General features: G+C 40.8%; 2 protein-coding genes across 5 annotated transcripts; one reads left to right on the top strand and one right to left on the bottom strand.

Annotated features, from left to right (window-relative positions):
- Positions 1-23,222: 23,222 nt before the first annotated feature.
- Positions 23,223-47,499, bottom strand: LOC148012228 (putative boron transporter 2). Of its 2 annotated transcripts, XM_087669771.1 has the most exons (13): positions 46,724-47,497; positions 46,053-46,135; positions 45,777-45,969; positions 45,534-45,672; positions 45,274-45,439; positions 43,702-43,868; positions 43,393-43,566; positions 42,991-43,086; positions 42,769-42,906; positions 42,368-42,678; positions 42,014-42,284; positions 23,891-24,044; positions 23,231-23,804 (listed from the first exon to the last, which is right to left on the bottom strand). In XM_087669771.1, exons 1-13 carry the CDS (start codon positions 46,837-46,839, stop codon positions 23,794-23,796), a joined length of 2,019 nt encoding a protein of 672 aa, XP_087525897.1. In that variant the 5' UTR covers positions 46,840-47,497; the 3' UTR covers positions 23,231-23,793. The 2 variants fall into 2 exon arrangements, with proteins under 2 accessions (XP_087525896.1, XP_087525897.1); XM_087669770.1 differs by having other exon boundaries at positions 23,223-23,804; positions 42,769-43,086; positions 46,724-47,499.
- A 55,946-nt stretch (positions 47,500-103,445) lies between these two features.
- Positions 103,446-221,932, top strand: LOC148012227 (Small GTP-binding protein). Of its 3 annotated transcripts, none has more exons than XR_015689027.1 (24): positions 103,446-103,849; positions 107,610-107,786; positions 145,135-145,224; positions 147,046-147,102; positions 147,197-147,262; positions 147,465-147,527; positions 147,601-147,645; positions 163,986-164,086; positions 178,539-178,635; positions 197,122-197,193; positions 197,805-197,959; positions 198,177-198,234; positions 198,335-198,415; positions 198,560-198,646; positions 198,758-198,829; positions 201,642-201,776; positions 202,060-202,133; positions 202,227-202,314; positions 203,790-203,867; positions 204,010-204,085; positions 215,355-215,395; positions 221,331-221,445; positions 221,552-221,625; positions 221,719-221,932. XR_015689027.1 is itself a non-coding variant. In XM_087668863.1 (23 exons), exons 1-22 carry the CDS (start codon positions 103,598-103,600, stop codon positions 221,424-221,426), a joined length of 2,061 nt encoding a protein of 686 aa, XP_087524989.1. In that variant the 5' UTR covers positions 103,447-103,597; the 3' UTR covers positions 221,427-221,445; positions 221,552-221,932. The 3 variants fall into 3 exon arrangements, 1 of the variants encoding a protein (XP_087524989.1); XR_015689026.1 differs by having other exon boundaries at positions 221,711-221,932; XM_087668863.1 differs by having other exon boundaries at positions 103,447-103,849; positions 221,552-221,932.
- Positions 221,933-288,358: the final 66,426 nt, after the last annotated feature.

The following is a 288,358-nucleotide window of genomic DNA, read 5'->3' as shown; positions in this document are numbered from 1 at the left end:
CATATCCATGATTGAATTTTTGACAATCAACATCTCATCTGCGTAAAGAATCAAGATCATAAGGCTACCATCCTAAGCCTTCCTAGTGTATAAGTAGCAGTTTGGTATCAACTCTAGTGTACTCCTAAGATCACACAAAAGCATCGAACTTAGGATAAAATTCCATGGGATCTTGTTTCAAACCATATAACCTCTTATATAGCTTACACACCAACTAATCCTTGCATTCCACAACAAACCCCTTAGGTTGCTATATATAAATGTCCTCATGCATGTCCCCATGCAACAAAGTGATCTTTACATCCAATCGAACAAACTTGTTATCCTCTCTAGCAACCAAAGCAAGGAGTGTATGAATAATATCTCATCAAAGTCTATCCCCTTCTCCTACTTGAATCCTTTGGCCACCAATCTTGACTTATACTTATGCAATGCACCATAGGGAGATACCTTCAACTTGTTAACCCACTAGATCAAAAGACAAGTATTAAGGAAATTTAAAGAAAACTAAAATTTTGAAAAGCATAGGCAATAAAAGACATGGCCTAAAGGAGGACATAAAATTAATTTCTTCTAGAGTGCCAAACTCACTCCCATGCAAAATGTAAATTAATGCGCATTTAATGGCATGTGAGTGGAGCGAGTTGGGTTTTTTGCTTTTTGAAATTCACATAGTCTATTAGGTCTCATGACCTCGAAAAGGGGCTTGACAGGAGCTACGGGCAATCGGCACCCATGAGAATTAGGCCTTGCCCAAATTTTAAAATCCAAAAGGTCATATATAAGGTTGAAAAAAATCTGTGTTAGGATTCCAACAACAAGCAATCAAAAGCTTATATCTTTTCTCCTTCTTTGTGATGACTCTATCTCAGGATATTTCTCTATGCATGCAAGCTACTCTATACAATAGTTGATGAGTTTCTCACTTCCACTATTTATTCTATTATTTTACTTACTTGACGATGTCACGCTAGCGGTGATCGAGAGCAAGCCACACACACAACCCGATAACGAGATGTTAAGGAGTGCCGATGAGAATCGTTGACTTTGTCGAATACATAACTTAACTCAAAAATTTTAAATATTTGACAGAACACCACAAGCCACACACGAACACAAAACAATGCACGAAGCCTCCCATAGCTCAAACAACTACAAACCCCAATTCGAGTAGTGCACCACATAAACCCAACATAAAGTTCAAAAACACCTACTCCAAAAACAAAAACCAAGTGCACAAAAATCTCATACCTTGATAACCTTGAGCTGGCATTCGACACTTCTACAACATCCAAATTCCACCATTGTAACCAACACGTCAAGAATTCTCACTCTCGCACATGCGTGAGGCCCTCCACTCTCCTCACTCAAGCTACAAAAGATTTGTAAGAAGTAGGGTCCCCAAGAGCACCACTAACATCTCCTTATATAGTTTCTCAATCTTCTCATACCCATGTTGAGTTTGGTTTTTTCTGCTTTTCCAAAAGCCTAAAGCTTGTAATACTTTACTTCTTAAAAGCTAAACACGTTTAGGCTAAAAGGTAAGCCTCAAAGGCTAAATAAAACGCATGATATGATATGCCTTCAGCGTTTCAAAAATGTTGCCACCTGCCCGACGTCATCAGATCACCATCCTGCCTGGGCTTACGCCATCACTTGCATCATGAGTGCGCCGCTTTATGCCAAGATTTGGCTGTGTCTCAGAATGCCACTATTTTGCCTGTGATGCTTCAAATTCGCAGGCCACAGGCCTCAGGCCGTCGTTTTGCTTGCGGAATACAAACTGTTTCAGCACGCCATCAGCCACCAAATCTTCTCACCGCGTTGCAGAAGCTCTCTTACGTTTGGTCACTCATGAATACAAACTACCATGGTAAAATATGATGGGGAGCTTTTGAGCCTATCTACTTAATTGTGCTTCTTGTAATTGCATCAACCTTTCTGCAAAATATTTTTTTTCCTCTCCTTCGCTCAATTTTTCAAACATCCTTAAGGTAGGTATTTCTACCTTTATAGGTAGTAAAACTTCCCTTCCATAAACCACTTTAAAAGGGAAAAAACTTGTACTTTCTTTATTTGCTAAGCAATAAGCCCACAAAGCACTTGGTAACTCAAGGTCCCATGTTTGAAGACGATCCTTTGTCACTTTAGACAGCATTCTTATTAACTCTCCATTGAACCACTCATTGAGACCATTACATTGAGGATAATATGGTGAGGTAAATCTTTTTGTTATTTTCATTTTCTCACAAAGCTAATCAATTAATTCTCCCTTAAAACTTGGTACTCTATTCGACAAAATCTCTAGAGGTGTTCAAAATTTACAACATATGTCTTTATAGATGAATTTTCCCATATCTATAGCTCTGATGTTTTTTACAGCTTTAGCTTCCACCCACCATCGAGAAAGACAATCGATTGCTTTCAAAATATATATCTTTCCTCTTGAAGTATGTGGTAATGGACCAATTGCATCTATTCCCCATTTTTCAAAGATATCAAAAGCAAGAATTGTTTTTCTTGTTTCTGGTTTTAATATTTTCTTACTCATTCTTTGACATTCATGACAAGATTTACACTAGTGATCTTTATGAACACTTGGCCACATATATCCTTTAGTTAGAATTTTTTGTAAAGTTATTTTGTGAGAATAATGACCCCCACATGCCCCACATGATTTGTTTCTAGAATATAATATATTTCTTCATTCCAAGCTGGCACTCTTCTCAAGATTAAATCCACTCCTTTATCATAAAGGACATCATTCACTAATTTATATATTCCAGCTCTTCTCAAAAACCCATAATTTTGTGTTTGGGAATATTGGATGATACTTTCCCTGTTAAGAGAAATTTTCTTCCAAATCTAGAGTTTCTCTTCCTTTGTAAAGAAGAAAATATGCTTTCATTACATATACTTGACAAATTGCTAATTGGGCTGCATTGTGAGCTTCCTGATTTTCTTCTTTGGAAACATGTTTCAAACTCCAAGCTTCAAACTGATTTAAATCTCTTCGAATTCTATTACACGTTCTTTTCGGTTTGAGATTCTTGATCTACTAAACTCCGAGTATTTGCTTTACTAATAGTAGAGCATCAGTTCTAATTCTCAACCTTCGAATTCCCATTTTTTGACAACGTATAATAGCTGCTTGCAAGGTTGCATACTCAGCTTCATTGTTACTTGTTGCCTCAAGTTTAAATGTTTCTTTTTTTATCAATTTCCCTTGTGGATCATAAACTACAATTCCTCTTGATGATGCTTGGTGTCAAAATACACCAAAATGAATTTTCTATTTCTAGTTTCACTTCTTCTTTATCTCCAACTTTTCCTTTTAGCAAGAAAGAGCTACCTCTATAGGTCAAACGGTCTGCTATTGTAGCCCTAGTTGAGTCCTCAACCTGAAACTTATACTGAAATTCTTCAAGTTCAACAATCCATTTCATAACTCTCCTTTAAAGATTTGAGTTATTCACCAACTATGGTAATAGTGTATAGCTTGTCAAAATAGTAAAGGGTTTTGGTAGTAAATACCTCTAAACTTTCTACAATCAAATATTACACTTAGCATTACCAATTCAATTTTTGTATATGTTTTTTCTATATGCAACTTCATTCAGCTTGCAAAATAGATAGGTTTCATATATCTAGAATTCCTTCCTTGTTGCATCAGAATTGCTCCAATAGCATCTTCTCCAACTGAAGGATTCACAAAAATTCATTTTCCTAATTGGGTGCTTGAACTAATGATGCATGACCTACTGATTCCTTGAGTTGTTGGAACACTTCCTCAGCCTCTTTAGTCCACCCTAAAGGATCCTTCTTCGCTACCATCTGCAATGGATAGAGTAACCGAGATGTGAAAGGGATGAATCTTGATGGATATATCACCTTGTGAATGAAAGTCATAAGTTCTTTTGTATCTGTAGGTGATACTAAGGTTACCAAGGCTTTCACTTTTTCAGGATTAGGCTCTATTTCATTTTCTGAAACTACATGACCAAGAAGTTTCGCTTTTGGTTGGGCTATCTTGCATGTTTTTGGATTTAACTGATAGCTGTAACTATCCAATCTTTCAAACACTTTGTCAAGTTTTTCACAATGTTCTAGTCTTGTACTATGAACACAAATATCATCAATGAAATCTCTAACAAACTTCCCTAGGAAAGGAGCTAACACTTTGTTTACCCTCCCTTGATACCAAGCTAGTCCATTACTGAGTCCAAAAGGTAAAACTCTATAGCAAAAACAACCCCATGGTGTTATAAAAGTTGTTTTTCTCTGATCTTCAAAAGAAATAGGTAATTGCGAATATCCAGAATATCCATCACAAACATTATACCTTTCGAAACCTGCTTCTGAATCTAAAATTTCATCTATGAAAGGAAGCAGATAATGATATCTTTTCGTGACGACATTTAGAGCTTTATAATTTACACAAATTCTCCAACCTCCAGTTTTCTTTAATGCTATAACTATTGTGCTTACCCATTCTGAATGTTGTACAGGATAAATAAATCCTGATTGCAACAATTTATCTACTTCTTCTTTCAAAACATTTGTTCTGAAGTCACGGGTTTTAATTTTTGACATACTAGCTTGGCATCTTCTTTAAGTTCTATTTTTAGGCCTTGCCCTTTCATTCCTCTTAATTTTTTGTATGAAGTTGCAAAAAGATTTAGATATTTATTGATGATTGTATGCTATTGTTTTCTTTCTCCTTCAATCAAATCTTGATTCAACATTTTTTCCAGAAACTCTTTTTTTTTTTTTTGGAAACTTGAGGTTGTTCTGTCAATTTTTCTAATTCCTCTAGTTTTCGTTCTTCATCATCTCCAATTAGTCCGTTTTTTTAATTTCCTTTAGTTTTAACGTCTACAATTTGGACTTTATTTGAGATTTCTTGTGAAATTTCTTCTTTTGAAGATAATTCTTTATCCTTTAATAGAAACAAAAGTCTCTTTTCTTTAAAAGTAAGATTAAAGTTGGATTTTTTTATGTTTCTTGATACTCTTAAAACTATTGATGGTCCAATATGAGTTATTGGTTCCTCTCTATTATCTAAGGATGTTTTCTTCTTTTCCTTGTCTTTCTCTATTATTATTAATGAAACTTCTGGATTTGAGTCACTCTTTGAACTTTCATCCTCACCTTCATCTTCATCTTCATCTTCAGTACTATCGCTTTCCTCTACTTCTTCTTCTTCGCTATCATCCTCATTTACTAATTCTTTTCTTGAGGCCATATCAAACTTCTTTGCTACTCCTCTATGGTCATAAATTGTTATGATTCCTTTTCCCCAATCTTGTATTGCTCATGCCTTTCTAAGCCAGGGTCTATCTAGGATAAGCAGAAATGCTCCTAATCTTGCTGGCATAACATGACAAGTGATTTTCATTGCAACTCCATACACCTTGACTTCCAGAATTTGAATTATTCCTATACATTTCACTTTAGCATGATTTGCAAGCCTAATTCTAAATCCCGATCCTGCAACTATTCGAAGTCCAAATTGTTCTACACATGCTTGGGTAATCACACTAACTTGTGCTCCTCCATCTATGTAAGGGTCTCCTATATTCTGGTTTTTATATCAAGCATCAACTACAGGACAAATATCTAGTAACTCCTCTACACTCAAAACTCTTACAATTCCTTTTTTACTCTCTCTCACTTTTGGATTTACTAAATTTTTCCATTGTCCTCTCATACTAGGACATAACTCCATTAGCTGGGCAAATGTTATATCTACTTTTCTACCCATCTAATCTTTTCTCAATTCATAATCACTTTCCCCTTTCCCTAAAGCAACATCTGAAGTATAATAATGTTTTCTAGGTTTTCTTTTTTTGTCTCCTTTAGTTTTTTCTCCATTAGCTGGGCAAATGTTATATCTACTTTTCTACCCATCAAATATTTTCTCAATTCATAATCACTTTCCCCTTTCCCTAAAGTAATATCTAAAGTACAATAATGTTTTCTAGGTTTTCTTTTTTTCTCTCCTTTAGTTTTTTCTCCTTTTTTTAGCTTCCTCCCTCTTTTCTCTCCAGATTTACTAGTCTCATGTTCATCTCTTTCCATATTTCTCCTTCTTTTCATTATTGGCATTACATCTACATCTTTCTTTTCCTCATCTTTTTTTCTATAAGAATACAGTTTATTGGGGTCTTTTCTTTTTTATCTTCTATAAGTTTTTATGTTTGAGAAGAAGTTTGGTCTTTTATTTCTATACCATAATCATTTTGTCTATTTGGAAAATTTTCAGGCAAAGGATACATATCCCCTCTTGCTCTAGGTGGATACGAACAATTTGTACTTGTATGACATATTTCCCCCCATGAATAGCAAGTCACCCTTGGTCTTTGAAAATATCCTCTCCCATTTCCTCCTCTTTCACCTCTCATATTTTATTAATTAGATTGTCAAATTTATCCCCCGTTACCTCTTCCTAAGGGCCGATCCCTCAAAGCTCCTTACCTCATGTTTTCCATTTGACTTGATAATTGACCTTCAACCTTTGGTGCTAATTGAGCATTTTGTCTTACTAAGATTTGATATTTCTGTTCATCCCTTTGCCAATTTTGCTCTCTCAATAGGTGTTCCAAATGAATCTTTTTTTTTTAATTTCCCAAATTTTCTCTCTTTTTCTATGGCAATCATTACAGCTTCATCAAATGTGCTCGATTCCTTAATTTCCAATTTTGTCCTTATCTCTCCCTGTGTTTGCTTCCATTCCAATCTCCACAAAGAACAAGTAGATGTTTACCACCCCAAAGTAGTGCCCTTAAATTGCATTGATAAGATAGCCTCTCCTTTGTCATTGAATGCCTTTTCTTCAATAAAATACTATTGGCATTTTCATGGAAGTAGCTATTTTCAACACGCTTCCAAGTTTTTTAGAGAATATAGTAATGTGTGAGGGATAAAATGTTGAGATATCGAGCTCCACTCATGATATGCCAGGGTGACCGTTGTGCATTTATGTCACCGACTTGTCAATTGTAGACGCGGTTGGTACACCGCCCATGAATAATAGCTAGATGACAGCTATCCTTATCTACTCTAGTTCGTGGCTCAGTTAGTATGCCACCTTAGTTAGTTGTCTTTGGTTTGAAACCCATATATAGGGTTCTTCTATTTCTTTGTATGAGAGTTCTTTTGGCTTACACAGCTAAGAAGAGGAAAACTGTTTTCAGCCTCCACCCTTGTGTGTCTTCCCCCATTGTGCAAGCAAGAAAGATACAAGTGAGACTCCTTCCTTCTCTCCCACAATCTTGACATGGTATCAGAGCCTTGTTCGTGGTAAGGAGCTCAAGAAAGCAAGCCAAGCTCGCGGTGTTCTGGTAAGAGGAGCAGTGTTGCTTTCATTTTCTGTTTTGGGAGCAGATCTCTGCAGGTAACACAGCCGGAAATTGCAGGAGTGCATTGTCTCAGGTTGAGACGCCCTTCGCGGTGAAGCAAAAGGGCAGTATATGCTGCGGGTAAGGGCTTTAGCCCTTGGCGACCTTGTTTTTTTGATTTGAGGCCATTTCGGGGCCTGTTTTGGAGGCGGAAGTTTTCTGCACGCACTCAGGAAAAGGCCCAGTTTTATGCTGTGCAGCCACTGTTCTACAGGTCGGTGAAAAGTTACTGTAGAAAGTGTATCGTATACTTGTGCGCAGAGACATTGGGAGTTACAGAATCATCCTTGTTGCCTGTTGATGCAAAATCGTCACTAGGAAGTGACTGTGTGGTCAAATACCACTTTCGCCAGTTTTGCAGATTTGCCCTTGTGAGGGTGAAGCTGTGTTTTTTGCAGTGACAGAATTTTTTGCAGTATTCTGTAATGGCGTCTGATTCTCTTTCACAGATTGTCACTCAAAAGCTTGACAAGAACAACTTCCAGGCATGGAAGTTTAGAATGACGAATTTCCTTATGGGAAAAGGATATTGGGAATTTGTTGCAGGAAATGAAGAAGAACCAATTCTTCCTGATGTTCCCAATCAACAGCAAATGCAGGCATTCAAAGCATGGCATGAGAGAGCCAGGAAAGTTATGTACTGGCTGTCTATCAGTATTTCAGACTCTATGATTGTGCATATTCAGGATGCAAGTACGCCAAAGGAGGCATGGGATACTCTGTCAAAAATGTATAGCACAAATACGCAAGCCAGGAAAATGCAGCTCAAGCAAGAGTTGCATAATGTGTAAAGAGAAAATATGAGTATCAATGACTACCACATGAAGGTGAAGAAGATTGCAGATGCACTTGCTTCCATTGGGTCGCCAGTGGAAGATGATGATTTAGTTTCTGTGACCTTGAATGGTCTAGGAAAGGATTATGCACAGTTTCGAACATCCATTTCCGTCCGTGAAAGATTTCCTGATTTTGAGGAGTTGATTGCTCTTCTAATTTCTGAGGAACAGAAAAATGGTGGTGCATCTTCTTCAGGAGGAACTTCAAAAGAAGCTGTCTTCTACTCAAATGCTGGAAGAGGTAGAGGCAGAGGTAGAGGAGGCCGATTTGGAGTCCATGGTAGAAATCAGAATATGCAGCAAACTCAAGAAAACCAGTCCTATGGAGGAGGACATGGTAACTCTAGAGGCAGGGGGAGCCAAAGAGGTCGTGGTGGATGGCAAAGAGGTCAAAATGCAAACAGTAATGTTGAATGCTACTACTGTGGTAAAATGGGTCATATGGCTAAAGACTGCTATAAAAAGCAGAATGACATCATGAATGGAAAACTGCAACAAGGGAATTATGCATCTTCTAATGTATGGTATGTTGACTCAGGTGCATCAAACCACATAACAGGTCATGCAGAATGGATGGAGGATGCAAGGAAAATGGAAAAACCAGGATTTGTGGAGACTGGTGATGATACTGCACATCCTATTGTGCAAATTGGAAAAATTCATTTGTCTATGCAGGATGGGAAAAAGAAATACCTGTCCGATGTATTTCATGTCCCGAATATCACCAAGAATCTGGTTTCTGTCAGTCAAATGGTTGAGCAGGGCTTGCAGGTCAGATTTAATCCTCATGGATGCTTTGTTGAGGATATGAAAAATAAAGGTCGTTTGATAGCAAAAGGAAAGAAGAAGGGCAGAATGTTTACATTGGATGCAGACATGTCTGAATTGAGTGCAGCAATGTTTGCACATGGGACCGGTGTAGTTGCAGATATTGCTATCTGGCATAAACGCATTGGTCATGTTAATGTACAGCGACTTAAATCAATGCAGGCCCAAAATATTGTTGCAGGATTGCCCAAATTCAAGATTGCAGAAATGCATAAGGTATGTGAAGCCTGTCAGTTTGGAAAACAGGCAAGGAAACCATTTCCTAGACATGTTCAAGAGAGTGAGAAGCCATTGGAATTAATCCACTCTGATGTGTGGACTACTAAAGCTGCATCTCTTGGAGGCTGTCATTATTTTGTCACTTTTATTGATGACTATAGCAGAAAAGTTTGGGTGTATTTTATGAAAAAGAAAAGTGAAGTTTTTGGGCATTTCAAAACTCTTAAAGCTATGGTTGAAAAAGAAACAGGCCTACAGATAAAATGCCTAAGGTCAGATGGAGGGGGAGAGTACCTCTCAAATGAGTTTGCAAGGTTCCTGTAGGAGCACGGCATAAAGCAACAATATTCATGCAGTCATACCCCACAACAAAATGGAATTGCAGAAAGGAAAAACAGGCATATTGGAGAGGTATCTCGTGCCATGCTCAATGAAAAAGACCTGCCAGATTTTTATTGGGCTGAAGCGGTTGCTACAGCAGTCTACATAATGAACAGGACTCCCACTGCAGCAATACATGGAATGACTCCAGAGGAGAGGTATACTGGTAGGAAACCAGATATTTCTCATTTGAAAATTTTTGGCTGCATTGCCTATGTACATGTGCCAGATGAGTTGAGATCCAAGTTGGATCCAAAAGCTGAGAAGTGCATCTTTATTGGTTACTCTGCAGCAAAAAGGGTATAGATGCTATAACCCTTCTACTCGTAAGTTTACAGTGAGCAGAGATGTTGTTTTTGATGAGATGAGTAGCTGGTATAAACCAGTAAATGTGATTGATGATGTAGATGCACAAAATGGTAATGTTGCACAGAATTCACAGCAGCAGTCACAAAATATTAGTGGACCTGGAGCGTCCTCTAGCAGAGGTTCACACTCTTCGCCATGGACAGGCAGATTGAGATCAGGAGAATCTTCTCAAAGCAATGCAGATAGTGGTATGCAGGTATCACGAAAAGAAAAAGAGAAGGTTAATCAGCCCATGTTTGATGTGAATGCATGTCACTCTTATGTAGATGGTGAATCCAGTGGCTCAGAACAGAGCATTGATGATGAGTTGGGTATTCCTTCTATTGTTACACCTGGAGTAAGGAAGACCAGGGATGTTTTGAGAGCACCTGGGAGTGAACCCACTTTGCGCAGGTCTACCAGAGTTAGGTATCCTGTGGATAGGCTGAAATATGATGGATTTACAACCATTCACTATGCATATATGGTCAAAGTGATACAGGAACCAGAACCCACTTCTTTTGAGCAAGCCATGGGAAAAGAAAATGGGAGAAAGCCATGGATGAAGAAATGGATGCCTTGGAAGCAAATGCTACATGGGAATTGGTACCTTTGCCTAAAGGTAAGAATACAATTGGCTGTAAGTGGATTTATAAGGTGAAACACAATGCAGATGGTTCTGTGAACAGATACAAGGCAAGATTAGTAGTCAAGGGGTATGCACAAACATATGGCATTGACTATGAAGAAACATTCAGTCCGGTTGCAAGGATGGCAACTGTAAGAGTAGTCATTGCTATGGCTGCATCAAAGGGATGGTCTTTACATCAGATGGATGTAAAGAATGCCTTCTTGCATGGTGATTTGCAAGAAGAGGTCTATATGGAGTAGCCACCAGGTTATGTGCATGCTGTTCATCCTGATTTTGTTTGCAGGTTGAAGAAAGCCTTGTATGGCTTGAAGCAAGCACCTAGAGCATGGTCTGACAAGATAGGACAGTATCTTGTCACTATTGGCTTTCAGATTTCCAAGGCAGATTTCTCACTTTATGTGAGAAAAACAGAGAAAGGTATTATGCTACTTGTCATTTATGTTGATGATTTGATTATGACAGGTGACAGTGATGAAGATATCCTTCATGTGAAAATGCTATTGAAGCAGAAGTTTGAGATGAAGGATTTGGGAGAGCTGCGTTATTTCTTGGGCATTGAGGTGATTAGATCACCAAGTGGGATACAGCTCTTGCAGAGGCAGTATGGATTGGACATGCTGTCCAAATATGGGATGGCAGGCTGTAAGCCTATTTCAGTTCCTTTGGAGCAGAATGTGAAGCTGAGCGCAGATGCAGGTGAGCTTCTGGAAGACCCTACTATATACAGACGCATAGTAGGAAGCTTGATTTATATGACTATTACCAGGCCAGATTTGAGCTATGCTGTTGGATTGGTAAGTCAGTTTATGCAGGCTCCAAGGAAATCGCATTTGGATGCGGCTAGACGCATACTCAGGTATGTAAAGTCCACATTGCAGTATGGACTATTTTATGAGACTGGGGTTCAGATACAGTTGCATGGATACACTGATGCTGATTGGGCTGGTAGCATTTCTGATAGACGATCTATCAGTGGATATATGTTCTCTTTTGGGAGTGCTGCAGTCACTTGGAGCAGCAAGAAACAGCCTACAATTGCCTTGTCGAGCACAAAGGCCGAGTACAGGGGTGCAACAATGGCTGCATGTGAGGTAGCTTGGTTGCATAAGCTACTTTATGATATGAATCAACCTACAGATGAGCCAGTTGTCATTTATTGTGACAACATGAGTAGTATACACTTGGCAAATAACCCAGTCTATCATGCTAGAACAAAGCACATTGAGGTGCATTATCACTATGTGCGAGAGAGGGTTTTACTAGGTCTTATTGATCTAGTTTATGTCAGCACAGAGGATCAGGTAGCTGACATATTCACGAAGGCATTGGGCGCAGAGAAGTTGCGCAAGTTTAGAGACCTGCTTGGTGTGCAGGAATTGGGATTGAGCTCGAGGGGGAGTGTTGAGATATCGAGCTCCACTCATGATATGCCAGGGTGACCGTTGTGCATTTATGTCACCGACTTGTCAGTTGTAGACGCGGTTGGTACACCGCCCATGAATAATAGCTAGATGACAGCTATCCTTATCTACTCTAGTTCGTGGCTCAGTTAGTATGCCACCTTAGTTAGTTGTCTTTGGTTTGAAACCCATATATAGGGTTCTTCTATTTCTTTGTATGAGAGTTCTTTTGGCTTACACAACTAAGAAGAGGAAAACTGTTTTCAGCCTCCACCCTTGTGTGTCTTCCCCCATTGTGCAAGCAAGAAAGATACAAGTGAGACTCCTTCCTTCTCTCCCACAATCTTGACATAAAATCCATGAACAAGCTCCTCCATACGTTGCACGAGTTTTGCGCTTTCATCTTTGCATCACCATAAAAAACCACCCTAACATACTCCTCAAGTCTTCAAAAACTAATATTTTCTATATATTTCTAGCTTTGTTCATGCAATGTACCCTAACAAGAATATGCTTTGAAAATATGTATGTTGTGCCCAATCACCCATATGATTTGAGAAAATATGCAAATTGAATCTATGCATTGCAATCAATCAATCAATGCTTCACTCAAAAATATGGATGCACTGAAGAACTGTGCCTAGCCTAATTACATGTGCTTGTGCATCATGCAACCAAGTTCTTTCATTATTTAAGATCTTATCCTCTCCTCTCAATGCTCTTGGTTTAAAAAAAATGATGTATTTCGCTCCACCCACCCATAATCTCACTGTTACTTGGAAAATAATGATGGTCTTCAAGATGTCGACCAGAAAAAACAACCCATCTCATAATTGACGGCGTCCTTCACGACCCTCAAGCTCATCCAACCACCTTTTCCACTCAACCAAAGGTTCCTAACTTGGTGATGAAAATTCCCAACTCTCGTGTATGCAAGAAACAGTGTGTGCATCTAAGATTTACTGCATATAGCTACTGATGCGCACCTCATGCCATGCAAGTGCTCAACGATGGTGCAAATCGTGCACAAACGCGACCCATGGCATAGAAGTATTTGAAAGGATGGGAGATGATCCTTGAGTATAGTGCATTAACAAGTGCAACATGAAGTGCTCGTGAACCCATTATCCCCTGTAATGTGTAAAAATCTCAGCAAGAAAACAAACCTATTCGACAATGTTCGACAACTCCTAGCAAAATCTAGCTCTAACCTATCCAAAAAAATACAAACTCGACAAAGGCTATCAAGTTTCACATACAAAAAATCAAAAAAGTGACCAAAAAAAAAATCTAACTACACAACAACAAAGTAATCAGTCACGCAAACAACTAAGTTAGCAGAAATCAAACCTAACTACAGTTTTGACTAGGGGGTTTTTAGTTTTCTAAAACATGCTTGACAATGGGTTATGGATTTTAATCTAAGAGTAGCTAACTAGGTAGAAATGGATGGTAGGAGGTCTTGTGGGGTGAGAGGCTGCAAGATATCTTGGCTAGAGAGAGCGCATGATTGATATATGTGTTTCCATCTAGATTCGGCATGTAGGAAAATGCACCTACACTTGACCTATGAGGATCAACATGCATAAAGAGGGAAGAACTTGATTCATTTGTATTGGCAACCTAGGTAGCAACAATTGCACCCAATGATGGTGGCAATTCTCTGTGCAATAGGAACAATAGCATGGCAATGACCTTCCCAAGCAAAGTCCATGAGAAGTAATCAATAGGAAATGTATCCACCAAGCATCAATCGCAAATATTTCCCCTTGCCGTTGACGCAATTGACATTCTTTCCTTTCTTTTTTTGGTAGGAGACTTTCCTAGAGTGGGTTCATATATCTAGAAATAGTCCTTCTACTCTAAAGCTACAAAGGGAGTTTGAGATAGTTCTTTTGTTTTTACAGGCTCCAAACCCTTCGTTGCAACTAGAGTCAGGGAACTTGTTAGAGGATGATACTATAGAGAAGGACATAAAAACTAAATGGAAAGAGGTCTAGGATGTTGTATCTAAACTAGTGAAGAGGCAAAGAAGAAGAGAGTTGTTGGCCATGCCTAAGGCCTATGCCCAATCAGTTCATTCATAGCTTTTGTAGATTCTTCAAAAGGCAGTGCCATGGATGAACTTATCAAAAATATGTGGGATTTACAATTCAATCTTTCTAAGCTTGAAGAATCAAGGAAAGCCTTGAATATCTTGCCTAGGGAAGATTTTGTCGGCCATTACATATGTTGTGACAATACAGAGCATGATCATAGAGATCGCGAGTCATATAGAGATGCTTTAAAAAAGAATTTGCTTTTTTGGAAGGATGGAAAGATTTATGCAAATGGAACTAGTATGCCCCTTTTTACAAACTTCACAAAGGGAGGTATGCAAAAGATTCTTGAAGATTTTACAGTATGGAATGCAAATGTAGCCGTAGGTATTACTACCTATGGACTGTAAAATGGAGATATCTCCAATTTCTAGTGTAGGTAAGAAATTAGAGTTATGGACCCATGCCATGTAGACTACACGTAAGAGTAAACAACCAAAGACACAACCAAATGATGAATGTCAAAGTATTAGAGAATAGACTAGGCAAGGTTCCCTTGTGGATTTCTATTTTGTTTATGCTTATTTGGTAAAGCTGTAGAACACAAATGTAAGAGTGGAAGATAAAAGAAAAAGAGATGACACAAATCCAAGGACTACAAAGAGGGTTACTAGAGGGGATTGCAAGACACAACTTAAGCCGTCTACACCTCCTACTAGACCCAGTTCAAAGTAGATCATGGAAAATGTCTAGAAGAAGATAGAGCAGAAAGAAAAAAGTAAAGCCAAAGGGAAGGAAAAAAAGATGCAAGCTACTCTCTGACATAGAGATATCCATAGATCTTAAAAAGGTTTTGAAAGAGAGGATTCTAAACAATACAATTGAGTTTACATTGGGTGAAATCCTTGGAATAGCAAAAAGAGAGTTCCATGAAGGAACGATAGATATCACAAAAAGAAAAAGATAGCTTTTGGGTGTCAACTCAAGCTATGAGACAAAGTGAAGAAGAAATAGGCTTACAAGGCATACAATTGATTTTTGAAGATGATGCAAATGTAGACATTGCATGTAAAGAAGTAAAAGAGCTAATTAAATATAGTGCTAAAGTGAATACTGTTGAAGAGAAGACTATGATATGCAATATAAACACAAGAGATATATGGCATATGCATTGTATAGAAAATGAAGTGGCTTCAAAGATGATACCTAGGAGTCATTATTCCAAAAACCATTGAGCCCATCCTACCATAGAGACTATAGTGGAGGTTGGAAAGCTAGAAACTCCATGTGTTGCAGTGATAGACCATGGTTCTAAGATAAATGTCATGGTTATGAGCATTTATAAAATGGAAGACAAAGGAATGGCAACCAACAACTCCATAGGAGATGTTGTCCAAACATGAAGATTATCATAGGAGATATACATTATGACCACCATTTCTTTATGTAGGATCATTCATCATGCCCAAAGATCTCACAGCAGCCATTTATTATTGCAGCATGGATGGAGACTAAAGTTTTCGATTATGATTTTTCTTATGCAAGAATCAAAAGCAACAATACCAAAAGGGCAGTGTCGTTTATGACAATCTGTCTCAATCGTCTAAGGAACATGGATACATTGAGGGATTACCCACTGCCTCCCAATACTAGAGAATTTTGGGAGTTGGGTTTTTAATCAATACTGCTATAATGTAGGACTATGACAGTTCTATTGAGAGGATAAAGCTCTCCCCTATTAATGTAGGTAAAGATTCTTTTACTTCAGGCTTCATAGGATTCTCAATAGCAATAGGCTCCGTGAAATTCTAGAGGATTGAAGAGATGCACCGAGCTTCCAAATAGTACGTTTGTAGGGTAGTAAAGACTATGAAAGAGTAGGGCTTATGGCAAGATGTTGAGAGGCTTATAGGATTATATGATAGCTTATCTTTTGCAGACACAGTTGCAAAGATTTCTACTATGCTGGAAACATAGTGGACTATTGGGTCTACCATTATACATGTAAATTCTTTGGATATGCCTAAAGTCATTATTGAATTCATGATGCATGAACAGTCATATATAAAAGATAGGCTAAAGCCAAAGTTGAGACAAAGTGCAAAACAATGGATAAAAAGTTGAGGCCAATGACAGTACAATTGCCTCTAAAGAGTGAAGACTTAATTAAGTTAGCTTCCAAATAATCAAACCTAAGAGATCTAAAGAAGACCAGCCATAAATTTATAAATGAATTTTTTAACGAACTAAAGATTGACAGTAATGACCTTCTCTAACCAATAAAGAGACCAAGTTTCATAGAGATGTCATCTAGGCATGTCAAGGCATTCAGCTTTGCAACCACATGAAATTAGTTGTCTGGATTCAGGAGTGGTAGCACCCATGATGATTTTTACCATACCACATATACCCTCAAACTTGTGACCTATACCAGTACCCAAGGCTCATAGATTTGTTAAATGAAAGAATAAGAATGGGTATTCTAGAGCTTTCATCTATACCATATTCTAATAGTTGGTTGACATTGCCTAAGAAGAATGGTACACTTAGATCTATCTAGGACCTTTAACAAATGGACAAAGTGACCATCCAAAATGTGGGTCTTGGACTAGTGGTGGATGAATTTATGAAATTGGGATATCTATAGTCAAGATATAACCAATTCAATCTTGCATTGTAGAGCAGGGACTTAACTACAATGAAGAGTCCACTTAGCTTGGTTCATATGTGTACATTGCCACATAAGCTACAAACTTTATGGCTCATATGATGAATGTTATGAACAAGGTACTTAGAGATTATATTTTAAGTCTGACTATGGCATTCTTGGATTATGTTTCCATTAAGGGGGGTCATGTAGAGAAAGAGAAAGATGAATAGTTGGATGAACAAGGTCACAAAAAGTTTATTAGAGATCATACATCAAATTGTGATAAATTTCTTACTAGGTTAGAGGAAGAAAATTTGACCCTCTCAAGTCAAAAATGAACATTTGGGGTCAATGAAGTACTAATAGGGGATGATCTATGTGGGCCTTACAGAAAATGGACTTCTCCTAGGAAAGTGAATGCAATAGAATAGATATAAGAGAGATGTTCATAGGTGTCTAAAGTCATAAGGGTTTCTTGGAGCCTATGTATTTTACTTTATCTAAACTCCGCATTTTGCTCACATCATAGATGACTTGTAGCAGTTGTTAAGAAACATACAAAAATTATTTTGGGACAAGGGGCGTACCAAAGCTATAAGCAAACTAAAGAAGCTTTTGAGGATTGCACCAACATTGAGAAAAGCATAGTATGTAGATGGGAAGTCAATCATTATTACAATGGGCAACACTAGTCTAATTGGAATTGGTTGGGCTGTAAGTCAAGATGATGACCAAGGGAACAGATATGCAATGAGGTTTGGTCCAAAAGTTTTAAATAAAAGATAGAGAAGATACCCACAGATCAAGAAAGAGTTATGGGGTGTTGTGACTATATTAAAAGAGTACTTCATCGGTGCTCTAGTGATAGTAGAGATAGATTGTTTGCCTCTGCTACTAGGCATGTTTACTAGTTGCTCTACTCTAGATATAGCCATGTTAATATAGATTTCTTATATAAAGTTAGTGTACATAGAATTCAGACATATTGTATGCAAAGAGAACCTAGCAATAAGCATGCTATCTAGAGTCAAATATGATGATGATGATGATGGTACGCTAGTAGAGAATAATGAGGCTAAAATTTTAGCTATCGCATTGTGGTTCATTAATGCCATGTCTTTTTTACAAAATATTTTGTAAGAGGAATTGTGTGAGGGTGAATGGCTACAGATTGGCCATTACTTGAATACAATGACCAAGAGAGATGATTGGATAGAGACACAATTCAAGAGGAGTAGAAGAAATACTTATGGCTACTTCTTGGAAAGAGGGTTATGTTAAAATGTGCGGATCTAGAGCATGGCAGATGCTATGGCGGGTGGAAGATGAAGACCAAATTCATAATGACATGGACAAGTAGAGACAAACTGTTACACAAGTGAATTAGGTCCCAAGATAGATTAGCTTGGACTCATAAACACAATCTTGTGTAGGACTGTCAAAGACAAGACACTTAACTGAAAGTACAAAACATCATGACATTGTATTCATTTCATATGAAAGTGATAGTCAAGTACAATGCTTTATAGAAGTTGGCTTGTTCCACTCTCCTCACTGTGCATATGGGATTCAGGAGAGCTCTTCCTGGAGCATACATCATTTGTCAATTCTCAACACCCCCCCTCAAATGATGAGTCTCTACCCTTGCTGGATTTTGCCCCCCCCCCCCCCCCCCCCCCCGCATGTAAACATGGACCAGGAGACTAGGTCTTTGGCAGCCTAGTTAAGTTAAGGCTTGAAACTTTACATCTTGGTAGGGTTTTTACATCCACTATGGGAAACACGAAGATCCACTATGAGAACAAATTCCTTAGAACAATCTGTCAAAGTTGTTGATGGTAGCGGAAGTATCTTTTTCTTCTTCATTCATGAATTGACTTTGGTGGTGGTCATTCTACATCTGTTGTGTTCTTTTCTTGTGGAAGCATTCACTAGCAATATGGCCAATTTTACCATAATAATGACATGTCATCCGACTTTTGTTATCGGTGTTGAATCCTCGACCTCTTCCCTTGGGCTGAGTAGCTCCTCTGGTGTATAAGAGGTTTTCCCTTGAGTTGGTCTCTTTTACATCTTTGCTTTTAAATTTGCTTTCTCCATCAAGCAGTCAATGCTCAATATCTTTGAGTGAGAGACTAGGAACATTACTTAGTCTTGAAACAAGGTTCTCATATGGTTCATGATTAACCATGGCACGTAACACTACTATTGCATCATCCTCATCAATAGTCTTTTTAAGAGTTGCTAGCTAAGTTTTAAGGCTCTTGAACTTATTGATATGTATAGTCATAGATGAGTTGTCTTTTACATCCAACTCATAAAACTGCATAAGTAATTTTACCTTCGAGTTCTTTGCTTGGATACCAAACATCCTATCAAGTTCCTCCCAAGCAGTTCTAGCATCTCTAATGCCAGAGATATGATGTAGCACATCATCACTTAGCCCCTAGGCAATGATGCCTAGTGCCTTGTTATTCATCTTCTTCCATTCTTTGGTTTTGAAGTGATCTTCTTCAATGAACCCATCTTCATCATCTTCCTTCTTACTATCTACATCATCTTCAAACAAGTCCCACAAGTCTTTCCGCATAAGATGGTGCATGGTCTTCTCCTTCCCCAGGCATGAAAGCCTTCACCATTTCTATATGTTCCACTTCAGTCATCTTAGTAGGAGGTCTTACCACGAGAACTCTCAGGCAATGTCTATCCTTTTACAAGAAGATTGAGATTTACACAGGATTTTATCAATGTGATTTTAAAACATCACACAAACTGAGAATAATCTTCGAAGCATGAATCAGAAGGTGAGTTACTTCTTGAATGTGCTAACAAGCACAAGTGATGGGGCAGTGTCAAATCCCACTATGTAGTGTTAAAAGATATTATGGATTTGAAGATGATGATTCTTGTTGCTTGATGGTTGACGTAACCCCTTCAGCCTGAAACCCCTCCTTGATGGTAAATCAATTTAATATTTGCTAGAAGACTAAGTGTTGTAGCCGATCTTGAATGGTAGGAACTCTACTTGACTGAAAAAAGTGAGAAATTGAAAAGCTTGAGACTTGTAGTAGTAATGATGTTGTCCAATTGAGCTTTGATTTCTCCAGATCTTTTAAAGCTTGATGACTAGTTGATGAAACATTTGCTAAACACTGAGTGATTACTCACTTCAGAGTGGTAGGAGCTTGAGTGTGCCAAGAGGAGTGAGAAAATGAAGAAAATTGAAGCTTTGGCTATGGAGTCTGATTTAGGGTTTCTGAGGCAGCCTAGTATTTCACTCTGTGTGGACTGCATCCTTGATCATTCTTACAACTTTTTACATGGCAATGAAGCTTGTCTCATGAGCTACCAAAGCCCTGTGAACCCGGGCACGATTGCATGGCGTGATGACTGCACAGAGCGTACGGATCAGGCTGCGTCGTTTTTCCCTGCGAGCTGATTTTCTTTCAATGCCATGCCATATGCAAGCCAATGTTGAGGTTGCAAGTGATGGGAAGAAGTGCCCTGATGTGAGGAACAAGTCCTCAGAAGGAATCATGAGCTAAAATGGCCTGTATTGTGAGATCCAAGCACTCCAAGCAAGGTATGTCCTGTTTGGCTATGGCAGACTGAAGGTCAAGATGAAGATGGAGCTGAAAATGAGTGCCTTAGCTGAGTAGAGATGATCAGAGGTGAGAGAAGAGGCAAAGAAGGGATTCATGCCATGTCCGACTGGGCTTTCGTACCATGTTAAAATGTGCGAATCTAGAGCATGGGCGGGTGGAAGATGAAGACCAAATTCATAATGACACGGACAAATAGAGACAAATTGTTACACAAGTGAATTAAGTTCCAATACAGATTAGCTTGGACTCATAAACACAATCTTGTGTAGGATTGTTGTCAGAGACAAGACACTTAACTGAAAGTACAAAACATCATGATATTGTATTCATTCCATATGAAAGTGACGTATAATGCTTTATAGAAGTTGGCTTGTTCCACTCTCCTCATTGTGCATATGGGATTCAGGACAGCTCTTCGTAGAGCATACATCATTTGTCAATTCTCAACAGATTTCATATGGAAGCATCCAAAGAAGAAAAGAGGATTATCATTGAGGGTAGTATGTGAGTTCAAGTTGTGAAGAACTTCCACAAAAGCTTGTGGGTAGAACACAAGTGAGTAAAAGCTACATCTAAGAAGATTAAAGAGCACTACTAGTGGAAGAGAATTTACAATGATGTTTATAGAGCCTTGCAAAGAGTCCCAAACAATGTACTCTTCAATAGTACGACACAAAGATGACTTACACCCTACATATCCTTTATGCACGCATTATAAATGGGTTGTTACCCTTGTTACTATGCATATAGGTTGTGGCAAATGAGATACATAGTGCTTACAAGAGAAGGTCTAACTAACCAAGTCGAAGAGCGAGCATTAAGGACCAAGATGACCAATGTAGTATATAAGTTTCTTCTTAAATATGTTTTTTGCAGGTAAAGATGTATAGGAAATGTGATTGCAGTAGAGGAGAGTTAAATGCACAAGAAGCCAAAGAGTTCTCTTCAAGACTAGGTATAATGTTGGCATTGGCTTCGACATATAATCCAGAGGGTAACGGAAAGAGGGAGGGATTTAGCCCATAGTGAAGGCCTTAGCAAAGGCTTGTAGAGAAAGATTCAAAGAGTGGCTATGTTTATTTCCTTTTGCTTTATGGGCTGACCATACCATAAACAGTGCTACCAACCTATACAATGACCACTACATGGAGCATGATTCCATGGGAAAAAGATTTGACCAAATAAGAGCTCTTAGCTCTTAGGATCCAACAATTACAGAGGAAACCAAAAGATATTGAAGCTGCAGTGTAGTGTTTCCTTTGTATTTGCAATTGTAATTTTTGGGTTGAAAGAAGCTCTATGTTCTTACACATTCTTCTATTTTGTATCCTACTCCTCATAATACAATGATGTGCACATACCCACCACTAGATAAAAACATATAGAATTGTAACATGCATGTATGGAGGAAGTCCCACAATCATTCCATCCATGCAATGTTTTTCTCAATTTTATGAGTATCAAACATTGTATATGATTATTATTAATTGATTCTATGTTATGATTTGTGGTTGTTACTCAAGCATTTCCATCTTGCATGCTCCATTCATTATCTTGTACACTCAATTCTTTGTCTTGTGATTTTGTAGAAATTTATGGTATAAGTTTTTTCAAGAAATTTCTTTAGCTTGATTCAAGAAATTTCTTAACTTCGTGCATGGTTTAGTCTAATGATTCAAGTGTTAAGTTGAATCACTAGACTAATGCCTATCACACATTTATATGATGCAATGGACTTAGAGGGAGGCTTTCTTCGTGCATTGTTTAGTCTAATGATTCAAGTGTTAAGTTAGTGCCACTTCCAAGTACACAAGGGAATGTTATAACAAAGCACAAGATTTTGCTCCTCATCTATTTTAACAAGGGGGGATTGCTTTCATACTTTGATCAAAGGGGAATACATGGTATGATCATGATTTAATTTCACAAGGCTATTCATTACAAGCATTAAAATCTGGCTATTTCCACTTCACAATTTAAACTTTCGTATGATCTGATCAACATCAATTTTGTGCTTTATTAGGCATTTTATCAATTGAGAGTGGTGACCTGAGTTGAGTCTCAAAGCATTTTCAATGGTACATTTGGATACATCAAGAAGCTTCTTTATACATCATGAGTTTTCTTATATATCATATGTCATTGGTTTCCAGCATATCACTGTTGTATTTGTCCCTGTTTGTCCCTGTGGACTTAATGTTCCCATCAGTGTATCTTTTGATATATCAATCACCCATTAACTTAGAGAGGGTGTTAGTAGTATACATTTCATGGGTGTTATGCACATTTAGTAGTGAAGAAACAATGGGGGACTAGTTAATAATTAGATTGAATGCTGCTTGGGAAACTATGTTGTCAGTTATTGTTGTTACATAGAGACTTTAGAAACATTGTGGTAAATGTGAACTATTATCACAATGAGTTGAACATTAGAGGACTTAACCCTCTCTCACACACACACGCACATGCACACAAAATTAGTCCTTAGCCCTGTGGCTCTCTTTCAGTGAGCTGCCAAGCGACCTATCAAACGACCTCCTAAGCTGGGACCAAGATCTTTCGCTTGTCAGAAACAACTTTGACGACAATGATTAATGTTATGGATAGAAAATGGAAGCAAATTTGTGAGAAGGGTCATGATTGTGGTTAGAGTTGTATGGGTGCGTGAGTTCAAACCCTATGCCCCGTATCCCGCAGGCATACTAATTAATTGAATCTAAAAGACATCTTTGAGGCTTTTTAGCCATTAGTAGCTCCCCTGTGATTCGATCCTGCACGACTCCATTTGTCTCCCATAATGTGTTGGAACTTGAGTGTAAGGCGGCATGCTAACATCTAAAAATTATGGGTCGTTGCCGATGCTATGATTTACAGATACAGTGAGTGGATATCGAGCTTCCACATTTGAATAGAATTGCAAACATTGGCTTAGATATTTGATTAAGATTTCTATGCGACAAGCTTAAAGAGCATCCTTGAGGTTTGGGGAGTGATAGAAGCGAAGCGCATCTATTTCATCAACCTCACCCTACCATGGCAGACGCATTGTGAGAACCAGGAGTGCGAGGAAAACAAACAAGAATGTGCGTACACAGATATATACAAAGATAAGAGAGAATCGCTCTTTATAGTGGTTTTTAACCCAAAAACAGAACAGTGCATGCCCCATTTGGGCCAGTTTGAAGAAGGTCGCATGCAGCAACAGCATGAATTTACCGCTGTTTGGCGCAGCAGCTCTCTGCGAAGCTTTTGATTGCATGAACCTGGTTAGGTTCTCGTTCTGTATAAATGTACAGACAACTCGACGCAGAGAAGAATGCAAGTTCATTGAAATTAGGTGAAGGGTCTTGCTTTGCTTCTGCACCAATTCATCCCGCTTGTCATACAGGACATACCTGTGAATTTGGGCACCCACCTACAGTAACCGCTTCGCCTTCACACATCACCTGCAGCTTGTCAGACAGCATACGTCAGATACAGTCTTGCAGGACCTACATCACGGGATTTGAAAAACTGCGGAGTCGCCACGCACCTGAAGCTTTAAAAGAAGATGATCTTGAGAGAGACGGTCCATGGCGATGCTTGATCTCCCCACGGCTGTTTGTCATAATTTCATCAAACAATTCCCCCTCTTCGATCTGAGCATCCAACTCCTTGGCTCTGCCGAACCCATGAAGCTCTGCTTCCTGGTGAAAATATTTTATATGTAGACAACAAAAGTAATCAGCTAAAAATTTGACACATCAATGTACGACCAACCTTTGCTCTGCAGGGCAAATACACAAGCCGAAAAGGAGAGTGCCAAACCTTGGCCGCTCGAGTTCTTAGTTCAATATCATTTTACAGTAGAGCATCTGTTTTTGGGTATACAGGCGAAAGGACACGTTCTTAGTGCAGCTCCTTGCATGCCTGAAGACTACATTCAAAATAGTTGAGGCATGAGAAGGCATGTCGTGTACTTCTCCGTTATCTAATTAGTGTGGTGGGGAGCTTCATTCACTTAGGGTGGCTTTCATCATTGTTTGTTGCTAGATACCTCAATTTCCTCCTCCCTGTCAGGCTCTTGTAACAGTCGGCAGCATTTTTAATGAACATACGGTCACTACATTTCCTGCCCCTCTTGTTGCACTGATCTAGAACAGAAACGGGAAGCTTGGCAGACACTTACATTTGTGCACAAGACTATCAACTGGGTCACCTATCTTACAGTGCACTTATAAACAGCCATTATTGCAGGACTTTGGGTCAAGTACTTTGTCGCAGATGTAGGCCAGCTCAGCCTTCTACATTTCAGAGTTTTCTAGGCATAGTTCTGGCTAACACTGCTAGAACAAATGTGCTTCTCCAAATCTACTCCAGATAGCTTCGTATGTGCCTCGGAATACACTCCATGTGTGAAGGAAAATGAGAGTCCAGCAGCTAGTCTGGCACTCCTCTACAGAACAGCGAAGGCTAGTTCCAGAACTTTCAGGCTAGGTCACACCCAGCAGGTTACCAGCACCTTGGACTGCATGGAGACACTTCTAGTATATAATCCCAGGAACTTGTACAGATTAGTGCAGATTATGTTGTGTGTTGCGGCATACACAGGCAGTTCTGAAATCCTGGCTTCTGTGATCAGCAAACGGTATATATGAAGCCCTTCCCCTAGGGCCTAGACACTTTTGCTGTGACTGCCCACCCTCCCACATGCAGAGCAAACCTCTGGATCCTTAATACAGTCAAAAGTACAAGTGGCTACTAACAGAAGACAACACTTCTGAATACAGCAGCTCCACAGCATCCCCATGGGACAGCAGCTCCACCAAGCATCTCTAGTCAGCAAGCGCTATGCCGATGGTGGTGCACATTTGTCACACTGTCTGCTTTGAAACCCGCACCAGATTATCAGGCAGGCTAGGCAATGATGCTGTAACTCTACCTAGGAAGGCAGATCTAATGCATATTCAGAAAGGCAATTGCAATGCATTCACTAGGACAGAGAGCAGATTGTGTGACCAATGAGAAGGACTGATTGGACTAGAGGCAGCATTGTTTGGGCTGATGGCAACAGACATGACAACTAAAGCAGACCAGTCAGATGCATGGCAGAAGCAATAGGCAACCACAGAAGTGACTACACAGTTGACATGGCATATGAAACAGCAGTCAGCTTGCAGTCAGACTTGATGGCACTTTTGGGGTGCCACATTATACAAAAGCAGATGCCTCACTTTGAGGATCCCATTATACAAAGGCAAACATCTCATTCCCTTTAATAACTCTAGTTTTCCCATTCTTCACACCCCCTCAACCTTGCATGGCAAAATTGATGCTCAGCAGTGTACTCTATGGCACTCAAGCAGTTGAGAAATTGTACAAGGAGAGAGTACAATGCTGAGCATCACTGTGCCATGCAAGGCTGAGCATGGGCTCAGGTTGCATGAAGAAGGGAAAAGTTCCAGTGTATGTTGAGTGAGATGTTTGCTCATACAAGGAGAGTGTGCTCTTTCTTTCAATTGGGGGGGAGGACAAAAATTGTGTGCGTGTGTGTGCACGTGCGCATACGCATGACATGCATGAGTGGGAGTAAGAGCTATGGTGGAAGGAGCAAAAGCAAGAGAGACACACACACAATGTGAGAATTCTAACAGTCGAAGTGTGTGACTAGCCTTCCTTTTATTCAAATGTCACTGAAAGATAAAGAATGAAGTGACAGTGATGGGCGCCCACTGCATGCAATGTACAGACGTGGGTACTATCAATGTAGTAATACACGAGCGGCTAGGCAAAGGCACCTTTACCCCCAACCACCTCCCACTTAAAAACGAATGTGCCGCAGTAAGGAGTGAAATGAAAAAGGAAAAAAATACAGTACAACAAATACATAAATACAACAGGATGAGGAAAGATGTCATCTCATCCAATGCCCATCAACCTCCTAAGAAAGGCAAAGCGCTCTGTAAAGAGGCTTTTCATGAGCAAGCTTGCAAGATTCTTGTCTGTTGAGATCTTGACAAGATCAACATACCTGTCCTCAATGACCTCACGAATGAAGTGATACCTCACCTCAATATGTTTCGTCTTCGCATGGAAGACCCAACTCTTGGCTAATTGGATAGCACTCGTAGAATCCGATTGCATTGTAGGGATAGCATCTGCAATACCAAGGTTAGCAACCAAATGACCTATCCAAATGGCCTCTTGGCAAGCCTCAGTGGCAACAACATACTCAAAATGTAGTAGAAAGAGCTGTGCATTTGACTTCCTACTATTTACATGTCTTACATAGTCAAAGACAATGTATCCCACCACTCCTATATCCTGGCTGCATAACATATGCACATATCAACAATGCTCTTCAAGTATTTCGTGATACCCTTCACGATATCCCAATGCCTCTTACCAAGTGTAGCCATATAACGTGCCACAACACCAATTGCAAATGCAATATCTAGACGGATAGCTATCATGGCATACATAAGACTACCCACTACAGATGCATAGGGAAACTTGGCCATCTCGATTTTCCACTCATCTATCTGCGAACAATCGGCCTGTGATACCTTCACATGAGAAAACAATGGGCAACCAATAGGCTTCACATTCTGCATACAAAAACACTCAATGACTTTATGGATATACTTCTATGACAGATAGAGTAGTCTCTAAGACATGTCATGCGTAATGCGTATACCAAGTATATGAGAGGCCTATCCTAGATCTTTCATCTCAAAGCTCTTCTTGAGCCGAGCCTTAAGAGCATCTAGCTCATCATGAGCTTTCCTTGCTAAAAGCATGTCATCCACATAGAGTACCAAAATCAGTAATGAACCATCACGAGCTTTCTTATATACAAGCACGATTCCATAGCACTAGGATTGTAGCCGTGTGACTGCATAAATGCGTCAAATTTGTGGTTCCGTTCCCTAGGTGCCTCCTTCAAGCCATAAAGACTTTTCTTCAATCTACACACTAGGTGTCCCTTGCTAGGCTCTGCAAAGCCCTTGGGTTGTTCCATGTACATCTCATCATGCAAGTCCCTATGTAAAAAAAGCCGTCTTGATATCCAACTGATACAAGTCCAAGTTAAGTTATACAACCAAAGCCAAGACTAAGCGTAAGATAGTCATCTTAACCATATGAGAGAAGACCTCATCAAAATCAATACCATGATCCTGCTTAAAACCCTTTGCGACCAATCTGGCCTTGTATACCTGCATGGGGTACCAATCTCGCCTTGTATACCTGCATGGGGTACCAATCTCGCCTTGTATACCTGCATGGGATACTTTTCAACTTGTACACTCACTTGCAAGGCAAAGCCCTCTTGCCACTAGGCAAGAAAATCAAATCTCACATATGATTCTTATGCAATGAGTCAATCTCAAACTGCATAGCCTTCTCCCAAGAGTGACTATCACCCCTACACATAGCCTCATCATAGGTGAGAGGTTCTCCTACATCTGCAACCAAGACATAATTTATGGAGTGCTCACAACATTGTCCTTGGGCACACAACAAAAGACCTCACATCCAAAGACACGTAAATGAGCATATGAGAAAGGGTTTCCTGTCCATACCTCCTCTGCAACTTGGAAGTCAATACCACTGCAAGGCAACTGATTAATGATATGTATTGTAGTAGTAACTGCCTCAACCCAAAAATGCTATGGTAAGCTAATCTGGCTAAGCATGCTACGGACCCTCTCTTAGATAGTCCTATTCATGCGCTCAACCATACTATTCTAAAAATGGATATAAGAGATAGTCAACGAACGTTTAATACCCCACTCGTCACAAAATTGCTCAAAGGCATGTGAAACATACTCACCCCCATTATTTATCCTTAAGCATTCCTTGACATTTGGGCATCAATTGGGTACCAAATGGCATCAACAACTAGTGCCAACCAAGCATAAACATCAAATGCTAATGTGACACTGCCTGTGAACTATTATAACAATCCTAGAACTTATGTATTAGATGAACGTTCAAAACCAAAGCCAATGATCAAAGCCTTCAATGCCAAGCTTTAGGCATGTTTCTATGCATTAGATGAACCCTTTTTAAGTGCCCAAGGCTTGGAAGAGCTGCTCTGGACCAAGGTGAAGCTGAAACATGACCCGTGAGCAGCCATGCTGATGACAACTTCAGTCCTAGAGGGACTAGAAAGATGCAACAAAGCTTTGACTAAGTGTGACAGATCCCCAAGGACCCAGAGAAGCTTCCTCTTGAAGGGTACCCTCCTTCCTTGGCAGATGCACACTTCGACTCTATCATCTTCCTTTGTCTTCGGTCCTGCCGTCATCATTAGCCTGATCTGGTGCCCTCATTGATGCTGTGAGCTGCGTGCAGGGATTGATCAGTCCTTCTGTATTCAGCATTGGTTCCTTATTCGGTGTGGGTTTCTTTTTTTCTTCTCTTGCAAATTGTTTCTTTTTCTTTGTGTTCAAGTTCCTTCTTCCGTTACGCACTCTCACATCCCTATTCCATAGGTTCTACCCCATCCCCATTATCTCCTTTTGTGGTATTCTCCTTACCCCGCTCTGTTCTAGATGGCGGCAATCTTGGAGATGTGGGTGTCGATTTATAGGCCCTTCTTTTTTTAGACAAGGATTCCCTAGATTGTGAGAAGACTCATGAGGGATTACAATCTTCATTTGGCCTTTTCTTCATGTGGTGGCCTCTTTCCTTTGTCATTGAGCCACCATCCCATGCTATTTGCATGCCCATCCCTGGCCCTTGGTCCTTGATGTTATCTTTTGGTAAATTTTGACACTTTCGGCAGCTCCTTTCTATAGTCTCTTAGTTGAGTTTGAGGCTTGACTCACCCATTCCTTTTGGATATTGCCACTTGAGGTCTCTCCACTCATGTTAGTCTATGGTGGCCTGTTGCATTGGGCTTTAATTTGGAGAGGTGGTCATACTCCTTGGTTGGTATTTATCATTGACAAACTTCATTGGTCGTGGTACTCTACTTTCCATCCTTGGATCCATTTCATCACGTGTCTTGTATTGCAATCTCTTGCTTGTGAGTCTTAGTACTCTACTTTCCATCCTTGGATCCATTTCATCTTCTATGACATTCTATCACATTTGGGATTTGAGAGTGGATGTTAGTAGACGTGTCTTGTATTGCAATCTCTTGCTTGTGAGTCTTAGTTTGAGCCATGTGCATGGCATTGATGAACAACAACACTGGGCAGGCTGATTTTTCTTGACTTGGGCAGGCATTACAGCCATGTGGCGGGAAGCAATACTCCGTGCAGGTGGGCAGAAAAGGGCAGCCATTTTTCATGCCAATGGACTACTTGTGATCAGTCTGACCTGCATTTAATGCAGGTTGGTCATTAGCCTATTTATGGTTGCCTCCACCTTCACCACATTATGGCCATCATTCTCTCTAGCCTCCCTCATCTTTTTGTCCCCATCCTCCTTCCTTGTGATTGGCGGCCTTGCTGATGGTCCGTGTTGTGTGTAGGGGTTGACAGATTGCAGCCTTGTACCTCCAGGATCAGTGGGTTTTGGTCCTTTTGATTCCACTGCATTTTCAAGTTGGTCCAAGTTTGTGAACATGTGTGAGGTTTGTACATTTTATCAGCATGTGTCCTTGGAGGTTTTGTTGTGGACTAATGGATGTGCCATTGAGGAGACTACTTACAGAGTTCCACTTTTGAGGGGAGGTTGACTTGTGCCGCTATAGTTGCCCAGCTACTACTGGGAGCATGGTGCTGAATGCTTACACTAGATATTGAAGTTGTGTATGACTATGCTGGGTAGTGGATAGTTGATACAAAGCTCGAGAGCTCTTCTATTGTTCCGCTTGGGATGACACAATAGATCTCTTAAGGAGGACCTTTTGCCTCGATTGCTCATCATCTTTTCTCCCTTAGCCTTTCAGTATACTCTTATGAGAAGTATGGCCATCTCTTGCTTGGAAGCCCCCTCATTGAGTTAGAGTGGGGAACAATAGATCATGTTTTTATTGTGCCCTTTAATGCACACCTAATCTTTGTTGACCTACCAATTGAACAAGACCCATTCAGGGTTTCTTTTGCTGTTTTATGGCCACGAGTTCTCTAAGGCAATGGGAAGGATGAATGTTGGATGATTGCGTCTCACACTCATTCTGAGTGTGTTGGATTGGAGCATTGATATGTATGTAGCTTGTTTTGTGCCATCACATTCATACTCTTGCTCTCCTTTGCTCAAAATCACATTTGCTTACATGTGCACTCTAAGATAGTGTGAAGGATGAATGTTGGACGATTGCATCTCATACTAAATATGGGTGTGTTGAATTGGAGCATTGATATCTATGCAGCTTATTTGCTGCCATCACATTTTTACTCTTGCTCTCTTTTGATCAAGATCACATTTGCTTACATGTGCACTCTTGTCATCTCTTTCTTTGTTGCATGTATTGTTGGGGTTAAAGGTGCCTCTGCCTAGTTGCTTGTGTATTATTATACTAATGATATCCGTGCTTGCACATTGTAGGCGGTAAGCACCCATCACTGTCACTTCATTCTTTATTCTTTCAATGACATTTGAGTAAAGGAAAGGCCGGTCACACATTGTGACTATTGGAGTTTCCACATTGTGTTGCTTTTGATAGCCATAGCCGCACCTTTGAGCTTTCGGTTGGTCTCATCCTTCTCGGGCTTGCATTGGTCTTCTTGGGTACCCTAGTGGACTAGTAAAAATGCCATTAACGCTCCAAAAAATCTCAAAAAGAGTAGACAATGTCGAACAAGTGAGGCAAGTTGAAGATTGCAAAAACTGCACCAAGAAATGCACATAAAATACCAACTAGAGGAGAAAATGCACTGAAATGCAATAAACTGAGTGCTCTAGCATGAGCTACCTCCTCCGTCGAAACAAGTGATAGACAAGTCAAAGCTCCTGAAGTCCTCATCTGACTCAAAACTGAGGCTCACAAGCAGTAGACAAGGCATGACAAAAATAACTACTGACACCCCCTCTCAAATCCTAGATGTGGCGTAAGGCCAAGGGAAAAACGGATCCTGGGGTGGCAAGGGGAATGCCAATGTCGATGAAGTCCATCGATGAAGAAACTCCTCGCGATCTAGGTAAGCCCCCTCTAAAATAATAGGGGCGAAGAAATCCACAACCGCATCACCGAGGTTATCCCCCTCTGAAAGGGATGGGGGATACGAGGGAACCACCAAAGAAGAGGGTAGGGGATGTTGAGATATCGAGCTCCACTCATGATATGCCAGGGTGACCGTTGTGCATTTATGTCACCGACTTGTCAGTTGCAGATGCGGTTGGTACACCGCCCATAAATAATAGCTAGATGACAGCTATCCTTAACTACTCTAGTTCGTGGCTCACTTAGTATGCCACCTTAGTTAGTTGAGTTTGGTTTGAGACCCACATATAGGGTTCTTCTATTTTCTTTCTAAGAGAGTTCTTTTGGCTTACACAACTAAGAAGAGGAAAACTGTTTTCAGCCTCCACCTTTGTGTGTATTCCCCCATTGTGCAAGCAAGAAAGCTACAAGTGAGACTCCTTCCTTCTCTCCCACAATCTTGACATGGTATCAGAGCCTTGTTCGTGGTAAGGAGCTTAAGAAAGCAAACCAAGTTCGCGGTGTTCTGGTAAGAGGAGCAGTGTTGCTTTCATTTTCTGTTTTGGGAGCAAATCTCTGCAGGTAGCACAGCCAAAATTGCAAGAGTGCATTGTCTCAGGTTGAGACGCCCTTCGCGGTGAAGCAAGAGGGCTTTATCTCTCGGTGACCCTGTTATTTTTATTTGAGGCCATTTCGGGGCCTGTTTTGGAGGCGGAAGTTTTCTGCACGCACTCAGGAAAAGGCCCTATTTTATGCTGTGCGACCACTGTTCTACAAGTCGATGAAAAGTTACTGTAGAAATTACATCGTATACCCGTGCGCAGAGACATTGGGAGTTACACAATTATCCCTGTTGCCTGTTGATGCAAAATCGTCACTAGGAAGTGACTGTGTGGTCAAATACCACTTTCGTCAGTTTTGCAAATTAGCCCTTGTGAGATTGAAGTTGTGTTCTTTGCAGTGACGGAATTTTTGCAGTGTTCTTTAATGGCGTCTGATTCTCTTTCACAGATTGTCACTGAAAAGCTTGACAAGAACAACTTCCAAGTATGGAAGTTTAGAATGACAAATTTCCTTATGGGAAAAGAATATTGGGAATTCGTTGCAGGAAATGAAGAAGAACCAGTTCTTCCTGATGTTTCCATTCAACACCAAATACAGGCATTTAAAGCATGGCATGAGAGAGCCAGGAAAGTTATGTATTAGCTGTCTATCAGTATTTCAGACTCTATGATTGTGCATATTCAAGATGCAAGTACGCCAAAGGAGGCATGGGATACTTTGTCAAAAATGTATAGCACAAATACGCAAGCAAGGAAAATGCAGCTCAAGCAAGAGTTGCATAATGTGCAAAGAGAAAATATGAGCATCAATGACTACCACATGAAGGTGAAAAAAATTGCAGATGCACTTGCTTCCATTGGGTCGCCAGTGGAAGATGATGATTTAGTTTCCATGACCTTGAATGGTCTAGGAAAGGATTATGCACAGTTCCGAACATTCATTTTCATCTGTGAAAGATTTTCTGATTTTGAGGAGTTGATTGCTCTTTTAATTTCTGAGGAGCAAAGAAATGGTGGTGCATCTTCTTCAGGAGGAACTTCAAAAGAAACTGTCTTCTACTCAAATGCTGGAAGAGGTAGAGACAGAGGTAGAGGAGGCCGATTTGGAGACCGTGGTAGAAATCAGAATATGCAGCAGACTCAAGAAAACCAATCCTATGGAGGAGGACGTAGTAACTCTAGAGGCAGGGGGAGCCAAAGAGATCGTGGTGGATGGCAAAGAGGCCAAAATGCTAACAGCAATGTTGAATGCTATTACTGTGGTAAAATGGGTCATATGACTAAAGACTGCTATAAAAAACAGAATGACATCATGAATGAAAAACTGCAACAAGGAAATTATGCATCTTCTAGTAGACAGGGTGATGACAGAAATGAGCATTTGTTTATGATGCAGCACATGAACAATTCTGTGACGAGTGCAGAAGAAAGCAACGAAGTGTGGTATGTTGACTCAGGTGCATCAAACCACATGACAGGTCATACAGAATGGATGGAGGATGCAAGCAAAATGAAAAAACCAGGATTTGTGGAGACTGGTGATGATACTGCACATCCTATTGTGCAAATTGGAAAAATTCATTTGTCTATGCAGGATGGGAAAAAGAAATACCTGTCCGATGTATTTCATGTCCCGAATATCACCAAGAATCTGGTTTCTGTTGGTCAAATAGTTGAGCAGGGCTTGCAGGTCAGATTTAATCCTCATGGATGTTTTGTTGAGGATATAAAAAATAAAGGTCGCTTAATAGCAAAAGGAAAGAAAAAGGGCAGAATGTTTACGTTAGATGCAGACATGTCTGAATTGAGTGCAGCAATGTTTGCACATGGGACCGGTGTAGTTGCAGATATTGATATCTGGCATAAACGCATTGGTCATGTTAACGTACAGCGACTTAAATCAATACAGGCCCAAAATATTGTTGCAGGATTGCCTAAATTCAAGGTTGCAAAAATGCATAAGGTATGTAAAGCGTGCCAATTTGGAAAACAGACAAGGAAACCATTTCCTAGACATGTTCAAGAGAGTAAGAAGCCATTGAAATTAATCCACTCTGATGTGTGGACTACTAAAGCTGCATCTCTTGAAGGCTGTCATTATTTTGTCACTTTTATTGATCACTATAGCAAAAAAGTTTGGGTGTATTTTATAAAAAAAAAAGTGAAGTTTTTAGGCATTTCAAAACTCTTAAAGCTATGGTTGAAAAAGAAACAGGCCTGCAAATAAAATGTCTAAGATCAGATGGAGGGAGAGAGTACCTCTCAAATGAGTTTGCAAGGTTCCTGCAAGAGCATGGCATAAAGCAACAATATTCATGCAGTCATACCCCACAACAAAATGGAATTGCAAAAAGGAAAAACAGACATATTAGAGAGATATCTCGTGCCATGCTCAATGAAAAAGACCTGCCAGATTTTTATTGGGCTGAAGCGGTTGCTACAGCAGTCTACATAATGAACAGGACTCCCACTGCAGCAATACATGGAATGACTCCAGAGGAGAGGTATACTGGTAGGAAACCAGATATTTCTCATTTGAAAATTTTTGGCTGCATTGCCTATGTACATGTGCCAGATGAGTTGAGATCCAAGTTGGATCCAAAAGCTGAGAAGTGCATCTTTATTGGTTACTCTTTGCAGCAAAAAGGGTATAGACGCTATAACTCTTCTACTCGTAAGTTTACAGTGAGCAGAGATGTTTTTGATGAGATGAGTAGCTGATATAAACCAGTAAATGTAATTGATAATGTAAATGCACAAAATGGTAATGCTGCACAGAATTCACAGTAGCAGTCACAAGATATTAGTGGACCTGGAGCATCCTCTAGCAGTGGTTCACATTCTTTACCATGGACATGCAGATTGAGATCAGGAGAATCTTCTCAAAGCAATGCAGATAGTGGTATGCAAGTTTCACGAAAAGAAAAAGAGAAGGTAGATCAACCCATGTTTGATGTAAATGCAGGTCACTCTTATGTGGATGGTGAATCCAGTGGCTCAGGACAGAGCATTGATGATAAGTTGGATATTCCTTCTATTGTTACACCTGAAGTGAGGAAGACCAGGGATGTTTTGAGAGCACCTGGGAGTGAACCTACTTTGCGCAGATCTACCAGAGCTAGGTATCCTGTGGATAGACTGAAATATGATGGATTTACAGCCATTCACTATGCCTATATGGTCAAAGTGATACAGGAACCAGAACCCATTTCTTTTGAGCAAGCCATGGGAAAAGAAAAATGAAAAAAAGCCATAGATGAAGAAATGGATGCCTTGGAAATAAATGCTACATGGGAATTGGTACCTTTGCCTAAAGGTAAGAATGCAATTGGCTGTAAGTGGGTTTATAAGGTGAAACACAATGCAGATGGTTCCGTAAATAGATACAAGGCAAGATTAGTAGTCAAGGGGTATGCACAAACCTATGGCATTGATTATGAAGAAACATTCAATCCGGTTGCAAGGATGGCAACCGTAAGAGCAGTCATTGCTATGGCTGCATCAAAGGAATGGTCTTTACATCATATGGATGTAAAGAATGCCTTCTTGCATGGTGATTTGCAAGAAGAGGTATATATGGAGCAGCCACCAGGTTTTGTGCATGCTATTCATCCTGAGTTTGTTTGCAGGTTGAAGAAAGCCTTGTATGGCTTGAAGCAAGCACCTAGAGCATGGTCTGACAAGATAGGACAGTATCTTGTCACTATTGGCTTTCAGATTTCCAAGGCAGATTTCTCACTTTATGTGAAAAAAACAGAGAAAGATATTATGCTACTTGTCATTTATATTGATGATTTGATTATGACAGGTGACAGTGATGAAGATATCCTTCATGTGAAAATGCTATTAAAGCAGAAGTTTGAGATGAAGGATTTGGGAGAGCTGCGTTATTTCTTTGGCATTGAGGTGATTAGATCACCAAGTGGGATACAGCTCTTGCAGAGGCAGTATGGATTAAACATGCTATCCAAATATGGGATGACAGGCTGTAAGCCTATTTCAGTTCCTTTGGAGCAGAATGTGAAGTTGAGCGCAGATGCAGGTGAGCTTCTCAAAGACCCTACTATGTACAGACGCATAGTAGGAAGTTTGATTTATATAACTATTACCAGGCCAGATTTGAGCTATGCTGTTGGATTGGTAAGTCAGTTTATGCAGGCTCCAAGAAAACCGCATTTAGATGCGGCTAGACGTATACTCAGGTATGTGAAGTCCACATTGCAGTATGGACTACTTTATGAGACTGGGGTTCAGATACACTTACATGGATACACTAATGCTAATTGGGCTGGTAGTATTTCTGATAGACGATCTATCAGTGGATATGTGTTCTCTTTTTGGAGTGCTACAGTCACTTGGAGCAGCAAGAAACAGCCTACAGTTGCCTTGTCGAGCACAGAGGCCGAGTACAGGGGTGCAACAATGGCTGCATGTGAGGTAGCTTGGTTGCATAAGCTACTTTATGATATGAATCAGCCTACAGATGAGCCAGTTGTCATTTATTGTGACAACATGAGTAGTATACACTTGGCAAATAACCCAGTCTATCATGCTAGAACAAAGCACATTGAGGTGCATTATCACTATGTGCGAGAGAGGGTTTTACTAGGTCTTATTGATCTAGTTTATGTCAGCACAGAGGATCAGGTAGCTGACATATTCACGAAGGCATTGGGCGCAGAGAAGCTGCGCAAGTTCAGAGACTTGCTTGGTGTGCAAGAATTGGGATTGAGCTCGAGGGGGAGTGTTGAGATATCGAGCTTCACTCGTGATATGCCAAGGTGACCGTTGTGCATTTATGTCACCGACTTGTCAGTTGCAGATGCGGTTGGTACATCGCCCATGAATAATAGCTAGATGACAGCTATCCTTATCTACTCTAGTTCGTGGCTCAATTAGTATGCCACCTTAGTTGAGTTTGGTTTGAGACCCATATATAGGGTTCTTCTATTTTCTTTGTAAGAGAGTTCTTTTGGCTTACACAACTAAGAATAGGAAAACTGTTTTCAGTCTCCACCTTTGTGTGTATTCCCCCATTGTGCAAGCAAGAAAGCTACAAGTGAGACTCCTTCCTTCTCTCCCACAATCTTGACAGGGGATGGGAAGGAACCTATGGAAAAGAAAGTACACAAGCAAGAATGGGTGTAGCAATAGACAACTGCTTTGGAGGACCCTACATAAGAGAAGGGAAATGGAGCTTGTAAAGCCCGCTCTCCTGCCAACTTATTGCAATAACAACCCCCATAGAAGAATCCTCAAGACAAACAGCATGCACGGTGAAGACAACCCAAGTACCAAGCCTTGTGAGGCTATAAACTGAGAGAAGTGGAAAGCCCAAGTCCGAAACATAAATTTCAATGGCAAGAGATATGACATAAGCATTATAACAAGCTCCTCCAAAGCCACAATCTTCTATAGCAATGCAAGATCATCTTGAATCTCTCCTTGTAGCTTCAATTTTCGAGTCATCCAATGTCTGAATGTTCGGACTTGAATAGAGGGATACAAACCTAGTCGAAGCATCTACAACAATATGAACACATCTAACATGCATAAGCTCAAAATCTATACAACTTAAACAGAGAGAAGAGTTTGAGCCCATCACATAAGCTCTCGATGACCTAGATCAAAGAGAACAGTGTTGGAACAATTGTGATTGTGAGGATCATTATCAAGGCTATTAATATCATGATAGAGATCATGACATTAATTGACTTTGAAAAGTTGAGGATCCTTGTAAAGACTTTGAAAAGTTGGATGGGACACTTTCGCAACATGGGAGGTCATCAATGTCTCTCACTCTTAATCTACCATATTGGAATGATACAGTTCTAGCAACCCTGATCCACACAATCCTATCAATTGGATTGGTCTACAATCTATGTTCTTCAAAATACCTTCAAAAAATACGAGCAGAGGCTATTATTGCAGATGATCTCAACAATAATCTCAGCTTGAAAGGAAGCCCACGTGGCTGCTGTGCAACCAGAATTACTAATTATCAAAAACGAGTAAAAGAGGGGATAAACTGTCAAAACACAACAGGTTGATTATTTCTAGCTGCAAAATGCAAGGGGAGACAATTGTTGTTAATGAAAATATAGCCTTATAAGACTGGGCCTGATGAAAATGCAGCGCTTGAAAACCCTGTTGTATGGAAATGAAGCAATGTGCCACCGAGGCAATGTTGCCCAAGAAGCTGCGGCACAAACAGATGCTCCACTTCAATCACATCCAGCCCGCATCTTGGCGAATGCTGCCATGTAAGAATGTGCAACTGAAAAGAACAAAGACTTCGGAGTAAGAAGAGAAGATGGAGACAAGAGAAACACAAGGGAATCAAAAAAATGAATGAGTGATCACAAAGGCAATGTTGCCCAAGAAGCTGCGGCACAAACAGATGCTCCACTTCAATCACATCCAGCCCGCATCTTGACGAATGCTACCATGTGAGAATGTGCAACTGAAAAGAACAAAGACTTCGGAGTAAAAAGAGAAGATGGAGACAAGAGAAACACAAGGGAATCAAAAAAATGAATGAGTGATCACAAAGGTATAAGGCTGCAATCAATCACCCCTTACTTGCAGCACAAAGCATCAATGAGGACGCTCGACACAAGGCAAGAGGATGATGACAAATGTCAAAAACATAAGTAAGGTTGGAAAGAACGATGACAATCATGCAGGAGAGTGGGAAGGGAACCATAAATAAGCTGTGCATGTGAAATTGGCTCACCTGCATTTACTGCAAGTTGGACTGGAACAAAAAATAGCCACCCAAGTCTGCCTACCCATACTCATCCATGACTTTAACCCTCCTTTTTCTTGGCTTCATGCATCCATGACTTCAATCCTCCTTTTCCCTATGCATAGCTAAATAGTTGGCGAGTGTAGGAGCAGCAACATCAAGAACCAAAGTATGCTAATTGTCACTAATGAACTCTAAAGTCCTCTAAACAGTGAGAAAATAGACTACCCACTTCTTACAAGCACTATCCTAGGCTGAGCAAAGGTTGCAATGAATAAAGTTACAATGAGCAATATGTGGCAGCAAATACCAACACTTTCAATGTCAAACACAGCTGCTTCACAATTAAGCCATCGCATGATATAAATGTCTATATTCTAAAAAATGACCTTTCAAAATTTTAAAAAAGACAAGGGAATCCACAGCCATGTCATATCAATATCACCCTCACCCTCTAAAAGGAATAGAGACTCCAAAGAAACCACTTGAGGAGATGGTGGGGATGCAATAGCTCTATAGGATGGACAGTAGCTTGTACAAGATGGGTGAGGCCATGGGGACATGTAAAGGAGCTGCATGAGGAGGACTTGCTCAAAAGAATAGTAAAGCTCACACCTTGACACCTTAACCAAAGGATGGCTCCAAAGTATCTACAAGCCAAGGCTCCTCAAATGATAAGCAAGTAGAGGGAAAACCTCCATTCAATGAATGTAAAGGAAGTCAATTGATCATAACAAGGCAAGCTCTTTCACTTCATCGCTCGTACCAAGGCAAAGGTGCGAGGATACTTCTTCCAACACTTCTCAAAATGAGAGGCCTTCCCACATTGAGGACACTCAAAAAACCTCTTACACTTATTATCTTTGTCAAACTCGATATCAAATGATAATTCCAAAAATTGGGTACTCCTACTCTACCCGAACCTATCTCCTAGCACATCCACCTACTAGATCATCTCAACTAACTCCTCCCATGTGATGGTATCCCACACATGAGATTGAGAGATTGGTGCGGAAGGCATCATAGTTGGCAAACAAAAGATGTGACAAGAGTTTTACTACCATATCATCCAACAAGGTGATCTTCCAAACACATGCTAACTCATCCTAAATCTCTATTGTTGTACTGTGTGATCCTTCAAGGTTGGAAAATCTCCCACAAATAGCTTTTGCAACTTCTTCTCAAGGGTCATTCGACAAAGGAGTTCTTTGACCTAGCATAAGAATAACAATCAAACATGAATCTTGACAATAGTGCAAATGCGTCTGGCATGCACAAAAACAAAGTTGCAATTTAATAAGAGAGGAGCACAATGTGCACACAAGAATTGGGTCTCTTGCAAAGGATTGCTAAATCCACAAAAGCACTCAAACAAGGATCCACAATAGATCAAGGATAAGCGACTGCAACAAAATCCCCTAGATTGAAGGTATCGATGATGGCCTCAATCTTGCATGAACGAATGGCATAATTGGCCCCATCCAACTTCTAGTCAAGGAAAAGATTGGAAAGGTCAAGCATCTACACTTGGGATGCCATCCGTGTCACAATCATGTTAACCTTCACATTGGTCCTCACAATCACAAGCCTTTTCATCAATCCTCTTGATCTCAACAATCTTGGTGACATACTTCACAAGCTCATTGATCTTCGTGAGAGTCTTCACCATGTCTTAATTGAACTCTTGATCCACACGCTTGCCAATAATAGCAGTCCAACTTCTTGAATCCTTCAAAAGCAAGGTTGCATTTATTGGAGAAGACCACTGTCCACAAACCACCGATTGTGTTCTCAATGGAGCCTCCATGTATACAAGCACAATCAAGTTGAGGAGAGGGCTGAAAGGAGGGAATATGCAGCAGCTAAGGAGAACACGACTATCCGAAAACTCTCCATACAACATGCTTAGCAAATGATACAATGTAAGTAAGGAGGAAACAAAACTCAAATATGATCATGTGGGGCTGCCTGGCTGCAAAAGTAAGAGTGAGAATCCAAGGAGAGAGAAAGTGACTGTTATGGCTGAAAGATGATCATGACAGCAAGGAGTAAAGGAGGGACTGATCACAATAATGAGTACCCAAAAGGGAAAGGCTATAAAGAGCCTATGGGATCAGCAACTGGCCAACCTGCTGCCTAGAAAAGTGGCCAACATGAAACAAAAAGGGTCCAACTGCAGCAAATATGCCACCTGGTCACCCTGGTCTGCTTGTCCATTAACCATTCTGCCCAAGCTGAAATCTGTCTGCCCAAGGCTGAAATGTGCCATCAGGCATACAATGCAGGGAAATGTTGCCAGCTGCTGGACAGAGAGAATAGGTAATCTCCACCCGATATGCCTATGATGAAGGCTGTTGTCATGAGCCAAGGAGTAACAGATGAGAGTGTTTAGACCTCCAGATGTCCTTGCCAGAGTCCAATGAAGGCTCACAACCTGGAAATAAGTACAAAAGAAGAAAGCAAAGAGCAGGTCTGGTAGCACCCTGTGTGTGAGCACGAACTGCACTTTATAAAAGGCACTGGAGAAGGAATAACTGTATGGTCTCCCCCATGATTATGATAAATCTTGACTCTAAATCAGATTCCCTAGTCTTATTTAGCTCCCAATTCAGCATCCCATTAAGATGTTTAGACTGTAGAGCCAATTGCGACTGGTAAGTAAGTAGCAACTCTATCTATCCAACAGTCACACTACTACCACGATCCATCCAACATTGCTTTCCACCAAGCTAAATTTGCCAATGACACTCCTGACCTGAAAAGATAGTTTTGCTTCAACAACTTGACACTCTCATAAATCAATTATTGTGGACAATATAAAGAACCTTGAAAGGACAAACTATGACTCTCACACAGTCCATCCACAAGTGCCTCTATAAATGCGAATTTTCCAGCTAGGACTCAAAAAAGTTTGCTGGGAAAAAACCATGTACGCCTTGTAAGACCTACTCTAGACTTTTGAAATGCACTTATCCACCATCACATATCAACTGGAACTATAGCAGCAAAACAGTTAACCTCTAATCAGTTGCAAAGAATGCCACCACCAAAAAGCAATGCTCAAAGGCACATGCAGCACAAGCACATTTTATTTAATGAGAGGTATACTTTGTCAGAATTACAACAAAAGCACTGGGGAAATGAATCTATTTCCCATTAATCTCTGCTCAAGTTAGAGAGATCCAAAGGTGTGAAACAAATGTAATAATTGCATCAATTCAGTAAGTTAGAAAATATTTAATAGGGTAATATTAAAAATTCACTTACCCTAGCAGCCCTATTGAAAGGCAGGGCTGGTGCTTCTTCGTACTCTGCTTGATCTAGTTCTTGCAAATGTTGACCTTTGAAGAACTTCGGCAGTATGTATTGACGGGCAGGAACAAGTAGCATAATTAGGAGAGGAAATAGAACTCCTGCTAGTGGTATCCAAGTAAGACTGAAACATGCAAGAAGATACACCAGCTGAAGGACTGTAAAGAGAACAATTGTCTTGAATGGGACTGTCTCCAGAAAAGAGATGTGTGTCTGCTCAAACACTCTGCCGCAAAAAAAGCACATTTAGTGATTCGAAGGCCTGTAGCAAAATTACAGAGACCATACTAATCAGTGAGGAATACTTACTTGTAGCGTCGCCCAGCAGAAGTGAAAAGCAGCAGAAGCCTTTCCCAAAACTGATTGCCAGGCAAACTGTCTATGGCCATGAAAGCAAAGTAACCCCACAAGACAGATGTGGGAATTTTTTTCAAAGCAGGCATTGCAGCTAAACACCCACCTACCATTATTGACTGCAGTAGATTGCTCAGCCGCTGTTCTTTCACTTCAACAGGTAACAACTCATCCACATCCTTGTCTGGATCAAAAACCGACTCATCTATCTGACTATCAGTACTGCCACTGACTTGAAGGTTACCAGTTTTCATCTCTTTTAAAATCTGATATGAAAAGTGGCATAATCTATCAGGCTTTCTACCTTAAACTTTGAAATTAGTTCTGAAAGTAACAGAAGGTTTGAAAGCGCATACACGAGAGGAAGGAGGCTGCAACACAAGGGGAGTCCCTGTCTGCTTGTAAGCCTCTTGCATACTGCCATAAATCTGTGACAACGTGGAGTGCTGCTGCATACTTTTCCTGGCAACCTTTACAAGCTTGTTTCGCACAAGCTGCAAACAAAACATTACATTATGATTGAGACCTGGCTTAAGTGAAGACAAAATTGAGACATGCCACAGCAACAGTGTCATTACCTGATGTTTTAAAGTGGCTAAGCTTTTTGTGTGCATCGGTGACTGTGGAATAACACCATTTGAAGGAGGAATACCAAGTAGCCCACATAAAGTGACCTGCAGCAATCTATGTATAATAAAACCAACTTGACACTTATATAAACCAAAACTATGAAACATACAGTAGCTTGACAGAGAGAAGATTTTTGATAGTACGAGCACATGATAGAATCATTTAAACCTTTTAATAACTATGAGAGTTGAAGACTGATGCATTAAAACTTTAATGCAGATTGGTCGGGTAAGCACAGTAGTACCAGCAGCAGTTGAAACAACGAAGTTATTAATGGATATAGCACTTCAGACAAGGCCAGAAATCTGAAAGAAAAATTCAGCAACAGCAGAAACCCTCGAGTATATTACCAAAAGGCCTAAGAGCAGAAGGTCGTAATGGTAAGTTGATGGTCGTCTCAGGTTGAATTCCTTTTGTTGAGCAAGCTGGGATGCAACACTGTGATCAAAATAATAAAGAACAGCTATCATTGTCGCTGGGATAAAAGCACTGAAAATATGCAGCACTGGGACCTGCAACATTTCCTGTTCAATGGATGCCACACGAAGGTCAAAATGTCATGCGTCAAAAATACTACATATACAAAAAAGAAGTCAAGCAATGTAGAATCAAACACAAGCTTCAATAATAAAGGGGAATAAATTTTGTAGCATAGTCACCCTTATGACAGTCCAGTTTTTCGCTGCACCAGAGGACCAAGGATTAGGACTAAAAAGGCGCCGAGGAATGCCTTCAGCTACATGACCAGAGGGAAAGTATGATACTCCAGTCCATATGAGAACCATTAAAGGCACTCCATAATCAGCAACAAATCCACGAAACCAACCTGCAAACGAGAAAACAAACACAAGGATTAAAGGTTTTCGTATCTGCACGTACCAAAACTCCCAAATTAAGAAGAGCATCCTGGTGAAAGCACTGCACAAAATGCACCATTGCTTTAAACTGCATCGAGAGCATTACAGCACAACGTGAATGTAGTTCTTCAACCTCATGTGACACAAACACCTTTAGATATGAGGAATGCCTATTATCACAGCAAAGTGAAGGGCACAGAATCATATTGGGTCTGATTCAACTTGAAGCTTCCAGTATGTTTTGCTGTTGGAATACATACAATGGTCATGATTCCAGTATGATTGATACACTAATATTAGTGGCAATAGAGAAGCTAGTGATCACCGATATGTTTGATTATTACGACAGCTGAACTGTTACATACCATATTAGAGATTTTAAGAATTTCCCAAATTTCACTTTCAAATAAGAAGTAAAGATTTGACCAGGTGGCTGAATCTTAATCCCATATTTGAGGGTGGGACTTGAGGGTATTGATTATATTATATCTAAGAAAAATTTCTCCTTCAAATAAGGAGATAAGATTTGACCATGTGTCCAAATATTAATCACCTTAGAAATTCCCAAACTTTATGAAAATTCCCAAATTCTTCAATATGTGGTGTTACAGTGAAAATTTGCATAAAGCTCCATAGAAAAGAATCATCGAGCCCTCAAACTGGCCTTCAAGTTCCATGTTACAGCTGAAACTATGATACCAACTTGGGGGCAGTTGCTTGGGTCACATTCTTGTTTCTAGACAGCAGTTCAGCAGATTCACAAACCAAACTTCTCAAAGTACGCAGTGGACAGAGGCACAGTACCTTCAGATAGGAGCTAATCACTAGTGTCACTACTTGGTTAATCTAGACGGTGAGATGTAGTTACGGGGGTCTGACACAGCCATGTACAGTCCATAAGGCTGAAGGTCCCTACATTATTGCTGTTCACCTTGGCAGCAAGCTTGCACTGTGACAGCAGACCTTTTTGTGTTTGATTAGTGTGAGTAGACAAGTCTGTATAGCATTATGGTCCACATCTAAGGCTGCACAGCTTTCCCATCAGCTCTCTGACACATCATTGCTATAGCTTACATGGCTTAATTGCCACCAGCAATTGTCCAAGCAGACAGAATCTGATTTTTGAAGCTGACGTTTGAAGATCAGGGAGGAAATCCTTGTGAATAAGGGCAAATCTCTGAAGAGACAGGTGGTGTGTTCACCAAGTCAGGTAGAAGTACACATGACTACATTTGGACAGATGGGGTAAACACAATGCATTCACTCATCAACATCAAGAGACAAGAAAAGTGTATCTTGATTTGTCACATTGAAGACGGTCAAATAGTAACTGCATGAATGACATCATTGCAGCAATATCCATGTGAACTGTACCTGGCCCAAAACGCCATGAGCGTGCCTTTCGAGTTCTCAATGCTGTCAACACTAAACCAAAGCAGAGGATGATGCCAAACATCCCATTGCCAAATCGCCAAGCAGGTTGAAACTCTTCCAGAAAAGAGTTTTCCCTTTTAGGTATGAAAAATTCTCCAACAACTCCCTGAGCAACAGAACCTCTCAGTTAAATTGGTCAAGTTACAGACTCATAGACACATCAAGGGCATTGACATATTCTCGTTTGAGAACCCTCATACCTTGATTGCTTCCTGCATAAATAGCATGGCTATGAGCAAGCCAAAAAGTTCTCCAGCCATCCGAGTGAACCTATCAATCAATGAACATGCACCAAGAACTGCTAGGAGAACCAGTAGCAATGCAGTCCATATACAGACCCTGCAAAGATGCAGTGCAAAGCAATTATTTAGCACCAACAGGCTTCAACTTACACATACTATCACGCATTAGTTAGAGAATCATGTCCTGACACGGAAACTCACCATCCAGTCCAAGCCAAGAAAAGCTTTGGCCCGATTTCTGACTTGTCTTTGACAAAATTGTACATGAATGTATACATAATGACAGTAGGTTCAGCTACTCCAAGAATCAGCAAAGGCTGACCACCCATCAATGAATGTATAATTCCACACAGAGATGTTGATGCCAGTGTTTGAACAGCTGTTAGGGCTCCATCTGTTTGAAAACAGAACTTGTTGTCAAGCCCAACAAAGTCTCAACATCCACTTTCTGAACTTGCTAGCTCATACAACCCTTACTTGTATCCCGGTCCAACTGCTCTCCAAATGAGATGACAGGCATTGCTGAAGCAAAGAAGATGTAGGTGGTTGGCGCCAAGATTCTGCAAGTTGATCGATAGTGAAGGTTGAGAACTTATTAAGGGTGTTGAAAGCGTAGTATGTGATAAGAATGGTTGATAATTATCCTCTATTCGTTCATTCCAAAACATAAATTGACAGAAAACCACCCAATCTCACCCTTCAACACATTTTTTACATCCAGAGAAGCTTACGATTCACTGTGCATACTCTCAACACAACTGTATAGCAACTACCTGTCCTAAAATTAAAAAAGTCAATTTCCTACAGCTCATTATGGATTCGCACACAATGCAGGCAAGGCAAGCTACCACAAAAGAAATTTGGGAATTAATTGGCAGGACATTACCCGTGAACAGATTCCTCCTACAAGGCAAAATGAAGGTTTCAAAATATGCAGAGTGTTCGTCCATTCATAGAAATGCTGAGAAAGCATAGGTGGGCAAAAGAGGACAAGTTTTAACTGGTGTTGTATATAATGAAACATGATCATTCGATGGCGCAAACTTGCAGGATCAAAGGCGACACTAACCTGACAAAGATTCCATAAACATCTGCAAAACTAGACGCAATGTAAGCTCTGCAGAGCTTGAGCAGAATGAAATGTGCACCTGAAGCCACTGCTGAAGCCGCTGGTCCAGTCCTGCTTGTAGAAGGGGAGCCGCCCTCTCAGGTCGTTCTTTATTCCTCGAAGGGGAACAAATATCTCCTCCATTGCGATGGCCATAGCCACAACCGGGCATCAACCTGGAATAGCCTGCAGGACTTCCAGTGTGTTGCTGAGAAATGTAGAGCTTGGTTCGATTTTTTAATTTATTTATTTTTAACGATTGTCCCAAGAGGAAAGATTGTTAGCTCTTGGAGGTGAATGGAGAAACAGGATCAAATGCTGCTATGAAGCTGGCGCACTAGATGATAGCAGACTGAGAATCATCAGTCAAGAAAGGATGAGATGAGTTGGAGCAAGAGCTAGAGGAGGATATGGAAAACAGAAGGGAGTGCTGGATGGAAGCACGATGGACACTGATGAAGGCGGGCCGCGGGCACTTTAGTTGCTGACAGCTAGGGTTTGTGCCATAAATGCATGGCGTATGGAGTAGGAGAGCCTGGGGATGGGGAAGGAGAGGGGAATAAATGGCCGACAAAAATCTGCAGGTGAAGAAGGCAGGTTCAGCGGAGAAAAGAGAGAAGCCCGGGCTTCAAACCCCGAGAGAGGGACCAGACGGATGCCATTTCCCGGGAGACGCAGAGTCCAGACTCCACCCACAGAGAGAGAGAGAGAGAGAGAGAGAGCAGCACGACACAGGAGGTTATTGTGCGCAGAGACACGCATGAATGGTCTCTTGTACCAAGGTAGAAGTAGATGAAAGGCTTCCAAGTTCCGGCTGCATGCCAGAAGTTGGCGAGCTCCTTTCCGTTTTGTTTTTTCATTTTCCCATTTATCTAAAATTCTCTTAAAATGCCACCATGGCGAGCTCCTTTCCGTTTTCCCATTTATATAAGATTCTCTTAAAATGCCACCATGGGATTCGTGTGACGGTGTACTTTTATGTGCAGAATCTCAGCCTCCAAAAGCTTGTGTTCACATGCCCCTTGACCCTTTGCCTTGTCCCCGTATTGCTACCTCGCCCTTTAGGCTGGTTACACACCAAATGGCATAGGCGGACGCCCACTTTGCAAGCATTAACCAATCCAAGTACTTCTTTAAGGGTTAGAGGCATCTGCCATGTTTTGATGGGGAGTCTCCCCTGCCTAGTTTGTAAAGTGACAAACAAAGGTGCACTTTTTACATTTGCAACTAATCAAAAATTTTATAAACATATTATTTTTCACTTTTTTACAAAATATGTCGTTTTGGTGTGTAAAGGCTTTGTGCCCTTGTCCATGCCCAGTTTTAAAATTTGCATGCCCGCACTCTAGGCAAAGGTTGGGCATCCATCATTTGGTCTGTAAACCAACCTCGATCTAGTTCCTATCTCTTTCAACCCCCATCTTTTTTTCTCTTTCAGCTTGCCCTATTCCCATAGTGATTACATTTGGTGAGAATTTTTCCTTAGCTCGTAAATTTGAAACCTATACAAAAGTCATGATTTTACTTTCTAAAAATCGATTATTCGAATCGTTTCAAGTTGAGCCCCTCTGTATCTTTCTATATCTAAAAGCTTAAGCATCAATCATGTCTTGATTTTTCTTGTTACGATGGTGGGTACACATGTGGCACGCACTACACGTGTGGCCCTAAATACTAATGCACACGCTACAAGACCAGTGCTACTTATGTGTTTGATAAGGGAGGCAACTCGTGGTCCAATCAAACACTTGGAGAAATGGCTTGCTTTCTCACTAAGTCCTCTTACACAAATACATTACTCATAAATGGCATGTTTCCCTCCCATTAGGGTTTAGTGTTCTCTCTCTCTCTCTCTCTCTCTCTCTCTCTCTCTCTCTCTCTCTCTCTCTCTCTCTCTCTCTCTCTCTCTCTCTCTCTCTCTCTCTCTCTCTCTCTCTCTCTCTCTCTCTCTCTCTCTCTCTCTCTCTCTCTCTTGTGTGTGTGTGTGTGTGTGTGTGTGTGTGTGTGTGCGCATGCGCACGCGCATGTACGTGCATGTGTATGTGAGATAATGTGGGCAACGGTATCGTAAATATGTCACTTCATTTGAAAAATGCCATCCAAGTCCTAATCAATAATGTTCTTCATTTTGAGGATGCGATATTGCAAGTCATCAATTTCTACCTATTGGATAGAATGTTTTAAGCATAATGGAAAATATATGTCAATATCACAAAAGAGTATAAGGAATGAAGCAATTGTACTCTTCTCCTCTAGTACAACAATTGTTAACCATAAATGTCAAAGGAGAATGCAAGTCAAGCATAAGCGCATCATGCAATGCACTAGAATTAAACCAGGAAGGATTATATGTTTCAAATTGCATCATGTTATTCCAGGCAATGCAAATTATAAAAAAATATTGGAATAGATAAGAAGACCCATGAATACAAGAGGTTATATACGTTATCTTCTATTCAGTTGATGGATCGGTCCAATTCACTCAAAGTGTCGGCATAAAGCAAAGAAGACTAATCAAAAGCCCAAAAAGTGGGAAGGGTGCTCAAGGCGTGGAGGGAACCCTAAACCTCAAACCTAGGTATGAAAGCTAAAAAGTGAATACAACAGCTCATTTGAGTGTGTGCAAAATTAAGAGTCTCCTTCTTCTTCTTGCTTCCATCCATCTTATTCACTAATGGAGAGTGAGCAAGAATGAGAATGTGAGAGAGATTGTAAGGGACTTGGTAAAGCTCTTATCTTGCCTTCCTTCTCCTCTTTCCATTTGTGGTGAGAGGGCTAAGAGTAAAGTTGTGAGGAAGAGAGAGTGCAAGAGAGGAACTTAGAGTGCTAGGAGTGGACCATGGGAGCAATGCTTAGATTGGGAGGCCATTGTTGAACCTTGAAGAGTGTACACAGGTAAGAAGGCGAGTTGACTACAAGCTTCAATCGTTTACTTTCTTGTTTAGTTTGGATAGTGAGAGGAGAGTAGATGGTTGTGAGAGTAGAGAGCGTGTCAAAGATGGTCAAGTCCATGGACAATAAAGCTCCCAAAATAATAGGAGTTCCCTCAAAGTCTTGCATGTCATGTGTTTAGCTCGACATTTTTGGTTCCATCATCGCGACACATGAACAAAATCAAACACTCTACACGCTCACGTTCCCACCGAGTGGCAAAATAAGAGGCCTACATGTTGAGATTAGGATTGAGAAGTGAAGAACCAATCTCTAACTCAATTTGAAATCCATGCAACTAGGATAAGATAGAGAAGGAAATCATATTTGTGAAAACTAATTGGTGCATGATCTTTTGGTTTGAATAGACTAGCGTAGAAATAACAAATTTAAATCAATAAGATCCTCAAATAGTCTTTAAAAAAGTTTGATTCGTATATCTGTTATAGTAGAGAGTACGAATGGGCTTAGTGGAGATTGTTGCAGTAAATCGATCATTCTTCATAACTAAATCACATTTTGGATATGTCGAGTGCATTACATAAGGGAATCGATTGGCTTGTGTGAAGAGAAGGGGCTACAATAGACATATGGATAAGGCACCATGTAAGCGCTTTGGAGTAAGGAGAAAAAAGCAAGGGTAAGATTATTGCATCTTGAGTGCAAGCCAAGTAAGAGAAGAAAAATGTAATATTAGAAAAACGGAAAGGGAGAAAATAGCATTTTTAAAGGGGCTCAAAAAACAAGACATGTGTCAAAACTAAAGAGTGTTTAAAATGAAAATCTTAGAAGCATATGCAGAAGAAAATAACCCAATTGCCAAAGAATATTAGCCTTACCATCAAGTCATCTATTTGACAAGGAATCAAGGTCAATTTAATATGCCTATCGACACCACTGAGGTAGGCCCACTTGTGTTGATAAGAGAGGATCTGAGTACCGAAGAGAAATTGAAAGTAGACTTGAGAGCATAGTTGCATCAAGTGCCAAAGAAGACTCGAGTGGCACACTACATTCGAGGGCAAGGCAATGCAAACTCGACTAGAGGAGGAGTACACGCCTCAAGACTAAAAGTAGACTCAAGTGCCAAAGAAGGCTTGAGTATGGAGGTAGACGCTGTCAAGTGCTTTTGCTTAATTGAAAACCTCCTAGAAAAACTTTAGGTAGGTAGGTCTTTTGTAGCTTATTTGTTTGTGTGACTGTTTGTTTTGTTATTTTGTAGTTGGATTTTTTATGTTTGTTTAGGATAGGAATTCTTTTTTTATTTTTGTTTGGAGTTTTGAGTATGGAAACTTGATAGCCATGGTCGAGATTGGTGTTTTTTCTAGACAGATTTGAGCTGGATTTTGAAGGTGTTTGCAAGTCATCTTAAAACAAGTATATTTTCTTGCTGATACTCTTGCACATCACATGGATTATGGGTTCACGAGCACTTCATGTAGCACTTGTCCAATGCATTGCACTTAGGGGTTGTCTCTGGATTTTATCAATTACTTCCATGTCATGGGTTGGGTTAATGCACGTTTTGGACCATCATTGAGCACTAGCATGGCATAATGCCTGTTGCAGCTGTATACAATAAATCTTAGACGCACATGCACTTGAGAGAGCACCCTTCATTGTGCACACACAAATTTTTTGCACGCAAGAGAGTTGGGATTTTCATCACCAAAATAGGAACCTCTAGTTGAGTGAGAAAAGTGGTTGGGTGAGTTTGAGGTTTGTATAGGATAGTTGCAAGATGGGTTGTTTTCTTGGTCAACCTCATGAGGACCATTATTTTCTTGAGTGATCGTGAGATGTTGGGAGGGTGGAGCAGACTACAATATGTTTTTTTTTTTCATGTTGAGTGATGATAGGAGAGGTTAAGGATCTAAAGTAAATAAAGAATTGTGTTTGCATCTTGCATGATGCATAGGCACATGTAGATAGTCTAGGCATTATTTTTTCAATGCATCCATCTTTTCATGCGGAGCATTGCTTGTATGATTGCATAGCATGGATTTAGTTTTTCATTTCTTCTTAAATTACGTGTGATGGAGCACAAAGTTTATATTCAATAGCATATTTTCAATTAGGACACATTGCATGCAATCACACCTGGTACATTTGAGAAAATGTTCATTTGTTGAATACTCAAGGGAAGTTTTAGAAAATCATTGGCAAAGCTATAAATTCAAGTCTTTTGATTGGAAGCTCTAGTGATGATGTTGATGTGGACGACGCATGGACTAATAAAAGCTCCATGCGCAAGTCCAAGAAAGTTAATTTTACTACACCTACAAGTGTAAGGTGCATTTTGATGAGCGCTTTGCTATTATATGTCCTACATAACAAGTACAATGCTCACTCAGTACCTACTTGTGAGGAAGGATGATGAGGTTAAGGTTGTAAGTGGGACATTCAAAGGAAGAGAGGATAAGATCATCGAAGTTTACATGCGCAAGTGGGTTATTCATGTGGAGCCCATTGCTCGAGAGAAAGTAAATGGAGCCACATTCAACGTTGATATTGATCCTTCCAAAGTGGTAATCATTAAGTTGAAACTGGACAAGGACATGAAAGCACTTCTAGACAGAAAAGACAAGGCGGGAGGGCATCGCACGAATATTAGGATTGCATGAATAGGAAAAGAGGTGGCACATTTTGCTTTCAAGTTTTTTCAATGAAAAAATAATAATGTTTTTTGTTAAAGCTAGCACACAAAAAGAAAAGCCTCAAGGCTTTTAGAAACGCAATGAAAAACAAAGTTTTAAAGCATTTTTTGTAAATGTGGAGAAGAACAAAATCTATATAAAGGGGGAAGAGCGAGGCATTAAGGGCCCTTCTCTCGACTGCCATTCTTGTCGTTTGCGTAAGGAGAGAGGAGGGTCACACATGAGCATGTGGAGATTTGTTTGCGTTGGTCGAATTATCAAAAACTGATGTTTAATGCTTGATGTTTATCACAACTGCATAGAGGTATGTACAGGTTGTGTTTTTTCCTGGACTCAAAATTTTATGCTTTGATGTTTGTTGATGCTCTATTCAGTGTGTAATTTTGATATATTTGAAGCTACAAGAGGCATAGTTTTTTTTCTTGTTGCGGCAAAGAGAGATCACCATCTTGATCAGGACATTTTGTCAAGTAGAGTAGAGATGATTGGTTGTGATGAACATAAAAGAAGGATAGTCTAATTATTGTGCATGACAAAGAGGGGAGTTAACCAAGGCTTAAGCCTTAGAAACAAAGGCTATATAACAATCCTTACTAAAAAGCATAGGAGATTTTAGACTTTCCTACTCACTGGTCATTCAAGCATAAAGAGAGAGAGAGAGAGAGAGAGAGAGAGAGAGAGAGAGAGAGAGAGAGAGAGAGAGAGAGAGAGAGAGAGAGAGAGAGAGAGGGCTAAATGCATCATTGAATTGGAACTTTACCCCATCCACCTCTATGGACTATCCTCTTCTATGGAACCACACTCTGCACCCAATTCATCAACTCTTAAATTGGCCTATTGGTTCCCTATCTCACTAATATAAACTATATTCTTATCCCCTATTTGTACTCCCTATCATAGTTTCCATTATTATATCCTCGTGCATTCTATTCTCCACCCTCAACTCACCCAAAGATACATCAAGCCTTTGTTTTTCGATATCTAGAATTATCATATTACTCTATTTCTTGTCATTCCACTACACTCTCTCCAAGTATCTTTCTCCTCTCCATTTTTAGAATCGACATATTTTCTTTTTCTTGTTCAACTTTATTTCAAGGGATGTACGAATTTTAGAGGGCACTATGAAGATCAATGAAGGGATTAGTTAAGGAACATGTTAGAAGAGTCCATGTGTTTGTGATGGCCCCCAAGCAAAGGAGCATTTGAGCTAGGAAAGACATTGTATGAATGAGAGAGGTCTTTACCACACCCTAGGTCCCCATCTTGTATTAAGGATTTACATTCTCAATACATTATGGTTAAGACTACTTGAGATTAAAAAATCCGTATGGACACCATATGACTTAAGTAGATGGATCATAAAGAAGTTGCCTAATAGGGAATTTTCCTAAGGAATATCCCCCTTTGTGATGGAACCAAATCCATGCACAGGATGCTATTTAAATTGAATAGATTATCTTTACTTGCAATGATTGCTTAGTGTTGATAATAAAGGTATTCCTTAAAATAACGATAGAAGTTGTACCTACCTTAAGAAGTAGTTAAGTAGAATGGATACCATGCTACATGTGATCAATTTGAACCTAAAATGTGACCTAGGTTTAAGAGGACCTTGAAATTCTTGTGATAATTAGTATTCGATGAAATCCTCCTCTTTGATAGGATTAACTAGCATAGTATTGATTCCTCAACTACAAATTATCATCTTCTTAATTAATTATGTATAATGCATAATAGGATCTTAAAGTATATATACTTAGAGGCTCTCCTTCCAAGATCATTGCAAAGGAAGGTTTCCCATGACCATAGAACAAACCATTGTGATGAATCCTTGCAACCTAAAGAAGAGCCTAAGTTGAAGAAAACCTAAGTCCTTGATGAGATATGAACTTGAAGTTAGAAATTATTGAAGCTCGAAAGAGGTGGCTAGGATAAACTAAAGATACTGTAAAAACCCCAAGATCAACTTTCTTCCAAAAACCCCAAGATAAACTAAAGATATAGTAAAAACCCCAATATCAACTTTTTTCTAGAAAGGTAGATTAAGGCCTACCTTAAGTTTATGACAACTTGATTGATTAAGTGGAACCTATGCTAGAGGGCAAGATACATAGACAAACCATATGAATGGATGGTATTGCGAAAGATTGGTTGATGCTTTACAAAGGATTATTTGACTACTTGTGTATTCTATGTTAAGATTATGCCAACATATGTTGATTTGAGGAGTGTGCTATGTCTATACCAAATCTAGAAATTGAAATCTTTTACCAAGAACTTCATTGTCTGCTTCGGATGCTAGGAACAACAATGAACATGAGAGGTCTCTCCATAGGGATTTCTTATTAGCTAAGGGTGCCAAGGATCCAAGGGGCCATTGGTCATAATTCCTTGGGTGCATTAGGACTAGTTTGACCCCTCAAGCCCAAGATATGTCTCGTAGAAGGCCTCAATGCTAGTTAAGGGCAGATTGGTGGTTTTGGCCTAAAGGAGAAGTTGTCATGATGGAATGAAAATTGATGAAGTCAAGCAAAGGTTGTGAAATTCCCTTGAAAATAAAGATCTATGCTTTCTCAAAGACTATTTTCCACTTGTATTTGCATTAGTGCCATACCAAAGTGAATGAATGTGTTCTAATGGTTCTAATTAAGGAAGCTATTTGTATATATCAAATTAATTTGATAGATAATTAAAAAAATTGGCAAATCTTGTCTTAATGGGAGGCGAGAGGAAATATTTTTGATGAGTTTATCTTATGATAGGGTGACTCAAATCTTGTTAAGTAAGGCCACTCTTGACCATAATGTCTTACACACCTGAAACATGAATTGGCCATAGTCATTGCAAGCATTTCTAATAATAACATCAGAAACACATAACCATATCTACTCATAATACCCAAATAATCATGAATAGATATTTACAGATAACCACATAACCACATTGCCAAGAAACTTTAGTTCATCCCATCCTTCTACACAGAGCTTTGCCAAAAAAGTTTTGTGGAAGTGTTGGAATGTAAACTAGAAAAATGGAGCTCATTTGAAATAAAATGATACCCCATCTATGCTTCCATTGCAAAAATTGGCTACCAAAAAATGAGCATTGTAGAGCAAAGAAGAGCCAGTAAAGCCTCCTTCTATGACCAAACACATTCCCATGTCCCTCTAGGTGCTTGAAAATTTTACCGGGGGTTGAATTGACAAAATCAATCCAACAATACCTCCTTCTACACAAACTTCTCATAGAAGAAGGGTTGCATATCGCTAGCAAATTGGTTCATAGAGATGTGGTATGTGATGTCATCAAATATCCAACAATACTTGTCACAATGCCACAACTTCCTATGGTGTGCTCCAATATAATCTCGATTTCTACATATGGTTTATTTTCAAGGTGAGGGACTCTATGTCATGAGAACCCACATGTACATTTTTAAAAAAATTATTGCAATATTGTATATACATAACTATCTAAATAGAAAATCCATGCACAAAGTAGCCTCTACAGCACTTGTAAGCGTTGCAACATTTTTGTGCAGGGGAGGGAATGAGCTACAAAATTCGCTATGAATCAAAGTACATGTAATGTGGTGAAACTTTTCACAGTCACAAATGTGTTTGATTTTTGAGTTAGAATCAACTCCATGATCTCTAAAGTTTTATCCGGTTAATGTAGGATAAAGTAGGTAAGCCTAAGGAAGACATCAATAGAGCAACAAGGCAAACAATCATTAGAGGAGCTCAAGAGCATAGAAACTCAAGAGACATTAAAAACACTTAGGAGCCTTTACTACCACTAACACATATAAGAAGCCATAAACACAAAGGCTTAAAATCAGTATAAAATATGTACCTTGACCTCTACCTCAAGAGCCTTCACTTTTTGCATTCTCTAGAGTTGCATCACAATCCATAACTCATTTAATCTCTTAGAAAGTTTATTAATATAAGTGCTCTTTTACTATGTCTTCTCACAAATTAAACATTTAGTTTTTTGTACATTATCAATAATTTAACATCTATTTTTTTGTGTACATGCATGGGGACATGTTCATATGCATAAATATCCATAAATTTTATATATTTGACACGCACACGCATGCGCATGTGCATGTGCATGTGCGTGCACACACACACATGCACGCACACAAAACAAGTGGCATTGGGATAGATGAAGTGGAAAGGAAAAAGGTGCAAGTGACTCAGGGAAATGGGTGGCAAGACAAGAATCCCTAGGTATATCTTTACCTTTATATACCCTAAGTAAATGCATGGGATAATGAAAAAAGGGATAGGGGGTTAGAGATGGAGCTCCAGGGTCACTGAATGCATCCAAATTGAGAACCCTGGGTGTGGTGTATTGCATGTGAGTACATATATCCTTTCCCTTTTTTTCTTTTCTCTTCTTCTCTCTATTTTTTTTCTCCTCTTTTTTGTGTGTTTTTTTCTTCTACTCTCTTTCTAGAATAATATAATGTTAGACAACTTGGCTACTAGTCTTACAAGATTGAAGTGGAAGCATGAAAGATCTAAAGGCTGATTGAGAATAGTAGACATGGGTCAAAGAATGGAGTTGTGCATTGGAGTGTGCACAAGGGAGATGGAGCATTGAGCCTACAATGGTAAAGCACAATGCCATGTTGTTAATACAATAGGTATTGAAGAAGAACTTGTATTGATTGATGAAGCATTGTAGTGTTAATGGAGCTAGTGCAACTTTTCCTCTAGAAGTAGATGACCATTGTATGATGTAATCAAGGGATATCTTCATTGATCAAATTGAGGACCACATTGTAGATGGATAGTTGATATCTTTGTCTCTCTTAGAGTCTCATTAACAATCTTGTTTTCTTGATGTTGCTAAAGTTTTGGATCTTCAAAGAAAGCCGCTATTGTGGATGATATTGGTTTCAAAGCTTTAGCAACATCAAGACAATGCTTTTGTGGTAGTGATGTTCACTCTTTTCCCAAGTTGGATGTCATTTGTAAGCAACTTGTACCACTTTATCATCAACAAGGCCTAAATCAATAATTACAAATAGCTTGGTATAAGTAGTGAATATAGCATCAAATTGGAGTAAGCATTCTATTTCATAGAAATTGAATTTCATTGCCAAATGAGAAACCATGATACTTAAGGGCCAACATACCAGCAAATGCTAGGGGCTAGAAGGAGGGTCAAGTTTGTAGAGCTAATCTAGAGGTGAGTTTGAGCAACCTTCTCTAGAGGATTTGGTGATTTAGCTAGCTCAATTGGGTCTAACTAGTGGGCTGAGTTAGTAGGAACATTAATAGATTTGACCTTAGGATCTAGAGTCTCAAGCACACTATTTTTTGATTATTGTGTCATTGTGAGCTTAAGTTTTATATACATCACTATGCTTTAGGTCTTATGATGAACATTCATTGTGTGAGGTAGTAAAACTAGAGGAAAAATAAGATTCTATGTCACTCGGCCTTAGAATAAACCATTCAGAGGAATCAAGGTTATATTGAAGAGAAGTATATGTATTGAGAAATTTTGGGTCATGGGAAAGGTACAAGATATATCTAATGATATCAATCTCATCATGCTACTTTGTCCCAACAATTGACTTGGGATGTGTAGCTCTTACACAAGGGATCTATTTGAGTAAGTTTAGAAATGTTGACATTGTGGACAGTCACAAGCACTCTAAGAGATTTAGAGCTACAAATGTTGGATCGTGTATTGAAGTCTAGAGTGCCTTTCTTTCCTCATCAATACTCATTAGAAGAGTGCCATATCTTGTAGGTAAACCTCAATGAGAATACCATTTTCTTTCAAACTCACTTTGTCCTTTAGTTTTCTTAGCTAATGCTGCAACTTTCTCCCTACTTACTTGACACTAGCTAGGGTGGAATACAAGAATTAAGTGATGCTTCTCTTTTTCTACCTTAGCCATTTGCTTTATGACTTCTTCCATAACCGCTAGATAATAATACCAACAAATATATGCTTGCTCAGGCCATGTCAAAAAGGTATTTCTAAGAGCTTTTCATCTTTGGCAATCTAAATTCTAATGTCGACATGAATATATGCACATGCGAGTGATAACATTATGTAATCTACTTCCTTTTGATTCTCAACCTCCACTTGATCTTCTTATTGCTTTGACTTACCCATCTTCTCCAAAAGAGATCACCTTTAGGCTCCAAGTCTGTAAGGGTGCGGGTGGAGAAGAACATGACTTATGTAGAGTTTCATATGCTGTTGTTAGGTAAAAGCACTAGAGGCTTGATCTGCACAATTAAAGTGATAGTTAGGGTTACAATCAAAGGTTGTGACTATAAGGAATTCACATGCAAATTGAAAGTACTACATTAGATTTAGTGGATTGGTCAATCATGATAGTCAAATAAGATTTTACACTTGGATCCTTGGCCTAGTTGGAAATAGTCTCAGTTTGGAAAATTTTAGATCTGTTTTTTACAATACTCATAGAGGGAGGTTGTTGTGTTGGGGGTAAAGGCACGCCCATATATAAGTTACACTGATAGTACCTGCATTGTGTATTAGTTACCCAGACACTTGTACACTATAGGTGGTAGGTACCCATCACTATTTCTTTATTCTTTATTCTTTTAATGATGTTTGAATAAAGGGAAGGCCAATCACACATTGCGACTATTGGAGTTGCCACAACTTGTGTGTGTGTGTGTCTCTCTCTTGCTCTAGCTCCTTCCATCATAACTCTTGCTTCCAGCACAGGGCTAACTCCCTTCAACTGTCAGAACCATTGCACCAGTATTGTAAGGAGCTCTTTCCATTCAGTTTACTTTAGCCGAAAAAAAGCTCTAGTTTGAAGGTTCCGTGGTAGTTCGGCCCTCTTCTTCTCGAGGTACGAATCTTGCTTCCACTTCTTCCCCAGTTGCTCTCTCACACTTGAGGCTTGTTCAAGAGCTTCGAGGTCCTTGCTTGAGCCTCAGTAAAGTGCTTAATATTAATCATTCGGAGCAACAGGGCCATCAACATCATTAGCATGAAGTGCATCAATTTTTCACCTCCTGACCTTGCCACTCCACCAACCATTGGCACCTCTTGTAGCTCCTATATCCCTTGACGAAGGTTTATCACCTGTCATGGCATTGTTTGGGACCCATTTCCCTTGCAAGTGCATACCTCAACCATTGTCTATACATTTAGGACAACTTGCTGGAATACAAATAGGGGTAGCCATTACTTCACTGTTTGAGCTTCATTGATGCTCATACACCTATGCATTAATCCTGAGATGCTTGGTACATGTCTTCAGATGCTTCTTGGATAGTTTTGAGCTTTCTTTGCTTAGTTTGAAGCAAGGTTCTTTGTTGAATATACAATGGGCATCAAGCATTTTACTTGAAAGCTTGTATACTTCTCGGGTGACAAATGCTAAAATACATACTTGACACTGATGTATGAGCTTGGACATGTCTATGATGGTACTTGAGGCTCCATTTTGAGCCACATTGGATGCTTTGGCACCTTGGTTTTATGCTTTCATTCCTAATATGGGCTTGAAGAGTACATATTGGGTTTTATACCACTGGAAATATGCTACTTGGAGCTTGGATGTATGGATGCCTTCCACATGATTTTTTGAGCTTTGTTTGCTCATCTAGCATTTGACTTTTATTCAAGTGGGAGCCCTTGCTTGATACTTGGATGTTACATTGAGCATTTATTTATGTAGTTGAGCTTGAGGGTCTTACAGTGAGACCGTGGGACTTGGTAACATGTATATGCTCTCGTCATGCTTTGTGTATGCAGTTGATGGTTAGCGGGCTGATCTGACATTGCTTTTGGACTAGTACCTATCTCTATCATGATGTTGTTAGTGATATATGTGTCTTGGTTAGCTATGTATTGAGCTTTTGTTACATTGCTCAATCCATTGTGCCTTTGATTGGTCTCTTCTATCACCTGTGAGACCTACTCTATGCATGATGGTTATACCCATGGGATGCATCTGAGTGTGAAACATTGATCATCAATGATTGCCCCTCTTTGGCATTGGTTTCTTTTACTGGTGTACTTCATTTTTGGCATGCTCTAATTGATTTTTAATGTGCTATTTATGCAAGAAACCACCTTCATTTGATAGTTCCTTGCATTGAGTCTGTGGATAGCTCATTACTTGGCCAATAGCCCTTGTTTTCAGCTTCATATGGTAGAGGTTTTGGGGCTGATTTGTAGGTTATTAAAATAGCCTATTTTTCCCTTTTGTGCATTTTCTTGGTCTCAATATGACTGGTTGTTCCAATGATAGTTCTATCTTCAATATTGTCAATTTGGATGGCACCAACTACAACTACTGGAAGGCCTAGACTTGGTAAGTTTTAGTGCAAAAAATGTAGGTTAAGCCTTTGAAACATGAGGATAGAAAGCCCGAACATATTGATGTAGAGGATTGGGGTAAATTGGATGAGCTATGTAAATCCACCATCATATTGTCCCTCTCTAAGAAAATATTCTATAATGTTGGTCCGCATGGGACTTATGAGATAAGATTTGCAATGTTTATGACAAGTAGATCCCCACTTCTCAAATATGTATTGGCTGAAGCAACTCATAGACCTTCGCATGCACGATAACACTTCCATATCAGCCCACTTAAATGAGTTTCATTCCATTCTCAGCCACTTGTCTTCAAAGGGGATTGAATTCAAGGGTAATCTTCCCCATTTGTTCCTCTTCGTTACACTATCTGAATCATGGGATAAATTTCGTATTGCTATATGTGTAAACATGCCTACAGATGGGCTAAAGTTACAAGATGTAGAGGGTGCACTCTTGAATAAATAGGTTAACTGAAAGAATATTGATACTTCCCCGACCTCTCATGCTTTGACAATTAGAGGCAATAATGGTAGAAGTGGTAATGATTGCTGTGGGAGAGACTCTTAGTTGTCTCACTCTCAGTCATGTGGACAGTCTCGCACTAAGTCATGTGGTTATAAGTCCTCATTGACTTGTCATTACTGTGGGAAAGTAGGAGATATTCAGCCACAATGCCATAAAATGCATCGGAACAAGTGCAAGGAAAAGGTTAAGGGTAATGTACATGATAAAAATGATGATTGCAACCTTGTCCCTAGCAAGTCCAACATCAAGATTGAAGAAACCAATGTTGTGGAGACTAATTTTGATGATTATTTCATACTTATAACTTTTTCTCTTGATACTTCACAATTGATTGATGCTTTATTAGGGTATAATCAAGGTTGGCTTACATATTCAGGGGCTTTCTTTCATGTGACCCCTCATAGAGAGTGGTTCCACTCCTATCATACTTTGATTGGATTTGTTAGTTTGGGTAATGACTTGGCATAATAGATCATTGGTATTAGTGATGTCCAGTTGCACTTGGGCTTAGTGTGTTTAATCTTCATGATGTTTGTCATGTACCAGCTCTCACAAAGAGCCTTATCTCTGCCAGCACTTTAGATGATGCATGTTATGTAGTTTATTTTGGTGATTCCTCATGGACGATTACCCATGGGAATGTTGTCATTGCACATGGTGCTAGGTCCAATACTTTCTACCCCTTTGTTGTCTCTGGGTCCATTGATTGGTCATGTTTTGGCAGCAGATGCAGTTCTACATAAATCTCTTTGGAATTGTTGCCTTGGAGGCACATGTCCTTGAAAAGGAATGAAAATGCTTATCCATTTGCAATATCTTTTGCCCCTTCACTATAACTGCTTTGAGTCTTGCGATCATTGTTTATATGATAGGGAGACACGTAATATGCATACAAAGTTTGGTATGACATGCATGGGTGAGCCTTTGGCTCTTGCTCATTCGAATATATGTGGTTCCGTGCCCTACAAGTCACTAGGTGGTGTGAAGTATTTTGTTACCTTTATTAATGACTATACGCATAAGGTCTGGGCATAACCTATTAAGTAGAAATCGAAAATCTTGCCTACATTTTAACATTGTCTTACTTTGGTTGAGAACCAGTATGGGTGTAGGCTAAACTACCTAAGGTTAGATAATGGGGATGAGTATATCTCTAAAGCCTTTTAGTAGTTTTGTGATAAGAGGGGTATTAAGCATAAGTTTGTCACCCCATACACCCCACCTTAGAATGGTATGGCTAAGTGTACAAATAGGACAATTCAAGAGTGAGTCTATAGTATACTTAGCAGGTAGGCTTACCATAATATTTTTGGATCGAGGTAGTTACTACTATTCTACACTTGATAAAGCAGTCTCCATGTACTACTCTTGACTATCAGGTTGTAGAGGAGGTATGGATTGGAAGCCTCTCTCATATACTCATTTGCATGTCTTCAGTTGTGAGGCTTTCTGCCATGTTTCCAAGGACAAGCGCAATAAGTTGGATCTTAAGTCTAGGAAACACATATTTCTTGGTTATGGAGATGCATGTGAGATGGGCTATCGCCTATGGGATCCGCAGGCTGCTCAAAAGGTTATCCACAACCATGATGTTGTTTTCCATGGGGAGAAAATGCATAAGCATGCTGAGCATGTCATTAAGGTACACATGGTTATATTTTAGGAGGAGCCTCCAACTACTATATAGACAGCTAGACAATGTGCAGTAGCAGTTGATGCTTCAGTGGCGTAGGTCCTTGATGCTCCATAGAATGTACAAGCCCCACAGTCTATTTTAAGGTGATCTACTAGAGGTAGATGACAACATGTGCAATTTGAGCCTTCTATGGATTATGTTACGGTGATCGATGTTGGTGACCCTCTTACCTATAATAAGACCATGCGCAAAGGCGATAGTTACCCTTGGGAGAGGGCCATGCAGTTCGAGTATGACTCATTGTAGAAAAATCATATGTCGGATTTGGTTCCTTTGCCTAGTGGAAATCATACTTTGTCATCCAAGTGGGTGTACAAGTTGAAAAGTACCCCTAGACGCACCAAGCCGGCATACAAGACCAAATAGATTACTAAAGGTTTCAAGTAGGAGCATGGTGTGGACTTTGATGGAGTCTTTTCTCTTATTGTAAAGATGACTACCCTATGCTTGATACTAGCTTTGGTTGCTCAGCTTGACTTGGATCTTTATCAGATGGATGTCAAGATAGCTTTTCTTCATGGGGACTTGCATGATGAGATTTACATTGAGCACCCTAAGGGCTTTGCAAATATTTTGAAATGGTGCATCCAAGCATATAAAGTCTAAGTTAGAATTTATCATTGAGTGGAAGATGCAGATTTTACATTATATTCGTTGATGATTTCAATAATATGACATGGGTATATTTCTTGTAACATAAAAGTGAGGTTTTTGAGAAGTTTTTGGAATTTAAAGCTATGGCAAAAAAATGGTTTGGAAGTATATAAAGTGATTGAGATTGGATAATGGAGGTAAATACATGTTGAATGAGTTTTTAGACTATTTAAGAGTTCATGGGATTATGAGACATGTTACATGTAGATATACACTACAGTAGAATTAGGTTATTGAAAGAAATAATATGATCATTACTGAAGTTGCAAGAGCTATGATGAGTCAAATGTATATCCCTTTGACTTATTGGGATGAGGTAGTACGTAGTATAGTTCATATTATAACCATGACTCTAACATCATTGACTCATTACATGTCACCTTATGAGAAGGTGTATGGGAGAACATCTACAATTGCATATTTCAAGGTGTTTGGTTGTGTATGCTATGTTCATATTCTTTGTGACTTAAGGAGGAAAATGGAACAAAAGACTATCAAAATGCACTTTCCTTGGTTGTCTATATGAGAATAAGGATTACAAGTATTATGTTCTTATCACCAGAGAGGTCTACACAAGCAAGGATGTAATATTCAATGAATATGAGTCATGGCATAGACCTAAAGCTACAGTTGAGATGCATGCTTATGAGAAGAGTGATAATGATGGTTATGGGAATAAAATTGCAACAAAAAATACTCAAAGAAATCAATATATTTAAGCTCTCAAGACAATGAAGAAAGTAGTAGGAGCTGTAGTCCATGGAGTGGTAGGTTGAAAAGTTCGTAAAGAAGGCTGAAATAACAAAAGGGAAGAAGCCTACGGGTGATATTTTAGAAGATGAGTTTATAGATGATGAGTTTAGGATACCTCATGTTCGAAATCCAGGCATAAAAAGTGCAAGGAAGTATGTACCACCACATACTGGTCAAGCTATCGTCTAATGCACCTCAATTGAGAAGATCAAAAAGAGTAAGGCATTTAGTTGATAGGTTGACATACAATGGCTTTATGAAAATGCACTATGCTTACATGGTATCTTATATGTAGCATGTAGAGCCTACTTGCTTTGAAGAAGCAATAGAAAGAATATATTAAAAGGAATCCATGGATAAGAAAATGGATGCCTTGAAGCAATAGAAAGCAAATATTAAAAGGAATCCATGGATAAGAAAATGGATGCCTTGACCAAGAACAATACTTGGAATCTAGTAGAGCTACCTTATGGAAAGAAATCAATCAATTGTAAGTGGGTTTATAAGGTCAAATGCAAGTTGGATGGCTCATTGGAAATATAAAAAACAAGATTTTTTGCAAAGGGTTATGCACAAACATATGGATTGAACTATGAGGAGACATTTAGCAAAGATGACTACAACTAGATCTATGATTGCTTTGGCTTTGCCTAAAATTTATATCAAATGGATATCAAGAATGCTTTCTCGAATGAAACTTTGAAAGATGAAGTATACATGGAATAGCCACAAGTATATATAGACCCTAAGTATTTACATTATGCATGAAAATTAAGGTAGGCACTATATGGGTTGAAGCAACCACCTAGAGCTTGGTGTGAAAGAATCAACAAGTTTTTATGTAGCATGGGATTACCAATTAGAGTACTGTATGGGGGTTGAAGCAACCACCTGGAGCTTGGTGTGAAAGAATCAACAAGTTTTTATGTCACATGGGATTTCAACAAAGATGGCTAATTACCAATTCTTTGTTAGACACATGGTTGTTGTTGTTATCTATGTTGATGATCTTATCATAATATATACACTTGAAAGGGAAATTGTTGAAGTGAAGCATGGTTTGCACACAGAGTTTGATCTCAAAGATTTTGAATTATTGAGGTATTTTTCGGGCATTGAAGTAATTGACAATCCACATGGGATTTGGTTGGTGCAAAGGAAATATTCATTGGAAATATTAGAGAAGTATGGGATGATTGCATGTAAGCTAGTTGATACATCATTGGACCAAAACATAAAGATGGTTGATGATGGACAATATGTGGAGGATATTACCATATTCAAAAAGATGGTTGGTAGCTTGATCTACTAAACCATAACAATATTGGACTTGATCTATTCAGTGGGAGTGATAAACCATAACAATATTGGACTTGATCTATTCAGTGGGAGTGATAAGCCAACTCATACAAAGACCATGTAAGTCACACTTGGATGTAGTGAGGAGAGTGTTGAGGTATGTCAAGAAGTTCATTAGTTATGGCTTGTTCTATGAAAAAGGGATCAAACCTACATTGTTTGGATACATAGATGTTGACTAGGAAAGAAGTATTATGGATAAGAGATCCAGTAATGTGAAAGATGAGAAGGATTGAAGCTTGCTTGGAAGAGCTATGGCGAGAGAGCAAGAGCAAGAAAGAGAGAGAGACCAAATGGGAACTATCACAATGTGTGACCGGGCCTTCCTTTATTCAAACTGTCACAAAAAGAATAAAGAATAAAGTGACAGTGACGGGCGCCCGCCACCTGCGGTGTGCAGTGGTGGGTATTGTCAGTGTAGTAATACACGGGTAGCTAGGCAGAGGCACCTTTACCCCAACAACCTCCTACTTAAAGACGAATCTGCCCCAGTGAGGAGTGAAAAAGAAAAAGAAAAGGCAGTACAATGTACACATGTACAACAGGATGAGGAAAATGTCATCTTGTTCAATCTCCTGAGGAAGACAAAGCACTTAGAGTGAGACTTTTCGTGAGCAAATTAGCAAGATTTTCGTGAGTGGAGATCTTGACAAGGTCAACAGACTTGTCCTCCACGACCCCACATATGAAGTGATACCTCATCTCAATGTGTTTCGTCTTCTTATGGAAGATCGAATTCTTGGCTAGCTGAATAGCACTCATAGAATCCGAATGCAATGTAAGTATAGAATCAATCCCACGGTTATGAACCAAATGGCGCAACCATATGGCCTCCTTGTAAGCCTCAGTGGTAGAGAGAGCCATAACTTTTGAACCCTGGACATCCAAGAGACATCACCTCCAGCATAGGTGAATACATAGCCAGAAGTGGACTTCCTACTATCTGCATGTCCTGCATAATCGGAGTTTGTGTACCCCACAACTCCTGTATCTTGGCTGCCATAGCAAATACACATATCTGCTATCCCCTTTAGATATCTTATGATACCCTTCATGGCATCCCAATGTTTCTTGCCAGGTGTAGCCATATAGCATGCCACAACACTAATTGTAAAGGCAATATCTGGTCGAGTGGCTATCATGGCATACATCAAACTGCCCACGGCTAATGCATAAGGGATCTTGGCCATCTCGGCCCTTTGCTCATCTATCTGCGGATAATCACCATGTGAGACCTTCACATAAGAAGGTAATGGATAGCCAATAGGCTTTACGTCCTGCATGCGGAAACGCTCAAGGACTTTATGAATGTACTCCCTTTGTGAGAGGCAGAGTAGTCTTTGATGCATGTTGCGCTTAATGCGCATACCAAGAATGTGAGATGCCTGTCCCAAATCCTTCATCTGAAAGCTCTTCTTCAGATGAGATTTAAGAGCATTCGACTCATCATGAGCTTTCCTTGCTATCAGCATATCATCCACATAAAGTATTAAAATAATAAATGATTCATCACGAGCTTTCTTCGTGTAAAGACACGGATCCATAGCACTCATGCTGTAGCCCTATGATTGCATAAAGGCATCAAAATTATGATATCACTCCTTGGGTGCCTGCTTCAAGCCATAAAGACTTTTCTTCAACTTGCACATTAGGTGCTCCCTACCAGGTTCTGCAAAGCCCTTAGGGTGCTCCATATATATCTCATCATGCAAATCCCCATGTAAGAATGCAGTCTTGACATCCATCTGATACATGTCCAAGTCAAGTTGTGTGACTAAGGCCAAAACCAAGCGTAGGGTGGTCATCTTGACCACAAGAGAAAATACTTCATTAAAGTCAACTCCATGCTCCTGTTTAAAACCCTTAGCAATAAGTCTTGCCTTCTTATAAGTCAGCTTAAGGTTTCCAAGGGTACTTTTCAGCTTGTACACCCATTTGCACGGCCAAGCCTTCTTGCCCTTAGGCAGTGCGACCAAATCCCAAGTTATATTCTTATGTAGGGAGTCCATCTCAGACTGCATAGCCCTCTCCTAGGATTAACTGTCACCCCTTGCATATAGCCTCATCATAGGTGAGAGGCTCTCCTGCATGCATCTATAACCAAGACATAATGCATCGAGGGGTCAAATCGATCAAGTGGATGTCTAGCTCTAGTATACCATCTCACTTCAGGCTTTGCTGCATGTCTAGCATCCTGTCCAATACCCTGGCCATGTGTACCAACTGCTGCTGCATGCTATCCAACTGGCTATGCAAGAGCACGTGGCTCCTCCTAGAATATAACCCTATGTATCTCTACCACCTTTTCAGGTTACCTATACATCTTGTCTTCATGGAAGACTACATCATGGCTGCGGATGACTTTCCACACCTGTGGATCCCAGAGCCGGTATCCCATCTCGCCTACATCTCCATGGCCAAGGAAAATGTATTTGACACTCTTAGGATCCAACTTAGTCCTCTTGTCCTTGTGAACATGGCAGAATGCCTCACATCCAAAGACACGTAGATGCGCATAAGACAGAGGTTTCCCAGTCCATACCTCCTCTACAACCTGGAAATCCAAACCACTGGAAGGTGATTGATTGATGACATGCACAACTATACTAATTGCCTCATCCCAAAAGCTCTGTGGTAGGCCTGCATGGCTAAGCATAGTGCATACACACTCCTGGATGGTTCTATTCATTCGCTCAGCCAACCCATTCTAGGGTGAGGTATAGTGGGCAATCAACTGATGCTTAATACCCCTCTTGTCACATAGTTGCTCAAAGGCACATGACACATATTCTCCCCCATTGTCAATCCTAAGGCATTTTAGCCTATGCCCAATATGGTTCTCAACCAATACAAGCCATCGTCCATGATGATTGAACATTCCTTCTTCAAGTTATGGCCATTCTTGTGCAATAGCCTGTTTTGGATGGGTAGGTTTCTATCTTCATAGCTATTATGTAGCAATTGTGAATTTGAGTTTGAATACTAGCCATGCTGTGTTTTTTAGAGAAGAGAGGATATGCTAATCTATGGAATTCTCCTAGTAACTTATATGTAGGGCCCCCTAACAAAAGGAGTAAGCTAAACACTAAAGGTTTGATTTTCAAAACTCTAACTTTGCACACGTTGAGGATTATACCATACACCACATTGCAATGTCATTGAATCTATTATTTAGAGGGCTTGAGAGTGGGGAAAAAGTGTTATCTTGCCGACAAAGAGGTATGAGCTCGTAAGGGTTAAAAGGAATATAAGTAAACAAATAACATTTATGTATGCATTTGATGCATAGAGCACCAATACTAGCATAGGGTAGGCACTTCAACTATTGATGCAATCATCATTCAGCATAGTGTGTATGAAATTCATAGCAAGCTCGGCAATGAATTTAGGGACTCTAGCTAATGCAATAAAAGCTAGAGAACAAAAACCCAAAAGGTAGATGGAGGTCTGTTGAGCTATAAGCAAAGAGCTTAAGTATGAGTAGCAACCAATAAATGTGTAGTCATCTACTCCTTCTACATCATCATCATCATCATCATCTTCTTTTTAGTAGAATATAACACCCATGTAGTGGTGGCATGCCCCATGCAACTTCGAAAGCAAGCCAAAATGAAGAAGCAATCATCTCCATCCTATGGAACCCAAACTTTAAGAGGTTGTTACTTCCAATATTTGTTTGTAAAAAGAGATTGGATCTCAATGCTAGTGTATAGTTTGAGATAAAAGATAAAAAACAAGATAACATGAACTAGGTGACATGATCATCTGCCAAAGTTTTCAAAGATCTGTCAGTTTTGAAGCATCTCCATGCAGCACTGAAAAGGAGATGAGCAAGGCATCCTATGATATAGAAAAAAGGTGCAATTAGGATCAATGTGTGATCTACCAAATTGTCAAGTGTAAGGAAGGGAGCTATATCTAGTGAGATTGCAAGGAGGGTACTTGAGGGGTGAATTTCTAATGCCAGTTCAAAGGCCTTCTCGATAGCTCACTATGTGATTACTAACCACTCTCAATAATTCAAATTCCAAGCAATAAGAGGCCATGAATTCTTCTTCCAATGCTTGGTATAAACCACACTAAAATTAAACATAGTCTACAAAAACTATAGGTTGATGCCATCTATAAGGCTTGTTTTTTTTTTTTTTGGATCTTTTATCTTTTGACACCTTTTTAGCAGAGATGATATTGTGACTATTGTTTACTAGGCTAGGTTTAGTTTGCTATGATATAGATTCCAAGGTGAAGTTTAAGATGTGAATTCTATTGTAGAAGAGGTCTTAGTGGTATACTCCTAATGTTATATGTTTGAGAAGAAAATGAAGAGGATCACTTTGTGTACTCCCAATTTTGTCCAAACATTATTTGGGATCATGAAAATGGTAGGGATGTAACTTGTAGTTCAATGTAGTTTACATCTAAAATTCTATGTTAGAAAGATCAAAGACAAGTAATGTCTGGTGTGGATTAAAAATGAGCTAAATTTTCATATAAAAGAGCTTCTAAGAAGGTAGGTATATGTAGTTATGGGTGTTCTAATTCTTATGGAGGTCTTTAAAAACAACTCATATGCTTTTAGAAGCAAAGAATTATAATAAATTAGCGAAGGAGACAAATAGTGAGAGAGAATATGCTTTAGCATATATAATATAAGTAATTGAAAGAGAGAAATAACTCTTATATAAAGTGATAAAAAATGAGAAAGCACCCACAAAAAGGATTATAGAATGAGTTTATAAAAGATCCAATGTGAGAGCAAATGTGAAAGAAATAGAGTGAGATACTTATTTGGTGCTAAGTATATTGTCCTTCCATTCCATCCATAAAGAAATGCCTTAACTTAGAGTAGGGAAAGATAAGTCAAATTTAAAGCATAGAGTTACACTTAGAAAGGAGTTCTTAAGAGTTTAGTTTCATCCACCTAGACCACTAAAGTTCTATACCCAATTGAAAGGCCCTTAGGATTGTCTTATACTTCAAATGATGTTGTTTGGTTGTTGATGGTCTAGAGATATGAATCAAGAGAGCTAATATTGTTGAAAACAAATATTGTATGAACAAAACAAGTAGGAATATGTAAAATGAGTGTTATGAAAGACTTTTGGATATGGTTTATTGTTGGGATAGGTTTGTTACCTCTAGGGTTTATGTAAGGAAGTTCATTATTGGTGTTATGTATAAAAGACTTTTCGAGATGGTTTATCATTAGGCTAGGGTTTTTAACCTTTAGGGTTTAGATAAGGAAGCTCATTATTGATCATCAAGTCATCATGGAGATGAGAGATCCTTAGCCTTACTTTTACTTTTGTGGCTTGGTAGGTGTTACCACACCTTCTAGAAAATTCAACCTCACCTCGATGCACTTCCAAAGTGTTATTGCATGCTCAAGGGTTTTATATGAGAAACTACTAAATATGATTTCCAAAACCACCTACACATACACCTCCATTGACCTAAACAAAATCAAAGTGAAGGAGAAGCAGACCTAAACACAGATCTAGGTCAAGGACTAAGGTACTTGAAGAGACAAAAATGGATAAGTTAGTAACTAAAAAGTTAGTTCTTATAACACCAAAGTCCACAATTCTAGAAGGGTAGCCACTTGAGGCCATTGCTACTCTACAATAGGAATCGACTGTGTCTCAGAACCCTATGAGTCAAAAGAAGAAGACTAAGCAGCCACTTCCTCATTATGCTACTTCTATCGACATAGAAAGTCCAAAGAAGGAGAAGGTAGATCCCTCAAGTATTAACAAGAAGCAACCCACTATTTTGTTGCAAGTCCATCCTCTTAGCCAACTCTTCCAAACCAAAAGAACTTTTGTCATTTACACCCAAACAAAAAATCTAGTACCAATAGCTTAGTGCAGTTGCTCAATCCTAAGAAATGGATCCATAAGGGATAGCTAATAAAATTTCAAAGGATCAACATGAAGGGAGTGATCCCTGAAGTGGAAGCATGGAGCAGATGTAAGAGCTATGGTAGAAGGAGAGAGAGAGAGAGAGAGAGAGAGAGAGAGAGAGAGAGAGAGAGAGAGAGAGAGAGAGAGAGAGAGAGAGAGAGAGAGAGATAAGATGTGGGAACTCCAACAGTCACAATGTGTGATCCGCCTTCCCTTTATTCAAAGGTCACTAAAAAACTAAATAATAAAGTGATAGTGATAGGCGCTTGCCACCTGCAATGTACAAGTGTGTAGATAACTACAACTAATATGTTTTGCAGGTATTGTTAGTATAACCAATACACGGGTGGCCAAGCACATGTGCCTTTACCTCCAACAACCTCCCTCTCAAAGGCAAATATGTCCCTAATGAGGAGAGAACAAGAAAAAAGTAACAAAGTATAAATGTACATAAGTACAACAAGATGAGAAAACATGTCATCTCATCCAACGCCCCCATCAACTTCATAAGGCAAAACGCTCCATTAAAAGACTTTTAGTGAGAAAATCTGTTGGATTTTAGTTAGTTGATCTTGACAAGCTCAATGGACTTTCCTCAATGACCTCTCTAATAAAGTGGTAATGCATCTCAATGTACTTCATCTTTGGCTTCATCTTTGCATAGAAGACCAGATTCTTGGCAACCTAAATAGCACTCATAGAATCCAAATGCAGTGTAGGGATCTCATTAGTAATAATAGGTCTACCACTAGATGGCCTAACCAAAGAGCCTCCTTACAAGCTTCAATGGCTGCAACATACTTTGCCTCTATAGTAGATAGGGCCATGCAGTTCTACACCTGGGACATCCAAGAAACAGCATCTCCAGCAAAGGTGAAGACATAGCCAGTGGTGGACTTCCTACTGTCTACATGTCCTGCATAATTAGAGTTAGTGTATCCCACTACTCCTGTATCTTGACCACTATAATAGTTGCACATAGCTATTCTTCCCTTTAAGTACCTCATGATATCCCTTGAGGGCATTTCAATGTTATCAGCCAAGTGTAGCCATATAGCATGCCACAACTCCAACTGCAAATGCTATGTTAGGGCGAGTGGCTATCATAGCATACATAAAATTGCACATACCAGATGCATTAGGGATCTTGTCCATATCAGCCTTCTACTCATCACACACTATGGACGATCAACCTGACTAACATTCACATAAGAAGGTAAAGGATACCCAATAGGCTTAACATCATGTTGATGAAATCACTCGAGGACCTTCTGGGTGTACTCCTATAACAAGTAAAGGAGCCCCTTAGAGCGATCGCATATAATGCGCATCCCAAAAATATGTGAGGAACGTTTCATGTTTTTTATCTTAAAGCTCTCCTTGAGCTGAACTTTCAAGGTATCTAGCTCATCATGAGCACTCCCAGCAATCAACATATCATCCATATAGAGAATCAAAATCATAAGGCTGCCATCATGGGCCTTCTTCGTGTATAAATATGAATCCATATCACTACATAAATATCCTTGTGAATTCATAAAAGCACCAAACTTGTGGTACAATTCCCTAAGTGCCTACTTAAGGCCATAAAGGCTCTTTCTCAATCTACACACTAGGTGGTTCCTATTAATGTTAATTCTCCCCCTCTTTGGAAATAGGTGTCTAGACTGCTTGCCACACTAATATGCCTCATATAATTATCATAATTGACATAGCAAAAATGTAGAAGACCACAAAAAACCTGTTTAGACTACATTTGTTTCAATCTTTGTAAGTTTACATGTCCAATTCTTCTGTACTAGAACTCAACATCCTTGTCTTGTCCATGTCCAATCTTCACATACATAAGAATTTTGTATGGCCGGAATGCTTGCATCCAATGCAAACAACCTACCTTTCTTTTTGCCACAAGCAACCAACTTGTCAAGTTTTTCATTTCTAAACTCCTCAATGAAACAACATATTTGTTGAACCTTTCAACCTTTGATTACCTATTTGCCCAATAGAAGCTAAAATTTCAGTGATCAAAACATCCCCAAATTTATAATCCGTCTCATCTCTAGTTACCAATGGGACATTTCCAATGTGAGTGATCTTATGAAATTTATCATGCTCATAGCAACCTTGATTTGCATTTGTTGCTTCCTATCAAACAATTTTGCATGATGTGTCATATGATTCGTAGCTCTTGAATCCAAGAACCAATCATTCTCTCTAGGGATACATCATGCTACCAAGTACATGCTTCATAGCAAAAAGATGGTCTCTAGGTCATGAATCACCTCCAAAGGCATAACATATGCCTCCACAACCACTTATATAATGATATAGCATTATTTCTCAAAATAGTGAAACTATCCACATTAATGACAAGCACCATCTTTATGAGGACCAAATCATTCTCCACCTCTAGAAAAGGATCTTCCTTTGCCTCTAGGCACATGAAGACTCCAAAAACAAAAGAGCTAGGTCCATGAGCAAAGCTAGCTCCAAAACCAAATGAAGATCCTCTAGCTCTTGAACTACCACGTCCTCTTTGATGGTAGAATACACTACTCAACTAGCATTCTTCACACTACTAGATGCGTTAAGACCAATTTCATTTCTTTAGTAAAAAGCAATAAGACAATCAACTTCTCAAAGTTAGGCAAAGAGCTACCTCTCATAGAAATAGAAGCGTCAAGGGACTTGTATACAAGCCCAAGTCCATTTAATGTAATAGAAACCAAGTCAACATCATCCACATGTAATGAACGAAGCTGAGAGAGAGAGGAGAATGAGCTGAAGAGAGAAAGAGAGAAAGAAGAAGATAAAGAAGGACTAGAAGAGGAGAAGGAAGCAATGGAAGATGGAGGTGAAGGTAAAGAGTATATTATTGATAATAACCGATTGCCCTAAACTTGCACTCTTACACCTTATAGACCCTGGTCAGTGTGACTGGGTGTTAAACCCTAGTTCCTATGTATCCCTCTTGTTACAATCCAACCCCCCCCTTCCCCCTAAAATTTTTTGCCCTAAAAAATGAAGACAACTAGAGGGGAGTGATGGATGGGCTTAAGGAGTTGGGGGGGGGGGGGGGGGTCCAGAGTACTACTCTAAGCCACATTACAACGAAAATGGGTGGGTAAAGACTAGGGAGATAGCATGCTATCTATGATAGACCTGTTGAGGTGAAATTATTCATAACTTTTGATAGGCTAATCCAAATGGGGTGTACTTAAAAAAACAATGTTGTATTGCCTCTTTTTTTTAACAAATAAATTATATATCGACCGAATTCTCATGTCGAAACAGAGCTCATGACATGCACTTTCAGTCCATGTAGGAAGCACATTCTTGAGATGTGGGCAAGTACAAAACTATTCTAAAACAATGTGCAATCTGCATGTAGCTAGGGGGTGGTCAAAAGGGGGCATAACTAGCTACCGTTGGGTATCTTGGAGATGAGGAAATTAATTGACAATACTGGTTGGGTGCGAGGAGGCTTCTGCCAAGGGTATGACTTGCCATTTGATGAGGTACTCCTTGATGGATCGAGATCTTAAGTGCTTATCTCGCTGCTCAATGATTGCCTTAGAGATATATTGAATGATACCTTCTTCGTCTATGGGGGGAAGTTCTTCTACGTAGTCCATTAAGGTGCCAATGAAGGGCTTCACCTAGCTAACATGAAACACATTGTGAGTCTTGGTGGTAGGGGGAAGCTCTAATTGGTAGTAGGCCAAGTCACCAACTCTCTAAAGGATCTGATAGGGGCCATAGAAATGATGGGCCAGCTTGTTACTAGTGCCCTCTTTGAGAGTTAGGAGTTAGGCATTTTCAAGAGGACCAGCTCCCCTTCTTGGAATTTCAAATGCCTTATTTTCTCATCAGCATAGAGTTTCATGTGAGTTTTTGCCTTTTGAAGATGCACATTGCATTGTTGAAGTAGAGTCTACATGGGATCCAACTCTGCTTTGCTCTGAGGGTTGATCTTATTATTGAATAAGACAGTAGGAAGGGGAACCTTATACCTGTATAATGCCTCAAAAGGCGAAACCCCAATGCTAGAGTGGGTGGAGTTATTATAGGAAAACTCAGCCAAGTGGAGCCATGTATCTGAAATATGCTATACATCACAGCACAAGTGTCACAAGCATGTCTCAAGCCATTTATTAAATCTTTTAGTCTGGCCATCTATCTGGGGGTGATATGCAATGGATGGAGCAAGCTTGGTGCTCATAGATGTGAAAACAGTCTGCCAAAAGTTGCTCATAAACTTAGCATTCTGATCGTGCACTATGACTTGGGGCAAGCCATGCAACTTGAATACATATTCTATAAACTAAGTAGCCACTTGAGGCGCAGTGTATTGCATCTTAGTGGCAATAAAGTGGGCAGCTTTTATGAGGCAATCAACTACCACATATATATTGTTCCATCCTTTCTTAGTAACGGGGAGTCCCATGGTGATATGTGTCCATTTCCCTTCAAGAATAGGAAGAGCAGGCCTAAGTGTAATGTCCTTGTTTTGTTTACATGGAATACATTTGGTCACAAAATCCTTATCATCCCTCCATAAGCCTTTCCAGTGAAAGCTCCTGGGGCAATCCTAACATATGTTTTGAAAACACCCAAGTGACTAGCAATGGGGCAAGAATGCATCTCTGTGTGAAAGGAGAGGTGTGTGGGATGACAATCTTGCCATGGGACCAAATAAGGCTATGCTTGAGCTGATATTGGGAGTTTTTAGCCAATACTCCATACTATAATTTTTGGAAGATATGGCTAAAGTCCTCACCCAACATATAAGCTTCTTGAAGATCTTCAATCCAATCACTATGCAACTCTAAAATGGAGAATACTTTGCATGTCCACATCCGAGAGAGTGAATCAACCACTATATTATCTTCGCCCTGAATGTGAGAAATGTCAAAATCATAGTTTTGCAATATCGCCACCCATCTCCTTTGCTTAGGAGTCAAAATAGACTAAGTCAGGAAGTACTGGATGACTCGATGGTCACTGTTTACTTAAAAGTGATGCCATACAAATAGTGGTGCCATTTCTTGATAGCATGGAGGATGGCCAACACTCCTAGTCATACACATTCATTTGCATTTCCTTGTCATCAAGCTTGCGGCTCTCAAATGCAATCACACCATACCCTTGCAGCAAGATGACACCAATACCCCGGCCACTAGCATCACACTAAATGGTAAACATCTTGGAGAAATTAGGGCATATGAGGATGGGAGCTGAAGTAAGTGTTAACGAAGGTGGAAAATCCGAAAAAGCTAAAGCAGAAGACAAAGACAACGGCCAAGGCAAAGAGAAACGGAAAACAAAAACACACAAGGAGAAGAGTCCTAAATAAGGGAGAAAGGCGCACAAGGAAAAGCGCAAGTCAAAACTTTTGTAAAAGAGTGCAAGCGCATCATGGTTTAATTCAAGGAGCACCGGGCTCTCACCCGTGCAATTTGTAAATGTAGACGGGCGGTGGAAAGGAAGCTAGGAAGATAGAAGGACAATGGGAAAAAGGGCCTAGGCTATGGCCGGCCATGTAAAAAAGGGGAAAAGGGGATGACCGCCCAAAAGGGATTTAGGGTTTTGTATATAAAGTTGAAAAGTGAATGAGAAGCTCATTCTTGTGTGTGGCCAAAAGTAGCTCTCCTCTTCTTCTTCTTCTTACTTGCTTGAGCTTGTGCTTGAGAGAGGGAGTGTGAGAGTGTGAGGGAGTGAGTGTGTGAGGGTGAGGGACCATGGGGTGGAGAAGCTCTCCATCTTCTCCTCTCTTCTTCTCTTCTCTTCTCTTCTCTTATCTTGCTCGCGGCGATGGAGCTTGGAGCTTGGAGCAGGAGGATCGAGTTTGCTTGAAGCTTGCACTTGGATCGTGGAGCTACCGGAATGTGCGGGAGAGGAGGCAACTCAATCGGCATGAAGGTAAGCTCACTACACCTGGTAGGCATGAGAGCGCGTAGGCTATGTGAGAGGTAGCCATTATCATTCGGCTTGAAATGCTTGAAGCAATAAGCAGTCCATGGGTCTTGGCGGTTGAGCGTGAGCTCCCACTACATTTTAGTTCCGTTGCCAGGACCAATGGATTCAAGCCTTGAGTGCTTGCCTGCTCCACATCGAGCATTGAAGTAGGGTTTTTCCCGAACCGGTGCTTGAGATAGGTAGGAAGTGAGGGGGTTGAAGATGGTATTCGATCTCCTTGGCAAGTAGGTTTTTTGCCTTTTTGAGGTTTATATTATGAGATGGAGTAATGTAGGTATATACTTTGTGATTTGGATGCATTAGAGTAGGAGAAAACAAAGAAAAACAAACAAAATAAGCATTAGGGTTTCTGCTATCAAAACAGGGAAAGAGGGTTCGATTTGCTTACTGATTTGTACTTTGGAGGTTATTTGCTATTCCAGGGGTGTAGAATCCTTCATTCATGTCTATTCTTGCATTTTGGAAGTTTGTGTGACCCCTCAAGACCAAAATCATAAAAAACAAAGCATTATTCGTCAAATATGCCAAAACTGCGCCGCGTTCGGCCCATCCAAGTGACGGCCATTCTGGGCCGAACCCCAGAATCGGCCCTCGGCCCGGCCGACTCGGCCCAAAAACTCATTCGGCCTGGCCAGCTAACTCGGTCCAAAAACTCATTCAGCCCGGCTGGCTGACTAAGCCCATTCACATTCGGCCGTCGGCCCGAACAACTCGGCCCTAACATCGACTTGGCTCGTCCGAGCGATCCACTCGGCCCGATCGACTAGGCCCTCGGCCCACACCCATTCGGCCCTCGACCCTTGGCCGACCGAATTTGGGACTCAGTCCAAAAACTGCAATTTTTCCAGAATCCCATTTTGGCCAGAAATTGAGTTGCCACCACCAAAATAAACTCCAGAAATCGGATAGAACCAAAGGCACATTATAGATCTATCAGTAGGCTAAAATCCACATTAAATAGTTCAAAAATTAGCTACCAGAGGTCCTCCCAATCATCCATGGTATTTACCGTAACGGCCCTTCGGGCCGGGGTTGATTGCCCTCCCCCGGACCCCTGCAGAGGGGGCTCTGCCCCCTCCGCACCTCCCCCAGTAGGCTGGAGAGAAAATACACGCTACAACATGTTCTCTGGATTAGGCCCTAGTGTAGTAATGGCTCTACACAAGCATAGATCTTCACTTGCAAAGCAGCAAATAGAAGCCCATACCCAAACAAAGACAAACAAAGACCCTAGAACCTCAACAGGCCAATCTAGCCATCAAGGGCAAAAGGGCCACACCACAAGAACACATGTATATTGTGTTCAAACTGCGTCTAGTCGAAGCAAAATGCAACATCATCAAGCTATCAATGCGAGGATGACTAGACATGACAGTCCAAACGATAGATGTACCTTGAGCAGCGCTGCACAGATGACCCAAGACCTCAGTAGAGAATCCACGTCTGACTGTGCAGTTAGGGACTCAAAGGCATGTATCAGAAGGCTTGAAGCTGTAAACCAGGACCCGAAAGATGAAGACATAGTGGCACCTGCTTATCTTAGGGTCAAACTCACTGCAAAAAGAGAGCATAGTGTTGATGCTCTCATTGATAAAGGAGCAGATTTTAATATCTTGACTTACGAAGCATGGACTCTACTAGGTCAACCAGAGCTCAAACCGACTGATGCAACTCTTAATTCTTACGGGGAACACCCACAAGCACTTATAGGGAAGTGCAAAATACTTGTAACTATTAAAACAGAAAGCTTGCCAGTCCTATTCTATGTTCCTCCAAATAGCGAGAATTGTGGAAAGGAAATCCTCCTAAGAAGGCCCTTCAAAAAGGCAACGAAGTGTGAAGCCGACTATATAGCACAGAGCATACACCTAACACTACCAGGTGTTAGGATAATCACGACTTTTAGAAAGGGTGACCTCACCAAACCTCAAGGGAAGGGCAAGGAGCATTTTGACATACCAAGGAAGCCTAGTAATGAGAACAAGGAGTTGTGGAAAGAGTTGATACAAGCGCAGGTTGAACGGAGAGAACCAGTGAGTGAGGCCATACTTGAAACAAAAAGGTTAGGAGACAAGCCCAAGGATAGGGTTTGGACTTACAAATATAGTAGAAGACCACGAAAGAAGCCCAAGCCTTATAGATGAAGGCATCGATGGAGAGCTAGCACGATGCCATGATAGATATCCAAGGCGTTACTTCGTGCTCAAGGGTATTATGCAGACAACCGATGGATTTGGGTACCAAAACCCCATGCTAAACCACCTTTGTTAGAAGCCCAATTATGTCAAAAGCAAAGAGGCGTAGCAGGAAACCTAAACGAAAATCCAAGTCTCGAATCAAAAATATTGGAGTGACTGAGCCCCTCACGATTAAAATCAAGAAACCAAACATGACCTATCAAAAACTAGATCCTCAGCCTAGCGTGCTTAGCAAGCAGATATCAAAGGCAACTGTCGAGCGTGCATAAGGTCCACTAGTGCCCAAGGAGCTTTTGACTTCCCAAGAGGATAATGAGTACCACAGGCACAACATTGCTCATGATAAGGCTGATTGCTCAACAAAGCTAATGACAGAATCGTCTAACAATCACGAGCAAATTCTCGAGTCAGTGCCAAGCCCACGTAGGAGTCCCAAATCTCCTACATCCTCTTCACCTAAATGGACACGGGAAGCATGGCAGCAGCAGCCTCGTGCCGCTACTCAACCTGCACAAGTGAATGCGCAAAGGGCAACAAAAGACATGACCACTTCTGATCTGCCTAAGGACTTGACACCGCAGTCTACCAATGGTAGCCAGTCCAACTAGCCACCACTACTTCCAATCAGGGACCACAGTAGTCACAACCTTTGGCCGTGACAACACCCATTGCGGAACATGCCCTTAGCAATTCACCTTTGGAAGAGATGTCACAATAAACATCCTTGACACCTCTAATCCTTCCAAAGCACCTAAAGCCTAGGCTTGAGGATAAATCTCTCGAAGACTTGGCCAAAGAAATGGCGCATCTGACCAATGAACCAGAGATGAAGTGCATTGTGAAGCTTGATCACAAGCTGACAGCCATCACACGTGCATATGTCCATGTGGACATCGGAAGGCCAATACCAGAGCACACAAAGCTCATAGCTGAACCACTGACTTGGTATGAGCAGCAGCATGTCTGTTTCTGCTATGCAGCTATTATTGAAGAAGTCATGAAGGACATCCCAAAAGCCACAGCTAGAGAATTGCGCTTGATACCCTCATTTTATACAGCTCTATGTGAGACAAACAAGGAAAAGCTTGAAGCAATCAAACGAAAAGGGAAAGGACAAGGTACCTTTGCATAAAATTAGTACTCCAACCAAAGTTTGGCAGCCAAAATTGGCCCACTGACTAATGACACTTGCTGAGCAAAGGAAAGCCCTTTGGACATCAATACATGATTCCACGTACGTTGCCCCGACCTCATTGAGAGTGTTGGCAACTGCCCCTGATGTCCAGCTTTCTACCATTGTCCAAAACCATCCCTTGTATGATAAAGTGCTTCTAGAAGAAGATCTACACGTGGCTAGCAGGCTAAGAGTAGGGAGCATGGTACTTGATGTCAGCGCATATGTCTTCTACCTCACTCAAGACCCTGTAATCCTAGATCTCTATGCTTCCCATCAATACAACCCTGACTTCTTCAATTGGTTTCTTCCAAGCCTACATGACAAAAACCCTAAACCTTCTCATGGTTCTACACTAGAGTCACCCAAACCTACAGAGCAAGAGAACAACAGCTCTAAACACAACACTCACCTTGACAAGAAGTAATGGAGACAGGTTCTAATAGATAAGGACAAAAATCTAGAGCAAATACCTAACCACGAGCAACTATCAATGCAATCGAATGTGAGGCTGAACAGAGGAGAATTAGCTGGACAGCTAGACTCTCCAAAAAGAGAGGTAGTTGAACCCTCGCAACCTAGCAAGGCTGTTCAACCTAGTGAGGCCGTAGCAAAATCCCACGACGACATGCCACAAAAAGAGAATGCTAAGGCCCAACCAAGCACATCAACTACTGATCTAGTTCAGGATCCTGAGTCCTTAAAGGATACACCTCGAGTGCCCAAGAGAAAGAAAAGAAAACAACGAAAACAATGACAAGACGACAAGAAGATTGGGACCAAGAGTACTGAAGAGATGATGAACAAAGCGTCTGGTTCATCCATAGATAAACCCATTGCCGTCTCTCCTAACAGCAGTGAAATCTCAGACACATCCATGTGTTCTGATAAATCAAAGCAACAATTACCGTCAACTGTTGCTTGCGACACTCAATCCACCGATAGAGAAACTTGCATTGATCAATCAAGAGTGGATACAACACTGTCACAACAGGATGCTAAGACCACGCCGTCACAGCCGAGGAGAACCAGGACACAACTACCATAAAGCCTTAGGAGAAACATGAAAACCTCGAAGGCATAAGCAATCCTAGCATTGATCAATCTTGCTCATTTAGGCCTAAGCCCCCAGCTATGCTAAAGCCTAAGGAAACCCTTAGAACTTTGCATGAGATAGCAACCGAGCAAGCCCTCATAGAACATAGAGATGTTGCAGAGTGCTTAACCAAGTGGGACACTAAACTAAAATTATTCGCACGTGTCTATGTTCATCTAGACATGGGCACATTCCCTAGGGAGCAGCTTGAGGAATATTTGCCTTATTTGCTATCGTGGGAAGAGCAAGAATATCTTGATGGACATTATGACAAGCTCTTACATGAACGCATGCGACTCATCTCTGATGAGGAGGTTGACGAACTATGCTTAACCGTGACATTTAATGAAATGCTCTGCTAGCCAAATCTCTTAGAGATAGAGTAATTAAAGCGACAATCAGAGGGTAGAAGCCAATTTAAAAAACGTTGGTTTGAAAACCGCGCTACAATGACCGAACTTGGAGCCCAAATCATGACACTTTCAGAGGAGCGACTGGCCAAATGGCGGTCCCAAAGAGACCTGACCTATGTGGCACCAACTTCATTTCGAGTTCTAGCTACAGTTGGAGGTATGGACCTAGCTGGAACTAGCCTAGAGAGCCCTTTGATTGATAAAGTTCTCACTGAGGAGGAGCTACATGTTTCCAGTAGACTCGAACAAGGCACTATGCTACTCAATGTTGCCAAATATTTATTATTGCTAAGTAGGCTACCACAGAAGCTAGATATGTGTGCCACACTCGAGTACAATCCTGAGTTCTACAATTGGTTTTTATCCTCACGGAGTGACATGGTTTCATGAACATGTACATAAATAAACAATGTGTTTTGTGACTATGTAAATAATATCAAAAGAAGCAAAGGCCAACACACCCCATGAGCAATGATGACCAAGTGCAGGTGATATGCATCAAGTCAAAACTAAGGGATTCAGGGTGGCGATGTCTTGTTTAGCTGGACATTTTCATTATGGTTGAAGCATGTGACTTGCATGTACTCTCATGCCTTTCCAAGCGAATGCAAAATGACACAGGTCAATGCCTAGAAGCGTTTAATATCCAAGTCACCACAAGAGCACCAACCCCACAAAGAACCATTATGGAGGAAGTGACAGGATTACCAAGAAACAAAAGCCATGACGGAAGTGCCACTAGATGAGAACCCAAGGACACCTCTGCAAGAAACACATATTGCAACAGAGCATGGCCAAAGCATAATCATCAATTACCTCCTCCTTCTTGGCCAAACTCTATGTTCGAGCAGGAGCCACGCTCTCAACAAGAGCGAACGTCTCTTCATCATCCAGGATTCAATTCGCAAGATGCTCTGCCCTTGTCCATGCACACCTCACTCCAAGTGCTACCTCAATTGTTCAATGTCTCATATGTTACAAAGAGATTTGCAAAATCTCAAGTGTATCTCTTCATCTCAACAACAGTTCCTCTAGCATCAAGGCTGGTGACACAATCATCTCTGTAATATCCATTCTTCATAGCCTTTGGATCCCAACATTTCTCAATCCAAATGAAAGGCTAATAGCCTCAATGTATGGCATTGATTGTATTCGTTTTTTCCACCAAAAAAAAGAAAAAAGAAAAAAAAAGAAAAAAAAAAGCACACACGATCATAGCACCACACCTAGGGGTCCTCAAATTAGGTACGTCCAGTGACCTTGGTTGGCTGGCTCCGTCCCTAATCCCCTAGCCCTTTGTACATCCCCCACAATTGTTCAGGGCACATCAAGGGCAGGACATACCTAGGGAGCTTGCCTCACCTATGGTTAGACCTATCACCCTGAACCACTTGCACAATTCTTTTGCACTCCATCTCAATGCCATTACAATCAATAGTGGTAAGCAAGGCATGAAAGACAATGGAAAGTATACCATACTTTTCAAGCACTACAAGTAGCCACTAGCTACCAAAAGCTAGGACATCAAGGAGCTCAATTATGCTACATTGCCTTGACAAGACCATAATGATGTCTCAAGCAATCTTCAAGTGTACTCCCCCATCTTCATCGACAAATTTTTCCATCAACTTAGCCCCTTGCTTCACTGACCCATTGCTATACAAAGAGCCAGGCCGACAGTCTTCTAACTAAGTAATACCTAAATACGCACGTGTACTCACTTAATATTCACACTATAACCTATACACGGTTTGGGTCCTCAAGTGCAGGACGATACTCCACGCTTGCTTAAAGTTCGACCTGTCTCCCAAACTAATCAAAATATGTATTGTGCACGATAAGAAGACTAGCACTACCCCTAGGGAGAAACCACCTATGAAAGGTTTTCAATTGCAGGTATTGAAGACTCCAACGAAAGTGTCGTTCACTCTTCATCAACACTCAACTCTGAATTCCTATCCTTATCACCCTGTAAGCCTGCCAAGAATCATCATGCACAGAATCCCCAACAAACTGCCACTTGTACTCCATTAGTGCAACCCCCCCAAAGAACAGCCCTACCACCAACTCCCATTGCCCTACCACCTACCACTTAACCCACCAACGTGGCCCCAACGACCTTCCTCCCCACCACTACCAACACTCCGCCATGGCAACCAACCACAGACGTCCTTGCCACCCACATCTTCGGTACATGCTAATGTCTGCTATCTACGACGGTGAGTGCCATGGGACTGGCACTCATCTAGGAGGGGGGTAATATTAACCCTCAAACGAACGAAGGTGGAATATCCGGAAAAGCTAAAGCAGAAGACAAAGACAAAGGCCAAGGCAAAGAGAAATGGAAGACAAAGACGCACAAGGAGAAGAGTCCTAAATAAGGGAGAAAGGCACACAAGGAAAAGTGCAAGTCAAAACTTTTGTAAAAGAGCGCAAGCGCATCATGGTTTAATTCAAGGAGCACCGGGCTCTCACAAGTGCAATTTGTAAATGTAGATAGGTGGTGGAAAGGAAGCTATGAAGATAGAAGGACAATGGGACAAAGGGCCTAGGCTACGGTCGGCCATGTAAAAAAGGGGAAAAGGGGATGACCGCCCAAAAGGGATTTAGGGTTTTGTATATAAAGTTGAAAAGTGAATGAGAAGCTCATTATTGTGTGTAGCCAAAAGTAGCTCTCCTCTTCTTCTTCTTCTTCTTGTTCTTGCTTGCTTGAGCTTGTGCTTGAGAGAGGGAGTGTGAGAGTGTGAGGGAGTGAGTGTGTGAGAGTGAGGGGCCGTGGGGTGGAGAAGCTCTCCATCTTCTCCTCTCTTCTTCTCTTCTCTTCTCTTCTCTTCTCTTGCTCGCGACAATAGAGCTTGGAGCTTGGAGCGGGAGGATCGAGCTTGCTTGAAGCTTGCACTTGGATCATGGAGCTACCGGAGTGTGCGGGAGAGGAGGCAACTTGATCGACATGAAGGTAAGCTCACTATACCTGGTAGGCATGAGAGTGCATAGGCTATGTGAGAGGTAGCCATTATCATTCGGCTTGAAACGCTTGAAGCAATAAGCGGTCCGTGGGTCTTGGCGGTTGAGCATAAGCTCCCACTACAGTAAGCAGTTCCTTCAATTGTTTAAAGCTATGATCAAGAATGACATCCCAAAATAAATATTTTTTTTAAGTCAATCAGTCAAAGGTGCTGTAATGGTGGCATATTGCTTAATGGAGTGTCTATAAAATAAGGAGAGACCAAGGAAACCATGTAATGAAGAAGTGGTGGATGGAGTGGGCTAGTCCTTAACAGATTGTATCTTCTTAGGGTCAGTCTATATGCCTTTTTTGCTAACAATGTGTCCCAAGTACTCCACATATGTCTACATGAAGATACATTTACTTTCCTTAGAAAAGAGTCGATGCTCTCTCAATGTATCAAACACCCTTCTGACATGTGCCAAGTGCTCCTCTTATGACTTGTTAAATGATAAAGCCCATGATCAGTCTTGAAAGCTATTTTAATCTCATCACCCTCCCTCATATGAATTTGATGGTAGCCAAAGTGTAGATCGTGATCTTAGTGAAAAACATGCCCCTTTCAACTCATCCAACAAGTCATCAATCCGTGGGATGGGATAGCGGTTCTTTATTATGATTATGTTAAAGTATCTATAGTAGATGCACATGCAGAAAGAGCCATCTTTCTTTTTTACTAACAGGATAGGAGATGCAGAAGGGGAAGAACTCGATTCAATGAAATCCATCTCAGGCAACTCCTTGACTTGCTTTGCAACCTCTGCATGTTCACACTTGGAGAGTCTACAAGGTGGCTTATTCACTAGCTTGGAATGGGGCTCTAAATCAAGTGGATGGTCCACTTGCCTCTTAGAGGGAAGGATTGTAGGCATTTAAAATAAATCATTGTACTCCTTAATGAAAGCCTACAAGGCTGAATCCTTAGATACTTTGGAGGGCTGATATGAAATTTAATTGTTCAATTGCAAGACAAAGATCTGTGAGCATTTCTTAAACCCTTGTTTGAGTTGTTGCTATAATGAGCTGAAAATCAGCATTATCTTGGATTTCCTCTAAAGTGGATGAGCTTTCCATGCATCATAAACTCCATATAGAGCTTAGAAAAGTCCATAGCAATTTTCCCCGATTGTTTCAGCCAATCACAACCCAAGACAACATCAATAGGGCCCATATCTAAGGCCATTAGGTCAACCAATGCTACATAATTTTCAGTCAAGCATAGGGGGATTGTGGGACATGCATGTGTGATGATTTTTTCCTCTCCATTTGCTACTTGAACTTTCAGGGGATGTTGTAATTCCATAAAGGGGTGCATTTCGATCTATCAATGACTGATTCATTGACAAAACTGTGAGGAGTGCCACTATCTACAAGGGTGAAGACATGCTTCCCATGAATATTGCCTTAAATGTGTAGGGTGCTAGGGCTCAAAGAACCCATCCAAGCTTCCAAGGAGATAGAGTAAAGGGAGATGGTAGTTAGGTGGGATGTCAAATCAAGTATCTGGGATGGACAAGCACCCAGGTCAAAGGGGAATCCATCCTCTAGGTCATAAAATTGCTCACGATCCACATCCTCAACATGCTCATCATTTTCAACATGTAAGTCATCCTCATCAATGTCCCAATCTTCCGTTACATACATGCTATGAACCTCGACCTTGGCTATCTTATAAGGGCACTTGGAGGTATAGTCAGTAGTGTACTTATCCCCACATTTAAAACATAGGCCTTTTTCCTTTCATTCCTTTAAAATATCCAGTGAAATGAACTGTTGGCCACTTAAGCCATTGGAGGGTGATGCAGTGGACTATCTATTTTCAACATACTTACTCACAACATTAGAGTCAAATGTTGTCCCAAAAGTGCCTTGTTTTCTTTCGGCATGGAAGGGGGGGTAAGTGGGGATTTGGGATTGTTATTAGGCATGGAATTGCCTCTAAAACCGCCTCCATATGGTTCTAATCTCAAAGAGTATGAAGTTGTCCATAGCCTTGCTAATATTTTTTGTTCTTATAGTACTTCCTTGCATATCTTTCAGCCAATTCAATTGCATCAAATATTGTGGTAGGCTTTTGAGCCATGACATTTGCCGATAGACTCAGTTCCAACCCATAGATGTACTTATGTAACTTGGCATCATTATTAATGCTCGCCACATACACGGTCAAGTTCATAAATTGATTTGTGTATTCTCGCATAGTAAGATTACATTGGCATATGCATTATAAAGTCTTCCCATGTACTAATGATTCTCTCGATTGATATAGTGCCACCATGCGGGCAAATCCTTCCAAGTGTAGAGAAGCAAATATAATTTTCTGATCATCAATGTGAGGGTACATATTGAAGTAGAACTCTAACTTGGATGTCCATTCCTCTAAGTCTGATGGTGAGGGAGATTGCCCATTGTACTTAGTGAGAAGAATCTTGTTACGTAGATCATGAGGGCCTTGCTATCCATACATACCATGATGGTGAGAATAAACTGTCATGTCATGCTTGTAGGATTGGAAGCTTTTCCCCTAATTGTCAAGAGGCTAGGCTATGGAAGACAGTAAAAATTTATTATCTTAGAGGGATATCTAGGAAATTCAAGATGGCATTGGAAAGATGTTGAGAAATATGACATACTTTAAGTATATCCTATGTTTGTATGAAATGAAAAATAAGATGTACTTGAAGTGTCCTAAAGTCAAAGTATCTATCCACCTTTGGGAGATACTCATTGTGTGCATGAAAAGAAGAAGGAGGAGGAGGATTGAATCTCCATATTTTGTGCCACATCCCTTCCGTTACACATTTAAATTAATTTATTTGAGTTGGTATCAGAGCATAACTATGGGAGTGAAGAATCAGATGGAGGAGCACGTCGTATTGAGGTCTACATCAAATTCAAATCTTGCTATCCTACTATTGAAACATGTACAAATCTTCAACCAATCCACCCAAAAAAAGATATACAAATTGGTAGAGATATTGAGCTCATATTTTGGGGAATTATTGTTAGATTTGGATGCATTTGGGAGCCATTGAAGGCTAGCATATGTCAACATGCATGGGGAGATTATTGAGAAAATGTATGGCACTTACACATGAGTAAAGAAGATACAGTTACATCAAAGATTTCATGGTACATGGCATGGGAATTGAAGCATTTTTAACTATGTTGCAAAGATAATGTAGATAGAAGAGGATCTTGCTTCGATTAATGCACTTGTGGATGATGATGACTTGGTTTCTATTACATTAAATGGACTTTGGCTTGCATACAAGTCCCTTGATGCTTCTATTTCTATGAGAGGTAGCTCTATGCCTAGCTTTGAGAAGTTGATTGTGTTATTGCTTTTTACTAAAGAAATGAAATTGGGTCTCAACACATCTAGTAGTAAGTAGAATGCTAGTTTAGTGTATTCTACCATCAAAAAGGATGTGGTAGTTCAAGAGCTAGAGGATCTAAATTTGGTTGTGGAGATAGCTTTGCTTGTGGACCTAGCTCTTTTGGTTTTGTAGACTTCATGTTCCTAGTGGCAAAGGGAGATCCTTTTCTAGAGGTAGAGAATGATTTGGTCCTCGTAGAGATAATACTTGCCATTAATAGGAACTAGGGGTTGGACACTCAATCACACTAACCAGAGTATCTAAGGTGTAAGAGTCCCAGTTTAGGTCAACTAGTTATTATCAAGAACATACTCTTCACTTTCACCTCCACCAACTTCCATGGCTTCTTCCTCCTTTTTCCCCTCATTTTTGTCTTTCTCTCTCCTCTTCTAGTCCTTCTTTCTCCTTCTTTCTCTCTCTTTAGCTCATTCTCCTCTCTCCTCTTAGCCCCATTCATTACAAGTGGTAGCAAAGCATCAGGCTTTGGTCCTTTTCTCCTTTCCTCTTTCTCCCTTTTCAAATCCCAAAACCCTAGTTACTCAGGTTATAGGTACAAGTATAGCAAGAAGGACAACAATTGGTTTCAACTTTTTGGAGCAAGTAGGAGCTATGGCTAGAGACTTAGACATATCTTGAGGTAAAATGGCTAACTTAGCACATCATCACTTCTTTTCATGCAAATTTTAGGGGTTCCAAGGCAACTTGAGATTTAGAAGTTTAGAAGAGGGAAAAATCACAGTTACTTTTTTGCTCTAGATTTCTCTCTCTTCCCCAACAAGCTTTTCCCTCAAGCTCCCATGGTGGATTGCCCCCTAATCAGTTCCTTCTACTGTAACTGAGCTTCTTGGGGAGATTCTCCACTTGCCAAGAACCCTTGTTCCCAGATTACAGGCCACATTTATAGCAAGCACAACAACCCACAAAATGCGGCACATTTTGCATTGAGCTACATGCTGTCTACTCCTCGATCTCTGTCTCTTCCCTGTTGGTCCTGGTGCAAGGAATCCCTAGGGCATGCAAAACTCCCCCCTCCCCCTCCTTTGGTAAACTTGATCTCTTCATGCCCCCTCTTGCTAGCCTTCTTCTTGGTGAAGCACCCTACTGTACACTACTTGAGGACAACCATTAAAGCTTAGCCCAATCTCTTAACTCAGCCCACAACATTAGGAAGCTTAGCCCTCAAGAGATCCCTCGGCCCCTTTTGCCCCTTCTACCTAAATTGAAGACATGGAGCTCAGCAATCAGAGATTTTTTGTGGGCAACCATGAAAGCTCTCCTTGAAGCTTTTCATCATTGAAGGATAAGCTTCATACAAGCTCAAATCCCCCATCATCAATGGAAGCATTCGAATGCTTGAATGCTCCAACTAATCGGCTTGCTTGATGGAGTAATTGGGATCATGGTGGAACATGTTTCAACTATCTTCCCCAAACACTAAAGAGGTATGCCAATCTGATCTTAATCTCTTATCTTAATCCACTTGCTAAGCTTGGTTCCTTTTGTTGGAGAGATTAAGGTTGCAAAGGTTTTATTAGTCCACTCCTTCATTGTATACATTTGCCTACTAAAATCAATATTCCAATTTATTTTTGATGCATCATGATTAATCTTAGCTTAATTGCATTTGCTGATAGTAATCCCCTCTTGCTCTTATGTGCTTGGATTAATCCCAAGTGAGTAATAGGCCTTTGTAAATGGGTAAGTAGCAGTGAGTGAGTCACTGGACTGCCAATGTAATCCCTACCCCAGCTCTTGTTCATCCATGCATCTCATGAAATGACCCAATGCCTCCTTTCAATACATCTCATGCTGATTGCTTAATAAAAAAGTTTGCCATGTATACTCCAACTGAGAAAAAAGTTCGATGCCAGGCAAGGTGGTAAGCCAAAAGAGAGATGATCCTTCCTTACCACTTAAGACTCTAAAGGGGTGTGCAACTCGGCCCAAGGGAAACTTTGCCCGCCTCTCGATGATCAGGATCTCGATACTTGTATGAAGGTGTAGGTACTCTCCTATGGTCACCACCACTTCCAATGAAATAATCACATTTGGACACTTTTTCAGTGCTTATGGTACCCATGTATGATACTTGAGGTGTACGTGATCAGAAGTAATGTATGGCATTAAGGTCTACTTATGCAATGATGACAGAGCAAATGAACATGTAAATGTGCTTGGGATCGTGATCAGTATGCTTAGGATGCTATTCATGATGTTGCTTAGGCCCCTCAAACTATGAACCATTCATATAGTGCATTTGCATCAGGAGGCAAACAGTGTTTTTAGTCACAATCAATCAAGACAAGCATAAAGATTGAATCACAGAAAATTCTATAATACACATGGGATTAAATCCTATAGCTCTCTCAAAGAGGGCTTTGTCCCCTCCAATTTGAATAAAAAATCTCCCCAATTAGAGCTACGGTGAAAGTTATGGCCATTTTTATGCATTGAGGTCATTATATGAACAAGTTGTAGACCACTCAAGGAGAGACACGGAAATCCAATTGCAAAAATTTATGATCATTTTCTATCAGAAGGCTTAATAGCTCATCTCAAAGAGGGATTTCTCCCCTTAGATTTGAAGTAAAAATCTCGTTGATCGGAGTTTTCCACCAAAAGTTACCCCATTTACTAATAGTAGATCCTGTGGACTGCATCTAGATGGCTGATGGATCAAGAACCTCAATCTTTTGTTGTATATTGAAGGGGAGCTCATGCATTACACACCTAGCAAAGGAATGGAGATAGTAAGCATCAACATGAAAGCCTATTGCTAGAAAAATATGGTGAGTAAAAACAAATTTTGGTAAACTATACCTCGTCCCAACAAGAAGAATCGAGTCATTTACTTCTCTCACTTTATTCTTGAGAATTTGAACACAATCAGAGTCCAAAAATACCATATCATATATTTTGTTAATGTCACTCAATAAAAAGCAAGAAACATTGAAGCCCTTAGGGTCAGCCCTTTCAAAAAGGGTAGATAACTGCTCTTCAAAAGATGGGAGTTGTTCTGTGCAAGTCGTCTCGACGCCCTCCACCACTGGAGCCACAGCATGGTTCACAGAGCACTCTTGGATCCTAGGCTATTCCCTCTTCTACCTATCAGGTTGATGAACCCTCTCATGCTCATGACGAGCCTCTCCTGAGCTCCCCCATCAACCATGGAGCCAACCCTCCACTAAGGCCCTCTCCCACAATTGGTAGAAAATCCCCCACTCTCCCTCGGAGCCCCAGTGGAGGAACTTATATGAATTAGTCCCATCATGGATAGTATGGATTTGTTAGATTAATGTGGAATCCTAACTCTAAAATTAATCAAAGGCCAAAATGTTCAACATATGCTTGTGTGGTCATACTAACTTGGGCCCCACTATCACTATATGTTTTCCTTATTGTTTTGGTTTTTATGCAATGGGTCATAGATCTAGCTTCTATACCCAAAATCCATATTGATCCTCCCTTTTTTTCTTTCCCCTCGAGTTTTACTAACTTTTTCCATTGATCCTTGACCTTTGGGCACAACTCCATTAACTATACAAAAAAAGGGATATCCTCTTTCTAACCCATTGTATCCTTCCTTAGATCATATTCATCCTCTCACTCGCCCAAAGGAATATCAATAGCATGATAATGTTTTTAGATGCCCTTGGTTTTGCCCCTTTTTTCTTCTCTCCCTTTTGTCCTTTCTTTGCCTTTATTTTCCATGCTTCACTGGCTCTATTACTCTTGGGCTTAGCTTTTTCTACATCCCTTCTCCTCTTTATTGCTAGCATCTTTGTTTTCCTTTCTCTTCCTCTCTAGATCTTGGTCCTTGTGAGGCTAATGCTTCTCATTTTCTTCTCTTTATTTGTAGGTCTTGGTTCATCAAGTTGAGGCATCTTGATTCTCTATGCCATAGTATTATGAATGTTCCTAGGCAATATGTACATATTTCCCCTACTCTTGGTGGGTATGGGCCATTTTCCTTAATAACATATTCCCCCTACTCTTGGTGGATATGGACAGTTTGGCTTAATGTGTCCTTCCTCGCCACATGAATAGTGCGATCTTCTAAAATATCCTCTCCCATTTTCATATTGTCCTCCACCTTGATTTCCTTGATTCATTTGTCTCATTGACTCTCCATTACTGCTTTCCCAGGGCCATCCTCTCAATGCATGCAACCCTATCTTTTGAAGCTACCCAAATAATGATTTCACAACCTCAAGGGCTAATTGAGTTTCTTGATTTGCTAAGACTTGATAATTTTGTCTTGGTTTCTCTTGTGTCTCCCTTTTCATTGATATTCCCATTCCATTTTTGCCTCTTTCTCAACCACTATGGATTTTTCCAAAATAAATCATATCCCTTTTCTATCCAATCTATAAATGAACCCTTTACAGGCACGCTTTTATGTGTAAATATGGTAGATTAAAAATCCCTTCTTTTTAATCCATGTGATATGTTTACATCCCCCCCTCTCAAGTTGTGTCGATATTTGTCCTTCCTTTTGTTAGCAAAGCTCTATCTTCTTCCATAGGTCTTGTGAAGTTTCTACACCCTTGAATCTAGTTATGAATGCATGTGTTGTGGCCTCATATTCAATTGATACTGGGGATGGTTGTTGTTACTCAATAAATTTCAATGGTCTTCTATCCAATTACACTCCTCGCGCAATATCTTATACCTTTAGATCTGAAGTTTTATGGCAAGGTATGTGATGCTTTGTGTGATGCATGAATAGCACATACTTATGGTTGTACGAGTCCTTCACGACCCTTCATTCACCTTCCATCGTACCCTCTCTACTCGAGATTCCTAATCAAGTGATAGAGTTCCCAATAGTGCATGTGTAAGGAATGTGTGTGCTCGTTGAGTGGTGCAACTCTCATTATGTGAGTGCAACCAAGTTTTTACTACTCTAGAGGGCCTCGTGCCATGTAGTACTCAAGTATGGTGCAATGTGCACAGACCATTCCTTTGGCATGGATTTTATTTCAAAAGAATGACCCCCAAGTAAAAGTTGGAAGTGACAATGCATGTGATTCATATCCCATGGTGTACAAAGAGTAGGGTAAAGAAGAGGTGTCTGATATCCTCATCAAATGACTCAATCAAATTCCATGAACAACCTATCATATCAAATAGACCCTTGGGTGACATTATTATGTGCTATAAGCAAATCTAAATCAAGATCATTTAAAAAATAAAATCCTAACATATTGAAATCAAGGCCTATGCTTTGAAAGAACAAAACAAGATGTTATACATACAAATAAATGTATAGAATCCTACCTACTTCATGCAATGCTAGGGGTTCTCTCATTTTTACAAAGATGCATAACATCAGATAGACAAAGATAATAATTTGAATATTGTCATCACCAACAATGACAATTGGTGAAACACATGATCCATCCCCAAATTTCCAAATTAGAATAGGTTTCATAGATTCTTTGATTGCTAAAAGCATGCCTTCCTTCCATTAATGTGTGTGTTAAAGAAAATCTCATTGCCTTGGAAGACAAGCTTTGTTGTCTCCTCTTCGTCAAGTTTGATATCATACAACAATGTAATATACATGTTTTATGAATCTATCTCTATCCTAGCCCCTCACCTTTTAGGTGAATAGCTTGATTTTGATGACTCTTTAAGCTAGCTAGTACATTGCATTTGCATCCTTGAAGAATTCATATTCACCATCCAAAGTCACCCAAAAATTCTTATCCACTACAGGTAACATGGCCATTTTTGTTGGAGATAGTTGACCAAATCCTTTGGCTAGCATCACCTTCCATTTGTTGCCAAGTAGTGGTGTAGTTTCTTTGTCCTTGCCACTATTAGCTTTGGTTCTACTGTGTTTTCGGCTTGCCCTTGCCATGGTCCTCTTTTTAGACTTCCTTGGGAAGTGCAAGCATAACTAATTTGAATAGGCCTAGGTGTGTCAACAGGAAATGGTTTGACCAATGCTAGCACCTATCACTTTGGTTGGCTAGCCCACCACCTCAAAAACCTCCTTTTGCATGCTATCTTGTTGTCAATTAGAGACCCTCAAGTTCATTCTTCTTGGGGCGTGCATAAGAAAAATGACCACTCTATTCATAAAAGTAGCATGTATTAATAAATGGTGAAAATCTCGCATTCACAAAGATTTAACCCTTATTGATCAATTTGCTCCAAAGCCTCTAAATGCTCATTGTGATGTTCCCATAGAATGCATGCAATGTGCTTTTTTTTTAGAGTGGCAATGGATATTGTGGCTGCAAGTACATACAATACTTTTCTCCATGGCCAAGTTTTGAACCTCCCCCCATTAAGCTAAAGGGGGAGGTCAACAAAGGCAATACACACAAGGGATTCTTGTTGTTGAACCCCATTTAAAGAAAAGGAGGATAACCAAGGCATGCATTACATCACCTTAGAATCACCCAACAAAGCCCAAGATCCAATCAATCTCCCCTTTTGAGCCAACCAACATGACATAAAACCCTTTACTGAGATGAATTGATGCTACATTGATGTTGCTCTCAATTGATAGGTCATTGAAACCCACTACTACAAAAGTTCTTTTGTAGAAGGACATCCCATAAAGTACAAAAAGGGACCAACACCAACAAAATCAACATACCTTTAACAACACAAGCCAAGGGGATGGATATTGGTTCCTTAAACACCCTTTGTCTAGCTACTGTATGCCTTTGAGCTTCATTATACTTCACTTGATTTGGATGTAGTTGCTTCCTTGGCTCAACCATATCCACTTGTAGTTTCTTGGTGGCTTGTAGGAAACTCATACTTTCATCTCCATCATGTTGTTGTTACTTCTTGGAATTTCCCTCCTCCTCTAGCCATTACTATTCCCATACAACATGTATGTGTACAATGAAGTTTGGGCCATGTGGCAAAGTTAATATCAGTAAATTTGGTCCTAATGGCCATGAATATCTCCCAACCACATTGTATGCTCTTCTAGCCATGTTTTCCCCAATTTCCTCTTTTGATTGGATTTAAACAAGAAACAAAACAAAAGTTGTGCTAAGTATGGTTTTATGAGTAGAGTTCAAAATATCTATAAATGAGCATAAATGCATATATTTTGGATACTTCTTAAAACCATAGCTTACAAATATAAAATTTAAAACCATAAGTTATGAAGATGAAGAGGATACAAAAGGGACTAAACTTGGGCCCTAAGACACGCTTTTTGGACAAAATCATACCTTAGATGTATGAAGTAAAGTGTGGAATTAAAAGACTAAAAGAGCTCCATTATTTTTGGCTAGTTTCAGCATGATTTCATGTTGATTATAGGTGCCAACATCAAGGAGATTTATGGAGTGCAAGAACTAAAGAAAAAAGCACTACTTAATGCATGCAAGAAGATAGGGAGAAAGCAAGGATATAAAGGATGGAAACCATAGATAAGGGGGGCTATTGTATGTTGGTCTTTACTATAATAAATTGATGCAAACAAGGTTTTTGAAACAGCCCATTGCTATCTTAAATCCCTTCTCTAGTTTATATACATGGATGCCCTAAAACTCTTGTTGTCTTAAAGACCATTATTGCCCTATTTCAAGAGGGATATTGGAATGGATTGAAACCCTAAGTGGATTGATGTATACTAGTTTTTAACAACCAAAAACTAAAGCAAACAAGGCTGTAAAGGCAAGCCAATGCTATTCTAAAACTCAACATTGCTCTATGCACTTGGTTGTCCCGAAGAAATAAGAGCTATAGTGGAATATTTTGATACTTTCTTGATTCACTACTATCATGGATTGGAAGGATAATGTATAAGGCTGAATGAGAGAAATTTTTTTGACCCAAAATATAAATTGTCATTGTCTATGTGGCGTGATTAAGCTCCCACTATTCATATGTATGGATGATGGGAGTGTCTTTGTGCTAAAAGAGAGAGAGAGATAGTGTAGAGGAACGCAAAGCTCAATCATGCTCTCTATCTTCCATTCATTATTCCATTATAATTCTCCACTTACTAAAGATTAAGTTATACACTGGGTTTCACTAACCAAAACTAACCCTCGTTAGGTCACACCGACTAACCCGACTTATTAAATGTCCAACACATGCACAACTGGACACAACTAACATACTGTCGGTCACACACAAGATAATGAGCTTGAAGTCTCAACACTCCCCATCAAAATCAAGACAAAAACTATACACCAAGTAGCTGTCAGAATCAACTAACTTCTCTTTACCCAAAGACTTGGTAAAGATATTTGCTACATGCTCATCCTTCTTCACATGCATAAGGTCTACTTTTCCTGCAAGAACCATCTCTCTGATAAAATGGTAGTGTACCTCAATGTGTTTAGTCCTGGCAAGGTATACTGGATTTGTTGCTAGGAGTATACTACTGAGATTGTCACATAACAAAGTCATTGGAGCATCCACCTGTATGTCCAAATCACCCATAAGCTTGAGCAGCCATGCAATCTCACATGATGCCAATGCAACACCCCTGTACTCTGCCTCAGTGTGCTAGACAATGCAACCATAGGTTGCTTCTTGCTGCTCCAGCTGATCATTCTACTTCCAAATCCAAAAGCATAACCACTTGTAGATCTACGATCATATGAGCATCCTACCCAATCTGCATCTATGTATCCAACCAGTGTCAAGGGCTTATCTTTCACATAGAACAACCCATAATCTACAGTGGACTTAACATATCTCATAATCCGCCTAACAACATCCAAATGTGGCTTTTTGGGCATCTGCATGAACTAACTTATGAGCCCAACTACATAACTCAAGTCCGGCCTAGTGGTAGTCAAGTAGATCAAACTACCAACCATCTGCTTGTACATAGTCACATAATCAATTTCAGCTCCAGTGCTAATGTCCAACTTGGCATGCTGATCAAGAGGTGTATCCAGTGGTTTACATTCAGCCATGCCATATTTCTTTAGCATTTCCATGGCATAGTGTTTCTACATCAGCCATAAACCATTTTCAGCCTTGATCACCTCAATAGCCAAGAAATACTTCAATTCACCTAAGTCTTTCATGTCAAATTCAGATTTTAGCATATGCATAACATGATGTATCCCAAAGTCATCATAACATGTGATGATCAAATCATCAACATAGATAACCAGCACTACTAAACCTTTGTTTGTCTTTTTCGTAAACAGACTATGATTGGCCTTGCCAACAGTAAATCCCAAACTCTGCAAGTAATTGCTGATCCTTGCATGCCAGGCTCTCGGAGCATGCTTCAGCCCATACAATGCTTTTTTTGTAGTTTGCATACATAATGCTGAAAATCAGGCTGTATATACCCTTTAGGCTAATCCATATAAACATCCTCTGCTAGATCACAATTGAAAAACACATTCTTAACACCCATCTGCTGGAATTTCCAGCCTTTAACAACAGCCAATGAGATCAATGTTCTTATGGTTGCCATCTTGGCAACATGGCTGAATGTTTCCTCATAGTCTAACCCATACTGTTGAGCATATCCTTTAGCAACTAGCCTGGCTTTGTACCTCTCTACATTGCCATCTAACTTGCATTTAATCTTGTAGACCCATTCGCAACCAATGGTCTTCTTTCCTTCTGGCAGTGGCACAAGATCCCAAGTACTATTTTTAGCCAAAGCATCTATCTCCTCATCCATAGCTATGCACCAATTTTTATCCATCATTGCTTCACCAAATGTAGCAGGCTCTTTGACCTTTGTCACCTTTGTCATATAAGCAAAATGCTTCGTAGAAAAACCACTATAAGTCAACCTATCCACAAGGTACCTGACTCTCTGTGAGCATCTAAGATGTGGTGCACTACTCGATTCCCCTCTCTCATTAGGCGGAATGTACATGTTCTGCCTAGTGCCAGGCATATACACTCTTGGAATACCAAGCTCATTGTCTAGACTATCAGCTAAGTCATAGCCTGAAGTCATCCTGCCAGGTGTCATCACACCAGATGTATCATCAATGACTTTTTCTTTTCCTTTATTGTCCACCACATCATATCTCCCCCTCATTGACATACTGGTGTCAGTGGATGGTGAGCCAAAGCTCCGCAATCTCTCTGTCAATGGAGATACCATCATATTGCTAGGACCTGTCAAAGCAGTAATCTACTGTGCAAATCAACTATAGATACATGTATAGAAGGCATATATGATGGCAGTGCAGCACAGCTGATGATGCATACCAAGAGGTCATCTCATCAAATATGACATCTCTGCTCACTAATGTATCCTGAGTAGAGGGATCATATTTGTATGCCTTCTTCTCTTGAGAGTATGCAATAAAAATACGCTTATGGGCTTTCGGAGATCCAACTTTTTTCTTTTCTCATAAGCAAGACAACCAAATACATTCATGTGACTGACATCAGGCTTGTAGCCATACATTTTCTCAAATGGTGTCATCTCATGAATACCTACAATGGGAGTCATGTTCAAGATATACATGGCTATCATAACAGCCTCGACCCAATTATAGAGCGGCATACTCTTCTCATTCATCATTGCTCGAGCAGCTTCCATCAATACCCTATTTTTCCATTCACGCACCCCATTCTGTTGAGGAGTGTAGCTGCAGGTAAGCTGCCTACATATGCCGTTTTCAGCCAAAAAACTGTAAGACTCATTTGACACACTCCCCACCGCTGTCAGATCTCAAGCAAGAGATGTAACAATCAACCTGCTTCTTTAATTGCTAAAAAATAGTAAACACCTTGTCCTTTGTTTTCAAGATATAAACCCAAGTATAGCGACTGTAATCATCAATAAATGTCACATAGTACTTGGAGTCTCCCAAGGATGCATTATGGGTTGGCCCCCACACATCAGAGTGAACTAACTACAACAATCACATACTATTGCTTACATGCTTGACAAATGGCAACCTCGACTATTTACCAAACTGGCAAGCATCACAGACATGACCAATATCTATATACTGAGACTTGGGTAAGCCTCTCACAAGTCGTTTCTTTTGCATCATTTGCAGCCACTAAATATTAACATGTCCCACTCTCTTATGCCATATTTCCAAGTCTCTAACTGTGCTAGAGCCATGGGCAAACATTGTTGATTTTAGCTGTGGCAAAGTGGTATCAAGAGTAAACATCCTGTCATTCATATGACCACGAGCAATCAATTTGTAGCCATTACCAAACTCCTCAATGAAGCATCCATGCTTGTTAAATCGGACCCGCAAATTTTGCTCAATCATCTAACCCACATACAATAGATTTTTAGTAATTGACGGGACATGCAATACATCATGTAAGTTCTTCTTCTTGCCATTATGGATTACTAAAGGTACTTTGCCTTTATGTTCTATGCTATGTTGCGTGTCATCCCCTGTGTATACATAGCCATTCCTTTTAGGCACCATGTCAATAAACCAGTCACCACAAGGCGTCATATGATTCGATGCCCCTAAATCAATCTACCAAACCGCATCCTCATGAGACTTCTCAGTAGCCCTGTCTTTCACATATGTCATGGCAAACAATCTATCCCTAGCTGTGTCTTCTGTCTGACTGGACGATGCATAATGTCCATGCTGCTTGCCCTTTTGATTACCTTGCTTCTTCTAGCAGTCCTTGGCAATATGATCGTACTTTCCATAGTTGTGACAATCCTTATCCTTATTAGGAATGTCAGATGGATGCTGCTGCTGTTGCTACCATGAGCCTCTGCCTTTAGGGCTAGATCTCCTCCTGCCTTTGAAATTTGCACTTTCTCTTACATTTGAACCCTGCTAGTTATTATTGCCATACGATAAATTTTGATGGCCTCCTCTGCCGGAACCATAACCTCTACCACGACTGCCACAGTCGCGTTGATTCGAATAAAATACAACATCTTTTTTCTTGGAGCTAGTAGAACCTATAGCCAATCCAAGCTTAACTTCCTCATGAATAAGCAATGCAACCAGCTCATTGAAATCCGGCATTTCAGCCCGCACAGAGATGGAAGTATCAAATGACTTATATTCAGATCCCAAACCATTTAATGTCAGTGCAACCATGTCTTCATCCTCAACCTGCGTGCCAATGGATGCTAGCTGATCCGCAATAGTCTTAATCTTCATGACATAATCCTATATAGATCTGCCTTTTCTCTCCATGTTGTTGAATTTCTGCTTTAACTGTATCTTCCAGGCACTGGTAGTTGTGCCATAGTACCTGATCAATATGTTCCATGCATCTATTGGTGACTTTTAGTTCATGATTTGCATTACCATAGCATTAGAGATACACAAGGATAACTAGTGTAGCACCATGTGAGCTCTTTCCAACCAAGCTCAGTGCGCTCATCTCTGATCAGCTATAGGATCCCTCTCTGGAATTTCAAGTTTAGCTTCAATACCTGACAGCAAGTCCCAATATCCTTTACCTATCAAGAAGTTCTCCATGCGGAACTTCCATATGGCATAATTATTGCTATCAAGCTTTTCCCCCACTATCTAAGTTATGTTGTCGGTTCTATCTACATTTGCCATGTTGCAAACAATGCTTGACTTCTTACAAGCCAACAAGTCTAACTAACCGATTGCAATCTTTGACTATTTATGAAAGTTTTCTGCAATAAACCGTCTGTTGTAATCAGGGTATTTTAGCCCTTTAACATCTCAAAACCATCCACAACCATGTAGCATAACCTGTATGCTATAACTCTGTATCATGCAACCTTACTGTCACAGTACATACTTGCAGTCTAAAAATCTTAACAACCTAATTGATAAATTGGGCAAATGGAGTAAGCATTAGGCGCTTGAAAAACTTGGAAGAGAACTAGGCAGTTCTATTTGGTTGTATACAACCTTAAATAGCTTAGGATTGAAGGTTCAAATTTCTCCATCATCACACTATAATTCTCTCTCCAACTATATTCAAACCAACAAGCTCCTCCTCCTTAGTTAAATGCATATGAGAAGTGTGTCAGAAATACAAAAGCTTGGTATGCCTTGAGACCTTCAATAGAGCCCTAAGGTGGGCAGCTTTTGACTCAGTGTGGCTAAGCCCAACTATCCCACTCATTAAAGAAGAGGAACTAATTAAGGCTGCAAAGCTCAACAATAAAGGCATAAGTGTTTTGGGAGGGAGGGGGGTCTATGGGACAAAATCAAGAAAAGATGGATCGATAACAAAGACCTAAAACGCACCTTTAGATTAAACAAAGATGACTTAAACATTTATCTAAGAAAGAAAAGCTGCTTGGAATGATACTAGCCTTGATTATATCTAGTGTGACATGTAGATTAGGTTTTAAGACTTTGGCTTTGTGGGACTAGGGTTAACCTCCTTCCTCTATCCAATTTACCCATGGATAACACCCTCCTCATCATTAACCTCATAAGAGACGAAGAATCAATTGGAATGTAAACTAGTTGGAATTCAGTCTTTGGCAAGTCTAGTCATCCCCTCTAAAATATATTTATTATTGTGGTTCATTCTCTCCACAAAACCTCATGGACCCAAGATAAAGCAATAAGGGTTGGTATTCATATAGGAATTTGTAGGGGATGCAACAAGGAAATTGAAACCATCCTTCATCTTTTCCTTAAGTGCCCCCACAATTGGCATCACTTGCAATGGTTGCACTGGATCATCCCACCCTTCCACCCTTATCTCTTAACTTGGAAGGAAGATTTTTAAGGAGAGGCCAATGGTCTCCCCTCCTCCCTTTGGACTTGCTTGAGAGGCACCTACCTTTGAATGATTTGGATTGTTCGTAAGTAGATGGTGTTTAATAATAAGAATGTTGATCCCCCTTTAAGCCCCTCTTTAAACTAAAATTTGTAGATACTAAAGAGGGGAGGTGCTATTGCTAGAGATGAAACCAAATTGGCCATTCAAAAGTCAAAGGAGTGATGAACCAATAAAGATCAAGTAGTGACCGTACTTCGAAAGGAAGATGAAGTTGAATCTGTCTTGACAGTCATGGCAAACTCAATGGCTAGAGATGCCTCGTAGTGGCTCGCACCAAGTCAAGGGTAATCAAGAAGACTAATAGGAAAAATGAAGAAGAAGAGGAGTCCCTTACAATAAGGAAATTTTGCATCCATGAAGAGTGCAAACTCTAGATAGAGAGGTGGGAAGTGATTTGGAATTAAGTGGTTCAACTATATAATCAAAATTGAATGACTATATATGGCACCTACCCTTTTCTCATTCCATAGTCTCATATCTATCAAGATGCCTGTCTTTTTTGGCTTCCATAGTGTCAAACCTGTAGCCAAACAGGATGGTTGGATATAAGGCTAGGTTCGCCTTATGGTGGTGGAAGTTTTATCAATCTAGAGGTTGATGTACCATGGATGTTCATACTAGTGGCAAAGATGCACGAAAATATGTATTTAAAAGCAACCAATTAGAAAAGTTTGTGAATACTTTTAGTTCATTCAGATTTTGCCATGTGTAAAGTAGAACATCTTCCATTGGCCAAAATTTTCTTGCGAGGGGGTTATGTTGGTAGTAGTTGTGGTGGGTTTGGAAGAAAACCACCTTTTTAGTTTTCAAATGAAAAGTACACACATTGGATGATGCCCCTCTCCTTTTACATCGAGTCTCTCGGTACGAATCCAGTCTTATGGGAATAGCCCCAAATGGTGTACAATATCGCTTTTTCAATTTATAAAAACGCTACCTCGGTCAATAATTTGTAAAGTATGATTTCTTCATGAAAATGGTTTTTCCTGGAAAATGTTCGTCTCTAGAGCCGCGAATTGGATAGGGGAGTTTAAAAAAACTGCGGTCTCTGTTCCTTCCAACTTGGCCAAGGAGTGAGGGGGGTGAGTTGCTGCTTCAAACGAGAGAGAGAGAGAGAGAGAGAGAGAGAGAGAGAGAGAGAGAGCTTCATGGCATCGGCAACCATGGACCGCCTTCTCTCTTCGAATTGTGCTGCTCCTCCTCCTTGCTACGTCTCTGGCTGTGGCCCCCGAGGTTCAACATTCCTCTATCCGAGCAGGATTCAGGACGTGCGAATCCACCCACAGAAACACGGGAAACCGATCAGCATCAGGTGCCAAACAAGCGCCATTGATACAGTTAAAGTGTCGGATGGAGAGACTTCAACAGCTCTTGACATGGGCAAAGACCGCCTCTCTAAGGTATACGCCCTTTCTTTCTTGTCCAGATGAATTCATTTAGGACCTCCTCTCAATTGTATCAGGGTTGTAACAGCCAAATCATCTCAAAATCGATATTGATGTGATTCCCTTTCTTAAAGCTCACTTTCTAAGGTTTGAGGCTCACACGAATCAAGAAGGGAAAATGCCGACTCATCTAATTTCTGGAAGCAAACTTTAACGCAATCGTGAGAGTTGCTTTGCTGTCCAAACCAGGGACAACCATCCAGAGTCTCGGTAGTGGTGACACATTGCTCATGGTCAGATATGTCCACATGTAGGAATCTACCGATTTGGGAAACAAAAAACAAACAGAGGAGTATCTTATTTTATGGTAAACAACCAGTAGTGTTTGATGCTTCAGAACAGACATCCTCCAATGCCTTAGTGCAAATTGAATTTATCTATCCATCCTCACACCTTTACTAAGCTCCGGCATTTTTGGTGTACCTCCTAAGTTAACAATGTACCAAGGTTAAGAACCTCAAGCACTCTATAAACACATTTCTTGGGATTCTTCAAATCCAACTTATTGTCATATGATAATAAAAAAAACTCCTTACAAATCTTATATCACTAGCTAAGACCATGTGTGCTTTTCGCAATGAGAAGCAAAGAGTGATGCTATGCAATGAGAATGCTCATGTAGCAAGGTGTCACTTGGGCAATGTCTCGCATGGGAAAATTGTTCACTTACCCAAGCACCTTGCTGCAAAGATGATGTGAAGATCATGCAATGCAAGAGGGGAAATATAGAGAGAAGGGAAACTGATGGCAAGGATAAGAAGGCAATGTCAAAATTTGTAGCTATTAAATGAAGGCTAGGAACCCCCTATTGACCATGGATGTCGATGCTGAATGAGGAGGAGCTTAATATTGGTCTTTGTGTGGTGTTGAGAACTATGTGAATGATGAAGAAGAAGCACTCCAGCTAGAGGAGCTAGGAAGAAGTAGTTGTGGTGGTAGCAATGAGAGATACTAGGAGATTTGCCTTGAGAGATGAAGCCTTCATGGTAGTAGAAGAATAAGGCTCAAAGGAAGATGAAGCCACAAAAGGAATGGCTAACAACACTTGATTGTAGTCTACTTAGAACTAGTGCAAACTTGCTATGTGAGTCCTTCATCGAAATACATAACCCAATATATAAGTGCTAGAATGGACTAGAATGTGCATAGCAATGTTTCATGTCGATATGCTTTGTTGCAAAGCCAATAAATCTTAGTTGTAAGCCCTAATTTACAATAGAAATTAAAAAGAAGCCACAAAGAAAATAGCTTAACCAACCCAAAAACAAGATTTAAGCAAAGAAGGGGAAACCAAGGGAATTAAGAGATGAAGAGATTGAATATCAACCATCAATAAAACTCTTGGACCATAGCTTAAATGAGAATAGTGTGTATTGAAGGACAAATCAAACCATTGGAACCACCCTAGAGCTTGCATGCTACAAAAACCACAAAGTTTAATAAGCCTTAGTAGCCAACGAGGGCAAATTAGACAATGATCTTGTAGCACGCAAGGTGTGACATATTGGACACGCATCAAATTTCTAAAATGAGGAGTGTCTTTTTCGAGAGCCACTAGTGTGGGTTTCGATAGCTACCTTGGGATGCGTGCTCAGAATTGAAGGTTTAAGACTTGAATTCCGGGAGCTAAAATTAAAGAATATTAGGACGATTCAAGAGGCTAGCTAGGCAATTTCAAATTGGGGCTAAATTTGACTTGCAAGGAGTAGGGTGAAGGCCAATTTTCCAAGCAAACCAAGAGGCAAATTGGTTTGAAGGCTTGTTGGTCATTAATGATAGTAGATAGCACGTGGATTAGCTGAGATTGGTGAATCTCAGATGTATTCCATCCATTTGCAATAAAACATAAAGAAGTACCGAAAGGGGTGCCAATTTTGGGGCCAACAAAGTGTTCATTATCCAAGATTTCAAGGTCAAAGCGTACATTTCAATTTATGTGAATTAATTACTCGCTGTAATTATTATTAAATTAGGTTATCACCACTATATCTAAGGAGGAGGGCTGGTTTCATCTTTGTGGAGTAGTGTGTTGGAACTAGGTGAGACCATTATAGACATAGTGACTATATTTGTGCTAGGTCATGTGTGAAGAGGAAGGTGGCAAGCTTTGTATGAGCTGTGGTTGGAACTTGTGGATATGGGGATGTAGATATGGGGAGGGATAAGTAGGCAATGTCTACTCCAATTGGGGTGTGGGGGGGAGGGATTTTATTGAATGATTTGATTAGCTTCATTGTCTCAATGGATCTAAAGACATTGTCCACTACGCTAGAACTAGTGGGCTATTGGTCAATGCTGTAGATCCGGGCCACTTCATTATCTTATTGAAGAGATGATATTTTGACCCCAACTCTAGCATGTGCTGACCATAGCATGTGTTGTCTCCTCTTATGTTAGCTGATACCCTATTTGTGCATGCCACCTATGCATCCATCACTTGTAGTTGCCCTGGGTTCTTAAAATCATATGTATCACATTGTCTACTATGTGGCTTGGTGCTCATCAAAAGAATCTCTCCCAATCTAGAGCAGTGTACAATCTCATTTGATAGATTTGTGAATGATGACTCCTATCTACTCCATCTTCCTCTTGTCTTTCTGTTGTACCACTCCAGTGGCATATCTCGATCTTCTTGAAGGGAAGTAACATAGGGCGATGTACAATATCCAACCTTGTGAGTTTTCCACCTTGATCCACATGTATTGAGTGTTAGGGTCATGGCCATGATGCATACCCAGTCATGTAGCTCTTGGCTCATGTTAGATTAGTACCGCTGCTCCGCTTGATCATCATATGTTGCATTATGCCCTTTGAGTAGAAGATTGCAGTGCTTTGGTTGTTACTGAAGGTTTCCTCCCCTCGGACTTTGCAGTAGTAGAGTCCCATTTTTATTACGGGATCATTGTATAAAATCTTCTCCAAGACCATTGCTAATAAGCTTCAAAAAGTTTTTCCATGTTTGATTCACCATGTCAATATGGTTTCATTAAGAGACAGAATATTATGCATAATATTTTGAATGCTCAATCGAGGATAGATTATGCCAAAGCTTCTAGTCAGGAGGTTGTTATGATTCAATTGGATATTGTGATCATGTCAATTGGTCCTTTCTTGGACAATTAATGTCTTCCATGGGTTTTGGCCCTCAAATGACTTCTCTTATTGATAGTATCAGCTGTCATGGAGTGACATGTATAACACTTAATGGGGGGCTAATTGAAGATATTGCCCCCACTTGATCCCCTTGTTAGGGATGCCCCCTTAGCAAGCATCAGCAAAATGATAGAACAATCTAGCAACTAAACAGTAAGTGAAATGAAACCTAAATGTTGATGGTAAAATCCTAGCTGGGACTGTCATAATGATAGAGTTATCCAGTTATCTAGACAATATATCAAGATAAAAAATACTTGAAGTGGACCTATGAAGGCTGTGAGGGTATATATCATAGTTGTCACTATTATAATGAGTGGAATTGAAAATGCACAAGATCTCTAAGGTACTAAAGAACCCTCATCATTTTCAAGGAAACTCATCAAGTAAAATCTGTACATCCCAATTGTACTAAGGATGCCATTTTACCCAAGTTCATGAGACAAGGAATGGTTATATTCTATCATCCTATATTTTAACACATTTTGTGCTGTGCGTTATTGGTGTGTCTGTTTTGATGACATTCCATGCTTTTACAAGGTCTCTATTTTGTTATTTGCAGGTTCCAGTGTCCTATATTAGAAACTTCTCTATTATTGCCCATATTGATCATGGGAAATCAACTTTGGCAGACAAATTGTTACAAGTGACTGGTACTGTTAGTGATAGAGACATGAAGGAGCAGTTTTTGGATAATATGGACCTTGAAAGAGAACGTGGAATAACTATCAAACTACAGGTGCTTCTGTGAGATGTTGCATTTTTATGTATAGCTAAGAGCTTTTAGCCGGTCAATTTTTGTTTGATTGCCTAGTTAGCACCGTTATGTTTTCACAAGTACTACATTTGTGTAAATATATCTTTTATAGTGCTCAGCAATTGAATTCTAGAAGTAATCATTGTCTTGGTTTTTTGATGAATTTGGTTATCTGAAGATTATCATGGTTTGGTGATGAATTTGGTAGAAGGATCACTATAGCATCTGCACCGCACACGTGATGTGAATTTATTTATAAGGATCAGTGGAGATTTTATTTTGTGTACTTGTGAGAAGTTATCATGCTATGGCTACCAACATCTAACATTATGCTTACTATTGATACATGTCTAAGTTGTGGGCTCAGTATTTGTCAATATTTTGAGTGCTGATCTCCAGCTCCATTTCAGTAGATTTTGGTTCTTCGTGAACTGATTTTTGGGGTGCTTCTCCTGTCAGTGCCACCAGACTGATCTGACCACGTTCTGGTCAGCCAGATGGCTAGTTGGCCACTTTCCAGTTTGTGCCTATTTACAGGATGTGCCTATACTTCGTATGTCCGTTCTTATATAGCAGTTTTTTGGCCTGGGGCTCAGCCTGGGATCTCTGATCTTCTGCCTTCATCAGGTGTTCATCCTTCTTGCTGTCCACTTCTCTACATATCTACTTTCATGATGGTATTAAAGCATAGACCTTTTTCCCACCATTGAGGCTTCCCCAGCTGTCTGCTCTTTGTTAGTGGCAGCCACTTGTTTGCTGATTGATGTATTTGATGATTTATCAGGCCTGATTGAGGTCAACAATGTGCAGTCCAAGGCAGTGGATTACTGTGTAGATGATCAGGTAGCACTCGTGCTGTGAGGCTTTTTCCTGAGGGTCTGAACTGGACTACAGATAGAGAGTGACACATAGACAAGCCACTAACAACATTGAGAGGACTGGTTTTGTGTCCTCTGGTAGGACAGATCTGGATGGTTTTTTGGACCCTCCATTAGCAAAGGAGCACAAGTGAAGGCCAATCCCCCAATAAACCTAGGGGCAAATTGGTTTGAAGGTTTGCTAGTCATTTGTGATAGCAAGAGGCACTTGGATCAGTGGAAGAGATTTAACAATCTCAATATACTCAATTTATTTGCAATACAAGATAAAGAAATAACATGAGGGGTGCTTGTTTTGGGGCCAATAGGCTGTTCATTGTCGAAGATTAAGTGGTAAATTATGCATTTCAGTTTATGTGTTTTAATTGCTTGCTGTAATTATTAATTCATGAGGTTATTACCACCCTCTCTGAGGAGAAGGCTGATTTCATGGTTCCAATGCTGGGATACCATAAATTCCCTTGACTTGGTGGGTGCGAGGCACCTGATGAAAGGTTAGAAGCTTTGCTTCAGTGCTGAATTTGTGTTCAGTTGAGCATTTAAAGCAAGAATATCTTCTTATAGTGATGATACATCTCATTTCGAAGGGGAAAATGCAATGCCTAATCTTGGAACATGCTTACAATATCAGCATGGACAACAACAAGAAAATGTGGTTGTTGACTAGGAAGTGGGTCCTTCTAGGCCACATGATGCTAATGACCAGCTAGGAGATGAAGAATATGATGAACAGTTTAAGGCTCGGTTGAAGGTTGCAGGTGACATCTTCGCTCAATTGGCCAAAGATCCATAGTTTGAGAGATTTTTGAACTCTTCTAAAAAAGACAGCAAGGGTAAGAAAAAGATGTCATCTTCAAAGGCATTGGGGCGGCAAGGATCTCCCAAAGGACAACCACCATAGCCTAAGATGCACCAAAGATTGGTGATGAGTAAAAGCAATTGGTACTAGTGGGATTGGATATTCAAATGCAAGGCCATCTTGGTAGTGCCAATCCAATGGGTTTTGAATAGCTAGGCATGCATGCAAATATAGGGCGGCCATGATACTTTGGTGGAGGCAATATTTTTCATGCTATGGTGGGTCAAGGACCGCATCCAACAATGAATGACACAACTCCTTATTTTGCCAATGTATGGTGTGCAAAGCCCAATGTATTCGGGTGCGACTGGTAGTATGCATAACCTTGTTTAGCTAAAAATGCATCTGCTTCACTTGAACAACCCCAAAACATCCTTAGTTAAGAAAGAAATCTTGTTTATCTAAAAAGAAATGCGTTCTTAGAGAGTGCATGTATCCCATAAGCACAAACCCACTTGGAAGGGCCCAAACTTTCTCTAAATAGATATGTTGTTCTTCATTCAACCCTAATCTTGTTTTTTGCAAGTTTCAAGTATTTTTCAGCTTACTATCCACACCCCATTCGTGGAGGACATCGTAGTCCAAGTTGTCCATTGCAGTCTTTACTCATCCGACGCATGTTTCCAACCCTCCATCATCATTTTGCCGCTGTTTTCATCCAGGCGATTGCTGCTGTTTGTCATGTAGCTGTCGTATAGCCTACCACGTTAGCATATTGCTATATTTGTAAGCCCCAACTGTCACCCTACAAATGTTCTCTCTACTCTCAGTTGTCATTGCATATCTTCTCTCTCCTCGGCTTGTTGCTACCGTTTTCTCTCTCTTGTCAGTTGCATTCTCTGTTTTCTCTCACCTCATCTGCGTTTTTAGTCTTTCTCTCTGCTCATCTCTTTCTCTCTCTCCTGCATTGCCGTTTGCATTAGATCCAGCCTTCCTTGGATGCGTTTGTTGGTATTCGATTTTGAAGGCTGCCTTGTTGCGATTCGTCGGAGTATGACACACTCTCTAGCTCGTTATCCTAGCCTTGATCCTTGAGATACAGGAGTTCGAGGTATAGTATTTATTCATTGCATAGAGTGTTTGTTGCATGAGCATATTCAATAGTCATTTCATTTCATTCATTCTCTGTGTTCATTGTCTCTGAGTTACCCTAACCCTAACTGTGTTCTTCTATTAATCTGTGGTTTGTCGTACGTTGTATGATATTATTTATGTTTATGTGTTAGGGTATTTTCTTCACATGGGATTAGAGCCGAGTTCTTTGAGAGAAACCTAGGCCTTGATCTGAAAGCTTTACACAAGAAACAGGAACAACAGAAGGGCAGATGACTTCGAATACTACTTTCACATCACTTTTCATATCTGAGCTAAATCCATCAAGGAACGAGTCGGAGTGGGCTTAACAGCTTGCTTCACAAGGTCTCTGCATGGCCAGACAAATATTGGACTTTCATGGAGTTTTGCAACCTTACGAGATTACTGCAGTTGAGTACAATCTCATTTTGATGCGTAGAGCTTGGCAGCAGATAGAAGGTAAGTCTAAATTCTATCCTTTAGATTCGGTGCACCGATCTACTGACCATACAGGAAGGGCGGAATCTCCACTTAGGATTGGCTATCCGCAAGCAGAAACTGGCGTAGAGTACACTTCATTGTCTTTATACTTATTCTCTCCGGTGCTAGGTATGTCTATCATTTTTGATCTTGTTAATGATAATTCCCTTTCTCCTATTGGTATTGATGATTTTTATGAAGGATGTATGCAAAACAATTTCTGGTTTATGAGTAATGAGGAAGACAAATATTTCTTTATGAACTCAAGACTAGGTAAGCAGTTAAAACAAGAAATTGTGAGTATTCCTTCCCCTTCTTTTTCTTCAAACAATTTTGTTTTCAAAGGTCAAAATGAAGTACGTGCATCTTTATCATCATCATTTCAATTTAATGCCTTTAATGGACAAAAGTGTTAGACAATCATTTCCTGGACAGTTAGCAGTACGGTAGTCCACGCAGTCCACGTCAGCAGTCGGCTAGATTTGCCGGTACATCATGGCCAGATTTAATGCAGTCGGATACAACTGACCTGCTTCAATTATTTCCTATTTTTTCGGCTATTTATAGTCGGTTTCGTGGCTCACTTCAGCATTCATTGTTCAGATTTTGATCTTGAGATGCGTTGGCTGAGACAGACTGTGCTCGGGCTGACGGAGATCGAGGTTATCAAGTCGGAGACTTACGCAGATATTTCCTCTGTCCCCTTGTGTATTTCTGCACTCTTATATAGCATATTATACCGCGGATTTTCTGCGTTTACACTGTCTCCTTTTTTTTTCGTAAAAGGTAATTGTATTAATCACGAAAAAAATACAAGATTACTGGATTACAAGATACATGATGACATAAAGCCAGCATGTGAAGAGGTTTTCTCTTTCTCTCTCTCTCTCTTTTTTCTGATTACAAGATACACGAGGGCCCTAGGCCAACATGTGGGGAAACCCCGTAGTAATGCACTGAAAAGGTTACACCAATCATGGCAACGACCCAGAGGCAATTGCCATATGCCACGGATGCAAATCCTCCCGAGGGAGCAGGTTGGAGAGTCGGATGATATCTAGCTGCCAATACAAGAGCCCTTTAAGCCTGGCAATATGTCGGGGTACATTAGAGGCCGAATCAAAGAGAAAAGCATTGCGCGTGGTCCAAATGTGCCAGCATCCCCAATATCTGAAAAAGTGAAATAAGATCTTCTCATGCAACTGTGGCGGTGTGGGATACTTCGGGCGCACAAAAACCCAGTCGAAAGGAGTTAGCGAGGACCCGACCACCGCGCGCCAAATGTGCGACAAGAGCGACCAGATATTCTTGGCGAGCGGGCAAGAGAGAAAACGATGTCGGGCCGATTCTGCCGGTGTGGTACAGAAGAAACAATTGCCATTCGAGATGCGACGCTTGGCAAGGGCCGAGGCCAGAGGAAGACCACCAATCATCACCCGCCAAAGAAAAACCTTGCATTTGAAAGGTGTCTTATTTAGCCAGCCCTCCATCAGCGTTTTTTGCCACCATGACAGCGATTTCCGCAGTCCCCAAACAGTATTAGCTTTCTCTCCCAGCCATTGGTGATCTTGAACAAGAAGATGATACACCTGATTAGTAGAGGCCTTTTCCAGACTCAGGCGGCCTGCAAGGTTCCAGTCCTGCCAAGGGCGGTCCACAGTCAAGGCAGGAAAGGGTTGCCGACCCTGAAGTTCCGACGAAAGCTGCTCCCATAAATCACGGTATCCACGCGGGATCTTGAAGAGTTGCCGAGCAGTCCGAAAAGATACGAGGACATTGCGAGTGGCAAGGGTAGTATCCGCCACCGACGTCACACCTAAACGGGCCATGCGATTAAATCTCGATCTGAGTTGATGTTTATCTTCCCATGAAAGGAGTCTCGATACTGCCAACAATTCCAGCTGAAAGGAGTTAGTCTGCAAGCTGGGTGCCAACGGGCCTTTTGGAGCACCACTTTCCAAGAGCCGACCAAGTGCAGTAACAAAGAGGAAGAGGGACTGGAAACACGAGAGTCCGCATTAAGGACATGCCACCAGGAGGCCCAAAGCCGTGTGTTACCATGGCGGAGCCCGCTGTCCTCAAGAAAATAACGGGCTATGATGGTCCATGGGTGATGGTCCACACACATGGCACGAAAAAGGGACCAACGGAGAGCTAACATATGAGTGTGTGCATCCAAAATAGCTCCTCCACCCATGCGCTTAGGGGTACATGCGACACACTGTCTCCTCTCTCTCTCTCTCTCTCTCTCTCCCCTCTTTGTGTTTACTCTCTCTTAGTCTTTGTCCTACGCTTCCGCATCGCTGCACTCTGACATGGTATCAAAGCGGTGAAGATGGACTAACTGAGGGTTGAACCTATCTGAAGAGGAGATTTCATTGCGACACAAGACCGCGTTTTCAGGTTTAAGGGCGAGCGAGAGGGTTGCGCATCGGATCAAGGCTGAAGCGAGCGTGGGCGTGCGGGAAAGGAGTCTAATCGGTGAATTTGCTGCAGGTTATTGCTGTTTGAAGTTGAGGAAGGCTGCGTTTGAGGCTTTCCATTGCAGATTTTACCTTTTCATCGCCTTCGGCGGGTGAGGAAGGTTTGGGCAGCGGAGGAATCAGTCCTAGAAGGCTGCGTTTTCACAGTCAGAGGGGGCTGCTTTTGCATTTGTGCAGGTATTGCAGGTTAACATGTCTTCAGAGACTGATTTGGAGTTCCAGGCGATCATGGATAGGAAGGTGCCTGCCCTACCGACTCTTCCAACGGATTAAAAGCTTGACGGTGACAATTACCGCATCCGGCAGGTAATGATGTTGGCCATTTTAGAGTCTTATGATTTGGTGGAATTGGTGATGGAGGAGATTAACAGGCCCTCGGTGAGGGATGAGTCCAAACTCTCTTCCAATGCTCGTGCAGAGTTGACCAAGGCCGAGTCTCATTGGGACAAACTGAATGCCAGGATTCGATCTTTTCTGTTTTTGTCTTGCACCACAGCTGTGATAGCTCACATCAAGCACTTGATGGTTGCTCGTGAGATATGGCCGGAGCTCGATCATATGTACAACCGGATGACCGTGATGAAGAGGGTTTCTTTGGAGGTGCAGATGCGGACTTTGTCCGTGAATAAGTCTTCTTCGCTTCAGGAACACATCAACAAGCTTCGGCAGCTTCAAATACAAGTTTAAAATGCGGGGAAGCCTATTTCCTTCGAAGACATGGCGATCACTTTACTATCCTAGTTGCCGCTACGATTCGGTACTTTTTATTCCGCTCTTATTGCTTTAGGGCGGGAGTCGACTCTTCGGTGGGAAGAGTTGGTTTCTATGGTCTTGGACTAGGAGAAACAATTGAAGGGACAGAATGCTTCCAAATCGGAGGCATTGGTTGGTCAAGCCTCTCAGAAGAAGGGGAAGGACCAAAAGAAAAAAAAGGAGGACAACAAATCCAAGAAGGACAAGGAGAAGGAATCAACTTGCCATATTTGTGGTAAGACCGGTCACTAGAAGAAGGATTGCCCCGACAAAGACAAGAAGGATACCAAGAAGAAGGACACGAAGGACTTTGGAGCGGTGGTTGCACCCTCATCAGTTGCTTTTTTACACTTAGCAGTCATTGAGGACTCTACACCGACAACTTCTGATGCTGCGATGACAACTCCCCAGGCTCGAGAGTGGATTGTGGACAGCGGTGCCTCACGGCACATGACTTCTTTTTCTGTTGGTGTTGCCCATTTGCGACCTTCGTGTGGGTAGATTCTCATTGGAGATTGCTCTTCTGCGTCTATTGCTGCGCGGGGTGAGATGCAGCTTATTCCAGATGGACGTGGTGGTACCCACACCTTTGAGGTGTTGCATGTGCCAGGATTGGGGTATCATTTACTTTCGGCTCATAAGATTTGTGCTCTTGGCCTCTTGGTGGAGTTTGACAGTGATATTGCTCGAGTCCTTGATCGTGGATCGAGGAAGGTTCTCTCTGCAGGGTATGAGGAGAATGGAGTCTACAAATTGAAGTCTTCTTCAGCTCTTACTTCTCTTTTTCTTACTTCTCAGACAGAGTCCGAGCTATGGTATGCTCCGTTTGGCTTCTTGAACTACGAGTACCTTCGGAAGGCGTCACGAGGGTCTTTTGTCTGAGGCTTGCCGGACATAGTGGTGAGCCATCAGCCATGTGTCTCCTGCATTCGTGGGAAACTGCATCGAGATGCGATTTCCAACAAAGCTTCTAGGCAGTCTACTTCACCCATGGAGCTTGTATCTACGGATCTTTGTGGCCCGATGAGGACCGAGTCCCTGAAGAAGAGCTTGTACTTCGTGTTGATCGTAGATGACTACAACAAGATGACTTGGGTCTATTTCTTGACTTTGAAGTCGGAGACTTTCTCTCATTTCAAGGATTGGCTTCTCTTTGAGGAGAACCATTTTGGCCGGTGTCTGAAGACCTTGCGTTTAGACAAGGGAGGTGAATTTATGTCTAATGAGTTTGCTCGTTTTTGTGCAGATAGGGGCATTCACCAGGGGTTTGCTAACACCAACACTCCCTAAGAGAATGGCATTTTGGAGCGGAAGAACCGAAGTATGATCGAGATGGGACGCACCATGATGGAGCACCGCAAGACATCTCAGTTTCTGTGGGCCGAGGCAGTGGCTACCGCAGTTCACATCCTTTATCGATCTCCCACTTCGGCCGTTGACGGGATCACACCTTTTGAGGCTTACTTCGGGACTAAGCCTGATGTCTCTTATTTCAGGATCTTTGGGTGTGACGCTTATGTGCACATTCCGAAGACGCAACGTGATGAGTTCGAGATGTCTTCCCGACGACAGGTTTTTGTTGGCTATAGCTCCCAATTCCAAGGTTATCGTTTGTTTGATCCCGTTAAGTGGGATGTCTACACAATCCGAGATGTGCGGTTCGTGGAAGTACCGGCCACAGAGGGGGGTGAGGAGCACTCCATCCTTGGAGATCCAGGGGAGAGTTGGGCTCCCAAGACAGTTTCTTTGGAGCCAGAGCCTCTTGATGGAGATTCTTCTTTGGATTCAGAGTCTTCTTTTCCACCGACTACCCTCGAGGAGCTTCCGCTAGTGGATGTTTCTGAGTCTTCAGCAGATGGAGCGCGACGGGGAGAGATTCGTCCTCCTCCTTGTTGGGCCCGTGACACCCTCCGAGATTCAGGGATCGAGGGGATCCTTGAGGAGTGGGAACCGCAGGATGGACCGCGGAGGTCACGGAGGAATCAGGCACATTCTTTGGAGCTTGTCTGCTCCAACTATTGTTTACTGACCCGTGTTATGCAGGATCGAGAGCCCAGTTCAATGAAGGAGGCTTTGCAGTCTGATCATTGGCGGAAGGCCATGGAAGCTGAGTCGGAGGCTATTGCGAGGAATGGCACTTGGTCTCTTGTGCCTCGTCCCTCTTACAAGAAGGTGATTGGTGTTAAGTGGGTCTTCAAGACCAAGTACCTTAGCGATGGTTCTTTGGACAAGCACAAGGCTCGCCTTGTTGCTAAAGGTTTTGCTTAGCGCCCAGGCATTGATTTCCATGATACTTTTGCCCCCACTGCTCGTATGGCGACTATTCAAGCTGTTCTTGCCTTGGCTGGCCATACGAGATGGCATGTTTATCAGTTGGATGTGAAGTCGGCCTTTCTGAATGGTGACTTGCAGAAGGAGATCTATGTTGAGCAGCCTCCTGGCTTTGGATTCTCAGATGGAAAAGTTTACAGGTTGATGAAGGCCTTGTATGGCCTCAAGTAGGCTCCGCGTGCATGGAACGAGAAGATTGACTTGTTTCTTTAGTCGAAGTTGGGATATCGGCGCTCCAAGGTCGATCCGCAGCTTTATGTGCACACTTCCGAGGTTGGTCGTGTGTTGTTTGTGTTATATGTTGATTATTTGATTTTGACAGGGGATCATGCATAGAAGGCCCGCGAGACCAAGACAGCTTTACATCAGGCATTCGAGATGACAGATTTGGGGCTTCTTCATTTCTTCTTGGGTCACGAGATTTATCAGTCTAAGAGGGGGATTTTCATCTCTCAGTAGAGGTACATTCTGGAGCTCTTGGTGACTTTTGAGATGGAGACTTGTCGGCCCATTACTACTCCTATGGATCCGAATTGGAAGGCCACTTCACACTCAGATTCTCCCGTGATGGATGCTTCACGCTACCATCAGTTGATTGGATCCTTGATTTGGCTTCTCAATACTCGTGTTGATCTTTGTTTTGCTGTTGGACAGGGTTCATGACGGAACCCAAACAGGTGCATTGGCAGGCTGCCTTGCGGATTCTTTGGTATTTGAGGGGGACCTCTGACTTAGGGATTTCTTATCCCGCAGGTACAGATGCTACAGATCTGGTTCTTGCAGGTTGGAGTGACTCGGATTGGGCTGGAGATGTGGACCACCGACGGTCTACTACAGGCTACTGTTTTATCTTGGGTACATGTGTTATCTCTTGAAGTAGCAAGAAGTAGCCCACGGTAGCTCTTTCTTTTACTGAAGCGGAGTATCGGGCTGCGTCTTCCACCACATGTGAGGTAGTGTGGCTTCGGAGATTGTTGGAGGAGCTTGGTTGCCCCCAGACTCGTTTTACTCTTCTGCGGTGCGACAATGAGAGTTGCATTGCCTTGGTATGGAATCCAGTATTCCATGACCAGACGAAGCACATTGAGATCCAATATTACTTTTTTCGGGAGAAGCTTCTGGATGGGACCATTGATGTGGAGTATTGCAAGATGGAGGATAATCTTGCAGATTTGTTTATGAAGGCGCTTCCCCAGGCTCTTCTTCGGTAGCATTCCAGATCCCTCAGTCTTTTGACCCGTCCAGGATCTGAGAGGGGGTGTTAGATAGTCATTTCTTGGACAGTTAGCATTATGGCAGTCCACGTCAACAGTCAACCAGATTTAATGCAGTCGGTTGCATTTAATGCAGCCGATCTACTCCAATTATTTCCTAATTTTTCGGCTATTTATAGCCGGTTTCGTGGCTCACTCCAGTATTCATTGTTCAGATTCTAATCTTGAGATCTGTTGGTTGAGAGAGACTGTGCTCGGGCTAACGAAGATCGAGGTCATCAAGTCGAAGACATACGCAGATATTTCCTCTGCCCCCTTGTGTATTTCTGCACTCTTATACATCATACTACACGACAGATTTTCTGCGTTTACATAGCCTTCTTTTCTCTCTCTCTCTCTCTCTTCTCTTTGTGTTTACTCTCTCTCAGTCTTTGTCCTACGCTTTCGCATCGCTGCACTCTGACAAAAAGGAACCCTTATTATTTCCCACATCTACACCTATCACAAATCCATTTAATCTCTCTCCCATCCCACCCTCTTATTCTGCTACCACATCTTTTTAGCCTCCATTATGTGCATAGCATCTCATGTAGGATCACATGTGTTTTCATTCACTTCACCAGGGGGTTCTTCAATCCTAAGCCCATCTGTCAAGACCTCATCTCTTTCTTAGCTGAGTGGTGTTCCACCTTTTCCCTACACACTGTCGGGATCATTGCAGCTTGGTTATTTTCCCCAGTCTCTCCCAAGTGTGGATTAGTTGGTGCCACAGTTTGCCTCCGTGGCATTATCTAGTGAATTCTCTAGTTATTATGCTGTGTCCTAGTTGACATTTGGACAGGGCTTACGTGTCCCAATGCCTCCACCTCCACTGATACCTTATGGAAACATTCATGTTTCGATGCCTCCACATCAATCGGCACTCATTGGACACTCACAACCTATTTCTACCTACCCATCTCTTTTCTCTCCTCCTTCGTATCAAATACCTCCACCACTACCACTATCACCATCTTATCCTTCACATCCATCGTACCCCACATTCGTGACACCTCATGGTTTTACCTCATCTTCTGCCAAGCACGCATTCAATGAGAAGACTTGTTTGAACAGGTTAAACTTTACGACTCGGTTAAACTTGATGAGACATGTTCTTGACTCACAGAACGTATGGGATCTTGTACAGGGGTTGGAACCCCAACTTAATTCCGCACTTGTTTCATACGAGGTTATCCACTCATGGAAGGCTAGGAATACCTCCGTTATTGTTGAGTTGATGCAGGGCTTATTGCTTGAGTTTCATTCTCAGCTTCAGCATTTTGACTTAGCGTCAGAGCGATGGGCACACTTGATCGACCGCTATGTAGCTCAGGATAGGAGTCGTCGAATAAATCTTGACCATGAGCTTTAGAACTTCAAAATCTTTGACCACATGATTTGAAAGTCAAGTTGGTTGAGTATCGCCATCTCCTTGCCAAATTCTCCACTACAGGGACTCCTAAGTGCTCTGACAATTATGTCACTGTTTCTTAACAAGATGCTGTGTAAATACTTCAATTTTGTGCAGCAAGTGGTTTCTTTGCTCAATTTATCCACATTTTAAGAATTTGAGTGTTAGCTATTGCGTTATGCATAGCTGTTCAATCAGTTTCATATGAATAATTCCTCAGAGGGGGACTCTTGTTACTCATTTCAGAAGGGGCGGTAAGGGAATGGTAAATCAAAATTAAAATAAAAAACAAAATCAGGCAAAGAATCACAAAAAAACTCCCAATCTCAACTCAAACCCTGATGGTAGAATGTACCTAAGAAGAATAGGTATTTTCAAGTACCAAAACCCAAGTCACGGACCCTTGCCCCTTAGTCGGGCCACCCCCATCAGGGGAGGTAGGGTGTTAGCAAGGGATAGTGGAAATGTTAGACTCACACTGCCACTAGTCAACCATCTCAGTTGACAACGTTCTCAACTCCAAGGGGCTTGTGTGATTGGTCTACATAGGCCCACATTGTCTCTGTGGAGACATTCAATGGGAGTCTTATCCACTGTTTGTAGAGACATCTCGGGAGCCTACGAAATAATCTTCTTTGGCATTTTTGCCTAGGACATCTTGGCTATGACTCTCTTTATGAGTTGTCTCGCCGTGAGATGGTTGAGGGTCTTTCTTGCTTGAAGCTAGCTCGAGATGTCTGTAAAGCATGTCAGCTCGGCAAGTAGTATTGTAACCCATTCCCTCAACAATCTACATATAGAGCTGAGGTGCCTCTTAGATTGATTCATGTTGATCTTTGTGGGCCAACATCCACTGGTGCCTTGAACAGCACACTATACTTTTTTGATAGTGGATGATCATTCAAGATACATGTGGGTATACTTCCTCAAGCATGAGTCCGATGCTTTCACATATTTCTTTGCTTGGGTATTGTTGGTTCATAACTAGATGGGTCGTCGTTTTGATAGCATGAGGAGTGATAGTAGTGGTGAGTTAATCTCCCACGAGTTTTTTCAAGTTTCTATAGCAACATGGCATCTCTTGCCAGCTCACCTCTATCGACTCCCTCTCTCAGAATGGAGTTGTAGAGCGTAGGAATCGGACAATTATGGAAATGGCATGCTCTATCTTGTTCACCGTAGAGCTCCTTGAGCACCTTTGGGTTGAGGCTACTAACATTGCGGTATACATCCTCATTCGGTACCCCCGATTGCGGCTCTTCCTTAGAAGACTCCATATACGAGGCATTCTTTGGCTCTTCGTCTATTATATCCCATTTCAGAGTCTTTAGGTGTCATGCATACAAACACCCCTGATGATAAAATAGGAAAGCTCACTCTCTGAGCTGATCTCCTTATCTTTGTTGGATATGTTAGCATAGTATGCTAGCTCATGTGTGAGTCTGAGCATGTATTGTGGGTTGGGCACATTATGTAGATATTTTAGGCATTTTTATTGTGTAGCATTTTATGCTTTATAGCATTTATTGCTGCCAATGCTGGCTGACTTGACATATTGGCATTATTCATGCCTATATATTCTGGGCTCCTCCTTCTCAGTCAATCAGTTCATCACCTAGAGGTCCCGTGGAGAGAGGAGCCGGTGCCAGTGCCCATGCAGTCAGTGACTCACTGTTGTATCCGACAGTCTTGTGTCTGATATATGGATTCCATTTCACGAGCATACATCTGAGTTCTCATCTGTTTTGTGTTTTCTCTTTCTTTTCTTTTCTCTTTTGTCTTGTGTTCAACAATTTATTTCAGCACATGTTTATGCTTTCATTGGTGCAACACTTTTGATAGGATATTTCTCTGAAGCGAAAGCCTTCCGTATGTTTGATTCTCAGATGAACAAGGTGATTGTTAGGAGAGACATCATCTTTGAAGAGATGGATATCATGCAGTCCTCTGCGCCGGATTTAGATCCGATTCCTCCTTCCACATCATTAGAGATTGTGTCTACTGAGCTTGGTCTACTACTTGCTTTCGACCTACTTGCGGATTCTGTAGCTTCTAGGCCCCCTCCACAAGACTCATTATCTCGCCAGTACTAGTAGATCATGCAAGATTCGAGGATCTTATCATCGGATTCCACTTTGGAGGGACCTAGAAGATGTGCTTGGCTTGCACCTCAAGCATCATTAGTGCCGCTATTTACAGCTGACTACATAGCGCATTATGAGCCGGATACATGGCATGCGGCTTTTTAGTATCCTTAATGGCAAGAGGCCATGGAGAAGGAGCTAGAGAGTATTGAGCGAAATGAGACTTGAACATTGGTGGATCGTCCAAGCCACAAGAAAGTCATTGGGATGAAGTGGATTTTTAGGACCAAGCTAAAGACTGATGGGACTTTAGACAAGTACAAGGCTTGCCTTATCATGCAAGGGTTTCGACAAAGCATGGTATTGATTATGAAGAGACCTTCGCACCTACTGCATGGTTGACATCTTTTCGGTTATTACTCGCGCTAGCGGCTCACCAAAGTTGGCCAATACATCGGATAGATTTCAAGAGTGCCTTTCTAAATGGTTATTTGGAGGAGGAAGTCTATGTGGAGCAACCACCAGGATTTCCTTTTGTGAACTCGAGGAATTGTTAGGAAGCGACATCTTCTAGATAGGCAAGATGCCATGTGCCAAGTTGTCCTGTTGCAGGTGTCACGTGGTAGGCAATCGGACTGCAACAGTCAGACAGTAGCTGACCTGCATTATTTGGGGCATTTTTCCCAGCCTATTTAAAGGCTTTGTTTTCAGCAGCCTCAGTCGGTTGTTTTCACAGATTTCAGGTTGCAAACCGTGGAGATTGCCCTCAAAGCTGATGGAGATTGAGATCTTTGAGGTGGAGACATATGCAGATATTCTCTCTGCACCTGTGTATATTTCTGTATCCTTATACAACATTCTTCATTGCAGATTTTATGCGTTTCACTCACTCACTCGCTCACACACACACACACACACACACTCTCTCTCTCTCTCTCTCTCTCTCTCTCTCTCTCTCTCCTCTCTCTGTTCACTGTCTAGGTCCTTCACTTCTGCATTGCTGCATCAGACATGGGTGGACCCTTATGAAGAGGAGATTTTAGCGTGACACAAGGCTATGTTTTTAGCGTTCAAGTGCAAGCATGAGGGTTGTGCATCAAAATAAGATTGAGACGAGCATGGGTGTGCGAGAAAGGAGAAGATTTGTTGAAGCTGCTTTGCTAGTTTTTGCTGTTAGAGAAGGAAGAAGGCTGCATTTTGGGCCTTCAAGTGCAGATTTTAGATTTTCATCGCCTGCGGTGGGTGAAGGAGCAGGACAAACAAACCATAGAGCAAACCATAGCCCTAGCAGGCTGTATTTTCACAGTTAGAGGAGGTTGCTCTTTGTGTTTTGTGCAGGCATTGTAGGTGAAGACGCCTTTTGAGGCTGAGACAGAGTTTCAGGCGATCACGGATCGGAAGGTGCCCATCTTACTGGCTTTTCTATCAGATTAAAAGCTCGATGGCTAGAACTACCGCATATGGCGGGTCATGATGCTTGCCAGTCTAGAGTTCTATGATTTGACGGAGCTTGTTACGGAGGCTGTCCATCATTCTTCTTGTGAGACAAGTCCAGACTCTCTTCCAGTGTGATAAGATGGAGTTGGCAAAGGCTGAGGCACATTGGAATAAACTCAATGCTCGCATTCGCTCGTTTTCATTTCTCTCATATACTACACTTGTCATCTCTCATATTGAGCATTTGACGGTGGCTTGGGAGATATGGTTGGAGCTTGATTAGATGTACAATTGGATGACCGTCATGAAGTGAGTTTATTTGGAAGTGCAGATACGGACCATGAGCGCCAACAAGTCATCTTCTATGTGGAAGTATATCAACAAGCTAAGGCAACTTCAGATGCAGGTTCAAAACGTAGGGAAGGTGATCACTTTTGAAGACATGGCGATAACTCTTCTTTCACAGTTACTGCCCCGTTTCAGTGGTTTTTATTTCGCCTTGATTGCTTCAGGGCGGTCTGAGACTCTTCGGTGGGAAGAGTTGGTTCCTATGGTCTTGGACCAAGAGGAGCAACTGAAACGTACCAATGCTTTGAAATTTGAGGCCTTGGTTGGTCTGTCCTCTCAGAAAAGAGAAAGGACCAAAAGAAGAAGAAGGAGGACAAAAGTAAGAAGGATAAAGACAAGGAGTCTACTTGTGACATTTGTGGCAAAACAGGTCACTGGAAGAAGGATTGCCCTGACAAAGAGAAGAAGGAGAAGGAGAAGAAGGAAAAATCTTCAAAGAATTCTGGAGCGGTGGTTGCTCCCTCATCAGTTGCTTTCCTCCACTTGGAGGTGGTTGAGGATTCGACCCTGATGGCTTCTAATGCGGTATTGACGGCCCCATATACTCGGGAGTGAATTGTTGACAGTGATGCCTCCCAGCACATGACTCCTTCAGCAGGTATTGCTCATTTGCGGCCTTCGCATGGCCAGATTCTCATTAGTGACAATTTGTCTATTCCTATATAGGGACAGGGCATCATGCATCTTATTTTAGATGGATGTAGTGGTGCCCATACATTTGAGGTCCTTTAAGTGCTAGCTTTGGGGTACCATCTACTTTCGGTGCACAAGATTTGTGCCCTCCGGCTTTTGGTTCGAATTTGATGTGGATTCTTTTTGGATCCTTGATCGAGGATTGAGACAAGTTCTTTCTTCAGGTTATGAGGATAATGGAGTCTACAAGTTGCGGTCTTCTTCTGACTTGACTTCTCTTCTTCTTACCACACAAACGCAGTCCGAGCTTTGGCATGCTCAATTTGGCCACCTCAATTACGATTACCTTCGGAAGGCATCAAAGGGACAACTTGTTCGAGGCTTGTTGGATATTATGGTGAGCCAGCAGCCTTGTGTATCTTGCATCCATGGGAAGTAGACTCACGATGTTGTTTCCAGCAAGGCTTCGAGGTGGTCTTCAACACCCTTGGAGCTTGTTTCTATTGACCTTTGTGGACCGATGAGGACGGAGTTCTTTAGAGGGAGCTTATATTTCATGCTCATTGTGGATGATTATAGCAGGATGACCTGGGCTTATTTCTTGAAGGTAAAGTTGGAGGCTTTTTACGACTTTAAGGATTGGTTGCTTTTTGGGGAGAACCGATTGGGCTGGAAGTTGAAGACCTTACGATTGGATAAGGGCGGAGAATTTGTTTCTAATGAGTTTACTCGTTTTTGTGCAGATCGTGGTATTCATCAGGAGTTTGCCAATACAAACACCCCTTAGGAGAATGGCATCTTGGAGTGGAAGAATCGCTGTGTGATCGAGATACCCTGTACCATGATGGAGCATCGTCAAGCACTTCAATGTTTATGGGTTGAGGCTGTGACTACTGCTGTTCACATCCTTAATTGTTTTCCTACTTCCGATGTTGTTGGTATGGCTCCATATGAGACGTACTTTGGGTTCAAGCTTGATGTTTCTTATTGCAGGATTTTTGGGTGTGATACCTATGTTTACATTTCGAAGACATGGCGTGTTAAATTTGAAGCAGCTTCCAAAAGACACGTGTTTGTGGGCTATAGCTCATAGCCTCAAGGATACTGATTATATGATCTTGTTAAGAGGGATGTCTACACGAGCCGTGATGTTTGGTTCGTGGAAGTTCCAGTCCTAGAGGGGGGTGAGGAATAACATGTTCTGGGAGATCCCAGTGATAGCTGGGCCCCAATGATTGTTTCTCTGGAGCCTGTGTCACTTGAGGACTTTTCTTTGGATGAGGAGCTTAGTTCGTAGCCATTGGATTCACTGTTTGCTCCCCCGCCATCAGTGGACCTTCCAGAAACTACAACAGATGGAGTGCAAGGAGGTGAGATTCGGCCTCCTCCTCTCTACAGTTGGATAGAATGCATGGCCAAGTAATGGTTGGTCCAAAGACTGAAATATGGACACATGCTTTACATGCAGCTAAAAAGAGAAATGTTACTGATAGTGAAATGTCTCATGTAGGGCAAGACATTCGTGACATAATTGATTGGGAATCACCGGTAGATGCATGTTCAATGTATGCATATTTAGCAAAGGTACAAAACACGGATGTACTTGTGGAAGAGAAACGAAAATGAGATGAAGATAATGCAGGGATATCTAAGGAAGTGACAAGAAGAAGTGTGGATTTGTCTAAAGCTGCAAATCAGCCCCCTCCCGAGCATGTTATGGAAGAGATTGAGTAGGAGCAAATACTGGATAGCAAGCAAGAGGGCAAATAGCAAGGATATAAGCTATAGACTAATATTAAGATAGTTATGGATACCTTGGAAGATCGTGTGTTGGAAGATCTAGCCATTGCACCTATAGATTTTCTTAATGCATCTGAAGAGGTTTGTGAAGATAATGTTTTACTTTATGCAGGGACTCAAACAAAGATTGGTGACTTGTTGGATGTACATGATTTGCAAGATGATACAGTTATTTTTTCTGAAACAGTTTATGAGCTCGAGGATATGCCTTTACAAGATGTTAGATATAATGTTTTATAATTGAAAAATGTTTCGGATGCTTTGTCAGAGGTCTCGATAGGCAATTCTAGGATGCTTCAAGATATGGATTGCTTCACTATTTTTGATAATGGATTGCTTCAAGATATGGATTGCTTCACTATTTTTGGTAATGGTGAGAATGTGTTGAATGTAAGTGAGGCTCAGTTTACGTTGGATGTGGAGCAAAAAGGTTATCAGAAGCAACTTCCCATGCGATGGACTTTGAAAGAGTAGGTATGCTGCTATGTATTTGTTGATGGGTGTATTGAAAGCACATATATGGAGATTCAACAACCTCTAGTGTATGATATGCACCCAAGGTCTTATGACCCTAGATGGGGTACTAGGTATGGCTCAAGAGTTGTACAAATGCTAGGTATTTTGATCTATGATTCAGCGGGATGCTTTCTTATATGCATGATAAATCAAAAGTTGAAGCTATGGGTGTTTGATACGGGTGCTGCATTGGTGGCACATGTCAGAGGATGTGCAGGTTCAGAAGGAGTGGATGTCGTGCCACTACGCGGGCACAGTGTGAAAAACTCTGGAGTATATCATCATCCGACTTTCTTATTGATGTAGAGAGTTAATGTGATCTGAGTCATTAGTACTAGTGTCCGTGGCATGGATTATCCAAAAATACTAGATTTTTGGATAATTTTAGTCTATTTTTGATATTATTTATTGTAAAAATCCAAAAAAGTTAGAAAAGCTTCTAGATTAGGATGGCATGCAAAAAGCAAGTTCCTTTTTCAGCTAGTTATGGGTTTTTTCATAAAAAAGAAAGATTGACGAAATCACGCGCATCGCGATCGTTGTTGACAGACTGAAAACTGCACTTTGAACTAGATGGAGTGAACTAGCAGATCCCTGAGTAGGTGTCCTGGGGTTTTAACCCCCTTCCGAAGCCAATGAAGCCATTAGATTTGGGTTCTGAGCAGCAAAGAAGAAGTTGTTATTTTGATGCACGTTTTTGATCTACGAAGAAGCTCTAGGAGATCTAATGCCCAGAGAGCACTTCTTAGTAGTGCCAGACAAAGGATTTCAGGTTCTGCCAATACATATTGATTCAATTCATTGTGCTTTGTCTTTGTCGTGTTTACCACTTGTCTATTCTCTTTCTTCTCTTCCATCTCCTATCTCTACTTCCTTCTACCTCAGATCCCCGGTTGATTGGACCTTTCGAAAAACCCCTCCGACAACGGGCCCAATGAGGAGAAGGCCATCGCTCTCCATCGGTTGAAGACTTGGGTACATCCACCTGCGGAAGCCCCATTGGGGTGGCGGGTGGAAGGAAAGACTGTGAATCAGAAGAAGAATCTCCATCAAGAGGCTGTGGCTCCAAAGGAATTGTCTCGGGAGTCCAACTCTTCCCTGGGTCTCCAAGTATAGGGTGCTCCTCACCCCCCTCTGTGGCAGGAACTTCTACGAACCGTACATCTCAGCTCATGTAGATATGTCACTTGACGGGATCAAACAGACGATAACCTTGGGACTGGGAGCTGTAGCCAACAAAAACCTGTCGTCGGGAAGTTGGCTCAAACTTGTTACGCTGCGTCTTCGGAATGTGCACATAGGCATCACACCCAAAGATCTTGAAATAAGAGACATCAGGCTTAGTCCCAAAGTAAGCCTCAAAAGGTTTCATCCTGTCTCAACGGCTGAAGTGGGAGATCGATTGAGGATGTGTACTGTGGTAGCCACTGCCTTGGCCCATAGGGTAGCCACTGTGTACTGCTTTGTCAGCGCTCCATCATGGTGCGCGCCATCTCGATCACACTTCGGTTCTTCCGCTTTTGCTGAATTTTTGGGTCACATTTGGGCTGAAAATCATGATTGACAGTAATGGTAGCAGTAATCTCATGCACATAAAGAAGCTTGAAGGAGCTCTTAACTTTGCAGTTTGGCAAAAGCAGTGCTACAATATCGTGTTGCAAAAGAATCAGGCAAAGCTGATCAAAACTAAAGGGGCAAAGCCCGCAGACATGGAACATGACGATTGGGATGAGTTGAATGAGCTTGCACGCTCAACCATCGAGCTATCGATTTTTGATGCCTTGGTGTTTAACATTGAAGGTTTGGATTCTGCATATGCTATATGGACTCCATTGGAAGAATTATATGCACAGAAGAGTGTTGCAAGCAAAGTGTATTGGTTGAAAAAGCTTATGGATTTGCGTATGAAAGAGGGTACATCAATGTCTACTCACTTGAGTGAGTTTAACTCCATTCAGCCAGCTGGTTGACTTGAAGTTTTCGATTGATGAAGAATTTAAGTCTACGTTCTTGCTTTAAACTCTTTCAGAGAGTTGGGATACATTCAGGACTGCTATGAGCAATTCTAATGCAATTCTTTTGTATGCTAATGTAGAGACTGCTCTACTCATGGAAGAAATGAATTGGCAGAACAATGCATCCAGTAAGTCTTCTAGTGCTTTGCATACTAGGGACAAATCAAAGTAGAAAGGCAAATCTGATAGCAAGGGATGCAGTAAATCACGTGGCAAAGAAGTTGAATGCCATCATTGTAGCAAGAAGGGTCACTTTAAATGTGATTGCTACAAATGGAAGAAAGAGAAAGGAAAGGGGAAGAAGACAGATGATAGCAAGAAAGAGAAGAAAGAGGGTCAACCCAAGAAGAGCAATGTCAAAATTGAAGAGGTAAATGTAGTCACTCATGACAGTGACAAAGGGAATGGCGTCCTTTTGGTCTCTTTACACTTTGGTGCACATGCTTTACTTGCAGATACAGATGATAATATGTATATGTGGATTCTCAATTCAGGTGCTTCCTTTCATGTCACCCCTCATCGTGAGTGGTTCTCCGCCTATACAGGGGGTCGACATGGTGTTGTCCATCTTGGGGACAACTATGCATGTGACATTGCAGGTATTGGCAGTGTGCAGTTGCAGTTTCGGCATGGCTTTGTCTTCACACTTCAGCATGTACGACATGTACCTCAGCTCAAGAAGAGCTTGATTAGCACAGGGTAGCAAGATGATGATGGTTTTCATACCACCTTTGGTGATGGAAAATGGAAGATCTATAAGGGATCTAGAGTGATTGCCAGAGATTGTAAAAGTGATACTTTGTATCCTCTCCATGTATCTAGTGTGAGTGATCATGTTGCTGCTGTGACTGAGCAACCAAGTGTTTCTTTGTGGCATGGCCGGTTGGGACACATGAGTTAAATAGGAATGAAAGTTCTTTCTCGTTTGGGTTACTTGCCTTGTCTTCGTTATGCTGATTTTGAGCATTGTGGTGATTGTGTTTATAGTAAACATGCATAGACATCTCATAAAAAGTCTCTTTCGTTGAAATCTTCTCCTCTAGAGTTAGTACATTCAGATGTATATCAGATGCTAGGATTATCTTTAGAGGGAAAGAAATATTTTGTCACCTTTGTCGATGATGCTACACGAAAGGTATGGGTTTATCCTATTCGTAGCAAAGATGAAATACTTGACAAGTTTAAAAAATGCTTAGCATCGACTGAAAATTAGACTGATAAGACACTTAAGTGTCTTAAGTGTCTTCGCTCTGACAATGGTGGGGAATATGTGTCCAAAGCCTTTCAGGCGTTTTGTGACAGCAAAGGAGTAAAGAGGGAGCTCACTGCCCCTCATAATCCACCCCAAAATGGAGTTGCAGAGCGTATGAATCGGATCATACAGGATAAGGTCCGTACGATGTTGTCTCATGTTGCATTACCCCATGGTTTTTGAGCAGAGGCTGTTATGACAGCCGTACACTTAATTAATCGGTCACCAAACAGGTCTTTGGGGGGGGGGAAGGGGAGTTCTTCAAGAAGCGTGGTCGGGCAAGCCACCCTCATATGCTCACTTGAAAGTGTTTGGGTACGAGGCTTTTGTGCACATTCGTAAAGAAAAACGCAACAAACTTGAGCCAAAGTCCTGTAAATGCATTTTCCTAGGATATGGTGATGAAGGTGAAATGGGGTATAGATTGTGGGATCCCAAGAAAAGGAAAGTAGTACGCAGCAATGATGTTATCTTTCAGGAAGATCGCATGCATAAACAGCCCAAAAAGACTGAGGAGATCCGTAGGGTTGTATTTTGGGAAGAAATTCATTTTGGACAGCAAAATGTGCCTGCTGTACAGCAGCAAATACTTGTTGTAAATGAACTTGTAAATGCAGAAAATAATGCTGAAAATGATCAGCCAGCTATTGCCCATAATAATGAGCCACTACACGTGCAGGAACAGCCATGACAACAAGCTATTAATGCTGATTTATAGGCTGAAATGCTAGGACAGCATGCTGAAAATGGAAATTTGTAGAAATAGCCAGCAAACAATGATCATTGGGTTAGGAGATCGTCTATAGCTACTAGACAACCTGATAGTTTTGTTTTTGGTGTAAACAATGTGGTTGATTATGTCATGTTAACAAACTGTGGTGAACCATCTTGCTTCAAGGAAGCAATGGACAGATAGGACAACAAGAAATGGTATAAAGCCATGTTGTCAATTATGGAATCTCTTGAGAAAAATTGGCACTTGGGACTTGGTACAGTTGCCTAAAGGGTAGAAAACACTTCCATGCAAATGGGTTTACAAGATGAAGGCCACTTTTGGTTCCTTACCAAAGTACAAAGTAAGATTGGTTGTGAAGGGATACAAGTAGGAACATGGAATTGACTTTGATGAGATCTTCTCTCCTGTAGTCAAGATGACTACCTTGAGAATCATTTTAGGCTTGGTTGCAGCTGAAGATATGGAGCTTATACAGATGGATATAAAGACTACATTTTTACATGGTGATCTGCATGAAGACATATATATGCAACAGCCTGAAGGGTTTGTTGTAAAAGGGAAAGAAAAGATGGTATATAAACTCAAAAAGAGTTTGTATGGGCTGAAACAAGCACCAAGAGAATGATATTATAAATTTGATACATTTATGTAATCTCAAGGTTTCCATAGAAGTCAAGTAGATCACTGCTTGTACACTAAGAAGGTAGCAGATGACAGCTTGATTATCTTGGTTCTGTATGTTGATGACATGCTAATTGCTGGTAGGGATACTCATGCCTTGAACTCATTGAAGTAAAGTCTTCATGGTAGCTTTGACATGAAGGATCTTGTTGATGCAAATCACATTCTTGGCATGCGAATACTCAAAGATAGGTTACAAGGATTGCTCTATCTATCTTAGCAGGAGTATATCCCCAAGGTTTTGCAGCGTTTCAATATGGAGAAGGGGAAAAGAATTGGGGTTCCATTATCTCCATATGTGAAACTCAGTGCAGAGGATAGCTCTACATTTGATGATGGGAAGGCTGAAATGACCAAGATACCACATGCTTCAGCTGTTGGTAGTTTGATGTATGCTATGGTTGCTACACGTCTTGCCATTGCCTTTGCAGTGGGAGTGGTTAGCAGATACATGACAAACCTTGGCAAAAAAGCATTAAGAAGCAGTAAAAGGTATTATGAGATACCTCAAAGGCACAAAGGAGTTGTGCATCTGCTTTGGAAAGCAAAAGGCATCTGTTGTTGGCTTTATAGATGCAGACTATGCTCGTCATGCGGATTGCACAAAGTTCACTTCGGGTATGTGTTTACTTTCACAAGAGAAGCAGTCTCTTAGATCTCCAAGCTACAAAAGTGTGTTGCATTGTCTACTACAGAGGTAGAGTATGTGGCTACCATTGAGGCATACAAGGAGACTTTATGGCTTTCACGTCCTTGGCATTAGAGAGTTACGTGTTCTCCATTGTGATAGTCAGAGTGCTATCATGCTAGCACGGAATCTCGTCTTTCATACGAAGACGAAGCACATACAGGTGAAGTATCACTTCATTAGAAATGTACTTGACAGCAAGCATTGAGCTTGTCAAAGTGCATATAGATGTAATCTTGCAGACCTTCTCACGAAAGGTCTTTCAGTAGAGTGGTTTGCTCATTGCCGACAGATGATGGGAGTTGGATAGATATATGTATTTCATCTTTGTACATACCTAGACTTAGCTGATTCTTTTCTCCTCTTAAGTCACATTGCCTTTAGGTGGGAGGTTGTTGGGAATAAAAGGCCTCGTGATCCCTATATTTGTAGATGCTGTTCTCCTCATATCCTGAAGAAAGAACCTTTCTCGATACATGATCAAGAACTCAAACAGCATCACTGTCAAACTCCACCAATAGGCCAAGAGAATAAATCTTATGGATTGAAAGTAAATGATACCCCAAGCTTGGCACATGTAACACCTCGGAAGTGTGGGTACCACCATGTCCATTTGAAATCAACTGTATCTCACCCTGCGCAGCAATAGACACAAAAGAGTTGTCTCCAATGAGAATGTGCCCACGTGAAGGTCGCAAATTGGCAACACCAACGAGAGAAGGAGTCATGTGCCGTGAGGCGCCATTGTACACCATCCACTCTCGAGCCTGGGAAGCTGCCATCACAGCATCAGAAGTCTTCGGGGTAGGATCCTCAATGACCGCTAAGTGGAGAAAAGCAGTTGATGAGGGTGCAACCACCGCTCTAGAATCCTTCATGTCCTTCTTCTTGGTGTCCTTGTCTTTGTCGGGGCAATCCTTCTTCCAATGACCGGTCTTACCACAAAGATGGCAAGTCGATTCCTTCTTCTTGTCCTTCTTGGATTTGTTGTCCTCCTCTCTTATTTTGGTCCTTCCCCTTCTTTTGAGAGGCTTGACTAACCAAAGCCTCCAATTTGGAAGCATTCTGTCCTTTCAACTGTTCCTCTTGGTCCAAGACCATAGAAACCAACTCTTCCCACCGAAGAGTCGACTCCTGCCCTGATGCAATACGAGCGAAATAAAATGTACCGAATCATGGCGGCAACTGGGACAATAAAGTGATCGCCATGTCTTCAGAGGAAATAGGCTTTCTTGCATTTTGAACCTGCATCTGAACCTGCCGAAGCTTATTGATGTGTTTCTGAGGCGAAGAAGACTTATTTATGGACAAGGTCCACATCTGCACCTCCAAAGAAACCCTCTTCATCAGGGTCATCTGGTTATACATCTGGTCGAGCTCCAACCATATCTCTCGAGCCACCGTCAAGTGCTCAATGTGGGCTATCACGGCTGTAGTACAAGACAGAAAAAGAAAATAACGAATCTTGCCATTTAGTTTGTCCCAATGAGACTGGGTCTTGGTCAGCTCCGCACGAGCATTGGAAGAGAGTTTGGACTCATCTTTGACCGAGGGCCTGTTAATCTCCTCTATCACAAGCTCTGCCAAATCATAAGACTCTAGAATGGCTAACATCGTTATCCGCCAGATGCGATAATTGTCACCATCGAGCTTCTGATCTAATGGAAGAGCCGATAGGACAGGCACCTTCTTGTCCATGATCGCCTGGAACTCCAATCAGTTTTTTTGTAGACATGTTCACCTGCAATGCTTGCACAAACGCAAAACCAGCCCCCTCTGACTGTGTAACCGCAACTTGCTAGGGCTCTTTCCTCCGCTTCTTGAACCTTCTTTAGCTGCCAGAGGCGATGAAATGGTAAAATCTGCAGTGGAAGGCCTAAAACACAACCTTCCTTGCCTTCGAACAGCAATAACCTGCAGCAAATTCACCAGCTGGACTCTTTTTCTGCACGCCTACACTCACTTCAGCCTTGTTTCGATGCGCAGCCCTCTCGCTCGCCCTCGTATGTTGAAAACGCAGCCTTGTGTTGTGCTGAAATCTTCTCTTTAGGTAGGTTCTTCAATCAGTTAGTCCAATTTCACCGCTTTGATACCATGTCAGAGTGCAATGATGTGGAAGCGTAGGACCAAGACTGAGAGAGTGAACATAGAGAGGAGAGAGAGAGAGGAGACAAGTGAAATGCAGAAAATTTGCCGTGTAGTATGTTTTATAGGAGTGCATAAATATACACAGGTGTAGAGAAAATATTTTCATGTGTCTCCAATTTGAGGACCTCGATCTCCGACAACCCGCGTGCTGTCAGTCACAGCAGGCTGTCCGTGTCAGATCTCAAGATCCAAGATGAATAAGTACTGGATTGGAACTGCTATAAATAGCAGGAAATAACACAAAAAATAGGCAGAATCAGGTCGGCTGCATTTAATACAACCGATTGCACAGAAAACCTAGCCGACTGTTGCTGTGCCATGTGGCAATTGTTCAGCTGCTGCTGACATGGCTCCTATGAATGCTGACGTAGCTCCTCTTGCTGTCCGTATTGCCTGTTGTCCAAGGAATGACTCTCTAACACTTCTACCCAGGATTGGCTTGGGTATACTCTTCCCTACTTTTTCAGATTGACGGGGAGAGGGTGTTTTCCTCTTGCTTTCCCTTCCAGTTTGAGAGAGGTGGCTACTTCTCTTGATAGTGATAGTGATGATGCTTAACCGATTTTAGACATTCATTCACTCATTTATTCTTTTGTATTGTTTTTATGGATATTTGTAACTTCATTCGCACTATCAAGATGACATGATTGTAAAAGGACACTTGGGCAAGTAAACAATTCCCCTGCGAGGGCGTTGTTTAAGTGGCATCGTTGCATTGCATTTTGCGTAAGCATGACATCTTGCATCTCCCTTTGCATTACTCCATGCATTGGTATTTTGTTCATGTAAACATGCATTTGTGTGCATTTTCGGTCTTTTGGAGTGGTCGACTTTGGTCCACGATATTTGTGGCATTGCACATGGCAGTCTCCAAGCCTTCCTAGCTTGCTTGCTTTCTTTGCTTGTTTTGCTTGCTTTACATATTTGTTATATTTGTGTCACCCACGCCTTAGCCATTTTCCTTTTTCATCGACACCCAATATTGGTAGGGTTAGTATACTTGTTTTGTGAAGGTCTTGGGTCAGTCCATTCCTTATCACTCTCCCATTTGGGGCATAGATACTCAATATGACGAATTTTTTTTTGAAACCCTCACTTAATGATAAATCTATAAAAACTACAAAGTCCTTTAAAAAAAAGCTCCATAGCTAATTCCATCTGCCTTTCGAAGACTTGGTAGGCCATTGAGCAGCCGACATGCACCCTTTGTTCAATGCCTTGGCCTCTCTAGGGTGATCACTTGGGCTCCCTTGGTAAAATAACCATTGCCTCTATAGTCTTGGGCAGTCGACGCGCACCCTTTGTTCGATGCTCTAGCTGCTTTTGGGGTGGGATGCCTTAGGGTCAAAGATAAAGGAAAAAAAAGAGGGGGCTTGGGTAGCCTCCTTCTCGTGGCACTGTTGTTGGGCCTGAGAGGGGGTATCGAGTTAAAAATGCATTAGCTTTACTTAAACCGTTTCAAAACATGCTTAATTAAGAAAGAGACCTTGTTTATTTAAAAAGAAATGCGTTCCTAGAGAGTGTTTATGTCCCATAAGCAGAAATCCACTTGGGAGGGCCCAAACTTTCTATAAATCGGTATGCTGCCCTCCATTCAACCCTAATCTTGTTTTTACAGGTTCAAGGTGTCCATTGCAGAGGACATCGCAGTTCAAGGTGTCCATTGCAATTTTCACTCTTTTGGCGCTTGTTTCTGTCAGAAGTGGAGCAGCGGTGGAAGCATAAACATGTGCTGAAATAAACTGCTGAAACACAAGACAAAAAGAGAAAAGAAAAGAACACGATACAGATGAGAACTCAGATGTATGCACGGGAAATGGAATCCATATATCTGAACACGAGACAGTCGCATACAACAGTGAGTCACTGGCTGCGTGGGCACTGGCACTGGCTCCTCTCTCCACAGAGTCTGCAAATGGTGAAAATGAAGTTACTGACTGAGGAGGAGCCACTGAGTATAAATAGGCTGAAAAAGTGGGGAGCAATAATGCTGGTCGGACAGCATTAAAGCTGGCCGACTGGTGCATAAAATGCTCCACTGGCATAAAATGCCACACCGAAAAAAACCTAAAATACCGAATAAAAAATGCCCAGCCCAGATCAAGCTCAGACTCACACATGAGCTGACAAATATTCTGCTAACACCCTCTCTCAGATCATGAGTGATCGGATACAATACAATAGTACAAGGAAAAGGGATCAGAAACTATACAACATAGAACCACCAAGTAGAACCATGGATACCCAAGCAGTGGGTGATCAAGCTACCACCAAGGTGCCTCGGAGAGAACCTGATGTCGATGTCGATCGTACCAAACACCTGAAAATAGAGAAGATCATAGCATGTCTCTGTGTCCATCACCAATGTCTCGCAGGAGCATACAAGACCATCCTGTCAAAAATGCCTCTGAACATATGTGACCACGGAGTCCCTGCCTTTGGCCAGACCGCCAAAGTGTCCCCTCATGTGAGCTCCAGACGAAAGCCTCCCGCTCTCTGTCAGATGACTAGCTCATCATGAATCTGGATGTCAATCCGAGCTCCAGGATTTGATTCCGCCAGACTGAAGTCGATGCGTCAGGGACGTCCCTCTCTGGAACCTGTGCACCTGTATAAAAAGTATAGATGAGGCGCGGCTGCCCCATCTGAACACCCGCTCACACTCCCTCTCTGGCACAAGAGAGTCGTGAGGGATGACCTCATCACCACCACTAGAAAGCAGTCGAGGAAGGGGCCACCAAGCCCTTCCCGCGATCCAAAGAAGAGGATCCCTTCCGCGCCTTGGACTTCACCTTGGTCGGAGGATCGGAGTCGGAGTCTGATGAAGGAGAGGACTCATCGGTAGAGTCAGCATCCCGCTTCGTCTTCTGCTCCTTCTTCCTGGAAGCCGCTAACTTCTTGCAGTCCTTCCGCAAATGTCCCTTCTTGCCACAGTGGTAACACTGGGCCTTCGACTTCTTCTTCCCGTCACCCCTCTCTGAAGCTACATAAGCCTCACCTCCATAATGTGCCGGAAGCCGCCCCTGTAATCTCAAGGATGCTGCATGGTTGTCCTCATCAAAGTCTTCAGGAAGAGGAAAAGGACGGAGAGGTCGAGCAGTAGCTCCACAGACGATGTACCATAGCCGCTTCTGCACAAACCAAGCTTTCATGACAGCACTCCATGTGAGATAATCAGGTCCATGTAACTTATCATCAGCGGAAGTGCACGGAGGAGCCATATGGAGAGGATAAGAAGAGAAGTAGAGAAGAGATGGAATTTAGAGAGGAAACACAGCCAAAACACAAGCACAGACTACAGAAAATGAGAGTTCACATGCAATAGAACCCAAAATCTGATCAATAGAAGACAAAATCTGCTGCAAAAAGTCAAAAAATCAGTCAAAAACTGCCAAAAACAGCAAAAACGGCCTGAAGTAACAGTCACCCAGCCACGAGAGACGCTGAATCAGCAAAACGCAGACTGTAAACTGCAGAAAAACAGGTAGAAAACTGTCGCCAGCAGCTGCAGATGAAAAACGCAGGCAGCAGAGGGTGCGTAGGCAGCAGAGGGTGCGGAGACAACAGGCGATGGCAAAACTGCAAAAAACGCAGGCTGAAAACAGCCCCAAAACAGGTCGCCTGGCTGCAACAGCAGTCGTCTGATCAGCAGGGGTACAAAACAGTCCTGAAATCAGCAAGAAAACACAGCAGAAACACAAATCCTGAAAACTGATACCATGTCAGAAGTGGAGCAGCGGTGGAAGCATAAACATGTGCTGAAATAAACTGCTGAAACACAAGACAAAAAGAGAAAAGAAAAGAACACGATACAGATGAGAACTCAGATGTATGCACGGGAAATGGAATCCATATATCTGAACACGAGACAGTCGCATACAACAGTGAGTCACTGGCTGCGTGGGCACTGGCACTGGCTCCTCTCTCCACAGAGTCTGCAAATGGTGAAAATGAAGTTACTGACTGAGGAGGAGCCACTGAGTATAAATAGGCTGAAAAAGTGGGGAGCAATAATGCTGGTCGGACAGCATTAAAGCTGGCCGACTGGTGCATAAAATGCTCCACTGGCATAAAATGCCACACCAGAAAAAACCTAAAATACCGAATAAAAAATGCCCAGCCTAGATCAAGCTCAGACTCACACATGAGCTGACAAATACTCTGCTAACAGTTTCCAGCTCTCCATCATTTTGCTACTGTTTTAAGTGAGGCGACTACTGGTGTTTGTCATGCAACTGTCGTACAACCTACCACGTTAGCATACAACTCCTTACGGTATGTAATGTATGGTGTGCAAAGTCCAATGTATTCGGGTACAACTAGTAGTATGTATAATCCTGTTGAGCAAAAAATGCATCAACTTTACTTGAACAACCCCAAAATATCCCTAGTCAGGGAAGAAATCTTGTTTATTTAAAAATAAATGCGTTCCTAGAGAGTGTTTGTATCCCATAAGCACAAACCCACTTGGGAGGGCCCAAACTTTCTATAAATAGGTATGTTGTCCTCTATTCAATCCTAATCTCGTTTCTTGTAGGTTTCAAGTGTTTTTCAGCTTGCTGTCCACACACCATTCGCGGAGGATATCGCAGTCCAAGCTGTCCATTGCAGTCTTTACTCATTTGGCGCGTGTTTCCAGCCCTCCATCATTACTTTGCTGCTGTTTCCACCCAGGCAACTGTTGCTGTTTGTCATGCAGCTGTCGTACAGCCTACCACGTTAGCATATTGCTGCGTTTGCAGGCCCCAACTATTGCCCTGGAGATTTTCTCTCTACTCTCAACTGTTGCATATTTTCTCTCCTCAGCTTGTATTTGTTGTTTTCTCTCTCGTCAGCTTGTCATTGTCGTTTTTTATCTCCTGCCAGCTGCGTTCACTGTTTTCTCTCACCTCACTGGCGTTTTTAGTCTTTCTCTCTTCTCTCCTCACTTCCGTTTTAAGTCTTTCTCTCTCCTGCACTACTATTTGCATTAGATCTAGCCTTCCTTGGTTGCGTTTGTTGGTGTTTGACATTCGGAGGTTGCATTGCTGCGATTTGGAACCTGTTTGGAGTATGACACACTCTCTAGCTCATTACCCCAGTCTTGATCCTTGAGATATAGGAGTTCGAGGTATAGTATTCATTCACTGCATAGTGTGTTTGCTGCATGAGCATTGTATATTCAATAATCATATCATTTCATTCATTCTTTGTATTCATTGTCTTTGAGTTACCCTAACCCTAATTGTGTTCTTCTATCAATTTGTGCTTTGTCGTACGTCGTACGGTATTATTTATGTTTCTGTGTTAGGGTATTTTCTTCACAAACCCCATGTATGGTAGCATTGGCGTGAGGCCTAGGACACAAAATGCCATGCATTGTAATGCATTTGCACCTCGTGGTGGTTATGGGGCTTAAGAAATGAGTGCTGATCATGCAAATGTTTCTTATGGTGCTGGTCATGATGTGAATACAGCGGATGTATCATTTTTGTAGCAGGTAGTTATGAAGCAGAAGGAGAGAGAGAGAACACAACTTTGAAGTGAATGAAAATTGTAAATGAATGAAGAGTGTACAGAGTGCTCAAGAACAGAGTAGTAGTGTCGGAGAGTGACGTGTTGGAGACGGATGCCAAAGTATTGTAACTACAAGTTAGAGATTAGAGAGTGTTGAATAATGAAGGGTATCAGGTTAGTCACCAAAACACAATAGTCGGAGGCTGAAATTTAGTAAACGTAGGAGTGTACCACCAGAGAAGGTTGAAAAGTGATTACCTGAGACAAAGAACTGTCTGACAACAATAGGAGAGATCTTTGTTGAGGTAGGCAGTGTGTTGGATAGCAAAGGATACATGCATTGCAGCAAATTCTTGGTGGAAGATAGGGCAACAGCTTGTCTCTTGGCACCAGATGCTAAAAACGGAGGTTGATCAAGTGCTATGATGACACAACAGATGGAGAGAGCTTCAAGTAGTAGGGTGATGTCTGGAAACAACCGCCTAGGGCTGGATAGTGATGGGCTGCAGTCGGTGATGGTTGGACAATAGATAGTAGGTGGTTGATGGCTGAAATTTGCATGGTAGAGTGAGAAACTTGCACAAAACGACAACGATTGAATGGAGGCAGCCTGTCTATTTATAGATGTGGATGGGCCCTCCCAAATTAGGGTTTCATAGAAACTCTCTTGAACTGCGCATTGTTTTTGGGTTTTTCATTAAATTAGCATGTTTTGGGGCTGTTTAAGAGGCTAATCAGCATATAATGCATTCTTTAGCTCAACATCCCCTCTGAGGCCCAAAACTAGAAAGGTGTTCGAGAGTGACATCCATAAAAAACAGAACCCAAGTATTGTTTTGATACCATGTGAAGAAAACTCTGGAGTAGTTGCTAGGGTTTTCACTAAGGAAACAATGTATAATCACAACATAAACACAACGATATTGACATGGACGTACACAACTCAAATACTAAAAGGAAAAACTCAAAACTCAAATAAAAAAACAAACAGAAGTTGAAGGGGAGAGAGAGAACGCAACTTTGAAGTGGATGAAAACTGTAAATGAATGAAGAGTGTATAGAGTGCCCAAGGGTAGAGTAGTAGTGTTGGAGAGTGATGTCCATCGAAGATAGATCCCAAGTATTGTAACCACTAGTCAAAGATGAGAGAGTGCTGAATAATGAAGGGCAACAAGCTGGTCACCTAAACTCAAGAGTTGGAGGCTGAAATCTAGTAAATGCAGCATTGTACCGGTAGAGAAGCAACAAAGGTGTTTGCTAATGTTGGTAGCTTGTAGGACAACAAAATCATAGATATTGCAGCAGTTGCCTGGTGGGAGAGATAACAGTAGTGTGTCGCTTGGCATGAGATGCTCAAAATGTAGGTTGATTAGGTGCTATGATGACGCAACAGATGGAGAGCTTCAAATAGTAGGGTGATGTTTGGAAACAACTGCCTAGGGCTGGATAGTGATGGGCTGTAGTTGATGATGGTTGGAGAATAGATAATAGGTGGTTGATGGCTGAAATTTGCATGGTAGAGTGAGAAACTTGCACAAAAGGACAAATATTGAATGGAGGCAGCTTGTCTATTTGTAGATGTGGATTGCCCTCCCAAATTAGGGTTTCATAAAAACTCTCTTAAACCGTGCACTGTTTTGCGGTTTTTCATTAAATAAGAATGTTTTGGGGCTGTTTAAGAGGCTGATCAGCATATAATGCATTTTTTAGCTCAAAATCCCCTCTTAGGCCCAAAACTAGAAAGGTGTTCGAGAGTGATGTCCATAAAAAACGGAACCCAAGTATTGTTTTGATACCATGTGAAGAAAACTCTGGAGTAGTTGCTAGGGTTTTCATTGAGGAAACAATGTATAATCACAACATAAACACAACGATATTGACATGGACGTACACAACTCAAATACTAAAAGCAAAAACTCAAAACTCAAATACAAAAACAAACAGAAATAGAAGGGGAGGGAGAGAACGCAACTTTGAAGTGGATGAAAACTGTAAATGAATGAAGAGTGTATAGAGTGCCCAAGGGCAGAGCAGTAGTGTTGGAGAGCGATATCCATCGAAGACAGATCCCAAGTATTGTAACCACTAGTCAAAGATGAGAAAGTGCTGAATAATGAAGGGCAGCAGGCTGGTCACCTAAACTCAAGAGTTGGAGGCTGAAATCTAGTAAATGCAGCATTGTACTGCTAGAGAAGCAGCAAAGGTGTTTGCTAATGTTGGCAGCTTGTAGGACAACAAAATCGAAGATATTGCAGCAGTTGCTTGGTGGGAGAGATAGCAGTAGTGTGTCTCTTGGCATGAGGTGCTGAAAATGCAGGTTGATTAGGTGCTATGATGACGCAACATATGGAGAGCTTCAAATAGTAGGGTGATGTCTGGAAACAACCGCCTAGGGCTGGATAGTGATGGGCTGTAGTCGGTGATTGTTGGACAATAGATAGTAGGTGGTTGATGGCTGAAATTTGCATGGTAGAGTGAGAAACTTGCACAAAAGGACAAATATTGAATGGAGGCAGCCTGCCTATTTGTAGATGTGGATGGATCCTCCCAAATTAGGGTTTCATAGAAACTCTCTCGAACCATGCATTTTTTTTGCATTTTTCATTAAATAAGCATGTTTTGGGTTTGATTAAGAGGCTAATCATCATGTGATGCATTTTTTAGCTCGACAAGGAGGGGTAAAGGCGAGTGTCTTGAACCTTCAAGAAGCTAATTTGTAGCAAAGTGTGGGAGGGCTATAAATAGCTAGCTAGTGGCAAATGTGACTGACCTGATTAGGTAGCCATAAATGTGTTGCTGTCAACCAATAAAATACTAGACAATCAATTGCCAATTGATGAAGCCAAAAAAGAAAAAAGGGCACTTTGGTTATTCATGCATAGCTGAGTGGGTTCATGGGATAGCTCTTGATCCAAGGGAGAGGGAAAAAACTGATAGTGGAGTGTCTAGATTCCATATCTTCTTCCCAATTTGAGTCACTCCATCTACCAAGAAGATTGTAGAGCCACCACAAAGAAATGTCTAGCCTAGTATAAATAAGCTTTATCAAGGAGCGAACAAGGCACTTGTACCGAGTAGCATCTGGTGTAGAAAATGTCTTACTTGAGATCGCAATTGGGCAAGAAGAACCATCGCCATGTCCTTTGAAGATATCATCCAGCCTAGGGATGCAAGCTCATCCTGCATATCCTCCATCTTGTTGATGTGGTCTTTCATAGAAGGAGAGTCATCAATTGAGATCATTCAGAGTTTCTTCTCTAGGGTAATATTGTGGGCAAAGGTCTTTTGATAGTAAAGGAAAGAAAGCTCCGTCCACATCTCTGTTACAGTCCACAACTTGTGTACATGAACAAGGACAACGTCTTGTGGACTCGTAAAAAGAAAGGACCAAGCTTGAGAGTTGAGCCGATCCCATAGAGCTGCTTGGTCCATAGTAGAACCAATGGTGGGAATCTCCACGTGACGAGAAATCGGGTGGTAACAAAATCCCAAAGATCAAAGGTGTTTAGTAGGCACTCCACCTTGCCTGACCAAAGGGAGTAGTTCAATTTGTCAAGTCAATCTTCTTTGGGTAATGAAGGAAGAACCGGCACCTATATAGAGGGTGCCGTCATGGCATTCCGGGGGCTCGAAGGATGGGCCCTATCTGAGACATGTGAAGAAGTGGGTGGAGAAGGCTGCTCCAATCTTTGAGATCTATCAGAGTGGTATTCCCTTTTAGAACGGTGCTTTGATTTTATTTCTTGCGTTGTTCTTTGCAATGTTCAGATTGGTGAGAATGCTCATCTTCTAAAGAATAGATAGACTCCTCCTTTGAGTCATCAAACACATTGAATTGGTGGTACTCCATCTGTACCTTTGAGATAGAGTTGCAGTCACACTAAGGAAATGTGTGTTTTGGTGTTGGGATGCTCGAATGGAGGGAAAATTAGCTACACCTTGCAAGAAGTTGTAGATGTCCTGCATGCTTAGGAGAAGGCCTGAAAACTGCAGCAACCTCGCGTTCTTCATGACAAATGTGCTATAAAGAGTAACCTAGATGTGGTCTCCTCTAGTAGATCCTCTGCATCCTCACTTAGGCTATGATACCATGTGAGTGCGCAATGGAAGAGAAACATGAACACGAAGAGGAAAGAGAAGAGAGAGATAGCAAGAGAGAAGAGAATGAAGTGATAAATCTGTACTACATCTGAATGGAAGGCTGGATACAATGGTGGATGGAGGATCAGTCCCTGCATGCAGCCCAAGGCATTGGTAAGGGCACCAGATCAGGTTGATGACAATGGTAGCACCAGGGATGGAGGAGGACTGAAGATGGAGTGTGCTGAACCTGCAAGAAGATAATGTGCAGCCAATTGTGGGAGGGGGGAACTATTAATAGCCAGCTAGTGCAAAATCTAGCTGACCTGATCAGGTGGCCATAGATATGCTGCAGTCGGCCAGTAAAATACTGGCTGACCAGCTGCCAACTGTGAAAAATGCTGGTGAAAATAATGGCACGCTGCCCCCTAATGGTAGGCTGCTTCCCAACTCTGGCCTCAAAATAGGCTGTCCAGCCACTGACACAGAATGCAGAATGCTGGAATCAGTGTGAACACACCCTAAACACACTGAAAAAGAACTGCGCGGAGAATTAATGCGCTGAAACAGTCAGAGCTCCTATATTTCCATCAGACTTTGATGGACCTCACAACTACAAGATGACGGACTGACAAAATATAGGCTAACGGTAAGTTCACACAAAAAAGAAGTGTGCATGTGTGCCTAAATCCTATGTGGTAGCTGCTACACCTATACAAATCCCATAAGATAATGGCTAGGTATAAATTCCATATCTTCATATGCATCATTTTCCCATGGATGGGTTTCGCTCTATTTTCTTAATAGACCTTGCTTTGCAAACTGTTTCCTTTCTATATTCTCAATTAAAGAGCAATGGTTTCATTTTCAAAAAAGCGTGTGCGTCTACTATTCAACCATTTGAAGCTAATTCAAGCTAGTTATTGCTAATTGCATTAAAGGAGAGAGATCTTTTATGGCTATCTATTATAGGTGTGCCACTAGTAGTGCAAACTTTGACAAACAAAAATATGGCTTTCATACATTGCTCTATATGAATCGTTCTTTGAAACAATTGGTTTTGAAAATTAGAAATCTCTTTTGGCAAATAATAATTGTATGACATATTATAAAATGATTTTGCATGGATGCGATATTGTTCTTTAATAACTTTCAGTTCATTCATTTGTATATAAAAATTATTATTTTCATGGTTCTGTTCCCCCACTCTACCAAATACAAATATACCTTCATGAGCTTTGGCAATACTGTAATGGATTAATTCCTTGATAAGAATGGTTTTTTTCCACTCTGGCCCTAACGAACCAATCTTCCCCCTTGATGGTATGGAGTCAAAAGATTTACAACCTTTGATTCTGGTTTCAATTATAAACAATTTAGTCTCCAACTGTGTAAACCACTGGTGGACCTATGAATTGGAAATATTCTACCACCTTCTATAGGTCCTTAGTTATCCAGGGGTTCACCAAGAACATGGAATTCTCGTCTAGGAGTGATCTCACTGAATAAGAACACTAAGAAGACCCTTGTATCGGTGATACACGTGCTCTTGTAAAACCATCCGTAGCACTCATTACCACAGGTCTCACTTTGTTATTCCTCAATAATTGTTGTAGATGATTCAGGCCTTATAATAGACATCCCTTTTTATTTTACACCAGTTATTTTTTTGAAGTCTCTTAGAGGGCTAATTTTTAGTTAGTCTTATGCAAGTCCTTCAAATCCGAGCAGATTGATTAGTCTCATCCGGCTCTATTGTCCCAATTTTTTGTGATGCACGGTGGTAAAATAGGGCTATGTTATTTGTTTGTTAATTATTTGCTTTTTATGCTAATCCTATTTCCTCCGTATGCAGAGAGATCCATTTTTAAATTTTACATATGGATGTTTTCAGGCTGCTCGCATGAGATATATCAGTAAAAAGGGCGAGGCGTTTTGTTTAAACTTAATTGATACACCTGGCCATGTTGATTTTTCTTATGAGGTACACGGCTTCTTTGAGATATATGTATGGAATTTTGCTTTCTAAAAGTGCTCAAATGATACTGAAACTTTGGGGGCCTTTCCATACATAAAAACTGTTGGCAAACATCAGCAGTGCAAATTTTATTTGATGTGTGTTTTGCATTTATTTTATTGTGTACTTTTCTCCTTTGTTGCATTGGTGGTTGAGGTACTCAATGACAAATTGCAGGTGGATGTGTTACCTTTGAGGTCTTCAACAAGGCTGTGGGAATACTTGTAGCTGTTTTGTACCTGCATTTCTTCTGTTCATCAATTTTTTTGAAAGCTTAGCTTTACTCCATGCACTCTCAGACACTAATCAGCACATCTATCGAGTGTATATAAACTAGGCCTTGATGTCTGTCATCTTGTCTAGAGTCTCATCTCCTCAAGCAATAGGTTATACACTGTATGCTTGATCATTGTAATTCATTTTAGGAGTGATACATAGTTTTTCATGACAGAGCTCCTTGACTTCCTTGTGGCTTATCTAGTAGGTGGGATAACTTTGCAACTTTCTACTGCATACATGTTGGCCAAAATGTCTTGGATGCAAATCAGTCTGCACATCTTTTAGGTACCGGCAAGAGAGCCAGCTTTTTGTGCAATCTGAACTTCTTCGTCATCACTCTTATATGTGATATTGACCCAAATTTCAGTATAGCAGACCCATAAACGAAGTTTAAGTCCTTTCTCATAATAGTTTGCAGCTTTACAAGTCTCTTTCTGATCCACCTGTGGATCAAGTATGAAGCTGCACCTCATCGATAGGCTCATGACATGGAGAGGGCTGATTAACTTATTGTTTGGTTTTCAGCTGTTTGTGTAGACATGCAACCATGGTGGTTTGTTGTTGTACTTGTTTTTTTCGATAAACTCTTCAAGGTGTGAGTTAAACCAGCCTTTGGTGAACAAAAAGGCAGTTTACTGTATTTGTATACACACATATTATAGCAAAATGGTAAATTTTAGCAACAATAAAATACTCAAAGGCAGCTAAAGCGCTCTTGCCCAAGACAATGACACCTGTTGCCTCAAGCTTAGCGCCCCTTTCACTATTCTTTAGATCATGAAGAGATTCTCCAAATTGGGGTATTTGATAAAATTTTAGTGATTTCTCACAACAGAACTGATCTAGTAATCCTCATTGACCTTGGCATGCCATAGTTCTCGACTCAAACCAACTCTGGATCCACTGCATGTCTATTTGCAGACTTCTGCTTGCTGAACCCTAAAAAGAATAGCAGCAATTTGAGCCTCATTGGAGCAATCACATCCACGAGCAAATTGAGTCCTGGCTTACAGACGAGCTGCATCTTTACTCATCATAGCCAAAAAACTCAAGAACAGGAGCAAAACTGAGAAAAAACAGCCAAAATAGAGCATGGCTGCTTAAAGAGGAGAAGAAGAGCTTCAAATGGAAGATAGTGTTTGAGGCCCAAGCAAGGGCTGCCTATCCGCTAAAACCTAAGTAACTGACTAAACTTTCATAATTAGCTTGCCCACACTTAATTTAATAGGTATTTGCACAAACCATGGCAATTTCATTTAATTAAAGTGTCATAGAAACACTATTTCGAAGGTTCTGAGCTGATTTTGGTCTTGCTCTTGTGCCACAAGGCCTAGGCTGTGACCACTGCATGTCTAGTGCCCATGTCCTTCATTGTCAGAGCAAAGGTCACTATGCCCAGAGCTAGGGGCGCTAGAGTTGAAGTACTTCTATTAATAATCTTATGTGAATTTTATTAAAAAATGTGTCTATTTATATGAGCTCTAGTTAGTTTACATTTTCTCTGAGCAGGTATCCAGATCTCTTGCTGCTTGTGAAGGTGCACTACTAGTTGTTGATGCTTCGCAGGTGATCCAAGGGAAAGCCCAGTAGACACTTCATGATAATTTTTTTGTAGTATTTATTTCTTTGCTTGCTGATCATGGATCTGGTTCCAGTTCAGGGTGTTGAAGCGCAAACCCTTGCCAATGTATATCTGGCTTTGGAGAATAATTTGGAGATTATACCGGTATGTTTTATGTTTTTGACCTTCTTTCTAAGGCTTTTGAAGTTGTGCATGCTTACAGCATTTACTTTTTTGAATGGATAACTTGAAAGTGCTGTAGTGATTCATCCTGAGAAATTTCTGTTAGCATTGATTATTTTGCAGACTAGTATCTGCAAGGTCTATGAACGGCCAAAAACTATCTCCTTGGTGCTTATGATTTCAGGTTCTCAACAAGATAGACCTTCCAGGAGCAGATCCTGAGCGAGTTCGGCGTGAAATTGAAGAGGTTCTTTCCTTGATCTTACATGCTGGCCTCTGTGGAGTATGATGACTCAACATGCTTTACAACTTTTTTACAGATTGTAGGGCTTGATTGCAGCGAAGCAGTTCTTTGCTCTGCCAAGGTAATATCAGGATTAACTTTTCCTCCCAATTTCTATGTAATCTATTTTGTTGAAAATCTGAGGATTCTTTGTACAGAAAATTCTTGGTGTCTTTTCTGTGAGAGTAGTTTCAAACTTGTCTCTGGGATAGTTCATCATTGATTTTGAGGGAGTTTTCACTGCATGAATTTATAGGGCTGATGTACTTGAGCCATACTCAAATGCTAGATGAGAATTTAATGTCCAGAGGGCAACAAGCACATCAGGCATGAATAGCTTGCCCCTCTATAGTGGCCATTCTGCTTTGTAATAAGCTTTAATGGTCTCAAGCCTCCTTGGTGCTGCCACCTTCCCCCTCTTCTGGCCTCCTACCAGACTCCAGTGTCTCACTGCTTCTTTGGGCTCCTTCCCACCACGGAAAGTGTGTCCTGTCTTCTGGCCCTGCCTGCAGTTGCCTCCATCTCCCCTTCTAGTCCTGCCTCCCACCTTGCCCTCCTGCTTGCTTATCTGCCCGCCCTCCCTAACAGGCCTGCTAGAGCTGTCGCTGTTCGCCAGTTCCCCCTGCATTGGCAACACTCTTTCGAGCAGTGATGTTTGCCCTCTCCTCCTTGATGTCCCTTTCCCATAAGCGACCGCACAAGATGAGCAAGGCTTAGAGACTTCTACAAACATAGGAACCCACAACACAGTGAGACAAAGTATTGGCATCATAGAAACAGGGAACGGCCGTTCCGGCCTGTAGGAATGGCCTAACGTGTTCTAGACCCTTGGAGGAGGTGAAACGGACAGGGAACGTTCCTTGCCGTTCCCTGTTTGGAATGGACGTTCCGTGCCGTTCCCTACCGTTCCCCCTTGCCGTTCCCTGTTTGGAATGGACGTTCCAAGCTTGTTGACCAAAAATTTACATTTTTCATGTTTTTTCTTTTTGCTTGTATCACACTCCTACCACATGTTCACCCATCTCCATCGCCTAATTTGCACACACTAATCTCTCTCTCTCTTTCTCTCTCATTGAATATTCGAAGTGTCAAGACAACCCACAAGCCAATTAGGAGTCTGTGCAAAGTTCAAATTTGATGCATTATGAACTCTTGCAAATCACAATCAAATTTCAGCCGATTCTCAATTCCAAGGTAATCATCCATTTATATTGTCTAATTTCAAGGGAAACTAGGATAATTGGGGCAACTCAGAGCAATTTGGAGCTATGGGGGTAATCGAGTCAATTTTGGGGCATTCGGGTCAATTTGGAGGATTGAGGGGTATTGGCGCAATTAGAGGGACATTCTTTGGGGCAACTTGGTCATGCAGGGCATTTTTGGGGCACTTGAGACATGTGCCGTTCCCCCACGTTTCTGTTCCCCCACCTTGGACGTTCCCCCCGTTCCAGGGGGTCCCATTCCCGTTTCCGTTCCCGTTCCCCGTTCCAGGTAACTATGATTGGCATGCTCCCACATCCACCCAGGAGAAATGACATCATGATAAACAGCTTCAGCGGTTAATGTTGGCAGAGGCAACATCTTGGCAGTGGGTGAAGCATATTGCTGGCCAAACCTCCAACATGTATTGATGATTCAGAGGAGGGAATTGGCTGAAATGACATTGAACACTCTTTCATCGCTGTGCCTGTTGATAATGCATGTCCAGTGACCAGTCCATACCTAGCAGAAGCAACTGCAACAGAAACACATAACCTTGGTCATAAAACACATTTCTATGGTAGTAATGCCTTTTTCTTGCAGTGATATACACTCTCTTGGGCTCTTGCACAGTAAACAGTTTGTCAAATACTGCTTCATTGAATGCTTTCAAGGCTTCAGGAATTTGTTTGCTGTCTTTGCCAATTTGAGATGTACGAGAATCTTTTTGCAGCTGGCAATGAGCTGTGGAAAAGGGACAGCCTTGTCATCACACACATTGTTTCTATTTTGCTTTTGGCAAACTGATTAATGATTGATGTACAAGAGGTGTTATGTTTAGCATGAGCATAACACATATCATAAACCTCCAAAAAAAGAGCAAACATTGTTGCCAGTCAATCCCATAAAGAGAAAGACAAGCAAGCAAAGATTGCTGTACCTGAGTTCTGGTGGCTTTCAGCCATACACAAAAATAACCCTGACATACCGGGCTACTGTTAGAGGATCAGCTTTTATGCGGGAAGGTCAAACATGGTGGATTGACTGGCCAGGCAGCGGACATGCTGGGCATGGCAGCAATGCAGACCTGATTGCACAGTGTTTCAGACATGTTGGGAAGCAGGTCAGCCTAGTTTTCCAGGCCTTCCTGGCTGCATTTATTGCCTATTTACAGGCTGCCTTGTGTCATTGTCAGTATTCAGTATTTTCCAGAGAAATTGTGAGGTTGTGTGAGATTGATACACACACACACACTCTCTCTCTCTCTCTCTCTCTCTCTCTCGCACGTATTTTGCTCTCAGTTTTCACTATTCAGCATTCATTTTCTTCAGATTCTCTCTCTTCTTCTTCTCTTTCTCTCTCTCTCTCTCTGTGTGTGTGTCAGTGAATAGTGTGATCATTCAGGGAGGCATACAGTAAACACATGCTGCAAATTTAACTTTGTTTTAATTTTGACTGTTGAAGCACAGCAGTGACCATTGCATATTATAATATCGTGACTAGTACTTGTGAATGCATTGGTAGTAGAGGTCATACGCTTGCAAATATGGATGAACCAGCATCAGTAGGGAAACAGGGTGATATCCTGGTGGAAGAGCAATCCTTCCAAACCCCAGAAGATCTCTAACTGGAGATGCAGATGCAATGCACTTATGTCCACAAGCATCAAAAGATGCTCTAAGGTTGCAAAAATACTGAAGACAACATGCAAGTGTGATTTGGATGACATGGGATCTCACATAAAAGCCGGGATTGAAGAACATATGTATCACTACACGATAAAGAACTTCTGGAGATGAAAGCACACATGAAAAGCATGCATTAGTGAGTGGGAGAATGGGAAATAAAGTGAAATAAAGGTAGAATTACAAGCTGAAATGGCAGATAAAATGGTGAAACTGGATACAACTTGGAAGAATGAAACAAAAGCTTCGAGAAGAACACTAATAAATTCATAGCGAGGAAAGAAAAAGAAATTGCGAGCCAAATTTCTCAACTAGCTGTTTGCAAGAAAGACATAACAGGGTATAAGGAAAAACTGTTGCACCGGAATCGGAAAAAGAGAGGGAATGCCTTAAGAAGGACATGCATACATGGGTAGATGTAGTCGAACAAGAAACAAGATGGAAATAATGGAACATGTTCTCGGATTATCATCCTTGGGTCGTCATAGCCCGTTATTTTCTTGAGGATCACGGGCTTCTGCATGGTAATACCCAAATCCGCAGTTCTTGGTGGCATGTTCTTAATGCTGATTCTCGGTTCTCCAGTTCTTCCTCATCTTTGCTTGCCCATTTGGTGTGTTCCTGGAGACTGGTCCTCCGGAAGTCTCAGTGGCATCCAGCGGAGGATCGCTTAGCCACTAATTCTTTTCAATTGGAACTGTTGGCAGTCTCGCGGTTAATTTCGTGGGACGGTAAACATGAGCTTCGACCACAATTCAACCGCATGGCACGTTTGGGCTTAACTTCGGTCGCGGATGCCACCCTTGTCAGTCGCAATGTGTTGATGTCGTTTCGTACAGCTAGGAGGCTTTTCAGGATCCCTCGTGGATACAGGTATTTATGGGAACAGCTTTTGATGGTTCTTCAGAGCAGACAACCCTTTTCTGCCCTTGCTACGGATCGTCCCTGGCAGGACTGGGACTTTGCAGGGAGGCTGAATTTAGAAAAGGCTTGAGCTCACCAGGTGTATCATCTTCTGATTAAAGATCATCAATGGCTGGTTACTAAAGCTAATACTCTATGGGGATTGCATAAATCCCGGTCATGGTGGAGGGTAACTGTGATGGAGGGCTGGTTAAATAAGACACCATTCAAATATCAGGTCTTTCTTTGGAGGGTGATGATTATTGGTCTTTCGCTTGCTTCAGCTCTTTCCAAGCGCCGAATCTCCAACGGCAACTGTTTCTTTTGTACCACCACTGTGGAATCCGCCCGTCATCGTTTTATTTCTTGCCCCCTTGCTCAGAAAATCTGGTCATTCTTGTCAGCCGTCTGGCGAGCGGTGGTTGGTTTCTCGCTACCCCCGTTTGATTGGGTTTTTGCGCAGCCCAAATATCCCACACCGACACAGCCACATATGAAGATCTTGTTTCACTTTCTTCGATATTGGGGCTGTTGGCACAGCTGGACCATTCGGAATGCTTTCCTTTTTGATTCCGCTTATAATGTTCAACGGCATATTGCTAGGCGTAAAGGTCTCTTGTATTGGCAGATAGATCTTCTCCGACACTCTGACATACTCTCTCGGGAGGACTTACGTCCTTGGCATATGGCAATTTCCTCCGCACCTTTGCCATGATTTTGTGATTTTGTAACTCCTTGGCCGTCTGGTTTTTGTAAAGACTCAGTGTGTACACACGATGGGGTAGAGCCATCTTGTAATTATGCAATGTATAGAGATGCTAGAGTGATTATTGCAAAAAGTCGGTCACAATGATGGTGGGTGGCCCATGAGACACTTAGGATGTTAGTATGGAATTGCAATGGAGTGCTATGTTTGGATGTTGGATATTTTGAGGACAGTTTTCAAAATATGGACATAGCCATGTATACAAAAATGCATTAAGGCAAAGGGGGTCAATTGCTAGATGTTCAGGGTTACACATGGGAAAGTGCATTTTGCTCACAAGCTGGAAAACCTAGTGGCACTAGGGGCTCTAGGGGTGTGGCCATACTTTTTTGAGATGGTCTCAGAGATATCGTGCAAGTGATGCATAAGATAAAGATGCACGATATAGATGGGTTAGGATACACACATAGAGACCACTTGACATCTTCATGAGTATATAATACTTTCCCCTTGCAAACTTAGGTTATGCTTGACGAGATGGGTCACCCTTGGATGCATTATATGAGGATATCATGAGATACACTAGCTTGGGAGGCATACTGTTGGTAGGTGATTTTAATGCATAGACTTGGTTGAGCTAAAGTGACTTTTACGTACAGGAGGATCTTGTGCTAAAAGAAATTGATATAGATGAGGTGGGTCTACTCAAGGTGGGCCACGAGGAAGAAATGAGTACATATGGAACACACTTACTAGCCCTAAGAAGTGCATGTAGATTAGCCATTTTCAATGGTCCCTCGTACTCGGTAGAATTAGATGCTCTAACATGCTGGAACCACAAGTGGGTAGTAAGTACAGAGGATTACTTGATAGGATCACATTATGAACTTTGAGATCGAGGAGACTATTGAGATACTAGTTGATCATGCCATCTTGATCGAGAAAGAGAGTACCATATCTTCCAAGGTATCCAAGTCTGCACTTTGTAGATGAGACTTCACATATATAGTGGTCCTATTTGTGATATAATACAGATGCTATATTTGAGAAAATTGCTAGAAGAATACATGAAGAATTCAACAAAGGTCTTATGTACTTCAATTATGTACACATTCCCATATACCTAGCCCCCATGCAAATCCCCATGCTCTAAAGCCCCACAAAGTGGTTGGTATGATGATGAGCACAATGACACTTGCATACATCTATAGAGAAAGATTGCTTTGGGCATTTGGTCACATTGCCAAGCAAGGACGCTCTTTAGATGCATTGTGGAGAAAAAGAAGCGAAACTTTTGCAAAAATTGAGGCAATGATAAACCAATCATTGGATAATGTTTCACGAGAGACAATTCCCCATATAGATTACACTGCTTGATGCTCAGCCCATCATGGGAGTCAATTGTATGATATACTAGGACAGAAACCCATGCAGTCTACAAAGGCCCTTAGGCCAACATAGTGGTCCTTCTTCACCAATAAGATAGTTAGAGAGGCAATCTATAGACTACAGAATGGGAGGGCATAGGATGGGGACGGGGTCTAGTGGCAAAGAGCACTTCTCACCTACATGTGATACATTGACACCCATATATGCATACATGTCCAATGGAGTAAATATGTGAGGGATTTTCTGAAATATGGTCTGACCATACTATAGTCTCTCTCTTTAAGAGTGGTGACTCTTTGGTCCCCAGTAGCTACTAGACCATCATGATTAGTTATGCATTGGCTAAGATATATAGCTTGATATTGGAGCATGAGCTGCTTGGGGCTTGGGTTGAGATGCAAGGTGGAAGAACACATGGGTCTCGTTTTAGATGTGGATAGGCCACATTGGACCATAGCCTCACACTTAGGGCGATCATTGAGGAGAGCAGAGCGCAATACAGGAGGATTTATTGTTCCTTTGTGGATTTTTGTAAGGCATGGACATAGAATCTTGAGCATGTTTCATGTAGAGATTGTAGGAGATTGGGTTGCCAAAGGGTGTTAAGTGGGGCATTTATGTATTCTATGAGAGAGTGACAAGCTGCATGTGCACAGTGCACACTAAAGGGGTATTTTCACCCATACTATTTGGACTATACATAGAGGAGGTGTTCGACTACATTGATAGGGGAGGTGGAACTAGAGCTAGCCTAGTTGGAGTGTTAATATTAATATACTTATTTTATACTGATGATTGTACTCATTTCAGACTCATGACAAGGTTTGCAGTGTCATGTAGATGCACTATATACCTTTCATAGAGATATAGATTTCATAGTGAATCTTGGAAAAACGAAAGTCATGGTATTCAAGACTTTGGTAGCATGGGTGACCCAATCTATGTATCAATTCACATTTGGGGGAGATGTAGTGGTGCATGTGAGAGAATATCTATACTTAGAAGTTACTTTCTTTGTCGAAGATTTTCTCTATTGGGGAGGGGGGGCAGCTATGGCCCGGCTAGCGTGAGGCTATGTAGCACCAAGGGCCCTTGAGAGCCAATGTCCCTACATAGAGTTTCAAGAACCTTGCACCGGACTATGGGTATTTAATACTCTAGTCATACTTGCTCTTTTGTATGGAGCCAAGGTTTGGGGTTGCCCTACACCACAGATGATTGAGTCTACTCACACTAACCAGGTTGGCCTACTGAGGCCATTATGATGGTTGGGATTGCATAGCGAGGCCATGAATGATGTTGATGTTATGCATGATTAGGAGTAAGCCCTTCACCCCACACCCTATCATTAGAGCAAAGTTAGAGACAACACCCATGGTTGTGGAGGCACACTTTACAACAATGACCTTCTTACATAGGATATTGGCACTCCCATGCTATAGATATGCCAAACTGACATTGACCTTCTCCAGATAGCTAGTAGACGTGGGTGAGAGGGAATATTGATGCTCATAGATGGCAAGACCGATGAGCTTACATGGGCTACGCTTTGACTATATCTTGGATTGTCCCACACTTCCCTTTAGCTGATTTGAGCTGAATTTAGTTATTAGGGTCGATATCTTGAGAGTTGAGAGAGGGAGGATTTGGGTTCTCCCTCCAAGACCGAAGATAGAATTTTATCGGAGCAACTTCCTACATCTCTTTGAGGATGGATTTATTGTTGGATCTCCCATTAGCTTGGGATAGAGACATGTAGATGGTTAGATATTCCAATAAAGGATAGGTTATGCTAGCTTTGTGACAAAGAGCATGAGACAGGGGAGCACTACATATGCAGATGTATAGTGTACTTTGATATATGAGGGAGCTATTATTGCCTCTTTTGTGAGGGCTTTGGACATCTTCATTGAGTCACAGAGTATGAGGACCTGAGATGTCTACAGTGTTTCATCCTGCAGTTGTAGAGACCCACACAACACTACTACAAGATAGGAGACTCATCCTACCAGATTGCACCCATCCCATGTCGAGGAGTCACACTAGACTATGCCATTGCACTTTGTCGAGTACAACGACCTCGACCTCAACCACTTGGTCCATAATTGAGGGGCCCATATTATAGTCAGATTAGAACCACCAATTCATGGCATAGGAGACTCACCCCTTGACACATGAGCAGGGTGGCCCTAGAATACATCATAGTTGTGATCATTTGTTGACCTTGAGGTTTAGAGAGCAACTATACCTAGATATCTTGTGCATACTACGTACAATTTTTAGACTCTAGAGATCTTTAGATATCAGTCCTATTCTAGGATGCATTTTTCTCTCACTTCCATGACGAGATGACATTCGACACAATTGTACTTTGGTTTGTCTCATAGGCCACATTGGCCTTTTGCAGACGTTAATAAATTTTCCTTTCTTTTTTTCTCATTAGTTTAATTCTCTTTCCTTTTTTTCCCCCCCATAGAGGGTAAATTAATTAATTAAAACATAATCTCAAGAATACAACATGGCCAAGAGTACAAAGAATAGCATAACCAAAAGTACAATGAGACTATATGATCAATATGGGAGCCAAAGGAATTGTGGTGTGCCAAGAAAACAAATCTTAATGAGAGAGAATATTTGCTAGCTCAATCATGTCGAATTGCCAATGTAGAATGCCTCTCAAGTGGACTTTGTAACTTTGCACTCCTAACGAGGAATAAAAAATGAATGCATTCCGCGTAGTCCATATGTGCCAACAACCCCAAAGGCATAAAAAGTGGAATGGGGCTGCATAGGATTCGAGAACTTGGGATGTGCAAAGACCCAATCCTTTGGAATCTTCGACAACCCTATTGCTTGAGACCAAACGGTATGTAGCAATGACCAAACTTGTCTCGCCATTGGACAAGATAGGAATTGATGATGAGAAGTTTCTATTGAGAAATCCTTCACCCTTCACCTGCAGTTTGTGTTTTTGCGTTTTTACGTTTTTGCAGCCCCAAAAAGGGGCGCCACCCTAGACTGATTGTGCCTATTTATAGGTCACTCTCTCATTCATTCCTCCTTCTGATTCATTCAGTCCGTTACCTCTTCTCTCCAGCCTCTCCACTACCCTCACACCCCTTCAAGAGGACATTGTGGTTCGTGGTTCATGGTTGTCTTCATCATCTTTCTTGTGCTACGGCACCCTTGTTCCCTTGTATCACATTCACTCCATGATTCAGAACTTCATCATTCCATTCATCAGAGTTTCTTCTCTCTTCTCTTCTCTTCTCCATGTTTGTTGAGTTCACTCTGTGTTCCTCTCCGCAAACCCTGCTATCTTGTTGGTATGTCATCTTTTGACACGGTATTAGAGCTGGATCTGCTCAAACAGTGGCAAAGATTCTCCACTCCAATAAAGGTAGAGACCGGCGTGGTAGGTTTAGTATCCATTTCTCTTCTTCTGCCATTGCATCAACATCCTAATTGGCCGTTTCTCCCTCCTGCGTTTGTTGTTTGCTAGCTTGCGTTTTTAGTCTTTCTCTCTCCTTACGTGCGTTTTTAGTATATCTCTCTCCTCACCCCTTGGGACTGTTCACTTTGTCCCTGTGCGTTTTTAGTCTTTCTCTCTCTTGCACTATTGTCTGGATTAGATCAAGCCTTTCTTGAGTGCATTTGCCCACAAAGATCCTCCTCATTAGAGAAGACAAAGACCGGTGGCGGGTTCGGCATCAACATTTGATTTCTCTATCATTTCCACTGCACATTGGGAGATATCCTTTTTCCACTGCACATTGGGAGATATCATTTTTCTCCCTCCCACCCTCCCTTCTCCAGTTTGCCAAAGTGGTACCATGGCGTCTCCACTGATAGATTGTCCTTCTATTGGGTGCTACTACTGCAGTATGGACAATCAGCCCACCGTAGACTGTCGACATTGACCTTTGCTTCCCACCCCTTCGGAGTATGTGCGTCTTCAACCAGGCACTCCTTGTGTCACCTCTCCTTTCTGGGCCACAGAGATCGTTCTACATCGGCTATCAGAGTATTATACTCAAGGCAATAAGTTGCACCCGACGTGCACTAAGTCCTTTCGAGTACAAGGAGGCTCTAAGACCTTACGAGTCGATAAGCCCTCTTGGAGACCATCCCATTGCGCAGAGGTTTTCCCCACCTACTTTCGGGTACAGTGGCTTCCACGGCCCACATCTTCACCATGGTCCACTCTCTTGAGAGCCCATGATTGTTCCCCACCCTCGGCTCATCTTGAGCCTCCTTCTTCCTACTCACTTCCACTTGTCATCAAATACTTCGGAGTCCGTGAGCCATGAGTGGTTGGATTCCCTTTCTCTCTTAGACTGGGATTCAAAGGGGGATTTTCTTACTTCACCCTCAGAGGGGGCTTCCAGTTCTTCTTCGGCTTCAGAGGGGGCTCCTACTTCTACTCCTCGAGATTCAGAGATGGACCCTATGTGCCATGAAGGTCGTCACACACCACCACCTTTCACTTTCGAGGAGTGGCTCTCCTTTGAGTAGTAGTTTCCTCTACTCATACTGAGGATCTAGAGGACCTACTTAGATCAGGGCCCTTGGGTCTTCAGGAGTGACTTAGTGACTAGGCCTTCGTATTCCTTCCGGCATGGAGTCACGGAGCTAGTGGCTTCTCTCCGGAGGTTGAGTTTTGGGTTCTACAGCTCATTCCGTCTCCTGATTATATTCAAAGGTCTACTTTCAAGTGGTTTTCTTAAATTCCAAGGTGGATCTTCTTTGTTCCTTGGTCAGCATGGAGCCACCTCCCGAGATCTAGTACATGCATATTCTTATGGTTTTTGCACCACCAAAGTCCGACATTCCTCATTGGTCAGCATGGAGCCACCTCTCGAGATCGAGTATAGGCATATTCTTATGGTTCTTGTACCACACAAAGTCCGACATTCCTCCTATGCATTGCATGTTTTTATCATCTTTGTACTAGGGTGCTTGGACAAGTGAACATTTCCCCACAAGGGACACTGTCCAAGTGGCACTTGCTGCATGAGCATTCTTTAGCACGTAGCATTGCATCTCCACCTCACTTTTCTCTTGTTCCCCTTTTTGGGCCTGAGAGGGGGTGTTGAGAAACACTTCACCCTTCACCCTTCACCCGCAGTTTGCGTTTCTGCGTTTTGCATTTAGGGTTTGCCTTTAGGGTTTGTAGCCCCAAAAAGGGACGCCACCCTAGATAGAATGTGCTTATTTATAGGCCACTCTCTCATTCATTCCTCACGGCTGATTCATTCAGTCCGTCACCTCTTCTCTTCACCCTCTCCACTACCCTCACACCCCTTCAAGAGGACATTGCGGTTCGTGGTTCGTGGCTGTCTTCATCATTTTCCTTGTGCTATGGCACCCTTGTTCCCTTATATCACATTCACTCCATGATTCAGAACTTCAGCATTCCATTCATCAGAGTTTTTTCTCTTCTCCATGTTTGTTGAGTTCACTCAGTGTTCCTCCCCGCAAACCCTATTGTCTTGTTGGTACGTCATCTTTTGACAGTTTCCACATGTCATATAAAAGAAACAACTACCATTCAAAATATGACCTTTTGGAGAGCACAGAGGTGAGAGGAAGAGTATTGATCAACATTCATAAGATGAAGGCCTTGTATTTGAATGGTGTTTTGTTGAGCCAACCTATCATCACCATAGATTTCCACCAAGTTTTACCTTTATGGAGATCTCGAGTTTGTTGCCCTTTTGGGCAAGCCAATCCTTAAGCAAGTGGTATATCTGATTCAATGATACATGGGCTAAATGCAGCTGACCCTTAATCGTCCAATCTTGCCAAGGTGTATCTTGGTTCAAAGGGGGAAAAGGCTGCAAGGCACATAAGGAGGTTGAAATAGAGTCCCATAAATGATAATAGCCTTTGAGAGCACGAATGAAGGATTGAACTGATTTGAAAGACATGACGACAACACTTGCAGGTAGAAGAACATCAACAACAATGATCAGTCCTAGGTGTGCCATTCTATTGAACATTGGCCTCTATTTGTGTGTGCCATGCCATGAGAGAAGCTTTGGAATAACCAACAATTCAGCTCTTAAGGAGTTTTCCGGCTCATGATTAGAAGGTGGGTGCCAATATTTAAAAAGCGCTAATTTCCAAGAATGGACCAAATGATTCAAAAGCATGGAGGGTTTGACATGAATAGGCTATTTGGCAAGAACTACATGCCACCGTAAAGCAATATTGCTAGTGTTTCCATGCTTAATACCTTGATCTTCAAGGAGAAACCTAGCAATTAAAGACTAGGGTTGCTGGCCCTCGTGGAAAACCTTGATTAGTGACCAATGAAGAGCAATCATACGTGTCTTCAAATTTAAAACAGCCCCACCTCCCACCTCTCTCTCTCTCTCTCTCTCTCTCTCTCTCTCTCTCTCCCCCCTTTGTATTTCATCTGTTTTCTAAGATCGTGCATCCACTTTTGCATCCTTGATCTTTAACAAGGTATCAAAGCAATAGCTGGCTGCAGCAAAGGTGGACAGATCTAGAGGAGGAGATTCAACACACAAGAGGAGCAATGTTTCAGCATACATGTGCAAGCAGGAGCTGAAACCAGCCTTCCTTCTTTTATAGGGTGGTGAATAACCTGATTAGCCAGCAATTACAACAATCTATAAATTTACAGACCTGAAATAAATACTTTATCACATAAATTTGGTGATAGCTGACACCTGATTGGCCCTAGAAGTGGCACCCCTTGTGGTATTTCTTTAACTTATATTGCACAATATTATGGTTCACTGAGGTTCTCCAATGCACAATCTTCCAATCTCTCTACACTTTAGGGAACTATGGGCTGTCACAAATGACCTGCAGTATCATGGCTCAAAGTGCCCTTGGAATCCAGTACAATTGGGCATAAATTGGGCCAAGAACACTTGCATGTGGGTCCACCAAACTGTAGACAAGAATACCACTTCAGAATCTATATCCTCTGTAGTTTTCAGGAATTACAGTACACTCTATAATGACCAGGCTCCAATCTGTGCGCACACTTCACTAGGTGGTGGAGAAACCCTGATTACAGCACCAATTAGGTTTGTTGACAGCAAAAGTGTGCTGATCTGCTTTACATTTGCTGAGAGGAGGAAAATTGATACAAGAGAGAAAATCAGCAAGAGAGAGTACCTTTCAATCGGTAACTCTACTTTGAAAGGGGTTTCAAACTCTGGTGCAGCTGGTGAGCCTTCTTCTACTGCCACCTCTAACTGAGGTGGAGAAGAAAGTTACTGCCTCTGCCTTGTTGTGTGTGTGGTCTTCTGTCACGTGCTCCAAAATCGATTTGGCAGCCCACAAAATATAGCAGCTAGCCCCCCAATAGCATTAGACAGTCTTGTATTGCATAGTCTCTCTCCTTTTGACAAGTGGCTTACCTGGTAATGCATTCTTCAGCCTCTAGAAAAAGAAATTTCAGCAATATGTAATTGTGAAAATTCAAGAATCCTCTTGTCCTACCCAAAATTGGTTAATGTCCATCCACAAATTTAATGTGCTAAGCCCTTTGAAGTTGAAAGTCTTTCTAACTTTCATTAACCTTAGTCTAAGCATTAAATGTTTAGTTTTTCTCCAGTCCAAGGACACCACAAGTCATTTCCAAGGGCTCATGTAATGCCCAGAACCAAGATTGTCACTAGGCACCCACTAGCACTTGCACTTCACATTTAAATCTGTCATATGCACAACTTAATCATGCCAAAGCATTGAGTTAAACATGCATGTCCCCTGATAGGACTGCACATCAGGCTACTGCTGGAGCTGGCTGGAGGGCATGTTGACAAAGGCATATGTGCTGTGTTTGCTGATTGGGAGGGCGTCTTGGACCTGTGTTGTGCCACGAGGAGGCGTGCAAATCTGATTTTGCAAAGGATCTAGGCTCCAGCAAGCAGAACTGCTGAGATGATTGTGTTTTCAGCAGTCAAGAGCAGTTTTCGTGTTTTAATCACCTCTAGTGGTGAAGAAGACCCAATGATCGAGTAGAGGAAGTCCTAGTCAGTTGTGTTGTCAGAGTTGAGGGGGGGACTACCTGTGAAATGTGGCATTTTCAAGGTGGGAGAAGGATGTCTACTGATTGGGACATGGATTTTGAGGCCCTAATGGACTGTAAGTTCCCTGTTATACTTGTGCCATCTTAGGATCTAAAGAAAGATGGAGACAACTTCAGCATTTGGAAGGTGATGATGGAGGCCATTCTAGAGTCATACGATGTTGTGAAGATGGTGATTGGTAAGATCGACCATCCAACACTTGAGGATTCAAAATCTCTGGTTAAATTTGAGAAAGCTGATTTTGAGAAGGCCCAACACAAGGAATGGCAATTCGTGGCTGTCTTTCCTTGTTCCTATTCCTAATTTCTGTTTTCTGTCCTATGGGACTATGACCTTGATGCACCCCTTCCTTCCATGTAGCTTATTCCATAGGTTTCCACCTCTCCACCTATTGCGACAGGTCAGCTTATTACATCCACCCTACTTGCGATAGTTCATTGATGCAGGTCACTTGCATCGTACATGATTGCATTTGTTTTGATGATGTTACCAAGGAGTTTCTTAGCCACCTTCTTGAGGATCCTTAATCTTTTGTTTGATAATCTTTCAGAGGATTTGACCATCATAGAGGTTTTGCTTTTGGAGGGGGAGACTACATGTGCAAAGAGTGTTCCCTTTTGATAGGTTTTCTGTTTGGGACGTTGAAAATTTGCCTCTTTATGTAGGACATGGCATGGGAGGACAACACTCCGTGTTAAAGAGACACATTGAGACTTTGAAGGGGGTCCTTTCCACTGTTGATAGGGTCATTTAAATTCCTATGGGAGATATCTTAGTCCTAGAGGGGGCCAACAATACCTTCTCTAGGTCCCAAAGGGGACAATTGTATCTCCATTTAGGTCCCAAAGGGGCCCACCTCCTTTCAGGTACTTGAGCAGGCCAACCTAGTCTCACATGAGACTTTCATATTTTTGGACATCCTTTTCTTGTTCTATTTTTAGTTTCAGAGTTACAATGTATTCCATCATGCCTAAGGCTTTATTTGGTGTTTGAGAATCTGTTTTATTGTGTGGGAGTTGGTCCATCATGATTGCATTTTTCTTTGTTTGATAGGGTGACCATGTTTTTTTAACCCAAGAGGAGAAAAATTCCACATGAGCTTTGTTCATATCTACCTCACTCTTGTATTCCTTCTTCTTTTGCTGTGCAGTCACGTGCAATGCTTTTATTTCCATCACTTCTTCCTCTCTAACTCACCAGTGGAGCATTGGGCCGCTAGCCAGCCTTTAAGCTGTGCTGAGCTGAAAACACACCCTGATACATGTTATACCTGAATGAGCCATGAACTGGATTTCCTAAGAATAGGCTAGGCACCTTGGGCATTGACTTCAATTGATGTGCTGTCACAAGCAAACAGTATAGGATATGGCCTTAGTGTAGAAAGGGATTGCTTTGTATGATTCCATATAGTTGTGTTGTTGCCATTGAAACAAGAATTCCCTGTTTTCTATCTTATACTGCTTGTGGAAATGTGCCTAGTGAGAGCGAATGTCTTGAGGAATTCTTCTTGCTATCTTTTGCACTTAGCTTTAGTTCCTTCAATGGATGCCATCTTTGAAATGGATGGACGAAGACATCAAAACACGTGCTTTTATGGAATAGTTTTAGCTTTTCAGATTACTTTGCTCATACTTTCTCAGAGTTTTCAGAGGTGGGCCACCTTTGTTTACTTGCAATCTAGATCTCATCCAGTTAGTACACTTCCTTATGTGTGAGCATGTGTTCTGCCATTGACAGCTAATCCAAGTAGATGCATGTGCTTACAAGGTATTTTCGTTTAGGAGAACTGTGTGACCACTGTATTAACTTACAAATTCCTAACTACTTGGTCCAGTTGGATCTATTCGCCCTTGTTGGTAGCTCCATAAAATTGTGCTTTGATAAATCAGTTTGCTTTTTTGAGAGAGAAACTTTGATTGTTTTACCTCAATTGACAAACTAAGGTTAAAGACAGTACATGCTGTGACTCAAAAGAAAAACAACAATTAACAGGTAAGGACATTTCCAAGGCTGGCCATTTCAGGAGAGAAAGCCCTCTACAATAGACTTAGTTAATATCTAATCCAGGAGGAGTGGATTGTGCGAGGATGTGTCGAGAAGAAGATGCTGAATCCCAGTCCCTAAGAGAGCCTCTCATTTAGATAAACAACAACAACTTTTTTTGTGTGGCAGACTGATTCGGTCTTACAGTTAAGAACTTCTGTCAATGAACTCGTAAATTTCTCGAGTAACCAAGACATACAAGAAGGTAGTCAATCTTATTATTCGAATTTTTGTATAGATGCCATCAAAAAGACTTCCTTAAGCAAACTGAAATCTTTAATGTAAGAATTCATGTCTCTTTCCATGACATAGCACCTGCAGTTTTCAAACAATCTTTTTAAGTGTAGGAATTAATAGTGCTTTTGCATGTATGTATAAGTATATGCATATTAGCTAGAATAAATTTCCTTTGGTGTTTGTTCAGGAAGGGATAGGGGTCACTGAGATATTGGAATCGATTGTCACAAAGATACCTGCCCCGAAAGACACAGCTGGAAAGCCACTGAGGGCATTGATTTTTGACAGGTAGATTGAAATAAGTTCAATGTTTCTCTTGTTGTTAGGCAAGTGTGATCCTAAGGGAGGATGCTTTTTTTGATATTGTTTGTTAAGGGAGTTTTTATGAACATCATAACCACACCTTATGAGAAAGGATAGTTGTGACTCATTATATGACTTAATCATTCAGTATACACCTTATAAAGAGGACAGCTGCAAGATGGCTAAAGCAACATGGGAGAGAGGGAGTTCCTGCAAGACTTGTGGGCCAACCTTGATGAGATTATGAAGGCTCAAAGGAGGTCAAAAGAAGACAGAGACAAGATGGGTTGAGACAGCAAAAACAATGGAAGGGGCAGGAAAGGCAACACAAATTTTGATTTTTTCCCAAGAAAAGAGAATTCTATCAATATACCTCAAAGAAAACCTGAGGAAAAATACAAGGAATTCTGTAAAAAGTAACTAAGTATATCACAAATATAAGGTTGTATGAACAACCAATCAGGTGGGCAAAAACTCAAAGAACTCATTGTACACAAGGTTACGCAGCAGGAAAAAAGGAGGAAAGTGACATGGAAAAAGAAAAGATATTGACATGTGCTAGCACAAATGGCTCTAATCATCCTATAAATAGGCAGTTGTGGGTCAATCACTCCACTTCCATTGCTGAGATTTTTAATCACCATTATTACCTATTCTCTTCCTTGCTTGTCATCATCCTTAACCTCTCAGCTTTCATACAATTGCTTCTTTTTGACACTAGTGCATGCAAGTGCCTGTGAGAGACACATAGAGAGAGATCCTTATTAAATTCTGTTTGGACTTAATAGTAGTCGTGTGTGTGTGTGTGTGTGTGTGTGTGTGTGTGGTGTGTCAATAGGGATGATGTGTGTTGGTGTGTGCACATGCGATATGAGAAAGAAAGGAGGAAAGATATATTAACATCTTTTGAGGCCAAAATTGGCCAATGAGACAAAATCATGTATAATGTTGATTGTCACTGAACATCAAAATGTGACATGCTAGAGTATGGTCATTGATATAGTATAAAAGAAGCAAAGGTGGTGTACAAGACAAAATAGTGCTCATGTAGGGATACAAAGGGAGGATGAGAGAGTATCTCTAGCTATATAGCTGAATGATACTCGTATATCTAATTCTACCCAGTCAGGATTGGTGGGTAGAGTATGTCATATATCTCAAATGAAACAGTACGAGGGTAGCATTTGGCCTGGGCCCTCAAATTGTCAGCTGCTGCTCATGTCGCTGGCAGATCTCCCTTATCTCTCTCTGATGTATCATCTATGTTTGGTACCCCTCTATCTACAGGTGACATGCTGCTCTGATCTCCTGTGCTCTCTGGACTTTCACTCCTCTCTGTGTAGGTGCTGTGTGTGGGGTCAATGTCTGGAAGAAATCTTTAAGTTGTGATTTGCGCCCCCCTCTCTGTAGTGCTAGCCTGTAGTAGTGATGCGCAGAACCTATGGATCTCAACTAGAAATTAACGTAAGTGGTGCTGGTATGGGGACTCCATAACTAGTTTGAGCGAGGTCCCTTGTTCCGAATTTCAACCTAGTCCTAATACGCAACTACTAGTCAAATGCAACAAACATGTTTCTGAAGCTTTGATGAAAGATCTTGAGGAACTTCAGACTAGCAACACTTGTTGGAGTTTACTAATACGTTACTGGGAGATTATGTCAAGTATAACCATGAGACCTTCCATGTCTAGGATCAAGATGATGTTTTGAAGCTGATGTGGATAGAAAGACAATGTTGGGTTCAGTTTCGGTGTTTTATGAAAGAGGGATTATCTCTTTCTTTATAGGCCAAATCTTGATGCTTTCTTGGATTCGCCCATAGTAACATGGAACGGGGAATGGGAACGGAGATGGGGACAGGGGGCGGCTAAAAGCAAGGAACGGGGACAAGGGGTGGGATGCAGGAGGAAACGACATACATAAATAGCATTTGAAAATGTATGCATGTGATGTGGTGGATGGATGTGTGGGCATAGTAATAGGGGGTGCCCATTTTGTAGCTTCCCGTCCCCGTCCCATCCCCATGTTAGAGCCCCCTCTCATGGTAAGAGGGGATGGCAATTCATTATTCCCATCCCTATCCCCAAAACCGGTCCCATGTTACTATGTGTGTAGGTGAATGTATACTACCAAAGAACATACACAAAAACTCACAAAAAAACCACCCCCTAAAAGACACCCACTCCATCCAAAAAAAAATCCCTCTCCTGTTAAAAACGTCCCCTAATAGGGGACCTGACAAGGCGATCGGGTAGGAGACGACCGGGACGGGGGAACGACTGTTGGGGACGGGACAAGGAACGTCCCCGTCCCATTTTGGCATCCCCATTCGGCCCATTTGTTTGGGATGGCGTCCTCGTGTTCTAGGGATTTGGAACAAAAGGAAATTCAACCAGCAGAGGATCCCTTTACCTCAAAATTGGCAAGTTAGGTGATGAACTCATTTGCACTGTTGGCTGATTTTCTTGATGAGGGAACTCTTGAGTTGTTAGTAGAAAAAGTTAAATCGAGGCAAAATCAACCTTGATTTTGATCTTCTTTTTCTAAAAAAATTATAAATGTTGCCACTTGGAATGTGCGTGGCATTTGATTGCGTAGTAAGCAATAAAACATGTGGCACATTTTGCATGATAATCAGTGGCATATTTTATGTGCTGTTGAGCATAAGAGTTGCGGCGATGTAGGCAAGATTGTGGACCATCACGGGTTTCTCTTGTTTCATGTTAGGGGGTTTTGCACACCATTACTCTGGGGTGCTCATGGTTTTTAATGAGAGATTTCAGTTGGTCCTGATCAAGAATGATGTGTATGGTTGTTTTCTAGTGGTTATAATCATGTTTGAAGGGGATGTCCAATGGTTGGTGGATCTATATGGCTCGAATGATTCCTTGTCTTGACGTGGTTTATGGGACAGACTGGCAACTATTGTGATGAGTGTGCAATGAAGTGCGAGATAGAAATGGAGCAGGAGCAGTGCTAAGAGAGAGTGAGAATCCCGAGATGAGTGTACCAATTGAGTGACAACACACACAAAATAAAATGTATTGATATGTTAGGGTACAAATAAGGGTGTGTTTACACCCGTAAGTTTATACACGGAGATTAAAGGGACTTTACACCCGAAGGGACTTAACATCCAACAACCTCCCACTTAAAGGCCTGAAGTGGTACCTTTAAGCTAGCCAACTCCCACTAATTTGATGCAATGCTCATGCTGAGCCTTTGCAAGACTCTTGGTGAGAACATTTGTAGGGTTATTCTGGGTTTTGACCTTAGTCAGTGTGACGAGACCATCATCCAAGACGTGTCGAATGAAGTGGTACCGAACATCTATGTGTTTGGTACGTGCATGAAATATGGCATTCTTAGCCAGAGATACAGTACTTTGGCCTTTGGCTATCAAAACTAAGCATTGGAGTGCATGAAGAAAGACCAAAATCCTTGATCAAAGGGCCAAGCCAAATAGCTTCCTTAGAAGCTTGTGTGGCTGAAATATATTCAACCTCTGTAGTACTAAGTGCTACAATTTTCTGCAACCTTAAGCACCAAGAAATAGCCGCACCAGCCAAAGTAAAGACATACCCATTGGTAGATTTTCTAGTGTCAAGATCTCCAGCCATGTCCGAACCACAGAATCCTTGCAACTCTAGTGTATCCTTTTCATAGCATATACACTTCTCTTGTGTACCTTTTAAGTATCTAAAGATACATTTCACTGCTTTCCAATGTGGCTTGCCAGGGCTAGACATGAATCTACTAAAAACTCCCATTGCATGAGCAATGTCAGGATGAGTTGCAACCATGGCATACATCAAAGAACCACAAGCTGATGCATAAGGTATACCCTTCATAGCAGTAGCAATTACATCATCCTTTGGGTAATCAGCTTTGCTAAGCTTTGTATATGGTAGTAAAGACACACCAAGAGGCTTAGCACCAACCATATTAAATTTGTCAAGTACTTTGCTGATGTACTTGTCGTGTGAGAGAAACAACAAGTGTAAAACCTCCTGGAAGTCTATGTCTTCCTTGTGTATATAGCCCTTATCAACCAAACGTGTTGTGTACTTAGGCTTCCCATCAATACACTTCACCTTGTAAACCCATTTATTTGGAATAGCTTTCCTATCCCTGGGTAAAGGTGCAAGCTCCCATGTGTTATTCGCATATAGAGACTTGATCTCTTCTTGCTTAGCAAGCTCCCACTTTCTCTAGTTTTCACATGTTTGTGCCTCTCTAAATGTCAGAGGTTCACCTTCATCAGTCAATAAAATGCAATCCAAAGATGGCTGAAACCTCTGTGGTTGCCTTTTGACACGTGTAGACCTTCTTACCCAATGATTTGTATTGTTAGGCAATGGACCTACATCCTGAGGTATGTGCACACCATCACTTGGTGGCTAGTTGTGTTAGCATTTTCTTGCTGCTGTAACTTGTTTTCAGCATGTTCTTCTTGCTGTCCTATTCCATTCTGTGCATCTATTTTCTGTGCATTATCTTCTGGCTGTAGCAGAATAGGTTGTTGCTCATTTTTAGCATCAAAAGGAACAGAATCTTCAGCTAATGGTTGCTACATGGTTGACTGTTCATGCTGAAATTTGACTTTTTTGTCAAAGTCACCATGTCTAGCATTTTTCAACAACTTTGCCACATTAAATACTACATCTCGACTGCATACCATCTTCATGACTTGAGGAAGGCAAACTCTATAACCCATCTCTCCTTCATCTGCATATCCCATGAAGATGCCCTTGATAGATTTCATGTCTAGTTTAGTCCTTTGATTTACAGGAATATGCACAAAGGCATCACAACCAAAGATACGCAAATGGTCATATGAAGCAGGTTTACCAGATCAAATCTCTTTAGGAATGCTATTTTCCAATGCACGATTGGGAGAGTGATTGCATACATCAACTATAGTTTTAAGAGCCTCTGCCTAGAACTGTTGCGGGAGATTAGCTGTGGACAACATGCATCTGACTCTCTCACAAAGTGTGCAATTATATCTTTTTAGCCATGCCATTTGATACAGGATTGTAAGGGACTGTCAACTCCCTCTTAATGCCATGCGTCTCACAAAACTTTTTAAACTCATTAGAAACATACTTGCCCCCATTTTCTGTTTTTATAGCTTTTAACTTAAGCCCATTTTGTGTGGTAACAAAGACATGAAACCTTTTCAAAGCATCCAACACTTCCTTTTTGCTCTTTAGCACATACACCCATGACTTTCTACTAAAATCATCAATAAAAGTGTCAAAGTACTGTGCATCCCCATGTGAATTAATAGGCATAGTGCACACATTGAAATGTTCTAAGTCAAGAGCATTGGACTTTTTAACGACACTAGAGTAATAAGGAGACTTCACATGTTTTTCATATATGCAATCATTACAAAAGTCGAGACTAGAGCCTTTTACATCCAATTTCCCTAAAGAGGAGACAACCTGAAGGCCTTTCTGGCTCAGATGGCCAAGTCTATTATACCAAAGTTCCATCTGTGAATGAACTTCAGTCATAGTCAAAAACTTGCCAGATAATGCTTTACAATCCAAATAATACAAAGTCCCCTTTTTGTTGCCTTTAACAATCAGCCCTTGTGGATCTTCCAAGATCCACCACCATAGGTAGTAAAATATCCTTTTACATCAAGTTGTCCAATTGACAATAGACTTTTCTTTATGCCAGGTATATATCTGACATCTTGCAAAATCAGCTCTTGGCCATTTTCAAGGGCCAAGTCAATGTTACCTACACCCTCTATTTCACATGCATAATTGCTGCCTAAGTAAACCTTGCCTAGGCTGCAATGTATTCAAAAAATGACTCCAAAGAGGGAGTAACATAAAAAGAGGCACCACTATCCGCTATCCATGATTGGGACAGCCCATCATGAGCTCCTTTTTGGTGATGTGTATATCACATGCTGCTGCCATAACATCTACATCATTACATGAGGCTGCAACAAGTATCTCTCTAGCGTCAGAGCACTCTTCAATGACCACACTAGATGCAACATTTGCCTTTGCAACTTCTCTTGAGGGAGAGCTGTCATTATCGTTCTTGTCATCCTTCTTTTTCTTTCCTTGCCATTTCTTTCTTCCTTGCTCTTTCTTGTAGTACTGAAAATTGGGCTTCTTATGCCCTTTATGCCCACATTGATAGCAAGTAACGTCTTGCTGTTTGCCCTTGCTTTTACTCTTGCTTTTGCCTTTATTTGTTGCATTATCCCTCTTTTCTGATCTGCCTCTAAGATGATAGGTTGAACCACTGCTTTCTCCATTGGCTTTTCTTCTAATCTCCTCATTGAGAATAGAGCCCCTAACACCATCAAAGGTTAAAGTAGGGTTGTTGCTAGTGAAACAACCAAAGACTCCCAGCTATCAGGCAAAGTCATCAACAAGAAATAGCCTTCAATTTATCATTGAAGGGTTGCAAACCAGAGTCCCGCAACTGACTTAAAATCCTTGTGAGAGCACTCAAATGCTCCGATGCTGGCTTAGACTCATCCAACTCCATGTTTACAAGCTTGTCCATCAACTTTTTCCATATGGATTAAGCCGTATCAAGATGCTTAATGTCTGTAATTACACCATTAGATACAACCATTTTAATGTATGCAATGGCCTTCTTGTTGAGTCTAGCCCAATCCTCATCTGTCATAGCTGCAAGCTTGATTTCCAGGAGAGCATCATCACAATCCCTGAGAAACAAAATGCCTTGCATCCTGTCCTTCCACAAGTCAAAGCTAGTGCCATCAAACCTCTTGATTTCAAGAAGGGATTTAGTGTCACTGTTGCTAGAAGCATTAGTGGCCATTATTCAGCAAAGTGCCAAGTAAGGATGCTGTATTTTATGATAGTAAATATTAGGCTGAATGTTCAGCTAATTTCAGTCCAAAATTTCAGGAGAAAAGACTAAGATTTGATCCAAGTTCATGTACAACAGTAGAAGGAATGACTTTCAACAATGTAACTGAGATTTCAGCATATAACCTATGCATACACCAGTGCAAAGTGACTCCCACTTCAGCAATATTACAAAAAAAGCTAAACATGTGTATTGCATACATATGTGCCCAAAAGCACTTCTGATACACAAAAACATGAGAATTCTCTGCAATTTCTTCAAAAATCTCACCAATGAGAAATAATAAGCTCAGATTTCACTGTTTAAAGCACTAAGATTGCTTCAGCAATGTCCCCAATGTGCATTTCATACATCAATTTTGCCAAAATTTTCAAATTTCAGCAAAATCCCCAAAATTTCATAGATCGTTCTTTTCCAATTGCATTAATGTGTGTTCTCGAGAGCATAAAACATGCAAATTTAGCAAAATTTTGTAGAATTTTGTAAAAGCCCCAAATTTCTCGTGTCCAAATGTGCACCAATGCCAATAAATTCGGCTCAATTGAGTAAAATTTCACTAATACATGAAAAGACCCAAAATTTTCAAGGCCAATGTGCACCAATTTCTAGGTCCAATGCAGCTGTTATGCATGACCAACACCAAATTTGGGAAAACCCCAAAATTTTCAGACATGAGAATGCACAAATTTGGGACCTGTGCTTATGTGTGTGAATCCCCGCTAGTGAGAAGGGGAATAGATTGTGGGAATTAAATTTAAGAAAAAATTTTAAAAAAATATTGAAGTGGTGCTCGTTGACTTGTTGACCTACCTGTTGTGTTACATCGTTGCTGGACTGTCATGCATGATGTGTAAAGAGTTGTCACTTGTTGTCATATTCGATCTGTCGCTTGCCGTTGTAGCTGCTCACACCGTCGCCGCTTGGTGGTTCTGGGTCAAAATGACTATTGCCAGTTGGCTTGCCGTGCCATGCCAGTCAGGCTGATTGCCTGTTGGTCTTAGTCTAGTCACGTTAGTTGTGCCAATGGGTTGTCGCCTGGTTAAGTCAAATGCTTGCTCATGCTCGACTGGTTGAAAGGTAAGCTGCCCAACTCCTTCGCACGCACACGCTGAATTGACTCTCACTGTCCTCAGGAAGCGTGCACACTCTTTTCTGCAACTCTAATATGAGTTTGTTGTGATGAGTGTGCAATGAAGTGCGAGACTAATGGGGCAGGAGCAGTGCTAAGAGTGAGAGTGAGAGAATCGAGAGATGAGTATACCGGTTGAGTGATGGTACACAAAGAATAAAATGTATTTATATGTTAGGGTACAAATAAGGGTGTGTTCACACCCGTAAGTTTATACGCACGGAGATTAAAGGGATTTACACCCAATAGCAGCTTGTCTGGCACTTGGTAGACCGGGTTTATTGATGGGAGATTTCAATATGTGGATTGATGCATTGAAGTCTACCTATGAGCACTCAGTGTGATCGATGCTCTTGAGAGTTGTGTCTAGCATGAGCTTTGAATGTTCTTAAACAAGATCTTTGGTCTAGGCTCTACCCATTAGATACGGGATTCACTTTTCACTCTGCGCAACATATGGCTACATGGTTTAGATTGGATTGTATGTACGTCATACATGATAATGCCTTTATGCGAGAGATCTTGGACATGCAAGTCTTGCAATGTTACACCTTGTCAAATTTCCTTTGTAGTTTGAGATGCTTGCACGGTCGGTAGTTCCTTTTGCACAGTTTTTGGACAAGGTTCCATTGCGCTTCAATTCCTCTTATTTGAAGCATCTTGTTATCAGTGGTTATATGGGGCAACTTCTTAACTGATTCGTGTTCGAGGAGGAGATCACTCCTTTGAGCAATTAATTGGTAATCTACAAAAGGGTTGCCCAACAGTATGGCATTCATCATGCATCTCTTTGCAGAGAGCATCGACAAGTGGCAGAGGAACTATGAGCTTTGGTGCGTTCTTTGCTTCTTGAGTTCTCAGATGATACATTCTTGTCCTCGTTGGCTATGTGATTAGTTGATCTTATTTAGCAATTCCAATTGAGATCTTATCAGCAGGCTAAACTAAAATCTTTGACTGACAATTTGCAAGATGCCTCCTATTAGTCTCATAAATTCTTTCGGGGTTTGCATCCTTCCCCTACCTGTGAGAATATGGTTAGACTATGGCATCCATATAGGCCATGGTTACAAATCTGCAATCCATTGTTTGTTGGTGTTGCGACTATTTCTGGAGCTCCTTGGCTTGGCCGAGCACCCCTTAGAACATATCCCTATGGCCAGTTCGGCTTTTTATGCTTTGGTCTGAGACCATGTTTCATTTGACATACAGGTCAGATTGGAAAGTGACATTCATGAAGATGCGGTCATGGATGCCTTATTGCAGTTACCCATGGGCAAAAGCCCTAGTTGGGATACCCTTACTAATGAGTTTTTTGAGGCCTATGCCACTCATTTGGCGAAATCTTTGACTGTGATGTATCAACAAGTTTGGGAAATGAGAGCTACGCTAGCATGATGGAAGGGGGGAGTTATTAAATTGACCCTGGAAGTACCATCTCCATTGATGTTGAAACATTGGAGATCCATCTCCTTAATGGACTCAATGTAAAAATTTTCTCTAAAGTACTGGCTAATCGCCACCATAGGCATCTCCTTGCCATTGTGCACCCCAATCAATATGGCTTCATTAAGGGTAGAAACATTTTGTATAATGTGCTGAATGTGCAAATGAGAAATGACTTTGCCAAACACTCTAACCAAGAGGTGGTATTAGTGCTGTTGGATTTCAAGAAAGCTTTTGATTATTTGGAATGGTCCTTTCTTGCAGAATTGATGCATACTATGGGCTTGGGCAGCGTATGTCTTAGTTGATTTGTACACCCATTTTGATGCTTCTTCCAAGGTTATGTTAAATAGTGGTGTTACTGACCCCTTCCCCCTTGCACGCTTGTTCCGACATCTGCAGGTATAGAGGATACTACACCGTCACGGGGGACCCTACCTCGCAGCTTCAGCCTCTCTATGCTAGATAGAGCCACGAGTTTTTCTTTCTCTCTCTCTCAACTTAGCTTTTTTATGGCACATTGTAGTCATGTGTGTGAAATTGACCATAGATAATGAATATAAAAAGATCAAAAGTCTCATTCATGGTAGAACCAAGGGCTAAAATTAAAAGGGAAAATATGAAGTGAGAGAGAAACAAGAATCCTTAAAATGGATGTGCGAGAAGATACATGCCATTCTAAAGAGCCATAAACACAAGAGTTCATATCTACATAGTCTTGCTCTTTCTAAGCGCATACCTTTTAATAGCACTTTATATTCTTTTGCCAAACACATGATAGAATATAGCTAAAGAAATACTATAACTTGCTTATGTGAGAGTGCAGAACGGAAGAGAAGGAACTCGAACATAGAGGAAGAGAGAGACAATTTGCAAGAGAAGAAGAAAATAAACTTGCACTAAACAAGGAACAAATGTTTGAATATAGAAGGAGGGCTGATCAGTCCCTGTACGCAACCCACAACGTCATTGAGAGCACGAGATCAGGCTGATGATGACAGTAGCACTGAAGACGGAGGAAGATGACGGATTTGGAGTGTGCACCTGCCAAGGAAGGAGGGAAGATGATAATCTAACTGATTGCCAATTGGGAAGTGGCTTCAAATAGCCAAAAATCCCAAAAACTGGGCGTCTTGAAATTTGGGGCGAAAAATATGTCTGACTAGCATGTAATGCTGGTAAAAAATGCCAGATATGCTAAGAAAAATCTTGGAAAGGGTGAACAATGTCTAGTAGGTAAGACAGGTTGAAGAATGCAGAAATTGCCCTAGGAAATGCACATAGAATCCCAATTGGAGGAGAAAATGCACTAAAAGGCAAGAAAGTGAGTGATCTAGAATGAGCTACCTCCTCTATCAAAACAAGTGATAGACAAGTCAGAGCTCCTAAAGTCCTTGTCTGACTCAGACTAAGGCTCATAGCAGGAGACGACGAGGCATGACAAACATGATTGCTAACACCCCCTCTCAAATCTTGGATGTGGCGGAAGGCCAAGGAAGAAATGGATCTTGGGGTGTAAGAGGAATGCCAATGTCGATGAAGTCCGTCGATGAAGATTGCCAATGAAGAAGCTCCTCATTATCTTGGAAAACCCCCTCTGAAATAATAGGGGCCAGAAAATCCATAGCTGCATCATCGAGATCGTCCTGCTCTAAAAGGGATGGGGGTATGAGGGAACCATTGGAGGAGAGGGCGGGGGATGGGAAGGAACTTGTGGAAAAGAGGGTGGACAAGCAGGAATGGGTGTAGCAATAGACAACTGCCTCGGAGGACCTTGCATAAGAGAAGGGGAATGTAGCTTGTAAAGCTTGCTCTCCTGCCAACCTGTCGCGATAACAGCCCTTGTAGAAGAATCCTTAATACAAACGGCTTGCTCGGTGAAGACAATCAGGATACCAAGCCTTGTAAGGCCGTAAACTGAGAAAGCCCAAGTTTGAAACATAAAGAGCTTGTGAAAGGGAGCCCTACGCACGGTCAGAAAATAAAGGCAAAGTGCCAACACCACAAATAGACACTGAAGCAATGTCACTAACATTGACTGAACCCTAGAAGCTCCACTATCAACTAGCCAAGGCCTCTTAGAAGATGGGGCAACCACTGAAGAAGGCTCTTCCAAGTCAACAATATGAAGGAACACTGACTCATGGGTGACCACTGGAGTAGAGGTAGAAGGCTTGGATGTTTTAGCTCCATCCTTCGCTCTTGGAGGAAGGTGAGGGTACTTCTTCCAACATTTCTCCTATGGATGTGTCCCCTTCCCAGAATATGGGCATTTAGGCTTCTCTGTGTTGTCAGAGTCAAAACCTGAAGAACTCTCTTGTCTTTTAGCCAGTGACTTCCCTTTCTTCTACATCCCCCTTCCCAAACCTGCAACAAAGGCTTTTGTGGAGGTGGATCCACTAGCTATCTCTTTGGCGCGCTCGCCATGCTCCAAAACAAGCGGGGCAAGCTCCTCTCATAGAAGCTTCTCACGGGTTCTCGATGTATGAAGGTTGGTGTAGAAGACATCAAACGAGGAGATGGCAGCTGAGTCAAAAGAATCATGGCCATATCCTTTGAAGAGATCATGATGCCAAGGGACACAAGCTCATCCCTCATGTCCTCCAACTTGTTGATACGATCCCTCACGGAAGAAGAGTCATCAATAGAAAAGTGAGCATTCGTAATTTCTTCTCGAGAGTAATCCGATGGGTAAATGTCTTGTGATGGTACAAAGAATCAAGCTTTGTCCACACTTTTGCTACTTCTTGCAACTTGTGCACATACACTAGGATAGAATCCTGTAAGCTCATAAAGAGGAAAGATGAAGCTCTTGAGTTGGGCCGATCTCATAAGGTCGCACGATCCATCGATGATCCAATGGTGGGATCCTCCACTAGACTGGAAATAGGGTGGGTAACAAACTCCCAAACATTGAAGGTATTAGGGATACACTCCACCTTACATGACCAAAGCAAGTAGTTGGAACCATCAAGCCGGTCTTCTTTGGGTAAAGAAGGGAGTACGGGCACTTGTATAGAGGGTGCCATGGAAGGCATATGAAGGCTAACAGAACGGGCCTTCTGTGAAACATGGAGAGAACAGGGAGGAGAGGGATCTCAGATAAACGGGCTAGGTGACCTCCGGTTGTCGTGTGAACTAGCACGAAAATCTCTCTTTCTTAGAGGAAGGAACAGAGACCTCATCCTTTGAGTCAACAAAGAACTGGTGGTAAGACATCTTCGTGTACCTCTGCAAAACACCCACAAAAAGTTGCGTTTGGCTATGAACAGCCCCAAGATAGGAGGAATCGGCTACATGATACAGAGATCTCGATGTTGAAGATCTACCTGAGGGAGGAAATACTGTTGACTGCTCATGAAGGATGCGGAAGCACCAAAACGCTGATGTGAATGCTATTGCTTGCTCTTGAAAGGTTGTTTCAATTGCAGAAGGTAGTTGCTTGGCCTACAGACAGTCACCTCCACCCAATAGGCTCTAGATGATGGCGCGTGAGCAGCAGATGCAGTTGCCAGCTACTAGGAGCTTGCGTTTTCAGCAAACACAGATGTGGATGGCCTCACGAACTCTGTGTCGCTCTGAGATACCATGCTTTGATACCATGTGAGAATGCGCAACAGAAGAAGGAACTCGAAGACAGAGGAAGAGAGAGACATTCTGCAAGAGAAGAAGAAGAGAAACCTGCACTGAATGCTGGATACAGAAGGACTGATCAGTCCTTGCACGCAGCCCACAACGTCAGTGAGGGCATGAGAACAGGCTGATGATGACGGCAACATTGAAGACGGAGGAAGATGACGAAGTTGGAGTGTGCACCTGCCAAGGAAGGAGGGAAGATGATAATCTAATTGACTGCCAAGTGGGAAATGGCTATAAATAGCCAAAAATCCCGAAAACTGGGTGACCTGAAATTTGGGGCCAAAAATATGTCTGACCAGCATGTTATACTGGTAAAAATGCCAAAAATGCTTAGAAAAATCCCGGAAAGGGTGGACAATGTCCAGCAAGTGAGGCAGGTTGAAGAATGCAGAAACTGCCCCTTGAAATGCACATAGAATCCTGAATGGAGGTAAAAATGCACTAAAATGCAATAAATTGAGTGATCTAGAATGAGCTACCTCCTCTGTCAAAGCAAGTGATAGATAGGTCAGAGCTCCTAAAGTCCCCGTCTGACTTAGATTGAGGCTCATAGGAAGGAGATGACAAGGCATGACAAACATATCTGCTAACAACTTACTTTAGAGCCAAGGACTAAAATTAAAAGGGAAAATTATGAAACTTCATCCGCTGAAAGGACTAGGCAGGTAAAAGCTTCCTTGTATGGCAGTTTATGAGAGGCAGTAACAGGTTGTAAGTATTTAGAAATCATCAAATATATAATAACTGTTCCGAGAGATAAGAGGGCAATACATAGAGCGAGAGGCTAGAGCAGCCAGTTTACCCTCTTAATCACATTGGTTCTGATGTTCAATTAAAGATCCACGAAGGATTTTGCATACAAGAACCAATAGATTGAGAATGTTGCTCATTTTTACTCTGATTGATACTAAAGGAATCTTCACGGAACAAGGCTCTGTACAGGCTGATCTGAAGAAGACTCAAAGGAAGAAGTCCCCTGGACCTCCTTGCCTTGCTCCTGCAGTCAGTTTCCTCCTGATGCCCAGTTGACTGTCCTTTGTCTTCGTGGTCAATGTCTTGCAATGATAACGCATGAAAAGGGCTGGAGAACAGAACCATGTGAACCTCATTCACCTTTGCCTTTCTGTTTCTATTAGCTTACCTCCATTCCTTCTCTTTATTTGGGTCTCACACATTGTGCAACCTTTGTCACAAGTTGTCCCCACTCCATCTTTTACTTCAGTTGCACACCCTTGCACTTTTAAAACCTTGCTTTGAACTAATATTACCAGTTTACCTTTGTCAGTGACTGAACTGCTATTGAAACTCACTACTCTTAAAACTGGACTAATAGTGTTCTCTTACCATGCAGTTACTATGATCCGTATCGAGGAGTCGTCGTCTATTTTAGAGTTGTTGATGGAAGTGTAAAAAAACAGGACAGGATTTGTTTCATGGCAAGTGGAAAGGTATGTTTCATTTTGCAAATATTTATAAAATGTTGCTATATTGAGATATGCAATGTTGCTTTAGATTTGATCTCTTACTTTTTTTAAAGGTTATACCAAGATACTTCACCCCTTGAAACTAGATTACATTGCAGTGTTTCATGGCCTTTTCTCAGAAAAATTTGGATGTTTTGAATTTTCGAACTTGTGTCCTCATACATATGCAAGCAAAGAGGAGTACACTTAGTTATATGCCTACCTCTTAACTTTCTATTCATGATACCAGGTGTTTCTTGTGCATTCATGAAGTTGTAACCTTGTAATTTACATTCAATCAACGGATAACTTATGAACACTATGCATGCATACAGGTTGGTGTGTTTTGACTCCTGAATATCTAATGGCATGTCTGCTATTGGTCTGTGCCCCAATGAGCTATATGAGGATGTGTTCTTGAAGTGTTGTCTATGCCAATCATGCCTTCAATTACTATGCAGACTCTATATTAAGGATGTGTCTTGAAGAGTTGGATATGCCAATAATATCTTCATACACTATGAGGCCATAAGCCATTATATTAAGCTCATGACATGATACTTATCTTCAAGTTTAAATATTCTTCTTTACTTATGTTATGAGGTCAAAACATCGAGGGAGAGATCAGGTCAAAAATATTTTCTTGCAAAACCAAAATGAGAATTTAGGAATTAAGTAGCCCTACAGAACTTGTGAAATCAGCACTCTTTGAGAAGCTTTTATAATCTTAGCAAGGACTTGTCAAAAATGAAGGTATCTATTTATATGATACATTCATGAAATATTTTTTGTAGTGTACAAGGTACCTTGTATGATGTACGATAATGTTTTGCATGATGAAAGCAAGAAAGCTGGCCATGAGGTGGTCGTGTGCCTCAATTTTATCTGGTTACATAACATGAAGAAAGAAACAAAAATAGCATTTGAAAGGTAGTAGCTGTGCGAATGCGCAATAGAAGAGGAACATGAATACAGAGAGAAAATGAGAAGAGAGAAAGCAGGAACGAAAGAGAAATCTGCACTGAATCTGGAAAGAATGCTGAATACAATGATGGACTGATTGGTCCCTACACGCAACCCAAAGTGTTTGTGAGGGCATTGGATCACGACGAAAAAAGATGAGCACTGGAGATGAAGACACAGTGTGCAGCCAGCACCACCTGCAAAAGACAGAAGATAAATGACGATGTGCTGCTGAGTGGGGTACCAAAACTGTCTGACCTACCTAAAATGGCAAAAATTATGCAATCCGATTGCATTAAATGCTGGCCGACTGCATGAACTGCATGGAAACTGACATGGCATCCTCTGGGGAAATTGCAGCAGTCAAGGGCTGATTGCAGCCTACAGGGGCTGCATGGATTGACGGGCACTTGGCAGATGAAAGGAAATGCACACCTAAAGTTGATTGACAAAGGAAAGGCATCCAATGTTTCTGTCAGACTCTGATGGAGCTCACAACTAGGAGATGACAAATTGACAGAATAAAATGGTAGGCTAACATTCCCTCACAGATCTTAGTGTCTGAAGACCCAACAATCTCATATGATGAAGCATAGAAGCATGTGGAAGAGGCTTCATGAAGTGATCCGCTGCATTTGTGAGGTACTGTCTTGCAAGAAGTTATTGTTGTTTTGGAAAAATCAATATGAGGGATCTCCTTTGTACATCTTGGGCACCAGGGAATCCCATAAACAATGTCTTTGTCTCTTGTTTGGTTCTTGCATTACACGCAAGCTCTTGAGAGCTTGCCAAAGTTAAAGCTTCTTTTTGTTATTGACCTTAGGGTTAAAGAAAGATGAAGCCATGACCTATTTGTGCTAATGTTGGGTGGCCGCTACATCAAATCGACTGTGCTCATTCGAATCCTCCTCCCTAGCCTGGTTGTATATCCAAATAATAAGGCATCATAAGGTCTGATAACAAAAAGTTCTTTGTGTATCCGGTTCCTTGGATGCCATTGTATAGTTTGGAGAGGTCTCCTATGAGAATTCTAGTGTCTCCATTTGGCCCATCATTCTAGTAATAGTTTTAGGATCCTTGTACCATGTCTCTTCGTAATAACCTACAACTTTGATCCTTGAACAAGAGCAATCTATAGACTCCAACTAATCCCAATCGAATTTAATTAGTATTTCATTGTCCTCCATTGTGAAAGTGAATAGTCACTCTCTCTTGATCATTATCACCCGAAGCAGGATGTCTTCCTTGGAAAAGAGACGAATCCAATTTGAGATGTGTTTGTATCAGCCCCCTACTTAAGGGGCATTGCCTCTATCCTTATCTCTATTATTGTCTTGGGTTCTCTTAGACGCTAGAATCTTTACCTTATTGTAGTAGCAATTTGTGGAAAATTTCCCCAACAAAGATGGATCCTTTGCCCCAAGGTGTAGTGGGACATAAGAGATCTAATGTGATTTGTTGAATGCTACAAATTCTTTTCAATTGTGATTGGGATATGCTCACCCTTGGTACTCTTGGTGGAGATATTAGGTTAGGACAGTTCAAGCCTTTGATACTTGGGGAAGAGCTTAAGAAGGCTTTTTGTTTTCCCTTGGAGTCGACCGAACAATTGGAGAGTGGTATGAGCTGTTTGGATGTACTCAATTGCATTATGGGGGGTTTGTATAACCTATCTAGAGTCATTACTCAAGTCCTTAAAATAGGGTGCAATGAATTAACTTTGGGCATCGATGACATAGTTTCACCAATCTAGTGCAACTATTTGATCCTTATAGAATTTCTAGAGAGGTAGAATGGCAACAATTAAGAAAAGCTGAAGCAAAAAGAGGACAAAACTTGTTGTGTGTGTAGTGCAGTGCATGTGTATGTAATGAAGTGTTTGACTAGGGATTTTGAGAATGAATCTAAGCCGTTAATTAAGACCTTGAAATAGGATTTGATGATACGACAAAGAGTGGACAAATAGCTTCAAAAATCCAAAATTTGCTTATGGAAGTCATGAGAAGGAACAATAACAATAATGAAGAAAGCCTATGCAAAAGAGAGAAGAATCTATTGTGCCTATTGCCAGATGTGAGAAAGGAGAGTTACCAACATTAAATAGATCCCCCCACACCCACTCTCTTGGATCCCACAATAATCTCTGCGAGGCCTCCTTACTGGGTATGTGAAATCTATCTGATAGCTCTTTAGGAGATTCTTTTTAAATTAGTAATTAAATCTCAATGCTATTGTGTCTTCTCAACATTTCTTATAAATGTGTTGAACATTTAGGGTTAGTACGATCCAGCTTAAGGGTTTGAATCATACTTTCATGGGCCTTTGCTTTGTTGGGGTTGGAAAGGTCTAGGCCTAAATCTATTGAGGATCAAGTAAAAGAAGAGACAAACGGAAGAAAGAAATACTGGAACAAGAATCCTTGGATATATTGTAGAACACAAAAAATAGATAAACCCAACAAGCAATGGTATTACTCTTCTGCACAACATCAAGAAATCCTTTCAATCTAAATACATTGTGCCTAAGATGATAGCTTAGGCTAACTTTGTTCGAGAGGATAGTTGAGCACCACTCTTTCAGCCCTAGAGAAATTACAATAACAAGTACAAAGGAAAACCGTATGCAAAATCTTGAATCATAACAGATCAACTCAAGAAGCAATGGTATTACTCTTCTGCACAATACCAATAGATCCCTTCAAGCCAAATATATTGTGCCTAAGATGATAGCTTAGGCAACCTCTATATGAGATGAAAGCACAACACTACTCTGTTAGCCGTAAAGAAATTAAAATAGCAAGAACAAAGGAAAAGTTTTAGTTCTCACTTAAAGCAATAGATAAAGAAATCTTTAGATCTGTCCCAAAAATAACCTCTTACATGCAAGCTTTTCTGGGCTAAAGGCAACCGTAAAGAGATTGATCTACTTGTCTTTTACTTGAGCCTTGTTAATCACAGTAGTAAACCACTTGTTTATTTGCCGATACTTGTAACAATGGCTCAAATCTCTATTTATAACCATTTATAGGAGTTCATGCTTGCTTTGCACTATCGCTTTTCATGCTTTTTGCCTTCCAAGCTCCTGTATGCTTTTCATGTATTCGTTTTTTTTTTTGGTGTATGTGTGTGGCTACAACTTGTTTTGATCATAACTTTTGAATACGAACTCAAAATAGGGTTATGCGGGTACTCAAATCGAAGTGAACAAACTTGATTGATAAGCTAACATGGGCAGAATTGTGAAAATCCCTTCAGAATAGCTGAAAAAGCTACTTTTTTATAAATGAGATACTTTTTGATATTGTTTTGCTTAAAAGACTTGTACTATTCAAAATAATTCTTGGCACTCTGGTAATGGTCTTTGATGATTGAATTTTGGTCACTTACATGTCCTCCGTATAAACTAGTACTTTACACCGAGTCATATACTCATATTTTAGACGTGTGGTGTCTCGACATCTACCCCCTCTAAACCTACACATCTTCCGACACATGTCACTAATCTAGTATTGTGTGCAATTAGCTCTTCTATTTTTTCACAAGTGCCTTTGCATCTACATCATCTTCAAAAACCAGTTGTATGCCTTGTAAATTTGTTTCTTCTTCACTTTGTATCATAGCGTGAGTTGACTCACCCACAAATAGTCTTTTTCTTATAATATCAACAATTCCTCTATGGAACTCTCTTTTTGCTATTCCAAGGTTTTCACTCAATGTAAACTCAACTTTGCCATTTAGATTTCTCTTCCAAAGCCTTTTTAAGATTTGTTGTTGTCTCTATGTCAGATAACAGCTTGTATCTTGGTTGTTTTCCCTTTGGCTTTTCTTGTCTCTTTTCTTTTTACTCTTTTTTCTTGTGTACATCTTCCATGTTCTGCTCTCGACTGGGCCTAGTAGGATGCATAGACTGTTTAGGCCCCGTCTTACTAGCCCCTTTAGTAACCCTCTTTGAGGTCTTTTGGTTTCTTTATCTCTTTTTCTTTTATCTTCTGCTATTACATCTTTATTCTGTTGCTTTACTAAATAAGCATAAATAAAATACGAAACCATAAGGGAATTCCACCCAGTCTTCTATCTGATACTTCGATTTGCATCATTTAGCTTTGTCTTTGGCACTCTACCCTTGTAGTTTGCATGGCATGGGTCCTTAACTTTGTTTTCTTAAGTGCATTGGAAAATGGAGATCTCTCTATTTGTAGCCCATAGATAGTAGCATCTACAACTGCATATGCATTCCACACTGCAAGATCTTTAAGAATCTTATGTATATCTCCCTTCTCAAAGTTTGCAGAAAGAGGCATGCTAGTTTCATTTGCATGAATATTTCCATCATTTAAAAAAAAATGAAATTCTTTCTTAAGGCATCTATGTATGAGTTTGTGAGATGGAGAGAGGATCGAAGTTTAGCTCAGAGTGCACTAGACAATGTGGAGAGTGAAGCACGACACCCAATGCAATAGATTGAAAGAGTGTAATTTGAAAGTACAAAGTACAACCCTTAAACCATAGGGTTGTAGGGGGTTTTCACACCCGAACACGATAAGTGCCCGTAAGTGTGTGACATAAGAACATATGAAATAAGACAAAGTATGGGGGAAAAAACCTCTTGTACTGAGAGTAAAAAGTGCCCCAGTGTCGTACTGATCATTGACACTCCTTTGTGAGCGTCGGCATGACAAAACATTGCGAAATGCTTCAAATTTATCACGAGGAAGAGCTTTGGTGAAGATGTCTGTCACATTACTGGTAGTAGGACAATAGACAAGGCTGATATCACCTGCATGTAGCCTCTCTCTGACAAAGTGATAATGTATCTCAATGTGTTTTGTGCATGCATGATACACTAGGTTCTGTGCTACTGCAATGGCACTTTGATTGTTAGTGAACAAAGAAGTAGGCTCCGTAACAGATACATTTGGATCAGCAAGCAAGCATCTAATCCGTATGCATTCAACTGTGGTAGTGAAAGCTACCTTGTATTCAGCTTCACATGACGATGTGGCAATAGTGGATTGTTTCTTGCTAAGCCAAGATATGCAAGATGACCCAAGAAAGAAACAACTTGCCACTAGTGAAGTGACGTGAATCATAATCACCAGCCCAATCAAAATCATTGTAAGCATGTACTGCAATGGTCCCCCCTTGGCATAAAGCAATTCAAGAGATCTAGTGCCTTGCAAGTAACGAAAGATATGCTTAAGAGCTTGCCAATGTGACATGCGTGGTTGATGCATATATCTGCTCGGGGCTAAAACTGCAAACTGTATGCCCGACCTAGTGTTGCATAGGTAAATAAGGCATCCAACTGCTAGAGCATATGTGTGTATATCAAACAAATCACTGTCATCATGTAATGACAGCTTTAGTCCAAGTTCCATTGGTGTACAAACTGGCTTGCAATCCTATAAGCCAAACTTCTCAAGAAGTTTACCCATGTATCTTGACTGTGATAAACCAATGCCTCTAGCATCATGTATGAACTGAATGCCCAAGTAATAATGCAAAGACCCCAAGTCCGACATTTCAAAAGTTTGCTGCAAATTTTGTTTGAATGCTGAAATCTGATCAGCATGTGACTGTATAAGCAAAAGATCATCAACATATAGACAATTGATCAGCATGGATCCCCCCTCTTTACATACGTAAAGGATAGACTCAGATGAGTTGCTTATAAAACCTTGGCTGAGCAAAAAGGCATCTATCTTTGCATACCAAGCTTTAAGAGCTTGTTTCAAACCATATAAAGCCTTTTTCAGCTTGCAAACCAAGTGTTCGGATCTCTCAATTGCAAAACCAATGGGCTGTTGTACATATACTTCCTCATGAAGTTCCCCATGTAAAAATACAGTTTTAATATCCAACTGATGCACAATCCATCCATAATGGGCAGCCAAAGCAGCCATAGACCTGATGGTCGTCATTCGGGAGGTTGGAGCAAATGTCTCCTCATAGTCAATGCCTTTCTTCTATGCATAGCATTTAGCTACAAGCCTTGCCTTATATTTGTCAATGGATCCATCTGTATTCCGTTTAGCTTGTAGACCCATTTTGTTCCAATGTCTTTCTTCCCAAAGGGCAAAGACACTAAATTCCATGTTTGATTCTTAGTTATAGAATCCAATTTAGCTTGCATTGCTGCCATCCAATGCACACTTTGTTGTGCATCCTCAAAACATTCAGGTTCTGCATTAACATTAAGTTCACTTGCTGAAACTCTAGCTGAATCACCAAATGTAATGGGTAGCAGCTCTTCAAATACATCACGGGCAGCTTGATATGTGTCTAAACCAGCAAGGGATAATTCTAATTTTTTATCAAAGAGTACATCCCTACTGACAAACACCTTTTTAGAGACAGGATCAGAGTCTGTAGCCTTTGCTCTCACTATTATATCCCACAAAAATGCATTTGACAGCCTTGTTATCCAACTTTTTTCTGAGTACCCGAGAAATGTGTGCATATGCAAGATACCCAAAGGTACGAAAGTGTCCAATAGAAGGTTTCCGGCTCTTCTAAGCCTCAAAAGGTGTAATTTTCTTTAATGCTTTGATGGGGCATCTGTTCAAAACATGGCAAGCACACATAATGGCTTCCATCCAAAAACTGTGTGGCAAGCTTTTCGTTGCAGCATATATCTGGCCATCTCCATGAGTGACCGATTCTTCCTCTCTGCAACCCCATTCTGGTGTGGAGTATAAGTAGTAGTGAACTGATGAACAATGCCCTTTTGCTTTAAAAAGGAATTCAGCATAGAGGACATATATTCCCCCCTCGGTCCGAATAGAGAGTTTTTATTTTATAGCGAGATTGGTTCTCAACAAGTGCAATGAAAGCTAAGAATGCATCGTACACTTGTGACTTTTTCACCAAAGAGTAGACCCAACAGAATCGAGTAAAATCATCAATAAAAGTCACAAAATAGTAATATTTTCCCAATGACTTTGTCTGCATAGGCCCACGTACATTTGAATGCACTAATTGTAACCTGAGTGTGGCTCTAAAAGCAATATCACGGGGAAATGAAAACCGATGCATTTCCACCAAAATACATCCTTCGCACAAGTGCTCAGGAGGTCTCTCCAGAAGAGTAATCCATCTAGCATCTGTGTACGCTGTAAGAGCATCAAGCTACCAAAGTTTACATGCCCCATGCAAGCATGCCATAACTTTGCTTGCATCATAGCAGGAGTAAGAGTGGATGCCAAGTACGGTGATTGATCAACTGAAAGAGCATCCAAATCATTTAACCCATGATATAAAGCGTTAGTCAAGACCAAAGTCATGTTTTCCTTGTCTCTTACCATGCATCTGCCATCATCAAATGTAACATGCAATCCACAACGTGCCAAATAAGAAATAGAGAGTAGATTCTTCTTTATACTGGGCACAAACAAAGCGTCCTGTAGGCGGAGAATAGAGCCATCAATGGCTGTGAGCACAATCTCCCCAATACGTCTAACAGGGTATGATGCATTGTTGGCACACTGTACAGACTTTCCAACCAGAGCTACACCGACAAAAGCAAATAAATCTCTGTGAGATGTGATGTGCCTAGAAGCACCACTGTAAAAAAACCAAGTGCCTGTATCTTCAGTAGAGCTAAATGCTTGATCAGCCCAAGAAGTGTCATAATTGCATGTGTAAAAGCAATAGTCCTTGTTTGTAACAAAGGATGTAGACTCAGTAGCAGTGGAAGGAGCATTAGAAATAGACATTTTTGACTGGTTTTTCTTCTCCTTGGCGATGGGCTTTCAACACAGTGATTTAGTGGCCTGGCTTCTTGCAATAATGGCATTTGCTCTTTTTGGCTTGTGTGTCCCCTTGTTTTTTACTTCCCTATGAGGTGCCTGAAGTCCCAGAGCTCTGCGGAGCATTCTTTACTTGGTTGCCTTGGTTGCCTTTGCCCTTCTGTCTAGCCATAAAAGCGTGCGCAGAGGCTATGACATCCACACCACTATTTCTTGTTGTTTGCTTCTCCTTTAGAAGCAAACTAACTAACTAAAGAAAGGAAATAGGCTATGGAGCTATCCTCATTGTAAGGTTTAGGGCAGTATGGAAAGTCAAGTACGAAGGAGGTAATGAGTGCAATGTAGTAGATATCAGCTGTGCATTTGAATAGTACTCATCAACATTCATAAGTTGCTCACACAAGTCCTGAATTTTGTTCAAGTGATCTTGCATATCACCCTCATCCATCTTCAATGTCTCAAGGTCTTTCTTTAAGAAAGAGATGCGGGTCTCATTCTTACCAGCAAACATATGCTCCAAAGTTAGTCAAAGCTTCTCGTGAAGAAGTTGCCGAACGAATGCGGGAGATGATGGACCGCTGAATTGCCTATGCAATCAGCGAGAAAGCCTGTGCATCCCGTATACCCCATGCTTTTTGAGCTGCTGATCTTTGGGGAAGTGGCTGAAGTGGAGCAGGTTGAACAGGTTGTGGTGCCCGTTGTCCACGTCCTTGTGGAGGAGGAGTAGCTTGAGCCACAACTCCGGGCCTAACTTCTTGTCCATTGACATAGTCCCAAAGATTTTTCACAACAAGCACATTCTTCATCATGAAGGACCAAAGTGAGTAGTTGTTACCATCCAATCTGTCCTCCTTGGATACATAGGTAAAGACGTCACTTCCTTGATTTGCCATGATAATCAATGCCAAAAGAAGCAAAAGAGCAATGTCCAAGTTGGACCAAACTAGAAATCTTAAAATTTTCAAAAATCATAGCAAATAGCTTGCTGCAATTAGTACACTGAGGTACAGTCTGTCAAAACTGTCTGTAATGCACGTAGTCCAAGGTGCATTCAGTGTTGAGCAACACTGTATGAGCAAAAACCCCAAAATTTCTTGCGCCAAAATTGTCCAAAATAGTCTATCTGTGAGTGAGATTGTAGTACATTTGCCAATGTCTTCAAAAAACTCAAAAGCCCCAAAATTTCGGATAAATTTTCCCAGAAATTTGCATCAGGCGTGTCCCAGGCATATATCCAAACTGCTGTACCTGTTGGGCAAAAGCCCTTTTTCCAATGATGAATCCGGAGTAAAAAGGTTTAAAAAAAAAAACCTTTGAAATTAGTCGAGCAGGCAAGCTGGTGGCCACAGGTGTAGGTACAGGTGCAAGCGGCACTTTCGGGCGAGTTGGCGGATAGCTGAGTACAGGCAAGCACGAGTACAGGCTGGGCTTCCAGGCAAGCTGGTGGGTAGCTGAGTACAGGTGGGCACAAGTACATGCACAGGAGGGGACAGGCGGTGCAGGTATAGGTGCAGGTGGCGCTTCCAGGCGAGCTGGCGGGTGTCAGAACCTTGGCGGGAGGGCGCAGGACGGACATGCGGCGCTACTAGCGGGCATCAGAACCCTGGCGGGAGGACGTTTATTAGGGGGGTGGACCGGAGCTTGCGTGGCCCAGGTTGCTGGTCAGGGGCAGGACATTTGCTTCTGATGGGCTCAGGCTGATTGAGCGGGAGCAAGGCAGCTCCTAGAGTTGATAGTGGACAGGAGGCAGATCTATACTGAACTGGGACTCCTGTGAGCTGAGCAGAGTTGATCTTTGTAGAGCCTCAGCTCTGATACCAAATGTGAGATGGAGAGAGGATCGAAGTTCAGCTCAGAGTGCAGTAGACAATGTGGAGAGTGAAGCACGACACCCAATGCAATAGATTGAAAGAGTGTAATCTGAAAGTACAAAGTACAACCCTTAAACCTTAGGGTTGTAGGGGGTGTTCACACCTGAACAGGATAAGTGCCCATAAGTGTGTGACATAAGCACATACGAAATAAGACAATAAGTCTAGGGGAAAAAGCCTCTCATGTCGAGAGTAAAAAAGTCCCCAGTGTCCTACCAATCACCGACACTCCTCTGTGAGCGTAGGCGTGAGTGGAAACCCAACAGAATCATAGTCTTTGTGGTCATACTTTGTACTGTGACATCATATGCAATAGTGGACAGAATCTTCCCTAGGCAAGGTCTTTGATGTAGAAGCTTTCCCCGACTCTTCTGAAGTGAGTGATGCGCTGCGGAGATGCAATGTCCGGCGATGAAATGTCAGGTAAAGAGCAAAACACGTGAGCAACAGCAGCGAGTGAGAGCGAGAGATGCAAGATGTTCTTGGGTACAATTGGAGTGTGTACCACTTTAGGTTTTTAGATAGATATATATGAAAGTACAAGTGTGCTAAGGGTGCGTTCACACCCGTGCACATATAAAAGGCACGATGGCCCTTTATTCCCAACAACCTCCCACCTAAAGGCAATGTGCCTTAAGAGGAGAAAAGAATCAGCTAAGTCTAAGTATGTACAAAGCTGAAATACATATATCTATCCAACTCCCATCATCTGTCGGCAATGAGCAAACCGCTCTGCTGGAAGACCCTTCGTGAGAAGATCTGCAGGATTATCATCTGTATGCACTTTGACAAGCTCAATGCTCTTGCTGTCAAGTACATCTCTGATGAAGTGATACTTCACCTGTATGTGCTTCGTCTTTGCATGAAAGACGGGATTCCGTGCTAGCATGATAGCACTCTGACTATCACAATGAAGAACGGGTAACTCTGTAATGCCAAGATCTCCCACCAGACGTGAAAGCCATAAAGCCTCCTTGCATGCCTCAGTAGCAGCCACATACTCTGCCTCTGTAGTAGACAATGCAACACACTTCTGTAGCCTGGAGATCCAAGAGACTGCTCCTCCTGTGAAGGTAAACACATACCCAGAAGTGGACTTTCTACAGTCCGCATGACCAGCATAGTCTGCATCCGTAAAGCCAACGACAGATGCCTTCTGCTTTCCAAAGCAGATGCACAAATCACTTGTGCCTTTGAGGTATCTCATAATACCTTTCACTGCTTTCCAATGCTTTTTGCCAGGGTTTGCCATATATCTGCTAACCACTCCCACTGCAAAGGCAATGTCAGGACGTGTAGCAACCATAGCATACATCAAGCTGCCAACAGCTGAAGTATATGGAATCTTGGCCATTTCAGCCTTCTCATCATCAGATGTAGGGCTGTCCTCTGCACTGAGTTTCACATATGGAGGCAATGGAACACCAATTGGTTTCCCCCCCTCCATATTGAAACGCTGCAAAACCTTAGAGACATACTCCTGTTGAGATAGAAAGAGTAATCCTTTGGACCTATCTCTGAGTATTCGCATGCCAAGAATGTGATTCGCATCACCAAGATCCTTCATGTCAAAGCTGCCATGAAGACTTTGCTTCAACGAATCCAAGGCATGAGTATCCCTGCCAGCAATCAGCATGTCATCAACATACAGAACCAAGATAATTAGGCTGCCATTTGCGGCCTTCTTGGTGTACAAGCAGTGATCCACTTGACTTCTTTGAAAACCTTGAGACTGCATAAATGTATCAAACTTATGATACCATTCTCTTGGTGCTTGCTTCAGCCCATACAAACTCCGTTTGAGCTTACATACCATCTTCTCTTTGCCTTTAGCCACAAACCCTTCAGGTTGCTGCATATATATGTCTTCATGCAGATCACCATGTAAAAATGCAGTCTTTACATCCATCTGTATGAGCTCCATATCTTCAGCTGCAACCAAGCCCAAAATGGTTCTCAATGTAGTCATTTTGACTACAGGAGAGAAGATCTCATCAAAATCAACTCCATGTTCCTGCTTGTACCCCTTAGCAACCAATCTGGCTTTGTACTTTGGCGAGGAACCAGAAGTGACCTTCATCTTATAAACCCATTTGCATGGAAGCGTTTTCTGCCCTTTAGGCAACTGCACCAAGTCCCAAGTGCCGTTTTTCTCAAGAGATTCCATCTCTGACAGCATGGCTTTATACCATTTCTTGCTGTCCTGTCTGTCCATTGCTTCCTTGAAGCATGACGGCTCACCACAGTCAGTGATCATGACATAATCAGCCACATTATTTGCACCAGGAACGAATCTGTCGGGCTGTCTAGTAGCCCTAGACGATCTCCTAACCCAATGATCATTGTTTGCTGGCTGTTCAGCCTGCATATTATCATTTACAGCTTGCTGTCCTGGCATTTCAGCCTGCAAATCAACATTAACAGCTTGCTGTCCTGGCTGTTCCTGCACATTTAGTGGCTCATCATTATGGGCAATGGCTGGCTGATCATTTCCAGCATCATTTTCTGCATTCACAGGTTCATTTACAGCAGGTATTTGCTGCTGTACAGCGGGCACATTTTGCTGTCCAAAAGGTACTTCTTCCCGGAATACAACCCTACGAACCTCCTCAGTCTTTTCGGGCTGTTTATGCATGCGACCTTCCCGGAAGATAACATCATTGCTGCGCACTGTTTTCCTTTTCACGGGATCCCACAATCTATACCCCATTTCACCCTTGTCACCATATCCTAGGAATATGCATTTACAGGACTTTGGCTCAAGTTTGCTGCGGTCTTCCTTACGAATGTGCACAAAAGCCTCGCAGCCAAACACTCGTAAATGAGCATAAGAAGGTGGCTTGCCCGACCACGCTTCCTGAGGGACTCCCCCCCCCCCCCAAAGACCTGTTTGGTGACCGATTGATCAAGTGAACGGCTGTCATAACAGCCTCTGCCCAAAAACCATGGGGTAATGCAGCATGAGACAGCATAGTACGGACTTTATCCTGTATAGTCCTGTTCATACGCTCTGCAACTCCATTCTGGGGTGGATTATGAGGGGCAGTGAGCTCCCTTTTTATCCCTTTGCTGTCACAAAATGCCTGAAAGGCCTTGGACACATATTCCCCACCATTGTCAGAGCGAAGACACTTAAGTGTCTTATCAGTCTGATTTTCAACCAATGCCAAGAAGTTTTTAAACTTGTCAAGTACTTCATCCTTGCTACGAATGGGGTAAACCCATACCTTCCGTGTAGCATCATCGACAAAGGTGACAAAGTACTTCTTCCCCCCCAAAGACAATCCTGGCATCTGACATACATTTGAATGTACTAACTCTAGAGGTGAAGATTTCAAAGAAAGAGATTTCTTATGAGATGTCTGCGCATGCTTACCATAGACACAATGATCACAATGCTCAAAATCAGCATAACGGAGACAAGGCAAGTAACCCAAACGAGAAAGAACTTTCATTCCTGTTTGACTCATGTGTCCTAACCGGCCATGCCACAAAGAAACACTTGGCTGCTCGGTTACTGCGACACCATGGTCACACACACTAGATACATGAAGAGGATACAGAGTATCACTCTTTGAACCCCTGGCAATGACTCTAGATCCTGTACTGATCTTCCATTTTCCATTGCCAAATGTGGTATGATAACCATCATCATCTAGCTGCCCAGTACTGATTAAGCTCTTCTTGAGCTCAGGTACATGACGAACATTCTGAAGAGTAAAGATAGAACCATGCTGAAACTGAAGCTACACACTGCCAATGCCTGCAATATCACATGCTGAGTTGTCCCCGAGATGGACAACACCATGTCGACCGCCTGTATAATCGGAAAACCAATCTCTGTAAGGGGTGACATGAAAGGAGGCACCCGAATCTAAAATCCAGGTATGCATGTCATCAGCCGAATCGGCAACCAATGCATGGGCATCAAAACATGAAGACACGAAGAGTACATCGTTCCCACTGTCACTGTCCTGAGTGACTACATTCACCTCTTCGATCTTGACGCTGCTCTTCTTGGGCTGGCTCTCTTTCTTCTCTTCCTTGCTGTCCTCTGTCTTCTTGCCTTTCCCTTTCTCTTTCTTCCACTTGTAACAGTCACGTTTGAAGTGACCCTTCTTGCCACAGTGGTGGCATTCCACATTCTTGCCGCGAGACATGCTGCGACCCTTGCCATCAGATTTTCCCTTCTGCTGTGATCTGCCCCTGGTATGCAAGGCACTAGACGACTTACTTGATGCATTATTTTGCCTATTCATCTCTTCCATAAGCAAAGAGCTTTCCACGTCAGAATACATAAGCATAGCATTCGAGTTACTCAAGGCAGTCCTGAATGTATCCCAACTCTCTGGTAGAGTGCAAAGCAGAAAGGTAGCTTTAAACTCGTCATCAATGACAAACTTCAAAGCAACCAGCTGGCTGAAAATTGAGTTGAATTCACTCAGATGATTTGACATAGCAGTTCCTTCTTTCATCCGCAAATCCATAAGCTTTTTTAGCCAATACACCTTACTAGCTGCACTCTTCTGAGCATACAATTCCTCCAGTCTAGTCCAAATGGCATAGGCAGTGTCCAAACCCTCTATGTTAAACAGCAGAGCATCAGAGACAGATAGCTCAATGGTCGAGCGTGCAAGCTCGTTCAACTCATCCAGTCATCTTGTTCCACATCTGCGGGCTTTACCCCTTTGGCCTTGATCGGCTTAGCCTGCTTCTTCTGCAACAGGATATTGTAGCATTGCTTTTGCCACACTGCAAAATTATGTGCACCCTCAAGTTTCTTGATGTGCATAAGATGACTGCTATCGCTGCTGCCAGCCATGATTTTCAGTCCAAAATATGACCACAAATTCAGCAAATGCAGGTCCAAACTGTCAAACAAGTGACCAAAGTACAAACAAGTACCAACCAGCAATAAGTACCAGTTAAAAGCAGAAATTTCAGATCTGCAAATCAATTTTCAGAAGCACCAAATGTTGTGCTACAGCACTCCACAACTGATGACAGCTGTTCCAAGGACAAATACATCACATTACATGAGAAGTCCCAAATTTTAGCTGCAATTTCTGCTGAACATGCACCCACGGGCATAAAATTTGACCCGCACGGTCAAAAGCCCCAAATTTTTGTGCTCAAAACATCAACCATACATCTGCACTGTCTCTGACATGCATAGAGTAGACCAATTTTGCCAAAATGAAGCAATTTCAGCAAAACCCCCAAATTTTTCAAGTGTAGGGCGTCCAAATTGCATGAAATTAAACCCGCATGTACATAAAATGACCAATTTGCGCACAAATTTTGCTCAAACAGCAAAAGCCCCAAATTGCACGGGGTCCAATGTGCATCAATGTCAAGAAATTGGGTCAATTTTAGCCCAATTTTAACATGTACATGAAAAGCCCCAAATTTCGGAGGCAAAATGTCACAAATTCCTGCAATTTCTGAGACAGAATCTCACTGTGTGTCTTGCTCGTGTCAAATCCGGACAAATCCCCAAATTTGTGGCTCAAATCTGCCCAAAACACAGAACTGTGCTTACACGCGCGAACTCCCGTCAGTGGGCAAAGGGGGCAGCTTGCAGTAAACCTTTGAAAATTAAAAAATTTTGCAAGAGAAATTTGACGAAAACTGTCCCGTAACGTGACGACTGCTGCGTTTTGACCTGCCGCCAGCGTTTTGACCTGCCGCCAGCTGCACGTGGCCTGGAAAGTCACGAACTGACCTGGCGTGACCTGCGTGACCAGCGCCTGTGCAAAACACGTCACTTCTGATCTGCGCCTGACCTGCACGCTGCCTGGAACTGCACGCCTGACTGCACACTGTCCAAGAACAGTGACGAGCTGACCAGAAAATGACTGACTGACCTGCGCGCAACCTGGGAAATGTCGCCTGGCTGAAAAACGTGACCTGTGGACTGCGAGAAGCACGAACACCTTAACCGAAGCTCTGCACGGACTGCAAGAAGCGCGAACACCTTAGCCGAAGCTCTGATACCAGTTTGAAGTGAGTGATGCGCTGCGGAGATGCAATGTCCGGCGATGAAATGTCAGGTAAAGAGCAAAACACGTGAGCAACAGCAGCGAGTGAGAGCGAGAGATGCAAGATGTTCTTGGGTACAATTGGAGTGTGTACCACTTTAGGTTTTTAGATAGATATATATGAAAGTACAAGTGTGCTAAGGGTGCGTTCACACCCGTGCACATATAAAAGGCACGATGGCCCTTTATTCCCAACATCTTCAAGCTTAGCAAGCTTCATTTGTAAATCCCACATATTTTTGATAAGTTCATCCATGGCGGTGTCTTTTGAACAATTTGCAAAAGGCATGGGAGACAGTTGCCTAATCACTGGCTCTAACTCATGTTCACTGACCAGACATAGGCCTGGGCATGACCAACATCTCTCTTCTTCTTTGTCTCTTCACTAGTTTTGATACAGTATCCTGCATGCCTTTCCATTCAATCTTTATGCCCTTCTTTGTAGTATCAGCCTCTAACACCTTCTCTAGCTCTAATTGCAGCGGAGGATCCGCAACCTATAAAATCAAAAGAATTTTTTCTGTAAGCTAAGATTATTACACAAATTGTCCAATCGATCAAACTTAATCTTAAACTCTCTTTGTAGCTGTGGAGGGGAGAGGTTCTCTAGAGGTTTATGAACTTGCTCTAGAAAAGTCCACTTGGTCTCTGTTTGCATCCTCTACAAGATACTCCTCTTTTAGGACTCTCTTGAAACCAATCCATGTACTTCCATATTTTTTGTAGATGGACTCTATGTGGCTTCAGATTTGGTAAGAAACAACCTCGAGAAAATACATTGGCATGTCATCTACTGGTACATTGGCCAGCTCTAGTTTCCTTGTATAGAAGCAAAGAAACATGGAAATATTTGTGCCGTTAAACTTTTTCATCTCTGCAACCACTTCTTATTGTTGAGCCGTGGTAACAGCCTCTTCATGTTTGATCAATTTATAAGTCCTCTTGAAATCTTGTATCTGTTGTCTTGACAACAACTTCATCTTCAACTGGTTCTCCCATCTTGTAGACTCTGAGATAGGCCTTTCAAGTTAGGTTCACGAAATGTTGGGGGTTGGAAAGGTCTAGGCCTAAATCCATTGGGGATCAAGAAAAAGAAAAGACAAATGGAAGAAAGAAATATCGGAACAAGAACTCTTGGATATACTGTAAAACACAAGAAATAGATAAACCCAGTAAGCAATTGTGTTACTCTTTTGCACAATTGCAATAAATCCCTTAAAGCTGAATACACTGCACCTAAGATGATAGCATAGGCAAACTCTACTTGAGATGATAGCTCATCACCACTCTTTCAGAAATTACAACAGCACGTATGAAGGAAAACTTTCAGGCCTCACCTACAGCAATAGGTAAAGAAATCTTCATATTTGTCCCAAAAATAACCTCTTACAGGCAGGCCTTTCTAGAATAAAGGCACCCATAAAGAGATTGAATTACTTGTCGTTTACTTAAGCCGTGCTAGTCACAATAGTAAATCACTTGTTTATTTGCGTCATTGATAATTTGGTTTTGGTTACTTACATATCTAGCATGTGATCTAGTACTTCACACTGTGTCGTACACTGACTTACTCTTGGCAGGTCACATAAATTACTGGATAACTCATCCCATAGGGACACAAAAAAATCCTATAACACTGAAAAACTTGTTTGTTTTCACACTTTAGACATGTAGGGTCTTGACATTGTTCAATGTTTGATTGATGTTAGGAAAAATTATGATAATGAGTGTTTCTTGGAAATGATAATTGCTGCTAATACTTGTAAATATGGAAACAAAGCTTTTGTATAGACACAAACTTTCTTTCTGTTAGACACATTTTTCACTTGAGTTGGGCAAACATGTGCAGGAGTATGAGGTTGATGAGGTTGGGGTTCTTTCTCCTAGTCAATTGCAAGTAGATGAGCTTGTTGCTGGAGAGGTGTGTGTTTCTCAAATATGTGATTTTCATCTCTCTTTTCCAAAGAATGTAATAATGATCTGCTGGATAATCTTCAAATTTAAACTAGTGCATGTACTAGGTAAGTCTCCATTTTGGCATAAAAATTGCTATCATTCAAGATATTTTCAAGTGTCAATATCACAAGAGATTAATTGACATGAGTGCTGAAAAATAGAGGATGCAATGCAGGTTTATTATGCAGGGGAGTGTGTCCATTTCTGTGAGTGGGTTTAAGGTGCCTTTGTTGTAAATCAATCTGTGATGTTTCCTTTTGTCTAGAACTGTATCAGCTTGATCACACAAAAATGCAAAAATAACCATACACCCATATCCAATATCTATAGAATTTAGTCCAAAGCTTCTCTGAAATGGATACACTCATAGCTAGTAAATGTAGTCTAAAGGCTTTATTCTAAATGGGGTACACTCATAGCTAGTAACTATATTCTCATTTTTTGGAGTTGATGGAATGATGTGTTTGCACTGATGTCCATGACTTATGTTATCATCACTCCTTGGTTTGATTCTTGAGGTTGGCACACAAACTTGTTGGATGCTTATACTATATTTTGTGTCTCTTCAATAAATAGGTGGGCTATCTAGCAGCATCAATTAGATCAGTGGCTGATGCGAGAGTCGGAGATACGATCACACATGCTTCCAGAAAGGCTGATGCAGCACTTCCAGGATACCAAGAAGCAACTCCTATGGTCTTCTGTGGCCTCTTCCCTGTTGATGCAGACCAGTAAGAAATGTGTTGGAGCCTTCATGAGTCAGAACTGTTTTGTTTGATGGTTCTATAGACAGAACTTTTTCTTAACAAGTTTGTTTAAGACACTAGTGTCTTTTTTACATGAATTGGCTTGGGAAGTTGATGGGATATACGATGATTGGAGTAGTAGCCTGCTTGCTGAGTTTCATCACGCTCCACTGTTACTGATCTTATGTTTGACCAATCCCAGATTTTCTGAGCTAAGAGAAGCATTGGAAAAGTTGCAGCTGAATGATGCTGCTTTAAAGGTGCAGTATATCGTTTTCTATCAAACTGTCATAATACTAACATTTTAGTAATTGTTGAAAAATTGCATACTGATGTTGAAGTGTTTGAGGCCTCCTACAGTTTGAACCCGAAACATCCACTGCCATGGGATTCGGCTTTCGATGTGGCTTTCTTGGCCTTCTGCACATGGAAATTGTGCAGGTAGTATTTATTTAGTGCATCTGTATAACAGATAGTATTTGTTTAATGCATCTGTATAAATCCCTTAGCTTTGAGGTATCTAACTTCTTTCATTAAATATGTTTGGAATATGGTAAAAGTCTTTACGCCAGTTTGCAATTTCAGGAACGGTTAGAAAGAGAATACAATCTGAACCTGATAACAACTGCACCGAGTGTGGTTTACCAAGTGATATGTTCAGATGATACAATGGTACTGAAGAGTTCATATTAAGATTTTAAGTGTATGGTGATTTTAAAGGAAACTAATTTGCCTCTCTCCAATCGCATATTTATAATCTTCATCTTTCTCTTGCATTTCTAGGTGGAATGTTCAAATCCTTGCCAGTTACCAGATCCAGCAAAGCGAAAGGCTATAAAAGAACCATATGTCAATGTGAGGTTTGTTTGAAAGGTGTGAAGTCTTGATTTTCCCTGTTTGTAAATCTTGCGTTTTTCTCAGGGTGGAGCTTATGTTAACTGCTAGCATACATACCATTCGGGGTATCAGCTGGATATCTGAGAGTAATTTGTCTCGTTAAGTCAATTACTTGTATAGACTGTCCAAGGCTAGACTTAAGAGATAATTATATCGACTATCCAACCTGAGCCTTTGGATCACTAGATGAGCCACCATCTGATGACTCAGTGAACTTGTGAGAGTCATACTGCTGGAAGATGATGATGCAAGCATCATCGAAGTGCTAACACCAAATATGGATCTACAAGATCATGTGTGGTGTATGGGCTGGCGTAGACATTTCTTGAGTGCTCATATAACATAATGTAGATGTTGAGCTCCTCTTGAGCAATATCTGGGATGTCTTTCACCTTGTCAATGCCCACCTTATCAATATTGACTTGATAAGGCTCATGAGAGTTAGGTGATTGCTCAAGGAGATAGAGGTTGCAATGGTAAAACACTAACCGCTCCAGCGAGCCATGCTCAATTTGTTCCCTATTTGTATGGAAGAGGGCTCAAGCACTCCAATTCCTCTAATAAGGACCTCCTTTCGGTGGCTACATTTCATCTCCAATGCTCTTCCATGACTGCATTTCAGGTGCCTCACCTGTCAGATTTTGTCACTATGCAGTACATTGCTGTTCTAAGTCACTCTCAGCCCCAACATTTCTGTGTTTCAACATCCAACCTGCTGCCTTTCTGTCTTCAGCCCTCTGCAGCAGATCTTTTCATTTACATGGAGAGGGATGCAATATTGGGATTTTAAGAGGAGACCCTCCAGAGACCTTATTGGGAGTTAGATGAGTGGATGTGAAAAGATCCATTCAGGAGAAGGCTTCAGTTATTTTCTTCTTCAGTTACATGACTAGATTTTTTGGGGGGGTAGGATTCAGATTAGGATCAGGGTATCCTTGCCATTGCATACATCTGGTATGGGTAGGTTACTGCTTGATTTCAGAACCTTTTATCATGCCTTAACTCATTCGACTGATATAGTTTCTAATGGAATGCATTACTACAATCTTGAATCCACTTAGTCTTACTCTGGCTTCTTTAGATATATCTGTTTGCACCACTTTCATGTACTAGTTTGAAGTTAATACATAATGTAATTCATTAATAAGATGGAGCTCTCTTTGGCTTATCATTGCAATTATTTTCTCATATATATTGAGTTTGAGAAAGAAGTAGTGAGAAGGAGGATAGATGAGAGGGGTGGGTGTGTGTGTGTGTGTAGGCTCATGGAAAGGTGACACGCAGCCACATGATGTGCCATCCTTATCATATTCTAAATGGTTCTTTATAAGGACTACGAAGGGGCCATCTTTGTATAAGGGAAGAGGACCTACTTGTAATCTCTAAGCAACTTAATAAGCCATATGATAGTCTTGTATTTCTAGTCTTTCTTCTTTTGCACAGGCACACACATACTCTTGATTGCCATGTTGAGTTTTTATCACATGGTATTGGAGCGTACTTTGACCCTGGACACTTCTATATGCTTGTAATCACCTAGATTAAACAAAAAGTAAGCTAAAGTGCACCTTATCCATTCACTTATGCGTGGTTCTCCTTTGTAACTCATATCCAAGGACCTTGGAGGAAGGTGTATGGGCAGACCATGGCAAATTTCTTTGTGCTTCCTTCTGGAGGAAGCTCAAGGGGCTCAGGACACTTACGGTTGGTACAGCAATCAAAGAGGATGAGCTATAGACAAGTTGGCATCACCTTTCTTCCACAATCAAGCACAATTTTGACACCTGCTTCGTCATGCAGCTTACTCTTGCTGATCAGGACATCGTTGCCCCAACTTCTTGAGGGCATTTGAAGCTCACCTAGGGTGATCTTATGCCTACAAGCTCTTCATGATTTGCTCTACACCATGTGGGGAGAGATAAATTACAGTTGGTTATCCCTGCAAGAAGCCAATAAAGCTTCACCACAAGCTTTTCAAGGTGACTATCAACTAGGCACTTGAAGTATCATCGTTTGCAAGTCACCCCAGAACTTTTAAGGCTTACTTTGGAGAAGCATCTTACTTGTGAAGGATACCATTGAGCCATTCCAGTTAGCTTCTCCAGTGACGTCTTCATCAAGCACTGCATAAGCTTGGAGAAGGCTGCTTCTTAAGCACTAAGGGTGCTTCTACTTTATCTGAAGGTCTTGACTAAGCAGAAAAGTGCTCTTTGGTACTACCAAAGTAGGTCTACCTCAATAGTAAGAATGAACATATTGTGCACAATTCTTTCATACCTGGGCAACACAGCTTGTATTTTGCATTGGTGCTTGAAGGCATGAAAATGTGGTTGATGCCTGTTATCCAATGGCAAGTGCCAATGGCATGATACCATGTAATGATACAAACATGTTGTGGGTTCTTTTTTTATTCACCTAATGGTCAGGTGTTTCTAGCAGCTTTATGATGCTTGGAGATTTTATCAGCAGTCAATATACAGTGTGAAGTGGATGACTCATATTTCGTTACTTAGGCAATTCTGTCTGATTAAAATAAAAGTTTTCATTGCTATGAATTTGCCATTTTTCAGCCACATTGTAGGGATAACAACAGTGTTTGTTTTGCTATTTTTGTTAACTTCATAGATTTATTTGTTAACAGTATTTGTTTTCCAGCCACATGACCATCTAGAAGTAAATTTATAAACTGTTAACTTTCACAATGGACAGCTTCTCCTGTAGCCTACAAGTATATAGTTTCACCTTTGTTTCCCCCCTTTGTGGCATACAGATAGAGATGATCACACCAAAGGACTTTATTGGTCCATTAATGGAGCTTGCACAAGATAGGAGAGGGGAATTCAAGGAAATGAAATACATTACAGAAAGCAGGGCTGCTGTAACATATGAGCTGCCTTTAGCTGAGGTAAAATGGATGTGCTCGTGCTCATGTACAGTTGTGTGGCTATGTTATGCATATGTGTTTAGACAGACTTATGTAATTTGATTTTCTAGTTCTCTAGGTAAAGTATCAAATGTTTTCATTATATACACTACATTTATCCAGATGGGTAGACTTGGAAATTAGCTGCAGTCATACTTTGTAAAAGCTCAATGCTCTTGTTTCTTCTGGACGTTCATTTTCTATTAGTTGAGGCATCATGCAGAGATTGCTGTGAACCCATTTTTCTTACTACCATACTGTACAGATGGTGGGTGATTTCTTTGACCAACTCAAGTCCAGAACCAAAGGCTATGCAAGCATGGAATATTCCCTTGTTGGGTCAGTTGGTTGGTCATGCTAACTTGTTGCTGTCTACTCTCCAATATCTGCAATGAAATTTTTTTCAGTAATTGATGCTGTTAAATTTTGCAGATATAGAGAAAGTCAGCTTGTTAGACTTGATGTTTTGATCAATGGGGAGCCTGTTGAACCTTTAGCTGCAATTGTTCATAGGGATAAGGCAAGTCACTTTTATATTATTAATTTGTTTTTGCAAAGATTGTCTCAGATTATTGATGATTATTAATAATGGTGTTGATTTTGTGACATTATATCTCTTGAAGTGGCAAGAAGTTTCTGTGATAATGAGCAAATTTACAGAAGTGGCAAGAAGTTTCTGTGATAATGAGCAAATTTACAGACTACTGCAGCAATTAGACCTCATTTTGATGCATGTGGTATATTGGTATGCATATGCATCCAAGCTGTGTTTTAATGGCGTCTGTGTGTGGGCCATCTTGTATATAAACATCCAAACAGGGTCTAGACTCAGATATGGGGCAGCCAAGATTGCAGTTCTGCAATTTCCAACAGGAGCTGCATGCTTCATCTAGTATTATCCCTGCTGACGGTGAACCTGCTTTGCTTAAACAGTCTTTATAATGCAACTGGTTATCAACTAAGGGCTAAAATTTCTATGCAAGAAAGACCATCCTTGTTAAACCTATGACAACAATCCAAGTTTGACTGCAGGAGTAAACAGAAAGCAAATTCCCATCTCAATTACTAAGGCTAGCAGAGTTCAAAATGGTCCAAGTGACCAAGTATCACTATCACTGTTCCATTTTATGTCTTATAATGGGTAATATAAAGAAAAGGGCAAGGTCCACAAAACATAGGATGGGGACAGCAATTGGAACAGGGACTGACTGGTGGAATGGTTGAGACCACAAGAAAGGGGGTTGCATTGATGCTGGAATATACAAAATGTGATTGATATTCATCATGGATTGCTGAGATGCTGCTAGAATCTAGATGAAATGGGCTGAGAAAGAGGGCAGAGAATGGGCTGAGATTCGGGGCTGAAAGTGGGCTGAAATCGTCTGACAATGCACTGAGGTGCAGGAAAGAGACATGAGAATGAGCTGGATGGGCTGAGAGAGTTGTGTACGGTTGAAAATGAGAAGCAAGATTACAGGTTACTAGTTTACCTGACAGGTTTGGATACTGGAGAGACTGCACATAAGAGACATGAAAAATACTGGTCATAAATAGGCCAACATTGGGAAAAAGGGTCAAAAACAGGGCAAAATGTTCTAGTCATCTCTCTCATACCAGGTGTTCTAGTAAGAGGTAAGGGAGGGTTTTTTTTTCTCTCTCTCTTTTATTTGAGGAGGTGGGGATGGTGAATGGAATGTGCCATCCAATTTGGAATGTGTCTCCCAACTCAGAATGATCTGAGATGGCATTTTTGTATCCCAGGCCCCATCATGCCTGTCCCCTAATAGACTAGCAGGGTTTCTAGCTGTATATATAATTGTAGCTATCATTGAGAAAGAAAGTTAGTTTCACCAGTCAATGCATAGGGAGGGAGGGAGATTATGCAAACATATATCACGATGTTAAGATTTGGTAAGTCTATTATAAGACGTAAAATAAGCGTGTCATCAATAAAATTAATCTCTTTAGTTGCTGCAATTGTTTCTTCCAATTTAGGCCTATAGTGTGGGCCGTGCTTTGACACAAAAGCTGAAGGAGCTCATTCCTCGTCAACTGTTTAAGATTCCAATTCAGGTGAGAGCAGAATGTTTCTGGTGTGGAATTTCTGTGAATGTCCACTTGAATATGTTCTTTGGGAACTTGCTTGTGATTACATTCTACTTTGTAATTGCTAGGAAAGTGCAAATAATTGAGTCTTCTAGTGTCTAATTTGCAGGCATGCATTGGTTCTAAAGTTATTGCATCGGAGGCTATTTCAGCAATGCGGAAAGATGTTTTAGCTAAATGTTATGGTGAGTTAAGTTCTCTTGCATTTATCTGTCAGTTTGTCACTGATGCTTGGTAGTTCTTTGTAACTTCCGGATTGTTAATTGTGGTTCAGAAATGTCTGTAGACCTTCATATTGCAAATCAGAGAACAGTATGAAGTGAGCAATAATCAGATGATGAAATAGTGCCTTTTTATTATGTCAAATCTGCCAATGATGGCACACACATGAAATTTATTGGTGGTGGATCTTCAATGAGTGCAAGGCAATGTCACGTACCAGTGAAATTTCCCAATGTTGGACATTCAACCTGTTAAAGGCACTTGCCACAGTGTATATAGCTTGGAGATCTTTTGATTGATGATGAGAAATGTCTCAACAAAAATGGGACGGATGTGGTAATATGTATACAAGATGGAAGTAAATCTATCTTATGATCCTGACCATAGACAGGGATAGGCTTTATAGGCTGGGTGCTATAGGAACAATGTCTGGTGGATGAAAAAGAGCCAGTCTAGCAGTAATGGCAAACCATCTATGGAGTCTAAAGCTGGAAGAAGGTGCTTGAATCCAAATCAGCTAGAAAAGCCTTTCATCATGCAGTTTTAATCACTCTGTTAAAAAGAAGTACAGACTCTGTTTTCAACCTGTTTAATGGTATGGATAGTCTTTATCTACTTTCTTTGGTCAGCTTATTGCAGTTTGCTCGACACTTGGCTTGTATACAGTCTCCTGCTTTGGCCTGATCCCTGGGAGATGTCATGCCACAGTTCATGGGATTACCTTTTTGCTCAGCAGATTTGGTTTGCACTTTTCAAGCATTGTTCCTTGGCTTGGGATACAATTGCTTACTGGTCATGACTTTTTTTTTTTTTGCAAGTAAAATGTGGCTGATTATATTACTCAAAAAACTGATTACAATGGGGTGCTCATGCTCAACAGACTAACTGGAGCCAATGCAAAGTCACAACTACATCATGTATACAAGCCTCTCAAGGCGGTCTGGGGGGGATGGGGGCAAGAAGCCATTGGGGGGGGGGGGGGGGGGGGGGGGGGGTTTTCGCCAACTGGGGCTTCTTGCCAGCATCACGAAGAACAGGTCTTGGCCACCACAAGTGCGCATGAAATGACAACGGAGCTCTTGACAAGCCCTGGACTTGCCCTGCACCGGGTCCCATCAACCGTGGGGGGAGTGGATGATGGAGGTCCAGAGCTCTGATAAGGTAGCCTGTACTGAAAGTCTCTCTCCGCGGAAAGCCTCTTGACACCGCGCCTTCGAGATATGCCATCAAGTAAGACTCCCTAGGATCTCCCATACCTCCGAGCGGTCTGCTGTGGGCTCCAGTACCTGGCGGATGGGTAGAGCCTCCAAACCGACCACTGCACACGACCCTGCCTTGATAATGAATATGGTGTCGTGCATCCCGGCCTCATACAGAAGGTGACGGCCCTGGCTGACTGCTTGCCAACAGAAAGCTTCCCATGAGATACATCCAAGGATGGGTGCTATACGGCGAAGGATGCGGCATGCTCCTCTCCACACGAGCTGTGCCTCCTCACATGACCAAAGGCAGTGCTTTGGGGTTTCTAGAGGCTGCTTTGTGCAGCGCTTACAACGTCCCTCCTTTTGCATCTAGGCAAGCCAACTTCCCACCGTCAAGCCTCCATTTGCCACCAACCATAAGAAATACAACACCCTTCTCGGCCTCTAGCTATCCCATAGGCGGTGCTAGAAGGTCCGTCGGAAAGGCTCCATGATGCTGTGCTCCGCCTAGTGTCTGCTTCGTGACGGCGCCCAATCCATATCCTCTTGCATCAATACGTGTTTGCCAATCCTGGCAATGTACTCCAAGAACTTGGATGACTTATTGGCGACCGCAGTGGTCAACCATTGCCACTCTCTTGGATCCCACTCTAGCTCATCAAGTGGTCTGTCCTCCTAGATCCAAAGGCACCACTCTTTGAGCTCATTCCATAAAACATAGGGGTCCAGTCGCCATGTCTTCCCTTGAAGGCCCACCACACGAATCCTTCTCCACGAAAGGGCGACTATTCCCTCATCCTGCTGCCCTCTGTCAAGGGCCAGACCCCCCCCTCCTGAACGGTGAAGAAAGTCCCTTGCGGGGCGTCGGCCACTCTACCTGTCACCTGTAGGGGGATGCTTGCCATACCTCCCCGGGCTCCATCGGCTCTCGTATCGGGGGAGCAAGCCACTCCAGAGGTATTGCTACGTCTATCTCCCTTCTCCTCAATTTCACTCCTCTTTGGTAGCCTGATAATCGCTGTAGCACCTCCTCGTCTGTCATCCTGTACACGTCCCGCCATGTCCTGATGGTACGAGCCGGGCTAGCCTCCCAACCCGCCCCATTGGATGTGGGGGCGCTCACCGATCAATGCCCCTACCCGATCTTTGACCTGGAGGTTCCAGATCACTGGTTAATGGTCTATCTCCTCTTGGCAGCTTGGGGGGCTTTGAACTAGGGCCTTACGAAGGCCTTGCCACACGCGAAGTAAGCTGCGTAGTAGGAAAGGTGATCTGGGGGGGTAAATTGGGCTGATGTGAAGATCCATCTCAGGGATGGCCTCTACTCAACGCCAAGCCTCGGTGTACAGTCCTAGAGGTCCTTTTGCAATAAGACCTTCCAGGTCTGCCCGCCTAGTGTGAGACCATGGACAACTAGCTTGCCCAAGAGGGTTATACTTTGATACTTTGGGTCTATGATCCCAAGCCCTCCCTCTGACCGATGCTGTATGATGGTTGCCCACGCCACCTTGGCCTTGGAATCCTTGGAACCATCTGACCCTGACCAAAGGAAATTCCGCACTAGGCGGCGAAGCTGCACTAGGCATGATGAGGAGAAGCACCAACATGAGGCGATGTACCAGGCCATTGCTAGGAGGACCTGGTTAACCACAAGGGCTCGGCCGGCTAGTGGGGGGCGAGCTGTGCTCCAGTAGGTGAATTTCCTTCGAATAGAATCAAGAACAAGAAGAAACTGCTGGGCAGGAGTGATATCGAGTTCCACTTGGAACCCTAGGTATCGGACGGTTTGCCTTCTGCTCACCCATCTAAATCCCAGGTGGACGCCTCACTCCGTGCTAGAGTCCGGGTCTGTGAGGAAGCCAACCGACTTATGCCAGTTGATTTTCGCTCCCGCTGTAGAAAAGAACACGTCAAGAGCCAGCCTCACTCTCTTCAGCATCAACTTATTGTCCTCTATGTAGAGTGCTGTATTATTTGCATACTCTGAGTCTAACAACTCAGTCTCCTCTCTCACTGGAAGTTAGAGGCCGCATAATCCGCTCACACATGACTTGAGGAAGTGAGACATCGCCTCTATAAAGAGTAGAAACAGGTATGGGGCCAGGGGGAAGCTTTGTCGAACCGATCTCTCCAGTCGAAACTCCTTCCCTCACCTTCTGCCTATGAGAACCCTGCTGGTGGCCGATCTGTAAAGGGCGGAGACCCCGCGAATCCAAGCCTGGGGGAATCCCAACCTCACCATGGTGCCCTCTAGAAAATCCTAGTCCACCCTGTCATAAGCTTTCTCAAAATCCAAGAGTAGTACAGCCACTCTCTGCCCACTGTGTTGAGCCTACTTTGTCGCCTCAAAGAAGGTAAATACATTGTCTAGGATGCTCCTATCCTGGACAAAGCCTGTTTGTGTGTCATGGATGATGTCTGGAAGCACGGGGCGTAGTCGCCTACCAATCATCTTTGCCAGTGCCTTATAGGCCACTGACAATATGGTGATCGGTCTCCATTGGGAAAGCTCTAACCGGTCTCTCCCTTTGGGGAGAAGATTGATAAGGCTTGTTGAAAGACTCCTTGGCATCTGTCCTGAAGTGAAAATCTCTTGGAAGGCCATTAGTAGGGGGTCCTTCACCACTTTCCAGTAGATAGTGAAGAAGGCCTTAGAGAGGCCATCCTCTCCCGGGCATTTCTGCCTATTCCATGTACAAAAAGTCTCCTTTAGTTCCTTCTCTGTGAAGGGGGACTAGGAGGAAGTGTCTGATCTCCTCTGTGACGAGGGACGGGATGTGATCCCAGACCTGCTGTCTACATCTCTGTCCTCTACTTGAAGCTGTTTCCTGCTGGAAAAGGCGTGTGTAATAGTCGGTGGCAATCTCCATCACCTCGTCTGGGCTAGAACGAGTCCTCCCATACTGATCCCAAAGGCTGCGTATTTGCTCTCCTACGGTGCGAGGCTGGTGCACCTAGAAGAACTCCCTGCACATCGTGTCCCCCTGTGCCCAGAAGGCTGTCGAGGTTCGGAAAGAAAACTCCGAGTGCCTGTCTTCTAGGCCAGCAATGGCTGCTCGCTCGCGCGCGCATCTTCTGTGCATGGAGGGTGGGATCCCCTGGTGCCTCCTGTAATAATCTTTACGTGGCTGCAAGGTCCCACCGGAGTGCTCTCTCCTCCTCCCAGCTCTGCTGCCTGGCCTGTATGGCTGCCTCTGGGCAGATTGTGCTTGACTTGGCTAGAGCCTAGGACCTCTACAACCTCCTTTGCTATCCGGTCCCTCCTGTCGCACTCTTTGGTCCAAATCTGCTTTATTTGTCTCGTCACCTCCCCCCTCCCATAGATCGAGTCAGGGATTCGACAGGATCGTGTATCTAGGGCGGATGTTGGGGGATCAAGTGTCAAGAGAACCGGGCAATGATCGGACAACGTGGTGCTTGCCAACTGCTCAATTTGGCCTCCACGAGAGTCTCCCTACTCTCCCACATAAAACCTGTCCAACCGCTCCAGCAGGACTCCACCTAGCCGCCTGTATCCCCAAGAGAAGTCCAACGATCTCTCCCTCTTGTGGAAGGCAGGGTCTCTCCAAGCATTGCGTGCTCCTACTGCTAGTAGAAAGACCTCCCATGCTTCCTGCTCCTCCCCAACCATGCCCTGGTAGTTTCTCCCTCTGCCCTGCTGGTCCTTCAAAGCCTCCAGGCTGTTGAAGTCTCCTCCAACGATCCAAAAGTCCACCTCTAGGAGTCCATCCACGATCTCTAGCCAGAACCTGTTGCGTGCTTTAACCTCCGTAGGGGCATAGACATTGAGGACTCCAAGGCACGAGTCCCCAATATCCAATCTGATCCATAGAACCCTCCTTGCCACTATCGTCCTGTGGTCTCGTACACATGCCGTGAGACTTGGGCCAATAGAGGTGCATATGCCTCCACTCCTGTTGTGGGTGCCTATGGCATGCTCTCAGTAAGTGTGCGAGCTGCCTGGAATCACCTTCGCAACTCGTTGGGCCTGGGTGGGGGTAAGCTTGTGCTCCTGTAGAAGTAAGAGATGTTGATCCGTCCGGCAAGGGCAAGCTGCAGCTCCTACCGAACAATCAACTTCCTAGAACCACGTGCCCCACTGTAGTGGAGACTATTCACACTCCAAGATGCAAGGTGTAAGCTCATGGGGAAACCTGTGATTGACCGAACAGGTATCTGTTTGGTGTGGAGGCTGTTGATGAAGAGGAGAAGCTATGAGGCATGTAAGTACGCTTTGCCACCGGTCTGGACGGCGAACTCCAGTCCCCCATGGTGACCCTCGGCCAGGACCATAGGGGTGATAGATGCTCCGGGTGGTACTATCAATGCATCTATTAGCCATGCTGAGAGTCGTGATTTTGTTCACTGGTAGAAACGGGCCGCTTGTGCCAGGGGCCACTCGATCACATCCCTCGGATCTCTCCACTGTGGAGGGGCTCGAAAGATAATGCTCAAGTATGGAACCTCGGCACCAGCCCACCAGTTAATGGCCATCATGCAACCAGGCCACTGTTGTGCAAACAATGCTAGTCCTCCCATCCACTAGGAGATGTGGTCCGCCACCTGACTCTTCAACTCTTTCTCTATCTGTGTAGTCGTCCACTCCCTTGAGTAAGAGGTCTGAAGAAAAAAGGCGCAGTTTGGTCCATCCGGTGGTGCTAGTAGATGGACCTTGCCCCTCCTTGACTTACGAACCACGAAGATCCCCACCTCTAGAGGTAGTGGGAACTCTTCGTGCTCCGCAACTCTCAGGTAGGATCATGGGCCACTGCAGAAGAACTCCTATGGCAACAACTGTGCTTGTCTCGGGAAAGTGTGACGGGCAGCATGGGCGGATGAGCTGGTGGTTGTATGGGAGGGGGAAGACTGCTGGTGCGAGGAGGATGTAGGCATGTATGGCTCATCACCTCATATGGAAGGAGGGGGGGTGTGTTTGGGGGGGACCACCTGTACCGGGTGCGGATTAGGGGGGGTGCTCGATAGGGGAGGTGGTGGGGGGGAGAGGATCGAGGGATGGTGGGATGGACAGAGGTGCATGGCGGGGGTAGATGTGGGGTATGTGGGATCTCAGGTGAGGTAGTCTATGGCGCGGGTGGTGGATGTGGGGGGTTGCGGTCCTGCCGGGTGGGGCGGGCGGGGGGGTTGTGGAGTGCTCTATCGAGCGTCGCTCGCCCACCTACTCCTTGTTGTCGAGGTTGGGTCTGAAGAACTGGACACCCCCCCCCCCCCCCCCCCCCCCCCTTTCCCCCCTTTTCCCCTCGGTCTCCCTCTTTGTCGTCTCTGGACCCATGTGAAGCCATTAGAGTCCACCTGCAGGCTTGTTGGCGAAGCCGCCTTGGCTTCGAAACACGTACAAACTACTGCATGATGCCCAAAGTCGTGGTGGCGCAGGCACTACCCTGGCTGCCCCGTGACAATGACTTGCTGCCTAAAGGAGTGTCTGCTTGCCTCAATCTCTAAGAATTGTAGGATATTCTTGACCTCTTTCATTGCCACCCGTACCTTTGGGACTCTTGTTGTTGTCACTGCATCCACAAAAGACGCAGGAAGGACAGTGCCGAAGAGCCGTCCAAAGTTTTCCACCAACTGGCGATACTCTATCGCCAGGCTGGGGAAAAGAAGGGTAACCGCGTGTCGAAGAAACTTGTTGTGGAGTGCAAATGCCTCCATAGTAAAGCCACTGTACCAAGGGACCATGTTTATGACCCCCTTCGTGGACGCATGTGGTAAACTGGCAAGTAACTCGTGAGCTACGTCTTCCGAATTGAGCCTAACCATGAAGATGGAGTAGGCGGAGATGGGGGGGGGGATGGAGTAGGCGGGGATGGCGGGGGGGATGGAGTAGGCGGAAATAGGCAGCCGAATCCATTTGGGGAGGGGGGGTCGAACTGTCGAGGCGGGGGTGAAAGAAGGATAGGTGGGGCGCCGGGCTGTCGTGAGCTGTCAGGGCATGGGGGGCGAGCTGACGTAGCGGCGCAATCGATTTGGGCGGGTGTGATCAGACATGATGGGGGGGAGCTTGCAACGTGACGGGCGTGAGCTTGATACAAATCTCTCTTGAAGGAACAAAGGAGCATTATAATCTCACCATTGCAAGATGTTCCAAAAAATTGGTCATGACTTTATGTCATAGTACAAATGAAAATCACAAAAGTCATGGAAAGGTCACCGAAGAGATTGCCACTGCCAAGAAACTAAATCATCTCTGGTCAAGATATTGGCATGCTGTATAAGATCAAGTTGCCACTGAAGAAGTCCCTTAAGCTTCACCACATGATGTTGGACGTCTGAAGCGGCATAAAAAATGAATGTTTTACGAGTGATCCAATCATGCTAGCAACTCTAGAATTGAAGAAAGTGAAACAGGATCTTCATATGAGATTTGGCCTTGGCAAAGACCCAATCAAAAGGACTCATCCTAATCCCCAACACAACATGCCAAATGTCAGAAAGGAGGGCCCAAATCTTCTAAGCAAAAGGATAGGAAATGAATCTGTGATGGGGAAACTCAATTGCAGTGGTACATAAGAAATGATTCCCATTGGAGATATCTGTGTGGTGAAGAGCCGAGGCAAGGGAAAGGCCACCCACCAGATGAATACCTCACATTTGAATGGCATCTTGTTGATCTGTCCGTGCATCACTCTCAATTTCCACCAAGCTTGAGATTTTTGCAATCCCGAAAGGGCATTGGCTTTGCTGGTCAACCATGAGCGATCTTGTTTCATGATATGATAACTCTGATAAACAGAAAAATATTTAAGGGCCAGATGCCCTGTAAGGTCCCAATCTTGCCAAGGGCAATCAAAAGCAAGAATAGGAAAGGGCTATCAATCCTTCCTATAGAAGATTGGAGACCTCGTTCGAAGCTTAGGGTAGCCATGAGGGACTGGAAAGACCTGCCTAATAGTACGAAAAGACATCAATGTTCCTTGAGGCAATAGAGTGGCATCACCCATGGAAACCAATCCAAGATGAGCCATGTGATTGAACTTAGGTCTCTCCTCGGATTCACCCTCCCAAGAAAGCAAGCTAGACATTGGTAGAATTTCCATCTGCAATGAATTGATAGCCAGTCTATCTTGTGCTGGATGCCATTGGACTTTGCAAAGCACCATTTTCCATGAACACATTAAATAATTGAGAAGAACTCAAACAGATGAAGAGAACAAAACCTCAGCATTGAGGACATGCTACCACAATCCCTGAATCTTCGTGTTACCATGCCGAAAGCCCCGGTCCTCAAGAAAAGCATGGGCAATAATAGTCCAAGGTTGCTAACCAACACACGTTGCCTAAAAAAGAGATCAACAAAGGGCTGTGATATGGGTCTCAATTGTTATACTTATCGTGTTCCTCCTATATTTTGGTGTGAATGCTCCCTTAAGCCATGGGCACTTTTTACCTTCTAGCTCAAGAAGGGTTTTTCCCCCATGTGAGCATCTGGCAATGGGTATGGTACTTGGTACATTAGGGATTGTACTTTTATTCATTCTCTCATAGTGGATGTGACCTTCCAACACTCTCTTCTCTCTTGTTCTTCACTTGTTTATTGTGAGTGTGCATGTGTTGTCGAACCCTAACCTAACAGTGGCATCAGAGCCATACCTCTTCTCAATTGCCACCTTGCTCGCACACCACCATAGCTATTGTTGAGCCTCAAGCTCAGGTACTCTCTTTCTTCTTAGTCTGTGTGCCACCTCCAATCAGCTGCCTGCCACACGTCTTCATTGATAGCCTGCACACTGTCTACCTCCTGCCCGTGATTCAATCCACACACAGCACGACTGCTGGTCATTTGCAGTCCTGTGCCTTGTCACACAGCCTGACATGGTCTCCAGAGTCCACCACATAGCTACGCCCTATCCCTTAATGCATGTAACCTTTGCATTCTTCATGCGTCGAACTACTGTGCACCTAGTCGACTTCTACCTCGACAGCCCCACACGCCACCTCATCTGCTCTCGCAGGTCATCGACAACTGCACACATACCAATAAGAACGTGCACTGCATCATCCTTGACATTTAATGTCCCGACAGCCTTCGCAGATTTGTTGCATGACATTCTATATTATTTTACCATAAAATATTCAGCTCAAGCGAGCCTTATGATGAACAAAAAGGAGAACTACTAAAGCACCACTTTTCCCTTTTGCATCCACTACTAATTTGGGGGCTTGAAATCTCTCCATTTCACTACGAATCACATCTACAATATCTTCCCTTGGCAATCTAGCAATCGATGCATGGGGAAGGAACTGATGCTACTGAGCACAGAATGCATCTTGAGAGGGCAACAATCTCCCACAAGCATCAAACTTCAAAGCTGAATCAAAAGCATCTTTGCCTGCCACTCCAATTGTGTAGGCACACGAGATGATTGAGGTTGAGGTTGAGGGTAAAATCCTTTACCTTGGCATTGAAATGTCTACATAATGTTATTAGTGACCAATTGCACAAGAATCAAATGAGAGTCTTGCCGACCATGGTATTTAACCATTGAAACCCATGGGGCATCCTTAGATACCTGACCCTGATAGGCAACCGTCGAGTCACCAACAAGCCCAGCGTGACGTGAATTAGTATTAGCATTTCCATTCAATCCAGGAGGCGTAGTGGGAGGAACATTGTGCTGCAGTACATCTTGGGATTCTCTCTCCTGCATATCCACTTTAGGGTCCAAGCCTTGTTGCAAGATCTCTGGAGCATGAGCACATTCAGAGGAAAAATGACCCAATTGTCCACAAAGTATAACAATGTCCTACAAAACGTTTCCCATTTTAGCTCAAAAACCAATGCATGCAACCCTGCAGCCTCAAAACGAATTTTGTGGGCCTAGGTTTTTCAATATCCCAAAGCATGCAGGCTCTGTTCCTTTTCCAGCAGGCCAAACGGGTCTACACCAAAACTTGACCTATAGATCTCAGTACAAGAAGTAGAAGGTGCCGAAAGTGCAAAGGTAAATAAACCATTTCCACCCAAATCGGGCACTCCTATCTTGGAACATCCTAGATTTTGTCCATGGGCCTCCATGGAATGGCATGAACCAACTTACCATCCAAAAATAGGGGGGGATACACTGCATTATTTGTGCTTAAGCATTTGAAGAACAAAACAGAACCTCGAAACCCCTTAGGACCATCATATATTTTTCTCTTCTACCAGAGGGGCCTGCACTTCCCCTAAGTCATTGTTCTGACATGTATCACCATTCAATAGCATTGACTGTCCTAATGTGGGGAATCAAAGGAGTCCTTGTAAAATAAGAGCCCGCTAATGGAACGCAGCAATCTGCTGTAACACTAACTCAGTTCCCATGACAGTCATCATAGGATCATCCTCTGGTAAAGAACTTACTTTTCCTTCATTTGCACGTGCATAGTCGTTCATTAGATTATTTGTATTGGCAAGGATATACTGAAGAGACTCAGTGGTCTGTGAACAAGGCGTGCATGCAACCTGTTGAGGCATCTCCAAAGTACCAGAAATTGGTGGACCACATGTCAACTAATGCCATTTGCCCATCTCATTTGGTTCTATAGGGTCAAGAGAATCCTTAGCAGAATGTCAACATCAGAGTCCACAGAATCTTGTTCTTCTCCCTCATAAATGTGCTGACTGACGAAATCCACGTCTACACCACAAGATGCCTGCATCTAATGCTTGACATCCATCCCACACACCCACCCACCCAAAAAAAAAGAAAAAACAAACCACAACCCCAAAAATGGCTGTAGGCAAGATTACCAATTCTTTACTACGTAGCGATTTCTTCTCAGTTATATTAACCAAAACCTGTGAATACTGGATTTATGCCAGCTTTATTTTGTCTTTTAGATCTGTAACACATATTTAACTATCTACTTGTCTTACATGTACAGACTTGCCTGCATGTGCACAAGCATGTAGATATGTAGGCACCTTCACCATGTGGAATCTCATCTGACTTAACAGAAATATAGATATGATGAATTCTTGTCTTTTAGAATTGCATTTGGATCAACATAACTTTGATCATCATTTCTGCAGGTGGTGATATCTCAAGAAAGAAAAAGCTTCTGAAGAAACAGGTATACCTCTTGCCTTTGTGTTTACAGCTATAGAAATAGTTTTTGAGTACATTAACATAAGAAAACATTAAAGAATGCTACCTTTAGTTGCAGATTTTCATTTGTTTGAGAACATTAACAAACACTAAGTCATCATATGTGTAGTGGGTCATTATTTCTTCACAATATTGACCCACTGTTTGTTTTCTTCAACATCTTGCTTCCTTTATTATTAATTGATGATAGAAGTAAAAGTCATCATATGTATAGTGGGTCATTATTTTTTCACAATATTGACCCATTGTTGTTGGGTGTAAAGTCCCTTCATTCACTTCTTGTGTATTACACATGTATTATTTACTTGTACATGTGCATGCATAAAACCCGCAAATCCTAAAGTATAAATACATCCTTCAATCTTTGTGTACCAACACATTGTTGGCACACACCAAATTGTGGAGTCTACACACACACTCTCTTTGCTTGTCGCTTCCACTCCTGCACTTCATGCTCGCACATTGCTTCACGCTTTGTAGTTGCCATTCTCTCTTCTGGTTTCAACTGGTATCAGAGCATGCGTTTTGAGGCAGCTGGTTGCAAGCACACATCCTAAGGAAGCTGTTCGTGGACTGTTGCAGTAGCAAACAGTTTATGAGCAGCTGCATGCACATCAAGGCAACACTTTTCAGCTCACGTCATCAGTTTTTCTGGTCTGCATGTGTGGACAGCAGCTGGCGACTGCATTTATTGCAGCGACAGCAGTCATTTTGATTGCGTAGGGTCGGCCAGCAGGGACAGGTTTGTGCAGGCAGGCGACAGCCTGCAAGTGGCTGCATGGCAGCAGGCGGCAGCAGCAGGTGACTGTGGCAGTCAGGGCAGGTCACGCTTATCTGTAAACAGCCTCTTTTGTGCAGAAAATTTGCTTCCCGACCTGTATACTGTCTGAAACGCAGCAATTTCTTTAGTTTTGGGTACTCTGACCGAGCACACTGCTCGGCTAGAGCTGTGTATTGCTGTTTACAGCTATGTATTTGGTAGGTACAGCTGTGTACTTGTTGGCTCAGCCTCTATATTGGCTGGTTGTGCATAAACAACAGTGGTTTATTGCCGATAGAGCAAGGACAGTAAGTGTATTTGGTGGTTAAGCTTTAGGTATTTGCAGTTACTTTGGCTGATATCTGTGATTTTGGCAAAATGGCTACAACTTCTTCCAGTTTTGATACAAAAAGTTCAATGGAAATCAAAAAATTTGATGGTCAGGGTTTTGATCTTTGGAAAGATCATATGCAGGGTATTCTTTTCTTGAAAGATTGTGAAGATGCTTTGCAACAAAACAAGCCTGCTCAGATGTTTGATGAAGATTGGGCCAAGGTGAACAAGAAAGCCGTGGCCTATATCAACATGGGTGTCACTGATGATATCCTTATAGATATCAAAGGCTTGAATACAAGTTATGCTATATGGCAGAAGTTGAAGACCACATATGAGATCACCACACCTGTAAATCAGGTGCATTTGATGTGGAAGTTGGTGAATATGTGGCTGGATGAGTCCAAGTTGGCTTGTGAGCACTTGAGTCCATTTATAGGTATTCTGAATCAACTGAAGGATGCGAATCTTAATTTTGATGATAAGCTGAGAGCTATTTTCTTGATCATGACACTGCTAGACTCATGGGAAACACTTGTGGTTTCTTTGAGTAAGAATCCTAGCCTCACATATGATGGTGTGAGAGGATCTATTCTCAATGAAGAGATTAGATGAAAATTGAGTGAGGAAGGCAGTACTTCAGCGTACAATGTCAGAGGAGGCAGAGCTGATAAGAAGAATGCAAATGTAGGACAAAGAAGCAGAAAGAAGAGTAGAGGGAAAGAAAAGCAACAAGATGTCACATGTTATTGGTGTGGTCGTAAAGGACAAGAAGCTTGATTGTAGGTACTTTAAGGAGCAGGAAACAAAGAAGAACGCAGGAGACAAGTAGAAAAATGACAAGGCTAATGCGTTTGAGGCTTTGAAGGACAAAGAGAAGGTCAATGCGACCTTCAATGTTGTCATTGAAGAACTATCTGATGGAGATGGTGATGTACTGTGTGGTATCAGTGATGCCCTTGCACTTCATGTTCAGGACATGTAGATTGCCAAAGCAGATGTTATTGATGCACTACTAGCAGTCGATGATGGACTGACATAGACATGGATAGTAGACTTTGGTTCTTCATTTCATGTGACTCCATGCTTGGAGTGCTTTGCTACGTTTGATGCGCGCAACTATGGCAAGGTTCATCTTGGTAATAATCATGCTTGTAGAATTTATTGGGATTGACACCATACATTTGTCTTTGGACAACGGTCAGGAGCTTGTGCTCAAATATGTTAAATATGTACTTGGCATCAAGAAAAGTTTGCTATCTGTGGGACAGATGGATCTGCTTGGTTACACCTCAATATTTGGTGGTGGTTTATGGAAACTTAAGAAGGGCTCTATGCTTGATTTAAAGGGCTGCAGAAAGGACACACTCTATTGCTTACAGTGCAAAGCCTTACCTGCAAAAATTCTTGCTATTACTGAAATTGGCTCTCATTTAGAGCTTTGGCATAAGAGATTGGGTCACATGAGCCAAAAAGGACTTGAAGTTCTTTCCTCTTTGAAAAGAATTGATGCTAAGGGCTCAAAGCTCAACTTTTGTAATGAATGTCAATTTGGTAAGCGAGTGAGAAATTCTTATTATTTTGGTATCTATCGCAAACAAAATGTTTTGTATTTGGTGCATTTTGATGTGTGTAGTATGCTTGTAAAATCTATGGGAGGTATTGTATATTTTGTTTCATTCATTGATGACTGTTCCAGAAAGATTTGGGTGTATTTGCTGAAAAAGAAAAGTGATGTATTTGCTTCATTTAAGTCATTTCATGCATTTGTGACCACTCAAAAAGAGAAAAAGCTGAAATGTCTTAGAATAGATAATTGGGGTGAGTTCATATCTATTGAATTTAAGTACTTTTGTGATTTCCATGGTATCAAAAGGGAGCTTACAACTCCATATAGCTCTTCTTCAAATGGTGTGGTTGAAAGATATAATAGGACATTGTGAGAGTGTGGTGCATGCTGTCCATTGCTAATCTCCCTCATGATATTTGGGGAGACGTATTAAAAACCGTGGTACACATTTGCAACCATTCTCTCAACAAGTCCTTAAAGAATGGCATCCCTGAGGAGGTTTGGTCTAGCAAACCGGTCTCATATGACCATCTACATGTCTTTGGTTGTGATGCATTCGTACATGTTAGGAATGAATTGAGAAGTAAACTTGATGCTATGCTCACCAAGGGTACCTTTATGGGCTATGGTGATGAAGGTGAAATGGGCTATAGGGTATAGTTATCTCAGTCTAAGAAAAATTGTGCGCATCTGAGATGTATGTTTAATGAGGCAAAGTTGCTGAAAAATGCTTTGGCCTTTGATGAATACTCTAAGTACATGTTAGGAATGAACTGAGAAGTAAGCTTGATGCTAAGCTCACCAAGGGTACCTTTATGGGCTATGGTGATGAAGGTGAAATGGGCTACAGGGTATAGTTACCTCAGTCTAAGAAAAATTGTGCGCATCTGAGATGTATGTTTAATGAGGCAAAGTTGCTGAAAAATGCTTTGGCCTTTGATGAATACTCTAAGAGAGTCAAATTTCGGCATGTATAGCTACCCACTATGTCAAAACAGGAGCCTTATGAAGCTTTGCCACAGGCTGAAATTGATGATCAGCTGGTTATCTTTGAGCCAAAAGAAGTTGGACAGCAAAGAGATGCTCATGAAGGTGCTGGACAGCAAGATGTAGGTGTTGGTCCACAAGATGAAGGTGCTGAACAGCATGAACATGGTTTGCAGCAGCCAGACTGAAATTTATCTGCCTCCAGATGTAGAGTGAGTGCCAGAGAATGTAGATCATTGGTTATGCAGGTCTACTGACTTTAGAAGGCAGCCACTAAGATTTGATCCCTCTTTGCATTATGTTATGCTGTCAAATGAGGGTGAGCCTCTTACTTACAGAGAGGCAAAGTTGTGTAAATTTAGCAGTAAGTGGAAGCTTGCAATGCAGGAAGAAATAAAATCTCTGTATGCAAATGATACTTGGGATCTTGTGTCTCTATCCAAAGGAAGGAAAGCTCTTCCAAATAAGTGGGTGTGTAAGGTAAAAACAATTGATGGGAAACCGAAGTACAACGCAAGATTAGTTGCCAAGGGTTATGCACAGAAGGAAGGTATTGACTTCTAGGGGGTCTTCACTCCTATTGTGAAGATGACCACTCTTATGTGTGCTATTTGCTCTCATTGCAGTGCTTGAACAAGTATAATAGATGCAATACTTAATAGAAAAGTACATTGAAAAGGTACTTCAGAGGTTTAGCATGGTTGAAGCTAAGTCTCTTGGAGTACCTTAGCCTCCATACGTTAAACTTAGCAAAGCTGACAGCCCAAAGCATGAGATGGAAGCCAGTGCAATGAAGGGAGTTCCTCATGCATCAGCTTGTGGCTCTCTTATGTATGCTATGGTCATTACTTGTCCGGATATTGCTCATGCAGTGGGAGTTGTTAGTCGCTATATGTCTAATCCTGGCAAAGCACATTGGGAGGCTTGCAAGTGTATCTTCATATATCTTAAGGGTACACAAAGAAAGTGTATATGCTATGGGTAGGGTGCATTGAGTTTGCAAGGATACTATGATGTAGACATGGCAGATGACTTGGATACTTGCAAATCCACTAGCGGATATGTCTTTACAATTGCTGGAGGAGCAATTTCTTGGTGCTGCAAATTGCTGAAAATCGTAGCATTGAGTACTATTGAAGCTGAATATATTGCAGCTATTGAAGCTTCCAAGGAAGCTTTTTGGTTGAGTAGACTTGCCAAAGATTTCAGCATGTCTATGAGTACACCAGTGTTGGGATGTGATAGCCAGGGTGCCGTGCCTTTGGCTAAGAATGCCATGTTTCATTCGTGCACCAAACATATTGATGTGTGGTACCACTTTATCAGACATGTTTTGGAAGATGGTCTAGTTACACTGATCAAGATCAAAACACAGGATAACCTTGCAGACGTTCTTACTAGAAGTCTTGGCAAGACTCAGCATAAGCATTGCATGCAACTAGTGGGAGTTGGCTAAAGGTTTACTTCGGACCTTTTAAGTGGGTGGTTGTTGGGTGTAAAGGCCCTTCATTCACTTCGCTTGTATTACAGGTGTATTATTTTTTTGTACATGTGCATGCACCCTTGTGGGTAAAACCTGTAAACCCTTAAGTATAAATACATCCTTTAATCTTTGTGTACCAACACATTGTAAACACCGAATTGTGGAATACTCTCTCTCTCTCTCTCTCTCTCTCTCTCTCTCTCTGTGTGTGCTTGTCACTTCCACTGTTGCACTTCACGCCTGCACATTGCTTCACGTTTTGCAGCTGCCATTCTCTTTTGCCTTCAATTGTTTGTTTTTATTTTTAATTGATGATAGAAGTAAAAGATGGGTAGACTTGTCTTCCTCTAGGAGAATTTTTCTTGCATTGGTTAAGAAAACATATGGTACAAGTGGCTAAATGTGAATGTATGAAACTGTGGAAGGGTTGGCAAAAGTATACCATCAATCATGATGTAAATACTTGGTGTGGTAGAACAAGGAAGGTACAACGTACTCAGTGATACAATAAACCTTGGGGAAAACTCAGGTGATGTAGTGGAATGATAAGATGCTTGCAAGCAAAGCTGAGAGGAGCCATTCTTGTACAAGCTAGTGGAAGGTAGTGCCCTCTAGCACCAGGAGTAAACAGCTTTTTGTGTCTCAACACAGCTAATTCTGGTGTAAGAAAGCGTGGTCCTGATGTAACAGCTAACACTGCATCTACTGCACTCGACACTACAAATCTGTGAGTTGAAGGCTCTTACTGAAGAAGTGGTTTGTTTCAGGCGGAAGGAAAGAAAAGGATGAAATCTGTAGGAAGAGTTGAGGTTCCCCAAGATGCCTTCATGGCTGTGCTGAGACTAGAGAGAGAAGTAGTATAATTATGGAACTCTACGTAAGGTACGCCGTCATTTTGGCATTTATTGTATTTTGTATATCTTTATGACCAAATCTTACTCCAGATGAAGAGCTTTGGTGCGATAAAGTTTTGGTTTCATGTGTGTAGTGTGTTGAGATTGATGGTACGTGCTTGAGAGACGGTCTTCAGGGCGTGGATACAGGTGGTGCACAGCTTTGAAGGTATGGAAGCTCAATGCCCTGCAGATGGGAATCAAGTCTGCAGAATGATTATCATTGCTCTAAAGAATCCTCCTGTATATCAAAGCCTTGCAGTTAATTTGCTTCAGCGCGGAAATGCGTCCTCTCATCACTGCTGGTCCAATCCCCCATTTTGCATGTTCTACCACTGTTGGAGTCAACTTACCTTCATCACTTTTTTTTGTTAGCAATATTCTTGCCTTACATAATGTCATCAGCGAAATGCAATGAAGTTACGATTACAAATCATCATTGTAACATTTTTGTACATTAATCAGTTTTACTGCTACAGAGGTGGTGATGTTCCTTTCTTCTGTTCTGGTCATACCTTCTCTATTGAAAATTGCTGCTACTTGATCTTCTACAGTTCTAGCAAGTAGACAAACTGTGTGAGGTGCACATATCTCCACTTTCACTTTTCTCCTGAACCTCATGGTTTTCTTGGTCCATGTCTGTCAGCAACAAGTATACCCAAGATTGTGTGTGTGAAAGGCACAAGCATTGGTCATGAAAAACCAGCGTTTTATATTAAGTGAAGTGCAAAAGGTGGGGAAAAGCCCTTAAGGGTGTTTCATAAGGAGGTTCTAAAGTATGCAAAGAATAAATATAAAAGTGGTGTTTGAAGAAAAGTTTTTGTTAAAGCTTCAAAGTCCATGTGATGGGTCCTTCACTGCGACCTTCACCCATCATTGCCTCTGTCAAGTATGCTTCCTTGATAAGAAGGTGAACCACTAAATATCACTAAGTAGGGGCAGTCACGCTGTATGCGAGCAACCTCATCTGGCATGGGTATGATAAGCATGTCTACCGGACAAGAGCCCCCACCTTCAAAGGCAATTTATCATTCGACAGTCCCACTTCCATCCCATCGCGATGCTTTAGTAGCCTTCACTCTCCTAACTCTTGGATTGATCTCCCCGTTTTCTTAGTTTACTTTGCCTTTAGGCTTCTATCGGTAGATCAAATCCAAGGGTTTCTTTCTAGGTTTGTTACCTTAGTAGTAAGGTTATCTTCTCAATATTTTATACCTTAAGAAATTTTCTCGCTCAAAACTTAAGAAAATTTTCCTCAATTTTAAACCTTCGGATACTTCAAGTTCTAGGCAATCTCAAGTCTCACTCGTCATAATATCCTTAGTCTCTTTAAAGGATGGCCCTGTTAAATACTAAGCTTCATATGATTTCTTTCTTTGGACTAAAAGAACCAAACTCTACATCAAACTCCTTAGCAACAATGACTTTTCACTTCCTAACAAGAGATGTATGTGTTATTCAATAGATGTTTTTTCCATCTTCACACGAGAAAATTTGGCATTTCTATGTAAGTGTTAGTAATAGAGAAACATGGTAGATATGTGTACACTAACTATAAGGATAGAGGATGGACAAGAAAAGAGAATACTTTCTTATTATTGTAATGGGTCATTATCTATTTTAGTTGCAAGCTATATTGATAATGTTTCGTTGGTTGCTTTACCTATGTTTTTTCCGTATTTGTCACTATGTTGACACATTTCCTTTCTTGTTTACATTGGCACAGTAAATCACATTGATGTTACTTCTTTAATTTAACTAGGTATTATCTTTCGTGTTCTATAACATGCAACAATTAGTTACTCTTAGGAATCAAAATAGAGAATTCATTGATGATGCTTCTTCTAAAATTCATTTGAACAAGGGAGTAGTCAATACCAACCACAATACCTATGAATAGTGGACTAGTCAATCCCAAATGATTCCATAGGTCAGATGTAGTTCCCACCAAAGCACACACTTTAGTTCAACATATAACTAATGTACATACTTTAACATTGTTTCAATTTTATACAATTAGCAAAGCACTTGTAGATAACTCTTGATGGTCTCCCTTCCTTAAAACGATGCGATTGTTGTAGTAGCTTCTATAGAGCATTTAGCAAAGCATTTGTTGCTAAGTCTCTTGAGCTTTCTTATAGAGTATTTAGTGAGTAATCACTTCTCAAAATTAGCCCAATAGCCTCTTGTTGAGCATGCATTAACCTTAGTCTTCTTTCAACTTAAAGTTGAATAAGTCCCCTTTCTTCAACCTTTTATTTTCGAGTATCTTCTAAGCTTATTTTGCCTTTAATGTGATTTTGATGGGGATTTGTGGTATTTTTTACTTGCACAAGGTAAGCATTAAAAAATAAACTCTTTATCTTTAAAAAAACACAACTCATTATTAAACAAAAAATGTAGCATAGTATGATATTATAGCTTTAACAAATTTCATGCATTCATATTAATATGGCCCTACCCATCACACACATGGATTACATGCAAAGGGTCTTATGACTAGATGTAGGGTCCATTTATGCTCTCACATATCTTTTTTTCTATGAATAGAAACTACTCTCAACCTACCCCCTATCCAAATACTTAGGATAATTGTAACAAATACCACAACACAATATCTGCCATTGGACTAGCTTCTTGATCAACCCTCCTCTCAAGTACACCTAGAATGAAACATGCATTGCATGTACTTTGTGTCCCATTGGATCATATACACATGTGAAGACCCATGCACAAAGGATATCATGCTATACAATGCATTTAAACGTCATCCTTTTGCAAGGGGTAAATGGGTGCAACAAAAAATAGTGGTGTAGATAGTGCTTAGCTGAACTACATGTGCAATGTAAAATGCAATGCATATGAGTAGGTTCCTTCATTAAGCTTATTCCTCTAAACTCTTCTCATTCAATTCAAGGACAAAAAAATCCTCTCAAACACCCCACTGCTGTTAGTAATCAAGGGAATGTAGAATCCCCCTTACCTTAACAACTAAGGTTAATAAATAAGGAATAAGATTAGTTCTAATATTAATCATAGCAAGGTTAGTAATGTCAGTGCACTTAATTACTTTTAATGCTACTTTTATAATAAGTAGGTAGTTACCCTCCCATGCCATTATTGCAATAATAGTGAGGCACGATGGGAGACGTGTGCATGTGTGTGCGTGTGTGTGTTTCTTTGTGTGTGTGTGTGTGTGTGTGTGTGTGTGTGTGTGTGTGTGTGTGTGTGTGTGTGTGTGTGTGTGTGTGTGTGTGTGTGTGTGTGTGTGTGTGTGTGTGTGTGTGTGTGTGTGTGTGTGTGTGTGTGTGTGTGTGTGTGTGTGTGTGTGTGTGTGTGTGTGTGTGTGTGTGTGTGTGTGTGTGTGTGTGTGTGTGTGTGTGTGTGTGTGTGTTCATTCGTTCTTCTATTACACTTGATCAATTGTTGGTGAGAGATTCTTCAAATCACTACTTGGTATCCCCCTAACTCTATAAAGGAGGCTAACTCATGGCAAAAAGGGGCTTTGGCCACATCCAACATGCTTGGTGAGGTTGACAAGCATATGAAATATGATAAGTTTAATAGGATAGCATGAATGAAAACTATATGAGATGCTATCATCCTTGGTTACTCTCGAGTCTATTTTCAATTGTATCCATCAATACTTTTGAGTTCCTCGAGGTCACTGGTTGATTTAGCCAAACTTGGAGGAAGGGCTTTGACTACATTCCCTTCTTTTGCCTGCATTTCAGCCTTTATCCCCTTGATTGGATTGGGCTCTTGTGCATCCAGTTGATTTTCTAAAGCAATCAACCAATCAAGCTTATCATAAGATGCTTACATGCAAGAAATGGGTGACCAAGAATAAAGTAATGTTCTACTCAAGATACCAAAGCTAAGTGGTCGATTGTTTCTTCAATTGTGGAGGACTAAGTTTCAATACCATGGGAAAGTTTTGATATAGAGGCTTCTTATTGGGGGTGTCATGATGAGGGATATGTTGGACACTCACAAGATCTACAATTGTAAACATGTCTTTTGTAATACATGTTATGAGACTCCTATCCATTTTTGTTTGTTGGTGATTAATGCTCATCAAAGTGACATTGGATAGTGTGGGATTCTTCCCTTCAACCCTAGTTTCCACCTAAAAGAAAAATGGGCTAAGGATATTTGGGTTCTATGATGACTTTGACACAATAAACCAACTCCCTTGGTCCTACACTCAAGGACGACAACCCTAGTCCAAGAACAAAAGCACTCACAAGGATTGACAAATATTCTACCATGCTTCTAAGGCCCAATCTCAGAAGGTTTTAATACTTTAAAATGATTTATTCTCATGATACCTTTCCCAAAAACTCAAACTATCATATAATCCAACTCATAATAGAAATTAGGACTATTCATAAATTCTCAACACCTTAAATACCAAAACCATTACATTCCTAATACCATCAATGAAATGAGACTACCAATGACAATATTTTATAGCATAAACTCAAGTAGATATCCATAGCACTATGATTAGCAACATTTGGGAGCTCTCTTCTTCTTAGGTGAAAGTGTTTGGCCTCTTGAAAAAATTTCCTAGGTTAGCTTTGATAGCCATGTCTTTGAGTAACAAATGCAAGACAACTAGCAAACCTAGATACATGTAGATGGCCTTATGGAATGACTAATATAGCCATGCAGGTTGACTCTAATGAGATTCTAATAGCTCCCACTATAAACATGACAAGATCTTCTCATGTGGCTTTGAAGGTAGACATTACAAATATGACTTGATTGAAGTGAGTGGACAATAGGCACATTATACTACACATCTCATATGTTTGTGGAAGTGCGAAAGAGATTGTATGACATTCTGTGAACTTGATTGCATGAAGTTTAGGGTTGTGATTGGAGACATGTGAAAAGGAAGAAGTGTCTATCATTGTGCAAGAAGATAACAAAAAAAAGACAAGGAGCAAACTAAGAAGAAGCAAAAAGAAGATCGTGATGTGCAACACGCTCCTAACGCAAAAATTGATGTAAATTTTGGGCTAATGTATTGTTGCATATAGGCTCCATCATCACTATATCTCTTGACATGCTTTCACGTTGGAAATCTCAAGGATTTTGAGGCGTACTTTTAGACTAAAATATAGGGTATACTTTAGGGCTAGCATGTACATGTTTAGGATTGATATTTGAGGATTGAGAACAAGATACTAAAAGCTAGATCATAGTAGCGCATTGTTTTCTTGTTTCTTACTACTATTATATATGTTTTTAAATCCTAAATCAAGAGAGAGAGTGGATTGTTTTGATTTTTTCTTGATTTGTTACTATCTTGCATTGAAAACCTAAAGTAGAGGAATGACAGAGAACTATTTTGGTCACCTAGTGCAAGGATTATCATGTTCATATGGACTGAATAAGTTTTAGACTATTTATATGTACATATGGGATTGTTTTTGAAGTACAATTACATTGTTTGCGATCCACATTTATGTATGGTAATTTATTTGCATATGGAACTAAACAACCATAGTCTCAAAACTTGATGCACATATCAATGTATATGTTGTATGTAGTTTGGACATAATGTTTTATGAATTATGCAAAAGCTACAATTGAGGTTTGAGTCTAATTGGTTCCCTATTACTATTGTCTATTACCTTCTCACTTTCATTTCATTTTCTTTCACTAAAATCCATATCTCTATGCTACTAGCTCTTCTTTCTTGAGATTGCCATATATGACAAGTCTCTCTACATCTTTGGTGAACCTAACATGAAAGTAAAAATATTTTTGGCTCCAATCACAACCCTAAACTGCATGCAATCAAGTTTTTACATTCGTAGATGATTCTTCACATGCAAAATTTGTACAACACACAAATCTACAACAAATTAGTAGACATATGGGATAAATAAGCATAAAGAAGCTCTTAAAAATGTGCTAGAGTCAGTTATTTATAAAAAAATTTCAAGGATGAGTATGTTATGGAGGATGTTGAATAACTAATGAAAAATGACCTTCTTGGATTGGTTTGTTACACCTTAGCAATAATAGGATTGCTACAAGAGTTTGAGTACAAATATGAGTAGTTGGATAGAATAGAGCAATTGACATTGGAGATTGAGAAAAGAAAAATATTTATGACTGCAAACTCATCATTGTAACCAAGTCTTGAAAGGCTTTTAGAAGAGGACACAAAATAAGGGCTAAAGATAAAGGATATATAAAATGTAGCGTCAAAGCTTGTGCAAAGATAAAGATGTATAGACAAATTGGCCATTGCAAGAGCTACTCCAATTGTGTAAAAGAGAAAGCAAGTAAGCAAACAACCAATTGTAAGTACTACTTCTACTCCCAAAGATGATAGGATGGAGAAGTTAGCAAAAGGGATGTGAGATTTGCAATTACAGTTTGCAAAGTTGAAAGATAAAAGCTATTCTCTAGAATCTTTTAGATCTAAGACTCCAAATCCTAAGGGATTTGTGCACATATGTATTTGGTGCGATAGTACATAGCATGCATGGAAAGATTGTGATACTTAATAAGGATACTTTAAGCAAAGATTTGATTGTCTTCAAAGATAGAAAGATTCATTTACAGGAGACAAGGTTGCCTCTTGGTACCAACTTTAGTGAAGCCAGTATAAGAAAGTTAGTGAAGGATATATCTATTAAGAATGATTATGCTACTATTGAGGCTACTACCCGTGGTTTGCAATTTTAGAATGTTATAAGAGATGGCAATAAAAATGAACTTTGGTCTTATGGAATACAGATCACAAAGAGGGAAGATTATCAAGGATGAGCTAAATGATACAAGCAATTGCATTAGAAGAATGAATGGATGAAAGGATCATATAGATTCTTTTTTTATGTTATGCATACATTGCCAAGATCCAAAATATTGAGGTTGTGGAGGAAAAATGAAAATGAGATGATTGTTGTGAAGGAACATAAAAAAGAACAACCAAAGAAGCCAAATTGCCTAATTCTGACTAGTGTATACCTCATGCAAGTTCCTCACTTGATGTACTCAAATAGAAACTCTCCCTACTTGTCAACAAAATGCTAGAAAATGGGTTCAAGTTTTGGTTATTTTTCACATCCCTAAGAGTAACACTTGTCACAAGACAAATGAGTCTTAATGGAAAATCTCTAGTTTAGTATCCTCCCCTGGCTAAATGGTATTGTCACATTTAGATAGTTGGCTACAATATAAGCTTTGGTTTTTCAATAAAGGGAGTTAGGAGAGTAAAGTTGTTAAAGAATTTTTCGATCTTTGGGGTAGTGTTGTCCCAAATCAAGGAGAGCCTTTATTGTAGTCATAGGTTCCTTGGTTTTTCATTTTTAGATGGTAGCTAGATTGTAACCTAGTTGAGAAAAAAACCTCTCAAAGTTGTGGGATTGTATGCGCCTTACAAGTTTCCATAATCTTTTGAAAATTTTAATGGATTTATTAGTGTCTCTATATTCTCAAATTAATTCTTCTTAATAAATGTTTGAAGAATCACTTTTATTGTGCTTAGAGTGCTTGGTTTCTTATGAATCTTAGTGTTGATGTCTTATAGGCAATTGAGGGTTGATCACTAAGTGTTTTTCTCTCAAGAGTCAATGAATTTTATTGCTGTTATATTTTTCGATATGGGGTGAGTAAGAAGAGGAGGTAATATTGACGAGTGCATTTCACAACCTTTTATTTTTCCATGTGAACCTCCTCTTAAAATCATCCAAGGTGTACATAGCTTTTGGATGTGTAATTTAAGCCTTTTATAGGAACCAATATTTGTAAAGGCTTACGTATTTTTACCAAATAAGAGCGATCTACTTTTTCCTTAAGAAATTTCTCTTCTAAAAGCAATCCTCTTTGGGAATATTTATCTATAATAATTCTAGCATTGGGCTTCAATAGATTTGAAAGTGAGCCACATGACATTAAAAGACCTTGGAGTGGTGCATAAGAGATTTCTTACATTTAAGAAAATGGTGCTAAGCATACACAAGAAAGTCAACATGAGGACAAGGGAACATGCACATATAAAAATGCAAAGTTGTTAGTTACTTGGAGCCAAAATCTTTGAAAATGAAAGGAAAAGATGGGTCCAAGCTTGGACACACATGCCTTTAAGTATTTTAAAAAATACTCCAATAACTCTTCCATGTGGTGCATACATTCGTTTCCTTTTTTCTCTCTTATAGTTTTCTCATTTCATGCATCTCACCTTTCCTAATCTATTAACTACGATATTCTCTCTTTTAATATTTGGAGCTTCATAAATGGTGTATGCATGAAAAAGGCTTTGGCCACCAAAAGAAGAAAATATAATAATATATTTGTGCACTAAAAGATTAGTAACAAAGGCCATATCTACAATGGTGGAGATTTGAGACTCTTCTCAATTATTATTCAAAGCCTTTTTCTCCATGGATTTCTTTTCAAAGCAAGCTTGATCTCCTTTTGGAGGATGGAACATATTGTAAGGAGTGTATATACATTTTCACATTTTCTTTACTTAAAACCTTGTAAAACTATCAATCCCATATTGTAAAGCATCACATTATATTAGTAATGCACATGTACAATTCTCTCTCATATTTTCTTACTCATGCATACAAGACAACAAAATGTATTATGCATTGCCTTACATCACCTAGTGCATCATCCAATTTGGGGATCTAATCAATTAAGATTATGCTTAATTAATTAGGCCTAGCAAATAATATAATCTAGCCAAGTGTCTATAAAAGGAGACTGCTTTGAGCTTTCAAAGGGGAGATACACATACTCCACTCTACCAGCATTCTCACTATCTTTGTTCTCTTCCTCTCCTTTACTACTTTCCCATCCTCCATCTCGCTCCACTCCACTACCCTTCTTCTCCACTTCATCACACACATTATCTCTCTTTTCCTCACCCCCCATCCATTTTCCAACTACATTACCCTCCTTATCCCCCACTTCATTATATCCTTACCCTCTCCTACTCTTGCCCTCATCCTCCCTCATTCGCTATCTCTCCATCCCTTCTTCCTCTTTCTCTTCCTATATTGTTACTACCATTATCCCTCCACTTATATGTGCATGTCTCCCTCCACAATTTTGGGTACCATATCTTTTGCTCTCTTCTTATTTTATATAATTATCTCTCTACTCGTGTGTAAAAGTGTCCTAGTCCACTTTTAATTTGGCTAGGTGGTGCCCCTTTCACATTCCTTAATGTGCAAAGACTAATCCCATTTATGTAAATGTCACAAGTGCTCATTCTCTCCCTCAATATGAGGTTGCATCCATAAGAGGTCATTATTTTCTATGGCATGTTATTGTGGAAGAGAGCATAGAGTATGGAGAGACAAATATGAAGCCTCAATGGCTCTATTTTATTTCATCAAGAGGAAAAATCCTTATTTTCTTCATATGGTCTCTTGGGTTGAGATGGTTAGAGGCTACACCTCCAATCTAATGGTGCCAATGTGTCCATTGCTCAATAAGGAAATCATTTCTAAATATGAGTGCATGGCCCATGAGTTCAGTGTAGAGATTGCAAGATGGAACTATAATAGCTCATTGATGAAAATATTGTGCCTTTTTTCAAAGATACTGCTAGTTGGAACCTTCTATTATAGAGCAAGATTTATCATAGTCATGAGAGTAGTCTCCCAAGTAATTTAGAGTTCCTATTGGAAATGTAGATAAGAAGGGCATACATATCCATCTTGTATGAAGAGGTGGTCCAAGAGACGATACAATTTCTCAAATAAGACAAGGAACATATGTACTTATAGTCCCATATCTAAGAGACCATGGGACATCTACATGATGCATGCTAATTTTTATCCAAATGTACTTTGTCAAGATCAAGAGACTATAGGCTATTGCGAAGCAATTTTCGACCTAAAAAGGAGCTAACAAGGATGCAATGACACTTGTTCTAGTTGTGATGGATGTAAATGAAACACACTTTGTGTCACATAGTAGGATATGCCTAGATGTTTTGAACAAAACTATGTATCTAGATGGTTCTAACAACTATAGTTTTGTGTTTTTACTAGGAGAGAGTTCTAGGGTCCTTCACATGAAGCATGATTTTATCTAGAGCTATGGGTATCTATAGCATTGTTCAAGGGTTTTGGACTGGGTATAAAGACTATGGGTAGTTTGCTTGTTGCTAAGGCTTGATGCACCTTATCTTGGGAATGGGAGCATGTGCATCCTCATTAAGTTGGATATGATAGCACAAAATTCCAAATATCATGCTATGTGGTTAATCTCAGGGTTACTAATATGCTTAGTGATATGTATGCCAATAGTCAACTTGCACTTTGGGCTATGACAAACCCCTTGGGTGAAGCATGCTATGATGCTGCTCTATTATCATATGTATATGGTGGAGTTGAGACTCCTTGGAGATATTGCAAAGCATGTTAATGTGCTTATTAAATGATGACTTATGTGGAATACCTACATGGCTTTGGTGAAAAAATGGTGGTAGGATTGGAGCCAATGAGATTGCTATTTCTTTTGATGTGATTAGTTGGGATAGATAGGTTGAGGGTGATTTTAGAAAGCTTATGTCACTTGATGATGTGGACATGATGGACTAGTGGATCATGAGATTTAGAGGGAATGCAAGGTTCTGCTTTGGCTAGTACCATTGTTTGTATAGACCAAGAGAAAGTAGGGTGCCATATATAAATGTGCTATTTGGATGAATATGGCGGCCACATTATTTTGAGTAGCAGAGAGATATTGCTTTGTATTTGAAGACTAGAAACCTTGATAATAAAGGAGGCTTTTGTTAAATCCTAAGGGAGAAATAAGGGTGCTTTTTTCCACCCAAAAGTATTTAAGAAGAGGCATGCTACATGTGGAGGGGGGAGAAGAACGAATGTAGTATGAACATGAAGGAGAGGCATGCCAAGAAAACTTGAGGCCTAGTTGGGGGATTTGATGGAGCTAAAGTGGATGTGAAGAAAAATAGGAGTTTGTAGAAGAGAATATTGTGAAAAAGGGTGGATGTGTGGTTATATCAAAGGCCTTGCAACATCATACATGTGTGGAGGTAGCACAATTGTTGAAAGCTATTCTTGTAAGTAGTGAGATTTGGATTTGAAGTCTATTTGAAGGATTGCTTGAGAGCTTATACTTGCTAGGGTTGGAGTTGCAAATGATTATGAGGCTGATCCTATTGGTGTGCAAGTCTTGGGTCAAGATTTTAATCTTTCTAGATATAGTCTATGAGTACAAGGGAGCAATTATGTATGGAGTTAAGAGTTTATTTGCCTCCACTAAGCTTGAAGAGAATGCTTTCCCTACGACTTTTTGTTGAGTAATTAGACCATAAATTGATAGACTCAACAATAGCTCAAATCAAATTGGACACAACAAGTAAATGAGAGACAAAAGCAAACAGAGAGTACGATAGTAATTGGGTATAATCTCCCCCATGCATTGAGAGGGCTCTTCTCAATGCATCTATTTATTGATTTCATTGATCTTATGCCCAATAATAGGATATTACCTCCACACTTTTTGCTCCTTTCGTGAATGTCTTCTCTTTTGCTAATATGCAAATAATATCTAAATAGAATTTAAATTCTAGAAAATATCATTGACCTTAAATACACACTTCCTTCTAGTCCTTGCTCAATTATTGGGCACTTGTCCCTACACTTTTGGCTTTGTCATTGGCATCATTTGGGGAAGAAATCATCATTCATTTTGACTATCATTTGTGGATAGCTAGCCATTCACAATTTGAGATGGTAAGCATTTGAATATTTATGCTTCATCTACTACTTATTCACTAAGTATTTAATGATAGGATGATCTATTGATGCTTGGGGATGCTCTGCTCATTGATTAGAGCTTACTTCTCTAAGCAATTAGAAGGATCTTAGCTATTATAGAAAGTGGGTAGCAAGCATATGCTTTGAATGTCAATGCAATCTATGCTTACATGCCATTTAAGAATTCTCTTTGATTGTATGTATGCTTGAAACCGTTGGTCATGTATGGATATGCTCTCTTTTGGGACTTGAGATTTGATTCCAATCTCTCTTACATCTATGTTTGTAGAGGTTGCATGGTCTAGTGATTTCTTATTATTACGAGCGTGGATACTTATTATGAGCTTGAATTCTTATTACAAGCTTGGATACTTATGCTATTTACATGTCCCTGAATGTATTATTTAGTATCTTTGGGTTTTCAGATGTTGTGACATACATGTATTGAGATTGCTTTGCTCTTGGTGGATGCTCCTATTTGCTTCCAATGGACTTTGAGCTTTTATTATAGAGCTAGGTTTTTAGAGACTATGGGAGTCTCTCATATATGTTCATTGGTTTATGCAGACACTGTCTTTGTAGCTACTAATCACTATGGGATGATTTGCATTTGATTTTTTGATTATCTAGAACTTTCTCCTATTAGATTGATTATCAATTATTTATGAATATATTCTTTGTTACATCAAGCTTTGACAAGAAGCCTTATTTCTATTGGATAGTTGGATGATGATGGTTATCATGTCTTTATAAATGGAAAATAATCATGTATGTGACATTATTGGCATTTGTGATGTTTTCTTACAGTTTCTTATACATGATGTATGTTATGTCTCAACTTTGATGAAAAGCCTTATTTCTTCGAGATAGTTGGATGATGCTCGTTATCATGTCTCTTTTGGTGATTTTTCTTGGAAGATTACTCATGACAACCTCATTTTTGCTAGAGGAGCCAAAGTTGGTAGTCTTTATCCCTTTCTTGTTTCTAGATCTATGGATTGTGTATTGGCCATTACTAATCTTCCTCATGTATCGTTGTGGCATAGTCACCTTGGACACATGCCATTGAAAGGAATGAAAGTTTTGACTTGTTTGCAATATCTCCCACCCTTGGAATATTCTTGTTTTGATTCTTGTGATTATTGCTTATATGGCAAGCAAACTCGTAATGCTCATAAGAATCTTGGCTCATGTGCATGGATGAGCCATTGGCCCTTATTTATCCAGGTGTTCGTGGTTTCATGCCCTAAGAGTCTTTTGGGTAGTGCTATGTATTTTTTTACATTCATTGATGATTTTTCACATAAAACTTGGGCCTATCCACAAAAAGCAGAAATAAGATGTTTTAGCTACTTTTTAACGCTTTGATACTTCTGTTGGGAACTAGTTTGGGCATAGGTTAAAATGCATAAGATCAGATAATCAAGGTGAGTATTTCCCATGCTTTTGAGAAGTTATGCGATGATCAAAGCATTAAGATCTGTTGACCACTCCTTATATCTCACCATATAATGGTTTTCCGAATGTATAAATAGGACCATTCAAGAGAGGTTTTGGAGTATGCTCATAGTCATGAATAAATATTCCATATAGTTTGGATTAACAAAGTTACTATTGCAATTTCACACATCCCCATGCATTGCTCTTGGTGGCAAAGTTGCAGATATGATTTGGTAAATCTCCTTCAAATGCAAACTTGGGAGTCTATGGATGTGAGACATTTTGCCATATTTCCAAAGACAAGCACACTAAGCTAGATCCAAAGTTTGTCAAATGAATCTTTCTTGGATATGTTGATACAGGTAGGTTGGGATATCATCTTTGAGATCCGCATGTTGGGAAAGTTATCCACTTCCATGATGTTGTCTTCAATGAGGATAAGATACATAAGAAATCTAAGAAAATGATTGAGTGGCATAAAATAATATTTTTGGAGAAACCTCTTGTAACTCTATGGCTAGCCCGTGTTAGATAGTCTGCAATTGGTGCTAATGCTCCAATGCCCCAAGATTTGTCTATTATGTAAGGTCATATTGATGTTGGACAAAAAGGATATGATATACCAGCTCCACAAGAAATTTTGTAATGATCTATTAGAGTTTTGTTTTCTCTTGATCATTATGAGTCCTCAATTGATTATGTAATGGCGATAGATTTTGGTGAGCCCCTTACTCTTAAGGAGGCTATGCACAAAGGTGATAGTTCTTCTTGGGAGAAGGCTATGAAATCTAAGTTTGACTTATTGGAGAAAAACCATACGTGGGATTTGGTTTCCGTATCTATTGGGAAACATGCATTGCCATGCAAGTGGGTGTATAATCTAAAGAGCACTTCTAGTTACCCTAAGCTAGCATAGAAGGCCTATTTGGTTGCAAAGGGTTTTAAACAAGGAAAGAGATTTGAATTTGATGAGATTTTCACTTCTGTGGTCAAAATGACTACCCTTCACTTGATTTTGGCCTTGCTTGAATAGCTAGATCCAAGCTTGTATTAAATGGATATTAATATAACTTTTCTATATGGGATATGCATAAATACATTTATATGCAGTAACTTGAGGGCTTTGTGGAAAAGGGAAAGAAACACCTAGTGTGCAAGTTGAGGAATAGCCTTTATGTACTATAGGAACCTAGGGAATCATATCATAACTTTGATGTCATTATGCATTCAATTGTTATTCCCACAGTGCTATGGATCCGTGTCTCTACACGAAAAGGGTTGTGATAGTAGCCTTATTATTCTGATACTCTATGTTGATGATATGCTAATTGCAAGGAGTGCTCATGATAAGCTGAATGATTTAAAGACTCAATTGAAGAGGAGCTTTGAGATGAAGGACATGGGGCATGATTCTCATATACTTGGTATGTGTATTACACACAATTTCTCTAAGGGGCTCCTATACTTGTCATCGCAAAAAGAGTACATTCATAGGACCCTTGAATGGTTCCATATGCAAAGTGGTAAAACCATTAGAACCCCTTTTCTTTCTTATGTGACATATAGTCAAGGAATCTATCCCCAAAATCTGATAATGAGTAGCCTAAGATGGCCAAGATTCTATATGCATCTATAGTGGGGAACTTGATATATGCCATGATAGCCATTAGACCTAACATATCATTTCTACTGGGAGATAAGGCTTGATACTTGGCCCGATGATATTGGGACACTAGGAAGGGTATCATGAGATACCTTAAGGGTAGTGTAGACTTGTGCCTTTGCCATGTCAGCTAGGATATTAGAGTCATGAGTTACACTAAATCAGATTATGCAGAACATATAGATAGTAGAAAGTCCATCTTTGGCTATATCTTTATCTTTGTTGGATGTGTTGTTTCTTGGATGTCTAGGGTGTAGAAATGCATTTTCTTATCTATTACTATATTGAGGTTGAGTACATTGCACTCATTAAGCCTTACAAGGAGGCATTGTGGTTTAGCTTTTTGGTTACAGACCTTGATATTACTTCTATGACTTCTATCTTGCATTTGGATTCTATGAGTGTCATCTACTTGGTACAATCCAATCTTTTATGTGAAGACCAAGCACATTGAGGTATGTTATCACTTCATTAGAGAGGTAATTGAGAACAAGTGCATAAAATTTGTTAAGATCCCTAAAAATGAGAATCTTGTTGATCTGCTCATTAAAAGCCTCATTAGGAAACTTTTGCTATGGATCCGTGTCTTTACACGAAGAAAGCCCGTGATGGTTCATTGCTTATTTTGGTACTCTATGTGGATGATATGCTGATAGCAGGGAAAGCTCATGATGAGCTAGATGCTCTTAAATCTCAGCTAAAGAAGAGCTTTGAGATGAAGGATTTGGGACAGGTCTCTCACATACTTGGTATGTGCATTAGACGTGACAGGCATCAGGGACTCCTCTACTTGTCACAGAGGGAGTATATTCATAAAGTCCTTGAGCGCTTATGCATGCAGGACGTAAAGCCTATTGGTTATCCATTGCCTTCTTATGTGAAGGTATCACAGGCCGATTGTCCGCAGACAAATGAGCAGAGGGCCGAGATGACCCAGATCCCTTATGCTTCAGCCGTGGGTAGTTTTATGTATGCCATGATAGCCACTCGTCCAAATATTGCCTTTGCAGTTGGTGTTGTGGCACGCTATATGGCTACACCTGGCAGGAAACATTGGGATGCCGTGAAGGGTATCATGTTGTACCTGAAGGGCACAACAAATATGTGTATTTGCTATGGCAGCTAGGATACAGGGGTCGTGGGGTACGCTGACTCCGATTATGTAGGACATGCAGATAGTAGGAAGTCCACTTCTGGCTATGTATTCACCTATGCTGGAGGTGTTGTCTCTTGGATGTCCACGGTTCAGAAGTGTACGGCTTTGTCTACCACTGAGGCCGAGTATGTTGCAGCCACTGAGGCTTGTAAGGAGGCCATATGGCTAGGCCGTCTAGTTGATGACCTTGGGATTGATGCTATACCTACACTGCATTCGGATTCTATGAGTGCCATTCAGTTGGCTAAGAATCCAGTCTTCCATGCGAAGACGAAACACATTGAGGTGAGGTATCACTTCATACGTGGTGTCATGGAGGACAAGTCTGTTGACCTTGTCAAGATCTCAACTGACGAGAATCCTACAGATCTGCTCACGAAAAGCCTCACTACTGAGTGCTTTGCCTTCCTCAGGAGATTGATGGGCATTGGATGAGATGTTACCCTTCCTCATCCCTTGTACCTATGTACAGTTGTACTGTCTTTTTCTTTTCTTTTCTCTCTCACTGGGGCAGATTTGCCTTTAAGTGGGAGGTTGTTAGGGTAAAGGCGCCTCCGTCGTGCCGCCCCGTGTATTACTACACTGACAGTACCCGCCACTGCACACTGTAGGTGGCGGCCGCCCGTCACTTTATTCTTTACATTCATTTTAGTGACTAGTAAATAAAGGAAGGCCCGATCACACATTGTGACTGTTGGAGTTCCCATTTCTTGTCTCTCTCTTTCTTGCTCTTGCTCTCCCACCATAGCTCACGTGCAAGCTTCGATCCTTCTTTGTTGGGGTAAAGGCGCCTCCGTCGTGCCGCCCCGTGTATTACTACATTGACAGTACCCGCCACTGCACACTGCAGGTGGTGGGTGCTCGTCACGTCACTTTATTCTTTACATTCATTTTAGTGACTAGTAAAAAAGGAAGGCCCGGTCACACATTGTGACTGTTGGAGTTCCCATTTCTTGTCTCTCTCTTTCTTGCTCTTGCTCTCCCACCATAGCTCACATGCAAGCTTCGATCCTTCTCACCTTTCATGTCTAATCCTTTACAAGGCAAGCAATAAGAACAAAATGAAATGAAATGATGTTTAAACTAGATAAGTAATGAGTAGAAAGTGATTTAAAAATTAGCAAGACAACATTTGGAGAGAAGCATGGTCTATGTGTTTATAATTTTACACATAACCTTATAGTGTCACTTAATGAGGGGAACAACACTTAATGACCGTGCTAAAATGCAAAATGGCATTCATATCTCAGAATTAACATTCATATTTTTTATTATCATAAGCAAGAAATGACTAAGAAATGTACCATTAGAGCTTACAAGCACTCATCTCATAGTTTATGCCTCACTTGAGATGTGAAATGTCAACCTTTTGATGGGGGACTTAATGATATCCAACAAGTGTGTCCAACCTAGAGATGGAGCTTTCAGTTTTGCAATAAACTCTAAATATGATTAATTAGTGATTAGAATCACTATTAGTGACTTCCAAGATTATTAAGCACATTATACAAAGCTTCACATCACTTAGCCTTACCCTTTCCACATCAATGGTCTTTATAGATTGAGATTGCACTTCCAAGCGATACCATTAGCAATTATGCACTTCGAAAATACTAGAGATCAAGTTTCATGCACTCCATGTTAATATCAAGGAGAGAACAAAGAATCACAAATCTTATATACAAGCTAGCATAATACCATGGAGTGAATGTTTGTCTCTCTATATGTAACATGCTCATTTCAAGGTTCCCAGTTGAAGCACGCATCATCTCAGGCAGATGTCCTAGAGGGCACTTCCTACACACCACCTCTTAGAGTTCATAGAACTCTCCCAAGGGTTGACCTTATAGAATATATAAGATACCATGTGAGTTCAAAAGGAATGGTATTATATTTAGTAAATTTACAAGATTATATTTATAAAAGGGGTATAAGTTAGTAAAGTAAAAGGGGTCATTTTAAGGCCTTATAGCATGTAAAGAAAGGGTCTTTCTTAATATCTTTTAAATGCATGCTATATAGATTATTTCTTATAGGTGGACTCCCTGGGGAAACTCTTGAGATTATACAATCAAGTATTCCTCGGTCTACCTTACAATAAGAAAGCTTGGCGTAGCCCATAGGAGGAATGACCAAAATGCCTAAGGATACTCTAGGTCTCCTAATAGCATTATAACATTAAGCAAGAGAGCACATTTGTGTGTACAATTGAGTCTCATAGTGTGGCAAGCACCACACCTGATTCAAATAGAGTGAGGCAAGGGGGAGTTAACTCAACCCCTATATCCATAAGGCAAAATATTATCTCTATCCCCCTAACACAATGCTATATTGGGTCTACAACAGAACCTAGGAAGTCATCACATTTAGCTCTGTCCTATTTTTAGTTGTGGAAAACCACCCAAAGTTATCAAGTCCACCCTATCATAGGATGTTCTAGTTGACATAACATTTTTGCTTCCCTCTATAAAAGATATTCTTCTATTTTCTAATTATCCCAAGCACACGTAAGTGAGACATACAAAATACTCTTCCTTAATTACTCTTGTTATCATCGATTCCTTTACTGACTTAAGCACTAACAAAAAAACATTACAAAAGAAACTTTTCCAAACAAGTAAACTTTTTGCCAAACTAGAAAGTAAAAAACATCCAATCCATGATTGCAAAACCTTCCCCACTTTGGATGGGACAATACAATCCTACCATCCCATATTGATAGCTAGAAAACCATTATATATCTAGTATGAGAGTCTTTAAGAGTCCATTGAGCTTATAGGATACCACCTTTTTCGTCGGCATTAAGGTAGTTACTAACTAGAGTCCCATTGGTCATTGCAACCCTCAACAAAGTGAGCACTCCTGTAGAAAGAGGTCTAGTATGGCTTGGTCCTAGTATCCATACTAGAAATTGGCTCTTGATGAGGAATCTTGCACGATACTTGGGGATAGCCAACCTCACAAATGCCAAACATTCCTTTGAAAACTTTGTAGTAACTACAGATCACCTTAGTACAACTCTTTGCTTAATGATAAAGATGAACTAATCATTTCTAGTCTATTTAATTGATACTAGGACTTACTTACATAGTTAAACCCCTATATAATTCAAGTAATAACTTCCTTATTTGTGAACATTAGTGAGCTACAACCAACTTTAGGAAAGTGGTATAAGAACAATGTGAAAACAAAAGAGGAATGTAGTCCTAAATGCCTAGTTTATAATGAGAGGAATAATTTCTCATGGTCCAATTAGTTCAAGAGTCTTGAGGAGGGTTGGCCACAATGCACCTAATGTACCATCAATGGTAGAAGATGTACATGGGTCATGCTCTCCACTAGGGGCTAGGCTAGTGTAGGAGTTTCACTATCTAGAAGCAACTGCATTGGAGTAGCAGGCACCACACTCTTGGTTACTATGGTATGCCTAGTAGTTGGAGCACATATTTTTGGGGCCATGAATTCCAAGTACACAAGTACTAGAACTTCTAAAAGAAAGAGGGTTGAGGGCATAGTGAAGAGGAGTTTAGGCAAGGGTGGTAGGATGTAGAGGTTAATAGAATTGGGCATGAGATAACTAATGAGAACGAAGGGGGTGGGGGGGGGGGGGGGGGGGGGTGGGGACTAGATAAAGATGTTGAAGAACCATTCACATTCAAATTCTCAAGAATTTTCCTCACATGTGAGTTTTTCTCCCTCCCTATCCCTTCTTACATAATTTCTAGGGTTGGGGGTGGGGGGTCCTTTAGCATTTGTAGCATACTGTATCAATGATGTTATGAGGGGCCAATTTTGGGACATCAAGGTGATAAGCATAATGATATTTTCTTTGGCAAGTACATATTTATGGCATGAAAAAAAGGAAAAAAAGAAAAAGTATTTCAATGAAAATGAGCCATACTTGGCAACAAGGTTATGGTAGCAACCAAGGCATAGACCTTGGCATACTTGGCAACAAGGCTAAGAAGACTTTGTTGGCATCATCTATCTAGGTAGCATCTTCTTCAGGGGAATCTTTCCATTGTAGTAGATGCTCCTTGATAACCCTATTCCTAAAAGTGATCTACATCTGAAAACTTGGATGAGGGTATTCATTGATGACTTCTATGTTTTTTATAGCAAAAAAAAGGACCACCTAAAACATATGAGATTATGCTTTTATATGTACAAGATGCTAGGAATGTCATTAAACCCATTCACATAAGTTTTGGTAGCTAAGAGGGGAATATTTTTGGGTGATATATTGTTGGAAGAGAAAATGGCTATTGAACCAATGAACATATTTGTTGCTAGAAAGGCTAAATCTCCTCAAGAACTTAGGAGATTTGTAGTCTAGGTCAAGTGGAATAGTAGGTACTTGAGGTATCTTTCCCATATTTTCTCTCCCCTCATAACCTTTACAAACAAAGGCATGTAACTCATATGGTAGGAGGATGAAGAAAAGGCTTTAAGAAGATGTTGGTTGTAGTCTCTATCTTACAACTTTTTCTTGGGACCTACCATTCCATGTTTTTGTGCTTTTAGTTTGGTTGTAGGAGCTATATTGAAGTAAGAAAAGGTGCCTACTTGGCTCAGAACAATATATTATGCTAGTAGGAGACTTAATATAGTAGAGAGGAATTGCTTAATTACTATGAGAGGGGCATTAGGAATGACATATTGTCTTTAAATAATATGCATTATCTATTGGAAAATCAAATTATTTTTCATGTTGATTATCAAGCTTTTCTATACTTGAGCAATAAGCCTCAATTAACTAGAGGATTAGCAAGATGGATGTTATTGCTATGAGAATTCGACTACGAGGTTATCCACATCCTAGGAAAAGAGCATACAATTGTAGATTGCTTTAGCAGACTTCACATTATGAGAAATATGGACTCTCTTTTTTGCCCCTTAAGGGGTTTCTCTCACCTCTCTCTCTCTCTCTAAAAAGAGATTTCAAAATAATATTATAATAAGATATCTTCTACAATCAAGTAAATCTTGTATTGTATTTTCAACTAATTTCACCTATTATTTTATTCCCAAACTGTAGGTTAAGTTCACTTTTTCTCAAAATCCTCATAACTTTAAAAAATACAATTCTGCTTTCTCTAAAAATGGAGCCAATCATTGATATATGACTCGTTAATGCCCTCATGACTTTTCAACATTAAAATATATTAGAATCATTCTCATTCTCACTTCTTAAAAGGGCAAAAGTTAAAAAATGATATAAAATGGCATACACATCATATTTTAAGATTATTTTTTACCTAGAGACACCTTTTTTACTCGAGAGTCTTTTGTAAATTTTTATCTTTTTTGAACAAGTATATGCCTATTTTTGGGCATTTTTTCATTCCTGCTAAAAGCTCTAGTTTTGTCTCAAATTTTGTGTACTCTTCTCCTTCCCTTTAGAATATGGTTTCTTGTATACAAATTTTTCTAAAGAAGCATTGAGGAGTGGTTTTGATACCATTTACTGAAATCAAATAATCTCTATCTACAACACTCTCTACCCTGCTACAAGTAATATTCCTCTACAGTACTATGCTATAAGATATCTTTCTCTTCAACAGTCTATACTACAAGCAATCAAGTGATAATGGAGGTATCTTTATTTTTTAAATCTATGTGATGTTATTATTCTTCACAGTTGTTCTTTAATCCTTAAGCATCAATTCATATATATATATATATATATATATATATATATATATATATATATATATATATATATATATATATATATATATATATATATATATATATATAGAGAGAGAGAGAGAGAGAGAGAGAGAGAGAGAGGATTGTGTGAAATGAATTAAGAAAATAAGTGATAGAGTGACAGAGTAAATTAGGGCAGAAGATAAGATGATGTTCTTATTCTCCATAGCCAAGATTTTGTATAAATGTGTTTGAATATCTTTGATAAAGTGCCATATCCACCATTTTAGCTTATATGATTATCACACTAGCTACTTGTTTATTTCATTTCATGTATACCATCATAGTTTTGGTTACTTTCTCTTTTGTCATGTACATTGACTTGTAGAGTCTATTATGCAACTGTGTGAAGAGGGTCATGACATCTTAGAGGGGCTATGTTCATGATTACTTAGCATGGCTTTGTGTGGAGCGAAAGGACTCTAGCAAGGTATAACAGTCTTCTTTAAGTTAGTCAATATCAAGTCATGCTAGCTAGTTGCATCTTGTAGTTTTGAGTCTTGAGTGTTCTAATCATCCATCTGGACGTGCTAGGTGTTGAGGCTAAGATAACATGCTTTAGAACCTTTAATTAACACTTACATATAGTCTAATATAAGACATCCCTTTACTTCTATCAAATAGGTTGCAATTGTAACCCATCATGATTCACACATTTTGAGTTATCATGTTATGAAATATTCAAAGTAGTGCATGTTTTGGGATGTAGATGTTGTGATTAGAAGTCCAGTGCTAATTTCCTAAAAATTTGTTGCAATTCCCAACTATTTTCTAATTCACAAATTATGCAAAATGAAATGTAGATATTCTTATGTGTATTCAAATTATTGATTTGGTTTTCTATCTTCCTAATTTGAGACGTACGATAGGTTAGGCCATTATAGTTGGAAATTATAATTTGTGTAGTTTGCAAATCACCATGCCATCTAGACACAAAGTATTTGTGATTTACAATTTGCATAAGTTGCAAATCACCATACCGTGCAAAGACAAAGTGTTTGCAAATTGCAGCTTGTGAATCACCATAGCATCTTTATAGAAAGTATCTATGAATTATAGTTTGTGAATTACAATTTGTGTAGTTTTGCAAATCACCATACTATCTAAACACAAAGTATCTATGAATTACAATTTTTGCAATTCACAAATCACTAAACAAAATTGCAATTTGTGAAACATTTCACAATTTGTCAATCACCAAGGAGAATTACAAATGCCACATTGAATCCCCATGCTAAAAAGGTCTACAATTTATATTATTGAGTGGACAAAGCTAAATTGATAAACATATTGATGCATTTTTCAAAAACACAAAAATTACATTTCTAAGTCCATAAACATTTTTAGATTTTCATAAACCCTAACCAAAAACCAAGAGACACTAGGAGACCAAGGGACTGAGGGAAGCCAAGAGACCAACGAACACCAAGAGACTAAGAGACCAAGAGACCACTCTAAACAAAGAGATACAAGGAGACACAAAGGGACACCAAGAGGTGTAATATATGAAGCCAACAACTAGTGAATGCACAAAGGCATTGTTGTTAGACGTTGCATGTAGTGTGGCCATGAGCCTCAAATCCAACGACCCTAAAAATGGAGGTGTCATTGTAGCGTGAGAATCCAAAAGACTAGGCTTCCAAAGAAAGTGCAACCTTGGATGCCCTATAGACAAGTTCTCTCTTGATGACAATTGACTACCATAGCCTCAAGATAGCCTTGATCATCATGTGCAGTCTTGCATATCGATGGTTCTCTACATGTAATTATGCGGTTCCATATGTTGACGGTACTTTGTGTGACATGTGGCATTTTTTCAAATTGCTATATGAGAGAGTGCATCCTTGCATGCTTCCATCACCAAACCGCAAACGCAAAATCAATCGCTTAAAGTATGAGCATGGGTAGTACAAGGAGTATGGGATGTCCTATTAAACGAGGAACACATTGTCACAATAGATGGTATATCATTACGTATATAGAGATTAGATGAGGACCACATTGTCACTAGAGATAAGTATATTGTCACATACATGTACATGGTCGTGGACTAATATATGGCCACTAAGGATGTGCACTTGGAGCACATAAAGAAGAAGATAGTGGATAGCCATGACCATCATGTAAGTGCTTCGTCTAGCTTGGGCCATGCAACTTGCATAATTTTGCTTGCAAGTTTTCTCTTTGAATGCTAATTCCTCATTCCAAGAGAGAGATGAGGGCGGCCCAATTGTAGGGGCAAACCTGGATGCTCCATTACAACGACAAATAGATGACACGGAGAAGGTAATGTTTTTGATTTTCAACGCAACTTGACCTATAGGGCCTCGAGGCAGATTCAGGCCCCTAGATGCAAATATGTGGGGGGTAGGGCTCCTACAGGGGTCCGATCCTGATCAAATTTGAGGATGTCCATCCTTATGTCCTCGAGGCCCTATGGGTCAATCATGTAGAGGACCATGACAACATCATGCATGTGAAGGTAACCTTAGACAATTTGAACCCATAGGAACCGTAGTATGTGATGCACAAAGCCGTCGATGGGAATTTGACCACGCACCATGTAATGAAGCAATCTAAACCGAGAGAGAGAGAGAGAGAGAGAGAGAGAGAGAGAGAGAGATCTGGTCTAATTAGCAATGGCATCTGATGGCACCCGCAGGTTGAAGTTCGGTGATGGAGACGGACAAGGGAACGATGGTGGGCACAGTCCACGAAACACTGGAGGAGACGCTCGAGGAGGATACAATGGTGGAGCGGCGTGATGCAGAGGAGATGATGGCGGAGAGGCCAAAATATAGAGATGATGGCGGAGAGGGCAGACGAAGGATGGCGACGAAGCAGGGCAGACTGAGGATGAGGAGGAGGAGATGATGGCAAAGCACGTCAGTAGGCCCCCCTGGCCATAAGCAGAGAGTGCAGACAAATTAGAGGATGGCAAGGAGGATGATGATGATGGAGAAGCAAGGCTTCTAGAAGGAGGATGACCCATTAACCCTAAGCATCCTTGACCTTTGATTATTATTTCAACTAGTTCCAATGTCCTACACATGTACTTAAAAATAAACGTTGGGATTCAAGAAGCTAATTATTATCTTGCTGCCCCACCCAACTCTCACCTAGCAGCTATTGGCCATCACATCCTATTGTGCCACTTGCCATCATCTTGGGAGTCCAGGCTTAGTGTCATACCATTGCAATTGTTGTCACTTTGTCAGCCTCCGCCACAATGTCCAAGTTTACAAGCAAGGTGATGAGGACATACACATATTCTCTCTCTCTTTCTCTACATGCATACATACATATTAATGTTATTGCGATAGTATTGACCCTAGGTTCTATTGATGATTGGATTAATTATAAGATCAAGTATGGTTATTATTAATCATAGGATTGACGATATAAGAGCTTAATTTGCTTTGTAAGACATCAAGCTTCCAATATTAAATTTTACCCTTTAAATTCAAGCTTCGAGTTGCAAATAGATTTAGCCTTTACATTTTAGGATTGTGATGTTTGAATTTATGTTTTGAAGTTCATGCAAGTGTCTCATCAATGTTAGGTACTCTTAGGTGCAAACATAGGAGCCAATTATATGGTTCGGTTTTGATAGCAATCTTCAAGCCATATCAAGAAATGGCTCTACGATTTTATATGCTCCTTATCATGTGTGGTGATCTTATTTCTTTTAAGTAATTAACAATGGTTGATTAACAATCCTAAAGTTGAAATATGACCAACATGTACACAATTTCATATTCTTTTTAATTATTTGATTCGTGCAAAGAGCTACAAGTCAAGACACAACATAAGTTGGAATGCGATCTATAGGTGTCATGGCAAGAACATTCTATAATAGTGTTAAGTGCTATTGTTAAAGAATTGCGATAGGATGGGTGTATTAGGGTTTATGTCTTCAAGTCATGATTGATAATGTATCTTGCAAAAATGTGTGGCATATGTACTATATTTGCATTAGTTGAGGTTTGGGGTAAATTGCCTTCTAATTCATTATTAAAGAATTGATTTTACAATTGATATTACAATCAAAAACGGTATGTCAATGTAGGTCAATAGCAATTCAAATAATGTACATGGCAAAGATAATAACTCTACATTTTGAACTAAGTAGAATGAAAGACTACACCAATTCTTTTCTGTTTTGATTTTGTTTGGATAAATTTTGGCTTTTAAGAAAAAATTTACATATGCTTGAGGAATGCGACTTTGCTAAGAGTATTATACACTACATAAACCACTCAAGTTATGGATCCATACTCTTCAAAACCTTGTGATGCAAATTTTCTTTGTAGAAATTCAAACGGTGTGAATGAAAGACTATGTAAAGTGATCAAAACCAACGGCTCGGATTTAAAATATAAGTGATGATAAAGGAATAGTTGTTTTACAAATGTTGATTGGTTTACTTTATGATGAGAAGGCCTCCAAGTGCGTTTCAATTTCAAGTTAAGCTAAGTTAAGCGGCATTATCACATGCATTTCTATCTCCTTTAAGGATTGCTATGAGCATATCCTTAGAAAACTATGCTATGAATTTATGTTTTCCATTTGCATCAATATGGAGCATGGACACATACACTTCTACATGCATATGTACACCTCTCTCTCTCTCTCTCTCTCTCTCTCTCTCTCTCTCTCTCTCTCTCTCTCTCTCTCTCTCTCTCTCTCTCTCTCTCTCTCTCTCTCTCTCTCTCTCTCTCTCTCTCTCTCTCTCTCTCTCTCTCTCTCTCTCTCTCTCTCTCTCTCTCTATATATATATATATATATATATATATATGTGATGGTGGTCAATTGAGCATGAGCTTCATAGCCGATGGGCCAAGATATAGCACATTGTCCTAGTTCGATCATCAATTGGCTAGTGCTTATTACGATTCATAAGTAGAGGGTGAGAAAAGGCAAAATACCAATCCCCATTATCTTTGCATTGTAGTTACCCACCCTTCAAAACCCACCAGCCATGTCAAGAGGGGGTAATACGGTTGATGGAGTCTTACAAATCAATCTAGAATCATCCCCAGCATCACCATTGGTATATTAAGTTCTTAAATTATTTTGAGTCGAACAAAGTATCAAATTGTTCTTCATTTTGTGCATACACAATCAAGTAGAGGTGCTTTGAATTGAAATTTCTGGATTGCTTTTACATGTTGTGGAGAGAGATCTTATCTTGTATAATACTTATTTGTAGCATGTCTTCTCTATTTGACATTAACAAGACCACTCAATCTGATGGCGGGGAGATGAATTGATCCTTGCCTCCTTCGCCATCCTCATTGTCTCATGTACTTGTCCACTCAACTGCTCATATTAACCCAACATCATCACAACATCCTTGTCCGTTTCATGAACCATTTGTGTAGCCACCCCATTTTCCTCTCCCACCATTTCAACAACAATATGCCTACTATCCATTCCCTCCTATTCACTCTCCCACCATTTCAACAACAATATGCCTACTATCCATTCCCTCCTATTCACTCTCCCACCATTTCAATAACAGCATCCTCATCCATTCCCTCTCAGCTTCTCTCACATATATCCATTCAAGCTCCTCATGTCTCACAAGGAACACAAGTTGCATCTGAAGTACCAAGTGAGGCCAATACAAATACATATATCCTAGTAGATGTTGAACACTTCCATTCTAACGAAGATGATGAATGTGATAGCCGTATGCACAACAATCATGAGATTGATATTGTCATGCCACCTACAAAAGTAGTGCCTCTTAGGCCCACCTCCAAAAAAAGGAGGTCCAAACTCTACTAATAATAAAACAAGGAAATCCAAAGAATGAAAGTGTGGATCATCACATAGGCAAAAGTTCACCAATGGTGAGGCCTCCACTTATAGAGATCATTGGTCCATTAATGATTTCACGGTGCTCGCAAATCCTAAGGTTCATCTTGACAAGGAAATGACATAGGCCAAAGGGAAGAAGACATTTCTTTCATTAGATGAGAAATGGCATAGGGCTGCCACATAGTGTAAAGCTGAAAATGTGAAAAAAAGTTCATTGCAGTGTCAAGACAAGTGGGAGAATAGCTTTCCAAAATATAAGAAAATACAGAAATTGGATAGGGTTGTCCCATTTGGCAAAAACACCTACAATTTGATGGACATGATGGAGTGCATAGCAGTGGGATTTCCAAAGTCCTTTGACATGAAATTTTATGACATTCTAGAGAGCAGATTTGGAGCATATGTTTCACAATAATGTGGAATGTGTTGTGCATTGTAGAGAATATAAACACATCTTCACAATCAGGGTAGAATCCACCACCTGGGAGTTCGAGTGTTGAAGATGGGGCTAGTAACATTGCAACAAATGAGGAGAGACCCCTTCAAATCTTGTTTTCTCAAACAGTCCCAACTCAATTGGGAAAAGGAGGGGCAAGTTTAGTGCACAAGTTACAAGCATTAAAATGAAATTCCAAGACATCACCAAGAACCTCATGGATGTTATGGATGGCACCCAAAAGGAGAGGGCTAAAGCGCAACACAAGCAGGTTGAGGAAATGCCTGCCTTGCAAGCTAGACAGGAGCAAGCTATTGAAAAGTAAGTCCAAGTTCTTCAAGACTCCATAGATAACATGTTTGATTTCCTATTTGCTTTCTTGTCTCGCCAAAAATCGCCCCTTTATTTGTAGAGTACAAGGGATAGCCACCAATGAAGTGACATAGCCATTCCTCTTTTCAAAGATGTTTTTTGGTTTACGGCATCCCTATCCCCAAGTTGTACTAGGACTTTTACATGTCTTGAGGTGATCATAATGCTGCAACATCTAGTTGTTTAATCTTGAAATGAGCTAACATGCATGGGTGGATCCACCTCCATATCAACAACAAAAGCAACCTTTCAATATTCTAGTTCATGAAATGTGCACCCAATCCCCAAGTTGTTAAGATGATGTCCTAATTACCCATGAAATGTCATGTTTATTAGCTCTTTGAATACTTTGGCAACACAAATTAAGTATACAAGGTTTAGAGAGTCACTGTTGTTATGGTTGCCTAGCTACAACTAAGAAAAATTCAGCATGCAAATGTTCCCCAATCAAATGTGAAAAGAAGTGTAGCTTCTACTTGAAAAATGTAAACACAAATAGTTCCCCCTCCCCCTTCTCTCTCTCTCTCTCTCTCTCTCTCTCTCTCTCTCTCTCTCTCTCTCTCTCTCTCTCTCTCTCTCTCTCTCTCTCTCTCTCTCTCTCTCTCTCTCTCTCTCTCTCTCTCTCTCTCTCTCTCTCTCTCTCTCTCTCTCTCTCTCTCTCTCTCTCTCTCTCTCTCTCTCTCTCTCTCTCTCTCTCTCTCTTTCTCTCTCTCAATGAGTTTTTCTATCAATCCAATAGTATAATGTGACCCAAAGAAACAAGAGTACACAAATGGAGCCATGTGACCCAAATGAACTTTAAAGAATAGAGCATCACCCAAAGTAAGTTTAAGGAATAGAGTATCAAATGATTGATTGTTGCAACCTAGAAACCAGAGTTGGCAGCAAGAAAGAAATAGCCAAGCACAAAACATTGCATCCATATGATGTCTTCATCTCCTTTGTACATCTCAAGTAACAGACAACCCAAATGGCACTCTAATAGACCCTATGTGAGAGGCACAACCCAAATGATGGACAACCATGTTAGATTTGTCATCACATTGTCTTTGAATTTGTGCTTTTATTTGATGTATTTAGATGTAATATGGCTTGCTCTTTGGGCTAATATTTTTCTCATCTTAAGAGAACCATCCTTAGCAAAAGGCCCATTTATGATCCTAAGAGAGGACATATATATGATTGGAAGGAGTTATTAGGAAGGCTTACTATGTTTGTATTCATAAACACAATGCTGAGAAGTATCATGTGTCATACAAGTTAGGTTTTTGTATCGATTATAGAAATAGGAGATATTGTAGCTCATGGGATCCTACTAGAATGGATATGTCTCGACTACTTAAGGAATAAGAAAAGTTAAAATGCAAGGTTTATCTCCAATCTTGTAGAATCTTAGAAAAAAATCCTAAGGCAAAGTGGAACCCTCAAGTTACAAGGATAAAATAAGATGAAAATATATTATGGGTGTGGGTGCCCAATCCTTCCCTTACTAAAATAATTGTCAATGAAAGGTTTCCTAAGAGCTAGTCAATGGATAATGGTGGACAAATATGTAAGGTTATGCAAGGAAGTGATGAACAACATGAACCTATCTAAAGCACGTAGCATTTCTTTAGATATAATTAGAGGTAAAATTTTGATCTTGAACAGCTTGGCAAATAGATTAAGAGCAACCTCTTTGGGCCTCCACTTGAAGTGGTTGTAAATATTTCTCAAATACCTATGCAACAATTGGATGTACTTCTAGTAAGGCATGGCATTATGTCCTTTATGCATTTTGACTTTCAAGTGATAACTAGGACAAGATGGATAATGATATCTTTGGAATATAAAAGATCCAAATAAGCACAATAAATTATGCTTTCAAATCCAAAGATCCTTTACTCTACTAGCCATTTAGGAAACTAGATTAAAGCTAGCAAATTCAAGATAATAGGTCAAGTGAGGAAATCACTTACGACGTAAAATGATCAAAGTGAATGTCTTGTAAAACATGTAAACTAGGGCAAATAGATTTGGCTAAGGTTTCAAAAGGACCTTATCCAACTTTTGTATATGCAAATATTTTATTAATTAATCTCTATATGTTTTGGGTCTAAACTATCATACATCTCTAGAAGTAGGCATTGCAATTTATGTGCTCATAACAAGCCAAATGCTAACAATAAATCATTCATATCTTATAATCTACCATGAATGCATCATTTTCAAAATAGATTCATCCTCAAAAGCATTGCATTGACTTCGGTTCTTTGCTTGTAACATACTTCTAACAATGTTGATAACACTAATGAGAATGTGTCTAAGGAATATCCACCTCATGCTAAACTAAAGCATGTGTGTGTGAGTGAGTGAGTGAGTGAGTGAGTGAGTGAGTGAGTGAGTGAGTGAGTGAGAGAGAGAGAGAGAGAGAGAGAGAGAGTGTGTGTGTGTGTGTGTGTGCGTGCGCGCGCGCGCGTGCGTGTGCACATGCACGCATGTGTGTGCGTGCGTGCATATGTGTGTGTGTGTGTGTGTGTGTGCGAGCGCGCACGCACATGTGTGTGCATGGCCCCTTATCCTTGCATCTTTCAACGAGGAAGGTGCCACTAAGTCGTAGTAGGAGCCAATTCCAAAAACTGTGGAGAGAGGCTCTATACAGGAGGCATAGGAGCAACAATAAGAGGCATAAGAGCAGCAACAATACCCCCCAACAAAGTTGGAGGCTTTAGGAGCAACAGTAAGAGGCATAAGAGCAGCAACAATAGCCCCCAACAAAGTTGGAGGCTTTAGGAGCCTCTAGAACTACTTTAGGTGATCCCTCTCCTTAGGAGCTAGAAATCATGTGACCCACTAGTGCTCCCATAGGTTGAGAGCCCATAAATAGTAGGCTAGACTTCAAATCTTGACTCCTCCACTAGTGCTCCCATAGGTTGAGAGCCCATAAATAGTAGGCTAGACTTCAAATCTTGACTCCTTCCTCAAAGTTATTGCTCATGATCATAGGGAGCCCCGAGCCAACATTGTATATTAAGGAGATAGCCATCATGTGGATGCAACTTTCGGGACAACTATTGTGGTTGCCCAAGAGCCATTGCATTTGACGCCTTCATCATCTATGGCTCTAGAATAGTTTTTGATACAGTTCAATCTTTTGAACTTTTCTTTGGAGTATGTCATAGCAAGGTTAGGTTCCTAGTCTCAAATTTAGTAAGAGTTGGACTCCTTGTAGATAGAGGTGGCTGCAATCTTATAAGAATGCCCCTCTACGTGCTTAGATGCACCGGTAAGAGCAAGCAAAATCTCACAAGTAGCAACAAAGTGACTTCTGGCATATTACAAAGCATAGATGGATTTCGCCGATTCGCAAAATTACCTCTGCACTATGCTCAGGCAAAGGCCATTTTTCTACATGCCTATCTAGATGGCTTGGAGAAAGAGGATGGGGTAGCCATCTTATCCTTGGAGTCTCTCAAAGAATTGCAAGTTGCTTTTTAGTAGTAAGTCTAGGTGGATTATAGGGAGAAAGTAATGCATTGATTAGGTTAGCTATGCAAGATCCTTGTGTAAAGCTTCATTTTCTTCTCACCCCCAATAATGATGATTCAGATGTAAATGCTCAATTGTCACTAGCTCATCTTTTGTTGCCTACTTTGAGATAGATTGTGGCCTCTACCCAAACTCAGGTGGCTCCACCTTACTGCGCCCTATGCATTCTCCCTCAACAACAAGTTCTACAACTCAAGTAGCAAATGGATGCATTTGGATTTTGGTCCAATACACTTCAAATCCAGTTGGCTCTGACTTTGGATTCTGGTCCAACACACTTGATCTAGTCAGCTCTAGAATAGCCCTACCTAAGCCACATTGGTGTGCAACTTAACTTGTTCTAATAAAGGTAAGGGAAAAGTGTTGGATGAATCTCAAAATGATGATGGGAAAAACTCTCATCTACCACCCATGCTTTATATCTATAGGAAACTTCCTTCTCTCATATGGATTGGGAACTATAACATTTATCTCTAATCCATGATCTAGGAAGATAGCACATGACCTCTCTATCTCTCCAATCTTAACCACTATCTTGGCAATTGCTCATGCCTAATGTTCTAGAAATATGGCTACAAGGAATCATTACAAGTGCATCATCCTCTACATGTATAGTGTATTAACCATACATTATTCACAATCTTTAGACATTTTATAGCATTCTCAACAAGAGAATCATCATAACTCCCCTCAACTAGCTCCTCAATTGAGATATCGTGCATGATACATTCCTCTAGTTAGAATCACTTGTCTCTTTCTCTTAGTGACATCTATAATTTCCTCGTGAATCTTTCTCTTTGCAATCTCCAAAACCTCTCCTAGAGTGAACTCAACCTTGCTATCCAAGTTCCTCTCGCTCATCACTTTTTTTAGATTTGTCGCTAACTAAAAATTTGAAGCAAGCTTATAATCGGGCTATGTCTTTGATCTAGCATTCTCCTTATTTTGTACATCTACTTTACATTGATTAGGCCATGATCTAGAAGATAGTGCTATCGGCTCACCCCCTCTAGTCTTCTTGGAAGTGCTAGGAGCATCATCATCCCTTCTCTATGTTTCCTCAACAATCACCTCTATTCCATGAGTATTTTCTAAATAAGCATAAATTGAATATGCGTCAATTGGAGAGTCCCACCTAGTCTCTCAATCTGATATTCTTCCCTACACTAGATAAATCTACTTAGTACACTTTTCCCTTATTTGTAGTATGCAAAGAAAAAGTCCATAACTTTGACTTACATTCTAGTTTCTTCTAAATCTAAATACCATAAGCTAAAGCATCACTCAAGGCTACATTAGATATCCACATAGACATGTCCTCAAAAAGATTTTTGATACCTCCTTTAACAAAGTTTAGTGAAAAATGCTATGTTGCCTTAGTAGAACAAAATTTTCCATCTTTCCAAAATACTAAATTCTATCTTTATGAACCTCTTTGAAGGCCTCGTAATCCCTATGCTCATGGTTAGTGCTATTACACCACATGTATCTGTGTATATAACCTCTCTTAGGCAATCCTGAGAAAGACTAGCTCACCCAAAATCACCCTTCAAAGAAATCTTAATCTCTAAATCCCTCGTATCTTTTATAAGTTCATCAATAATATCATCCTTACCTAATGCAAGAGTAGGTACATAAGATTGAGGTCTAGACAGAGGTATAGGTCATGAAGGAGGAATTGAAGGTTGTGGAGCCATCAACTGCTCATGTCTTCATTGACTCTTTAGCAACTTTGAAATTGCTTCTTGTACATCAACCCAATCTTCTTTTAGCCCATTCTCCATGAATTATCTTCTAAAAACTTCTCTAGCTCTGATTGCAATGGAGGATCCGCAACCCCTATAGAAAAAGAAAAACCTTTTTAGGAAGTAGAAGCATCTTCTTAGTGGTACTAAGCTGATCATATCTTTGTTCAAAATCCCATAGCAACTCTATAAGTGGAAGTCCTTTACCTCGCTTCATGATGCACTCCAAGAATGATTGTTTTGTTACATGATCTATATCTTCTAAGAAAAAATTATCTTCCCAAGCCTTTTTGAAGTTAGCCCATGTCAAACCATGATTTTTGTACAAAATATAAATGCAATTTTGTAGTTCATAAGTTACAACACTACTCAAATATCGTGGCATCTCATTGACTACCACACTTTTATAAGCTCAAGCTTCTCTTGATAAACTTGCAAAACCTAGAGATAATCCTACCATCAAACTGGTTCTGGTTCATCTTTGTAATAATAGCCTATAGAGCCCTAGACAAGGCTTCCTCATGCTTTATGTGTTCATAAGTCTACATAAAATTGCAGATCTCATGAGTCATATGAATATCTATAGCATTGAAGCCTTTATCAAAGACATTTTCTTTATTATCTTCCCTATTTCTGATAGGTTATGCTTCTTGATCATTGTCTCCCATCTCATTGAATAATGAAATGGCTTTTGCATCAAGTTTACCAGAAATGTCAAAGGATTCAATGACAAGCTACAATCCTAGGGGATTAAAAGAAAATCTACAAGCTTGACACCAAAAGGGACATTGTATATTCAATGAAATGCTCTCGCAAGATACAAAAAGGCTAATCAAGGCAAAGCTTGAATCACTAAAAAGAATCAAGGACCCTTACAATGTTATTTATGACTTAGCTTGAATCCCTATCTCTGTCTCTTGAAGATTTGATGTTGTTTCTTATTGTCTCTATGTTTAGGAAGTTTATAGTCTGCAATTTTCAATAAACTACAAATTCAAGAAGTGAATCATCAAAACTTTCAAATTGAGTGTTTCTGTAGTTGATTGTGATATATCCTACAAGGCTATGTAATTATCCTAAATTTTATAATATTCCTATAGTTGAATTTTGATTCAAAAAGTACACATCCTGTAACTTTTATGATTGCATGTTTCTGCAATTGTTTTTGCTGTAAGGTGATGGGCTATGTGGTACTCCTAAAAATGTATATGCTTTCTTAGGTTAAATTTTGTTTTGAGCTATTATTTTCTCTAACATGAAAATTTTAAGAAAATTTCTATTTTTAATTGATCTTGAAAAACCAATATATGTTTGCATTATCATTCCTTACAAACAATAACATGCATATTTCAGGCACATACATCAACTCTTGGGCTCAAATTTCATTTATTCGGCACATACATCATCACATGGCTTATACATTAGCTTTGCAAAGCCAAAAATCTCCACACAGTCAACTCAACCTATTCTTGTTCTTTTTCAACATGAAAGCTTGATTTTCATAGTTGATTTAGTCAATTCATCATCATGGAGGCTTTTCCCTTCACTCAATTCAACGCTTTTTCTCTCTCTCTTCACCATCAAAATAGTCCAACTAAATATGCACAAAATTTTTGAGAGATCAACGTCTCCAAAAATTGTGTGCATAATCTTACATAAGAGCTTTAAGTTTTGCCCCTTGTCTAATGAATAGAGGAGAATTGAAGCTCTTATGCTTTTACAAACCCCCCCCAGCCCCCGCCGGCGCATAAGATCTTCAATTCTCCTCAATTCATAGACAGTAAACATGTTTATTCTCTACATAAGAGCTTTCAACTCTTCCCAAAAAGCACATGATCCTTCGTCTCCCTTTGTAGAATCAATACTGCCCATTTCTCTCTTGCCTCATCCTCCCAAAATGGTGTGAAAACTAGCCAATCCACCTCCCATTCCCCTCGTGAAAGATATGGGCACGATCCTCCAAATAGAAAACATGCTTTCTTTTTGTATTTAGGTTGCTTCTCCTTAAAAATCTTGGTTTGTTTCCCCTAATAATTCTTAATGATTAGTAAGTTAACCTCTTTTCCGGTTACTCACTTCAAATTGGAATTGGATCAACCCATTTCACCATGTGTATAGTTCACACCACCATTTTGGCACAAGCTCTTGGAATGGTTGGTGCTTAGATTCATAGCTTTTGTCTCCAGCTTGTTACTATTGTTGCTCCTAACCAAGTATGAGAAACCCTTCAACACCTTCTTATTTTTTCAACACATGAAAAGTGAGATGCTAAAGTAATATTTACGTGCTATTCCACATGGCAAACCAAAACACACTACTAATGACACTAGCCTTAGTGTTCCCAAAACCCTATCTTGTAGCCATCCTTCAAGATTTTTGCAAGTGAACATGGAGTGTCACAACATCGGCCTTCAACTGAAAGCCAATCTCATGCAACTAAAATGCAAAAGCCCTACCATGCCTATGAAAATAGACAAGAGGGAAGACAAATGAAGAGACCAAGAGCACACACACAAAAGCAATGAGAGGCTTTAAGCACACAGAGAGATAGCAATATTCATTTTTCTTTCACACAAAATAAGTAAGTCTATAATATGATAAACAAATAATATGAAAGTACCACAATGTATGTGCATGTGGTTGTTACGTGTGAACCCACTTAAGGAAAGAATAGGTGGCACAACAAATGAGCAATAACCAAGGATGGACTATATGGATGTAGTCTAGTTGTAGAATCGCCAATGTATCCTCATGTCAATCACCTAACATGCCATTGAATAATATCCTACCACATCACCAAGACACATAGTTGATGCCAGCTCTCATGTAGAGTTTGATATCTCAACACTCCCCCTCAAGCTCAATATGAACTTGTGAACTCCAAGCATAGTCTTGAAGTGTTGAAGCTTAACATAAACCAAGTAATATTACCTATCAAAATCCACTCCTACATGAAATGGTAATGAACCTCTATGTGTTTGGTTTGCACATGATACTATGGGTTCCTAGCCAATTGAATGCTAGTAAGGTTCTCGTAGTAGATGTTAGCCTTCTTGTCCACTTGCATTTCCAAGTCACCAAGTAGCTTGTGCAACCAAGCTACCTCACATGATGCAATTGCAGCACCTCTCTACTTTGTCTTTGTACTAAACAAGGTAATGGTATGCTATTTTCTTACTATTGCAAGTAACAATAGCATTGCCAAAGAACAACATAAAACCACTAGTAGTTCTCCTATCTAAAATACTACCAGCTCAATCTGCATCTATGTAACCATACCAATCCAATGATATGCTAGTACCATAGAATAAGGCATAATCCAATAATGTGGACTTGATATAGTGTAATATGCATTACAGTGTATCCAATTGTGGCTTTCGTGGAAGTTGTATAAACTAACTCTCCAAACCAATTCTAGAGTTTAGATCCAGCCTAGTGATTATCAAATTGATAAGGCTTTCCATAATCTTTTGATATATAGTGACATCATCAATCATGTCACCCTCATGTGCAATAAGCTTAGCATTAATATCCAAATGTATAGAAATAGGATTGCAAACAACCATACCATACTACTTCAACATATCCAATGTGTACTATCTCAGCAATAACTATATACCCTCTCGAGTCCTAATTATCTCTTTGCTAAGAAAATAGTGCAGCTCTTCCTAATCCTTCATCTCAAATTTAGTCTTAGGGAGACCCTTCACATGGTCAAAATCAATTTTGAAGAAGACAAAATCCTGGTTTTCTCTCTGAGCATGCTCAATGCCTTCCCAAAGGGCAATGATAGCATCAAGTATAAATCTTCCTTTTATAAAACCTTTTTGTTCCTTTCTGATCCACTTATCCAGATGGGTTGATAATCTTCTAGCTAGAGCTTTTGCAAATACTTTATAAGCTGAGGTCAAGCAAGTAATGGGTCTCCAATTAGTTAGGCTTTCCTTCTCATCTCTTTTATGTATTAGTTTTACTACTCCTTCATTTATAATATGTGGTAAAGCCCCATACTTGAGAGACTCTCTCCAGACTTTTAGTAAAGGATGAATAAGGAAGTCTTTGAATTCTTTAAAGAATTCATTGGGCAGACCGTCAAGCCCTGGGCTCTTTCCATTTGCTAAAGAATCTATGGTGTCTTTTAGTTCAATTTCTGTGATGTCCCCCTCTAGGATGCTAGCTAAGCAAGAAGGTACAACCTTCTTCCTTACCCTTGCTATCTTGGCTTTAGCTGCAGTGTCATCCAAACTGCTCTCCCTAGGAGTACTAAACATTTTGAAGAAGAACTCCTTGGCAATAAGGAGGTTCTCCCCATTTTCTGGGCATAAGTTCCATCCTCCCTTCTAAGCAGGGGGATTGTGTCTTTGTCCTTTTTCTTTTTAAGGATCTGAAACATTTCTTTGGTGGGTCTGTCAGCCTTTCCAGCCCACCATTGCCTAATAAAGAGTTGAATACTAGAGGCCTCTTTCTCTTCAGCTAACCTCAATTCATGTTTAACCCTTAGCAGCTGAGGCTGAAGGTATGTTTCCCCTTGGTCAACCCTTACTTCAAGTGTTTGACATTCAGCATATTTTCTTGCTCTACTAATCCTTGTACTTTTAACTTGCTATAACTTGACCTCTTTAAGATATTGTTGGGTGTCTCTAATGGCTCTAGTCCAAGCTTGGGCAGGTGACCATTCTTGTTGAAAGGATAGAGACCATATCCTGCTAAGAGTGTCTCTTACATTATGGTTCTTGAAAAGCCTAGGGTCTGTATGAAACCACCTAGCCTTAATGGTATGCCCAAAATTTGACAGGACAAGCTGAATGGGATTATGGCCTGACAACACAATATTATCTAGAACTTTGGACCTACAATTGATATATGAGGCCAGCAGCCCTGCTGACACATAAAACATGTCAAGCCTTGCCTTTCTTAAGTGACAGTCACTTTGATTATTTCCCCAAGTGAATCCCAAATCCTCACTGACATCAGTAAGACCATGAAATGCTTTAGTAATTAACCATTTATCTTTTTCCTTACCTGAAATACTATGTCCTTTTTCCAAATACCTATCTTTGGAGGTTTCCACCATGTTGAAATCTCCAGCCAAAATGATGGGACAGCTGATTACCTGTAAGGTATCCCAAACTCTAGCTCTCTCCATAGAGGAATTAGGTGCATAAAGAGACACAATTGCAAACTCATCTTTATCCTTGAGGTGCACTGCAACCCAGTTAGCATTATCATCATGAGTGACTTTGAGCAGTTTGTCATTCAGCTTTGATGAGATTGCTATGCAGGCTCCCCCTCTCCTATTTGTGTGTTTGGTTGAGAACCATATGTGTTCTCTTGATACTCTATCTAAGTTCTTAAGTAGGGGGGTTTCAGTGACTTTAATCTCTTGTAGGCATATTATATCAGGGGCAATGGCATCAGTTTTTAGCCATTCCCTGATGATTAATGCTCTTTTAGGGTCTGTCAGCCCTTTTGTGTTATAAGATATAATTTTCAGTTTGTCCATCATCCTCTTAAATCTAGTTCTTTTAAGATTTTCCCTTCTTACTCGCTTCTTTACCCTAACCAAATGGATTACTAGGACTCTGCCCTACTCTAGAGTATCTTCTTTTAGAGTTTTGTGCCCCAATTCCATCTTTTCTTGGGCTTTCCCCTAAAGGTGGACTTAGGGGGATGTCTCCCCCATCTGGTAGCTCCTCCTCTTCAGCCTGAGTCAGTTCAGTGTCATCCTGAGTGTTGAGGTCTATGATGGGGTTCTCCCTATTTTTCCCTTCATCATTGGCCTCCATTTGAGTCTCTTCAATAATCACATCATCATTATCAGATTCCGTGGGTTTTCTCTCCTTATCTTTACTAGATTCTCCTTTCTCAAATGTACTAGTGGGCTCCTCCTCTATATTCATTAGAAGTGCTGAAAATCTATTGGCATTATTGTTTTTACTCTTAGTTGGGTTACTATTTTTATGGGCTGATTGATTCTTGTTTTTCCCCTTCCTATTTACTGTCTGAAAGCCATCATCCTGGGCTTTCTCAGTTGGAGGAGGGGTTTGTTCCTTTTGGGGCTCTGACTTTTCCTTATTTTTCCATTCTGGGCAATTTCTAATGAAGTGCCCTATTTTGAGACATTTAAAACATGCGTTGGGAAGATTTTTATAGAGGACTAGCTGGTCCTTTATAAAATTTCCCTCCAAGTCAGAGATTAGCAAAGATTCTACAAGTTTTTTACTGAGATCTACTTCTATCAACAGCTGGGGGTGCCATCTAGGATTGATGTCTGTGTACGGTCTTTGTCCCAGAAGTCTGCCTATTGGGGATGATAACATCTTAAGGAATGGATACAAATTCAGTGGGAGATTGGGAAACTCTACCCACACAGGTATACAAGTAGGTTTTGGGCCTGTAGGGTCGAATTTCGGGGCCCATTTGAACAGAGATAACGGTGAGCTTTTGAGCATCCATTGCCCACAGCTCAAGATGGTCAGGGCAGCTTGTTCATTCTCAAACAAGAAGAAGAAATAACTAATGGGGAGATAATGCATGACTATTGGTTTAGCCCCAATTGGTTCCTAGTTGGTTCATACCCATGTCCTTAGAAAGTCCATTGGGGGTCGGGCACCATGACATAATCCAATTAGAGCCCTAGATTGATACGACAAATTACATTTTTTTAACTCGCCTACTGGAACCAACAGAGGTACTTTGTTACCTGCTGTGGTGGTGGAGTCTGTTTCTGAGTTACTGGGAGTTTGGCCCGCTTTGGGGATGCCGTTGGTGTCAGATTGCCCTTTTTGTGTTCCACCCTTAGCTTGATGTTCGCTTCTTTGAGGAAAGCTCTGCTGACCTCCAGAAGCTGCTTGGTTGTCAGACCTCTCAGCTTCTTTGAGGCTCTCCCTTTGGAGGTAGGGGTTGCCTCCACCGCTTCTTCCCAATGGGTCCGAAGGACCTCCCATGTTGATTGGTCCATTTTCCAGGACCCATTTGCCTCCTCCACCTCCGCAACCTCCATTTTGACTCCTTCCCCAGACGCCATGGTGATTTTGTTGACCTGATAAACCATTGAATAATGGGTTGCCAACGACATTCCCAAAAGATTTATTTAGTGACCCAGCCATTCCCCTACAGAGCTGATTGTTGTTCCACGCCCAGAATGCTTCAGGGTTTAAATCTGCGTGCTGCATATTGATATCTCCGTCCATCGTGATAGAGTTTCACAGGAGAGAGACGACTCGATGTAGAAGACGCGTAGCGCAGGCATCCAGAAGAGACCGCAGTGCACTCGGATCCTTCTCAGTGCGTGCACTCGGACGTCCCTCCACTCGGACGATAACACCCCTCAGCGCGCGCGCACTCAGACGTCCTGCCACTCGGATGTCCCGCCACTCGGATGAATAAGAAAAGGGGGAACGCTTCGGCACGCACACTCGGATGTCCCGCCACTCGAACGAAAAAGAAAAGGGGGGACGCTTCGGCGCGCGCGTGTGCGAGGTCAAAAGTCCCGCGACTCGGACGAAAAGGAAAAGGGAACGCTTTGTCACGCGCACTCGGACGTCCTGCGACTCGAACGAAAGAGAAGGAGGGGAACGCTTCGACGCGCGCTTTGCGATCACTTTTTCGCATGGTCCTGGTCCCTCCAATCTTCAAGAATTTCCAAGATAACTAAAGAATCACAAGCTAAGAACCAAGTGTCATGTATGTACATCTATACGAGATCCTAAAGGTAAGACCTTGGTCACAAATTCTTCAACTAGGAACTCCCTTCTAGATATAGACATTGTGCTATCTATAGACTCTACTGCACTAAATCTACAATAACTTTTGATTAGTAATCCAAATTAAGCATTGTATAGCTCCAAATGAATCTCTCTTCAAGCACTTTCACCTCATATAACATTTGTATCTCTGTCATGAAAGAAAAATTAAGTTTATTCCAAACCAGAGAGTTGTTTATAAAAAGACTACAATGAAACAAAGTTCATGAACTAACATAATCTTATATTATCCTCCTCCAAATGATCCCTTGAAGATTTTGAAATGATTCCAAGGTAAGCACTAGTCTAGAGAAATGTTTCTTTTTTTTTTAATCATCTATCCTCTAGGATATCCTCATGCAATGTAGTGTGATTTTAAACCAATGCCGCATCCTCATGATTTCCATTTGCAAACATCTTTGCTTTGCAACCCTACTCTTCAACTGGACCTATTACTATCCTACTTTCAATAGTCCACTATCCCTACTATACTCTATGCAACCTTGGTAGCATGCTTTCCCATGACATTGGGCCATAGAGAGGATCTAATTTCCTAGTTTCTTAGGTATTGAGTAATCTCTAACCCCATTGTTAAATTTGGAACACCAAAAAGTTCAAAAAGAATGTGGTAAGAATGCCAGTGTATAGATGACAAGATAACTGTTGTCCAATTATACTTGGTAGAAACTTTAGAATATTCCCTGTAGTAACCAACAAGTGTAGATGTGAGAAAAGAGAACTTAATTAGTTCTTGAGTAGCAATGCCATGTTCTATAGCATTTGAATATCCTTTAGCATCATTTGAAAGAGACATGCTTCAGGTCTTCCTTTATGAGTTGGGCTTGGTCCTCCTTTTCCTAATGACACTCCACACCCCATATCCATTCTAGCATTAATCCAAGTTGGTCTTCAAAGTTCTATTTTTGAGGCTTCTCCATCACTTATGATGAATTGCAGTAGACTTGCCTTGAGCATAAAATTGTGGATATAGAGAATGAATTGCAAGCCTTTAGAAAATGGCATGCCTCGATTCATCTTTTTTTAGATATTTTCAGATAGTTGCAACTCTTAAGCATGAGTATTTGAGACTCCAACCTTTCAATCATCTAACTATGTATTCAACAAGCATGATTCCACTTTAAAAATCAATGTAGCAACCTCAAAATTCCAATTGCAATACTTTTCTTATCCACAATAACTACATATGGGCTCAAGGAGAACTTGCAAATCTAGGGCTTGCTCAACCTCAAATGTGTTGACAAGTTTCTTAATCTACTCAAAGTGGCATAGCAAGAATCTCTAGCTTGCCAAAGCATGCAAGAGAAGGCTCTAACAAGGACAACTCCAAACCAAAGATTCTAACTAAGAGTAAAGTGTGAAGAAATTTGGTTGGGTCAAAACTCTCAGCCCATGTTGTTGCCTCCACCACTGATGAGGAAAATCACCACTAGAGTTTTCTTGTCAAGATTTGCATCACCTCTATTACTGCCTATTATGCAAACCTACCTCTATATCTTGGACACTTGACTACAAAATTTAATGTAGGATTATGATACTATCATCAATGCAGAACTCCCTCATACATGGCATGGTTAAGCGCTTTTTTATTTACAGTGCTAGGATTCTTGACACCCTTTGCCTACCACTCTTCACAATGAGACATCACGAGATTATCCTTTTCCACCTCATTTGTAATCAGGCCATCACATCATTGCATGCTCGTATTGAGCTATTGGTGAACTATGGGTGACAAAGACCCCTAAGAGCTCCAATGGATTGAGAAATTGTAAATGAAAATTTATTTGCGATTGCCTCAAGAAGGCTCTTTTTGCTAGCTTGAAAAAGGCCCTTTTAAATAATACATATTATGGTTTTCCAAGTTTTAGCTACACTAGGTAATTGTTCTATGTAAACTATGTAAGCAAGTGCTTAATAAGAATTCCTTGTAAGAATTGTTCTATGTAAACTATGTGCATCATCATTACTATACTTATGAGACACACATTATATCTTTGTTTGGCTTTCTAAAAGCTACATTTCTAGAGTATCTCTATTCTTGAGTTTATCTAACAAAAGCATGGTTGAGAACCATTTGGAAAAGTTAAATGTTTCTCCTACACTTGATGGGAGCCTTAAAAAGTAAAATGCACACTATATTTTATAGGTTTAGTAAGTTGAAGTTATCGTGCACAAATAGGTTTATAATAAAATTCTATGTATACATAAGTCATGCTATCCCCCCTAAGAACTTACCTCTAGTATGGTTGAAGAGATCAATGATATCCATGATTATGCTTGCATGGCTTTTCTTGTGGCATGATAACTACTACCAAGCAAAAAAAAAACTCCACTTAAAACTTATCTCTTTTCTTTTCTCAATGGAACATATGTAGTAAGGAGATTCTTCTGTTCCTTGGTCTAGTAAATTCATGGACATTGGGCACATTTTTAGCATATACCCATTTCTCTAAATAAAACTACTTCAAAGAAATAATACACACTTTGGAATGTCAGACTCAATTTTTAGATGGCCACAACTCTGTAGCTTGTTTCAATTATGGAAATGTAGACAATGAATATCTCTCAAGTGAAATGTCATTGACATTTTGTGACATAAAAATAGAAAGGAAAAGCTAGGATATTTATTTATGTGCTCACCCATGCATGATATTGTTCTCTCATTGAGGGGAGGTTTCCCAACTTATGTAGGGCCAATGTAGCTTGCCGAAAAAACATGTGACAATGCAATAGAAAATATTGACAATAAAAGAGAAAATATGGTCCATTCATAGGCCTACAGGATATGGAGGACTGTTAGAAAGAGCAAGGCTTGAGGGTTCAATGGCCAAGTGATGTGTTGCACAAATAGAATAGTGTATGTACTATCTCAAAGCATATGCAAAACCTCGAGGAAGATGTGCATCCTGTATGGACTAAGGAAGAGACAATAAACATATCATACGAGGTTTTATGTGGAAAGTGAATTCTAGTACATTCAAACCAAAAGGGCAAGAATATGTGAGTATCTTCATGATCTATAACTTTGAGTATATGGGAAGCTTCATGAAACATTACTAAGTGGAATGTGACCATATTGGAAAAAGAGGAAAAAAGCTAAAAGATTGGAGCCTCATCCATCTATCATTTCTTGGATGAGCCCTCAAATTAGAAAGTCATAGGAAAAAAATATTCATGTTAGTAGAGAGCATTCTACATTTGAGTTTGGGTGCTATTAGGAGGTATTCATTTTTGAAAATCATGTGGGAATTAAAATATATGTAAGATATTTCTTCGTATATTTATATATGTATCTCATATGCACATAGCTTCGTGTTGTTCGTAGTATTTGGGCATATGCAAAACATTTTTGCATATGCAAGATACAACAATTGTCATGTGCAAGCTCAAAAGATTAGAACCTCATCGATGCCAAGCTTGTCTACATTGGCCATATAGTAGCAATTTATGAGCTCAACTATTGAGACATGAAATAGCTATTGAGAATTGTTACAATATCTCATGTTTTTAGTATTCATTTATGTAGAATTGTCCACTCTCTAAAACATCATGTTTTATTATAGGTTTTCTTGAAGGTAGACTCTCTCTCTCTCTCTCTCTCTCTCTCTCTCTCTCTCTCTCTCTCTCTCTCTCTCTCTCTCTCTCTCTCTCTCTCTCTCTCTCTCTCTCTCTCTCTCTCTCTCTCTCTCTCTCTCTCTCTCTCTCTCTCTCTCTCTCTCTCTCTCTCTCTCTCTCTCTCTCTCTCGGTTTTCTCTCTTTCTCTCTAGTATTCCTCTTCTTGCAATCTTTATCATTAGGTCTTCTTAGATTTTGATTGCAATCAAGGTCAAAAACAAGTAGACAGAGTATAATTTTTGAAAGGTTAAAGGTTTTCGAAAGAAGATATAGAGTATTCATGATTAATACGGCTTTCTTCTTGCATCTCATCTAGTTGCATAACATTATTGTATGATCTATTCATGTCTCTTGAAGAACAAAACCAAGGCTTTGAGAACTCCCTCTCTCATGGCATAAATAAGAGGAATGATTCGTCCTTTAATTTTTGTTTTGAATAAGGTCTTCACATTTCTACGCATTGATAGATGTAATTTTCTTTTTGAATAATCTTTTCATGTTTTTGGGTGTCCATATAGAAATGAGTGCATATGGTAGCATTGTTATATGTCATGTATGGATTATCTTTATTTTAGTGACACAAGGATTACATCACCATGCCATTCTTTCAGTCCCAATATGATAATGTTAAGCTTTTCTGGCAAATCTACCCTTTCGACAATGGACAATACTAACTTCATTGCATGCATCATTGAGAGTGTCATCACCACCAAAAACCTTGATATGTGTACCATCACATCTTAGGAGAGGATACAATGTTTAATGAGTAATAACTACTAGTCAATAAGCAATAATTGGTGAGGTATAAAGAGAAAATAGCTATTCACACATAGGATGATTACCCAAAGCTATCTACGTATGTTAACCAAAGTTCACAAGTGTTACTTCTTCCTCTCTTTCTTTCTTCTCTATAATTCTTCTTACTTCAAACAAATACCTACGTCTCTTTTTCATAAGTCAATTCATTTTTCTCATGCCCCAAAATTAAAGGCACTTATCTTAACATTGTTGTTAAAGACATAAATTTTAAAAAGTGAAACATTTGAGTCAACAAAAAGTATCAATCAAAACAAATATGCAATTCAATCAACCATATGAGTATGATTCCAATTATTGAGGATCTTTGAGAGAGAAATACACTACTCCTTGTGATGTTGCTTGTATTAAGGATGAGAATTGCTTCTCTTAATGGTGTATATTGTGTGTTATTTGCTATAAGGTGTGGAGAGAGAGAGAGAGAGAGAGAGAGAGAATAGAAAACAAATGAAATGCAAAGTGTTGCCTTGTGGTAAGATTTGTAATAGAAAGCATCATCTATACAATGTAAAGTTACAAATATCATTGAAGAAATGAATTCCATTTTGTAGACATTGCAAAAAACAAATCATAAATTTCATTTATAAAACATTTGCCAGTTTTGGGGGCCTTGTCACTAATCTCCCTTCTTTCTTCTAGTGACAATATGTGTACATATTGCAATGTGAATGTTGCTTTCTCTGCATATGTACCGATCAATTATATATCATTGAAGAGGTTAATTAAGTATCCCTTTGCCCTTGTTTCTAGGGCCTCCATAGGTCTAGTTTTCCATCTTCATGGCATGAAGCTATTCAAAACTTTTGAGAAAAATATCTCAAAAGTTTGGGATATTTTTCTCAAAGGAAGATTTGGGATGAGTAACTCACACCCTTGTTGTCTTGCCTCATATCAAAGGAGACAATGGCCATTTGTCATCTTCTCTACTTTTGTGGTAATCTCTCCTCACTAACACATAGTATTGCAACTTTGAGGAGGCCCCGACCTTGTACTTTTAGTACTTGTGGATCTTTCTTTAGTGAGAAGCGGTGAGCATCTTGCTTGGTGCATGCCATGCAACAAGCTTGAGAAGAGTAGGATGGATAAAACATGAAAGTTGAGGACACTAGAATGGAGGAAAGAACGAAAGTGACTTGTGTGAAAATAAAAAGAAGGGTGAATTATATACCATTTTATACCTTAAGCTAATTAAAGGTAATTTCACATGTATGATTGATCATTTTGATTGTTGAAAAGCTATCTTTTTTTTTTGTGCACATATAAGGTCTCCTTGTATTCTGATAAAAAGTAAGGGCTTTACAATCACATAAAGATGGCGCTAGATATATGAGATGGGCCAAGTATCCTATTCGCATTCTTTTTACGAAACAAAACAAGTGAGCTAGTGACCAGCTCATAAATGCATCTATAAATTTTCCTTGCATTTTAATAAAGAATGAGGACTATATAGTCAAATGATCAATGCTACATGTGAAATTGCACTTTCTTTTATCATAATGCAACAAAACTTTGCATGTACACTTGTAAGGTTGCCAATAGCACACATGTTTTTTCTCGTGGAAAAGAATATCCAAAAGGATTTTGGCCATAAACAAACATGTTTTTTTCATGGGAAAAAAAATGCCATCAAGGGAATGGGCCATAGTCTGTATTTGGAATCATTTTCCTGACAATAAAATTGCTCCACTTTGAGCAAAAATCTTACTAGTTTTCCTTTTGAAGGGCATGCATTTTGTTTAACAAAATGTATACTTCAATTACAAGAACATTTCTTTTTTGAGCAAAAGTCTTACTAGTTTTCCTAATAAAAGGTTTGCAATTTATTGAAGAATATGTATACTCTCTTCTATGTACAATTTTCACTTCTTGTACCACAAGGCACTAGCAGAAAACAAAATGGCAATGCTCTTGCATGCAATAGTGCACCCTTGTTTGATGAAGTATTAGAATATCTCTCTGACTAGATTGTTGAATTTGAATATCAAATAAGGATGGAAGCACTAAGATCCACCATTTCAAATGTTGAAGATAAGATTTCCTTTACTTGCTGAAAGAAGTTGAACTAGTTGGAGACAAGTATGGTATCATCAACAATAAGAGAAAGGATCACAAAATAAGAAGAAGCACACTTGATATATAAGTTTGGTTCAAAAAAAAGAAACAAAAGCATGTGATGTAAGAAATTAATTTATCTTCATGTACCAAGCCTATGAAGTTTGCGAAATTTGAATATGAAAAGTGGAAATGCCAAACCTTGCAACCAAGCTTACTTGGAATTGTGACAACATTTGCAACTTCGTCAGTCAAAGAGAGGCCGAAAAGATTCATTCTCAAGGAGCAAACTTAATAAAATATCCATCTTTCTCAAGGTAGCATTGAGTATGATCAAAGCCAACCAATAGACTTAGATCAACAAATTGTGAGATGGAAAGAAAATTTCTTTGAAGATTTGGTATATGTAGTACATTGTGTAACACGTTGTGGAAGAAATAGTACCGAGTTACAAATTACCAACACCCATAACTTTAAAAGTAGTATCATAAGTAAGATTAAAGAACTTTTGGAAATGAAAGGCATGATAATTATGTATCCAACAAGATTCATATATCATATTGCTTGTGCCTCAAGAGTCAATAACAAAAACAAATCCAACTTGGCCTAGAAGTACCTTTTCATGTGAAACATCACAAAAATATAACTTCTTGATGTGCATGATTATCCATGGATAAATTATGTTGGGTAATGTATGTAGAATTATGATGCTAATTTTATTGTCTTTAGCAAATCGATGAGGTTGATGATTGCACTACCATAGTAATCACAAGATAAAGAACTTTGAGATAACTAAGGCTGCTTAGTTTTGATACCATGGTCTTCATTGTCTTGTTGTGCCTACCAATGAGAACAAGTATGAGCATTATGATGACAATATGAACAAGGTTTATGAGGATAACATAGTCATGAAGAGCCATCACCCCTTCTTCCCCCATGACAAATTTAATATTGCTAATACTATTCAATAAGTTCGTATATTATAGCTTTGGATGTTGAGCCAACTCTAATTCAGTTAAATTTTAATCGTTGACTAGATAATCTCCATGTTACTTTAATCACCTAAACAAGTAGCTTGACTAACTAGATAATGGTACTTAGTATTAACCTTTGTATAGCATTGCATTACTGCAGATCGTGCCAGGCCATTAAATTTCATGTTGCCTAGACTGCACTTGTTTTGGGATTATTTGTTTTACTTTGTGATTTGAGAATGACAAGATTTTGGGTAAGAAAGGGTCTTATAAACTTGACACTAGAGGGATAAATCAGCTACATTATATCATCTTTCTCTTACTAGAGAAATCAAGGTGTCCTTATCTTCACAATAACTAGCATATTGTTTTTGAGTTCTATTTTGATCTAGTCAAGTTGGAGTATAAGTTCCTTCATTGAGGTTTAATGATATCGACCAATTCATCATGAGTTTTTGCGTTGATAGTATGTTTGACATACCCACATTTAGCCAAGATGGCAAGATGAGAGAAGATGATGTACTTGGATAGGGGAGATGGATATGACATGAGACGACACCTTAAAATGGGATAGAATGGGATTTAATTAGCTATGTTTTATAAAAAGTTACATTAAACAAACCTACCATAGTAACCTGCCTTAATTAATACTAATTAACTACCTACCTTAGCTAAGTAATATATTTTAATTAATATTAATAACCTTATCGTCTAACCACTCTAGTTTGTTAATGTCAATGGATATATTAAGTAGCTTAATCTTTGATAACTCTAAGTATTGGGAAAACTCTTCCTTTCAAAAAAAATTATCGTTGATATGAATACTACTCTTCACTAGCTAGGTAGCCTCTACATTGTTTTAATCACCCAAGTAGCTAACTTGACTTACTAAATAATGTGACTTAGTTTTTATCTTGATATCTTAGTTCTTGGGTGTCTTTGTAGTGTTATGTATCGATATGGTCGTGACAAGACTCCAAGTTAGAAAGGCACTTGCAAAATTGATATTGAAAGGAGAACCCATATAAATTACATCAATAATGTAAGAAATATTCTAATCAAGTTGCAAAATACAACTAGAAAACTTAGACTAAATTTGAGAATAAAATTTCAAAGCAAAAACTAACTTCATTCAAAGTTTTGAGCTAGTAAACAATTTCATAGTACAATCCTTAGTGCATTGTATCACTAGTACCTCCACTCCATCTCACCAATTGACTCCATGCCAACCACTCAAGGTGGTAATAACCCATCACCTTGACTAAAATTCTTTCACCTTGATCAAGATAACTCATTCTGTGTAATTCTTGTAATGCGCAATGATCGGCATGGAAACATATAGGATTAAAAAAGGGAGATACTTCTTATATGGTTGCAACTCAAAATAACTAAATTATCATGAAAACATGCATATAAATGCAAGTCCATAAATGAATGAATTAACAAATAAATAGATGCACTTGTAAGTTTTTCAAAAGTTCAAAATCACATCTATTGACAGGTGTGTAACCCCTTTTTGCTTGTGCTTCATGCTATAGATAGATAGCAAGAGGGAGATGGAGGTGCATGTGCAACTATATCATGCAATGGTCAAAATTGGTGGGAGATGGAGATTTATGTGTGACTATATGACCTTTCAAGTGGCTTATGGGAGCTAGATCTACCTCAATATATTGGGAAAGTATGACTTATGGATTGAGGTGTGACTACCACCTCCCTACAAGTGACTAGATCAAGGTCTCTAGGTATCTCCACTATCTATTTGGTTGTGTGTCCTATCCTTGTCTATCTAGTTAGAACTTTTCTACTTGTTCCCTCCTAATGTTTCTCTCCTTGTCTCTATCTCTGTTGTCTTCAAAATATACCATTATATCTCCTTTATCACTATTTATAATGGTATATCATTATATCTCCTTTATAAAGAAGCATTATATACTCATTAATGCTTCTTTGGAGTATTTAGCTTCAAGGTCCATAATCAAGAAATCCCTCATGTGCATTCAAGAGATTCTTAAATTAACTAATTGTGGAGTAATTAGCTTCAAGGTCCATTATCAACAAATCCCTCATGTGCATTCAAGAGATTCTTGAATCAACTAATTGTTCTTCTTTCTTAGCTTATGAGCTATTTGAAAATTGTTGCTATAAATTTATTTTATGACTTTAACTCTATACACTTTATAAATGACAACTAAACTTAATTTCTCTTGGGGAAGCCATGTGCTATACTCATGTGTTTTATAGGGAATCCTAGGTGAGAGGGGAGCTAGAAGATCCCGTATTCCTACAAATTTAGTCCTATCCTTTAAATTCTACATTTCAAAGCCTATTCAAGTTCATGTTATATGGAGAATGAAGTACTTGAGGAGATAAATCATGATTAATGTGAGATTAGTAATCATTCCTTGTGGTAGGAGGCATATAAAAGAAGCATGCTTCTCATGCAACAAATAATACACTACATGTGTAATGATGCAATTTTTTAAAAGCCACTTCAATGTATGACACAAATTCATAAGTCTTATGTAACTCAAGCAATTCATACTTTCTATATATTCACTTTTATATAACCTTCAAGAAATGCATAGTTTACTCTTACATCCTTCGATATATTCACATATTTGATATGTCATTTCGTTAATCCAAATGTTTAATGTTTACATACAATAATAACAAAAAATTCACATATTGAACCCCTCTCTCTCTCTCTCTCTCTCTCTCTCTCTCTCTCTCTCTCTCTCTCTCTCTCTCTCTCTCTCTCTCTCTCTCTCTCTCTCTCTCTCTCTCTCTCTCTCTCTCTCTCTCTCTCTCTCTCTCTCTCTCTCTCTCTCTCTCTCTCTCTCTCTCTCTCTCTCTCTCTCTCTCTCTCATATTGTGAGCCTAAAAATCCATTAGTGTAATGCCCTAAACTAATCCACATGTCTTTTTAATATAAGACAATATGTCAAATAGTAACTATGCACATCACTAGCTTCCCATATGATCATAGTGAGCCATCATTTAGGCATAATCTTGCAATTTACATCCTTCTTAGCATTGGATTTCCTCATTTAGAAACATTTAGATGTAGAATAAATGCATTATAAAGTGAAAATTTTGCTAGATAATCATGAGGAAACTACATCTAAGGCACGAATTTGGTCAAGAATCCTTTTAAATTCATGATGTCACTTTCCTTATAAGAGTCCTAATATTGCACATAGAGCTTAACAATATTTAGATTGTGGCCAATTCTATTAATATTAATTATATAGATGTGTTGTTGTCCTATTGTTTAGAAATATCAATTCTACTTAGATAAGCATGGTGGTGGTGGTTATTTTAAAATCACATGATGTTTTAAGACTTTTAGGGTTAGACTACATTTTCTTTCCATGATCATTATGTTAAGCTCTTTGGAATTCCTTACATGTGAGAATAGCAAGAATATGCAAAACAAAAAATCCATGATAAATTATGTGTTTTGATTCCATGTGGATCAAGCAAATCCCCATATGAAAGCACTATAAGCAAGGAAGCATGGTGGTCACCGATGTATCAAATAACTACTTGAGTATCATTGCTCTTGGGAATGTACATGAGCACATCTACACTTTGAGGCACTCAAGTTTACATATCATTGTACAACGATTCAAAAAATTTATCAAGTTAGAATATTTCAATCATGTTTTCTATGTAAATAGACAATATGGACATGGAAAACATTACATTCATAATAGATTTAGAAAGGTAGAACTTGTCATTATATTGGGAAGGGATTGTGAAGCAATGACACTGCATAATAATTGTTTACACTTTATCATTACAAATCACATATTTTTTAAATGATTGTGTTTAATTTGAAGTTCATGCAAATGTAAATAACATACATTATAATATTCTTGGTGTACTTGGAAATATCATAACTGATTATGGTTATCTTTCTAATAACAAATAGTATAATCAAACTTAGAAAATAGTAGATAAATATAAAGGTAGGACCATATTCATTATATGATGGACATGTTTAAGTTCTCTCTCTCTCTCTCTCTCTCTCTCTCTCTCTCTCTCTCTCTCTCTCTCTCTCTCTCTCTCTCTCTCTCTCTCTCTCTCTCTCTCTCTCTCTCTCTCTCTCTCTCTCTCTCTCTCTCTCTCTCTCTCTCTCTCTCTCTCTCTCTCTCTCTCTCTCTCTCTCTCTCTCTCTCTCCCATTACATGGTTTTAGAGTAGCTTTACACTAAAGCTTTGCACTACCGTCTTCCTCTAGGTCACTATCACACATTTTGATATTCACAAGCATGTTTACAACACAAGAAGCTAGCCCCTTTGACATAAGGAAATGGGTCCCCTTAAAAAACACTTTGAACTAGTGACAAGTCTTCCTTAGTGATTAGCTTCCTACTACTTAGCATTTGCTAGCACTAATTCAATCGTGCCTAACAAATTGTCATTTTGAACTAATGATAGTCTTGCTCAGTGATTGGCCTCCTAGTACTTAGCATTTGCTAGCATCGGCTCAATGGTACCTAAGCAATGGCTATATGAGCCCATAACAGCCTAGATTCTCTAAGAAGTGGTGTAATAGGTCAAACAAAAAATTTATTGCTCACAATTAAGTTCTTAACATAGGAACCTCTTCACCCATGTTGACTTAATATGTACCTTCTCATTCTCCTATTCATCTCGTAATGATTCTCATATGGTAGAATTACAACAATCTAAGTCTCAATAAGAATAATTGGTGTTTCAAAATTTAGAGGCCTCCAAAAATACAAGAAAATAAATCTCACAAAGCCGCCATTAGATGTGGTTATATCACAAGAAGATAGGTCATTTAACATGCAAGGAAGTGGGTCATTGCAACCCACTTGAACAAGTGGCCATATTCCTTCATGATGTGCTTCTAACGAGCCTTGAAATGTGTGTGTGTGTGTGTGTGTGTGTGTGTGTGTGTGTGTGTGTGTTACTTTCCATATTAAAATATAATTTCCTTCCTTTATAGTAAGAATTTGGTACTAGAAACTCAATGGGATAGCCTAGATTCTCCAGTAAATATACCCAATTGGGTCAAACTAGAGGGCAATGATGATAGAGCATCATATGATTGTGGTGGCATTTAAAGTGTATATGATGGAGGCATAGGGCTTTTTGGATGCACAATCTCTAGCATGGACTCAATACATGGATTGCCTAGGCATATGGACATGCAACAAAGGAGGATATAACATCACAATTGTCTAAATTATTACATGGTTGCAGTTTCTTAATTACATAAAGATTTACTTGATCATCACACCTAGATGAACTAGCAACATTGGAATAAAAACTATGCCTAAAATTGATTATTAATGCATGATGTGTAGACCTAGCAATAGTTGAGTAAGAAAGATTAGAGAAAGAACTTAATGCTTTCAACTTCAATCCTCAGCTTTTGTTATTGCAAGCTTCTATATTTCCACATTTAGTCTTTAGTTTTGATATTATCTTATTGTAAGTTTAGCCTTTGAATGTTTTTCTATTTATGAGAGGAGCCTAGTGCCTCGATGTCATAGACAAGGAATGATTGTGCTTGGTCATGCTCTTGGGAATTGGGCATACTAGAAGTTTCTCTATTTGTAGTTTCTCTCACCACAAGAGATGGATGCAAATGAAAAAATATATCACATTCGTGATATATGCCATGATATTATAGTTGATAGAATGCAATAGAATGCATTAGAATATTTAGTAATATATACGCCAATTTATACCAACATTATACATACATGCATATGATCATGATGATTTTTTAGATTACCACCACATATTTCTAACGATAGTACAAAATACATTGGTTGAGATTTTTCCTTTTGGCATTCATTCTAGCATACAATACATTGTTACCTACATAAGCTTTCTCAATTGTTCATTTAAAGGCATCATAGCTTGTGAAGTGTACGGGAGGGCAAGAGGGAGGGGTGTACACACACACATACACAAAATCAGAGAGAGAGAGAGAGAGAGAGAGAGAGAGAGAGCTAAGTTATGTATTTAATTAGCACCAACAAGTTAAATTTAATTAAGGTGAGTTAGAAACATAGGTTGAATAATCTAAGGTTCTATAAATCTTATAAATTAGATCCCTTTCTCTATACCGTTGTAAGGAGCTAGCTTGTTAACCCTTGAAAGACCAAGATGAAAAATCCGGGAAATTGAAAGTGGCAGACAATCCCAAGGCAAGTGGAAGACAAAGTACAAAGGTGCATTAAGGAAAATATGAATATACAAAGTGCAAGAAAATATTCTAAATATAAAAGGGAGGCACACAAGAATAAGCACACCTTAATATTTTTGCAAAAAGAGCATCAAGCTCTCTCTTGTGCAAGTTGTAAAGAATGAGAGGCATGGGTTAAGGCCATGCTAATAGGAAAGGAGGAGGAAAGAGAGTGGAGGAACATACCTAAAAGGGGGATGGCTGCCCAAGGAGGAGATAGGGCATGTATAAAAGTCAAAAAGTGAATGAAGAACCTCATTCTTAGTGTGTGGTCAAACTTTCTCTCTTCTTGCATCTTGCCCTTGCTTCATTCTTGTGTATGAGAGAGGGAGAGAGGGAGTGTGAGAGAGGAAGAGTGTGTGTGAGAGAGAGAATGAGGGACCATGGAGAAGCTCTTCTTCTCCTCTCTTCATCTTCTTCGTTTTCTCTTCTCCTTTCTCATGTGTATGGCTATGGAGCTTGATACTTGGAGCTTGGAGATAGAGCTTTCTTGAAAGCACATCTTGGATCATGGAGCTATCGATGGATTCATGGGAGGAGGCAACTCAATTGGATTCAAAGTTAAGCTCACCACACTTGCATGTGAGAGAGTGCACATGGCTATGTGGGAGGTAGCCAAATCTCTCTGCTTGAAATGCTTGAAGCAAAAAGTGGTATGTAGGTCTTGCCAATGTGCTCATTAGAGTGATGACATTTTGGTTCCGTTGTGCCAGGATCAACGAATTCAAGCTTGAGTACTTGCATGCTCAAATCGATTAACAGAGTAGGAGTTCATCTTTGAAATGACACTTGGTTTAGGTAGGAAGCGAGGGAGTCGAAGGGTGTTCAATCTCCTTTGTTTGATGGTTTAGATTGTGGAAGATTTAGGAGCATTAATTAGATTATTGGTATGTGGTTTTACATTAGTAGAATGCATTAAGGTTTGGGAAATAAGGAAAAAAGAAGGAAAAGATAAGTCTTTGTAATAACTAGGAAATATGGGAACAGAGAAGGAAAGGAAAAAAGATTTTTAATGCTTGGGAAGGAAAATAGATAATAACGGAAGAAAGAGAGAAACAAAAGGTAAGAAAGAGGAAAGAGAGAAATGTCTTTACCTTTCACCATCTAATAGTGTTCCTTTCTAATCCCTTTACCTTTTATGCAAGAAATGTCCTTCAAAGAGAATTCATTATGAGCTATTGCATGGTGACAGAAACCTAGATATGGCAAGGCAACAAGATAAAACCAACAAGCTTCCATTAAGCCGAAAAAGAACTAGAAGTCCCTCTCTCAGGGTAAAGTAAGAAAATCCCCCTCTAAATTCCAATCTGAGAAAGAAAGGGAATCCAACCACTCACGAACTGCAAAGCATCTGATGATGAAGGAAGTGCTGTTGGTTGTGCCGAATAAGGTATCTAGGGCTCAGAAGAAGAAGCCGGAAAGCACCCAGAAATGGCCTCTCGAACACTTGAGTGGAAGAGGGTGGGAAAGAAGGACACTCATGATGAACTAAGGGTGGGGAACAATCATAAGCTCTCAGGAGAGTGGGTTATGGAGGAGATTCAAGCCGGGGAAGCCACTGTACCCGAAAGTGGATGGGGGAAACCTCCGCCTAGTGGGGTGGTCTCCAGGAGGGCTCATCTCCTCGTAAGGTCTTGGAGCGTCCATGTGCTCAAAAGGACTTAGTGCCCGTCGGGTGTGGCTTATTGCCTTGAGCATAATACTCTGATAGCTAATGAAAATGATCTCTTTGGCCCAAAAAGGAGAGGTGGCACAAGGAGTGCCTAATGAAATATGCATATACTCTGAAGGGGTGGGGGGCAAAGGTCAATATTGATAGTCTTTGGTGGGATGACCACTCTTGGTGAAGTAGGAACACTCAATAGAAGGGAAATCTATTGGGGGAGATGCCATGGTACCGGTGTGGTAAACTGGATAAGGAAGGGTGGGAGGGAGAAAAATGATATCTCCCAATGCATAGCGGAAATGATAGAGAAATCAAATGTTGATGACGAACCCGCTATTGCGGTCTTTGCCTTCTTTGATGAGGAGGAGAGAGAAAGAATAAACATGCAAGAAAAACCAGCAGTAGCAGTTAGTCTGCTGAAATCAACTCCGAACAGTGTGTGGTAGGCTGGAAACAGGCACCAGACTGTTGTAGATAGCAATGGCTAGCTTGGACCACGATGAGCTTTGTGTCCAGGGCGTGGGTAGCAAGCTGAAATACTTGAAATCTACAAAAAATAGATTATTTTCTAAATGAAGAGTGATCAGCAACAGTCACTCTATTGTCAACAGCTACAAATTGCGGCTGGAGACAGCTGAGACTAAAATGTCCTCCGCGAAAGGGGTGTGGGCAGTAAGCTGAAAACACTTGAAACTTGCAAAAATGAGATATTGATGCAATGGAAGAAGAAAAGTGGATGCGGAACCTGCTACCGGTCTTTACCATCATTGGAGTGGAGGATCTTTGCCGTTGTTTGAGCAGACTAATACCATGTCAAAAGATGACGTATCAACAAGAGAGTAGGGTTTGTGGGGAGGAACACAGAGTGAACTCAACAAACATGGAGAAGAAAAGAAAAGAGAAAAGAAACTCTGATGAATGGAATGATGAAGTTCTGAATCATGGAGTGAAAGTATACAAGGAAACAAGGGTATCATAGCACAACGAAGATGATGAAGATAGCCATGAACCACAAACCACAATGTCCTCCTGGAGGGGTGTGAGGATAGTGGAGAGGGTGGAGAAAAGAGGTAATGGACTAAATGAATTAGCCGTAAGGAATGAACGAGAGAGTAGCCTATAAATAGCCATAGTCAGAGTCTAGGAAGGAGCCCCTTTTTGGGGCTGCAAACTTTAAATCCAAAACACAAAAACACGAACTATGAGTGAAGGGTGAAGGTTTTCTCAACACCCCCTCTCAGGCCCAAAAAGGGAAACAAGAGAAGAGTGAGTTGGAGATGCAATGCTACATGTTGAGAATGCTCATGCAACACGTGCCACTTGGATAATATCCCTCGTGGGGAAATTGTTTACTTGCCCAAGTACCCTAGTACAAAGATGATGAAAACATGTGATGCATAGGAGGAATGTCAGACTTTGTGTGGTGCCGAGAACCATTAGGATATGCCCATACTCGATCTCAGGAGGTGGCTCCATGCTGACCAAGGGACGAAGAAGATCCACCCTGTAATCTAAGAATACCACCTAAAAGGAGAACTTTAAGATAGTTGGGAGACTAGATGAACTTTAGAACCCAAAACTCAACCTCAGGAGAGAAACCACTAGCTCCATGACTCCATGCTAGAAGGAATATGAAGGCCTAGCCACCAAGTCGCTATTGAAGACCCAAGGGCCCTGATCTAGGTGGATCCTCTAGATCTTGGGTATGAGTAGAGGAAATGACTACTCAAAGGAGAGCCACTCCTTGAAAGTGAAAGGTGGTGGTATGTGAAGAACTTCATGGCACATAGGGTCCCTCTTTGAATCAAAAGGAGTAGAAGTAGGCACCCCCTCTGAAGCTGAAGAAGAGCTGGAAGCCCCCTGGAAGGGTGAAGTAAGAAAATCCCCCTCTAAATCTGAGTCTGAGAGAGAAAGGGAATCCAATCACTCATGGCTCATGGACTGTGAAGCATCTGATGATGAAGGAAGTACCATCGGTTGTGCTGAATAAGGTATCTAAAGCTTGGTTGGAAGAAGAAGCTGGAAAGCACCTAGAAGTAACCTCTCAAACCTGAGTGGAAAAGGGTGGGGAAGAAGGAGGCATAGGATGAGCCAAGGGTGGGGAACAATTGAGAGCTCTCAGAAGAGCGGACTGTGGAGAAAATGTGGGCCGAGGAAGCGATTGTACCCGAAAGTGGCTAGGGGAAACCTCCACAGAGTGGGGTGGTCTGTAGGAGGGCTTATCACCTCGTAAGGTCTTGAAGCCTCCATGTGCTCGAAAGAACTTAGTGCGCGTCGGGCTTATCACCTCGTAAGGTCTTGAAGCCTCCATGTGCTTGAAAGAACTTAGTGCGTGTCAGGTGCAACTTATTGCCTTGAGCATAATACTCTGATAGCCAATGCGGAACGATCTCTTTGGCCTAGAAAGGAGAGGTGGCACAAGGAGTGCCTAGTGGAAGACGCATATACTCCGGAGGGGTGGGGAGCAGAGGTCGATATCGATAGTCTTTGATGGGATGACTGTTCGTGCCACGATAGGAACACCAAGTAGAAGGGCAATATGTTGAGGAAGACACCATGGTACCAGTGTGGTAAACTAGATAAGGAAGGGTGGGAGGGAGAAAAAGGATATCTCCCAATGCATAGCGGAAATGATAGAGAAATCAAATGTTGATGCCGAAACCCACTACCAGTTTTTGCCTTCTTTGATGAGGAGGAGAGAGAAATACTAAAAATGCAAGAAAAACCAACAACAGCAATCAGTATGCTGAAATCAACTCTGAACAATGCATGATACGCTGAAAACAGGTGTCAGATTATTGTAGACAGCAATGGCAATCTTGGACCGTGATGTCATCTACGCCCAGGGTGTGGGCAACAAACTAAAAACAGCTGCAAACTGCAGTGGAAGGCTCGCCCCAAACTGTACATGACAACAAGAAACCACTAAGACTGCAATGTCCTCCGTGAAAGGGGTATGGGCAGCAAGCTGAAAACACCTAAAACCTACAAAAATGAGATATTGATGTAGTGGAAGGAGAGAAGTGGATGCCGAACCTACAATCGATCTTTGTCATCATCGGAGTGGAGAATCTTTGCCATTGTTTGAGCAGATCTAGCTCTGATACCATGTCAAAAAATGACGTACCAGCGAGTCAATAGGGTTTACAGAGAGGAACATAGGGTATGGGAAGCTCTGTTGTAAACAGCTGCAAATTGTGGGTGGAAGGCTAGAAACAGGCACCAAACTGTACATGACAACAAGGGACAACTAAGACTGCAATGTTCTCTGCGAAAGGGATGTGGGCAGCAAGCTGAAAACACCTAAAACCTACAAAAATGAGATATTGATGTAGTTGAAGAAGAGAAGTGGATGCCGAACCTGCAACCAGTCTTTGCCATCATTGGAGTGGAGAATCTTTGCCACTGTTTGAGAAACTCTAGCTCTGAGACCATGTCAAAAAATGACATACCAATGAGACAGTAGGGTTTGCGGGGAGGAACACGGAGTGAAGTTGGCAAACATGGAGAAGAAAACAAAAGAGAGAAAAAACTCTAATGAATGGAATGATGAAGTTCTGAATCATGGAGTGAATGTGATACAAGGGAACAAGGCTGTCGTAGCACAAGGAAGATGATGAAGACATCCACGAACCAAAAACCACACTGTTCTCTTGAAGGGGTGTGAGGGTAATGGAGAGGCTGGAGAGAAGAGGTAATGGACTTAATGAATCAGCCATAAGGAATGAATGAGAGAGTGGCCTATAAGTAGGCATATTCAGTCTAGGATGGTGCCCCTTTTTGGGACTCCGAACCCTAAATGCAAAACGCAAAAATGCAAAAGCATAAAGTGTGGGTGAAGTGTTTCTCAACAGTGACCTAACAACAACTAGAGATCTTAGGTTCCATAATTATCAAGGAGGTGGGGCAATCATCGGATTGTCCCTAATCGTGGATCATCTCAATGTCATAGGTTAAACCCACATGCCCATAGAAGGATAGATACATGAGTGCCATGTGATCTACAATATGGGCATTCACACCAACTGGCACACCACATCCCCTCACCTCACTATTTTGATGGCATTTTGATTTCAATGTGTACTTAAAGGCCACATTCCTCTAGCTACACACCACCTTGAGGGTAGGCACCACATATACACATATATCCATAAGGCCTTTGATCAATCACTCAGGGAAAACCTCTTCGTCGATTGCATGGATTGATGAATGACATGTAGCACACATGCATGCACATGTGCACGCACAAAAATATATATGCACAAGGCCTTTGGTTGATCACCTAGGGCGAACCTCTTTGTGGATTGCATGAAGCGACAACAATGTTGTCTCTACGCTTCCTTATGTATAATGATTATCATGATATTTAGCCCTCAATTCTAGATCTCTGCCACCACATGTAATTGATGACTAGGAGTACCATAAGGATAGAGGCTCTCGACAAGCTTCTTCCCATTAGATGAAGTAGCCTCATTGATGTCACATAATGTGTGACATCATAAGATAAGTAGTTTGTGGGCAAGGGTACTATCTTGGTTGTCTATTCCACCTTCGAGGTGTATTGGTTTGTCAATGCAGGCACCTTGCTAATAGGATCATCTTACCACTAAGATACACAAATAAAGATAAAATCATTTTTGACATGTGGTAGAATTATAAAGGAGACTACAAGGAAGTGTCACGATGCCCATGTCTTTGGGTCAATGACACTAGACATTATGAGTTATCTCTCACATGTATACACCAATCAACAAGGGTGCACTATCGTGCACAAGAGCATTGGCCCTTTTTCCTTTAAAAAAAAAACCTCGAAGTAAGTTGATTTTTCTATCTCTAAAAAGCTAGAATGGTGCCTATTGAGAGAAAAGTAGTGAGTACATCTCACCATGTTATCTAGACTTGAGAATAACAAAGAAAATGGAATGAAACAGCTAATGATATTGATGTTCATATTCCTAAGGATTGCCAATGTATGCTAATATCATGTACTAAGAAAATGATAAATAGGCCTCTCTAATAAATGTTGTACTCTCTTCTAGGAGAGAATATCTACCATGGGATGCTCCAAGACTAGGAGTCCACGGAGAGAGAGAGAGAGAGAGAGAGAGAGAGAGAGAGAGAGAGAGAGAGAGAGAGAGAGAGAGAGAGAGTCACATCCATTTAGTTTACTTAATGACTTTTTTACTTTTCTAGTAATTAACATAATTACCCTTTAGAAAAGGAAAAGAGAGAAACTAAAAAATGAAGAATATTGAATATTGCATAATATGTACAAGGGCTAAGCATTTAAAGTGAGTGGGTTCTCTCCCATGTATGTACTTACAAGGTGATTATTCACCTTTAATCATGCATCATGCATAGTGATGATTTACTAACTTATCATATTTTATCGGCTAATTGTTGTGTTCTGACGTTTTGATTTGATATAATATTAATGTCTTATTCTAGTCTTGATTCTTTGCAGTATTGATTTAGATCTTGTTTAATAGAGTTGGGTGTTCCCATTGGCAAATAGACATAGAGAATTGGGATAATGACTCTACACTTCTCCACAAAATTAAATATGAGCATGGCTTAGTGTACTCAATAATAATGAGAAATGGTGATCAATCTATGGGTTCATATACTCGACAATAAAAGAAAATGGCAATCAATTCATGATTAAGAACAAATTGTCAGTAAAGATCAACAACCTCTGTAGCATCAAGTCTAGTTGAATCATTATCATGAAGATGGTTAGATTGTAATATTGCTTCCTCAAGTAAACACAAAAACCATAGAATGAATACCACACATATATTGTCCTTTATGCTAGGACTTCAACCCACATTGATTCCTACACAACCAAAGAAGCTCACAAACATATGTGCATCTATTTGACCCTCTTTAGTCTCACATCACATGAATACAAAACCTCTTTATCAACAATACTTGAGGTGAAAGAAAGCCCTTGAAAGTTTCACCACTAGGGCATGATGAAAAAATAGCCTTGGCATCATATTACTACCAAGGAAAAATGAGTCTCAGTACCTAGATTGATGTTTAACACTGCAGATATCATGAGAATTCTAATACGCATCTAATGTCAAGTGTAACTAGGCATCCTTGCCATGGTGGGATGCACAGAGAGAGAGAGAGAAAGAGAGAGAGAGAGAGAGAGAGAGAGAGAGAGTGATGCCAGGAGGCATATTTCACAATGGATTCCGTGCCACAGTGGATTCCGTGAGGTTTTACGATGGATTCCGTAAACTTTGTTGACCGGGGCTCATACACAAAGTGGATTCTTTGTGCGAGAAGTTGATGGGGACGCCTATCCTTTTCAGGCGTTTCATTAATTTAGTGTGTACATGAGTGATTCCATAGCGGGTGATTCTGCAAAATACATATTAAATTAATAAGCATTTATGAGTTTAGAGTGCACACTCGTGATAAATTAAGGTTAGGATTGATTTCTAACCAGTTGATTTATTTATGTGGCTGAAGACTGCTAGGTATTCACTTTTGTCGGTTTAATTGTATTATTTTACTAACGATTGTGAATGCTTCAGTTGATGTGTAGAGATAGCAACAGTGGCGGAGGAAAGCATTGGAGGATAGCGTGTATTCGAGTTATCACTTATATTTTGATGGGTGCATACCTTAGGCATGGTGCTTATATTTTGTCGCGCATATTTATTAAGGCGTTGGATATTTATTTATTATTTTGTATGCGCATGGGCGCACGATTATGATATTTGTATTTGGACATTGTATTGGGTATGCCTGACTCTTTGGGCGCCCGCCCATTAGCTTTATTTCTATTTTGTGCTAAAGCAAACTCAAAAGCCAAAAGCGTGCTATTTTGTAATTTGGGCTATTATTTGAGCTTGAAGATGATTAATACATAAAATACATGCTTTGTGGAGCACTCACACAAGGCATGGGGGGATATTGCACCCAATTGGTCTCTGTGTTCATGTCATGCATGCTTTCTACCTTGAGTTTTGTGCAAAAACTAGAGTTCTTTTGTTCTTGGGGACCTTCCGGCGCTCAGTACGCGAGCATACATCATCCGATCTGTGCACCAGTGGTATCAGAGCGAAGCTGAGATTGAGAGCTTCCAATCGCTACCCATCGTGTGCGAAGGCGGAGCTCCTGGAACGATTGAGCTCTACGGTCAGTCTCATCGTGAACGGTTGATACGGGTGGATTCCTGGCGGTCAAGAACTGCTGTTTACAGCCTCTAATTGCGAAGGACCGGCCTGAGACGGTGGATTCCTAGCGGTCAAGAACCTCTGTTTACAGCCTCTAATCGCAAAGGACCGGCCTGAGACGGTGGATGACCACTCCTACATCCCTCTCTTCAAGTCGCTTTGAACAGAGAATACAGCAATTTCCATATCTTCCAACAAGCTTAAAAGCTTAAGTTTAAAAGTTAGAAAGCTTAAAGAAGCTTAAAACAACAAATCGTCAACAAACGGCATCAGGAGAGGATCGCCGAAATTTCCGCCGGCTGAAAAACGCCCCCCCTTAAAATTCGACGTTTTTATTCAGACTAGCTTTAAGCTAAGTCAATCGAGTCATAAGTCACACAAAGCTTCAAAATTAATCAAGTTCCATAAGTTCTGGAACTCCGCAAGTTAGTCAAGTCATCAAAAGTCAGAACTGATTTGTGCCAAAAACTCCCATAAGGATTGTTTCTGAGCAGAAGCACTGACTTGCAGAGTTGTTCCCTGGAAGACTCTGTTCGCATACGCAGACTTGCTGAACCAGTTTCAGCACACGCAGATGGACATACGCAGATTTTACAAAGATTTCAAATCTCGCAACCGTAAAAGTCGAAGACCGTGAAAGCCAAACAAAAATCTATAAGCCTTGTACACCCGACTTTGAGCTATGCTCATCCCGTTAATTGGATTTTGAGAGTGTGAGGTCTTTTGAATTTTTACAGGATAATGGAACAAAATATGGATGATTTAATGGCTGAAGGCAATCTTCCTGAACCTACGGTGGAACAAAAATTTGATTTAATTATGATGCAGTTGGACGAAGAATGAAGAGCCCGGCAAGCCTTGCAAGTTCAATTGGCCAATTTACAAAGATCGACTACCGACAAAGATGGACCACAACCCGAATATCTTATCCGACAAACCATCGATGTGACTCTCGAAGCTCAATCCATCCGCAAAGAAACAAAGATAAGTAAAAGAAATTTCAAATTCTGTACTTTCAATGGCACTCGAGATGGAAAGACTGTTCTTGCATTCATCAGTCAGTTTGATGATTACTTTCATGAAGAGACATATGCTGAAAAAGATAAAATCAAGTTTGTCATTAATCAATTAGTGGATAGAGCATCTCTTTGGTGGACCATGGTTCGTAAGAGCATAGATTGTCCCACTACCTGGGAGACTTTCAAGAAGAAGTTTATGCAGAATTTCCTTCCTCCACAATTCCATGAAAAAGTCATAAAGCAATGGAACCTTCTTCAGCAAAGAGATCATGAGCCTATTTCTCAGTACACCGAACGCTTTTGGAATGCCTTACTCCAACTACGCATGCTTGAAGATGTACCTGAAGCGACTCACAAGCGCAAGTATATTTCTTGATTACTTGGGCATTACTACGCTGAAGTCAATATGTTCAAGCCTACAACTCTTGAAGATGCAATTTCTTTAGCTCATGACACTGAAGACAAGCTTCGAGGAAGAGACAAGCGTCCACAACAATTTCAAGCAAATGGTAACTATGGTTCTAAGCAATTCAATTCAAATTTTAGAAGATTCAACCAAAGTTGATTTCCTTCATCATCTTTTCGTAAGTCTTGGACAAAACCACCTGCTTTGCCATCAAATACCAATCAAAACCCTAAGCCATCTTCACAGCCAAATCCTAATATTCCTAGACTTCCTGCCATTGCAAACAATGTATCTAAAGCCAAACCTATAGTGTGTTATAAATGCCATCAACCTAGACATCTAGCAGCCAATTTCCAATCGAAGAAGCCACCTGTTCATATCAATTATCTTGGAGCAATGGAAGATGAAGAACATGAGGAAATGCCTGACTTTACGGAAGATGAGAACGACATTACTACTCCTTTGGATACTTTACCAGGTATGCCAACTCCACATTCTTTGTTGACAATGAAATGTTTAGTGTATGGAAAATAAAATATTATTTTGCATGATGATGGTAGTACACATGATTTTATTTTTGCAAAGTTAGTGAAAGAATTGAAATTACAAACTGTTCCTATGCATTATCGCATTAAAGCAGCATTTTTAGGCACAATGTATAATGGAACACAAGAGGTGCATGATTTAGAAATTCAAATTGGTGAATATACTGAAAGAAGGAATTTTCTAGTTGTACCATTACAGTCCAGTGATATTATCCTAGGTATGCCTTGGCGTTATCAGCATAATCCTGACAGAGATTATTCCACACATTCAATTAACATTCATTTTCAAGGAAAAAACATTACATTGTATGGTATGCACGCATCTAATAATTTTTTACTGCCTACTCATACTCAAGCTAACGTGCATTACGCAAAAGCAGTAAATCTTATCTAATTTGGGTGAATGAACTTCAAGCTAAAGAAAAACATATGCACCCTAGGCATAAAGACTTCCTTGCACAATTTAAAGATTGTTTTGTTGAAGATCTACCACCTAGACTACCTCCTTCACATCCTAAAGACCACAAAATAGATTTAATTCCTGGTACACAACCACCTTGTAAAGCACCATATAGGCACAACCAGATTGAACAGAAAGAAATTCAAAATCAAGTTGAGGAATTATTAAACAGAGGATTAATTAGACCTAGTAGTTCTCAATTTGGCGCACCTGTTTTGTTGGTAAAGAAGAAGAATAATACTTATCGTATGTGCATTGATTATCGTGCCCTAAATAAAATTACTGTAAAGAATAGATATCCAATTCCTAGGGTAGATGATCTTATGGATAAACTTCAAGGTTCTGCCTATGATGCCAGGAGGCATATTTCACGGTGGATTCCGTACCATGGTGGATTCCGTGAGGTTTTACGGTGGATTCCGTAAACTTTGTTGACCGAGGCTCATACACAAAGTGGATTCTTTGTGCGAGAAGTTGATGGGGACGCCTATCCTTTTCGGGCATTCCATTAAT

The sequence above is a fragment of the Lygodium microphyllum genome, chromosome 27 (genome assembly GCF_053477565.2).
Source record: "Lygodium microphyllum isolate KBCC chromosome 27, Lygodium_microphyllum_v1.1.10, whole genome shotgun sequence".
Classification (NCBI taxonomy): domain Eukaryota; kingdom Viridiplantae; phylum Streptophyta; class Polypodiopsida; order Schizaeales; family Lygodiaceae; genus Lygodium; species Lygodium microphyllum.
This window is presented reverse-complemented; position numbering and strand designations above follow the sequence as displayed.

What these genes read in the sequence shown, in the direction of transcription:
- LOC148012228 (XM_087669770.1), bottom strand. Translation starts at nt 46,839, where the DNA reads ATGGCCATCGCAATGGAGGAGATATTTGTTCCCCTTCGAGGAATAAAG. An exon ending in TTATGCAGGAAGCAATCAAG is followed by an intron (nt 45,440 to 45,533) that starts GTATGAGGGTTC and finishes TCTGTTGCTCAG; the next exon opens with GGAGTTGTTGGAGAATTTTT. An exon ending in CTTTCAATAGGGCTGCTAGG is followed by an intron (nt 24,045 to 42,013) that starts GTAAGTGAATTT and finishes TATTTTCACCAG; the next exon opens with GAAGCAGAGCTTCATGGGTT.
- LOC148012227 (XM_087668863.1), top strand. Translation starts at nt 103,598, where the DNA reads ATGGCATCGGCAACCATGGACCGCCTTCTCTCTTCGAATTGTGCTGCT. An exon ending in TAGTTGTTGATGCTTCGCAG is followed by an intron (nt 147,103 to 147,196) that starts GTGATCCAAGGG and finishes GTTCCAGTTCAG; the next exon opens with GGTGTTGAAGCGCAAACCCT. An exon ending in ATGAGCTGCCTTTAGCTGAG is followed by an intron (nt 201,777 to 202,059) that starts GTAAAATGGATG and finishes CATACTGTACAG; the next exon opens with ATGGTGGGTGATTTCTTTGA.